We start from the raw sequence: 288,358 nt of genomic DNA, 5'->3' as shown, positions 1-288,358 counted from the left end.
ATCCGAAAACACATGAATTGGTTTGGCAGATTATTGTGCCTAAACAAGATGTGAAGATGGTCCTCGAAGCTTACCATAATGGTGCTGGTCACTTCGGTTGGAAAAAGTTAGAAGTACTTCTAAGAGAAAGATTTTATTGGGTCGGGATGAGAAAATCAATCGAACAGTGGTGCAGAAATTGTGGCCCGTGCAACCTCAGAAGAAACGATCAAAAGAACCAAAGAGCACCACTGCAGCCCATAATCACCAAACAACCACTTGAACTTGTAGCCATGGACCACGTGAAGTTGACACCAAGCCGGTCCGGCTATGTCTATGCCTTGACCATCGTGGACCATTATTCACGTTTCTTGGTAGTAGTACCCGTAAAAGATCTAACAGCAAAAACAGCAGCCAAAGCTTTCCAAACGTACTTTTGTAGACCCCATGGATATCCGGAACAGGTTCTCACCGACCAAGGTACAGCCTTTGAATCAGAGATCTTCAGAGAATTCTGTAATATGTATGGTTGCAAAAAGATCCGGACGACGGCCTATCATCCACAAACAAACGGCTTATGCGAGAAGATGAACCATATTGTAATAGACCTACTAAAGACTTTACCTGAGACAGAAAGGAATCAATGGCCAGAGAAATTGCCTGACTTGGTGGATCTGTATAATCATGTCCCGGTGAGCTCCACCAACTGCACCCCAGCTTATCTTATGCGTGCAAGACCCGGCCAATTACCAATCGATCTAGAAATGGGAATTCTGAAACCAGACGCAGAAGTTCAAGACTCCAATTGGGATATCATACGGCAAAAGCAGTATCGCCAAGTGCAAGAGAGTGTGGAAAGAAGCCTTCAGCAAACTAGAGAAAGACAAGAGCGAACTTTCAACCAGAATGCTCTAGCGACCCCATTAAGACCGGGTGACCAAGTGCTCAAGAGAAATCGTCGAACCAATAAACTGGACAATCAGTGGGAAGCCGTACCCTACACAGTTTTACCAACAAGAGTGGATAATACTAAAATGTGTCTCATTAGCAAAAACGGAGGCTTAACATCTGTACTAGTGTCAAGAGACAATCTTAAATTATGTCCGGAAGCATTGAAAGAGCCAGACGTTGTCCAGCCAGAACCAGAAGTTATTCAACCCATACAGGTTCAACCAGTAAAGGAAAAAGAAGAGGAAGTGTATCACACCTGTATAGGAGACTTTCCCAAAACCCTACTAACATACCATGGTGCAGTAGTGGTTCCCATGGTGGCCTTTTACCCAACACCGAACCCAATACCAGAAGTCCCAAGACAGGAAGAGGCTGACCCCGTACTACAGGAGGTTCCAGGCCAGGAAGAACAGATTCCTGGTCAGAGTAATCCCATTCACGGTGGACTTGCCAACTCCATAGTCGTGGAATTATCTTTAGCAGAGCGGGCAGATACTACATCCGCAGTAGACAGTAGTACACCACATGAAGAGACACCGCTATTACGTAGATCACAGCGTAGTACCCAGGGTCAATTACCGGCCAGGTATGCAGATTACCAACTATAAAGCTCATAATGTGAATTGTATATATGTTATGCCGTATATAGTTAAACAGAAAATGTAGTATAGTCATTGTTATCAGTCTGCAACGTTTAAGCCCAGTGCCTACAGAGACTTGTCTGTATGAACTTATTGCATATTCTTGAACTTTTTATCAGCCCGGAGGCACTAAATCAAAGCTTCGGAAAGACTGCTTTTTGAACTTTGCTTTTTGCTCTTTTTGAACTTTCTTTAGACTTTATATTGATAACTCCGTTGGAAAAATGGAACTAAATTCCTGGACACTAAGTACAGTGCCTTTCCTAATACCTTCAAGGATAGAACTGTATTAATGGACGCTATTTGAAGTGACTTTTTACAGAACTCTATTTTTGTTTCCTTGAGTGGTTTTTGTAACTTTTCATTTTTAAGACTCTGTACATATTAATTGTTATTTCAAAATGTTATTGTCCCACAGTCCCGGAGTACTGTTCTTAACTAAGGGGGAATGTGGCACCCCTAGGGGTATTTGCCACAAAAATAGTTACTGACAGTAAGTACAAATACTAAAATAGCAAGACTGCACTACCACCTCCGGCCAGAAGGGGGAGCTCCAGAGACTCCCCTTGATCCATTCTGGTCTGAGAGAAGAAATGGCAGTTGGGCCAAGGAGCTGATAGTGAGAGGTCATACAGTTGAATCTCTAACAGCCCTGTGACTGTTACCAGGCCTAAATCACCGGCCTGAGGAGAAGAGGGATAGAGAAAAAGGACATTGTGAGAACCGGGTAGCATTAATCACTACCCAGAACAGGCGCAAAGACGGATACCGGATCCGTGGCTGTATTCATTATATATAATACAGCAACCGGAAAGACGTGAGGTGATATCAGCTTCACTAGGGTCGGACGCAGCAACAGACACAGAGTTCAGCGGTACTCCCAGAGGGGGTAAACCGATAAAAGGACTCGGGTTGCCCGTCGAACCAGGACCCGGAGGGGAAAGATTGGGCCGGCAGCCAGTTCACATACAGCAGCAGGGCCACACAGAAATTGCGCACAATAAGAGGCGAAGACCCCGGCAGGGTCAAAGTAACTCAGAGTTCCCATTCAGACCCCGGTGACAGGACTGGTTGTAAATCCTTTTATGTTAAAGTAAACTGGTTAAACGTTTCAGTGCCTCAGTCTTTCATTTGGACAATAGCCATCTATCCAGGATCGGGATCGTCACCGCTGGGAGAACCTGCTGCTGATCAAGTAAGTGCCTGTCCCCTCATGATACCCCTTACACTGTGCATTGCCTGAGGCCACAGCACCGGGTCAAGCCACCCGTGACATCCCCCTCAAGAGACAGACTCCATTGGTCCGGTGCTGGGTATCCCGGTCTCCTGGGCGTCACATTATTATCCCCTGATTAGCTCAAGAGTTGCACACCATCTCCTATTATGTAGACAATGACCTCCACAGTCGTGGGCAAAAGTTTCGAGCAGGCTTGGACTGGCCCATAGGGTAACAGGGGAATCCCCTGGTGGGCCCCTGTGCAGATCTGGCCCCCAAGTACTTGGTATAATTCATTTAATTCACTCTGTAGAGAAAAAAGCAGCATCTCATCATTCATTAACCAAACTACCCAGTTTATTATTATATAGAGATATAGGGAAGTTTGTGAATGAGGGTAGTGCAATATTTGTATGCATATGAAAAGTGCTTCCCCCAAAGACAATGTTACTGGTGGGCCCTTGGCACCCCAGTCCGACAGTGGTTTTGAGAATGTTACGAATGTTGGTTTTCACACAGTTTACTTTTTCAGTGTTTTTAGATCTTGCAGTCAGATTTTTCTACGGATACTGAAGTATAATAATCAGCATTACATACGTTTTTTTAACCCCTTCATGACTGGAGGTATTTTCGTTTTTGCGTTTTCGTTTTTTTGCTCCCCTTCTTCTCAGAGCCATACCTTTTTTTTATTTTTCAGTCAATATGGCCATGTGAGGGCTTGTTTTTTGCAGGACCAGTTGAACTTTTGAACGACATCATTGGTTTTAGCATGTCATGTCCTGGAAAACAGGAAAAAAATTCAAAGTGCGGTGAAATTGCAAAAAAAAGTGCAATTCCACAACTTTTTTTGTTTTGCTTTTTTACTAGGTTCACTAATTGCTAAACTTGACCTGCTATTATGATTCTCCAGGCTATTATGAGTTCATAGACACCAAACATGTCTAGGTTCTTTGTTATCTAAGTGGTGAAAAAAAAATCCCAAAGTTGTGAAAAAAAAAAAAAAATGCGCCATTTTCCGCTACCCATAGTGTCTCCATTTTTCGTGATCTCAGGTTGGGTGAGGGCTTATTATTTGTGCACCGAACTGACATTTTAAACATAAGATTTTGGTGCAGATACAATCTCTTGATCGCCCGTTATTGCATTTTAATGCAAGGTTGCGGTGACCAAAAAAACGTAATTCTGGCATTTTTACTTTTTTTTCTCATTATGCCGTTTAGCAATCAGGTTAATTCGTTTTTTGTATTGATAGATAGGGTGATTCTGAACGCGGCGATACCAAATATGTGTATGTTTGAATTTTTTTTAACTTTTAGCATGCTTCAAAAGTCTCCATGGGAGTCTAGAAGCTGCCATAACCCAGTCAGCTCTGTTACATACAGGCGATGATCAGATCGCCTGTACGTAGCAGAATTGCTGACTTGCTATGAGCGCCGACCACAAGGCAGGGCTCATAGCAATCCGGCAGTGACAACCAAAGAGGTCTTCTGCAGACCTCTGGTTGTCATGCCAACCCATCGGCGACCCGCGGTTATGTGATTTCCGGTGCACTTGCCAGAAGCACATATTAAATGCCGCTGTCAGAGTTTGACAGTGATATTTAATGGATTAACAGCCGCTGTAGGATCATGATTCCTCCCGTGGCTGTTGTGGGCAGGGCACATGTCAGCCGCTGGACTTTCTTGGACACAATTAAGTCTTCTTTACAGCAATTAAACCTTTCTTTGACGTTCTTGGCAATCCACTAAATTATTGATTTATATTTGCAATTTATCTGGTTATTCTTCATGACAATCTAGAGTTAAAGGAGTGGTCCGAAGTCAAAGTAAATTTCATTCTACATCCCTATCTATTTAGTGCCATAATCTAAACTGTTTTTATAGTATATTTGCATTAAAAATTCCCTACCGTTCCCCAACTACAATATCTAAACAACCCAAAAAGACACATGGAGCATATGTCCCAAAATATAAACAATGTACGTTTTTATTATAACAAAATTTAAAAACATATCAAATCAAAATACTCATAGAAATATATAGAGCATACAGTAGGAGAACACTACGGAAAACACTGAAAGTCTAAAAAGACGGATGACCCCAATATGCCGCTAATACGGCTTAGTAATCTTAATGCCATAAAGTGCACAGTTTCAGGGAAGAAAACCACCACTTCCACACATCAATAGGTGGAATAATACACTTCCCCAAGTGGAGTGCCGCTACTCATAACGCGGCCCACATCATAGTCTCTGGTAATTTCTAGTGGTTCTTACCCATCAGGTCAGAGTCCGGCACATGGGGGTCACCGCCGCAGCCCCAACGCGCGTTTCGCGTTGGCTTCGTCAGGGGGCAGTGCAGTGCATAATACTGGGCCAGATTTTATAATGCCCGACCATCCGGAACAGGTGCACCTAATTGCGGCGCATGTCCTCCATTGATCACACCGGGAGCTGCATCCCGGGCCGCATCCAACATGGCGCTGCGGTTCACAGTCGCGTACTAGTGACGCCACTGACCCGCAGACGCCATTACCGGGCGCCGCCCACAATGCCCCAGCCGCAGACCATGGGAGACATGCGCACTCGGCACCAATACAGCAGGTACACGTGAAAACCCTTATACCCTTCACTCGCATATGCGAGATTGCATAGAAACAAAGTGCAAAAAGTGCATTCCATCAGGCGGACTATGTGAGTTAAAGAAACGTGAATAATATATATATATAAACACAACGAAAAAAATGGGGCTAGTGAGTAGTACCTCCAGGAGAATTGGCACATTGGATACCACTATAATTTAGAAAAAAGCCAGGTATAATGATATTATTCAATGACACTATATACTTCACATATAATTCCCGGACATATGTGGTTTTGATAGTCTGATGTAGAACACATCAGCTATATCCAATGTAACAAAAAAACTCCCAAATACCCCACAACAGTAAACATAAAGGACCATATACACAAAGCATATGATAATATTAATATATACCCCAAATAGACATTTCATAATACCACATAACCAAACAACATAATAAGTTAAACACATAAAGAAAAGTGTAGGAGTGCATCCACTTTAAATTGTCCGCCACTTGATTTTCATAAATCGCATGTGTAAGTTGTTTCAGTGAAGAAACCTGATGATGGTGCTTCAATCATGGTCAGTGTCATATTGATCCATACATCCCATCCGGAAGATTCAGTGTATAGGCACATATATGCAGCAGGGCATGAGAACTAAACATAAGAATAGCAAAAATACAAAAATACACTATTATACACAGATATATACACAATACAAACAATAAAAATAAAATCACCAAAACTGGAGAAAATATTTATAAAAAGGAACTAAAGCTAAGATGTTCATTAAGCCCTAGTGGGGATACGGTATTGAGGAGCGTGATCCACCTACACTCGCATTGTGCCAGTTTGCGCTTCAAATCTCCTCCCCTAATGCCAGCACGCACTTTATCAATACCCCATATCTTCAAAAATTTGGGATCACAGTGATGGTGTAGGCGAAAGTGTCTCGGTATTGGTTTCAGGCTGTCCACATCGTTCGCATCTCGGGCTCCCATGATGTCACGTACATGTTCACGAACGCGAACACGCAATTCGCGTGAAGTTAAACCCACATAGATTAAATTGCACGTGCATACCGCGTAGTAAACTACAAAGGTGGAGCTGCACGTAATGTGTTCTCTGATTTCAAAAGTTCTTCCATCCGATGATGCGAACGACGTGGACCTCACCAAATTCCTACACGCCAGACAACTCCCACATGGGAAAAAACCATTTCTCTGCTGTCCCACACCAAACAAACTTGGTGTTTTTGCGACATAGTGGCTATGTACCACCACAATATCTAATTGCTATTTTATTTTTTCGCTTCCTGTATGATGACAATTCATTTGAGAATCCCAGTAGTAACGAGGCAACCTGCAGGAGACCAGCGCCGCCCTTGTAAGTGACATCACTGGCCTCCTCCAGACTGGGAACAGTGACACCGCTCTGTTGACGGCTTGTTACTACTGAGCTGAGCCGACAACAGAGCGCACACTGACCCTGTGCTCATCTCACAGTGCACAGAGCGCCGGGACACAGCAGAGACTAGCAGTAGAGCCCTTTATTGTAAGTATACTAGAAAATAACTTAGATTATGGCACTAAATGGAAAAGAATGGAAAATGAAATTTACTCTGTCTTCGGACCACCTCTTTAATGCAAATTGAAACTCTAAGAACCTAAGCAGCAAGCTTTGTAAAAGCCAAAATTTGCGTCAGTCATAAAACTTTTGTCCAGAACTGTGCACATTGATTGGAGCTATGCTGTTCATCTCCATTCAGTGTTTACAACTGACTACCGCCAAGACTGTAAGAGCTGATAGGTGGAAATGACGGGTGGTGGACCCCCAGTGATCTGATATTGATAACCTATCCAAAGGGTAGATCAACAATATTAGATGCCCGGACGACCCTGTTTTTCTGCCATTTTAAAATCATATGGACACATATATGGGAAAAAAAACCCATCATGCCTCTGAAAATTAAAAAAAATGTCCAAATACCGTACTATAGACTTTAAATTACTATCTATCCGCAGAGTTTTTGAACTAAAAAAATAAAAAAGCAGAATAATGAGGGGAGCTGCGGGGATGAAATAAGAGCACAAACTTGACACTTGTGATTGGTGACAGGTCCTCTTAACCATACGGTTTCACAAAAAAAAAAGCCAATAATTCGTGGTTGACATGTGTTAAAGTAAATTAATAATATATTTTTACTTCGAAAGTATATTTTGGAAGTTTGCAGGTTTTCTTAGCTGTCAGCGGCGTATTTCTCTCTCCCCATGAAAAACACATGCACGCTCAGCAGAGCGAAGTGTGCAGGCTTAGGGGGAGGGCGATGCTACAGAGATGGCTGCTTGTTCGGCTGACTGATGCTAGTGAAAAAATAATAGAGATCAGGACCAAATTAACTTCTGTATTTTCTGCAAGGTTTTTTTTATGTGCACGTAGAAAATCTTCAGGACAGAGCAATGCTGTGGGCCCGATTATCTCCTGTTTTATCATTTGTGCAGAGGTTTAGTGCTCCTAACCTCAGGGATGGGCAATGCGCACTTGGGCAGTAGGGCTGAGTGGAAATTAGCACTGGGTTCCTCAGGAGTTTGTCTTTCTTCTGGTTTTCCTCCTAGACTTAGAAAAAATAAATAAAACTGTCACGACTTTGTTGTCCAGTGTCCTGGGACGAGGGTCTCCTTCCCTATCTGTAATGCTAGGGGTGCCCTAGCTCCCCCTGCTCTCTGAATTACTTCTGATGGTGAAGATGCCGGGACCACGTACCTTGCCTTAGCTCCTGAATTCGCCCTCAGACTGTACTCTTCCCCCAGCCAGAGTAGAGGGGAGTAGTAGTGTACCGTAATACACCAACCAGACTAACAAGGTAATACGAACAGGGTTAAAGGAAAATACCAAACACACAAATAAACTTACACATATAACAGTAGTAGGAGCATAAAGTGAATCACACACTCTACAGCCTGAGCTTCATAGATCACCTTTTTTGGCTCCATTTACCCATTTGATGTTGACTCGTGTTCACTCTGGAGATTATAAATTATTATGTTAAATAAGATTACAATGGCATCAATGGTCTAATCTAGAGTTCTGCCATTAGCAGACTACATTACAACTGTTTTTTTTTTTAACTTTCTATCTGGTGTTAAATGGAAAAAAAATCTTTTTCTACAAGTTTCTGCAAGTTTAGTGACACTTTATTCTCAGCCTTGTGGGAGGACATTCAGCATAACCAATACTTGCTCGCCCTCTGCTGGCCAAATGAAAGCCTATGCACTATTCTGTCTCCCAAATCATAACATTATGGACATGAAATTACTTGTATTGAAAGGAAACTTCAAATCGCAGAAAGACAGAAGAGTCTGGGAATATAAACTGATGACGACCTTTGACACTCTTAATGCAGGAATGAATGTGTCACATGGATTTATGTCTTTTTACATCAACTAAGGAACTTGCCCCTCAGACCATGAAGGGTCATTAAAACAGAGACCCTAATCACAGGACAATAAAACAATCCTTATCTAAGAATTGGCCCAATATTTATGGACGTAACTGTTTATCACCCATGGTATTTCTGCTTCATGTCACCTGGCTTATCCATGGTTTTTTTTTTTTTTTTTTCCTATACTATGTTGTGCATAAATATGTGATTCTTCAGAATTTGTTTTAGTCTTTGCCTGATGAAGAGACCTGTGTAGTCTCGAAAGCTTGCAATTTGTTACCATCTTTTCAGTTAGCCATTAAAAGGTATCAACCACTGAGGACTCTCAATTCTAAATATTATTAGCCTATGCATAAAACAGTCATTATTTCCTTAGGGTTTGAAGCTAGTTAATTTCCAAGTAACCTGTCGAACAAGGACGAACATTAAAATAAGCAACGTTCTGCCACGGAAGGAGGAACGGTCTTTCTTTGCTGCAGCCTGGTATGGATGCTTATGTACTGACGCCGGAGAGGACTGACGTTGCCCCGTCACCGTGGCATGTATGGCTGCGTTTAGCAGTTGTGCAGCTTAGAGGAACCACTGCTAAAGTCCTATGGACCCAAGGGCATTTTTTGGCCAAAGCCTCCTTACCACCCGCATGTTGCTTGGATGCACGGGCAACTTAGGGTTTACAAAGAAATATCTGTTCTTGCTCTCAAAAATATAATGCATTTTCTGTTAATGATAATATGCCTCTAAATAATAATACAGTCATAAAGTTCACAAATAATACCACTATACTGTGTAAATTTAGAGATCAATATTACCAATATACTGTAAATGGGTCAAATAATACCGCCATTGACCTAACAAAACCACAGTGCTGCTATAGAATGAAACCCAGCATAGCAATATTACCAATACAGTAATACCACCACATAAGGGATAAATAATACTGCCATACCATTGCGCATACAATGGCAACACAATGACCGAATAATACTGGACTAAGACTAACAGTACCAGTGTAGTGGTGAGCACCAAATCTACACCAAGGCTCCACAGACCATATACGTGTGTACTGTACAGGTGAATACACTGGCTCACAGGGGACTTTCCTCTCTGATTGGAGTATTCGGCCCTGACCACTGTGAAGACGTCTTTTTGCTCCCACACACTTATAGTCCCCCATGGTAACTCCATGCAATCATAATGACCCCTCTGTACCCCCACACATTACTAGTGCCCATATTGTGCCTCCACATAGTAAGTTCCACTCTGTATCCCCATACCGTATTGCAGGGGTGTCAAACTGCATTCCTCGAGGGCTGCAAACAGGTCATGTTTTCAGGATTTCCTTGTACTGCACAGATGATAATTTAATCACCAACTCATTATTTGTGTAGGTGATTAAATTATCACCTGTGCAGTACAAGGAAATCCTGAAAACATGACCTGTTTGCAGCCCTCGAGGAATGCAGTTTGACACCCCTGCCGTATTGTACCTCCACATAGATATGGTGCCCCCTTTGTCCCGCCCCATGAAAATAGTGCCACCCTATGTGCATCCATTATACAAATATTGCCCCTTCGTGCCCTCATATAATGAGAACCTCCTCCATGACTCTGCATAGTAAGTGCCCCCATAGAGTGGTAATGCGCCATACCTTCCCATGTGCCATGTTTGTAGCAATAAAAATGACCAAAAGAACCAGAGTCACCCAACACCGCACCAACAAGGATCACTGTCATCCTCTTTTCTTCGGATCCAGGATCAGCGAATGATCCACCCACCTGCCCTTATAATTTTGCTCTTTTGGTCTTTTTGATTTCTGTTTTTTTTCCTGTCATGGCAGCTGGTGGTGAGGAGGCCAGGGCCTTGTTTAATGTGGTTGGGGTCCCACCGTAGGTAGAGTGATAACGCATTCTATAGAAGAAAAAAAGAGTTTTATTCCAAGTCTCATCCCCTATAATCAGAGGCGTAGCTAGAGCTTTTGCCGCCCGGGGCTGCTCCCGAGTTTGGCGCCCCGCCCCCCCCGCCCCCGCTTAATACACACAAAGTTTACCAAAAATAGTTTTCCTGTTTTGTAGAACTTAAACTGGGCCTAATGGTGTCACCCCCACATGCCAAACCTGTGACTTTTAATTAATTAATATCAGAGAGAACAAATGACCGCCATACACAACAGAATCCACTATACCAAGACCAATAATATCACATACAGGAAGAAACACCACCACACCATGACCAGACCACATAGTGACCGAATAATACTATATACAAGGGAAAAATACCGCCTCACCATGACCAGATCACATATTACCACCACTTGGTGACCAAATAGCACATACAAGGGACAAATACCACAACACCATTTCCAGACCACATATTACCACCACATAGTGACTGAATACTACAATACTGATCAGTAATAAAGAAAAAAACCACAATACTATCACCATAAGTGCCAGTATTCACAGGAGATCTGTACTTTGTATGCAGTGTCTGTGTAGAGGTAATACAAAGATCACTGGTTGTATTATACACAGGAGCTCTGTATATAATGTATAGGTAATACAGTGATCACTGGTGACATTGTACACAGGACCGCTGTATATAGTATATAGTGTATAGTGTCAGTGTATAGGTAACACTGACTCACCAGTGACGTCTCTAGATTAAGTCCTTCATTCATCTTTCATCCAGCACAGACCGCCATCATTTCTCCCAGCCAGCACTCGTTTCTGCAGGAAATAACACAGTTATCTCGAGCTCCGCTTGCAGAACACATTACGTAATTTTTAACAACTTCTACATTACACCACATGAAGAAAAAAAGGTGATATAGTGTCACTCTGCACACTAACAGGACCGCCCCCCCATTTAAAACAGTATACTCAAAAAATAAAATAAATACATCACTGCAGTAATAATATCCCTTAATTAGCCCCTATGGTAATAATATTCCCCACCCTGGCCCCATTTATCTCATTCCTGGCTCCAGCCATATGTTCTCCCATCCTGCACTCATGACTATCCATTCTACACCATATGATCTCCCCATCCTGCCCCATCTGTCTCCATTGTATCCATCCTGCCCCATGATCCAATCCTGCCCCATGTCTTTCATTCTGCCCCGTGTCTCCAATCATGCCCCGTATCTACATTCTGCCCATGTCTCCAGTCCTGCCCCCAGTGTGTCCAGCAATCTGCCCCAGTGTGTCCAGAAATCTGCCCCAGTGTGTCCAGCATATTACCGCCATGGTGTGTCCAGCATATTACCCCCAGGTTGTCCAGCAATCTGCCCCAGTGTGTCCAGGATATTACCCCCAGGTTGTCCAGCAATCTGCCCCAGTGTGTCCAGCATATTACCCCCAGGTTGTCCAGCAATCTGCCCCAGTGTGTCCAGCATATTACCCCCAGTGTGTCCAGCATATTACCCCCAGGTTGTCCAGCAATCTGCCCCAGTGTGTCCAGCATATTACCCCCAGTGTGTCCAGCATATTACCCCCAGGTTGTCCAGCAATCTGCCCCAGTGTGTCCAGCATATTACCCCCAGGTTGTCCAGCAATCTGCCCCAGTGTGTCCAGCATATTACCCCCAGTGTGTCCAGCATATTACCCCCAGGTTGTCCAGCAATCTGCCCCAGTGTGTCCAGCATATTACCCCCAGGTTGTCCAGCAATCTGCCCCAGTGTGTCCAGTGTCTCCAATCATGCCCCGTATCTACATTCTGCCCATGTCTCCAGTCCTGCCCCCAGTGTGTCCAGCAATCTGCCCCAGTGTGTCCAGCAATCTGCCCCAGTGTGTACAGCATATTACCCCCAGTGTGTCCAGCGTATTGCCCCCAGTGTGTCCAGCAATCTGCCCCAGTATGTCCAGCAATCTGCCCCAGTGTGTCCAGCATTGCCCCAGTGTGTCCAGCATTGCCCCAGCGTGTCCAGCAATGTGCCCCAGTGTCCAGCATTGCCCCAGTGTCCAGAAATCTGCCCCAGGGTCTCCAGCATTGCCCCCAGACAGAGTCAGACAAAGAAAAAAAAAAAAAGTAAAATCCTCACCTCTCCTGTTCCCAGCACAGGTCCGGTGCCCTCAGCGTCTCTCCGGCTCTGCAACGCTCAGGACAGAGGCTGAGCGCGCAATAATGACGTCATCGCACCCTCTGCCCTGAGACGTCGCAGAGTCAGAGAGCGCTTAAGACGCTGCAGCTACCGCGCAGCCGCAGGAAGCAGGAGAGGTGAGTATTAGCGCTGGCACGGGGGGGGGGGAGGGGGGGCACCCGAAGATTTAAAGGGCACACATCTTTTTTTTTTCCCCTCCTCCTGCAGCGCCGGCCGCGGCCCGGTGACCCGCCCCCGCAGTGTGCCCCCCGCACCCCCCTTCCTACGCCACTGCCTATAATTGTGACACAATGATCTGTAAAATCCTTTAAAAATGGTTTCTTTTGGTGGCTCAATGTCGGCCCTTGAACACTTAATAGCCATTAAAACAGGGTTTGGGGAGTTTTAGTACAGAGCAGCAGTAATGGCCCCGCCGCTCCTCGAAACTCTCCAATATACTTATTTGTAACTAATATTTATTATTAATATTAATTTATATTTCCTTTTTCACAGTAAATTTGCCAGGTTACAGAGACCATTGAGTATTATTCACGGTTTTCGGTAAGTCTAATCTCGATATATTTGCGCAGAAGCCTGCACCGCTCCCATGTGTCTGTTACTGTCTAATTACATTTTTCCTGAAATTTACTTTAATTGTTAACAGTAATTTGCCAGTGTTGATGAGCGACATTAGGGCGATTTGGGATGAGCGAATGTCTGTATTCGGCCACTGTCCAGCCCGCGCTGGAAGTGAATGGAGCAGAAGGCGAGCATACGCAGTAGCGCGCTCCATTCACTGTCCTGGACAATAAAGTTTGTTGAGAAGCGGCATGCAGGGCAGCCAATCAAACGTTGCGTCTGTAGCCCCTCCCTCAGTCATTAGCGTAGGTTGCCAATAGTGAAGGAGAAGCTGCACAGCCGAATACACCGGGAGTCGCTCATCCCCAGCAGGAACCTATCAGACTTTACTGACATGTGGCTTCATGTTTGCTATTTAGGCCTCCGCAGGTTTAGTCACTTGTCAGAAAAAAATGGCGTCTTCAAAATACCGCCCCCCCTCCTGCGGCAAGGGAGTTGTGAACCTTTTGCTGCTCAATGGGGGCCATTAGGATTTTTGTAATATAATAAAGGCTGATGTGGCCATATGTACTGTATATCCATGTCACTCAGCCTTATGTCATGACTCTCTTATTGCCGGAGACATTTACAATATCCCAGTTATTACTTTATTGGGGGCTTCTGTCTGAACCCTCAAAAAACAGCAGGTGGCTGCTACACCCGGCCGCAACGTTCTAGGGACGGGGAATAACTCGCCATCTTGGAAATCACCCTTTAATAAAATGACAAATAAGGGAAATTATGGATTAAAATAGTATAAAAATATGATATATATGTATATATGTGATACATTTCAAAGGAATTTAAACATGGAGGGGGACTCCAACATAATTTTTGAGCACGCCGAAGACGCTCAGCGCCCGAGCATGGCGGATAACACCTTATCCCAGCACTTTCGCTCATCCCTAATCCCTAACTTTTTGTGAGTAGTGTACTGTATGTTAGAACATTCTTTACAGGGTGAAGAACATTATAAAGTCAGACTGCCAGATATTACACTGCCATCTAGTGCCGATAAATAGGACTGCCCTCTAGAAGCTGATCAATTAGCAAAACGACGATTGTACCACATTCCACAATCTGTTCCTGCTGTAAGATGTGGACGGATCCCGGCCGCATACATGGGACCGTTGTCACTGATATAACATATAGCTGATTCATATCTTAATGGGAATAATCTGTATGATTTACTGTTATCTGTGGGTATGTTATTGTAAGACGTGGTGCACGGAGGACGGGGTGACTGATACAAGTGCACTTTGGTAAGATTGCCGCATTACTGGACCTGTGATTAACTTTTTTTTTTTTTAAAGGGAGTTAGTATAAAATGCAAACAGAACAGAAAGAGCGGCGAGTAGTGATGAGCGAATATACTCGTTCCTCGAGATTTCTCGCGCACGCTCGGGGTCCTCTGGGTATTTTTTAGTGCTCGGAGATTTAGTTTTTCTTGCCGCAGCTGAATGATTTACATCTGTTAGCCAGCATAAGTTCATGTGGGGGTTGCCTGGTTGCTAGTGAATCCCCACATGTACTTATGCTGGCTAACAGATTTAAGTCATTCAGCTGCGGCAAGAAAAACTAAATCTCCGAGCACTGAAAAATACTCGGAGGACCCCGGAGCATGCGCGAGAAATCTCGAGGAACGAGTATATTCGCTCATCACTAGTGGCGAGTTATGTACCAACTACACAATACCAATCTCCTCTGATTACTGCTGAATTATATGCGTTTGCCTCCTTATTTGATGCGCTCTCGGTGCACATGTGAAGCAGTGTTTTTAATATGCTTTACATAGTACAGAAATGTTTTGATTCTGCACTTGCAAAAGTTACTGCAGTTTTTTTACCAGCGTTTTTTTAGGCTCCGCATAGAAGCACCAAAAGGGCACAGTTCAGAAGCATCTTTAGACCATTTCCATGAAATCGCATCCATTTTGCTTGGATAGTTAACCCCTTTCTGACATTAGACGTACTATCCCGTCGAGGTGGGGTGGGCCCGTATGCCCTCCGACGGGATAGTATGTCATAGCGATCGGCCGTGCTCACGGGGGGAGCGCGGCGGATCGCGACCGTGTGTCAGCTGACTATCGCTGCTGATATCCGGCACTATGTGCCAGGAGCGGTCACATTAACCCCCGAAACACTGCGATCAAACATGATTGCAGTGTTCCGGGGGTATAGGAAAGCATCGCGCAGGGATGGGGCTCCCTGCGGGCTTCCCTGAGACCCTCGGTACAACGCGATGTGCTCGCATTGTACTGAGTGTCTCCTCCCTTCAAAATGGCCGCGGGGCTGCATCCGGGTCTTGCAGGGAGGTGGCTTACAAGCGCCTGCTCACAGCAGGCGCCGGGAAGCCTCTCTGCAGTGCACGTTAGATCGCTGATCTGACACAGTGTTCTGCAAAGTGTCAGATCAGCGATCTTACACTATAACATGATGCCCCCCCCAATGTTATAGTGTAAAAAAAAAATATTCAGATGTGTAAAAAAATTCCTAAATAAAAAAATAATAATAATAATATTGTTCCCATAAATACATTTCTTTATCTAAATAAAAAAAACAAAACAATAAAAGTACACATATTTAGTATCGCTGTGTCTGTAATGACCCGACCTATAAAACTGTCTGCCTAAAAAAACGATGCAAAAAACGCTTTATCATACCTCCAAACAAAAAGTGTAATAACACGTGATCAAAAAGACAGATATAAATAACCATGGTACCGCTGAAAACGTAATCTTGTCCTGCAAAAAACGAGCTGCCATACAGCATCCATCACTGAAAAAATAAAAAAATAAAGCGATGCAAAAATAATTATTTTTTCTATAAAATAGTTTTTATCGTATAAAAGCACCAAAACATAAAAAAATGATATAAATGAGGTGCCAACATGCAACATGGCGTCCCATCTCAATTCCAGTCAATTCTGCATTGAAAAATCAAACGGCGCTCCTTCCCTTCCGAGCTCTGCCATGCGCCCAAACAGTGGTTTACCCCCACATATGGGGTATCAGCGTACTCAGGACAAATTGCACAACAACTTTTGGGGTCCAATTTCTTCTCTTACAATTGGGGGCAAAAAGAACATTTTTGTGAAAAAATATGATTTTTTATTTTTACGGCTCTGCATTATAAACTTCTGTGAAGCACTTGGTGGGTCAAAGTGCTCACCACACCTCTAGATAAGTTCCTTAGGGGGTCTAGTTTCCAAAATGGTGTCACTTGTGGGGGGTTTCAATGTTTAGGCACATCAGGGGCTCTCCAAAAGCAACATGGCGTCCCATCTCAATTCCAGTCAATTTTGCATTGAAAAAGTCAAATGGCGCTCCTTCCCTTCTGAGCTCTGCCATGCACCCAAACAGTGGTTTACCCCCACATATGGGGTATCGGCGTACTCAGGACAAATTGTACAACAAGTTTTGGGGTCCAATTTCTCCTGCTACCCTTGGTAAAATAAAACAAATTGGATCTGAAGTAAATTTTTTGTGAAAAAAAGTTAAATGTTCATTTTTTTAAACATTCCAAAAATTCATGTGAAACACCTGAAGGGTTAATAAACTTCTTGAATGTGGTTTTGAGCACCTTGAGGGGTGCAGTTTTTAGAATGGTGTCACACTTGGATATTTTCTATCATATAGACCCCTCAAAATGACTTCAAATGAGATGTCCCTAAAAAAAATGGTGTTGTAAAAATGAGAAATTGCTGGTCAACTTTTAACCCTTATAACTCCCTAACAAAAAAAAATTTGGTTCCAAAATTGTGCTGATGTAAAGTAGACATGTGGGAAATGTTACTTATTAAGTATTTTGTGTGACATATCTCTGTGATTTAAGGGCATAAAAATTCAAATTTGGAAAATTGTGAAATTTTCAAAATTTTCACCAAATTTCCGCTTTTTTCACAAATAAACACAGGTAATATCAAAGAAATTTTACCACTATCATGAAGTACAATATGTCACAAGAAAACACTGTCAGAATCACCGGGATCCGTTGAAGCGTTCCAGAGTTATAACCTCATAAATGGACAGTGGTCAGAAGTGTAAAAATTGGCCCGGTCATTAAAGGGAACCTGTCACCCCCAAAATTGATGGTGAGGTAAGTTCACCGTCATCAGGGGCTTATCTACAGCATTCTGTAATGCTGTAGATAAGCCCCAGATGTATCCTGCAAGAGGAGAAAGAGGTTAGATTATACTCACCCAGGGGCGGTCCCGCTCCGGTGGGCGTCTCAGGTCCAGTACAGTGCCTCCCATCCTCATTCCATGACGTCCTCTTCTTGTCTTCACGCTGCGGCTCCGGCGCAGGCGTAATTTGTCTGCCCTGTTAAGGGCAGAGCAAAGTACTGCAGTGCGCAGGTGCTGGGCCTCTCTGACCTTTCCGGCGCCTGCGCACTGCAGTACTTTCCTCTGCCCTCAACAGGGCAGACAAAGTACGCCTGCGCTGGAGCCGCGGCAGGAAGACCAGAAGAGGATGTCATGGAATGAAGATGGGAGGCGCCGGAGCCGACCTGAGACGCCCATTTGACTGGACCGCAGCGGGACCACCCATGGGTGAGTATAATCTAACCTCTTTTTCTCCTCTTTCAGGATACATCGGGGGCTTATCTACAGCACTACAGAATGCTGTAGATAAGCCCCTGATGACGGTGAGCTTACCTCATCATTGATTTTGGGGGTGACAGGTTCCCTTTAACATGCAAACCACCCTTGGGGGTAAAGGGGTTAAACGCAGCGGAATCTCTGTGCAAAAAAAAGCAGCAGGAAAAAATGCAATACTTGCACTACATGTGAACACGGCCTAAAAATTCAAGCAAAGTGGATGTTATTTCATGAAATCTCTTCCCACTGTTGTACTGTTTTTTTTTTTTTTTGGGGGGGGGGGGGGGGTGTTAGCATTTTTTTCTCTATAGGCTTCTATGGAGAGAAAAAAACAAAAAAACAAACAATGATTATATACCCTGCAGTAAATAAATAAACAGCATAGTGCATGAAAATAATAGACGGCACTGTTTATGTATCTATATACTATTTTAAAAAGTTATATGTACTTTTGGTAGTTTACAGTGTCATTGCTGATGTTATATCCTATCCTATGCTATGTTATCCTATTCAGTATTATGTTAAAAAAAATCAATAAAAATTATGTTTTAAAAAAAAATAAAAATAAAATAAAAATATATGTTATTTAGCTAACATTTTTTTTTAACCAAAAGTGACACGCATGTGGATATGGAATACCTGCAAACAATGCATCTGCAATATACAGCTCAGTCAGTGGAGACATAAAAAAGTTATAGCATCACCAGAATACAGCGATGCAAAAACAATTCTTTTTTCTATAAAATAGAGTTTACTGTGTGAAAGCAGCAAAACATAAATGTGTTGCACCTATATGGTCATAGTGTTGAGCGAAAGTGCTCGTTACTTGAGTTTACCTAGATTGCTCGGGCATGCACAAAGTATCGCAGGTGCTTGAGTGACATCTTCAGGTCTCCGCACCCGCATGTTTCGCGACTCTTAAACACCCACAGAACATGCAGGGATAGCCCAACAAATAGTCAATCCATGCATGTGATGCCACTGTTGAACAGCCGCGAGACGTGAGGACTTGAACATGTCACTCGATACTCTATGAGGCCGGTTTCACACGTCAGTGTCTCCGGTACGTGAGGTGACAGTTTCCTCACGTACCGGAGACACTGACTCACATAGACACATTAAAATCAATGTGTCTCTGCACATGTCAGCGTGTTTTCATGGACCGTGTGTCCGTTTGGAAAACACAGAGACATGTCAGTGTTTGTGGGAGCGCACGGATCACACGGACCCATTAAAGTCAATGGGTCCGTGTAAAACACGTACCGCACACGGATGTTGTCCATGTGCAGTCCGTGTGCCGTGCAGGAGACAGCGCTACTGTAAGCGCTGTCCCCCCGCGTGTGGTGCTGAAGCCCCATTCATTTCTTCTCTCCAGCAGCGTTTGCTGGAAAGAAGGAATGAATAATCTTTTTTTTTTTTTTTTTTTTTTTAAATAAAGTTGCCCATAGGGGTGGAGCCGCATATTCATTACTGTAATAAGCGCACCACGTGACCGCTCATACAGGACAAGCAGCGAGAGGATGTAAGCGCCGAGGGAGCTGGGTAAGTATATTAATGCCAGCGGGGGGGCGCACAGGGAGTGGGAGGGGGCAGATTACCGGCAACTTTATTTTAAAAACAAAAATAAATAAAAAATAAAGATTATTCATTCCTTCTTTCCAGCGAACGCTATTGGGAAGAAGGGATGAATACCGGCTTCAGCACCGCACGCAGGGGACAGCGCTTAACTCTAGCGCTGTCTCCTGCACGGTCCGTGTGGTCCTCAGTCGGCACATGGGCGGCACACGGCTACCGCACGTGTGCCACACTGATGTTCAACGTAAGCACACGGACACACGGACACGGATAATTCCGGTACCAATTTTTCCGGTACCGGAATTATCTGGACGTGTGAGACTGGCCTTAGCACTCAAGCATGCTTAGGTTATCTTACGCTCGCTCATCACTAACGCTAATACCTATGACCATACAGGTGTAACACATTGATGTGAAGTAGTATATTGAATCATTGCTAATTCTGATACGGTGTGGGTGATGTTACCCTGATATACCTATATTGTGCCACCTTACATGATAACTGTTTTTCATGTGCCAGTGATATTTGGATAGATTGGCTTTTGTAGTATTTTTGGTTAAAAAGAAGAATTTTTTTTTTACTTGGCTACATTTTTACTAAGCCATATGCTTTTAACAGTTCCCCTAGTAGACAGACCTTCCCAATCCCCAGGGATGGCCTTGAGGTAGAAACTCCAAGAAACCCGAGACATAAACCGGCCACAAGGATAAAAGGCAAAAACGTTATAAAGCATGCAAGCGTAAAAACATTCATACTCATTACTGTTCACATTATCTTTTCGTGACACTGCATCTGTTTCTACCCCCTTAGACGCTTTCCCTTCTGAGCTTTTCATTGTGCCTCAAAAGTAGTTTTTGACCACATACGTAACATTGCATACCCAGGAGAAATTGTGTAAAACATTGTACTGTTCATTATCGCCTATTATCCTTTTGAAAATGAAAAACTTGAGGCCAAAGAAACATATTAATGGAAGAAATGGTCATTTTTTAATGACTCAGCCCAATGTTATACAAATTTTGTGAATCGCCTGAGGGTTAAAAATGGTCACTTCACTCCTAGGTGAATTCCGTAAGAGATATGGTTTCCAAAATGGGGTCAATTTTCTCCTGTTACACTTTTGGGAATGCAAAATTTGGGGCTAAGGCAATATTTGTGTGGGAAAAAAAGTTACATTTTCATTTTCCCCTTTCAATTTGCTTTAATTCCTGTGAAGCCTCTAATACAGGGTTGACAATTAATTTCCCAAGGGGCCACATAAGAGACCGTGACTGTTGTGGAATGTGGAGGGCTGAACCAACAGGCTAAAATTATTTTTACTCAACATTAATTATTAACATATTAATTATAATTATTTTAAAATAATATTAATTGTATCACCAAATATTGAGCAGAATTAAGTATGCTGATATCCCCCCCTAGATACCATATGAGTCCACACACATCATGTTTTTAATACATTCTAATAAATGTGAAGTTTTACATTTTTTTCCAACATACCGTAGCTGGATCTTCTATTTTTTTCTGAATTCCTATGGAGCCTTGACTCGGGCATTTTCGGCTGATGATACCTAGTCTTAAATTCAGTTGTTCTGGCAATTGGTGAGCTGATTCTCAAAAAAAAACCAAAGAAGATTCTAGCTTCTGGTAAAATGATAAAATTATTTCATTTTATTCAAACATTAAAGCTTCATAATAGTGAAGGGGGACAAGGAAATACGTGGCGACGCGTTTCACAGGCAATCCAGGTTTCCTTTTCAAAGCCTGATGGGAGAATTTTCTCATCAATCCGATAACCCGGCGAGAGCAAAATCCGCTTGGTGTATAAATCAGGAAGCAAAACATGACAGACATATATACTGGACATAAAAACTAATTGTGACAAACTGATGCAGTCAAATAAAGAACCTACAACAGTTGAATATGTATGAAAATCAAAATACAACCGAAAATAAAGATGAAAAAGATATAAAATAAAAATGGAATAACACAGCTGAGACATTAATAATGACACATGATATCACAAAGTATATTTACACTCTCAAGAAATCTAGTCCCGAGGTTAAATATAAAAATAGCTTCTCGAGTCAACAATAACCTCTTAGTATCACCTCCCCACGGCGGTCCCTTCACCCTTTCAGTGCCAAAATTTTGGATAGCTGATAATTGTTGTTGATGACAAGAAATAAAATGTTTGGCAGAAGATGAAATGTGTCTAATAATACTGTTATTTTTGTTGGAAATGTAAACGTTCATTATTGCGTATTTTCAGTTTGGGACTAGTACACCCAATATAAAATAATTGGCCAGAAACGCAGTAAATGCACTATACAACATTTCTAGAGTTGAAATAGATCTATTGATTGATATGGTACATTTGAGAACTATTATAGTTAGAACATTTATTGCAGGGAAATACATATTTGTACATCTATAAAAGCCTCTATGGTTAAGCCAAGCAGTATCAGGTCTATTTGATCTAAAAAAACAAAAACTAGGTGAAAGAACATTTCCCAAGGATGGAGCTTTCTTCTCTACAATATTGCAACCAGATTTTAGAATAGAAGCAGGAATTTTATCCTTATACAATAAAGGTTAGTATTTTGTGATAATTTGTTTAATGGTAAGATACAGATAAGGGGAAAAAATAATCAAACACGGAAGGAATACCTGCCTTTATCTCAGAACTTCTGGAGTGAACAGGAAAGCAGGATTAAGCGTCTCCCACTCACACACCACCTCCTCACCTCGCCCTCTATCTGTCGGAGTCAGGTTCAGTCCTTGGGCCCCTGCTCTTCTCCATTTACACCTTTGGCCTGGGACAGCTCATAGAATCTCATGGCTTTCAGTATCACCTCTATGCTGACGACACACAGATCTACATCTCTGGACCAGATATCACCTCCCTTCTAACCAGAATCCCTCAATGTCTGTCCACTATTTCATCCTTCTTCTCCGCTAGATTTCTGAAACTTAACATGGACAAAGCAGAATTCATCATCTTTCCCCCATCTCAAGCAACCCCCCCAACGAACCTATCCATTACAGTAAATGGCTGCCCACTCTCCCCAGTCCCACAAGCTCGCTGCCTCGGGGTAATCCTTGACGCTGATCTCTCCTTCAAACCCCATATCCAAGCCCTTTCCACTTCCTGCCGACTTCAACTCAAAAATATTTCACGAATCCGTTCATTCCTCAACCAAGAATCTGCAAAAACCCTAGTCCATGCCCTCATCATCTCTCGCCTTGACTACTGCAACCTCCTGCTCTGTGGCCTCCCCTCTAACACTCTCGCACCCCTCCAATCTATTCTAAACTCTGCTGCCCGACTAATCCACCTGTCCCCCCGCTATTCCCCGGCCTCTCCCCTCTGTCAATCCCTTCACTGGCTCCCCATTGCCCAGAGACTCCACTACAAAACCCTAACCATGACGTACAAAGCCATCCACAACCTGTCTCCTCCATACATCTGCGACCTCGTCTCCCGGTACTTACCTACCCGCAACCTCCGATCCTCACAAGATCTCCTACTCTACTCCCCCCTTATCTCCTCTTCCCACAATCGTATACAAGATTTCTCTCCGTATCACCCCTACTCTGGAACCCTCTACCACAACACATCAGACTCTCGCCTACCATCGAAACCTTCAAAAAGAACCTGAAAACCCACCTCTTCAGACAAGCCTACAACCTGCAGTTACCACCGATCGACCAAACCGCTGCATGACCAGCTCTACCCTCGCCTACTGTATTCTCACCCATCCCTTGTAGATTGTGAGCCTTCGCGGGCAGGGTCCTCATTCCTCCTGTACCAGTTATGACTTGTATTGTTTAAGATTATTGTACTTGTTTTTATTATGTATACCCCTCCTCACATGTAAAGCGCCATGGAATAAATGGCGCTATAACAATAAATAATAATAATAATAATAATAATGATTAAGGAAAGTACTTCTTAAAGCATATCTAAACTTTCAATAAACTGTGCATAAATCAATAGTCCAGTATATGTTGTCTCTGTATCCTTGATGTTTTAGTTTGTTTTTCCTCTTAGCTCATGTTTGGAGAAATTAGCTGCCCTGATGACTTATATACGCTATACATAGAATATAAGGGGAAAAACTGTTTTCTAACATCTCAAATTCAGAAATACAGTAACAGGATCGATGAGAACATATATCTTTGTGTGTGTGTGTTCTGCAATATGACTCAGCACAAACATGCTCCCTCCCTCCTCCCCTCTTCATAGACTGAAGAAATATGATGTGAAGTATTTAGTGAGCTGTACCCTGAGACAAGCCTGACATTGAATGTTCAGCATAAAGTTATCTAACATATTTTACAAACTTTATACTTATCATCTGTCCTATTGATTTATGCAAAGATTGTTTTATTTTGTATCATAAATTATACAATGCATGATTCCCTATTCTTGCAAGAATTACAATATACCTTATTTTTTTACAGAACAAAATTATTTTGAGAGCGAATTTACATAATTACAAAATGTCTTAGAAGCATCTTATGAAGCCAGATATATTTGAGTATTTTACTGTGACTCAAGATAAAAAAAAACATTTTGTGCATCAGTGCATAAGTGACCCAGATGAAAACAAATGCTGTGATGCCAAAATCAGGCAGTGATAAAATGCTCCTTCAAGAGCTTCCAATCTAAGAAGACATTTACAGTGCTGTCACCCAGAAGTTTACAAAGCTGTGGTTGAAAAAGATCACAACAGCACCAAGAAACCAGAGACCAGCACTTTCTGACAGGCAAAGTAGGCAGAAAGAGCACCTCAAACATCAGTTACAAGATATTTTGTAAGCGACAAAGTTACTGTAAAAATGACAGTAGATGTGTTTAACCCCTTCATGACCCAGCCTATTTTGACCTGGCCATTTTTTGCAATTGCCAGTGTCCCTTTATGAGGTAATAACTCAGGAACGCTTTAACGGATCGTAGCGATTCTGAGATTATTTTTTCATGACATATTAGGCTTCATGTTAGTGGAAAATTTAGGTCGATAATTTTTGCGTTTATTTGTGAAAAAAAATGGAAATTTGGCGAAAATTTTGAAAATTTAGCAATTTTCACATTTTGAATTCTTATTCTGTTAAACCAGAGACAAATAGTTAATAAATAACATTACCCACATGTCTACTTTACATCAGCACAATTTTGCAAACTAATTTTTTTTTTTGCTAGGAAGTTATAAGGGTTAAATTTTGACAAGCGATTTCTCATTTTTACAGCAAAATTTACAAAACCATTTTTTTTAGGGAACACCTCACATTTGAAGTCAGTTTGAGGGGTCTATATGGCTGAAAATACCCAAAAGTGACACCATTCTAAAAACTGCACCCCTCAAGGTGTCCAAAACCACATTCAAGAAGTTTATTAACCCTTCAGGTGTTTCACAGCAGCGAAAGAAACATGGAAGGAAAAAATGAACATTTAACTTTTTAGTCACAAAAATGAAGTTTTAGCAACAATTTTTTATTTTACCAAGAGTAAAAGGAGAAACTGGACCCTGAAAGTTGTGGTCCAATTTGTCCTGAGTACGCCAGTACCCCATATGTGGGGGGAACCACTGTTTGGGCACACGGCAAGGCTCGGAAGGGAAGGAGCGCCATTTGACTTTTTGAATGAAAAATTAGCGCCAATCGTTAGCAGACACCATGTTGCGTTTGGAGAGCCCCTGTGTGCCTAAACATTGGAGCTCCCCTACAAGTGACCCCATTTTGGAAACTAGACACCCCAAAGGAACTTATCTAGATGTATATTGAGCACTTTAAACCCTCAGGTGCTTCACAAATTGATCCGAAAAAATAAAAAGTACTTTTTTTTCACAAAAATGTTCTTTTAGCCTCAATTTTTTAATTTTCACATGGGCAACATGATAAAATTATCTTAAAATTTGTTGGGCAATGTCTCCTGAGTACACCGATACCTCATATGTGGGCGTAAACCACTGTTTGGGCGCACGGCAGGGCTTGGAAAGGAAGGAGCGCCATTTGACTTTTTGAATGGAAAATTAGCTCCAATCGTTAGCGGACCCCACGACATGTTTGGAGAGCCCATGTGTGCCTAAACATTGGAGCTCCCCGACAAGTGACCCCATTTTGGAAATTAGACCCCCCAAGGAACTTATCTAGATGTGTGGTGAGCACTTTGAACCCCAAAGTGCTTCACAGAAGTTTATAACGCAGGGCCGTGAAAAGAAAAAATAATTTTACTTTCCTCAAAAATTATTTTTTAGCCCACAAATTTGTATTTTTACAAAGGTAATAGGAGAAATTGGACCCCAAAAGTTGTTGTCCAGTTTGTCCTGAGTACGCTGATACCCCATATGTGGGGGTAAATCACTATTTGGGCACACGTCGGGGCTCGGAAGGGAAGTAGTGACATTTTGAAATGCAGACGTTGATGGAATGGTCTGCGGGCGTCACATTGTGTTTGCAGAGCCCCTGATGTGCTTAAACAGTAGAAACCCCCCACATGTGACCCCATTTTGGAAACTAGACCCCCCAAGGAACTTATCTAGATGTGTGGTGAACACTTTCAACCCCCAAGTGCTTCACAGAAGTTTATAACGCAGAGCTGTGAAAATAAAAAATCATTTTTCTTTCCTCAAAAAATATTTTTTAGCCCGCAATTTTTATTTTCACAAGGGTGACAAGAGAAATTGGACCCCAAAGGTAGTTTTCCAGTTTGTCCTGAGTATGCAGATACCCCATATGTGGGGGTAAACCACTGTTTGGGCACACATCGGGGTTTGGAAGGGAGGGAGCACCAGTTGACTTTTTGAACGCAAGATTGGCTGGAATCAATAGTGGCACCATGTCGTGTTTGGAGAACCCTGATGTGCCTAAACAGTGGAAACCCCTCAATTCTAACTCCAACACAAACCCCAACACATCCCTAACCCTAATCCCAACTCTAACCGTGATCCTAATCACAACCCTAACCCCAACACACCCCTATCCACAACCCTAACCCCAACACACCCCTAACCACAACCCTAACCCCAACACACCCCTAGCCCTAATCTCAACCATAACCCTATCCACAAGCCTAACCCTAACCCCAACACACTCCTAACCCTAATCTTAACACTAATTCCAACCCTAATCTTAATTCCAACCCTAACTCTAAATCCAACCCTAAGTCTATGTGCCCACGTTGTGGATTTGTGTGCGGAGTTTTCCACACCGTTTTTGAAAAATTCGCAGGTAAAACGCACTGCGGATTTACCACGGATTTCCGGATTTCCAGTGTTTCCAGTGCTTTTTGTGTGGATTTCACCAGCAGATTCCTATACAGGAACAGGTGCTCAGGAAGGATATAATGGAACTAGAGAGAGTACAAAGGAGGGCAACAAAATTAATAAAGGGGATGGGAGAACTACAATACCCAGATAGATTAGCGAAATTAGGATTATTTAGTCTAGAAAAAAGACGACTGAGGGGCGATCTAACAACCATGTATAAGTATATAAGGGGACAATACAAATATCTCGCTGAGGATCTGTTTATACCAAGGAAAGTGCTCCTCAACCCAGCACAAGCACTGATTTGACAACTGGAACATTGGCCCACATGGCGGATTATGCCTTGCGTATCCTCAAAAGGGACCCACGCATTATAAAAATGATGACCGATGACGATTACTGGTTGGCCTGCCTCCTTGATTCTCGCTATAAAGGCAAATTGCAAAATATCATGCCACATGAGAACCTTGAACAAATATTGGCAACCAAACAAGCAACTCTTGTAGACCGTTTGATTCAGGCATTTCCAGCACACAGTGCCGGTGATGGTTCTCACACGAGCTGCAGGGGGCAACAGGGCAGATGTGTTAAAGGTGCACAAATCAGAAGTGGCATTGGACAGAGGGGTTTTCTGACCAGGTTGTGGAGTGATTTCGCAATGACCGCAGACAGGACAGGTACTGCAGCATCAATTCAAAGTGACAGGAGAAAACATTTGTCCAGTATGGTTACTAACTATTTTTCCTCCCTTATCGATGTTCTCACTCAACCGTCATTCCCTTTTGATTACTGGGCATCCAAAATAGACAACTGGCCTGAATTGGCCGAATATACATTGCAGGAGCTTGCTTGCCCAGCAGCTAGTGTGCTATCAGAAAGAGTATTCAGTGCTGCTGGTTCAATACTGACCGAAAAAAAGGACTCGTCTGGCTACCCAAAATGTTGTTGATCTAACCTTCGTTAAAATGAACCACTCATGGATTTCTAATTATTTTGCCCCACCTTTCCCGGCTGACACCTAGCTTTCCTGTAAAAAGGTCTTGCTTTTGGACTGGTCTTACTGACTGTTCCAATAATTTTCAGCTGCTGTTTGTCCAGCATACGACATGTTTACACCTCCCTAAATGGGCTAACTCCCCCCACGGGGCCGTGGTCTCGCCACTTGGTGCAAGCACCCGTCAGAGTGCCGTTTGTCTGAAGAGGTGGGTGTGCCCACTTTTGGTCAACGGCACTGCCACTGGGTCCCTCATAGTACAATGAAGTGTCTCTGGCGGTGGTGGCGCGCACCCAACGTCAGACACACCGTTGTAACATGAGGGGCCCTGGGCCTGTACCGCCGGCCATGAGAGAGTGTTTCCCCCCCCAGCTCAAACAGTGCTCTACCATTTGCAAAATTATCTCTCACTGCTCCACCACTGTTTAGTCTATGCGCTGAAATCCTTCAATGCCTGGCACTGACAATACCAATTTGTTGACATGTATGATGCTTGTTAAAATAGTCAGTGGCCCTGTCCTACACTTACACCAGTAAATACTTTGCGCCAAATTACAATGTCTGAAAGTCAGCATAGGAGCCCACCCCTGTACCTAAGTATGCCACCCCTTTTTTTTTGTTTTGTTTTTTTTGCGAGACATTAACATCTATTTAGTTTTTGGGAGTACTAACTGTGTCAGACACTCCTTCCAATTGTCCTCCGCTGACCACACCAATGCTGCCTGTGTACCCCTGCCACATAATCTTCGCTGCATTGAGCCTATTTTGTTATTTTAGGCCTACTAAGTCTGTCTGTGGTCCCTCCTTCAAATTGTCCTACGCTGACCACACCAATGCTGCCTGTGTACCCCTGCCACATAATCTTAGCTGCATTGAGCCTATTTTGTTATTTTAGGCCTACTAAGTCTGTCTGCAGTCCCTCCTTCAAATTGTCCTACGCTGACCACACCAATGCTGCCTGTGTACCCCTGCCACATAATAGAAGCTGCATTGAGCCTATTTTGTTATTTTAGGCCTACTAAGTCTGTCTGCGGTCCCTCCTTCAAATTGTCCTACGCTGACCACACCAATGCTGCCTGTGTACCCCTGCCACATAATCGAAGCTGCATTGAGCCTATTTTGTTATTTTAGGCCTACTAAGTCTGTCTGCGGTCCCTCCTTCAAATTGTCCTCCGCTGACCACACCAATGCTGCCTGTGTACCCCTGCCACATAATAGAAGCTGCATTGAGCCTATTTTGTTATTTTAGGCCTACTAAGTCTGTCTGCGGTCCCTCCTTCAAATTGTCCTACGCTGACCACACCAATGCTGCCCGTGTACCCATGTAACCTTTTTTAAACCTGCAGCGAGCCAACTTTGTGGTGTAAGGCCTACTAGCAGTGTCTGTCTGCACCACGCAATACAGCTGTCCTCTTAAAAAACTGAGCTGCAAGTGTCAGGTTTTCAGCCTGGCGGAATTTTCAAACTGCATTGGGGCCACAAGTTTGGTTGGGGTCTACAAACTGTGTCTGCAGCTCCAAGGTGTTCTCCATGTTGCCTTTCCTTAGCTTCAATCTTCAGGCTCTCGTTAAGTAGTTGTTAATTATAACACTGCATTAGGCCTACAAGTTGGGTTGGGTTCTAGAAACAGTGTCTGCCGCTCCAAGGTGTTCTCCTGGTAGCATTTCATGTGCTTCTATCTTGAGGCTCTTGTTAAAGAGTTTTTTAATTGACCAACTGCAGTGGGGCTACTAGTTTGGTTGGGTTCTAAAAATGGTGTCTGCCGCTCCAAGGTGTTCTCCAGGTTGCCTTTCCTTAGCTTCAATCTTCAGGCTCTCGTTAAGTAGTTGTTAATTATAACACTGCATTAGGCCTACAAGTTGGGTTGGGTTCTAGAACCGGTGTCTGCCGCTCCAAAGTGTTCTCCTGGTTGCATTTCCTGAGCTTCAATCTTCAGGCTCTCGTTAAATTGTTTTTAATATAACACTGCATTTGGCCTACTTGTTTTGTTGGCCCTACTAACGGTGTCTGCCGCTCCTTGCTGTTCTCCTCCACTGAACAAACCAGTGCCGCCTGTTTACTTCTGTTACCAATTTTGAACTGCATTTAGCCTACTTACTGATTTGGGCCTACTCACTGTGTCAGCCTCTCATTACAGTTGTCCTCCACTGAACAAAGCAATGCCGCCTGGTTAGTCCTGTTACCAATTTTGAACTGCATTTAGCCCACTTTATTATTTGGGCCTATATCTGTGTTTCCTCCTCATCCTGCACATTGCCCAGCCAGTGATAGATGAGTCTGCTGGTACATTGACCCAGAACGCTACATTCCCTGTGCACGCTACACAGCCAGAATGTGACCCTGCTGAAAGTCAGGTTCCCCTTCCCGCATACCATACCACATTACACGGGGACAAAAAGGAAGGTGCAGATGAAAGTGCAGGTTCCTTCATCAGGTGGGGGGAGGAATACTCGTTGGCGACATCACTGGCAGAGGGCCCCTCATAGTACGCAAAAGTGTCGCTGCCGGTGGGAGGTGCCCCCGCCGTGCAAACACATCGCCGTACTTTGAGGGGCCCTGTGCCAGTGCCTATGCCAACGAGTGGGCCACCCCCTGCTTGCTCAGGATCACAGCACTTGCAAGGTTGAAATACTTACCTCTCCCTGCTCCACTGCCGTGACGTGGTCCACATTTCCTGGGCCCACTAAATACTTGAACCAGCCCTACCCCCCACAACTTTAGCCAAATGACCCCCAATTTCCAATGCCTAACTATTATTATAAGGTAAATTAAGATTGACAAGCTTCAGTAACAAGAATGGATGTTTTTGCCATTAAAATGGGCACTGTAGGTGTTTTCCTGGCCCCCACTCACTGCCGACTATGCTTCCCCATTGACTTGCATTGGGTTTCGTGTTTCAGTCGATCCCAGACTTTTCGCGATAATCGGCCGATTTCACTCGACTCGACTTTTGAGATAGTCGGGTTTCGCGAAACCCGACTCGACCCCAAAAAAGTAACAGTCGCTCAACCCTAATAAGTACAATTAAACTGATGAATGAGAATAATGAAGGTGAACAGCAGCTAGAAGAACATTTCACATTCAGTATGTTGAAGTTAGAAGGCCACAGTCCTGTTCCCATAACGGAGGAACAAACAGATATGCTACAGAAGGACAGCAAAATGATTCTTTACAATTAGATGATCTTGTTGAATCTGCTTCACACCTCTTTCCTATTCAGCACATGCACTGTGTTTTGCACACGCTGCAGCTAGCAATAAGAGATAATTTGCAAGAGGAACATGCTGAAACTCTGATTAGCAAAGTGAAGAAATTGGCTATTGCTGCCAGAGTCCCTAAAATTGATATAATCTTGAAGAGACATGCTGGAAAAGGGGCAATTGTGGGTCAAGCCACTTGGTAGGGCAGCACCTATTTAAAGGGCATCTGTAACCCCAAAATTCGCCTATCAGCTGCGGCCACCGGCATCAGGGGCTTATCTACAGCTTTCTGTAATGCTGTAGATAAGCCCCCAATGTAACCGGCAAGATAAGAAAAACAGGCTACCATAGTATATTATACTCACCCAGGGCGGTTACAGTTCGGCACCTCCCATCTTCATACAATGACATCCTTTTTGTTTCTTCCTGCCGCGGCTCCTGCGCAGGCGTACTTTGTCTGCCCTGTTGAGGGCAGAGCAAAGTACTGTAGTGCACAGGCCCCTGGAAAGGTCAGAGAGGCCCAGCACCTGCGCACTGCAGTACTGTACTGTGCTCTGCCCTCAACAGGGCAGACAAAGTACGCCTGCGCAGGAGTCACGACAGGAAGAAGAGGACGTCATCATATGAAGATGGGAGGCGCCGGACCCGGACTGCGACACCCATCGGACCCGAACCGAATTGGAACCGCCTCTGGGTGAGTGTAATATAACGTGTTTTTCTTATATTGCAGGTTACATCAGGGGCTTATCTACAGCATTACAGGATGCGGTAGATAAGCCCCTGATGCTGGTGGCCTTAGCTTATAGGGGAATTTGGGGGTGACAGATTCCCTTTAGTGTATTAAGCAATTGCCTGAGCTGAAAACCTTCCTTGTAGATATGGCCAACCCTCAGGTAACTCTACATGAAGGTCAGTGGACACAGGTGGCTCAATTGAAGGAATTGCTTCATCACTCATTTACAGTGACTAAAAAGTTACAAGCAGAGGATTTAACTCCTGGCATTTTTATAAAGGAGTGAAAGAACTTGCTATTTTGTCTGTCCCAAAGTGGAGGTTTAATCGCAGAAGGCATTGCTGTTTCAATAAAACAGAGAGACACTGCTGTTAATGTGGACCCGAGTCATTGTATATTGCTGGATGATCAACAGCTTACTAAAGAAAAAGAAGCTCTGATTGAGGTAGCAGTTAGGATGAGTGGCTACAGGACGGCCAAGAGCAAGAGGACTCGGGTCCTGCCAATGCTGCTGCGGTTCCTTCATCCTCATCAGATGAGGAGTTTGATTTTGACAATTATTTGGACGACATGGAGCAGGCAAAGCGTTTCTGCAGGGAAAAATATTCAACTAAAAACAGATTTACCATATTTCAGCAACATTTTTCACTTGCTCTCAAAGAAGTAGAAGAGTTCAATCATTCATCAAAACTGACTGTGCACGAGGCAATTCCTTTGCAATCTGAAATTGTTAGAGGTGTTTTACTGCTTTGCCACAAACCCAAGTTAGTGTAGAGGTTGTTCTCTAGCCTTAAAATAATTAGGTCAGATGTGAGGTCATCTATGAAGGAGGATCTGATAGAGGCGATACTATTTCTCAGAACAAATTCATAGACTGCACAAATGCTATTCAGTACGCTTTGTTGAAAACTCTTCTTTTTACACTTACTGTATAGTGCTTAATAAATTGTAAATATTAAAAAAAAAATGGTTCGAAAGTTGTATTCAAATAAACATATTTTATGTTCTATCTAAATGGCTTGATTATTGTATCATAATAATGATTAAAAGCCTGATGTTACCATTTTACCACAGTAAATTTGTCACTTAAACATAAACATAAGCCATGTACGAGGGAGTCGGAGTTGGAGTCGGTGTCATGGAAATTGAGGTTTCGGAGTCGGAGATTTAGCCTACCGACTCCACAGCCCTGTATACATGTATAAATTATTTGATCAGAAACACCAGTAAACTGCAAATCAAGAAAAGTAATAGTGGAAGGATGAAAACCCCCCCCGCAAATCTGCAAATAATTTTCAAGCAAACTGAATCAATAAATATCTCAATTGCAACTCTAGAAATGTTGTATATTGCATTCGCTGTGTTTCTTGTCAATTACTTTATATTGGGTGTACTAATCCCAAATTGAAAATACGCATTAATGAACAATTAAATTAAATTTCCAACAAAAATAACAGTATAATAAACATATTTTATTGTCTGCCAACATTTCAATTCTTGTCAACAGCGACAATTATTCATTTATTCAAATTTTTTGGCACTGAAAGGGTGAAGGAACCGCTCCGTATGGAGGTGAAACTATGAGGTTATTGTTAATTTGAGAAACCTTTTGGATATTTAACCTCGGGACTAGATTTCCTTTGTGCTTAAATTTGGTTGTAATATCATGTGTTATTATTAATGTCTCAGTCGTGTAGTTCCATTTTTATTTTATATCTTCTTTTTCCTCTTTATTTGTATTTTGATTTATATATATATATATATATATATATATATATATATATATATATATATATGCGCAACTGTCGTATGATCTTTATTTCACTGCATCGGTTTGTCACATTTATTTTTTATGTACGGTATATATGTCTGTCATGTTTTGTTTCCTGATCAATCCACCACGTGGGTGTCAAGGTGATACCACAACACAGAGGGGCAAGAACATTGTGGTGTCTGGTTACACAAACTCCTGCACTTATTACAATAGAATGGCTTAACCATCCTATTAAACAGTGCAGGTTTTCCTTGCTATGTCATGGCAAGGGTTAATCCGTTCAGTTGATCTCCTGGAGCTCTCCATCCTGAATTGTCTGAACTGTTCTGTGTTGGCCACTCCACTCTGGTAATGATCATCACTGGCACTTGGGAGTTGCCAGTAATAGTTAAACTTCCTGGGTTGGTGTTGAAGGAGTAAAGTTCAGTGCTTGAAGTTGGCGGTTGGAAAGTTTTTCTGGAGATTGTTGCATTGAGTTGGTTTGCTTGTTTATCCTTATCCTCTCACATTTGGTTTTCCCTTCCTATACCTCCCCTGTTTCTCACTCTTGATTTGTGACTATTGGTATGATTGTAGTTTTCTTTTTTTCCTGTATATTTACCCCTATCGGTTTCATTAGTGTTTTCTTATACACTTCGGCCCATCACCTCCCTGGATAGGGAAAGGATCAGATAAGGGATCAGCTAGTTGCCTACAGTCCTTACATGACTGTTGTGAATTCTGTTATTGAACTTCCTCCTGTGGTCATGAATGGTACTTCGGCGAGTTCTGTCCATGGACTCCCTCTGGTGGCTGTGAGTGGAGCTGCTGCTTCTGAGGTTCCTTCCACAGGTGACGTAGTTTATTCTTTGGCTGGCTGCTCTATTTAACTCCACTCAGATCGTTACTCCATGCCAGCTGGCAATGTTCTTGTACTGGTTCAGTTTGCTCTTGGATCTGTCAGGTGTCCTGTCTACTCCAGCAGAAGCTAAGTCCCTGCTAATTTATTACTTGTTCTTTGTTTTCTTGTCCAGCTTGCTATCATGATTTTGCTTTGCTAGCTGGAAGCTCTGGGATGCTGAGTGGCACCTCCGCACCGTGAGTCGGTGCGGAGGTCTTTTTGCACACTCTGCGTGGTCTTTTGTAGTTTTTTGTGCTGACCGCAAAGTTACCTTTCCTATCCTCAGTCTGTTTAGTAAGTCTGGCCTCCCTTTGCTGAAACCTGTTTCATTTCTGTGTTTGTGACTTTCATCTTAACTCACAGTCAATATATGTGGGGGGCTGTCTTTTTCTTTGGGGAATTTCTCTGAGGCAAGGTAGGCTTTATTTTCTATCTCTAGGGCTAGTTAGCTCTTAGGCTGTGAAGAGGCGTCTAGGGAGAGTCAGGAATGCTCCACGGTTATTTCTAGTGTGTGTGATAGGATTAGGGGTTGCGGTCAGCAGAGCTCCCACTTCCCAGAGCTTGTTATTTGTTGGTTTAACCATCAGGTCTTTTCGGGTGCTCCTAACCACCAGGTCATAACAGTACAGCTGGCCCAAAGTATTAATGCATCTCAATAGAGGGATAAGAGAAGTTCTGAGACCATTTTTTTTCTTCTCTGCAGTGTGTTTTGTCTTTCTTTTCCCCTTAACCTCTGGGTGGTTCAGGACACAGGTGTAGATATGGACATTCAAGGTCTGTCCTCTTGTGTGGATCATCTCACTGCAAGGGTACAAAATATTCAAGATTTTGTGGTTCAGAATCCGATGCCTAGAATTCCAATTCCTGATTTGTTTTCTGGGGATAGATCTAAGTTCATGAATTTCAAAAATAATTGTAAACTGTTTCTTGCTTTGAAACCCCGCTCCTCTGGTGACCCCGTTCAACAAGTAAAAATCATTATTTCTTTGTTGCGTGGTGACCCTCAAGACTGGGCATTTTCCCTTGCGTCAGGAGATCCTGCATTGCGTGATGTAGATGCGTTTTTTCTGGTGCTTGGATTGCTTTATGATTAACCAAATTCAGTGGATCAGGCGGAGAAAATCTTGCTGGCTTTGTGTCAGGGTCAGGATAAAGCGGAGGTATATTGTCTGAAGTTTAGAAAGTGGTCTGTGCTTACTCAGTGGAATGAGTGTGCCCTGGCGGCAATTTTCAGAAAGGGTCTTTCTGAAACCCTTAAGGATGTCATGGTGGGATGTCCCACGCCTGCTGGTCTGAATGAGTCTATGTCCTTGGCCATTCAGATCGATCGGCGCTTGCGGGAGCGCAAAGCTGTGCACCATTTGGCGGTATTCTCTGAGCATAGGCCTGAGCCTTTGCAATGTGATAGGACTTTGACCAGAGCTGAGCGGCAAGAACACAGACGTCAGAATGGCCTGTGTTATTACTGTGGTGACTCCACTCATGCTATCTCCGATTGTCCTAAGAGCACTAAGCGGTTCGCTAGGTCTGCTACCATTGGTACAGTACAGTCTAAATTTCTTTTGTCCGTTACTCTGATTTGCTCTTTGTCGTCCTATTCTGTTATGGCATTTGTGGATTCAGGCGCTGCCCTGAATTTGATGGACTTGGAGTTTGCCAGGCGCTGTGGCTTTTTCTTGGAGCCCTTGCAGTATCCTATTCCATTGAGAGGAATTGATGCTACGCCTTTGGCCAAGAATAAGCCTCAGTACTGGACCCAATTGACCATGTGCATGGCTCCTGCACATCAGGAGGATATTCGCTTTTTGGTGTTGCATAATCTGCATGATGTGGTCGTTTTGGGGTTGCCATGGCTACAGGTCCATAATCCAGTATTGGATTGGAAATCTATGTCTGTGTCCAGCTGGGGTTGTCAAGGGGTACATGGTGATGTTCCATTGCTGTCAATTTCGCCTTCCACTCCTTCTGAAGTCCCTGAATTTTTGTCGGATTACCGGGATGTATTTGATGAGCCCAAATCCAGTGCCCTAACTCCTCATAGGGATTGCGATTGTGCTATTAATTTGATTCCTGGTAGTAAGTTTCCTAAGGGCCGACTGTTCAATTTATCTGTGCCCGGGCATGCCGCTATGCGGAGTTATATAAAGGAATCCTTGGAGAAAGGTCTTATTCGCCCGTCGTCATTACCGTTGGGAGCAGGGTTCTTTTTTGTGGCCAAGAAGGATGGTTCTTTGAGACCTTGTATTGATTACCGCCTTCTTAATAAGATCACAGTCAAATTTCAGTACCCTTTGCCGCTGCTGTCTGATTTGTTTGCTCGGATTAAGGGGGCTAGTTGGTTCACCAAGATAGATCTTCGAGGGGTGTATAATCTTGTGCGTATTAAACAGGGCGATGAATGGAAAACAGCATTTAATACGCCCGAGGGCCATTTTGAGTACCTGGTTATGCCATTCGGGCTTTCTAATGCTCCATCTGTATTTCAGTCCTTTATGCATGACATCTTCCGAGAGTACCTGGATAGATTCATGATTGTATATTTGGATGATATTTTTGTCTTTTCGGATGATTGGGAGTCTCATATAAAGCAGGTCAGAATGGTGTTCCAGGTCCTTCGTGCTAATTCCTTGTTTGTGAAGGGGTCTAAATGTCTCTTCGGAGTTCAGAAGGTTTCATTTTTGGGTTTCATTTTTTCCCCTTCTACTATCGAGATGGACCCTGTTAAAGTTCAGGCCATTTATGATTGGACTCAGCCGACATCTGTGAAGAGCCTGCAGAAGTTCCTGGGCTTTGCTAATTTTTACCGTCGCTTCATTGCTAATTTTTCTAGTGTGGCTAAACCGTTGACTGATTTGACCAAGAAAGGTGCTGATGTGGTCAATTGGTCCTCTGCGGCTGTAGAGGCTTTTCAGGAGTTGAAGCGTCGTTTTTCTTCTGCCCCTGTGTTGTGCCAGCCAGATGTTTCGCTCCCGTTTCAGGTCGAGGTTGACGCTTCTGAGATTGGAGCAGGGGCTGTTTTGTCGCAAAGAAGTTCTGATGGCTCGGTGATGAAACCATGTGCCTTCTTTTCTAGAAAGTTCTCGCCTGCTGAGCGCAATTATGATGTTGGCAATCGAGAGTTGTTGGCCATGAAGTGGGCATTCGAGGAGTGGCGACATTGGCTTGAAGGAGCCAAGCATCGCGTGGTGGTTTTGACGGATCACAAGAATTTGACTTATCTCGAGTCTGCCAAACGGTTGAATCCTAGATAGGCTTGATGGTCGCTGTTTTTCTCCCATTTTAATTTTGTGGTTTCGTACCTTCCGGGCTCTAAGAATGTGAAGGCTGATGCCCTGTCAAGGAGTTTTGTGCCTGACTCTCCGGGTGTTCCTGAGCTGGCGGGTATTCTCAAAGAGGGGGTAATTTTGTCTGCCATCTCCCCCTGATTTGCGGCGGGTGCTGCAGAAGTTTCAGGCTGAGAGACCTGACCGTTGTCCAGCGGAGAAACTGTTTGTCCCTGATAGATGGACTAGTAGAGTTATCTCTGAGGTTCATTGTTCGGTGTTGGCTGGTCATCCTGGAATCTTTGGTACCAGAGATTTGGTGGCTAGATCCTTTTGGTGGCCTTCTTTGTCACGGGATGTGCGTTCTTTTGTGCAGTCCTGTGGGACTTGTGCTCGGGCTAAGCCCTGCTGTTCTCGTGCCAGTGGGTTGCTTTTGACCTTGCCGGTCCCGAAGAGGCCCTGGACGCATATTTCCATGGATTTTATTTCAGATCTCCCTGTCTCTAAAAGGATGTCGGTCATTTGGGTGGTTTGTGATCGCTTCTCTAAGATGGTCCATTTGGTACCCTTGTCTAAGTTGCCTTCCTCCTCTGATTTGGTGCCATTGTTTTTCCAGCATGTGGTTCGTTTGCATGGCATTCCAGAGAACATCGTCTCGGACAGAGGTTCCCAGTTTGTTTCGAGGTTTTGGCGGTCCTTTTGTGCTAAAATGGGCATTGATTTGTCTTTTTCTTCGGCTTTCCATCCTCAGACAAATGGCCAAACCGAACGAACTAATCAGACGTTGGAAACATATCTGAGATGCTTTGTTTCTGCTGGTCAGGATGATTGGGTGTCCTTCTTGCCTTTGGCTGAGTTCGCCCTTAATAATCGGGCCAGCTCGGCTACTTTGGTTTCGCCGTTTTTCTGTAATTCTGGTTTTCATCCTCGTTTCTCTTCAGGGCAGGTTGAGCCTTCGGACTGTCCTGGTGTGGATACTGTGGTGGATAGGTTGCAGCAGATTTGGACTCATGTGGTGGACAATTTGACATTGTCCCAGGAGAAGGCTCAACGTTTCGCTAACCGCCAGCGCTGTGTTGGTCCCCGACTTCGTGTTGGGGATTTGGTTTGGTTGTCGTCTCGTTATGTTCCTATGAAGGTTTCCTCTCCTAAGTTTAAGCCTCGTTTCATTGGTCCGTATAAGATCTCTGAAGTTCTCAACCCTGTGTCATTTCGTTTGGCCCTTCCAGCTTCTTTTGCCATCAATAATGTGTTCCATAGGTTGTTATTGCGGAGATACGTGGCGCCTATGGTTCCCTCCGTTGATCCTCCTGCCCCGGTGTTGGTCGAGGGGGAGTTGGAGTATGTGGTGGAAAAGATTTTGGATTCTCGTATTTCGAGACGGAAACTCCAGTACCTGGTCAAGTGGAAGGGTTATGGTCAGGAAGATAATTTCTGGGTTTTTGCCTCTGATGTTCACGCTGCCGATCTAGTTCGTGCCTTTCATTTGGCTCGTCCCAATCAACCTGGGGGCTCTGGTGAGGGTTCGGTGACCCCTCCTCAAGGGGGGGGGTACTGTTGTGAATTCTGTTATCGAACTCCCTCCTGTGGTCATGAATGGTACTTCGGCGAGATCTGTCCATGGACTCCCTCTGGTGGCTGTGAGTGGAGCTGCTGCTTCTGAGGTTCCTTCCACAGGTGACGTAGTTTATTCTTTGGCTGGCTGCTCTATTTAACTCCACTCAGATCGATACTCCATGCCAGCTGGCAATGTTCTTGTACTGGTTCAGTTCGCTCTTGGATCTGTCAGGTGTCCTGTCTACTCCAGCAGAAGCTAAGTCCCTGCTAATTTATTACTTGTTCTTTGTTTTCTTGTACAGCTTGCTATCATGATTTTGCTTTGCTAGCTGGAAGCTCTGGGATGCTGAGTGGCACCTCCGCACCGTGAGTCGGTGCGGAGGTCTTTTTGCACACTCTGCGTGGTCTTTTGTAGTTTTTTGTGCTGACCGCAAAGTTACCTTTCCTATCCTCAGTCTGTTTAGTAAGTCTGGCCTCCCTTTGCTGAAACCTGTTTCATTTCTGTGTTTGTGACTTTCATCTTAACTCACAGTCAATATATGTGGGGGGCTGTCTTTTTCTTTGGGGAATTTCTCTGAGGCAAGGTAGGCTTTATTTTCTATCTCTAGGGCTAGTTAGCTCTTAGGCTGTGAAGAGGCGTCTAGGGAGAGTCAGGAACGCTCCACGGCGATTTCTAGTGTGTGTGATAGGATTAGGGGTTGCGGTCAGCAGAGCTCCCACTTCCCAGAGCTTGTTATTTGTTGGTTTAACCATCAGGTCTTTTCGGGTGCTCCTAACCACCAGGTCATAACACATGACTGTTATGATCCGGTGGTTAGGACAAATAATGGACCTGATAGTTGCTGATAATAAGGACGAGCTCTGGCACGTGGGAACTCTGCTGACCGCAATCTCTAAACCTATCAAAACACACTAGAAATAGCCGTGGATTGCGCCTAACCCTCCCTATGCAACTCGGCACAGCCTAAGAAACTAGCTAGCCCTGAAGATAGAAAAGTAAAGCCTACCTTGCCTCAGAGAAATTCCCCAAAGGAAAAGGCAGCCCCCCCACATATAATGACTGTGAGTAAAGACGAAAATACAAACACAGAGATGAAATAGATTTAGCAAAGTGAGGCCCGACTTACTGAACAGACCGAGGATAGAAAAGGTTACTTTGCGATCAGCACAAAAACCTACAAAAGACCACGCAGAGAGTGCAGGGAAAAATACCTTCCGCACCGACTCACGGTGCGGGAGGCGCCCCTCTGCGTCCCAGAGCTTCCAGCAAGCAAGGCAATATTGACAAAAGCAAGCTGGACAGAAAAAATAGCAAACAAGCAAAATAGCACAGAGGAACTTAGCTTCTGCTGGAGCAACAGGAACTCAGAACGATCCAGGAGCGAACTGGAGCCATAGTACAACATTGCTAGCTGGCATGGGGCAAAGATCTAAGTGGAGTTAAATAGAGCAGCCCACTAACGAATTAGCCTCGTCACCTGTGGAAGGAAACTCAGAAACACCCACAGGCACCAGAGAAAGTCCATGGACAGAACCAGCCGAAGTACCATTCATGACCACAGGAGGGAGCCTGACAACAGAATTCACAACAGTACCCCCCCCTTGAGGAGGGGTCACCGAACCCTCACGAGAGCCCCCAGGCCGACCAGGATGAGCCAAATGAAAGGCACGAACCAGATCGGCCGCATGAACATCAGAGGCAAAAACCCAGGAATTATCCTCCTGACCATAACCCTTCCACTTGACCAAGTACTGGAGTTTCCGTCTCGAAATACGAGAATCCAAAATCTTCTCCACCACATACTCCAACTCCCCCTCAACCAACACCGGGGCAGGAGGGTCAACGGATGGAACCACAGGCGCCACGTATCTCCGCAATAACGACCTATGGAACACATTATGGATGGCAAAAGAATCTGGAAGGGCCAAACGAAATGACACAGGATTGATAACCTCAGAAATTTTATACGGACCAATGAAACGAGGCTTAAACTTAGGAGAGGAAACCTTCATAGGAACATAACGAGACGACAACCAAACTAAATCCCCAACACAAAGTCGGGGACCCACACAGCGCCGGCGTTTAGCGAAACGTTGAGCCTTCTCCTGGGACAATGTCAAATTGTCCACCACATGAGTCCAAATCTGCTGCAACCTATCCACCACAGTATCTACACCAGGACAGTCCGAAGACTCAACCTGCCCTGAAGAGAAACGCGGATGGAAACCAGAATTGCAGAAAAACGGCGAAACCAAAGTAGCCGAGCTGGCCCGATTATTAAGGGCAAACTCAGCCAACGGCAAAAAGGACACCCAATCATCCTGATCAGCAGAAACAAAGCATCTCAGATATGTTTCCAATGTCTGATTAGTTCGTTCGGTTTGGCCATTTGTCTGAGGATGGAAAGCCGAGGAAAAAGACAAATCAACGCCCATCCTAGCACAAAAGGATCGCCAAAACCTCGAAACAAACTGGGAACCTCTGTCCGAAACGATGTTCTCCGGGATGCCATGTAAACGAACCACATGCTGGAAAAACAATGGCACCAAATCAGAGGAGGAAGGCAATTTAGACAAGGGTACCAAATGGACCATCTTAGAAAAGCGATCACAAACCACCCAAATGACTGACATCTTTTGAGAGACGGGGAGATCCGAAATAAAATCCATAGAAATATGCGTCCAGGGCCTCTTCGGGACCGGCAAGGGCAAAAGCAACCCACTAGCACGAGAACAGCAGGGCTTAGCCCGAGCACAAGTCCCACAGGACTGCACAAAAGAACGCACATCCCGTGACAAAGACGGCCACCAAAAGGATCTAGCCACCAAATCTCTGGTACCAAAGATTCCAGGATGCCCAGCCAACACCGAACAATGAAGCTTAGAGATAACTCTACTAGTCCATTTATCAGGGACAAACAGTTTCTCTGCTGGGCAACGGTCAGGTCTATCAGCCTGAAATTTTTGCAGCACCCGCCGCAAATCAGGGGAGATGGCAGACAAAATTATCCCCTTTTTTAGAATACCTGCCGGCTCAGAAACACACGGAGAGTCAGGCACAAAACTCCTTGACAGGGCATCAGCCTTCACATTCTTAGAGCCCGGAAGGTACAAAACCACAAAATCAAAACGGGAGAAAAACAACGCCCATCGAGCCTGTCTCGGATTCAACCGTTTGGCAGACTCAAGATAAGTCAAATTTTTGTGATCTGTCAAGACCACCACGCGATGCTTGGCTCCTTCAAGCCAATGACGCCTCTCCTCGAATGCCTACTTCATGGCCAACAATTCTCGATTACCAACATAATAATTACGCTCAGCAGGCGAAAACTTTCTAGAAAAGAAATCACATGGCTTCATTCCCGAGCCATCAGAACTTCTTTGGGACAAAACAGCCCCTGCCCCAATCTCAGAGGCATCAACCTCAACCTGAAACGGGAGCGAAACATCTGGCTGGCACAACACAGGGGTAGAAGAAAAACGACGCTTCAATTCCTGAAAAGCATCCACGGCCGCAGAAGACCAATTGACCACATCAGCACCCTTCTTGGTCAAATCAGTCAACGGTTTAGCAACACTAGAAAAATTAGCGATGAAGCGACGATAAAAATTGCCAAAGCCCAGGAACTTTTGCAGGCTCTTCACAGATGTCGGCTGAGTCCAATCATGAATGGCCTGGACTTTAACAAGGTCCATCTCGACAGTAGAAGGGGAAAAAATGAACCCCAAAAATGAAACCTTCTGAACTCCAAAGAGACACTTTGACCCCTTCACAAACAAGGAATTAGCACGAAGGACCTGGAACACCATTCTGACCTGCTTCACATGAGACTCCCAATCATCCGAAAAGACCAAAATATCATCCAAATACACAATCAGGAATTTATCCAGGTACTCTCGGAAGATGTCATGCATAAAAGACTGAAATACTGATGGAGCATTGGAAAGCCCGAATGGCATCACCAGGTACTCAAAATGGCCCTTGGGCGTATTAAATGCTGTTTTCCATTCATCGCCCCGTTTAATATGCACAAGATTATACGCCCCTCGAAGGTCTATCTTGGTAAACCAACTAGCCCCTTTAATACGAGCAAACAAGTCGGACAGCAACGGCAAAGGATACTGAAATATGACTGTAATTTTATTAAGAAGGCGGTAATCAATGCAAGGTCTCAAAGAACCATCCTTCTTGGCCACAAAAAAGAACCCTGCTCCCAACGGTGATGACGATGGGCGAATATGGCCTTTCTCCAAGGATTCCTTTATATAACTCCGCATAGCGGCGTGTTCTGGCACAGATAAATTGAACAATCGGCCCTTAGGAAACTTACTACCAGGAATCAAATTAATTGCACAATCGCAATCCCTATGAGGAGGTAGGGCACTGGCTTTGGGCTCATCAAATACATCCTGATAATCCGACAAAAACTCCGGAACTTCAGAAGGAGTAGAAGACGAAATTGACAAAAATGGAACATCACCATGTACCCTCTGGCAACCCCAGCTGGACACAGACATAGATTTCCAGTCCAATACTGGATTATGGACCTGTAGCCATGGTAACCCTAAAATGACCACATCATGCAGATTATGTAACACCAAAAAACGGATATCCTCCTTATGTGCAGGAGCCATGCACATGGTCAATTGGGTCCAGTACTGAGGCTTATTCTTGGCCAAAGGCGTAGCATCAATTCCTCTTAATGGAATAGGATGCTGCAAGGGTTCCAAGAAAAAACCACAGCGCCTAGCATACTCCAAGTCCATCAAATTCAGGGCAGCGCCTGAATCCACAAATGCCATAACAGAGTAGGAAGACAATGAGCAAATCAGAGTAACGGACAATAGAAATTTTGACTGTACCGTACCAATGGTAGCAGACCTAGCGAACCGCTTAGTGCGCTTAGGACAATCGGAGATAGCATGAGTGGAGTCACCACAGTAAAAACACAGCCCATTCTTACGTCTGTGTTCCTGCCGTTCAGCTCTGGTCAAAGTCCTATCACACTGCATAGGCTCAGGCCCATGCTCAGACAGTACCGCCAAATGGTGAACAGTTTTACGCTCACGCAAGCGCCGATCGATCTGAATAGCCAAAGACAGACTCATTCAGACCAGCAGGCATGGGAAATCCCACTATGACATCTTTAAGGGCTTCAGAGAGACCCTTTCTGAAGATTGCTGCCAGGGCACATTCATTCCACTGAGTGAGCACAGACCACTTTCTAAACTTCTGACAATATATCTCTGCTTCATCCTGACCCTGACATAGAACCAGCAAGATTTTCTCTGCCTGATCCACTGAATTAGGTTCATCATAAAGCAATCCGAGCGCCAGGAAAAACGCATCTATATCACGTAATGCCGGATCTCCTGGCGCAAGGGAAAATGCCCAGTCTTGAGGGTCGCCACGTAACAAAGAAATAATGATCCTTACTTGTTGAGCAGGATCTCCTGAGGAGTGAGGTTTCAAGGCGAGAAACAATTTACAATTATTTTTGAAATTCACAAACTTAGCTCTATCACCAAAAAACAAATCAGGAATAGGAATCCTAGGCTCTAACATCGGATTCTGAACCACAGAATCTTGAATTTTTTGCACACTTATAGTGAGATTATCCATCAAAGAAGACAGACCTTGAATGTCCATGTCTACACCTGTGTTCTGAACCACCCAGAGGTAAAGGGGAAAAGTGAGACAGAACACGCTGCAAAGAAAAAAAAAATGGTCTCAGAGCTTCACTTATCCCTCTATTGAGATGCATCAATACTTTTGGCCAGCTGTACTGTTATGATCCGGTGGTTAGGACAAATAATGGACCTGATAGTTACTGATAATAAGGACGAGCTCTGGGACGTGGGAACTCTGCTGACCGCAATCCCTAAACCTATCAAAACACACTAGAAATAGCTGTGGATTGCGCCTAACGCTCCCTATGCAACTCGGCACAGCCTAAGAAACTAGCTAGCCCTGAAGATAGAAAAATAAAGCCTACCTTGCCTCAGAGAAATTCCCCAAAGGAAAAGGCAGCCCCCCCACATATAATGACTGTGAGTAAAGACGAAAATACAAACACAGAGATGAAATAGATTTAGCAAAGTGAGGCCCGACTTACTGAACAGACCGAGGATAGAAAAGGTTACTTTGCGGTCAGCACAAAAACCTACAAAAGACCACGCAGAGAGTGCAGGGAAAAATACCTTCCGCACCGACTCACGGTGCGGGAGGCGCCCCTCTGCGTCCCAGAGCTTCCAGCAAGCAAGGCAATATTGACAAAAGCAAGCTGGACAGAAAAAATAGCAAACAAGCAAAATAGCACAGAGGAACTTAGCTTCTGCTGGAGCAACAGGAACTCAGAACGATCCAGGAGCGAACTGGAGCCATAGTACAACATTGCTAGCTGGCATGGGGCAAAGATCTAAGTGGAGTTAAATAGAGCAGCCCACTAACGAATTAGCCTCGTCACCTGTGGAAGGAAACTCAGAAACACCCACAGGCACCAGAGAAAGTCCATGGACAGAACCAGCCGAAGTACCATTCATGACCACAGGAGGGAGCCTGACAACAGAATTCACAACACATGACATTATCAATGGCCCAACCATTTTGGATCCATTATGGATCCTGTGGCTGCTCTGGCAGGGCAACAACAACAACTTTGCCTGGAGGGGGCAGTCTTGCACTCCTTGTCTTTACAGTGCCCATCGACTCCAGGCTTAAGACCCGTGGCTCCCGAGTAACTCCATGGTGGAGCCCAAGATCACTTTGCCTGATAGGTTTACTGGGGTCGGGATAAGTTTGTGGATTTCTGGGAGGCCTGCAAACTTTTTGCTAAATTACATCCTCATTCCTCGAGTACCAAGGAGCAACGGGTGGGGATCGTAATCTCTGTTTTCCAGGGTGACCCTCAAGTCTGAGAATATTTTCTCCTGATTCTTAGACCGGCTTCACACTTGCGAGTTTTACGGACGTAAGAGCGCAGAAACTACGTCCGTAAAACTCGCAAAAAATACGGCACAATTATTCTCTATGCCCCTGCTCCTATCTGCCGTATTTTACTGATCAGTATTATACGGCTTTCTACGGCCGTACAAAATCGCAGCATGCTGCGTTTGTCACCATACTGCGCAAGAAATACGCCAATGAAAGTCTATGGAAGCGTGAAAAATACGGATTACACACGGACAAGCAGTGTGACTTGCGAGAAATACGCAGCGCTGTTAGAGAGAAAAGCCTGTAATTCAGTGCGGTGTACAGTAAAATCACACTGACAGCTTACAGTCCAATAGGTAGAATAAATGTGTACACATAGAATAGATATATATATATATATATATGTCAGTGAGACACATATATGTATATATATTAATATTTATTCCAGCGCTATACAGCTTGAAAGCCGGTAATTCAATTACCGGCTTTTTCTTTCTCCTTCCTAAACCCGACATGATTTGAGACATGGTTTACATACAGTAAACCATGTCTTCTCTCCATTTTTTTTGCAGATTCCACACTACTAATGTCAGTAGTGTGTATCTGCAAAATTTGGCCGTTCTAGCTCTTAAAATAAAGGGTTAAATGTCGGAAAAAATTGGCGTGGGCTCCCGCGCAATTTTCTCCGCCAGAGTAGTAAAGCCAGTGACTGAGGGCAGATATTAATAGCCTGGAGAGGGTCCATGGTTATTGGCCCCCCCCTGGCTACAAATATCTGCCCCCAGCCACCCCAGAAAAGGCACATCTGTAAGATGCGCCTATTCTGGCACTTGGCCACTCTCTTCCCATTCCCGTGTAGCGGTGGGATATGGGGTAATGAAGGGTTAATGCCACCTTGCTATTGTAAGGTGACATTAAGCCTAATTAATAATGGAGAGGCGTCAATTATGACACCTATCCATTATTAATCCAATTGTAGTAAAGGGTTAAATAAAACAAACACATTATTTAAAATTATTTTAATGAAATAAAAACAATGGTTGTTGGAGTATTTTATTCTACGCCCAATGTCTCAAATCATGTCGGGTTTTAGGAAGGAGAAAGAAAAAGCTGGTCATTGAATTACAGGCTTTCAAGCTGTATAGCGCTGGAATAAATATTAATATATATACATATATGTGTCTCACTGACATATATATATATATATATATATATATATATATATATACATTTTTTTTTTATTTTTGGGACACATGGATCACTTCTATAGCGGTATGTTGGTTTTGCAAGCCTGCGAGAAAACCACTTGAATCCCTGGTTTGGTGATGCTTTCGAAGCAGCTGGTCCCGGCTGTACCCAACGATCTTCTAGCTTAGGGAGACTTCGCTTCTCCCAGAAGGCACCTGGAATATGCAAATTAGCCTCCTGAAGCTTGAATCCCTGGTTTTCAGCTTGAATCCCTGGTTTAATAAGTCTGACTGTAATAAGGCAGTCCCCATAGTCAGACACTGTGATAAGGCATCCCCTATAGTCAGACTCTGTAATAAGGCAGCACCCCAAAGGCAGACCCTGTAATTAGGCAGCACCCCCATAGTCAGACTCTGTAATAAGGCAGCCCCCATAGTCAGACTCTGTAATAAGGCAGCCCCCATAGGCAGACCCTGTAATAAGGCAGCCCCTATAGTCAGACCCTGTAATAAGGCAGCCCCCATAGTCAGGCCCTGTAATAAGGTACCCCCCATATTCAGACCCTGTGATAAGCCAGCACCCCTATAGTCAGACCCTGTAATAAGGCAGCCCCCATAGTCAGACCCTGTAATAAGGCAGCCCCCATAGTCAGACCCTGTAATAAGGGAGCCCCCATTATCAGACCCTGTAATAAGGTACCCCCCATATTCAGACCCTGTGATAAGCCAGCACCCCCATAGTCAGACCCTGTGATAAGGAAGCTCCCATAGTCAGACCCTGTAATTAGGCAGCCCCTATAGTCAGACCCTGTAATAAGGCAGAACCCCCATAGGCAGACCCTGTAATAAGGCAGCCCCCATAGTCAGACCCTGTGATAAGGCAGCCCCCATAGTCAGACCCTGTAATTAGGCAGCCCCCATAGTCAGACCCTGTAATAAGGCAGCCCCCATAGTCAGATCCTGTAATAAGGCAGCCCCCATAGTCAGACACTGTAATAAGGCAGCCCCAATAGTCATACCCTGTAATAAGGCAGCCCCCATAGTCAGATCCTGTAATAAGGCAGCCCCCATAGTCAGACCCTGTAATAAGGCAGCCCCCATAGTCAGACCCTGTAATAAGGGAGCCCCCATTATCAGACCCTGTAATAAGGTACCCCCCATATTCAGACCCTGTGATAAGCCAGCACCCCCATAGTCAGACCCTGTAATTAGGCAGCCCCTATAGTCAGACCCTGTAATAAGGCAGCCCCCATAGTCAGACCCTGTGATAAGGCAGCCCCCATAGTCAGACCCTGTAATAAGGCAGCCCCCATAGTCAGACCCTGTAATAAGGCAGCCCCCATAGTCAGACCCTGTAATAAGGCAGCCCCCATAGTCAGACCCTGTGATAAGGCAGCACCCCCATGGTCAGACCCTGTGATAAGACAGCCCCCATAGTCAGACCCTGTAATAAGGCAGCCCCCATAGTCAGACCCTGTAATAAGGCAGCACCCCCATGGTCAGACCCTGTAATAAGGCAGCCCCCATAGTCAGACCCTGTAATAAGGCAGCCCCCATAGTCAGACCCTGTAATAAGGCAGCCCCCATAGTCAGGTTGGAGCCCACCGTCTCTCGTCACTACGTGACTGGTTTTTTATCCAATCGGGATTTGCTCACGCTGGTTTATAGAATTGATGGGAACATTTTCCCATCAGGCTTTGAAGAAGAAAGCTAAATAGCATTTGAAACGTGTTGCCGTGTGTTTCACGATCCCCTGCTCACCATTATGAAGCTTTTAATGTCTGAATAAAATGAAATAATTTTATCATCTTACCAGAAGCTGGAATACTTGTTTGCTTTTAAAGTTTTCACGCTTCTCAGAGCATTGTCCCATGCACACTGGTCTCTATGATACGGTGAGCTGGATTTTTCTCCACTTGTGAGTTTACGCTCTCCTTTTCACTTCCTATTTTTCCATGTGTATATGTCAACAGTTTTTGTACTGACAGACTCCTGTTATGTCCTGTTATATCCTAAATTGCAGTCAAGAGTAGTGCCATGTCTCTTAGTGGGCAAGTCGGAATATCAGGTTCTGTAGTTGACGCTAGTAGTGTGACAGATGGACTAGTGCTGGGGACAGTCAGTCAGACAATGGATAACTACAGACACATGGATGGCAGTAGCGTAGCTACCTGGGGGGCAGAGAGGGCCATCGCCCCGGGCCCGGTGCTCTGAGGGGGCTCACCCGGAGCTACGCTACTGTAACTGTATCGGCATGCACAGCGTGCCAATACAGTTACATTCTGCAGCAGAGCAGGGAGAATCGATCTCCCTGCTCTGCCGCCCGGCCGCTACGGGCCCCTGAGCAGGGGGTGCTGCCTTATTACAGGGTCTGACTATGTGGGCTGCCTTATTACAGGGTCTGACCGGGCTCTGCTATGTCAGCTGCCATTTTACTATGTGCGCGCCGACCTGCAGAGAGGAGGAGGAGAACGCCGCCCAGCGCTGGGAGCGCAGGAAGGTAAGAGGAATCTTTTTTGTCCCTGTCTGTCTCTTTCTGTCTGTATGTCTCTCTGTCAGTCTCTGTCTGTCTGTCTCTCTGTTTCTGTCTTTCTCTGTCTTTGTCTCTCTCTGTCTCGCTCTCTGTATGGCTGTCTCTCTGGCTCTCTCTGTCTCTGTCTCCATGAAGCCAGGATAAAAATATGGGGGGCAGGAAAAAATGACCAGGATAGATATAAGTGGGGTGGCAGGATGGATATATGGGGGCAGGAAAAAAAGACCATGATGGATATAACTGGGGCAGCAGGATACATATATGGGGAGCAGGAAAAAAAGACCAGGATGGATTTAAGGGGGCGGCAGGATGGATATATGGGGGGCAGGAAAAAGGGACCAGGATGGATATAAGTAGAAAAAGAAAAAAAAAAAGAAAAAAAAGAGCATGAACCGCACATCCCAAAATCATACGTTGATCTAAAGCCGCCAGGCAAAAATTAATATAACTGAATATGAGGTTTTCAGTTTAACATTCTGATCAGACTGTATGAAGCCCACTGCCCCTTCACGGCAAACCTCGTAGTGGGTCCTATCGCCCTAACGGAGCTGTTAAGTCCTTCTCAGTCCCTGGCTTACTAGAGGTAGGGATCCAGAGTAAATGACACGCAAACAAGGTATTGTGTGATCATATACAGGGGAAGCCCAGGAGCACATCTCCCTCTCTGGGCTTTGCCCTTCCTTTATATAGAAAAGAATTATTCTTTTACAGACATGCGCACAAGCGCTCATATTTCACTATCTCTTACATAAACAATCTATACCAGTCTTTATCAGTAGAAAGTTACATCATCTGGAAGGTGAATGAAAGGCTGCTATTGAAAGAAGGAATGCACACATGATTACTTCCATAAAAGGAAATGTCAAGTCAGCAGAAATGTATCTTGTTGTAAGCGAGATTTCTCAGGAAGAAGACAAGATGGATTCCTTTAGTTCAGTCTGATCTCCACAATTCCCCCCTTTGACATTTTCTTTTATTTATTTTATTACCACAGGGCCAAAGACAAAGCCTTTATTTGGTATTACACATGTACATGCTTGTATTCAATAAGAGAATCAAATCTAGTATTAATTCTTCCGTTTAACTCTCGCAACCTTTTCTTTGTTTTGCAATAAGTACAGATATTACAAAGGGATAGCAAAATAAGCGCAATAATCAGTATTAGCAAAGGATAACATAAGAGAAGAAGGAAAAAAAACTTTATACTCTTGCATCTATTACACAAAGTTTATCTGTGCATACTGAGATACTCTTGAGCACAATCTGGAATAGTACGTATATGACTACAATAATCATAACTATATGTATTATGCTCTGCATAATCCCAGCAACCCACCCACCGATCCCTCTGAACCAATTGGCCGGGTTAAGAAAAGAAAAGGTATCTGACCACCAGCTATCCTTATTCTGGTCATTGTCTTTGTCATACTGATCCCTGAGTCGTTGTACATCCTTTAATTTAAATGTCATACTCATAGTACTATTCGGGTCTATATAATGACAGCAGGTGGGTCCGATGATTTGACACATACCCCCTTGTGAGGCAGTTAGGTAATCCAATACCAGGGTATGTTGGTTAGTGACTATTATAAGCTGATTCTGTACAGCTATACTAGTGTTTAGTATATCCAATATATCCCAGATCTGATCATCTAGATAATCCGTGGCTCTAACTAATTTATCCCACATCTGTGTTAACATAGGATAAATAAAAATGGTACTAGCAATTTTGTTAGGAATTCCCATTTGTACTATATGTGGCCTCCCCGAGGGACGTGGTGAGTTATCTGCAGCTCTTTTATACAGTGTGTGCTTGGGCACGGCTTGCATATTCACTTGTTTATTTGAAATTATGAATGTAGCCGGGGTTAGGCGTCCTAATGTACAAGTACCCTTTATACCTACGGGAAGCCATTTATATGCTCCTTCTCCGCATATCCAAAATGTACCTTCAGGCAGATCCCATAGAGCTGAGTGCTGCAATACCAATCTGTGAGCCAAGTCCACAAATCTAGATACATTCTGAAGCATACACCAAGAGGGTTTTTGTCCCAAGGGGCTACAGTACCCGGCTGCGGGATTCCCACATACAGGCATTCCTTTGATATACTCATCGGATTTATTACAAACCAGGTTCCCCAGCTTACTTGTACAACTGTTTGCATCACCTTGGGGGAACAATTTAGAATGTTTCCATTTTCTATTATGTATGTATCTTTCCAATACTACAGGTTTGAAAGCATCAGAGGGGGGGACGGTTGTACTGAAACTAAGCTGTAGATTTTCTGTGGGGACCTGTCCTAAATTAGTTAATCCAGTCTTATTCCTAGGGACCCAGGCTCCACCCTTATAGGCCAAATATTGTAGATGTGTACTACTCCCTGAGAGATTACCCTGCCACCAAGGAAATTCTACCCATCCCACAATTGGTATGGCGATTGTAGTATTCCACAGCCTAGCATTACCAATTTGGTTGTTGGCCAGGTTGTCTGAACAATTAGGCCAAGCGAATATTTCTTCTGCTAATACGGGAACTGCTAGAAAAGGTATACTTGTGGCTGATACCGGCGAATGGGTACAGATCCAACAATCTGTCAGGGTTTGTGTATTGTTTAACAAGTCATGCACTAATTTTCTATGATGTTGTACGAATCTATTGTTCAAAGGGGCTAGAGAATTCAGTCTATCCCACGCCTCCGTTGAGGTTATCATTATTAACATCAATATCATGAGTTTATACTGCTTTTCTTGCAATGGCTTGCATGTATCCATGATGCCTTTCCTTCAAGCTTGACTGATGTAGGTGTTGTCAACAGGACTTGGAAGGGTCCGTCAAACCTTGGTTCTAGAGCCTTTCTGGTGTGTCTTTTTACATAGACTTGATCACCTGGTTCCAACTTGTGACTTCCTTCTGTGTTGTCAGGATCTGGAAGGGAAGCAAAAACTTGTGCATGCACCTTAGTTAATTGTTTCTGAAGATTTTGCACATAAGAAGTCAATGACTCAATATTTAACACAAGTTGCTGTGGAAAATAACATCCTAAATTGGCAGTCCTGCCAAACAAAATTTCATATGGAGACAGTTTAGTCTTACCCCTTGGGGTATTGCGTATTGAGTAAAGGGCCAGTGAAAGGCATTCTGTCCAAGGCTTTCCTGTTTCAGCCATGGCTTTCTGTATTTTTAATTTTAAAGTTCCATTCATGCGTTCTACCTTACCAGAACTTTGAGGATGATACGGAGTGTGTAACTGACTTTCAACACCCAACATTTTCAGTACATTTTGAAATATTTCTCCAGTAAAATGAGTACCCCTATCTGACTCGATCACTTCAGGGAGACCGTAACGGGGTATCAGTTCGGCAACTAGCTTTACAGCAGTGTTTTTAGCTGAAGCCTTCCGAACTGGATAGGCCTCTGGCCACCCCGAGAACATGTCCACACATACCAACACATACTCATACCCATTACTTTTTGGCAGCTGGATAAAGTCTATTTGTAATCGCTGAAACGGGTAGAGAGGTCGGACGTGGTGCTTCATAGGGGTCTTTGTTGTCTGTCCGGGATTATGTGCCAGGCATATAGCGCATGCAGCACAATAGTCTCTTGCATAGTTGCCAAAACCTGGAGCCAACCAGACTTGCTTTGCCAGTAGTGTCATTGCATTTGCAGACACATGCGTAGGGTGATGTAATCCACCAACTACTATCGGGTACCAGGCTCTAGGTAGACATATTAGTCCATCTTTCTTCCAAATTCCCGCTTGTTCTTCTGCCCCTTCCTTTTTCCACCTGTCCCTCTCCTCTTCTCCTGCATCTTCCTGTGCTTGTCTCAGTCTATCTTCAGTATTTTCTGTGGGGTTTACAGTATGAACCTGTTGTAAGGGTTTGACAGCTGCTGCTTTGGCTGCTTTATCAGCCCTATCATTTCCCCTAGATTCCCTAGTGTCGAGTCTCACATGTGCAGCTACCTTGATTACTGCTACTTCTTTTGTTTCTTGTGCAGCCTCTAAGATCTGTTTGATCAGAGAAGCATGTTTTACAGGTTGTCCTGACGCTGTCATGTAACCTCTAGCTCTCCAGATTACTCCAAAATCAAACACAATACCATGTGCATACCTAGAATCAGTGTATATATTAGCTGTCTGGTTCTCAGCTATTTTAAGAGCTTCAATCAATGCTGTTAGTTCTGCTTCTTGTGCAGACTGTTTCGGTGGAAGTGGTTCTGCTTTGAGAGTTTCAGATTCTGACACAACTGCATACCCTGTATGGAAGTTACCTGTGTCATCTGCAAACCTACTACCATCTATAAACAGCTCTAAATCTGGATTTTGAAGTGGTGTTTCGGATACATTGGGTAAGCCTACCGTTTCTTGTAAAATGAGCTCTGTACAATCATGTGTGTCTGTAGGGAAAAAATTTGCGTGTGTATCAGTGTCCTTATTCCCCCCTTCAGACTCGAGAGGTAGCAGTGTAGCTAAATTGAGAGTCTGAAGCCTAGCAAATGTGATAGTAGAGGGGAGCAGCAAAGAACACTGAAGCCGCAAATGTCTGGCCATGGAAATGTGTTTTGGTTGGACCTGGTTTAATATCCCATAAACATCATGTGTAGTTTGAACTGTGAGTGGATGCTCTAGGACAATTTCTGATGCTTTGTCCAACAATAGTGAGACAGCAACAACTACACGTACACAGGTTGGCGCTGCTCTAGCTACGGGATCTAACCTTGCTGAAAGATATGCAATTGGTCTTTGTTTCCCTGCATGCTTCTGGGTAAGAACTCCTGTAGCATGGGAATCAACTTCTGCAGCCATAAGCTGAAACGGTTTGGTGTAGTCTGGTAGCCCTAACGCTGGAGCTGAAACAAGGGCATCTTTTAATTGTTGGAACGAAATCTGACCTTCTTTTGTCAACAAATAAGGTTCACTTTTTACACAGTCATACAGTGGTTGCATTAGTTGACTTGCATGTATAATCCATTGTCTACAATGAGACACTATTCCTAAAAATGCTCGTAGCTGTTTATGATTTCTAGGCTCATTCATCTGTCTTATTGCTTCAGTTCTTTGTGGTGTAAGATGCTTTTTACCTTGAGAAATGCAATGACCTAGAAAGACCACTTTGGTCTGACAAACTTGTAGCTTTTGTCTATTCACTTTACACCCTTCTTTTTCTAAAAAACATAGTAAACTCACAGTGGACCTTTCTGCAGTTTCTAGATCTGGGCAGCAAAGTAGTAGGTCATCCACATACTGCAAAATTACTACCTGTGGTTCGGGTTCAAACCTCTGAAGGACTGTTTGTAGGGCATTTGAATAAAGAGTAGGGGAGTGTATCATTCCCTGTGGAAGGCGTGTCCACGCCAACTGTTTGCCCTTAAATGTAAATGCAAACAAATGCCAACTGTCTTGGTGTAAAGGAACCGAGAAAAATGCATTTGAAAGATCTATTACAGTAAATACTTGAGAACTGGCTGGTATCTGTGATAGTAACGTATGAGGATTGGGTACAACTGGGGTGATTGGATCTAGAACTTTGTTTATTTCTCTTAGATCATGTACCATACGATATTTGGGCATAGAACTCTTATCAAGAGTTCTCTTTTTGACTGGATACAGAGGAGTGTTAGCAGGTGATTGTATCTCTACCAAAACTCCTTTCTCTTTATATCCCTCTATCTGTTTTGTAATCGCTAGTTCCTGCTGGGCACTCACAGGGTATTGTCTGAGCTGTGGGAGAACAGTTCCTGGTTGCACAGATAGTTTTACAGGAGAGATATGCAATAGTCCCACATCGGTGTCACCCTGTGCCCACAGTGTTTCTGGGACCATTGAGAGGTCTAGATCTGTGGTGTACTCTTTTTCTTCAGCATAATCCTCAAAAGCCTGAATTCTAACATATTGTTCTAATGTTTCTGCATCATCAGGGATAGTCAGTATAACTGTGCCATCTTCCCTAAAATTGATGTTAGCTTCTAATTTCTTTAGGACATCAGTTCCTAACAAACATGTTGGGGCACCTCTGGCATACAAAAATCTGGATGCAAAACATTTAGGTCCTAATGAGACCTCTAGGGGCACAGTATATGGCAGTGTTCGAATTACCCCATCATAACCCTCAGCAAAAGTTGTTTGTTCTGAAATATCTTCCGGATTCGGAAGAAAATCTTGATTCAAAATTGAGGAAGTTGCACCTGTATCTATCAAAAATGGAATCTCTCTCCCCCCCACATTCACCTGTATCATAGGTCTTCTAGCTGGTAGGGAAGTTTGTAACACATCGAGTCAATCTGAATCTGGTATGGGACCATCTATGATGGTAGATTTCTGCTGGTTGTCCGTTTGGGGAGGGTTATTTCTGGGAACAAATTTGCCTGACTTTATATCTGCCAACTTCTTCCTGCACTCTCTTTGGAAATGACCTGGCTTTTTACAGTAGTGGCAAGGAAAGTTGTGTCTCACTCTTCCTCCTGTATTAGCTTGTGCTATTCTAACAGGCTTACGATTCTCTCTCATATCCATGACTATTCCTAAACATCGTTGTTTCACAATATTTGGTTGTTCAATTGTTCTCCAATCTGGAGTAGAGGATTTAAATTTTTCTCTGATTTTCGGATCTAGCCCCTCTATTAATTGTTTTGTAAAAAGTCTCCTTACTGAAGCATCAGTCAAATCCAATCCTTCATCCCTAAAGCTATTTTCTAATTCTTGACTATATTCTTCAATACTTTGCCCAAATTTCTGCATAATCACACCCGTAGATCCCCTTTCCCTCTGTTTTTCTCTCATGAAAATTATTAATGCCTCTGTGAACTGGGTACCTGATGCTTCTGTCTGTAAGGCACCCCCTTCTGCCACTGGTCTATTGGGCTGTAGGTGTGTCAATAATTCCTGAAAAAGTCCGGGGGACATTTTCATTCTACATAATTCTTCCCCGTCCGCCCAGACCCCAGCATGAGTCTGCATGATTTGTTGTATGTATTGTGCAAATCGGATGGGATATTGAGTGGGATCAGGCGCATTATGCAGGAGGGACATACCTTCAGCAGGGGACCAAGGAAAATACTGTCGGGTCTGGTGATATCTAGTTCCCATTACCCCGTCAGCACCAGGTTCCCTAAAGGGTCTTGGTACTACCCTAACAGGGGCAAGTACAGCGCCATGTCTAGGTGTACCACAGACTAGGCAATCATTTCTCCAATCTGGATTTTGTTGTCCACAGTGTGAACATACCCATCCTCCTACCCCACCAAGATTGGGATACAAGGCTGGAAATTGTTTTCCTCCTTCTGCTCCTCCAGATGGTACAAATGATTGGGCTTTTGGATCTAGGTAAGGTGGTGGGATTATGTCACAACTTTTTCCCTTCCCCATAATCCATTTGGAAGTGTCTGGATCATACTTCCAATTCTCCTCTTTAGCTGTTTTTGAGACCTCTATCATACAGTGTATGATTTCTTCCCACCCATTGTCTTTGATAATTCCACCTCGTTCTTTACTCAGTCTTTCCCATTCAGTGCTAAACATAAGTGCTTCTGAAATTCCCAATTTTTCTCTTACCCTTCTAATCTGACTTCTGACTGTCTTCCCACATCTTTCCTGTATGATATCTGCTGCTTCCACTTGTCCTAAGACGGTTTTTGTCTGTTTATTTCCCATTTTTCTTTTTTTTTCAATATTAGCTATTTCTACCCCAGGTGACGTTTGGACAATCACTTATCCTAGGTGATGTCTCGTTGCCTTCTCTCCTAGGGAGCTAAAATATTGAAGGGCTGATCTGCTCCATTCTTTCTAATGTGCAGAATGTACTTAAGTGCTATTATGCACGCAAACAGACCCAGCAACACCATACAGATCACAAAACTTTCTGTGTCAGTTAGCATACTTGTCCCAGGCTCATGGACCCGCGTCCTGGGCTCATTCTATCAAACCTTATCCAGAAATGAAGGAGGTTAAGCACTTAAATGAGAGTCAAGCATGGGCGGAGGTCTCCCCGAAAGGACGCAACCACATGACCCAGTTAGGCTGACTTCCGTGTATAAGGCTTATACCCCAACTATTTCGGCTTATTTTTCTACGCACTTTTGCTCTTCTTTCACAACATACCACAACCTTCACTCTGTTCACACACTGCCAGGGACAGGACTCATAAATCTATACAATATAGTAACCCGAGTTTTATAGGTATCTACTCACTACTAGACTAACCCAGCGTGACACGGCTCATAGAGATCTTTCGGATAATACAAGGCAGATAAAAGAGAACTAATAATGTCTCTTACCTGGCCAGGTTTTTCAGTTCATTTGCCGTCCATTATCCCAGATCTCCATTGTCCGTATCCGCAGGTGAATCTCGAGCAAATACTCTCATCTCGGGTCCCCGTTCGGTGCGCCAAAGAAATGTTAAGTCCTTCTCAGTCCCTGGCTTACTAGAGGTAGGGATCCAGAGTAAATGACACGCAAACAAGGTATTGTGTGATCATATACAGGGGAAGCCCAGGAGCACATCTCCCTCTCTGGGCTTTGCCCTCCCTTTATATAGAAAGAATTATTCTTTTACAGACATGCGCACAAGCGCTCATATTTCACTATCTCTTACATAAACAATCTATACCAGTCTTTATCAGTAGAAAGTTACATCATCTGGAAGGTGAATAAAGGCTGCTATTGAAAGAAGGAATGCACACATGATTACTTCCATAAAAGGAAATGTCAAGTCAGCAGAAATGTATCTTGTTGTAAGCCAGATTTCTCAGGAAGAAGACAAGATGGATTGTTTTAGTTCAGTCTGATCTCCACAGAGCGGAGCCGTGCGGTTCATGCTCTTTTTTTTTTTTTTCTTTTTTGCAAAGTGTAAGAGGGTGAACTGTAGTCCCACTGAGAGGGCACTAGGACCCTGTGTTTTTTGCCTATTGCAGAAGAGAACAGACCGTGCAAAACTCCCAGAGACAATGTGTGCTGCTGGGTGGGGTCTAGTGTCTCGGGTGTAAAGTGAAACTAGGAAGTGAGAGCTGAGAGAGAAAAAGGCGGGAAGCAAAGGCAGAAGCTGCTGTGATATCTTAAAGAGAGACTGTGTGTGGATTTACTGCAAGTGTTTTTGGAGGAAAAGAAGCTTTTGAGAGACTTTTTGTTGCTAACGTTCCCCTGGAGAAGAATTAACCTTTTGTTTAACTCTGTGAGAGACTTGTGTGGCTAACGTTTCCTGGAGAGGAGTTAACCCTTTATTTAACAAAAGACTGAGACTTTACTAAGAACCCAGTACGTATTTGGAAGTCTGTGGATTCCCTGTGCATTGAGTGGAGAACCAAGTCTGGACAGACTGCTGATACAGAGACGGACGGGTTATCGTGGAAGCATTCCTAGGAGCTACAGAAGCAGAGACTACATCGTGAGACCACTAACTAAGTCCCCGGCGTTTGGGCTCGGCATCGGCCGACAAGACAAGAGGAGCTTGCTGTAACTTATTGGCGCTGAAAATATGAACTGGCTGCAGCCTGTGCGGATTCCTGCCTGAGAGGAAATCCATCTCAGGATACGGTACCATAGTTATAGATACCCGGGTATCTCTGCTCAGAGTGTTAAATTGTTACTTTAGAGGTGTATCTTATATTAGAGTTGTGTAAGTTATACTCAATGTGCCATTCCAGGGGCTCCCTTAATAACACTACATTCAATTTACACTTGTTCCTGTTTTTAGTTGCCTGTTAGGTAAATTTCTTACTAGTCTGTTGTAGTATACAGTTCTCAGGAGACCTTTGAGTGGCACAGTGATTTCAGCTGCTGCTGAATTAGTGTATCTTTGGGGTGCATCTGCCTTAATATTCTCCATATTACCTTGATTATTTTGCCTTTGAGTAAATACCGTTGGAGATTTCTGCCTTGGTCTTGGTTTGTGACTCACTGGATCTTATTCGGACCTCTGGTCATTACATTTTTGGCGTAGTCGGCAGGATCCAGTGTTTGTCATGGACGAGGGCGATGGTGGAAATGACCCCGCTGTATCCGCATCCTCCTCGGGGGTTGGGGTTCCCCTGGCAGCCGCGGCGACTTCGGGAGGGTATGTGCCTGTAGGAGCTTTACTTCAGCACATGCCGAAATACGATGGGCGCAATATGGCGTTGCAAGATTGGGCTGAGAGAATCCGGAGTATTCTGCGCATGTGTAATTTGACCCCCGCGTTACGCGCTGAGCTGGCATTAAATGCACTGGAGGGTGATATTAGGCGTATGGTGATGGTGCGCCCAGAATCAGAGAGGGATACATTAGAAAAGATTTTGGAACTGTTAGAGGGGAGTTTGGGGGGCCGAGCGCGCGTGGCCCAGCTTCGGTCCCTATTCTTTAATCGTCCCCAGAGAGAGTGTGAGTCCCTGATGCAGTACTCTAATATTTTGCAAGAGATGTTGAATGAGATGCAGCGACTAGACCCGGGGGCCATGGGGGCATTCCGGGAGGTAGACCGCTTGCTCCGGGACCAATTCATCACCGGTGTAGCCAATAGACTTCTCCGGGACAAACTGTTGGAAATGGCCCGGGTTGCACCAGAGTTATCTTTCTGGCAGATTTACCGAGCTGCACTGGAAAGGGAAGAGAAATCGGCCTATGTTCCCGAGGGGTCAGTGAACAGTGCCCAGCTGGAGGAAGGTGTGTCATCAGGGTCGGGGGGAGAGGGGCTGGTAAGCGTGGTACAAGCTCTGCGTGCTGAGGTGAAGGAGTTGAAGCTGAAATTGTCTCAACTGACAGTTGATCCCGCCTCTACCCCCTCGCGGGAACCTCCTGCCTCACCCCCTGGAACGGTGACCCCGCAAATGGCCAGGTCGTCCTATCAGAATGAGTCAAGCCCTCGCCCACGAGGAACAATCACCTGCTGGAAGTGTGGCCGCCAGGGACACATCTCGCGTTACTGCCGGGCGCTTACAGCCCCAGAAACCCCGTCGCCGGCTTTAAACTTCCGGCCGCTGCCATGAGAGGGCAAGCAGCAGCGGCCCCACCCACACAAAGCCCTCGACGGAATGAACAAGATTTGTTTGCATGTAGTCCAGTGATAGAAGCAGAGTTTGAAGGGCGGAAGATGAGGTGCTTGGTTGACACGGGATCCGAATGTACTATAATGCCTCTAGAAGTATATGAGAGATACTTCAGTCGACTAGTGATTCCAGAGGATGGCCGAGTGATACGACTGACCGCCGCAAATAATGGTCAATTGTCAGTAAAAGGGATCGTGTGGATGCAACTAAAAATGTTTGGTCAAGAGCTGGGGCAGAAAGGGGTAGTACTGGTGGATCACCCCCCTAGAAGAGGGATGGAAGTGACGCTCGGAATGAACGTGCTGCGAGATTTGAATCACCAGATGTATGCCAGTGAAGGACCCCGATACTGGGCCCGTGCGACAAGACACCGACCCACACAGAGAATTCTACACCGTCTAGTGCTGAGTTGCGACTTGCTGAAAAGTGCGGTCCCAGGTGGCCGGGTGGGCCGGGTCCGAGTGACTTCGAAGGCCCCGATCCTGCTGGGACCCAGACAAGAGGAACTCTTAATGCTGCCTGTGGGAGCTGCACAGAGATTGAATGGGCTTGAAGTGCTACTTGAGCCCGTCCGAGAGGGTTCCTCATTTGCCAAGGTACATGTGGCCCGTTCTTTGGCGATTGTGAAGAATGGACGAGTACCGGTCCGATGCATCAATGTTTTAGATGAAGCTGTTGCAATTCCCGCTGGGACCATACTGGCTGAACTGTTCGTGCTGGCAGAGAAGGTGCCGGAAAATGCAGGGTTCGAATTGCGACCAGACCAACAGTCATCCTGGACATTCGCGGTCGAGGTAGGCCGGACTGAACCTCCTACGGAGGAATGGAATGTTCATGTGATCATGGAGCAGATGGGAGTGGATCGGGAGAAGCTGACCCCCGTGCAGTTGGAGCAGTTGGAGAGAGTTTTGTGGGAACATCAAGAGACCTTTTCCCGACATGGAGAGGACTTCGGGTGTACCCAGACGATTGAGCATGAGATTCCAACGGGGGATACTCCACCCATTAGAGAAAGATATCGCCAAATTCCTCCGGCGCTCTATCAAGAGGTGAAGAGCATGGTGGCCAGTATGCTGGACAACCAAGTGATCCGAGAGAGCCGGAGTCCCTGGGCGGCCCCTGTAGTCTTGGTCCGCAAGAAGGATGGGACACTCCGATTTTGTGTGGACTATCGGAAATTGAATGCCCACACCGTACGGGACGCATATCCTTTACCCCGTATTGAAGAATCCCTGTCGGCCCTGGGTCGGGCCAAGTATTTCTCAACGTTGGATTTGGCAAGCGGGTACTGGCAGGTCCCAATGGCTGAAAAAGATCGGGCCAAGACGGCGTTTGTATTGCCAATGGGGCTCTTTGAGTTCAACCGGATGCCCTTTGGCCTCGCTACCGCCCCGGGAACCTTCCAACGCCTGATGGAACATTGCTTGGGTGATCTAAATTTTGAATCAGTCCTGATATATTTGGACGACATTGTGGTGTTCGGAACCTCATTTGAAGATCATCTGGAGAAGCTGCGTCAAGTTCTCCGGCGGCTCAAGAGCTACGGCCTGAAAATAAAGCCAAAAAAATGTCAGCTGTTACGAAACCAGATTGAATATTTGGGGCATCTGGTGACCCCAGACGGGGTACTACCTTTAGCCAGTAAGATTAAGGCAGTACAAGAGTGGCCACCTCCTTGTGACCTGCGAGAAGTACGGGCCTTCCTGGGCCTAGCAGGATACTATCGGCGGTTTGTGCCTAAATTCTCACAAGTGGTGAGTCCCTTGAATGAACTTTTGAGAGGGACAGCGCTGGGTCCTCGAAATCGCCCCATTCCATGGGGGCCCCTACAGAAAAAGGCATTTGATGGAGTGAAAACCGCCCTAACGAGTGCCCCATTGCTGGCCTACGCCCGGTTTGACACCCCTTTTTTGTTGTATACCGATGGTAGTCTTCATGGGTTGGGGGCAGTACTAGCACAGGTGCAGGACGGCCGAGAACGAGTGATTTCTTATGGCAGCAGATCTTTAAGAGACTCCGAGCGAAATCCGGCTAACTACAGCTCATTCCGTCTGGAATTGCTGGCCCTGGTGTGGGCAATGACAGAACGCTTCGCCGAGTATCTAACAGGAGCTGAGGTGCTAGTCATGACAGATAACAACCCGCTAGCTCACTTAGAGAATGCAAAACTGGGGGCGTTGGAGCAGCGGTGGGTCGCCAGACTGGCCAAGTTCAATTACCGCATTAAATTTCGCTCTGGTCGAGAGAACGGCAATGCAGATGCATTGTCAAGAGTGCCTCTTGGGTCATCCGGGGAAGATGTTGATGAACAACTTGAGGATACTGAAACTCCAGCTTTGGGGCAAATACCTATCTTCCAAAGTGTGGTACACTCAAGTGGGGTGGCCACCGGGATGCCCTGTGTCCTGGGTAAAACACCCTCAGATTGGACAAGAGTCCAGGATGAGTGTCCGGACGTTGCACTTGTGCGCCGTTGGGTACAAAACAAGGCCTGGCCCAGTGCAGAGGACAAGGCTCAGTTGTCCATGGAAGGAATGAAACTCCTTCGACAATGGGATAAATTGTGTGTGGAACAAGGTCTTTTGTATCGTAAGGTGTACCTGCCATCGGAGCTGCAGCATCGGTACCAACTGATAATTCCTGTGGGGATGGGGCCGGTGGTCGCTCGTGAGGCGCATGAGAAGGGGGCCCATTTTGGAAGTGAAAAGACACTTCAGTGGTTGCAGCGAGTCCTCTACTGCCCTGAGTTGGGAGGGATGGTGGCCGACGCGAGTCGGCAGTGCCGAATTTGTGGGCTCAACAAAAGCCCTGAGCAGCGGGCTCCCACACAGTCTATTAAGACTTCAGCTCCACTGGAACTACTCATGATTGACTACGTGTTGATAGGGTACTCTACATCAGGGTACTCCTACTGCCTGGTGATGACAGATCACTTTACCAAGTATGCTGTAGCGGTGCCGACAAGAGATCAGACGGCCAAGTCGGCGGCTGAGGCAGTGTGCCGACATTTCTTCCAAGTGTTCGGGTGTCCGCAGAGAATACATTCAGATCAAGGGGCCTGCTTTCAGGGAACGCTGATGAAAGAGTTGCACCAGCTCTATGGTATCGAGCAGTCGAGAACAACGCCTTACCACCCTCAGGGTAACGGGGCGTGTGAGCGTTTTAATCGGACCCTGTTGCAAATGTTGAGGTCCTTAGAGAGTCAGCAACAGACATGCTGGCCTGAGTATCTCCCCGAATTGATGTGGGCTTACAATAACAGGGTGCACAGTACTACTGGTTACTCACCACACATGTTGATGTTTGGTAGACCTGGCCGAGACATTGAGGATTTGAGCATGCCAGATCCCTCCTCCGCCCCCCTTCGGACTGCATCCGAGTGGGTACGAGAGCATCGGCGGCGGTTGAGGGTGGTGCATCAGGTGGTGGGTGACCGCCTTCGCCAGGTGGTCCATAAGGACACGCGACCTGTACAAACAGAGCTGTTCTCTCCGGGAAACAGAGTGTTGGTGAGGACAAAACGACGGTCAGGAAAGCTGAGTGACCGATGGGAGGCGATACCGTATCTGATAAAAAAACAGGTGAACCCTGAGATTCCAGTGTACGAGGTCGAACCGGTGGGGACAGGGGGGCCAACCCGTAATTTGCATCGTAACATGTTACAGCGGTGCTGGTTTGAAGATTCGGCGCCTACCCCCCTAGAGCCAGAGGCCATGTTTCAAGGGACGGAAGCTCTGAATGATCTTGAGTTTGATGGTGTGCTTACTCCTGCGCCTGCTTATTTGCCCCCTGTGACCGATCTGGCCTCGGGTGATGAGAATGTTGGGGATATGGAGGATGTTGTTGAGGAGAGTGCATCAGGTCAACTGCTTAGTCCTGACGCTGTATCACAGGACATCGAGCCGCAGGAGGAGACAACTCCACTTACGCCCACTGACACGACCATGGAAGAGACTCTAGCTCCCTCTAAGGTCGCACCTGTTGATGTAGGACTCAGGAGAACTACACGATCTACGGCAGGAATACCGCCTCAGCGATATGCTCAAGATGAATTTGAGTGGGAAGGTATGTCGAGGACGCCAACCTCTAGTGGGGTGGCATGTAAGAGGGTGAACTGTAGTCCCACTGAGAGGGCACTAGGACCCTGTGGTTTTTGCCTATTGCAGAAGAGAACAGACCGTGCAAAACTCCCAGAGACAATGTGTGCTGCTGGGTGGGGTCTAGTGTCTCGGGTGTAAAGTGAAACTAGGAAGTGAGAGCTGAGAGAGAAAAAGGCGGGAAGCAAAGGCAGAAGCTGCTGTGATATCTTAAAGAGAGACTGTGTGTGGATTTACTGCAAGTGTTTTTGGAGGAAAAGAAGCTTTTGAGAGACTTTTTGTTGCTAACGTTCCCCTGGAGAAGAATTAACCTTTTGTTTAACTCTGTGAGAGACTTGTGTGGCTAACGTTTCCTGGAGAGGAGTTAACCCTTTATTTAACAAAAGACTGAGACTTTACTAAGAACCCAGTACGTATTTGGAAGTCTGTGGATTCCCTGTGCATTGAGTGGAGAACCAAGTCTGGACAGACTGCTGATACAGAGACGGACGGGTTATCGTGGAAGCATTCCTAGGAGCTACAGAAGCAGAGACTACATCGTGAGACCACTAACTAAGTCCCCGGCGTTTGGGCTCGGCATCGGCCGACAAGACAAGAGGAGCTTGCTGTAACTTATTGGCGCTGAAAATATGAACTGGCTGCAGCCTGTGCGGATTCCTGCCTGAGAGGAAATCCATCTCAGGATACGGTACCATAGTTATAGATACCCGGGTATCTCTGCTCAGAGTGTTAAATTGTTACTTTAGAGGTGTATCTTATATTAGAGTTGTGTAAGTTATACTCAATGTGCCATTCCAGGGGCTCCCTTAATAACACTACATTCAATTTACACTTGTTCCTGTTTTTAGTTGCCTGTTAGGTAAATTTCTTACTAGTCTGTTGTAGTACACAGTTCTCAGGAGACCTTTGAGTGGCACAGTGATTTCAGCTGCTGCTGAATTAGTGTATCTTTGGGGTGCATCTGCCTTAATATTCTCCATATTACCTTGATTATTTTGCCTTTGAGTAAATACCGTTGGAGATTTCTGCCTTGGTCTTGGTTTGTGACTCACTGGATCTTATTCGGACCTCTGGTCATTACACAAAGCATGTTCTAGTCTTCTTCTTGGACCAGCACTCCTCCCATTTGGCTCAGGTGATTTTAATTAGCAGGAGACTGCAAAGTAAGGGGTCTAGCCCATTTTGGCTCTCACTGAAGAGCTGGAGGAAGGTGAGGTTAAGTGCTCCTTTCATTTTGGTGTTGGTGCTGTGTGGCGGCCATTGTTGCTGTGGCTTTGTGCTGGTGGGGCGGCGCGGTCTGGAGTCTTGGGGACTCAGTCTTGAAGCATGGGTGCTGTGGGGCAACAGGCCGTCCGCCCTGCTGGTGCATGGCCGCTGTGGCAGTGGGCGCCGCACGGCTCCGCTCCGTTAGGGCGATAGGACCCACTACGAGGTTTGCCGTGAAGGGGCAGTGGGCTTCATACAGTCTGATCAGAATGTTAAACTGAAAACCTCATATTCAGTTATATTAATTTTTGCCTAGCGGCTTTAGATCAACGTATGATTTTGGGATGTGCGGTTCAAGCTCTTTTTTTTTCTTTTTTGCAAAGCATGGATATAAGTAGGTCCGCAAGATGAATATATGGGGGGCAGGAAAAAAGAACCAGGATGGATATAAGGGGGGCGACAGGATGGATATATGGGAAGCAGGAAAAAAGGACTAGGATGGATATAAGGGGAGCGACAGGATGGATATATGGGAAGCAGGAAAAAAGGACTAGGATGGATATAAGGAGAGCGACAGGATGGATATATGGGAAGCAGGAAAAAAGGACTAGGATGGATATAAGGGGAGCGACAGGATGGATATATGGGAAGCAGGAAAAAAGGACCAGGGTGGATATAAGGGGGGCAGAAAAAAGGATCAGGATGGATATAATGGGGGCCGCAGGATGGATATATGGGGAGCAGAAAAAAGGACAAGGATGGATACAAGGGGGCAGCAGGATGGATATATGGAGGGCAGGAAAAAAGGACCAGGCTGGATATAACGAGGGGGGCAGGATGGATATATAGGGAGCAGGAAAAAGGACCAGGATGGATACATGTGAGGGGCCAAGATGGATACATATGGAGCGCGGGGGGGGGGGGGGGGGGAGCCAGGATGGATACATATGGGAAGGCCAGGTATATATATGGGGGGCTGGATGCATATATATGGGGGCCAGTATGCAGATTTTTGCCTGTAGGACATTATTGCAAGAGAGCTTGGCTGAGTAGATTACACAAGAAGGAAAACACACAGCAAGTCAGCAGGATCTAGGAGCAACATGGCAGATGTGACAACCTACATGGTGAGCTGCAGCATGTGCTACATGTTCACAGATCGACCAGAAGAAGAATCCAATTTCACCTGTCAGAAGTGTAGACTAGTGGCCCTTTTAGAAGAAAAGGTGCGGGGTCTGGAAGAAAGAATAGCAACTTTGAAACTCATCAAAGAGAATGAAGACTTTCTAGACAGAACAGAAGCATCTCTACTTGTCACAGAAGGTGCAAAAAGTGTCAGAGAACCTCCAAAAGCAGATGAGTGGAAGCATGTGACCAAAAGAAGCAAGAAGACCATGGAGAAATCACCAACCACACAACTGAAGAACCGATATCAAATCTTTGTAGAGGATGAAGATGGCACACCTAAGAATGAAGCAATACCAGCAAGCAAAAAAGAAAAGGGCACACAGCAACAAGTGACAGCAAAAAGTACAGCCAAGAAGCAACGAAGAGTGGTGGTGGTGGGAGACTCACTACTGAGAGGCACAGAAGCAGCCATTTGCAGACCGGACATAACTGCAAGAGAAGTATGCTGCCTTCCAGGTGCGATGATCAAGGATGTGACCGATAGGATACCAAAGCTCTTCAGCTCCAAGGACGTCCACCCATTTCTTCTGATACATGTTGGCACCAATGACACGGCAAGGAAGGACCTACCGACAATCTGCAAGGACTTTGAAGAGTTGGGGAAGAAAGTAAAGGAACTGGATGCACAGGTAGTTTTTTCTTCTATCCTTCCAGTAGATGGGCATGGCACCAGGAGATGGAACAGGATCCTTGATGCAAACAACTGGCTAAGACGATGGTGCAGACAACAAGGATTTGGATTCCTGGACCACGGTGTGAATTACTGGTATGATGGACTCCTCGCCAGAGACGGACTACACCTCAACAAACCTGGGAAACACACATTCGCCAGAAGACTCGCTACACTCATCAGGAGGGCGTTAAACTAGAAGAAGAGGGGACGGGAAGAAAAACATTAGACTCGAACAAAGACGACCCAGGAAAACATACTCAGAAGGGAGGTAAGAACATTTCTAAAACAATCCACAGTGAGGAGATTGGAACAAAACAAAATCCTCTAAACTGCATGCTCGCAAACGCCAGAAGCCTGACAAACAAGATGGAAGAACTAGAAGCAGAAATATCTACAGGTAACTTTGACATAGTGGGAATAACCGAGACATGGTTAGATGAAAGCTATGACTGGGCAGTTAACTTACAGGGTTACAGTCTGTTTAGAAAGGATCGTAAAAATCGGAGAGGAGGAGGAGTTTGTCTCTATGTAAAGTCTTGTCTAAAGTCCACTTTAAGGGAGGATATTAGCGAAGGGAATGAGGATGTCGAGTCCATATGGGTTGAAATTCATGGAGGGAAAAATGGTAACAAAATTCTCATTGGGGTCTGTTACAAACCCCCAAATATAACAGAAAGCATGGAAAGTCTACTTCTAAAGCAGATAGATGAAGCTGCAACCCATAATGAGGTCCTGGTTATGGGGGACTTTAACTACCCGGATATTAACTGGGAAACAGAAACCTGTGAAACCCATAAAGGCAACAAGTTTCTGCTAATAACCAAGAAAAATTATCTTTCACAATTGGTGCAGAATCCAACCAGAGGAGCAGCACTTTTAGACCTAATACTATCTAATAGACCTGACAGAATAACAAATCTGCAGGTGGTTGGGCATTTAGGAAATAGCGACCACAATATTGTGCAGTTTCACCTGTCTTTCACTAGGGGGACTTGTCAGGGAGTCACAAAAACATTGAACTTTAGGAAGGCAAAGTTTGAACAGCTTAGAGATGCCCTTAATCTGGTAGACTGGGACAATATCCTCAGAAATGAGAATACAGATAATAAATGGGAAATTTTTAAGAACATCCTAAATAGGCAGTGTAAGCGGTTTATACCTTGTGGGAATAAAAGGACTAGAAATAGGAAAAACCCAATGTGGCTAAACAAAGAAGTAAGACAGGCAATCAACAGTAAAAAGAAAGCATTTGCACTACTAAAGCAGGATGGCACCATTGAAGCTCTAAAAAACTATAGGGAGAAAAATACTTTATCTAAAAAACTAATTAAAGCTGCCAAAAAGGAAACAGAGAAGCACATTGCTAAGGAGAGTAAAACTAATCCCAAACTGTTCTTCAACTATATCAATAGTAAAAGAATAAAAACTGAAAATGTAGGCCCCTTAAAAAATAGTGAGGAAAGAATGGTTGTAGATGACGAGGAAAAAGCTAACATATTAAACACCTTCTTCTCCACGGTATTCACGGTGGAAAATCAAATGCTAGGTGAAATCCCAAGAAACAATGAAAACCCTATATTAAGAGTCACCAATCTAACCCAAGAAGAGGTGCGAAACCGGCTAAATAAGATTAAAATAGATAAATCTCCGGGTCCGGATGGCATACACCCACGAGTACTAAGAGAACTAAGTAATGTAATAGATAAACCATTATTTCTTATTTTTAGTGACTCTATAGCGACAGGGTCTGTTCCGCAGGACTGGCGCATAGCAAATGTGGTGCCAATATTCAAAAAGGGCTCTAAAAGTGAACCTGGAAATTATAGGCCAGTAAGTCTAACCTCTATTGTTGGTAAAATATTTGAAGGGTTTCTGAGGGATGTTATTCTGGATTATCTCAATGAGAATAACTGTTTAACTCCATATCAGCATGGGTTTATGAGAAATCGCTCCTGTCAAACCAATCTAATCAGTTTTTATGAAGAGGTAAGCTATAGACTGGACCACGGTGAGTCATTGGACGTGGTATATCTCGATTTTTCCAAAGCGTTTGATACCGTGCCGCACAAGAGGTTGGTACACAAAATGAGAATGCTTGGTCTGGGGGAAAATGTGTGTAAATGGGTTAGTAACTGGCTTAGTGATAGAAAGCAGAGGGTGGTTATAAATGGTATAGTCTCTAACTGGGTCGCTGTGACCAGTGGGGTACCGCAGGGGTCAGTATGGGGACCTGTTCTCTTCAACATATTCATTAATGATCTGGTAGAAGGTTTACACAGTAAAATATCGATATTTGCAGATGATACAAAACTATGTAAAGCAGTTAATACAAGAGAAGATAGTATTCTGCTACAGATGGATCTGGATAAGTTGGAAACTTGGGCTGAAAGGTGGCAGATGAGGTTTAACAATGATAAATGTAAGGTTATACACATGGGAAGAGGGAATCAATATCACCATTACACACTGAACGGGAAACCACTGGGTAAATCTGACAGGGAGAAGGACTTGGGGATCCTAGTTAATGATAAACTTACCTGGAGCAGCCAGTGCCAGGCAGCAGCTGCCAAGGCAAACAGGATCATGGGGTGCATTAAAAGAGGTCTGGATACACATGATGAGAGCATTATACTGCCTCTGTACAAATCCCTAGTTAGACCGCACATGGAGTACTGTGTCCAGTTTTGGGCACCGGTGCTCAGGAAGGATATAATGGAACTAGAGAGAGTACAAAGGAGGGCAACAAAATTAATAAAGGGGATGGGAGAACTACAATACCCAGATAGATTAGCGAAATTAGGATTATTTAGTCTAGAAAAAAGACGACTGAGGGGCGATCTAATAACCATGTATAAGTATATAAGGGGACAATACAAATATCTCGCTGAGGATCTGTTTATACCAAGGAAGGTGACGGGCACAAGGGGGCATTCTTTGCGTCTGGAGGAGAGAAGGTTTTTCCACCAACATAGAAGAGGATTCTTTACTGTTAGGGCAGTGAGAATCTGGAATTGCTTGCCTGAGGAGGTGGTGATGGCGAACTCAGTCGAGGGGTTCAAGAGAGGCCTGGATGTCTTCCTGGAGCAGAACAATATTGTATCATACAATTATTAGGTTCTGTAGAAGGACGTAGATCTGGGGATTTATTATGATGGAATATAGGCTGAACTGGATGGACAAATGTCTTTTTTCGGCCTTACTAACTATGTTACTATGTTACTATGTTACAGAGTCTGCCTATGGGGGTGCTGCCTTATTACAGGGTCTGACTATAGGGCCTGCTTTATTACAGGGTCTGACTATGGGGGCTGCCTTATTACAGGGACTGACTGTAGGGGCTGCCTTATCACAGGGTCTGACTATGGTGCTGCCTTTTTACAGGATCTGACTATAGGGGCTGCCTTATTACAGGGTCTGCCTATAGGGGCTGCCTTATCACAGGGTTTGAATATGGGGACTAACTTATTAAAGGGTCTGCCTATCAGGGTGCTGCCTTATTACAGCGTCTAACTATGGGGGTTGCCTTATTACAGAGTATGACTATGGGTGTGGTCCCTTATTACAGGGTCCGAATATAAGGGGGGCTGCCTTATCACAGGGTCTGATTATGGGGGCTGCCTTATTACAGGGTCTGACTATGGGGGCTGCCTTATTACAGAGTCTAACTATGGGGGCTGCCTTATTACAGAGTCTAACTATGGGGGTTGCCTTATTACAGGGTCTGACTATGGGGTGGTGCCTTATTACAGGGTCCGAATATAGGGGTGCTGCCTTATCACAGGGTCTGATTATGGGGGCTCCCTTATTACAGGGTCTGACTATAGGGGCTGCCTAATTACAGGGTCTGACTATGGGAGCTTCCTTATCACAGGGTCTGACTATGGGGGTGCTGCCTTATTACAGGGTCTGACTATGGGGGCTGCCTTATTACAGGGTGTGCCTATGGGGGTGCCGCCTTATTACAGGGTCTGCCTATGGGGGCTGCCTTATTACAGGGTCTGACTATGGGGGCTGCCTTATTACAGGGTGTGCCTATGGGGTTGCTGCCTTATTACAGGGTATGCCTATGGGGAGTGCATTATACTATATTGTGGACTATTTGGTGCATTATGCTACTGTATATGGAGGCTATCTAGTGGACCATCATACAGTATAGAGATGACAGTGTGGGGGTCATTATACATTGTTGGAGCCATCAAACAGTTTGGGGGCTACTAAGGAGTCAGTATAGTGTGTGGATGGTACTATACAGTGAGGGGAGCATTATACTGTGTATAAGAGCATCATGCTGTGTATAGGGGAGCTGTACGGGGGAAGACTCGGGACATTATTAAATGTAAAGTGGGTGGAGCGCCCCCAGACACAGGGCCACGAGTTCTCGGTACCGGGCCTCTCTGGTTCGGTTCTGAGGCTGTCACGGTGGCTAGACCCGGTCCGCGACCCTGCTAAGGGGTGTCCAGTAAAGGTGGTGCAGTCTGTCAGGGGTTCGTGACGCCACCTGTGGTGTTCGGTCAGGGTGACCGACGCTGCTGTGGGGTCCGCTGGGGTGATGGAATGGCAGCTGGATGGTATACCTTCCCACAGGTGAAGTATGTCCCCAGGGCTTCCCAGTAAGTTGGATGGTGATGGTGTAGGGTGCAGTCAATAACGAGGACACAGGGTTGCAGTCTCTTTACCTCTTTACTGAAGACTTCAGGATCCTCAATCCAGAGCACGTTTAACAGGGCTATCTGAGACCGGCCGGTCCGATGGGCACTTCCAGAGTTTCCTTTGCAGATGGAAATCGTTGCCTACCAGTAGCGCCTGTGTCTTGTAGTCCTACCCTGCTAAGCATTCGGAATAGTCCTCACAACTAGGGTTGAGCGAAACGGGTCGTTCATTTTCAAAAGTCGCCGACTTTTGGCAAAGTCGGGTTTCATGAAACCCGATCCAACCCCTGTGCGGGGTCGGCCATGCGGTACGCGACTTTCGCGCCAAAGTCGCGTTTCAATGACGCGAAAAGCGCCATTTCTCAGCCAATGAAGGTAAACGCAGAGTGTGGGCAGCGTGATGACATAGGTCCTGGTCCCCACCATCTTAGAGAAGGGCATTGCAGTGATTGGCTTGCTGTCTGCGGCGTCACAGGGGCTATAAAGGGGCGTTCCCGCCGACCGCCATGTTACTGCTGCTGATCTGAGCTTAGGGAGAGGTTGCTGCCGCTTCGTCAGAAGCAGGGATAGCGTTAGGCAGGGTCCATTAACCACCAAACCGCTTGTGCTGTAGCGATTTCCAATGCCCAACACCACCTTCGGTGTGCAGGGACAGTGGAAGCTACATTTTTTTTTTTTCCCCCTCAGCGCTGTAGCTCATTGGGCTGCCCTAGAAGGCTCCCTGATAGCTGCATTGCTGTGTGTACGCCGCTGTGCAAACCAACTGCTTTTTTCAAAGCACAAATCCTCTTGTTCCTTCCTTTCTGCACAGCTATCTTTTTTGTTTGTACACACTTTTTATTTAATTTGTGCATCAGTCCACTCCTTATTGCTGCCTGCCATACCTGGCTGAGATTACTGCAGGGAGATAGTAATTGAAGGACACTCCCTGTTTTTTTTTTTTTTTTTTTTTTTTGTGGGAGATTAAGATTGACATTTCTGCTAGAGTGCCATCCCTGTGTGTGCCATCTCTCACTCAGTGGGCCATAGAAAGCCTATTTATTTTTTTGCTTGATTTGGGTTCTAAAATCTACCTGAAAAAATCACTACATCAATCAGTGGGAGAAAAATATTGGCCTCAGGGCTTGTGTGCCACTCCTGACTCCTGTGTGCATCATCACTCACTCAGTGGGCCATAGAAAGCCCTTTTTTTTTTTTTTTGCTTTATTTGGGTTCTAAATTCTACCTGAAAAAATCAATAAATCAATCAGTGGGAGATTAATATTGGCCTTTGGGCTTGTGTGCCAGTCCTAAGCGTGCCATCTCTCTCTCTCAGATAGTGGGCCATAGAAAGCCTATTTATTATTTTTTTTATTGGGTTTATAAATTTTCCCTGGAACAAAAAAAAAAAAAGTGGGAGATTAATATTGGCCTCTGGGCTTGTGTGCCAGTCCTGAGCGTGCCATCTCTCTCACAAATAGTGGGCCATAGAAGGCCTATTTATTATTTTTTTTTTGGTTTTATAAATTCTCCCTGAAAAAAAAAAGGGAGATTAATATTGGCCTTTGGGCTTGTGTGCCAGTCCTAAGCGTGCCATCTCTCTCTCTCAGATAGTGGGCCATAGAAAGCCTATTTATTATTTTTTTTTTATTGGGTTTATAAATTTTCCCTGGAACAAAAAAAAAAAAGTGGGAGATTAATATTGGCCTCTAGGCTTGTGTGCCAGTCCTGAGCGTGCCATCTCTCTCACAAATAGTGGGCCATAGAAAGCCTATTTATTTATTTTTTTTTTTGGTTTTATAAATTCTCCCTGAAAAAAAAAAGGGAGATTAATATTGGCCTTTGGGCTTGTGTGCCAGTCCTAAGCGTGCCATCTCTCTCTCTCAGATAGTGGGCCATAGAAAGCCTATTTATTTATTTTTTTATTGGGTTTATAAATTTTCCCTGAAAAAAAAAAAAAAGTGGGAGATTAATATTGGCCTCTGGGCTTGTGTGCCAGTCCTGAGCGTGCCATCTCTCTCACAAATAGTGGGCCATAGAAAGCCTATTTATGTTTTTGGTTGATTTGGGTTCTAAATTCTACCTGAAAAAATCAATAAATCAATCAGTGGGAGATAAATATTGGCCTCTGGGCTTGTGTGCCACTCCTGACTCCTGTGTGCGTCATCTCTCACTCAGTGGGCCATAGAAAGCCTTTTTTTGTTTTATTTGTTTTCTAAATTCTCCCTGAAAAAATCATTTTATTTTATTTGGTTTCTAAATTCTTACTGAAAAAATCATTTTATTCTATTTTTTTTTTTTCCTAAAGTCTCCCTGAAAAAAAAAAAAAAAAAAATCAGTGGGAGATTAATATTGCCCTTTCTGCTTGTGTGCCAGTCTTGACTCCTGGGTGTGCCATCTCTCTCTCTCTCTCCAATTGTGGGCCATAGAAAGCCTATTATTTTTTTAGCTTGATTTGGGTTCCAAAATCTACCTGAAAAAATCACTACATCAATCAGTGGGAGATAAATATTGGCCTCTGGGCTTGTGTGCCACTCCTGACTCCTGTGTGCGTCATCTCTCACTCAGTGGGCCATAGAAAGCCTTTTTTTGTTTTATTTGTTTTCTAAATTCTCCCTGAAAAAATCATTTTATTTTATTTGGTTTCTAAATTCTTCCTGAAAAAAATCATTGTATTCTATTATTTTTTTTTCCTAAAGTCTCCCTGAAAAAAAAAAAAAAAAAAAAAATCAGTGGGAGATTAATATTGCCCTTTCTGCTTGTGTGCCAGTCTTGACTCCTGGGTGTGCCATCTCTCTCTCTCTCTCCAATTGTGGGCCATAGAAAGCCTATTATTTTTTTAGCTTGATTTGGGTTCCAAAATCTACCTGAAAAAATCACTACATCAATCAGTGGGAGATAAATATTGGCCTCTGGGCTTGTGTGCCACTCCTGACTCCTGTGTGCGTCATCTCTCACTCAGTGGGCCATAGAAAGCCTTTTTTTGTTTTATTTGTTTTCTAAATTCTCCCTGAAAAAATCATTTTATTTTATTTGGTTTCTAAATTCTTCCTGAAAAAATCATTTTATTCTATTTTTTTTTTTTCCTAAAGTCTCCCTGAAAAAAAAAAAAAAAACAAATCAGTGGGAGATTAATATTGCCCTTTCTGCTTGTGTGCCAGTCTTGACTCCTGGGTGTGCCATCTCTCTCTCTCTCTCCAATTGTGGGCCATAGAAAGCCTATTATTTTTTTAGCTTGATTTGGGTTCCAAAATCTACCTGAAAAAATCACTACATCAATCAGTGGGAGATAAATATTGGCCTCTGGGCTTGTGTGCCACTCCTGACTCCTGTGTGCGTCATCTCTCACTCAGTGGGCCATAGAAAGCCTTTTTTTGTTTTATTTGTTTTCTAAATTCTCCCTGAAAAAATCATTTTATTTTATTTGGTTTCTAAATTCTTCCTGAAAAAATCATTTTATTCTATTTTTTTTTTTCCTAAAGTCTCCCTGAAAAAAAAACAAAAATCAAATCAGTGGGAGATTAATATTGCCCTTTCTGCTTGTGTGCCAGTCTTGACTCCTGGGTGTGCCAGCTCTCTCTCTCTCTCCAATTGTGGGCCATAGAAAGCCTATTATTTTTTTAGCTTGATTTGGGTTCCAAAATCTACCTGAAAAAATCACTACATCAATCAGTGGGAGATAAATATTGGCCTCTGGGCTTGTGTGCCACTCCTGACTCCTGTGTGCGTCATCTCTCACTCAGTGGGCCATAGAAAGCCTTTTTTTGTTTTATTTGTTTTCTAAATTCTCCCTGAAAAAATCATTTTATTTTATTTGGTTTCTAAATTCTTCCTGAAAAAATCATTTTATTCTATTATTTTTTTCTCCTAAAGTCTCCCTGAAAAAAAAAAAAAAAAAAATCAGTGGGAGATTAATATTTACATTTGTGCTTCAGTGACAGTCCAGCGTGTGTGGCATCTCTCTCATTTGTTGCCACCAACAACAGAGTGTGTAACATTGTGCCTGATTTTCGTTGTGGTCTCACTCACCTGTAAAGGGGTAGCTAAATCATACTGAAGTTATAGCTCACCGTGTAAGTTGTGTGACAGCAACAAATACCGTTAGTTTGTTTACGTTTTTAAAACAATGAGGAAGTCTGGTGGAAGAGGTTGTGGCCGGGGGCGTTCATTGTCAGCTGGTAATGAGGGTAGTGGTAGTGGTGGAGCATCAGCTGGTCGTGGGAAAAAAAATATTGCACCTAAGTCTGGAGCTGTGGAGCCAGGTTCGTCGTCTGGCTACACAAGGCCTCGAACGCTCCCTTTTCTGGGAGTAGGAAAACCGCTTTTAAAGCCGGAGCAGCAAGAGCAAGTTTTGGCTTATCTTGCTGACTCAGCCTCTAGCTCTTTTGCCTCCTCTCGTGAAACTGGTAAATGTCAAAGCAGCGCGTCGTTAGTGGATGTTCACGGTCAGGGACAAGTCGCTTCCTTGTCCTCTTCAGCAAAAACAACAACAGAGAAGAATGCAGCAGGCGTCACAACGGGTTACTCCATGCAGCTCTTTACACATACCGTCCCTGGCTTAGAAAGTGAAGCAGTTAACAGTCCATGCCCATTACAAGTTGAATCTGACATGGAGTGCACTGATGCACAGCCACAGCCAGACTACTATGCTGGTCCTTTGACTCAGACCACAACATTGCCCTCGCAGGGTGCTGATCAAGAATCAGACCCTGATGAGACTATGTTGCCCCATCACGAACGCTATACCACCGATCGACACGGTGACACAGACGAAGTTGCACACGAGCTACAAGAAGAGGTAATAGATGACCCAGTTCTTGACCCCGATTGGCAGCCATTGGGGGAACAGGGTGCAGGCGGCAGCAGTTCTGAAGTGGAGGAGGAGGGGCCGCAGCAGGCATCAACATCGCAACAGGTTCCATCTGCCGGGCCCGTATCTTGCCCAAAACGCGTGGCAAAGCCAAAACCTGTTGGAGGACAGCGTGGCCATCCGGTTAAAGCTCAGTCTGCAATGCCTGAAAAGGTATCCGATGCTAGAAAGAGTGCAGTCTGGCATTTTTTTAAACAACATCCAATTGATCAGCACAAAGTCATCTGTCAAAAATGTTCAACTACCTTAAGCAGAGGACAGAATCTGAAAAGTCTCAATACAAGTTGCATGCATAGACATTTAACCACCATGCATTTGCAAGCCTGGACTAACTACCAAACGTCCCTTAAGGTTGTAGCACCCTCGGCCAATGAAGCTAGTCAGCAACGCAACATCCCTTCCGGCAGTGTAGGGCCACCATTTTCCGCACCACCTGCAGTATCTGTGCAGGTTTCTTTGCCAGGCCAAAGCAGTCAGGGTCAGGGAATCACCAGTTTGTAGTAGGAAACACTGCATCTAGGGCACCGGCGGCAACAATACCATCTCCCACCGTCTCTCAGTCTGCCATGTCCACCGGCACCCCCGCTAGTTCCACGATCTCCAGCTCTCCAGTCCAGCTCACCCTACATGAGACTATGGTTAGAAAAAGGAAGTACTTAGCCTCGCATCCGCGTACACAGGGTTTGAACGCCCACATAGCTAGACTAATCTCGTTAGAGATGATGCCCTGCCAGTTAGTTGAAAGCGAAGCTTTCAAAGCCCTGATGGACTACGCTGTACCACGCTACGAGCTACCCAGTCGACACTTTTTTTTCCAGAAAAGCCATCCCAGCCCTCCACCAGCATGTTAAAGAGCGCATCGTCCATGCACTCAGGCAATCTGTGAGCACAAAGGTGCACCTGACAACAGATGCATGGACCAGTAGGCATGGCCAGGGACGTTACGTGTCCATCACGGCACACTGGGTGAATGTTGTGGATGCAGGGTCCACAGGGGACAGCAAGTTTGGGACAGTTCTGCCTAGCCCACGGTCTAGGAAACAGTTGGCTGTAGCCGTTCGCACCCCCTCCTCCTCCTCTTCGTCCTCCTGCAGAAGCGAGAGCTCGTCCACAGACCGCAGTCAGACAACCACTCCATCCGCAGCTGCCACTGTTGCACACCAGGTCTCCCATTATGGGGCAGCTACTGGCAAACGTCAGCAGGCTGTATTGGCTATGAAGTGTTTGGGCGACAACAGACACACTGCGGAAGTTCTGTCCGAGTTCTTGCAGAAAGAAACGCAGTCGTGGCTGGGCACAGTAGATCTTGAGGCAGGCAAAGTAGTGAGTGATAACGGAAGGAATTTCATGGCTGCCATCTCCCTTTCCCAACTGAAACACATTCCTTGCCTGGCTCACACCTTAAACCTGGTGGTGCAGTGCTTCCTGAAAAGTTATCCGGGGTTATCCGACCTGCTCCTCAAAGTGCGTGGACTTTGCTCACATATCCGCCGTTCGCCCGTACACTCCAGCCGTATGCAGACCTATCAGCGTTCTTTTAACCTTCCCCAGCATCGCCTAATCATAGACGTTGCAACAAGGTGGAACTCAACACTGCACATGCTTCAGAGACTGAACAGAGGCGGGCTGTTATGTTTTTGTGGGAGGATACACATACACGGGCAGGCAGTAGGATGGCAGACATGGAGTTGTCAGGTGTGCAGTGGTCGAAGATTCAAGACATGTGTCAAGTCCTTCAGTGTTTTGAGGAATGCACACGGCTGGTTAGTGCAGACAACGCCATAATAAGCATGAGCATCCCCCTAATGCGTCTGCTGATGCAAAGTTTGACGCACATAAAGGATCAGGCGTCTGCAGCTGAGGAAGAGGAAAGCCTTGATGACAGTCAGCCATTGTCTGGCCAGGGCAGTGTACAGGACGAGTTAGCGGGCGAAGAGGAGGAGGAGGACGAGGAGGATGATGGGGATGATTATATTTTTAATGAGGAAGCTTTTCCGGGGCCACTGGAAATTGGTGGCGCGGCAAGGCCGGGTTCTGGTTTTTGGAGGGACACAAGTGACGTGGATTTGCCTGAAACTGCCCCTCAACCAAGCACAACCGCAGATTTGAGAACTGGAACTTTGGCCCACATGGCGGATTATGCCTTACGTATCCTCAAAAGGGACACACGCATAACTAAAATGATGAACGATGACGATTACTGGTTGGCCTGCCTCCTTGATCCTCGCTATAAAGGCAAATTGCAAAATATAATGCCACATGAGAACTTGGAACTAATATTAGCAACCAAACAATCAACTCTTGTTGACCGTTTGCTTCTGGCATTCCCTGCACACAGCGCCCGTGATCGTTCTCACACGAGCTGCAGGGGCCATCAGACCAGAGGAGTTAGAGGGGCAGAAATCAGAAGTGGCGTTGGCCAGAGGGGTTTTCTGACCAGGTTGTGGAGTGATTTTGCTATGACCGCAGACAGGACAGGTACTGCAGCATCAATTCAAAGTGACAGGAGACAACATTTGTCCAGTATGGTTACAAACTATTTTTCATCCCTTATCGATGTTCTCCCTCAACCGTCATTCCCATTTGATTACTGGGCATCCAAATTAGACACCTGGCCAGAATTGGCAGAATATGCATTGCAGGAGCTTGCTTGCCCGGCAGCTAGTGTCCTATCAGAAAGAGTATTCAGTGCTGCAGGTTCAATACTAACAGAAAAAAGGACTCGTCTGGCTACCCAAAATGTAGATGATCTAACCTTCATTAAAATGATCCACAACTGGATTTCGAAATCTTTTGCCCCACCTTGCCCGGCTGACACCTAGCTTTCCTATGAAAAGGTCTTGCCTGTGGACTATTCTGAATGCCTTTTCCAATCTCGTAATTTTCTGCACCTGATTGTCCAGCATACGACATGTTTACACCTCACTAAATGGCCAAACTCCCCACACGGGGCCGTGGTATCGACACTTGGCGACAGCACCTGTGAGAGTGCTGTTTGTCTGAAGAGGTGGGTGTGCCCGCTTTTGGTCGACGGCACTGCCACTGGGTCCCTCCTAGTACAATAAAGTGTCTCTGGCGGTGGTGGTGCGCACCCAACGTCAGACACACCGTTGTAATATGAGGGGCCCTGGGCCTGTACCGCCGGCCACAAGACAGTTCCCCCGCCCCCCCCCCCCGCAGCTCAAACAGTGCTCTACCACTTGCAAAATTATCTCACAGCTCCACCAATGTTTAGTCTATGCGCTGACATCCTTCAATGCCTGCCACTGACAATACCATTGTATTGACATTTTTGTTATGTTAGGCCTTCGAAGCCTGTCTGCGGTCACTCCTTCCACTATGCCTCCACTGACCACACCACTGCTGCCCGTGTACCCCTGGAACCAATTTAAAATTGCCTACAGCCAGCCCAATTTTTTTATTTTAGGCCTTCGATGCCTGTCTGCGGTCCGTTCTTTCTACTACTACTACACTGACCAGGCCACTGCTGCCCGTGTACCCCTGGAACCAATTTAAAATTGCCTACAGCCATGTGTTATTATTTTAGGCCTTCGATGCCTGTCTGCGGTCACTCCTTACAATATGCCTCCACTGACCACACCACTGCTGCCCGTGTACCCCTGGAACCAATTTAAAATTGCCTACAGCCAGCCCAATATTTTTATTTTAGGCCTTTGATGCCTGTCTGCGGTCCGTTCTTTCTACTACTACTACACTGACCAGGCCACTGCTGCCCGTGTACCCCTGGAACCAATTTAAAATTGCCTACAGCCAGCCCAATTTTTTTATTTTAGGCCTTCGAGGCCTGTCTGCGGTCACTCCTTCCACTAGGCCTCCACTGACCACACCACTGCTGCCCGTGTACCCCTGGAACCAATTTAAAATTGCCTACAGCCATGTGTTATTATTTTAGGCCTTCGATGCCTGTCTGCGGTCACTCCTTCCACTAGGCCTCCACTGACCACACCACTGCTGCCCGTGTACCCCTGGAACCAATTTAAAATTGCCTACAGCCAGCCCAATTTTTTCATTTTAGGCCTTCGATGCCTGTCTGCGGTCACTCCTTCCACTAGGCCTCCACTGACCACACAACTGCTGCCCGTATACCCCTGGAACCAATTTAAAATTGCCTACAGCCAGCCCAATTTTTTTATTTTAGGCCTTCGATGCCTGTCTGCGGTCCGTTCTTTCTACTACTACTACACTGACCAGGCCACTGCTGCCCGTGTTCCCCTGGAACCAATTTAAAATTGCCAACAGCAATGTGTTATTATGTTAGGCCTTCGATGCCTGTTTGCGGTCACTCCTTCCAATAGTTCTCCACTGACCAGACCAATGCTGGCCGTGTACCCCTGGAACCCAGCTGAAAGTGCATGTAGCCTCCTTTTTTTCTTTGTTTTATATTTAGAAAGCCCAGATTAACTACGCTGTGCAACGGTTCAAGCTACCCAGTCGACATTTCTTTTGCGAGAAAAGCCATCCCAGCCCTCCACCGGCATGAAAAAGTCTGCATTGTCATAGCACTCAGGCAATCAAACAGTAGAAAGGTGCACCTGACAAGAGACGCATGGACCAGTAGGCATGTCCACAAAAAGTTACGTGTCCATTACGGCGCACTGGGTTAATGTGTTGGATGCATGGTCCACAGGGGACAGCCTACAAAGTCTGTCTGCAGTCCCTAATTCCAATTTTCCTCCGCTGACCACACCACTGCTGCCCGTGTACCCCTGGAACCAATTTTACAGTGTCTACAGCCTAATTTTGTTATGTTAGGCCTACTACGCCTGTCTGCGGTCCCTCCTTCCAATACTCGTCCACTGACCACACCACTGCTGCCCGTGGACCCCTGGAACCTATTTTTAATTGCATAGAGCATCCTTTTTTTAATAGTAGGCGTACAAAGTCTGTCTGCGGTCCACTATTGAAATTGTCCTCCACTGCCCAGAGCACTGCTGCTTGTGTACCCCTGTAACTTTTTTAAGCTGCAGTGAGCCACATTTTTGGGTTAAGTCCTACTACCTGTGTCTGTCTGCGCCACTCAATTCAGCTGTGTTCCTTTGAAAAAAGCTGAGCGTCAATAGTCTTGTTTTCAGCCTCTAGGAATTTTAAAACTGCATTGGGGGTAGAACTTTGGTAGGGCCTACTAACGGTGTCTGCCTCCCCAAGGTGTGCCCCAGGTTTCCTCGCCATTGCTTCGATCTTAATGCTCTCGTTTAGTAGTTGTTGGAAACTACACTGCATTAGGCCTCCAAATTGGGTATGGGGTGTAGAGAGATGGTGTGTTACACTCCAAGGTGTTCTCCAGGTTGCCTTTCCTGAGCTTCGATCTTCCGGCTCTCGTTTAGTAGTTGTTGGAAACTACGCTGCATTAGGCCTACAAATTGGGTATGGGGTGTAGAGAGATGGTGTGTTCCACTCCAAGGTGTTCCCCAGGTTTCCTCGCCAATGCTTCGATCTTCATGCTCTCGTTTAGTAGTTGTTGGAAACTACACTGCATTAGGCCTACAAATTGGGTATGGGGTGTAGAGAGATGGTGTGTTCCACTCCAAGGTGTTCTCCAGGTTGCCTTTCCTGAGCTTCGATCTTCCGACTCTCGTTTAGTAGTTGTTGGAAACTACACTGCATTAGGCCTACAAATTGGGTATGGGGTGTAGAGAGATGGTGTGTTCCACTCCAAGGTGTTCTCCAGGTTGCCTTTCCTGAGCTTCGATCTTCCGGCTCTCGTTTAGTAGTTGTTGGAAACTACGCTGCATTAGGCCTACAAATTGGGTATGGGGTGTAGAGAGATGGTGTGTTCCACTCCAAGGTGTTCTCCAGGTTGCCTTTCCTGAGCTTCGATCTTCCGGCTCTCGTTTAGTAGTTGTTGGAAACTACACTGCATTAGGCCTACAAATTGGGTATGGGGTGTAGAGAGATGGTGTGTTCCACTCCAAGGTGTTCTCCAGGTTGCCTTTCCTGAGCTTCGATCTTCCGGCTCTCGTTTAGTAGTTGTTGGAAACTACACTGCATTAGGCCTTCAAATTGGGTATGGGGTGTAGAGAGATGGTGTGTTCCACTCCAAGGTGTTCTCCAGGTTGCCTTTCCTGAGCTTCGATCTTCCGGCTCTCGTTTAGTAGTTGTTGGAAACTACGCTGCATTAGGCCTACAAATTGGGTATGGGGTGTAGAGAGATGGTGTGTTCCACTCCAAGGTGTTCTCCAGGTTGCCTTTCCTGAGCTTCGATCTTCCGGCTCTCGTTTAGTAGTTCTTGGAAACTACACTGCATTAGGCCTACAAATTGGGTATGGGGTGTAGAGAGATGGTGTGTTCCACTCCAAGGTGTTCTCCAGGTTGCCTTTCCTGAGCTTCGATCTTCCGGCTCTCGTTTAGTAGTTGTTGGAAGCTACACTGCATTAGTCCTTCAAATTGGGTATGGGGTGTAGAGAGATGGTGTGTTCCACTCCAAGGTGTTCTCCAGGTTGCCTTTCCTGAGCTTCGATCTTCCGGCTCTCGTTTAGTAGTTGTTGGAAACTACGCTGCATTAGGCCTACAAATTGGGTATGGGGTGTAGAGAGATGGTGTGTTCCACTCCAAGGTGTTCCCCAGGTTTCCTCGCCAATGCTTCGATCTTCATGCTCTCGTTTAGTAGTTGTTGGAAACTACACTGCATTAGGCCTTCAAATTGGGTATGGGGTGTAGAGAGATGGTGTGTTCCACTCCAAGGTGTTCTCCAGGTTGCCTTTCCTGAGCTTCGATCTTCCGGCTCTCGTTTAGTAGTTGTTGGAAACTACACTGCATTAGTCCTTCAAATTGGGTATGGGGTGTAGAGAGATGGTGTGTTCCACTCCAAGGTGTTCTCCAGGTTGCCTTTCCTGAGCTTCGATCTTCCGGCTCTCGTTTAGTAGTTGTTGGAAACTACGCTGCATTAGGCCTACAAATTGGGTATGGGGTGTAGAGAGATGGTGTGTTCCACTCCAAGGTGTTCCCCAGGTTTCCTCGCCAATGCTTCGATCTTCATGCTCTCGTTTAGTAGTTGTTGGAAACTACACTGCATTAGGCCTACAAATTGGGTATGGGGTGTAGAGAGATGGTGTGTTCCACTCCAAGGTGTTCTCCAGGTTGCCTTTCCTGAGCTTCGATCTTCCGGCTCTCGTTTAGTAGTTGTTGGAAACTACACTGCATTAGGCCTTCAAATTGGGTATGGGGTGTAGAGAGATGGTGTGTTCCACTCCAAGGTGTTCTCCAGGTTGCCTTTCCTGAGCTTCGATCTTCCAGCTCTCGTTTAGTAGTTGTTGGAAACTACACTGCATTAGGCCTACAAATTGGGTATGGGGTGTAGAGAGATGGTGTGTTCCACTCCAAGGTGTTCTCCAGGTTGCCTTTCCTGAGCTTCGATCTTCCGGCTCTCGTTTAGTAGTTGTTGGAAACTACACTGCATTAGGCCTTCAAATTCGGTATGGGGTGTAGAGAGATGGTGTGTTCCACTCCAAGGTGTTCTCCAGGTTGCCTTTCCTGAGCTTCGATCTTCCGGCTCTCGTTTAGTAGTTGTTGGAAACTACACTGCATTAGGCCTACAAATTGGGTATGGGGTGTAGAGAGATGGTGTGTTCCACTCCAAGGTGTTCTCCAGGTTGCCTTTCCTGAGCTTCGATCTTCCGGCTCTCGTTTAGTAGTTGTTGGAAACTACACTGCATTAGGCCTACAAATTGGGTATGGGGTGTAGAGAGATGGTGTGTTCCACTCCAAGGTGTTCTCCAGGTTGCCTTTCCTGAGCTTCGATCTTCCGGCTCTCGTTTAGTAGTTCTTGGAAACTACACTGCATTAGGCCTACAAATTGGGTATGGGGTGTAGAGAGATGGTGGGTTCCACTCCACGGTGTTCTCCAGGTTGCCTTTCCTGAGCTTCGATCTTCCGGCTCTCGTTTAGTAGTTGTTGGAAACTACACTGCATTAGGCCTTCAAATTGGGTATGGGGTGTAGAGAGATGGTGTGTTCCACTCCAAGGTGTTCTCCAGGTTGCCTTTCCTGAGCTTCGATCTTCCGGCTCTCGTTTAGTAGTTGTTGGAAACTACGCTGCATTAGGCCTACAAATTGGGTATGGGGTGTAGAGAGATGGTGTGTTCCACTCCAAGGTGTTCTCCAGGTTGCCTTTCCTGAGCTTCGATCTTCCCGCTCTCGTTTAGTAGTTCTTGGAAACTACACTGCAGTGTGTTCCACTCCAAGGTGTTCTCCAGGTTGCCTTTCCTGAGCTTCGATCTTCCGGCTCTCGTTTAGTAGTTGTTGGAAACTACACTGCATTAGTCCTTTAAATTGGGTATGGGGTGTAGAGAGATGGTGTGTTCCACTCCAAGGTGTTCTCCAGGTTGCCTTTCCTGAGCTTCGATCTTCCGGCTCTCGTTTAGTAGTTGTTGGAAACTACACTGCATTAGGCCTACAAATTGGGTATGGGGTGTAGAGAGATGGTGTGTTCCACTCCAAGGTGTTCCCCAGGTTTCCTCGCCAATGCTTCGATCTTCATGCTCTCGTTTAGTAGTTGTTGGAAACTACACTGCATTAGGCCTACAAATTGGGTATGGGGTGTAGAGAGATGGTGTGTTCCACTCCAAGGTGTTCTCCAGGTTGCCTTTCCTGAGCTTCGATCTTCCGGCTCTCGTTTAGTAGTTCTTGGAAACTACACTGCATTAGGCCTACAAATTGGGTATGGGGTGTAGAGAGATGGTGTGTTCCACTCCAAGGTGTTCTCCAGGTTGCCTTTCCTGAGCTTCGATCTTCCGGCTCTCATTTAGTAGTTGTTGGAAACTACGCTGCATTAGGCCTACAAATTGGGTATGGGGTGTAGAGAGATGGTGTGTTCCACTCCAAGGTGTTCTCCAGGTTGCCTTTCCTGAGCTTCGATCTTCCGGCTCTCGTTTAGTAGTTCTTGGAAACTACACTGCATTAGGCCTACAAATTGGGTATGGGGTGTAGAGAGATGGTGTGTTCCACTCCAAGGTGTTCTCCAGGTTGCCTTTCCTGAGCTTCGATCTTCCGGCTCTCGTTTAGTAGTTGTTGGAAACTACACTGCATTAGGCCTTCAAATTGGGTATGGGGTGTAGAGAGATGGTGTGTTCCACTCCAAGGTGTTCTCCAGGTTGCCTTTCCTGAGCTTCGATCTTCCGGCTCTCGTTTAGTAGTTCTTGGAAACTACACTGCATTAGGCCTACAAATTGGGTATGGGGTGTAGAGAGATGGTGTGTTCCACTCCAAGGTGTTCTCCAGGTTGCCTTTCCTGAGCTTCGATCTTCCGGCTCTCGTTTAGTAGTTGTTGGAAACTATGCTGCATTAGGCCTACAAATTGGGTATGGGGTGTAGAGAGATGGTGTGTTCCACTCCAAGGTGTTCTCCAGGTTGCCTTTCCAGAACTTCTATCTTCAGGCTCTCATTAAATTGTGGTTAAACGGAACAACTGCATTTGGCGTACTAGTTGGTTTGGGGCCTACTATCGGTGTCTGCCACTCCTTGCTGTTCTCCTGGTTTCCTGTCCTGAAATTCCATTTTCAGGCTCTCGTTAAGTAGTTGTTAATGTTAGACTGCATTTGGCCTACTAGTTGGGTTGGGGCCTACTATCGGTGTCTGCCACTCCTTGCTGTTCTCCTCCACTGAACAAAGCTGTGCCGCCTGTTTACTACGGTTGCCAATTTTGAACTGCATTTCGACTACTTACTGATTTGGGCCTACTCTCTGTGTCAGCCTCTCATTCCAGTTGTCCTCCACTGCAATGCCCCCTGGTTAGTCCTTTGTTACCAATTTTGAACTGCATTTAGCCAACTTTATTCTTTGGGCCTATATCTGTGTTTCCTCCTCATCCTGCCCATTGCCCAGCCAGTGATAGATGAGTCTGCTGGTACATTGACCCATAACGCAAAATTCCCCGTGCACGCCACACAGCAAGATTGTGACCCTGCTGAAAGTCAGGTTCCTCTTCCCGCATACCATACCACCTTACACGGGGACAAAGAGGAAGGTGCAGATGAAAGTGCAGGTTCCTTCATCAGGTGGGGGGAGGAATACTAGTTGGCGACGTCACTGGCACAGGGCCTCTCATAGTACGCAAAAGTGTTGCTGCCGGTGGGAGGCGCCCCCGCCATGCAAACACACCGCTGTACTTTGAGGGGCCCTGTGCCAGTGCCAATGCCAATGAGTGGGCCCCCCCTGCTTGCTCAGGATCACAGCACTTGCAAAGTTGAAATACTTACCTCTCCCTGCTCCACTGCCGGGACGTGGTCCAGATTTACTGGGCCCACTAATTACTTGAACCAGCCCTACCCCCCACAACTTTAGCCAAATGACCCCAATTTCAAATGCCTTCCAATTATTATAAGGTAAATTACGATTGACAAGCTTCTTTAACAAGAATGGATGTTTTTGCCATTAAAATGGGCAGTGTAGGTGTTTTCCTGGCCTCCACTCACTGCCGACTATGCTCCCCCATTCTAAGATAGTCGGGTTTCGCGAAACACAGCTCGACTCTAAAAAGGTCAAGGTCGCTCAACCCTACTCACAACTGCTGTTCTCGTTCGTCGTTCTCTACAGCTCTCTCTTTCTTTAGTTCCAGATGTTACTAGTTTCTCGTCCCCCAGTATGTTATGGCTAGGATGCACCCGTATGACTGGAAGGCCTGGAGGTCTTCCGTGACCCTAGTGACGCCCCTCTCCCACTGTTGCCCCCTATGTCTTCGTAGGAAATTTAAGGTAGACACCCAACCTATAATTAATTGTCCTGCGGAGTTTGAAGTAAGGCCTAGAGTCAGTTACTCCCGCGGTGTTCCGTCCACCGGCTACGCGCCTCAGTAGGATGTTGCCTCAGTCTCACGGCACGTCTCCTACTGGTTCTCCTTTGTGCTTGATCTCGTTTACACTGTTCCACAATATCCTTCCCTTCGTGTCTCTCTCTTAGGATACCGCCGCAAGGTATTGCAGGCACGGTTCCGTTACATTCTGTTCTGTTCGCTGGGCACCTGCCAGGTTCCCACACCTGACAGGGAGTCCCCCTGTGTCTTCTCCCTGCAACACCCCCTGCCACGGGATGTTGCCTGAATCCAACCCAGTCAGCTTCTGACTAACTTCCTCCCCAACCCCTAGTTTTTCCAGTGTGAGGAGTGGCCCAATAAATAAAGCCTTTTTCTCCCCCTAGTGGCCGGAGTGTGAAGTGTAATGTGTTCTGGTGATAACTGGTCAGGAGAACTCCTTTAGTGCCATCAGACGTACCATCACTCCCCTTAGTGGCAGAGCGTCATACTGCAACGACCAGATCTCTGGGGCGCTGCATGGGCACTTATTGTTATAGGGGAACTCAGGTTACAATGACTATCAAAGGGGCACACAGGGCAATATTACTTTCTAGGGGCAAAATATAGGCACTGTTTTCTAGGGCACTTGCACCCAGCATTACTATACAGGTCCTTCTCAAAAAATTAGCATATAGTGTTAAATTTCATTATTTACCATAATGTAATGATTACAATTAAACTTTCATATATTATAGATTCATTATCCACCAACTGAAATTTGTCAGGTCTTTTATTGTTTTAATACTGATGATTTTGGCATACAACTCCTGATAACCCAAAAAACCTGTCTCAATAAATTAGCATATCAAGAAAAGGTTCTCTAAACGACCTATTACCCTAATCTTCTGAATCAACTAATTAACTCTAAACACATGCAAAAGATACCTGAGGCTTTTATAAACTCCCTGCCTGGTTCATTACTCAAAACCCCCATCATGGGTAAGACTAGCGACCTGACAGATGTCTAGAAGGCCATCATTGACACCCTCAAGCAAGAGGGTAAGACCCAGAAAGAAATTTCTCAACAAATAGGCTGTTCCCAGAGTGCTGTATCAAGGCACCTCAATGGTAAGTCTGTTGGAAGGAAACAATGTGGCAGAAAACGCTGTACAACGAGAAGAGGAGACCGGACCCTGAGGAAGATTGTGGAGAAGGACCGATTCCAGACCTTGGGGAACCTGAGGAAGCAGTGGACTGAGTCTGGTGTGGAAACATCCAGAGCCACCGTGCACAGGCGTGTGCAGGAAATGGGCTACAGGTGCCGCATTCCCCAGGTAAAGCCACTTTTGAGCTACAGAGATGCAGCACTGGACTGTTGCTAAGTGGTCCCAAGTACTTTTTTCTGATGAAAGCAAATTTTGCATGTCATTCGGAAATCAAGGTGCCAGAGTCTGGAGGAAGACTGGGGAGAAGGAAATGCCAAAATGCCTGAAGTCCAGTGTCAAGTACCCACAGTCAGTGATGGTGTGGGGTGCCATGTCAGCTGCTGGTGTTGGTCCACTGTGTTTCATCAAGGGCAGGGTCAATGCAGCTAGCTATCAGGAGATTTTGGAGCACTTCATGCTTCCATCGGCTGAAATGCTTTATGGAGATGAAGATTTCATTTTTCAGCACGACCTGGCACCTGCTCACAGTGCCAAAACCACTGGTAAATGGTTTACTGACCATGGTATTACTGTGCTCAATTGGCCTGCCAACTCTCCTGACCTGAACCCCATAGAGAATCTGTGGGATATTGTGAAGAGAAAGTTGAGAGACGCAAGACCCAACACTCTGGATGAGCTTACGGCCGCTATTGAAGCATCCTGGGCCTCCATAACATCTCAGCAGTGTCACAGGCTGATTGCCTCCATGCCACGCCGCATTGAAGCAGTCATTTCTGCCAAAGGATTCCCGACCAAGTATTGAGTGCATAACTGAACATTATTATTTGATGTTTTTTTTGTTTGTTCTTAAAAAACACTTTTATTTGATTGGATGGGTGAAATATGCTAATTTATTGAGACAGGTTTTTTGGGTTATCAGGAGTTGTATGCCAAAATCATCAGTATTAAAACAATAAAAGACCTGACAAATTTCAGTTGGTGGATAATGAATCTATAATATATGAAAGTTTAATTGTAATCATTACATTATGGTAAATAATGAAATTTAACACTATATGCTAATTTTTTGAGAAGGACCTGTATTACAGAGGGTTTCTTTTGAATTTAGAAGGCACAGAGAACAACACAGCAGGTGTAGAAAAAGGGACACATACGGCAGCAGCAGCTCAGTATTGGGGTACCCATCCTGTCGCCCCAGTTATATCCATCGTGGTCCTTTTTTCCTGCCCCCATATATCCATCCTGCCACCCCACTTATATCCATCCTGGTCATTTTTTCCTGCCCCCCATATTTTTATCCTGGCTTCATGGAGACAGAGACAGAGAGACAGCCAGAGAGACAGCCATACAGAGAGCGAGACAGAGAGAGACAGACAGAGAGAGACACAGAGACAGACAGACAAACAGACAGAGACAGACAGGCAGAGAGAGAGACAGAGACAGACACAGACAAACAGACAGAGAGACAGACAGAGAAAGACAGAGACAGACAGACAGAGAGACAGACAGACAGAGAGACAGACAGACAGAGACAGACAGGGACAGACAGAGACAAAAAAGATTCCTTTTACCTTCCTGTGCTCCCAGCGCTGGGCGGCGTTCTCCCCCTCTGTGCAGGTCGGCGCGCACATAGTAAAATGGCAGCCGACATAGCAGAGCCCGGTCGCATGCAGTGCATGACACTGACGTCATACGCCGGTGACGACGAGCGCACACTTGACAGATAGGATCGGGATGCACGCCATGGTTCAGGTAATGAATGCTGCGTGCTCGCGCCCCTACACATTCTCTGTCTGTACTTTTAAAGGGCCCACGCCCCTAAAAACACAGACTTTTTTTCCTTCTTCTTCTCTTCTTCTTCTCCTGCCACCAGAGACAAGGGCCCACCGGGGATTTCCCCGATACCCCGCCAGGCCAGTCTGACCCTGAGTGGATGAGTATTGGTTCGAGTTCCGTAGGTGGTCTATGGATACTAGGTGGAAGGGCCCCGTTCTTTTGTAGTCAGTTCTGTCAGGGGCTTTCTGAGAGGGTAAAAGATGCCTTGATTCTGTACGAGACCCCAGTTTCCCAGGAGGAGGCCATGTCTCTAGCTATCCGAGTATACCGCCGTCTATATCAGAGACAAAAAGAGACACCGCTATTCAGGGGTTCAGGTGTCAATGGAATCTAGAGCTGAGTCTACTGAGGAACCAATAATGCAGTATGTGAGGAACAACTCATTTTACCAGTCCTACTGTAGTTCGTCACCAAGAGGAAGTGTTATTTCTGTGGTGGTAAGAAGGGTCATTTTGTTGGTCTTGTCCATCTATATGTAATCGAAAACAGCCACCGGAAAACTAAGGATATGCATATTTTCTCTATGGGTAGGTCAAAATTCATTTTATTGTCTGAGATCCATTTTGGCAAAAGTAAGGTGGTTTTTTCAGCCTTTTTGGATAGTGGAGCGGGGTTTAATCTGATTGATGCCCGGTTGATCCAGGACCAAGGTTTCAATCGTCATAAATTGTCTAGATCTATCCCTATAATCGCTATTGATTCTGCACCCCTGCACTTGGGATATTTTGCTAAGGTGATTTGAGGGATATGTCTGCTGGTGGAGGCCGTGCACTTGGAATCGATTGTCCTCTCCTGTGGTTTTTGGACTGCCTTGGCTGATGTTGCACAATCCTGTGGTGAACTGGTAGACTCGGGATGTAGTAAGGTGGAGCGAGTACTGTTGAAGACATTGCCGGTCAGCCATTTAGCCAGGGTTGATACCCGCTCCCTGCTGGAATACCTGTCTGATTTTCAGGATGTTTTCTCGCAACATAGATGTCAGGAACTTCCTCATCATCATCCTTATGATTGTGCCATTAATTTAAATTCTGCAGCCAAATTTCCTAAGAGCAGGTTGTATAATATTTCAGGTCTGGAGAGGGAAGGACTATATCTCAGAAAGTCTGGCTAAGGGTTATGTCAGATCTTCCTCATCTACTGCTGCAGCAGGCTTTTTCTTTAACCTTCGTCAGGCTGCATAATTTTACAACGTTAACAGGCTGCAGAGGTACAATTGTACCTTCATATATATTTTATTGAAATTTGGCCAATATATTCTGGACCAAAACTGCAGAGATGTCACGAAATTTCAGCCCTCTACGGCTTTTCGAAAAAAAAAAGTTATTGCAATTTTAAAACGGACTAGTTACAATTGTACCTACTCAGCCGGACGAAGGTTAAGAAAAAGGATGGGGTGGGGGTTATGCCCCTGCCTAGATTTCTGTGAACTAAATCGTATCTCGGTTCGGGATTCTTATCCTCTTCCTCTCATTTGGGACCTCTTTAACCAGATCATCAGGGCTACACGGTTTTGTAAACTGGACCTCAGTGGGGAATATAATCTCATCTGTATAAAGGAGGGTGATGAGTGGAAGACTGCTTTCAATACACCAAAGGGACACTACAAAGACCTTGTTATGCCATTTGGGTTGACTAATGCTTCTGCTGTTTTTCAGCACTTTGTAAATTACATTTTTTGTCATCTGGCAGGTAAATTTGTGCTAGTTTATCTGGACGACATATTGATTTATTTGACGGACCTCATGTCACAAAAGGTACATATCAGGCAGGTCTTACAAATACTCAGGGACAATAAATTATATGTCAGAGAAATGTATGTTTCTGGTTTAGGAGATCCCTTTTCTGGGACATTTCTTTCGTCCACCTGTTTTCACACGGATCTGATGAAAAGCCAGCCAGTACTGGATTGGGATAGTTCTGAAGACTTAAAAGACTTACAGAGGTTTTTGGTGTTCGCCAATTATTACCGTAAGCTCATCAAGAACTTTTCGGTAGTGGCCAAATCACTGACTTATATGACCAGGAAAGAGACAAACTTTACTAAATGTTCCAGTCCTGCCAATGAAACATTTGCTACTTTAAACAGATGTTTTGCTTCGGCACCGATTCTTATACAGCCTGACGTCACTCAGCCATTCAATGAAGAGGTTAACAGATCAGAGGTGGTGATGGAGGCTGTATATTGTCCGATAGTTTGTCTCCAAAGTAAATGGCGTCCGTGTGCATACTTCTCCAAGAAACTGTCGTCCGTCAAGAGAAATTCTGACGTTGGTAATAGGGACCTCTTGGCAATAAAGTGGGCCTTTGAGGAGTGGCATCATTTTTTGGAAGGGGCAGTTCATCTGGTCATGGTAAACACGGATCTTAAAAATGTTTTGTATTTGGAATCTGCCAAACTTCTGACAGGAATAGACTAGGGTGCCCCTAGTTCAAGGGATCAGGTAGGAGCCCACCGTCTCGTCACTACGTGACTGTGGTTTTTTATCCAATCGGGATTTGCTCACGCTGGTTTATAGAATTGATGGGAACATTTTCCCATCAGGCTTTGAAGAAGAAAGCTAAATAGCATTTGAAACGTGTTGCCGTGTGTTTCACGATCCCCTGCTCACCATTATGAAGCTTTTAATGTCTGAATAAAATGAAATAATTTTATCATCTTACCAGAAGCTGGAATACTTGGTTGCTTTTAAAGTTTTCACGCTTCTCAGAGCATTGTCCCATGCACACTGGTCTCTATGATACGGTGAGCTGGATTTTTCTCCACTTGTGAGTTTACGCTCTCCTTTTCACTTCCTATTTTTCCATGTGTATATGTCAACAGTTTTTGTACTGACAGACTCCTGTTATGTCCTGTTATATCCTAAATTGCAGTCAAGAGTAGTGCCATGTCTCTTAGTGGGCAAGTCGGAATATCAGGTTCTGTAGTTGACGCTAGTAGTGTGACAGATGGACTAGTGCTAGGGACAGTCAGTCAGACAATGGATAACTACAGACACATGGATGGCAGTAGCGTAGCTACCTGGGGGGCAGAGAGGGCCATCGCCCCGGGCCCGGTGCTCTGAGGGGGCTCACCCGGAGCTACGCTACTGTAACTGTATCGGCATGCACAGCGTGCCAATACAGTTACATTCTGCAGCAGAGCAGGGAGAATCAATCTCCCTGCTCTGCCGCCCGGCCGCTACGGGCCCCTGAGCAGGGGGTGCTGCCTTATTACAGGGTCTGACTATGGGTGCTGCCTTATTACAGGGTCTGACTATGGGGGCTGCCTTAATTGTTGTGAATTCTGTGGCAGAGCTCCCTCCTGTGGTCACAAGTGGTACTTCGGCTGATTTTCTCTATGAGCTTCCGTTGGTGGAGGAGAGTGGTACTGCGGCTTCTGAGTTTCCTTCCTCAGGTGATGTGGTGAAGTCGTTAGGTGCTGCTCTATTTAACTCCACCTAGTGCTTTGATCCTGGCCTCCAGTCAATGTTCTAGTATTGGACTTGCTTCCTCCTGGATCGTTCCTGTGGCCTGCTGCTGTGCATAGCTAAGTTCCGCTTTTGTTATTTTTGTTAGCTGTTTTTTCCTCTCCAGCTTGCTTTTTGGTTTTTCTTGCTTGCTGGAAGCTCTGGGACGCAGAGGGTGTACCTCCGTGCCGTTAGTCAGTACGGAGGGTCTTTTTGCCCCCTTTGCGTGGTTGTTTGTAGGGTTTTGTGTTGACCGCAAAGTTACCTTTCCTATCCTCGCTCTGTTCAGAAAGTCGGGCCTCACTTTGCTAAATCTATTTCATCTCTACCTTTGTCTTTTCATCTTAACTCACAGTCATTATATGTGGGGGCTGCCTTTTCCTTTGGGGTATTTCTCTGAGGCAAGGTAGGCTTATTTTCTATCTTCAGGCTAGCTAGTTTCTCAGGCTGTGCCGAGTTGCATAGGGAGCGTTAGGCGCAATCCACGGCTGCCTCTAGTGTGGTTGGAGAGGATTAGGGATTGCGGTCAGCAGAGTTCCCACGTCTCAGAGCTTGTTCTATGTTTTTGGGTTATTGTCAGGTCACTGTATGTGCTCTGACTTCTATGTCCATTGTGGTACTGAATTACCTAATCATAACACTTAATACAGTGTCTGACTATGGGGGCTGCCTTAATACAGTGTCTAACTATGGGGGTGCCTTATTACAGGGTCTGACTATGGGTGCTGCCTTATTACAGGGTCTGACTATGGGGGCTGCCTTATTACAGGGTCTGACTATGGGGGTGCTGCCTTATTACAGGGTCTGACTATGGGGGCTGCCTTAATACAGTGTCTAACTATGGGGGTGCCTTATTACAGACTCTGACTATGGGGGCTGCCTTATTACAGAGTCTGACTATGGGGGTCCTGCCTTATTACAGGGTCTCACTATGGGGGCTCCCTTATTACAGGGTCTGACTATGGGGGTGCTGCCTTATTACAGGGTCTGACTATAGGGGTGCTGGCTTATCACAGGGTCTGAATATGGGGGATGCCTTATTACAGGGTCTGACTATGGGGGCTGCCTTATTACAGAGTCTGACTATGGGGGTGCTGCCTTATTACAGGGTCTGACTATGGAGGCTCCCTTATTATAGGGTCTGACTATGGGGGCTGCCTTATTACAGGGTCTGACTATGGGAGTGCTGGCTTATCACAGGGTCTGAATATGGGGGCTGCCTTATTACAGGGTCTGACTATGGAGGCTGCCTTATTACAGGGTCTGACTATGGGGGCTGCCTTATTACAGAGTCTGACTATCGGGGCTGCCTTATTACCAAGTCTGACTATGGGGGTGCTGCCTTATTACAGGGTCTGCCTTTGGGGTGCTGCCTTATTATGGGGTCTGACTATAGGGGCTGCCTTATCACAGCGTCTGATTATGGGGGCTGCCTTATTACAGAGTCTGCCTATGGGGGTGCTGCCTTATTACAGGGTCTGACGATAGGGGCTGCCTTATTACAGGGTCTGACTATGGGGGCTGCCTTATTACAGGGTCTGACTATAGGGGCTGCCTTATCACAGGGTCTGACTATAGGGGCTGCCTTATTACAGGGTCTGCCTATGGGGGTGCTGCCTTATTACAGGATCTGACTATAGGGGCTACCTTATTACAGGGACTGCCTATGGGAGTGCTGCCTTATCACAGGGTCTGACTATGGGGGCTGCCTTATTACAGGGTCTGCCTATGGGGGTGCTGCCTTATTACAGGGTCTGACTATAGGGGCTGCCTAATTACAGGGTCTGACTATGGGGGCTTCCTTATAACAGAGTCTGACTATGGGGGCTGCCTTATCACAGGGTCTGACTATGGGTGCTGCCTAATTACAGGGTCTGACTATGGGGGCTGCCTTATTACAGAGTCTAACTATAGGGGTTGCCTTATTACAGGGTCTGATAATGGGGGTGCTGAATTATTACAGGGTCCGACTATGGGGGCTTCCTTATTACAGGGTCTGACTATGGGGGCTGCCTTATTACAGGGTGTGCCTAAGGGGGTGCTGCCTTATTACAGGGTCTGCCTATGGGGGCTGCCTTATGCTATAGAGTCTGCCTATGAGGAGTGCATTATACTATATTGCGGACTATTTGGTGCATTATGCTACTGTATATGGGGGCTATCTAGGGGGCCATCATACAGTGTGGAGATTACAGTGTGGGGGTCATTATACATTGTTGGAGCCATCAAACCGTTTGGGGACTACTAAGGAGTCAGTATACTGTGTGGGTGGTAATATACAGTGGGGGAGCATTATACTGTGTATAAGAGCATCATGCTGTGTATAGGGGAGCTGTACACGGGGGAGACTTGGGACATTATTAAATGTAAAGTGGGCACTTAATGTTATAGGGGAATTCAGGTTACTGTGACTATCAAAGGGGCACACAGGGCAATATTACTTTCAGGGGGCAAAATGTGGGCACTTTTTTCTAGGGCACTTGCACCCGGCATTACTATATTATAGAGGGTTTCTTTTGAATTTAGAGGGCACAGAGAACCACACAGCAGGTGCAGTAATAGGGACACATACGGCAGCAGTGGCTCGGTATTGGGGTATCAGGGGTAGTAATAGGGTCACATATGGCAGCAGCGGCTCAGTATTGGGGTATCAGGGGTAGTTATAGGGTCACATATGGCAGCAGCGGCTCAGTATTGGGGTATCAGGGGTAGTAATAGGGTCACATACGGCAGCAGAGGCTCAGTATTGGGGTATCAGTGGTAGTAATAGGGACACATACGGCAGCAGTGGCTCAGTATTGGGGTATCAGGTGTAGTAATAGGGACACATACGGCAGCAGTGGCTCAGTATTGGGGTATAAGGTGGAGTATCAGGGACACATACGGCAGCAGCGGCTCAGTATTGGGGTATTAGGTGCAGTAATAGGGACACAGCCGCAGCGGCTCAGTATTGGGGTATAAGGTGGAGTATCAGGGACACATACGGCAGCAGCGGCTCAGTATTGGGGTATCAGGTGCAGTAATAGGGACACATACGGCAGCAGCGGCTCAGTATTGGGGTATCAGGTGCAGTAATAGGGACACATACGGCAGCAGCGGCTCAGTATTGGGGTATTAGGTGCAGTAATAGGGACACATACGGCAACAGCGGCTCAGTATTGGGGTATCAGGGGCAGTAATAGGGACACATACGGCAACAGCGGCTCAGTATTGGGGTATCAGGTGCAGTAATAGGGACACATACGGCAGCAGCGGCTCAGTATTGGGGTATCAGGTGCAGTAATAGGGACACATACGGCAGCAGCGGCTCAGTATTGGGGTATTAGGTGCAGTAATAGGGACACATACGGCAACAGCGGCTCAGTATTGGGGTATCAGGTGCAGTAATAGGGACACATACGGCAGCAGCGGCTCAGTATTGGGGTATCAGGGGCAGTAATAGGGACACATACGGCAGCAGCGGCTCAGTATTGGGGTATCAGGTGCAGTAATAGGGACACATACGGCAGCAGCGGCTCAGTATTGGGGTATCAGGGGCAGTAATAGGGACACATACGGCAGCAGAGGCTCAGTATTGAGGTATCAGGGGCAGTAATACGGTCACATACAGCAGCGGCTCAGTATTGGGGTATCAGGGGCAGTAATAGGGACACATACGGCAGCAGAGGCTCAGTATTGAGGTATCAGGGGCAGTAATACGGTCACATACAGCAGAGGCTCAGTATTGGGGTATCAGGGGCAGTGATAGGGACACATACGGCAGCAGCGGCTCAGTATTGGGGTATCAGGGGCAGTAATAGGGACACATACGGCAGCAGTGGCTCAATATTGGGGTACTAGCAGGATGAGGAGTTTGTGCAGGTTGGGAATAGATGGTGATGGGGCTGGAATGTGAGAAGTGAAATGTGTCTTTGTTGTATTCTCTGCAGACGAGTCGTGGCTGGAAGAAGTTGTCATGTTGGTCTTGGCCAGATGGAAAAGCCGGGAAAAATGAACAATCGTCATCAGAAAGAATGTCAGCGGTAAGTCATTATCTGTAACTGTGCTGTGATCTGTTATATGTTCTGTAGGACTGGTATCTACCACTGACCATATGGCGGTAATATCCACGTTGGTCGTTATAGAGAGATTATCTTCAGTAACAGCACGGTCATCTGCTGAGGTTCTCCTCCACTATTAGGGTGTCACCGAATAGTAATCAAGGTTACCTGGTTAGGGGCCCACTGAGAAGCTTTGCCCCCCTGAACCAAAACTCTAGCTACGCCTCGGATGGATGGGTACTAGCCAGAATGCTAGTAAGTGAATGTTGGAATACTGCAATCGTTAACAGGCCCTGCAGCTTCAGCCATAATACCCCCGAAGAAGGGAGAAGAAAAGTATGCGTTTAGCATTGCACAGAGAAACATCAAATTGGCTACACTGACACTTCTGAACAGTTTGAACTGATTAATCCTTTCGTCTGTGAAAAGTGAGACATTCCCATTCCCCTGGGGCCATCCCTTCTATATAACTTATTTTTAACCTGAGTAAGCCTGTAAAGGTTATCTTTCACATCTCTTCCCACACACCTGCAGCATTGGCTTTCACTACCAGGTGTCATTTATAATACTGATGTCTAGAGATGAGCGAATATTTTGAAATTCTAATTTGTCAGCTTTGTTGAATTTTTCCCCCAAATCCCAAGTACTGTAAATACTCTAATTACCCTGAAAAGATGTGTGTAACACTCTGAGGTCTCCTAGGGCTGTATTCGTCCCCTTTCAAGCTTCTTAATGCCAATACAGCGCTAGTAATGTGAAAGTGACCTCAACATATATGGCTAAATGGGTGGTAATCGGTGGTAGCCAACAGCCTGTTTAATAACCCACAGTATTGTCAAATTTTTAGGCTTTTTAGAATTAACCCCAAATTTTCTTTTTTTAGGGGGGCAGATGCCTGCTGTGCAAGTGCAAGTGCGCAATGAAGGTTACTCAGACACACATAGCAATCAGGCATACGTATATAAAGTGCAAGTGCACTGTAAAGGTTACTTAAGTGCACATAACATCAAAGCAGATCATGATGAGGATCTCCAGTGAGAGAAATGCTGTAAGAATTCCCAAAACAACAATGATAACAATATCTGAAGAGGTTATGGTATGAAATTATCAAAGATATAAATAGAAGAAGTTACTCATCCGGGTTCATGATGTGGATGCCGCTGTCACCGCCCTTCACTCCAATGCGCGTTTCACACGAGCTTCTGCAAGGATTGTTGATCAGATGAGTAATTTTTCAAATTGTGCCTGTGTATGTGGTTACATTCTGTGATTGTTCAATACGTGCCCATGGTGAAATGGGCCAGTTCTTGACAATGGTTAAATCTGCTCATCCAGAAGTTCATATCAGTGTATTTGCTGAGACAAGGACACAGTCCAGGTATGACAGGACTTGGCTTTTAGAGAGGTGTTGACAGGTACACTGGTGCAACAGAGCAGAAAGTGAAGAGACAGTGGTACTTAACCAACAATTATTTGATTAACACCAATATATACAGTTAGGGCCAGAAATATTTGGACAGTGACACAATTTTCGCGAGTTGGGCTCTGCATGCCACCACATTGGATTTGAAATGAAACCTCTACAACAGAATTCAAGTGCAGATTGTAACGTTTAATTTGAAGGGTTGAACAAAAATATCTGATAGAAAATGTAGGAATTGTACACATTTCTTTACAAACACGCCACATTTTAGGAGGTCAAAAGTAATTGGACAAATAAACATAACCCAAACAAAATATTTTTATTTTCAATATTTTGTTGCAAATCCTTTGGAGGCAATCACTGCCTTAAGTCTGGAACCCATGGACATCACCAAAAGCTGGGTTTCCTCCTTCTTAATGCTTTGCCAGGTCTTTACAGCCGCAGCCTTCAGGTCTTGCTTGTTTGTGGGTCTTTCTGTCTTAAGTCTGGATTTGAGCAAGTGAAATGCATGCTCAATTGGGTTTAGATCTGGAGATTGACTTGGCCATTGCAGAATGTTCCACTTTTTGGCACTCATGAACTCCTGGGTAGCTTTGGCTGTATGCTTGGGGTCATTGTCCATCTGTACTATGAAGCGCCGTCCAATCAACTTTGCAGCATTTGGCTGAATCTGGGCTGAAAGTATATCCCGGTACACTTCAGAATTCATCCGGCTACTCTTGTCTGCTCTTATGTCATCAATAAACACAAGCGACCCAGTGCCATTGAAAGCCATGCATGCCCATGCCATCACGTTGCCTCCACCATGTTTTACAGAGGATGTGGTGTGCCTTGGATCATGTGCCTTTCCCTTTCTTCTCCAAACTTTTTTCTTCCCATCATTCTGCTACAGGTTGATCTTTGTCTCATCTGTCCATAGAATACTTTTCCAGAACTGAGCTGGCTTCTTGAGGTGTTTTTCTGCAAATTTAACTCTGGCCTGTCTATTTTTGGTATTGATGAATGGTTTGCATCTAGATGTGAACCCTTTGTATTTACTGTCATGGAGTCTTCTCTTTACTGTTGACTTAGAGACAGATACACCTACTTCACTGAGAGTGTTCTGGACTTCAGTTGATGTTGTGAACGGGTTCTTCTTCACCAAATTAAGTATGCGGCGATCATCCACCACTGTTGTCATCCGTGGACGCCCAGGCCTTTTTGAGTTCCCAAGCTCACCAGTCAATTCCTTTTTTCTCAGAATGTACCCAACTGTTGATTTTGCTACTCCAAGCATGTCTGCTATCTCTGTGATGGATTTTTTCTTTTTTTTCAGCCTCAGGATGTTCTGCTTCACCTCAATTGAGAGTTCCTTTGACCGCATGTTGTCTGCTCACAGCAACAGCTTCCAAATGCAAAACCACACACCTGGAATCCACCCCTGACCTTTTAACTACTTCATTGATTACAGGTTAACGAGGGAGATGCCTTCAGAGTTAATTGCAGCCCTTAGAGTCCATTGTCCAATTACTTTTGGTCCCTTGAAAAAGAGGACGCTATGCATTACAGAGCTATGATTCCTAAACCCTTTCTCCGATTTGGATGTGGAAACTATGATATTGCAGCTGGGAGTGTGCACTTTCAGCCCATATTATATATATAATTGTATTTCTGAACATGTTTTTGTAAACAGCTAAAATAACAAAACTTGTGTCACTGTCCAAATATTTCTGGCCCTAACTGTATGTACTTAGTGCCTACAGCAAAATAACAAATGTGAAGAAATGAACAGCGGCAATGCAGTGAATTATAGAAAGTTAAGAACATGTTTATACAGCTAAAACAAGGTAATATTATATACATGCCATAACTCTTTATTCACAAATAGGCAACTATTGTCATAAGTAAATGTCTCGGTCCTAACTCCTCGACCTAGGATAGGTGCGTCACCGTCAATAACAGGCCCTTCACCTCTTCCCAAGCAATATGAAGGTCTGTAGAGGCCCCAACAGGAGTCTACGTTCCTCCCCATTAGGCCGCTAGTGCTGTATCAATGGGTCACTTGGAACACCCAACACGTTGGCTGCCTCCATTTTTTGAAGCGCAGTCCAATCCTTTTCCCCACCTCTGTACCAAACATTTACACCTGGGGTTGGGGCTCATTCGAATGTCTCTCTACGGCAGCCTAATCACCTTTGCCAGTTCTGGCTCTGCTCACACAACTTGCATCACCCAACTCAGGTCTGTCGTCTACACGTGGGGGCACCAACTCCTCCTCTTCTTGGATCGCCCAACTCAGGTCTTTTGTTTCCAGATCTGGTCTCTTAGGTCTTCACTCGTGTCTGGTCTCTGGAGTTTTCACTCAGGCCTAGTCTCTTAGGTCTTCATGGATCAAGAAAAAAAACTGAGGGCACAACAGAATCACATGGGATCACAAACCACACACTTAACCCCTTAACGACCGCCGATATGCCTTTTAACGGTGGCAGTTAAGGGTACTTAAACCACAGTGCCGTTAATTAACGGCGCTGTGGAAAAAGTGAATAGCGCCCCCCAGAGTCGGATTTTCTCTGGGGTCTCAGTTGCCGGGGGTAGCCGGGACCCCAGAGAACATGATTCGGGGTTTTTTTACCGACCCCTGAGTTGTGATTGCCGGTAAACGGTTAATTGCAAAAAAAAACAAAACAACGCAATTTCCTTTTTAATTTCTCTGTCCTTCGATGTGATCGCACATCAGAGGACAGAGAAATGGGGTACCGATAACCCTCCCGATACTCACCTGTCTCCCCCGGTGCTCCTCGTGGCTTCCAATGGGCGCCACCATCTTTCTCCGGCAAAAAACTGCGCATGCGCCCGCCGGCCGGCATCGGGAGTATCTTTGGGGTCTCAGCTGCCGGGGGTACCCGAGACCCCAAAGAACATGATTGGGGTTGGTTTTTACCGACCCCTGTTTTGCGATCACCGGTAATTAACTGTTTACCGGCGGTCGCAAAAAAATAAGTGATCTGTCATTCTCTGTCCTCTGATGTGATTGCACATCAGAGGACAGAGAAATAGGGGGATTTGGGGACCCTATTATACTTACCGGTGTCCCTGGGTCCTCCTGCGTCCTCTCCTGCCCGCCGGCTTCTTCATGGGGAAAGAAAATGGCAGGAGCATGCGCAGTGCGCCCGCCATCTGTCGCCATCTGCCGGCCGGTAGGAGAAAGGAGTTGGGGCTAAAATTAGGGTTAGTGTTAGGGTTGGGGCTAAATTTAGGGTTAGGGTTAAATTTAGGGTTAGGGTTAGGCTTTTTTCACACTTGCGTCGGTACGGGGCCGTCCGCCATCTGTCGCCATCTGCCGGCCGGCAGGAGAAAGCAGTTGGGGCTAAAATTAGGGTTAGGGTAAGGGTTAGGGCTAGGATTAGAGTTAAGGCTAGGGTTAGGCTTAGGGCTAAGGTTAGGGTTAGGGTTAGGGCTAGGGTTAGGGTTAGGGCTAGGGTTAGGGTTAGGGCTAAGGTTAGGGCTAGGGTTAGGGCTAAATTTAGGGTTAGGGTTCAGACTAAATATAGGGTTAGGGTTGGGGCTAAATTTAGGGTTAGGCTTCTATCACACTTGCGTCGGTACGGGGCCGTCGCAATGCGTCTGCCCGACATACCGACGCACGTTGTGAAAATTGTGCACAACGTGGGCAGCGGATGCAGTTTTTCAACGCATCCGCTGCCCAGTCTATGTCCTGGGGAGGAGGGGGCAGAGTTACGGCAACGCATGCACGGAAATGGCGGACGCGACGTACAAAAAAAGGGTTACATTGAACGTTTTTTTGTGACGATGGTCCGCCAAAACACAACGGATCCAGTGCATGATGGATGCGACGTGTGGCCGTCCGTCGGCAATACAAGTCTATGGGCAAAAAAGGCATCCTGTGGGTACATTTGTAGGATCCGTTTTTTGTCCAAAACGACGGATTGCGACGGATGCCACACGACGCAAGTGTGAAAGTAGCCTTAGGGCTAGGGTAAGGGTTGGGGCTAAAGTTAGGGCTAGGGTTAAATTTAGGGTTAGGGTTGGGGCTAAATTTAGGGTTAGGGCTAAAGTTAGGGTTAGGGCTAGGGTTGGGGCTAAAATTAGGGTTAGGGCTAGGGTTAGGGTTGGGGCTAAAGTTAGGGTTAGGGCTAGGGTTAGGGTTGGGGCTAAAGTTAGGGTTAGGGTTGGGGCTAAGGTTAGGGTTAGGGCTAGGGTTGGTGCTAAAGTTAGGGCTAGGGTTGGAGCTAAAGTTAGGGCTAGGGTTGCGGCTAAAGTTAGGGTTAGAGTTGGGATTAGGGTTAGGATTAGGGTTAGGGGTGTATTGGGATTAGGATTAGTTTTGAGGTTAGGGTTGAGATTAGGATTAGGGGTTTGTTGGATTTAGGGTTTTGATTAGGGTTATGGTTAGGGTTGAGATTAGGGTTGTTTTGGGGTTAGGGTTGTGATTATCGTTAGGGTTGTGATTAGGATTATGGATCAGTTTGGGATTAGGGTTAGGGGTCTTTTGGGGTTAGGGTTGGAGCTAGAAATGGGGAGTTTCCACTGTTTAGGTACATCAGGGGGTCTCCAAACACGACAGCCAATTTTGCGCTCAAAAAGTTAAATGGTGCTCCCTCTCTTCTGAGCTCTGCCGTGCGCCCAAACAGTGGTTTACCCCCACATATGGGGCATCAGCGTACTCGGGATAAATTCGACAACTTTTGGGGTCCAATTTCTCCTGTTACCCTTGTGAAAATAAAAATTTGGGGGCTAAAAAATCTTTTTTGTGGAAAAAAAAATATTTTTTATTTTCACGACTCTGCATTATAAACTTCTGTGAAGCACTTGGGCATTCAAAGTTCTCACCACACATCTAGATAAGTTCCATTGGGGGTCTAGTTTCCAAATGTGGTCACTTGTGGGGGGTTTCTACTGTTTAGGTACATCAGGGGCTCTGCAAACGCAACATAATGCCCGCAGACCATTCTATCAAAGTCTGCATTCCAAAATGGCGCTCCTTCCCTTCCGAGCTCTGCCGTGTGCCCAAACAGTGGTTTACCCCCACATATGGGATAGCAGTATACTCAGGACAAATTGGACAACAACTTTTGGGGTAGAATGAATGAGAGCTGATAAGCTATTAGTCAATAATGATAGGAGACCCAGCTAAAGCATGGTAAAAGCAGAGAGGACCCCACGCATACTGCCAAAAATTGTGGTCTTAACAGTGTCTGAGTCCTGTCCTGCCAATTACTCCGAGCCCATGTCCTTTGGGTCAGCAGCTGCGGTACCGGGGACTGCCTAGGATTGGTAACTTACAGCTACATGCAGCTCCAGTCTAACTCCACCATCAGAAGCTCTAGCGAAAAGCAGGTAGCCACTTAGCTACGCCCCTCCTAGGTAAGCCCAGATCGTGGCACAGTGAGTCCACGATACACATGTGTTAAAATACCTTTAGTGCCACATTTGGCCCTATTGACAAATGTAGTATCAGCTGCTAATGGTGGATTTCAAAGTAACCCAAGCTTCAGTTTGCCTGCCGCATGACATAACCAGGCACTGCTCTATGCTGCTCATACAGTACACCTGCTCCAGCAGATGCAGCATTGAATTCCATCACATTGCAAAATCATAATCTGTCATCAAGCCATGGGGTGCATGCTTTAGCACGTAAGAATAATTTACATGTCCAGACACTCTCCTGGTCATGGTTCACCATACCTCATATAGTAGAGACACAAAATTAAAGGGACTCTGTCACCTGAATTTGGCGGGCTCTGTTAGCGGTCCGATGGGCGGTGTTTTCTGTTCTTTCATGCACCCCTTCCTTTCCCGCTGGCCACAATATTGTCTTGAATTTAATTAGGTTTCCTGTTGTGAATTCTGTTGTGGGGCTCCCTCCTGTGGTCATGAATGGTACTTCGGCTGGTTCTATACATGGAATTCCTCTGGTTGCTGTGGGTGTTTCTGAGTTTCCTTCCACAGGTGACGAGGTTAATTCGTTAACTGGCTGCTCTATTTAACTCCACTTAGATCTTTGCTCCATGCCACCTGTCAATGTTCCAGTATTGGTCTTGTTCACTCCTGGATCGTTCTTGTGACCTGTCTTCCCAGCAGAAGCTAAGTGCCTGCCTGTTTTTCTCTGGTTTGCTATTTTTCTGTCCAGCTTGCTATTTTGTTTGTTGTCTTGCTTGCTGGAAGCTCTGGGACGCAGAGGGAGCGCCTCTGCACCGTGAGTCGGTGCGGAGGGTCTTTTTGCGCCCTCTGCGTGGACTTTTTGTAGGTTTTTGTGCTGACCGCAAAGCTACCTTTCCTATCCTCGGTCTGTTCAGTAAGTCGGGCCTCACTGTGCTAAATCTATTTAATCTCTGTGTTTGTATTTTAATCTTTACTCACAGTCATTATATGTGGGGGGCTGCCTTTTCCTTTGAGGAATTTCTCTGAGGCAAGGTAGGCTTTATTTTTCTATCTTCAGGGCTAGCTAGTTCCTTAGGCTGTGCCGAGTTGCATAGGGAGCGTTAGGAGCAATCCACGGCTATTTCTAGTGTGTTGTGATAGGATTAGGGATTGCGGTCAGCAGAGTTCCCACGTCCCAGAGCTCGTCCTATATTATCAGTAATTATCAGGTCATTCTGTGCGCTCTTAACCACCAGGTCCATTGTTGTCCTGACCACCAGGTCATAACAGTATAGGTGGCCCAAAGTACTAATGCATCTCAATAGAGGGATAAGAGAAGTTCTGAGACCATTTTTTTTTCTTTGCAGTGTGTTTTGTCTCTCTTTTCCCCTTTACATCTGGGTGGTTCAGAACACAGGTGTAGACATGGACATTTAAGGTCTGTCCTCTTTGATGGATAATCTGACTATAAGTGTACAAAACATTCAAGATTTTGTGGTTCAGAATCCGATGTCAGAGCCTAGGATTCCAATTCCTGATTTGTTTTTTGGTGATAGATCTAAGTTCTTGAATTTCAAAAATAATTGTAAATTGTTTCTTGCCTTGAAACCTCGCTCCTCAGGTGACCCTGTTCAACAAGTAAAGATCATTATTTCTTTGTTACGTGGTGACCCTCAAGACTGGGCATTTTCCCTTGCGCCAGGGGATCCGGCATTGCGTGATGTTGATGCATTTTTTCTGGCGCTTGGATTGCTTTATGACGAACCTAATTCAGTGGATCAGGTAGAGAAAATCTTGCTGGCTCTGTGTCAGGGTCAGGATGAAGCGGAGATATATTGTCAGAAGTTTAGAAAGTGGTCTGTGCTCACTCAGTGGAATGAATGTGCCCTGGCAGCAATCTTCAGAAAGGGTCTCTCTGAAGCCCTTAAGGATGTCATGGTGGGATTTCTCATGCCTGCTGGTCTGAATGAGTCTATGTCTTTGGCCATTCAGATCAATCGACGCTTGCGTGAGCGTAAAGCTGTGCACCATTTGGCGGTACTATCTGAGCATGGGCCTGAGCCTATGCAATGTGATAGGACTTTGACCAGAGCTGAACGGCAAGAACACAGATGTCGGAATGGGCTATGTTTTTACTGTGGTGATTCCACTCATGCTATCTCCGATTGTCCTAAGCGCACTAAGCGGTTCGCTAGGTCTGCCACCATTGGTACGGTACAGTCTAAATTTCTATTGTCCGTTACTCTGATTTGCTCTTTGTCATCCTATTCTGTTATGGCATTTGTGGATTCAGGCGCTGCCCTGAATTTGATGGACTTGGAGTATGCTAGGCGCTGTGGTTTTTTCTTGGAGCCCTTGCAGTATCCTATTCCATTGAGAGGATTTGATGCTACGCCTTTGGCCAAGAATAAGCCTCAGTACTGGACCCAATTGACCATGTGCATGGCTCCTGCACATCAGGAGGATATCCGCTTTCTGGTGTTGCATAATCTGCATGATGTGGTCGTTTTGGGGTTGCCATGGCTACAGGTCCATAATCCAGTATTGGACTGGAAATCTATGTCTGTGTCCAGCTGGGGTTGCCAGGGGGTACATGGTGATGTTCCATTTTTGTCTATTTCGTCTTCCACTCCTTCTGAAGTTCCAGAGTTTTTGTCGGATTATCGGGATGTATTTGATGAGCCCAAAGCCAGTGCCCTACCTCCTCATAGGGATTGCGATTGTGCAATTAATTTGATTCCTGGTAGTAAGTTTCCTAAGGGCCGATTGTTCAATTTATCTGTGCCAGAACACGCCGCTATGCGGAGTTATATAAAGGAATCCTTGGAGAAAGGCCATATTCGCCCGTCGTCATCACCGTTAGGAGCAGGGTTCTTTTTTGTGGCCAAGAAGGATGGTTCTTTGAGACCTTGTATTGATTACCGCCTTCTCAATAAAATTACAGTCAAATTTCAGTATCCTTTGCCGTTGCTGTCTGATTTGTTTGCTCGTATTAAAGGGGCTAGTTGGTTCACCAAGATAGATCTTCGAGGGGCGTATAATCTTGTGCGTATTAAACAAGGCGATGAATGGAAAACAGCATTTAATACGCCCGAGGGCCATTTTGAGTACCTGGTTATGCCATTCGGGCTTTCCAATGCTCCATCAGTATTTCAGTCCTTTATGCATGACATCTTCCGAGAGTACCTGGATAAATTCCTGATTGTGTATCTGGATGATATTTTGGTCTTTTCGGATGATTGGGAGTCTCATGTGAAGCAGGTCAGAATGGTGTTCCAGGTCCTTCGTGCGAATTCCTTGTTTGTGAAGGGGTCAAAGTGTCTCTTTGGAGTTCAGAAGGTTTCATTTTTGGGGTTCATTTTTTCCCCTTCTACTATCGAGATGGACCCTGTTAAAGTCCAGGCCATTTACGATTGGACTCAGCCGACATCTGTGAAGAGCCTGCAAAGGTTCCTGGGCTTTGCTAATTTTTATCGGCGCTTCATCGCTAATTTTTCTAGTGTTGCTAAACCGTTGACTGATTTGACCAAGAAGGGTGCTGATGTGGTCAATTGGTCTTCTGCAGCTGTAGAGGCTTTTCAGGAGTTGAAGCGTCGTTTTTCTTCTGCCCCTGTGTTGTGCCAGCCAGATGTTTCGCTCCCGTTTCAGGTTGAGGTTGATGCTTCTGAGATTGGAGCTGGGGCTGTTTTGTCGCAGAGAAGTTCTGATGGCTCGGTGATGAAGCCATGTTCTTTCTTTTCTAGAAAGTTTTTGCCTGCTGAGCGCAATTATGATGTTGGTAATCGAGAGTTGTTGGCCATGAAGTGGGCATTCGAGAAGTGGCGTCATTGGCTTGAAGGAGCCAAGCATCGCGTGGTGGTCTTGACAGATCACAAGAATTTGACTTATCTTGAGTCTGCCAAACGGTTGAATCCGAGACAGGCTCGATGGTCGTTATTTTTCTCCCGTTTTGATTTTGTGGTTTCGTACCTTCCGGGCTCTAAGAATGTGAAGGCTGATGCCCTGTCAAGGAGTTTTGTGCCTGACTCCCCGGGTGTTCCTGAGCCGGCGGGTATTCTCAAAGAGGGGGTAATTTTGTCTGCCATCTCCCCTGATTTGCAGCGGGTGCTGCAAAAATTTCAGGCTGATAGACCTGACCGTTGCCCAGCGGAGAAACTGTTTGTCCCTGATAGATGGACTAGTAGAGTTATCTCTGAGATTCATTGTTCAGTGTTGGCTGGGCATCCTGGAATCTTTGGTACCAGAGATTTGGTGGCTAGATCCTTTTGGTGGCCGTCTTTGTCACAGAATGTGCGTTCTTTTGTGCAGTCCTGTGGGACTTGTGCTCGGGCTAAGCCCTGCTGTTCTCGTGCCAGTGGGTTGCTTTTGCCCTTGCCGGTCCCGAAGAGGCCCTGAACGCATATTTCCATGGATTTTATTTCGGATCTCCCCGTCTCTCAAAAGATGTCGGTCATTTGGGTGGTTTGTGATCGCTTTTCTAAGATGGTCCATTTGGTACCTTTGTCTAAATTGCCTTCCTCCTCTGATTTGGTGCCATTATTTTTCCAGCATGTGGTTCGTTTACATGGTATCCCGGAGAACATCGTTTCTGACAGAGGTTCCCAGTTTGTTTCAAGGTTTTGGCGATCTTTTTGTGCTAGGATGGGCATTGATTTGTCTTTTTCCTCGGCTTTCCATCCTCAGACAAATGGCCAAACCGAACGAACTAATCAGACTTTGGAAACATATCTGAGATGCTTTGTTTCTGCTGATCAGGATGATTGGGTGTCCTTTTTGCCGTTGGCTGAATTCGCCCTTAATAATCGGGCCAGCTCGGCTACTTTGGTTTCGCCGTTTTTCTGCAATTCTGGTTTCCATCCGCGTTTCTCTTCAGGGCAGGTTGAGTCTTCGGACTGTCCTGGTGTAGATACTGTGGTGGATAGGTTGCAGCAGATTTGGACTCATGTGGTGGACAATTTGACATTGTCCCAGGAGAAGGCTCAACGTTTCGCTAACCGCCGGCGCTGTGTGGGTCCCCGACTTCGTGTTGGGGATTTGGTTTGGTTGTCGTCTCGTTATGTTCCTATGAAGGTTTCCTCTCCTAAGTTTAAGCCTCGTTTCATTGGTCCGTATAAGATTTCTGAGGTTATCAATCCTGTGTCATTTCGTTTGGCCCTTCCTGCTTTTTTTGCCATCCATAATGTGTTCCATAGGTCGTTATTGAGGAGATACGTGGCGCCTGTGGTACCATCCGTTGATCCTCCTGCCCCGGTGTTGGTTGAGGGGGAGTTGGAGTATGTGGTGGAGAAGATTTTGGATTCTCGTATTTCGAGACGGAAACTCCAGTACCTGGTCAAGTGGAAGGGTTATGGTCAGGAAGATAATTCCTGGGTTTTTGCCTCTGATGTTCATGCTGCTGATCTGGTTCGTGCCTTTCATTTGGCTCATCCTGGGGGCTCTGGTGAGGGTTCGGTGACCCCTCCTCAAGGGGGGGTACTGTTGTGAATACTGTTGTCGGGCTCCCTCCTGTGGTCATGAATGGTACTTCGGCTGGTTCTATCCATGGAATTCCTCTGGTGGCTGTGGGTGTTTCTGAGTTTCCTTCCACAGGTGACGAGGTTAATTCGTTAACTGGCTGCTCTATTTAACTCCACTTAGATCTTTGCTCCATGCCACCTGTCAATGTTCCAGTATTGGTCTTGTTCACTCCTGGATCGTTCTTGTGACCTGTCTTCCCAGCAGAAGCTAAGTGCCTGCCTGTTTTTCTCTGTTTTTTCTGTCCAGCTTGCTATTTTGTTTGTTGTCTTGCTTGCTGGAAGCTCTGGGACACAGAGGGAGCGCCTCCGCACCGTGAGCCGCTGCGGAGGGTCTTTTTGCGCCCTCTGCATGGTCTTTTTGTAGGTTTTTGTGCTGACCGCAAAGCTACCTTTCCTATCCTCGGTCTGTTCAGTAAGTTGGGCCTCACTTTGCTAAATCTATTTCATCTCTGTGTTTGTATTTTCATCTTTACTCACAGTCATTATATGTGGGGGGCTGCCTTTTCCTTTGGGGAATTTCTCTGAGGCAAGGTAGGCTTTATTTTTCTATCTTCAGGGCTAGCTAGTTCCTTAGGCTGTGCCGAGTTGCATAGGGAGCGTTAGGAGCAATCCATGGCTATTTCTAGTGTGTTGTGATAGGATTAGGGATTGCGGTCAGCAGAGTTCCCACGTCCCAGAGCTCGTCCTATATTATCAGTAACTATCAGGTCATTCTGTGTGCTCTTAACCACCAGGTCCATTGTTGTCCTGACCACCAGGTCATAATAGTTTCCTCCGTAATACACACGTGCGCAATGCAATCTCGCCTTGCGCACGCGCAGTATGCTTTGCCCGACTGTGGGCAAAGCCGAAAAGCATTAGTGCGCATGCGCTGGCGCACTATGTCCCAGAAGTCTTTCGCTGTGTTCCGGGACATAGTGCGCTAGCGCATGCGCACTAATGCTTTTCGGCTTTGCACGCAGTTGGGTAAAGCATACTGCGCGTGTGCAAGGTGAGATTGCATTGCGCACGCGTGTATTACGGAGGAAACCTAATCAAATTCAAGACAATATTGCGGCCAGCGGGAAAGGAAGGGGTGCATGAAAGAACAGAAAACACCGCCCATCGGACCGCTAACAGAGCCCGCCAAATTCAGGTGACAGAGTCCCTTTAATTTTGTGTCTCTACTATATGAGGTATGGTGAACCATGACCAGGAGAGTGTCTGGACATGTAAATTATTCTTACGTGCTAAAGCATTCACCCCATGGCTTGATGACAGATTACGATTTTGCAATGTGATGGAATTCAATGCTGCATCTGCTGGAGCAGGTGTACTGTATGAGCAGCATAGAGCAGTGCCTGGTTATGTCATGCGGCAGGCAAACTGCAGCTTGGGTTACTTTGAAATCCACCATTAGCAGCTGATAAGGTTTGCTCGTCACCTAGTGAAGCCTTTTAAATAGGCTACTACATTTGTCAATAGGGCCAAATGTGGTACTAAAGGTATTTTAACACATGTGTATCGTGGACTCACTGTGCCACGATCTGGGCTTACCTAGGAGGGGCGTAAACAGAATTTCACCGAATAGTGCTCAAATCATACAAAACATAACCTTTATTTAAATCAATAAAATCCCACAAAATATTTAAATTACAGTCGACACCCCATATGATATGATATGGGGCTGCTAATAAATCGGCATATAAAGAAGAAAGGAAGAGATTTCACCCTAATAGGTTACTATAGCTTCACTTCCTATCAGCGGAGGTTGGCACCATAGAAAACCTGCGCAATGGCGCCCCCGCTCAACGTCGACTCTCCTTCCCTTTCCCTAGAAAGCCCTAACAAAGGTAGGGTGCACAGAAATAGAGCAGTATTGTACCATATATAACACACTCAGAAAGACATGGTACCCTGCTTCTGATATACCATATGGTACGTGTAATATACCAGAGAGGGCGTATACTGAAGGCCAAAGGCAAACACCAAAATTATAAATCAGAGAAAATTTGAGAATAGGCAGATATCAACATTGCTCGTCTTCCCAGTTCTTGTATATTTATTGATGCAAAGGTAAATGGTGTCCTAGTATATGCCCCATAAATAGTCACTGTGCAGTATTCCTTCAAATAATGCATTCATATAGCACCTTGCCCAGATCTCATATACATACTAATGCAAGAATGAATGGTACCCTAGTATATGCACCATGAGCAATCACCGTGTAATATTACTTTTGATAATCTATAATATAACGCTGGGAACGTCACTCTGTCCGAAGCCTTTATAGACTGCGCCGGCGCAGTCTGGGCCTCACAGAGTGACGCTCCCGGGAGATAGCGGTATGCGTAAGCACTGAACGCACACCGCGATCTCCAACAGAGAAGCAGGGACCACCAGGAGGGTGAGTATCGGCCATATTCACCTGTCCTGCGTTCCACCGCTGAGCGCCTCCATCTTCCCGGTCTTCGGCCTGTGACCTTCAGTTCAGAGGGCGCGATGACGCGCTTAATGCGCGTCGGCGCCGCCCTCTGACTGAACAGTCACAGCCAGGAGACCGGGAAGATGGCGGCGCCCAGCGGTGGAACGCAGGACAGGTGAATATAGTAAGTGCTGGGGGGCCTGAGCTGGCGGCGATACTGGCACCTGACCCCCACAGCGCGCCGGTGTCCCCGCCTGCTCAGGCCCCCGGATGGGTACAGCACATGACAGGATGGGGACGCAGGATGGGTGCAGCACATGACAGGATGGGGACGCAGGATGGGTGCAGCACATGACAGGATGGGGACGCAGGATGGGTGCAGCACATGACAGGATGGGGAAGCAGGATGGGTGCAGCACATGACAGGATGGGGGTGCAGGATGGGTGCAGCACATGACAGGATGGGGACGCAGGATGGGTGCAGCACATGACAGAATGGGGGCGCAGGATGGGTGCAGCACATGACAGGATGGGGATGCAGGATGGGTGCAGCACATGACAGGTTGGCGACGCAGGATGGGTGCAGCACATGACAGGATGGGGACGCAGGATGGGGACGCAGGATGGGTGCAGCACATACCAGGATGGGGACGCAGGATGGGTGCAGCACATGACAGGATGGGGACGCAGGATGGGTGCAGCACATGAGAGGATGGGGACGCAGGATGGGTGCAGCACATGACAGGATGGGGACGCAGGATGGGTGCAGCACATGACAGGATGGGGACGCAGGATGGGTGCAGCACATACCAGGATGGGGACTGAGGATGGGTACAGCACATCACAGGATGGGGACGCAGGATGGGGACGTAGGATGGGTGCAGCACATACCAGGATGGGGACGCAGGATGGGTGCAGCACATGACAGGATGGGGGCGCAGGATGGGTGCAGCACATGACAGGATGGGGACGCAGGATGGGTGCAGCACATGACAGGATGGGGACGCAGGATGGAGCAGCATATGACAGGATGGGGACGCAGGATGGGGACGCAGGATGGGTGCAGCACATGACAGGATGGGGGCGCAGGATGGGTGCAGCACATGACAGGATGGGGACGCAGGATGGGTGCAGCACATGACAGGATGGGGACGCAGGATGGGTGCAGCACATACCAGGATGGGGACGCAGGATGGGTGCAGCACATGACAAGATGGGGACGCAGGATGGGTGCAGCACATACCAGGATGGGGACGCAGGATGGGTGCAGCACATGACAGGATGGGGGCGCAGGATGGGTGCAGCACATGATAGGATGGGGACGCAGGATGGGTGAAGCACATGACAGGATGGGGACGCAGGATGGGTGCAGCACATGACAGGATGGGGACGCAGGATGGGTGCAGCACATACCAGGATGGGGACGCAGGATGGGTGCAGCACATGACAGGATGGGGGCGCAGGATGGGTGCAGCACATGACAGGATGGGGACGCAGGATGGGTGCAGCACATGACAGGATGGCGACACAGGATGGGTGCAGCACATGACAGGATGGGGACGCAGGATGGGGACGCAGGATGGGTGCAGCACATACCAGGATGGGGACGCAGGATGGGTGCAGCACATGACAGGATGGGGACGCAGGATGGGTGCAGCACATGAGAGGATGGGGACGCAGGATGGGTGCAGCACATGACAGGATGGGGACGCAGGATGGGTGCAGCACATGACAGGATGGGGACGCAGGATGGGTGCAGCACATACCAGAATGGGGACTCAGGATGGGTGCAGCACATCACAGGATGGGGACGCAGGATGGGGACTCAGGATGGGTGCAGCACATACCAGGATGGGGACGCAGGATGGGTGCAGCACATGACAGGATGGGGGCGCAGGATGGGTGCAGCACATGACAGGATGGGGACGCAGGATGGAGCAGCACATGACAGGATGGGGACGCAGGATGGGGACGCAGGATGGGTGCAGCACATGACAGGATGGGGGCGCAGGATGGGTGCAGCACATGACAGGATGGGGACGCAGGATGGGTGCAGCACATGACAGGATGGGGACGCAGGATGGGTGCAGCACATGACAGGATGGGGACGCAGGATGGGTGCAGCACATACCAGGATGGGGACGCAGGATGGGTGCAGCACATGACAAGATGGGGACGCAGGATGGGTGCAGCACATACCAGGATGGGGACGCAGGATGGGTGCAGCACATGACAGGATGGGGGCGCAGGATGGGTGCAGCACATGACAGGATGGGGACGCAGGATGGGTGAAGCACATGACAGGATGGGGACGCAGGATGGGTGCAGCACATGACAGGATGGGGACGCAGGATGGGTGCAGCACATACCAGGATGGGGACGCAGGATGGGTGCAGTACATGACAGGATGGGGACGCAGGATGGGTGCAGCACATACCAGGATGGGGACGCAGGATGAGTGCAGCACATGACAGGATGGGGGCGCAGGATGGGTGCAGCACATAACAGGATGGGGACGCAGGATGGGTGCAGCACATGACAGGATGGGGACGCAGGATGGGTGCAGCACATGGCAGGATGGGGACGCAGGATGGGGACGCAGGATGGGGGCAGCACATACCAGGATGGGGACGCAGGATGGGTGCAGCACATGACAGGATGGGGGCGCAGGATGGGTGCAGCACATGACAGGATGGGGACGCAGGATGGGTGCAGCACATGACAGGATGGGGACGCAGGATGGGTGCAGCACATGACAGGATGGGGACGCAGGATGGGTGCAGCACATGACAGGATGGGGACGCAGGATGGGTGCAGCACATACCAGGATGGGGACTCAGGATGGGTACAGCACATCACAGGATGGGGACGCAGGATGGGGACGTAGGATGGGTGCAGCACATACCAGGATGGGGACGCAGGATGGGTGCAGCACATGACAGGATGGGGGCGCAGGATGGGTGCAGCACATGACAGGATGGGGACGCAGGATGGGTGCAGCACATGACAGGATGGGGACGCAGGATGGAGCAGCACATGACAGGATGGGGACGCAGGATGGGGACGCAGGATGGGTGCAGCACATGACAGGATGGGGGCGCAGGATGGGTGCAGCACATGACAGGATGGGGACGCAGGATGGGTGCAGCACATGACAGGATGGGGACGCAGGATGGGTGCAGCACATGACAGGATGGGGACGCAGGATGGGTGCAGCACATACCAGGATGGGGACGCAGGATGGGTGCAGCACATGACAAGATGGGGACGCAGGATGGGTGCAGCACATACCAGGATGGGGACGCAGGATGGGTGCAGCACATGACAGGATGGGGGCGCAGGATGGGTGCAGCACATGACAGGATGGGGACGCAGGATGGGTGAAGCACATGACAGGATGGGGACGCAGGATGGGTGCAGCACATGACAGGATGGGGACGCAGGATGGGTGCAGCACATACCAGGATGGGGACGCAGGATGGGTGCAGCACATGACAGGATGGGGACGCAGGATGGGTGCAGCACATACCAGGATGGGGACGCAGGATGAGTGCAGCACATGACAGGATGGGGGCGCAGGATGGGTGCAGCACATAACAGGATGGGGACGCAGGATGGGTGCAGCACATGACAGGATGGGGACGCAGGATGGGTGCAGCACATGGCAGGATGGGGACGCAGGATGGGGACGCAGGATGGGTGCAGCACATACCAGGATGGGGACGCAGGATGGGTGCAGCACATGACAGGATGGGGGCGCAGGATGGGTGCAGCACATGACAGCATGGGGACGCAGGATGGGTGCAGCACATGACAGGATGGGGACGCAGGATGGGTGCAGCACATGACAGGATGGGGACGCAGGATGGGTGCAGCACATGACAGGATGGGGACGCAGGATGGGTGCAGCACATACCAGGATGGGGACTCAGGATGGGTACAGCACATCACAGGATGGGGACGCAGGATGGGGACGTAGGATGGGTGCAGCACATACCAGGATGGGGACGCAGGATGGGTGCAGCACATGACAGGATGGGGGCGCAGGATGGGTGCAGCACATGACAGGATGGGGACGCAGGATGGGTGCAGCACATGACAGGATGGGGACGCAGGATGGAGCAGCACATGACAGGATGGGGACGCAGGATGGGGACGCAGGATGGGTGCAGCACATGACAGGATGGGGGCGCAGGATGGGTGCAGCACATGACAGGATGGGGACGCAGGATGGGTGCAGCACATGACAGGATGGGGACGCAGGATGGGTGCAGCACATGACAGGATGGGGACGCAGGATGGGTGCAGCACATACCAGGATGGGGACGCAGGATGGGTGCAGCACATGACAAGATGGGGACGCAGGATGGGTGCAGCACATACCAGGATGGGGACGCAGGATGGGTGCAGTACATGACAGGATGGGGGCGCAGGATGGGTGCAGCACATGACAGGATGGGGACGCAGGATGGGTGAAGCACATGACAGGATGGGGACGCAGGATGGGTGCAGCACATGACAGGATGGGGACGCAGGATGGGTGCAGCACATACCAGGATGGGGACGCAGGATGGGTGCAGCACATGACAGGATGGGGGCGCTGGATGGGTGCAGCACATGACAGGATGGGGACGCAGGATGGAGCAGCACATGACAGGATGGGGACGCAGGATGGGGACGCAGGATGGGTGCAGCACATGACAGGATGGGGACGCAGGATGGGTACAGCACATGACAGGATGGGGACGCAGGATGGGTGCAGCACATGACAGGATGGGGACGCAGGATGGGTGCAGCACATGACAGGATGGGGACGCAGGATGGGTGCAGCACATACCAGGATGGGGACGCAGGATGGGTGCAGCACATGACAAGATGGGGATGCAGGATGGGTGCAGCACATACCAGGATGGGGACGCAGGATGGGTGCAGCACATGACAGGATGGGGGCGCAGGATGGGTGCAGCACATGACAGGATGGGGACGCAGGATGGGTGAAGCACATGACAGGATGGGGACGCAGGATGGGTGCAGCACATGACAGGATGGGGACGCAGGATGGGTGCAGCACATACCAGGATGGGGACGCAGGATGAGTGCAGCACATGACAGGATGGGGACGCAGGATGGGTGCGGCACATACCAGGATGGGGACGCAGGATGGGTGCAGCACATGACAGGATGGGGGCGCAGGATGGGTGCAGCACCTAACAGGATGGGGATGCAGGATGGGTGCAGCACATGACAGGATGGGGATGCAGGATGGGTGCAGCACATGGCAGGATGGGGACGCAGGATGGGGACGCAGGATGGGTGCAGCACATACCAGGATGGGGACGCAGGATGGGTGCAGCACATGACAGGATGGGGGCGCAGGATGGGTGCAGAACATGACAGGATGGGGACGCAGGATGGGTGCAGCACATGACAGGATGGGGACGCAGGATGGGTGCAGCACATGACAGGATGGGGACGCAGGATGGAGCAGCACATGACAGGATGGGGACGCAGGATGGGTGCAGCACATGACAGGATGGGGACGCAGGATGGGTGCAGCACATGACAGGATGGGGATGCAGGATGGAGCAGCACATGACAGGATGGAGACCATATACCAATATAAATGCTTGCCACCCGGGCGTAGAACGGGTTCAATAGCTAGTATATTCATATTGCACAATGTCCAAGAATCTAGGATCATATGCATCAAAACAAATTCCTATTCAAAATAATGGGGCTTAGAAATCCCAGATTACAAAACAGAGAGATTAAATAGTCAAATTATACCCTCTGTTTCCATCGACAGCGTGAGGGTAGTGCCATTCACATGGTGGATATCGGCTCCCTGACACATGTGAATGGCACTACCCTCACGCCGCCGATGTGGTGACTTCTGATAAGATAAGTCTTCCCTTTTATGGGATTTATACCAGTATGTTCTCCTGATGAACCAATCTGTGGGGAAACGCGTCGTGACATGTGCATACTGGCCTTTTCTGTTGTTGATTTTTATGGGGCAATAGAATCCCTTTGAATGATTGTATTCTAGATGGTGACATGGGAACAGAGGGTATAATTTTACTATCTAATCTCTCTGTTTGATGAATATGATCCTGGGTTCTTGGACAGTGTGCAATATACTAGGATACCATTTACCCTTGCATCAATATATATACAAGAACTGGGAAGATGAGCAATGTTGATATCTGCCTATTCTCAAATTTTCACTGATTTATGATTTTGGTGTTTGCCTTTGTGCCTCAATATACCTCCCTCTCTGCTATATTACACGTACCATATGGTATATTATTATTATTATTATTATTAATATTTATTTATATAGAACCATTGATTTCATGGTGCTGTACATGAGAAGGGGTTACATACAAATTACATATATCACTTACAATAAGCAAACTAACAATAACAGATTGATACAGAGGGGTGACGACCCTACCATTGCGGGCTTACATTCTACAGGACGGTGGGGATGGAGACAATAGGTTGAGGGTTGAAGGAACTCCAGTGTTGGTGAGGTGGTAGCTTCAGTAGAGGTGCGGAGGCAGCGGGGTCAGTGCAGGCTGTAGGCTTTCCTGAAGAGGTGGGTTGTCACGGATCCCTTACTCCGTGGTGTCACTAATTCATCACGTATCCGCTCTCAGCACATGACTTGGGGTTGTGCCTGCAAGGGTTAATGTATCTCCCCACTCTCAGTCCAGCATTCAACCTCTGTCCTATGCTGTACTGGGAGCATAAGTCACACACCGACCCAGGCCACACACCCGCTCATACACGCTGCCACCACTCATCGAACACACGGGCGATGAGTCCCGGAAATATTAATGCTAATAATGTCTACCACTCATAAGGCTAACACACCTTAGGCTATGGATTCTTTTAGAACGTTCAAGGTTCAACTTGTTAAAGTTTTATACGTTAATACAAAAAGGTGCAGTGCTTACAGTAGGAAAAAGGTATAAAAATGTGATAATTAAAAGGCATACAACTTATGCAAAACAGTATGAAATAAACAGGAGAAAACTTACAGAAATCATCTAACTGGTAGTTTGCTTTCTGCTCCCTGAGGGGGGATGACTGGAGTTGGTGGAACACATCAGCGTCTCAGGCTGCCCTCACATGTGAACCCACATCAGAAGCAGGGTACCATGTCTGTCAGAGTATTTTAAATATGGTACAATACTGCTCTATTTCTGTGCACCCTACATTTGATAGGGCTTTCTAGGGAAAGGGAGGGAGAGTCGACCTTGAGCGGGGGCGCCATTGCGCAGGTTTACTAGGGTTTCAACCTCTGCTGATAGGAAGGGAAGGTATAGTTACCTATTAGGGTGAAATATCTTTCTTTCTTCTTTATATACTCTCCTGGTCATGGCCACCAGCTTCTTTAAGTATGATTTTTACAAAATTTTGCATCACTAAATTTAATACATGCCCTATGTAGGGAACATCAGTTACAGTATTTTGCTAAAACATAGTGCAGCCACAATGCTCTGAGCTTTTTCACTTACGACAATACCCAATTGCAGTTGATGTGGTGCCATCCATAGTGAGGAAAAAACAAAAATGTTTATTAAAAGGCTCTTGAATGAGTTGAAAATAAAATACTATCAATACTTAGGTAATTGTTTAGTTAATTTGTGTTGACAATCTGTAGTGTTGAGTATATGATGTGAAATGTTTTTATGTGCAATATAATCATTGTAATTTGCTATAACTAGCCACAGTTAGTTACTATGCCCGGGCAATGCCGGGCTCTTCAGCTAGTTCTATATAATTTTGATGACATATTCATTTAATGGAGATCATAGCTGTTGCACTACAGGTCTGTACTAGTCTGGCCTGAGGCTGGCTTGGGTTGTAGCATATGATAATTGAAAATGCTTTACACAGCTTTCATATAGTTGCGCTCAAAAGTTTACATACCCCGGCAGAAGTTTTGCTTTCTTGGCCTTTTTTCAGAGAATATGAATGATAACACCAAAACTTTTTCTCCACTCATGGTTAGTGGTTGGGTGAAGCCATTTATTGTCAAACTACTGTGTTTTCTCTTTTTAAATCATAATGACAACCCAAAACATCCAAATCACCCTGATCAAAAGATCACATACCCCATTTCTTAATACTGTGTATTGCCCCTTCTAACATCAATAACAGCTTGACATCTTTTGTGGTAGTTTTGGATGAGGTTCTTTATTTTATCAGATGGTAAAGCTGCCCACTCTTCTTGGCCAAAAACCTCCAGTTCCTGTAAATTCCTGGGCTGTCTAGCATGAAATGCGCGCTTAAGATCTCCCCAGAGTGGCTCAATGATATTTAGGTCAGGAGACTGAGATGGCCACTCCAGAAACTTCACTTTGTTTTGCTGTAGCCAATGACAGGTCGACTTGGCCTTGTGTTTTGGATCGTTGTCATATTGGAATGTCCAAGTACGTCCTATGCACAGCTTCCGGGCTAATGAGTGCAAATTTGCCTCCAGTAATTGCTGATAATGTGCTACATTCAGCTTTCCTTCAACGTTGCCAAGTTTCCTGTGCCTTTGTAGCTCACACATCCCCAAAATATCAGCGATCCACCTCCGTGCTTTACAGTAGGAATGGTGTTCCATTCATCATAGGCCTTGTTGATCTCTCTCCAAATGTAACGTTTATGCTTGTGGCCAAAAAGTTCAATTTTGGTCTAATCACTCCAAATTACCTTGTTCCAGAAGTTTTGAGGCTTGTCTCTGTGCTGTTTTACATATTATAGGCGAGATACTTTGTGGCATTTATGCAGTAATGGCTTTTTTTCTGGAGACTCGACCATGCAGCCCATTTTTTTTCAAGTGCCTCCTTATTGTGCATCTTGAAACAGCCACACCGCTAGTTTTCAGAGAGTCCAGTATTTCAGCTGATGTTATTTGTGGGGTTTTCTTTGCATCCCGAACAATTTTCCTGGCAGTTGTGGACGACATTATCGTTGGTCTACCTGACCGTGGTTTTGTTTTTACAGAGCCCCTGATTTTCCATTTGTTAATCACAGTTTGAACGCTGCTGACTGGCATTATCAATTCTTTGGATATTTTTTTTGTATCCCTTTCTTGTTTTATACAGTTTAACTACCTTATCCCGTAGACCCGTTGACAATTCTTTTGCTTTCCCCATGACTCACAATCCAGAAACCACTGATTGCAAGAAAACAGGTCACAGATGAGGATGTTACCTTTTAGTGGCCATCCAAACCTATTTGTGTCAACTTCTGCGCAAAATCACCAGGGTATGTGAACTTTTGATCAGGGCCATTTGGATGTTTTGTGTTGTCATTATGATTTAAAATGAGAAAACACAGTAGTTTGACAATAAATGGCTTCACCCAACCACTAACCATGAGTGGAGGAAAAGTTTTGGTGTTATCATTCATATTCTCTGAAAAAAGACCAAGAAAGCAAAAATTCTGCCTGGGTATGTAAACTTTTGAGCACAACTGTATGTGATTTTGAACACAGCTAATAACATATGTATCCAATAGGAGGACATTATCTGCTGCGGAATAAATCATATCCTGACACCTGTACTGTATGGACTTGAAGCAGAAACTATTAGGTGGAAAAGGGATATCAATAACAGGTTTAAATTTTTTGGCGCGAAAAAAGAATTGAAACCTAAACATTTAAAAATCACATAGCACCGAATTAACAACATAATTAAATGTGAAAAAAAAGATTGGTTTCCTTAGCGTCATGAGAAGGTAGTGCAATGCTTTTATAAAAGATGTAGATATATGCCTCATCAACAGTGCGGATACAATAACTTTAAGTGACAAATCAGTTTGACACTCAAGATTGTCAGAATACATATTGATGTACACATATAACAGTGCATCAAATGTACTCACAGAGAGTCAGCAAGCTCAATAGTTACATAATCCCACAGGAGTATTTAAATAAAGGTAGACAGTATAAGGCAATGAGCTGACAACTGTGACACTTTAATCCTACTTGTGGCAAAATTTGAATTTGAAACACTTACTTGTACTTGGGAACTGCTGGCAGTCACTTCAGCAGCTCCTCCTTTACCCTGACATAAACTTTGTATTTCTCAAAATGTAGCTCAGCACACATTCACAGTACATGTTACATCAGTCGCTATGTGTTTACTGTCCTAATGAAGGGGTCGGTGTGACCCTGGAATGCATTGACCAATTACCAATAAAGCTTCTATGACCATTTATATATCAAAGAGTTTGATACCTGACGAGCAGAATGGCACGGGAATCCCTGTTTTTATCTATACATCTTGCACTGTATATAAGATACGAGTGTTCCCGCACAAAGGACGCCAGCAACAACTCCGGAGCTATTACTTTTAAGCCTATCTAGGTGTTGTGTCCTTTGCATAACCTAACAAGGTGAAGAGCTTATCATTGAGGATCCACAGGTATTTATGCTTCACCTCGATTTTAATGGTGTTGTCCTATGAAATGCGTTTTTTTCATAAATTAATAGGTTTCCTCATCCCTTCCTATAGTCACTCCTCATGGCAGCAAGACCCTTTCTAGCAGTTTGTGAGCTTTCTCAGTCCCTCACAGACATCAGTCTCCAGCCATTCATGGTGTTACAATCCACTTTTTACTCAGACATCATCAATTGTCATAATCAGGACTTTGCATCTAATTTTTCTGTATACCATTGAATAACAACACTCTTATGGCAGTTCACTTTCTCCCTGTCTCTTTGTGGTGGCAAACCTCACGCTGTCTTTTAAGGTTAGGTTCACACGACCATATTTTCTCTCATCCGAAAAATTGGTCCAATTATGCTGATCAGAGTTTGATAAGAGTGTGATCTGATTTCCTCGGATGAGGAGACAATGGTAAATAAAAACTTCCCCATCACCTCCATACTGTCAGTCTGTGAAAATCAGACTGCATTCAGATATCATCCAAATATGGTCTGATTTTTTCCACAAACTCATTGACTTGCATGGCTGACTGTCAATTGGTTTCAGAGAAAGATAATAAAGCCAATCACCTGACCTTAGTCCAATAGAAAACTTATGGAAGGAACTAAAGCTCAGAGTTCATAGAGGGAGATCTCAGAACCTTCAGGATTTGAAGAGTTTTTGTGTGGAAGGATGGGGCAAAATTACACCTGAGCAATGAATGCATTTCATATTTAGATATAAAATCAATCATTGCTTGCAGACCATTAAGACGATACCAGGGAAAAATAGCGATATTCATACCTGACATCGTATATTTTAAATGCTAAACCCAAGGATAGTCATGGAAACTAATATTAATTGACTATAATAGGGGCCATTTGGTTTCAATTAAGGTGTGCAGCATTTGGCGAATACCCCAATGGAAACTAAACAGACCCCATTACAAAGGGATACATATTGATGGTTTTTATATCCGTCATGCAACAAATACAGTTTGCAACAAAACTGATGCTGGTTCTGGTGCCATTTTCCTGTATGGATAGTGGTTCTTGTGATGTATTTATATTCTGATGGTGGTTCTGGTCATGTGTTCCTGTTGGTGGTTGTGGTGACAGCTTCATGTAGTGATGGTTCTTTTGGTGCTGTATTTGTGTACTATTGATGGCTCTGGTGATGTATTTGCATATTAATGATGGTTCTGGCGCTGGATTCATCACCAGAACCAACATCAGTACACGAATATGAAACCAAAACCATCATCACTACATGAATAGATCACCAGAGCCATCATCCATACATAAAAATGGAACCAGAACTATCATCAGTACATGACTATGTCACCAGAACCATCATCAATACATGAATATGTCACCAGAATCACCATCAGTACATGAATACATCACCAAGCTTAGTACAGCAATCATTTATAAGCCTGGCCCGTATACATTTGCATCTCATGAATCTACAACTCCCAGTATGTCCTTAATAATAGTAAGGAGATGCTGGTAGTTGTTGTTATCAGTCATTATCAGCCGGCTTTCTCCACCATCCCATCAGTCTGCAGGTCTTTTGCACCACACTCTCCTGTAGCCACTTAGACACCGACCCCAGCTTCCTCTCCATTTCTGTCTCACTCTAACACCAGGCTCTACTTGGCCTCTCTCGATACAGCAAATGATTCATCTATTGTCATCTGATGTCATCGTGCACATCGCAACAGCAGCATGTTCTTGTGATGACCCTACAGCTCCTCTTATGTCCTCAAAAGCAGTCCCTTATGTCTCCACAGCCAGTGCCTCCTGGAATATCTCCATAGCCAGCACCTTATGTCACCATAGCCAATCCGATATGTTCTCATAGCCAGCCCATCTTGTGATGTCACCAAGGTCCTTCTTATGTCCTCATAGCCAGACCCTTATGTCCCCATAGCCAGCTCCTCTTGTGATGTCCCCACAGCCCCTCTTATTTTCCCATAGCCAACCCCTTATGTCACCATAGGAACTAGTTTCTCCAAACAGGAGGCGTCTTGAAGCTGTCATCACCAACAAAGGCTTTTGTATGATGTACTGAATAAATTTCAGTGCGTGTTCAATACTTTTTCCCTCTGTCATTTCTCATTATCACACTTAATTTACGGACAACTATGGTTCGTTTTATTTTCCTGTGTGGATTGGATGGGTTGTTACTGACATCTGATGAGAATTTCACATCAATAGCACTTTTAGAAATATATTTACTTAGAAAATTGGTGATATGTTCAATATTTATTTCACTCCTTGTATATGGATGGGTGGATGTGATTTCCTCCAGTAATAACAACAGGAAATAATTGGAAATAGTCTCACGTACTTTTTAATACTGGCACTATTTATTGAATTAAACCATATTGTGGCAGATTTATCAATACTGTCTAATTCTTAAGCGTCACTGTTTTAAAATTGTGCCTGATTTTCGCAGTGGCTCGTGCTGTTTGATAAATCTGTCTCATTTTAAGACTGTCTACTTTATAGTAGGCTTACTTTATGCCATAAATGTGTGCCACAATTTTGGCTCAGTGCGTCAGTGTTAGTCAACACCCCTTTCCCAGAAGCCACACCCCTTTGAGTAAGACCATGCCCCTTGTTTAAATTGAAATTGTTTAAAACGCATAAAGAATATGGAGCAGGTCGCAAAAAAACAATTTTTTTCTACAAATTTACCAAGAATTCTGGCACACTTGGCTGGATAAATCACACACAGATTCATGGTTCCTTACAATACAGCCAAGTATTGCATCATGATTTTGTATTCAATGTAAGCACACAATGCCAGTCTCTATTGAATGATTGCAGGCAGGGATCGAAAGGAATCTAATTGGTCAACAATACAGAAAGTCATTGGTATGGAGTATGGAAAATGAAAGCGGAGTAGCCCTTTAAGTAATTTGCCCCTTACATGGCACTTCTTGCCCATGATAACTGTTATGGCTGGCAATCAGGCAACACAGCGTGCAGTAATCAGCGCACATACAGAGATCTGGCAATAACCAAAAACAATAGGACGAGCTCTGAGACGTGGAATCTCTGTAGACTGCAGTACCTGATCTATCCTCACACAACTATAAGCAGCAGTGGATTGCGCCTAACAACTACCTATGCAACTCGGCACTGCCTGAGGAGCTGACTAGCCTGAAGATAGAAATACAAGCCTGACTTACCTCAGAGAAATACCCCAAAGGAATAGGCAGCCCCCCACATATAATGACTGTTAGCAAGATGAAAAGACAAACGTAGGAATGAAATAGATTCAGCAAAGTGAGGCCCGATATTCTAGACAGAGCGAGGATAGCAAAGAGAACTATGCAGTCTACAAAAAACCCTAAAACGAAAACCACGCAAAGGGGCAAAAAGACCCACCGTGCCGAACTAACAGCACGGCGGTGCACCCCTCTGCTTCTCAGAGCTTCCAGCAAAAGACAATAGCAAGCTGGACAGAAAAAAACAAAAAACAAACTAGAAGCACTTATCTAGCAGAGCAGCAGGCCCAAGGAAAGATGAGTAGCTCAGATCCAACACTGGAACATTGACAAGGAGCAAGGAAGACAGACTCAGGTGGAGCTAAATAGCAAGGCAGCCAACGAGCTCACCAAAACACCTGAGGGAGGAAGCCCAGAGACTGCAATACCACTTGTGACCACAGAAGTGAACTCAGCCACAGAATTCACAACAGTACCCCCCCCTTGAGGAGGGGTCACCGAACCCTCACCAGAACCCCCAGGCCGACCAGGATGAGCCACATGAAAGGCACGAACAAGATCTGGGGCATGGACATCAGAGGCAAAAACCCAGGAATTATCTTCCTGAGCATAACCCTTCCATTTGACCAGATACTGGAGTTTCCGTCTAGAGACACGAGAATCCAAAATCTTCTCCACAATATACTCCAATTCCCCCTCCACCAAAACAGGGGCAGGAGGCTCCACAGATGGAACCATAGGTGCCACGTATCTCCTCAACAACGACCTATGGAATACATTATGTATGGAAAAGGAGTCTGGGAGGGTCAGACGAAAAGACACCGGATTGAGAATCTCAGAAATCCTATACGGACCAATAAAACGAGGTTTAAATTTAGGAGAGGAAACCTTCATAGGAATATGACGAGAAGATAACCAAACCAAATCCCCAACACGAAGTCGGGGTCCCACACGGCGTCTGCGATTAGCGAAAAGCTGAGCCTTCTCCTGGGACAAGGTCAAATTGTCCACTACCTGAGTCCAGATCTGCTGCAACCTGTCCACCACAGAATCCACACCAGGACAGTCCGAAGACTCAACCTGTCCTGAAGAGAAACGAGGATGGAACCCAGAATTGCAGAAAAATGGAGAGACCAAGGTAGCCGAGCTGGCCCGATTATTAAGGGCGAACTCAGCCAACGGCAAAAATGACACCCAATCATCCTGGTCAGCGGAAACAAAACATCTCAGATATGTTTCCAAGGTCTGATTGGTTCGTTCGGTCTGGCCATTAGTCTGAGGATGGAAGGCCGAGGAGAAAGATAGGTCAATGCCCATCCTACCACAAAAGGCTCGCCAGAACCTCGAGACAAACTGGGAACCTCTGTCAGAAACAATATTCTCAGGAATGCCATGTAAACGAACCACATGCTGGAAGAACAAAGGCACCAAATCAGAGGAGGAAGGCAATTTAACCAAGGGCACCAGATGGACCATTTTAGAAAAGCGATCACAGACCACCCAAATGACCGACATTTTTTGAGAAACGGGAAGGTCAGAAATGAAATCCATCGAAATATGTGTCCAAGGCCTCTTCGGGACCGGCAAGGGCAAAAGCAACCCACTGGCACGTGAACAGCAGGGCTTAGCCCTAGCACAAATTCCACAGGACTGCACAAAAGCACGCACATCCTGTGACAGAGATGGCCACCAGAAGGATCTAGCAACCAACTCCCTGGTACCAAAGATTCCTGGATGACCGGCCAGCACCGAACAATGAAGTTCAGAGATAACTTTACTAGTCCACCTATCAGGGACGAACAGTTTCTCGGCCGGACAACGATCAGGTTTATTAGCCTGAAATTTCTGCAACACTCTCCGCAAATCAGGGGAGATGGCAGACACAATGACTCCTTCCTTGAGGATACTCGCCGGCTCAGATAACCCCGGAGAGTCGGGCACAAAACTCCTAGACAGAGCATCCGCCTTCACATTTTTAGAGCCCGGAAGGTATGAAATCACAAAATCAAAACGAGCAAAAAATAACGACCAACGGGCCTGTCTAGGATTCAAGCGCTTGGCAGACTCGAGATAAGTCAAGTTCTTATGATCAGTCAATACCACCACGCGATGCTTAGCACCCTCAAGCCAATGACGCCACTCCTCGAATGCCCACTTCATGGCCAGCAACTCTCGGTTGCCCACATCATAATTACGCTCAGCAGCAGAAAATTTCCTGGAAAAGAAAGCACATGGTTTGAACACTGAGCAACCAGAACCTCTCTGTGACAAAACCGCCCCTGCACCAATCTCAGAAGCATCAACCTCGACCTGGAACGGAAGAGAAACATCAGGTTGACACAACACAGGGGCACAGCAAAAACGACGCTTCAACTCCTGAAAAGCTTCCACGGCAGCAGAAGACCAATTAACCAAATCAGCACCCTTCTTGGTCAAATCGGTCAATGGTCTGGCAATGCTAGAAAAATTACAGATGAAGCGACGATAAAAATTAGCAAAGCCCAGGAATTTCTGCAGACTTTTTAGAGATGTCGGCTGAGTCCAATCCTGGATGGCCTGAACCTTAACCGGATCCATCTCGATAGTAGAAGGGGAAAAGATGAACCCCAAAAATGAAACTTTCTGCACACCGAAGAGACACTTTGATCCCTTCACGAACAAGGAATTAGCACGCAGTACCTGGAAAACCATTCTGACTTGCTTCACATGAGACTCCCAATCATCTGAGAAGATCAAAATGTCATCCAAGTAAACAATCAAGAATTTATCCAGATACTCACGGAAAATGTCATGCATAAAAGACTGAAAAACAGATGGAGCATTGGCAAGTCCGAACGGCATCACCAGATACTCAAAATGACCCTCGGGCGTATTAAATGCCGTTTTCCATTCATCTCCCTGCCTGATTCTCACCAGATTATACGCACCACGAAGATCAATCTTAGTAAACCAACTAGCCCCCTTAATCCGAGCAAACAAGTCAGAAATCAATGGCAAGGGATACTGAAACTTAACAGTGATCTTATTAAGAAGGCGGTAATCAATACACGGTCTTAGCGAACCATCCTTCTTGGCTACAAAAAAGAACCCTGCTCCCAATGGTGACGACGATGGGCGAATATGTCCCTTCTCCAGGGACTCCTTCACATAACTGCGCATAGCGGTGTGTTCAGGTACGGACAAATTAAATAAACGACCCTTAGGGAATTTACTACCAGGAATCAAATCGATAGCACAATCACAATTCCTATGCGGAGGTAGGGCATCAGACTTGGACTCTTCAAATACATCCTGAAAGTCCGACAAGAACTCTGGGATGTCAGAAGGAATGGATGACGAAATAGACAAAAATGGAACATCACCATGTACTCCCTGACAACCCCAGCTGGTTACCGACATAGAGTTCCAATCCAATACTGGATTATGGGTTTGTAGCCATGGCAACCCCAACACGACCACATCATGCAAATTATGCAGTACCAGAAAGCGAATAACTTTCTGATGTGCAGGAGCCATGCACATGGTCAGCTGGGCCCAGTACTGAGGCTTATTCTTGGCCAAAGGTGTAGCATCAATTCCTCTCAACGGAATAGGACACCGCAAAGGCTCCAAGAAAAATCCACAACGTTTAGCATAATCCAAATCCATCAGATTCAGGGCAGCGCCTGAATCCACAAACGCCATGACAGAATACGATGACAAAGAGCACATTAAGGTAATGGACAAAAGGAATTTGGACTGTACAGTACCAATAACGGCAGAGCTATCGAACCGCCTAGTGCGTTTAGGACAATTAGAAATAGCATGAGTAGAATCACCACAATAGAAACACAGTCTGTTCAGACGTCTGTGTTCTTGCCGTTCTACTTTAGTCATAGTCCTGTCGCACTGCATAGGCTCAGGTTTACTCTCAGGCAGTACCGCCAGATGGTGCACAGATTTACGCTCGCGCAAGCGACGACCGATCTGAATGGCCAAGGACATAGACTCATTCAAACCAGCAGGCATAGGAAATCCCACCATTACATCCTTAAGAGCTTCAGAGAGACCCTTTCTGAACAAAGCCGCTAGTGCAGATTCATTCCACAGAGTGAGTACTGACCATTTCCTAAATTTCTGACAATATACTTCTACATCATCCTGACCCTGGCATAAAGCCAGCAGATTTTTCTCAGCCTGATCCACTGAATTAGGCTCATCGTAAAGCAATCCGAGCGCCAGGAAAAATGCATCAACATTACTCAATGCAGAATCTCCTGGTGCAAGAGAAAACGCCCAGTCCTGTGGGTCGCCGCGCAAAAAAAAAATAATAATCAAAACTTGTTGAATAGGATTACCAGAAGAATGAGGTTTCAAGGCCAAAAATAGCTTACAATTATTTCTGAAGCTCAGGAACTTAGTTCTGTCACCAAAAAACAAATCAGGAATCGGAATTCTTGGTTCTAGCATCGATTTCTGATCAATAGTATCTTGAATCTTTTGTACATTTACAACGAGATTATCCATTGAGGAGCACAGAGCCTGAATATCCATGTCCACAGCTGTGTCCTGAAGCACTCTAATGTCTAGGGGAAAAAAAAGACTGAAGACAGAGCTAAGAAAAAAAAATGATGTCAGGATTTCTTTTTTCCCTCTATTGGGAATCATTGGTGTGGCTCCTTGTACTGTTATGGCTGGCAATCAGGCAACACAGCGTGCAGTAATCAGCGCACATACAGAGATCTGGCAATAACCAAAAACAATAGGACGAGCTCTGAGACGTGGAATCTCTGTAGACTGCAGTACCTGATCTATCCTCACACAACTATAAGCAGCAGTGGATTGCGCCTAACAACTACCTATGCAACTCGGCACTGCCTGAGGAGCTGACTAGCCTGAAGATAGAAATACAAGCCTGACTTACCTCAGAGAAATACCCCAAAGGAATAGGCAGCCCCCCACATATAATGACTGTTAGCAAGATGAAAAGACAAACGTAGGAATGAAATAGATTCAGCAAAGTGAGGCCCGATATTCTAGACAGAGCGAGGATAGCAAAGAGAACTATGCAGTCTACAAAAAACCCTAAAACGAAAACCACGCAAAGGGGCAAAAAGACCCACCGTGCCGAACTAACAGCACGGCGGTGCACCCCTCTGCTTCTCAGAGCTTCCAGCAAAAGACAATAGCAAGCTGGACAGAAAAAAACAAAAAACAAACTAGAAGCACTTATCTAGCAGAGCAGCAGGCCCAAGGAAAGATGAGTAGCTCAGATCCAACACTGGAACATTGACAAGGAGCAAGGAAGACAGACTCAGGTGGAGCTAAATAGCAAGGCAGCCAACGAGCTCACCAAAACACCTGAGGGAGGAAGCCCAGAGACTGCAATACCACTTGTGACCACAGAAGTGAACTCAGCCACAGAATTCACAACAGATAACCCTGTGTCCAGGCCTGATGATATAGTGGATACTTACCCGCTGTTTAGTCAGGTTCCAGAGTGCTGCTGATACTGCAGCGTTCTGGTAGGAACATATTACACGGAAAGAATGTGTAACCTTCTGAGTATGTATGAGCATTAAGTCATAGGGAGCCTAAACATATTCCCGGCTTCAATGTAACCTGGAGGATACAATATTTATGTCTGCTGAAATGTGCAGACTCAGTGCTGGGTTCTCCTAAGGCCGGGTTCACATTGCGTTTAGGCCACACGTCAGAGGCTTTATTGGATCTCCTATGTGAAGGCTTGAGAAAAGGGATTGAGGTGGACCTCCTGATGAGGCCAATAATTTTAAATGAGGTAGACGGAGTAACTTTCTGCTCTGTTTTTCTTCCATTTTGTCATTTTGGCACTAAAGATTGGTCAACTGCACTTTTGTGCCCATAAGGTGGACTCTGACGAAACAGAGGGAAGACAGAGCACAAAGTGGCTCCGCCTGCGTCATTTTAAAAAAATGGTACCGTCAAGGGGTCTGCCCAAGTGCCATTTTTCAGGACTTCAAATGGGAGTTTCTGACATGTAGTTATAAGGCAATGAGAACATAGCCTTCAGTGTTAGGCTACGTTCACATTAGCGTTGTGTCGGGGGCAGCCGCGGCAACGCATGTGTCATGCGCCCCTATATTTAACATGGGGGGCGCATGGACATGCGTTACTCTTGCGTTTTGTGACGCATGCGTCACTATGGCGCAACTGTCAGGGCGTAGAGGACGCTGCGTGATGCAGTTTTTTCTGCGCCAAAAACCATGAAAAAATGAACGCATGCGTCACAAAATGCTGCGTTGTGCATGCATTCACATTTGCGTTGTGCATTGCGTCACCGACGCTGCACCGCACAACGCTAATGTGAACGTAGCCTTATTAGCAACGTGACTGCCAAGATGAGCTCCTAATGTAGAATCGATGGGACTTGATACGTGTAAGATTATCTCATATTGTGGATAACTAGTTTGCCATGGAAATGTATATAAGTAGAATAGTCATCCAGGGCTTTGGTCTATGTTCTCACTGGCTAATATACAACTCTTCTGCTTTTCCATGGAACTGTCCTGATAAATACCCCCCATAGAGTATTTAGTACCTGGTCCTGACATGGCACAGTTGCTCTGTGACGATATTGTGGTCAATTTGATCATGTGTAATATCTATGCACATTGAGTATGGAAGGTTAATCCAGGAAAACTCACTTAGGCTTGGACTGCATGCTGTCATGCATAATATTGAGATTGATTGGTAGAGATACCAGGTGTAGGGCGCTCCCACAGGTGTAAATGTAAAAAATGTACAAAAAATAAGAATTTTAACATTTTATTAAAAACACAATACGTTTCGGCTATATCCAGCCTTCCTCCGGTACACCTGAAGAAGGCTGGATACAGCCGAAACCCTTTCTTTTATTTTTAGTATTTTTTTTCCATTTGTAATATTTACTATGGTGGGAGCATCCTACCCTTAGTATCTCTACCAATCAATACGCACTGCTGGAACTCCCCTGGAAGAATTTCCAACACCACACCAGGTCGGCTGCACAAACTAGATTTACTTATATTTGAGTTGTGGTCGTGTTTGCACAACTACGCCAGGTAAGCAATTTTCTCCATCTTTTACACTTGTTCCAATCCCTACTAATTTACTACGCTCAGACAGCTCTATTTCCTCTATCCTTTTCTCCCCCAAGGAAAAATCCTGTAGTACAATATTGAGATTGAAGTGTTGAATTGCGACATCACATTTAAAGATTTCTAATGACGACCTGCGACGTACCGCAACTGTCGCACAAAGTTTCCAAATGCATTGAGTATTTTTGTTGAAAGATGTGCGAGACTGACTTGCCAAAGTTTTCAATGTACCGTAAGTCGTGTGCAACTTGATTGTGATTTAGCAATTTTTTTTACAGCAAAATCGCAGTTCTAAAACATTTATGTGGCAACACGGATGACTTTTGGTTGTACAAATTGTACCAGAATTTTTGTCATATGTCACCGTGTAGCTCCAGCCTTCAAATGACTGATCTGTGTACCAGAATTCTACTGCAATCGGAACGGTCCTAACCTCTATTATTAAAACCTCATCTAGTGTCAGATGACCTCGATGTAGATGGGGTAGAACAGGACTGGGCTCCGACTGGTTGGACACCTGGCCATGGGAAGCTATATAAACAGTGCACATACACCAACTTATACTCCGGCTCATTTTTTTTAGTTTTGCTGTAGTTTTTTGTACTTTGCAGGTGTGTGGCTCCATTTTTTGAGCTAGGCATTTCATCTATATAGCTTCCCATGGCCAGGTGTCCAACCAGTCCGACCCCAGGGTGCAGAATTTTTTCTTTGGTTGCATTTAAACGCAGAACCTCATGCTGTATGTAAGGCAACCACGGAGCCAGCATGTCGCCCATCATAAAAGGTGACAGGATTGTGCAAGCGTAGTGATGAGCGAGTGTATTCGTTTCTCGGGTTTTCCAGAGCATGCTCCGGTGATCTCCGAGTATTTGTGACTGCTCAGAGATTTAGTTTTCATCGCCTCAGCTGAATGATTTACAGCTATTAGCCAGCTTGAATACATGTGGGGATTTCCTAGCAACCAGGCAACCCCCACATGTACTCAGCATGGCTAGTAGCTGTAAGTCATTCAGCTGAGGTGATGAAAACTAAATCTCTGAACACTAACAAATACTCGGAGACCACCCGAGCGTGCTCTGGAACACTCGAGCAACAAGTATACTCGCTTTTCACTATGCAGGAGGTTATATAATGCAAAATAAGTTTATGAAACCTGGTGATGTCAGAATTCTGACTTCTTGTAGGAAGATGCTGTCTACATGGTCATTTATCACAAATTAATGCTTTCCTGCCTGGAACTACCAGGGCTTCTAGGTCGAAAACTTTCTGACAAGTCAGCTGCTCCTAGAGTCACATTACACCAGAGCTGACAAATGAGACAAAAGGCAAAACCTCAAACGGTCTCCTAGGTAAAAAAAAAATAATAATATTCAAATTTCAGAGAACTCAGCACCTGTCAAGTATGTAAAATTTCAGGAAATTTAACTAAGGGGTCATTCTCACTTGCAATGAAATCAGACGTATGCAATCCGATTAAAAATCAGATTGCATTCGAACCAATATTATTCTATCATTGTGTGTTCATCTGCGTTTTTTTTTTTTTCAGCTCAGATCGGATCAGGATCGGACTGGAAAAAACCCGCAGCCTGCTACGATTGTAGTCTGATATCGGATCGCATCCCGCAATAGAAGTCAATGGGTACGAGAAAAAAAAACCCACAGCACAGTAAAATCACAGGTTGACAGGTTAGAATAGAATAGATAGAATAGATATATACACATAAACAAAATAGATATATAGATGTTAGTGACACACACATATACGTACTGTATATGTATATTACATAGATAGGCAGATAGAAAAGAAGCCAGCAATTCATCTGCCGTAAACTGTAAAATCACAGCAGGAGCCGAGAGGAAAGAAGAGATAAATAAATAAATAATCTTTATTTTTATATAGCGCTAACATATTCCGCAGCGCTTTACAGGTTGCACACATTATCGTCGCTGTCCCCGTTGGGGCTCACAATCTAAATTCCCTATCAGTATGTCTTTGGAATGTGGGAGGAAACCGGAGTGCCCAGAGGAAACCCACGCAAACACGGAGAGAACATACAAACTCTTTGCAGATGTTGTCCTTAGTGGGGCTTGAACCCAGGACTCCAGCGCTGCAAGGCTGCTGTGCTAACCACTGCGCCACCGTGCAGATGGATTACATACAGTAAATACACATGGGGTAGATATATATAGATGTCAGTGACATATACAATTAGTACAGTGTGTATGCAGCTTACTGTACATGTATTTAATTAATAAAAGATTATTTCTCCTTCCCCCATGACAGCACCACGGAGAGAGGGGATCTGGCCTTCAGGGACAGGAAACCTACAGATAAAAGGGCAGTACCTCTCCCTCACATCAGTTGGTTTCCTGTCCCTGATGGGGAACCATCAGTTAGTCGGTTCCTGGAACTAAGTCCGGAAGAAGATGATCCAGGCCTGACCAGTTGAGTTCAGATAGCGGGGAGGATCCTGCCGCGGCTGTTGCGGTGCCCGGAAGCCGCCACTACTGGGACTGAGGGGTCTTGCAGGGTGAGCAGGGGGGAGCGCAGCCACCGCTCCAGATCTGGGTGCAGGGCTTCCGGGTTTCCGGTCAGCGCAAGTGGGCACACCATGGCACCCCCTGATAATGCAGCTGGGGAGGTCAGTACAGAGGAGGTACTTCCAGGGCTGACTGGAAGAAGGGCTGAGGATGCCGGGTGGCAGATTTAAAAAGGGAGAAAGTGTGGAGACGCTCCCTGCTACAAGCGGTCCCTGGCATGATGGAGGCCAGTGAACCACAGCACCAGCGGCAGTAGCTGCAGCCACCATAGTGGCAGCAACCTAAGAGGCATGTTTCTGCAGGCAAGGGGAGCGGACATTCCAGCAGCCATTCTATGCAGCAGAGCAGGAAATCCGGTACGATGGACAAATGTCCATCCTCAAAAAGCCTCTTATTAGATTCTATTCCTCCTCCAGAACCGGTACCCGTGGCTGCGTCTGATTGGTAAGTGATCTTCATGAAAGTTCACCTTGTAATAGGGGTTCCCTTCTCTTATTTTCATTATTCAGGGAAGGAAGAGATTGGGAAAACCCAAGCACAGATGTTGCCACATGTGTAATAAAGAATTACCAGTCACCTGGGACAAGAGATTATGCCATTCCTGCATAGGACAAGTGCTATGCTAAGAAACCCCAGACTTTGCTTCCGAGCTAAGATCAGTGATCAAATCGGATGTCGAAAGTGCATTTAGATCCCTCACAAAGGGGATTAGGTCAGAGAGCAGAAAGCCGCCAAGTACCCCCAGTCTGAGTCCTCTAGCTCTGGGAAAAAAGACTCGGATCTATCAGATTCTTCCTCATCCTCTGACGATGGAATGGTGGGCGCCACTGTTTTCCTCTAGAGGAGGTATAAAGTTTGGTTAAGGCAGTAAGATCCACTATGGGGGTGACAGACCCGGACAAAACATTATAGGACATAATGTTTGGGGAATTATGTCAGAGGAAGAGGAGAGCTTTTCCCCTGAATGAAAATATTCAGGCCCTGATCAAAAAGGAGTGAGAGAAACCTGATAGGAAGAATTCATCAGTGCCATCCCTAAAAAGAAAATACCCCTTCGAGGATGCAGCATCAACATCATGGGTTAAAGCCCCGAAATTAGATGTTGTGGTTGCCAAGGCCTCTAAAAAATTTGCCCTTCCCTTTGAAGACAATTAAACCTTGAAGGACCCATTAGATAAAAAGGCTGATGCTTTTCTTAAAGGGCATGGGAAACATCAGGGGGGTAATCATAGGCCCACTATGGCAGCTACCTGTACCTCTACATCCCTTATGATATGGGTGGATCAGCTAGAGAAACAACTCCGGGATGGGATACCCAGGAACAAAGTGCTAGAGCCCATCCCCTTGATACGGGGGGCAGCAGCTTTCTTGGAAGATTCTTCAGTTGACTCAGTCAGATTAGCATCCAAGTCTGCAGCTCTCTCAAACGCAGCCCGCAGAGAACTTTGGCTCAAATGCTGGCCGGGAGATTTGCAGACCAAATTAAGGTTATGCTCGATCCCAAGTGAAGGAGAGTTTTTGTTTGGAGAGACGTTAGATGACATCCTTCAGAAGGCAGGGGACAAGACAAAAGGGTTCCCTAACCTGGCCACCCCAACTCTCAAACGGTCCTTTCAGAGTACAAAATTCTTCTGTAGGAGGCCCACAAAGGAGCAGAGTAGATGAGATGAGTGGAAGAAAAACAACAAGGGTTTCCTCTTCAGAAGCTCCTCTTCAGAAGCTCCTCCCGGGACAGGAAGCCCTCGAAGTGACAGTCTTTCCCAGATTGGAGGGGGGGGGGGGGAGGGCAGACTATCCCATTTCCTTCTGGCCCAGGAAAAAATTTCAAACAGTCCCTGGATACTAAATCTTGACAGGACAGGCCGTCAGATAGACTTATATTCACTCCCTCCCCAGATGACTCCCCTATGGTTCTCTCCAGAAGAACAATAGGCCCAGTAGTGCGAGGTTTTGGATCTTGTAAACAAAGCCGTTCTCCAGGAAGTTCCCCCTCCAGAAAGGAGGGAGGGATTCTACTCCCTATTGTTCCTGGTAAACAAACCAGACGGATCATACCGGATAATCATAAATTTGAGGGAGTTGAACGGTTATGTGAAAACTCAAAAATTCAAGATGGAGTCAATAAAGTCGACCATCAAAATACTGTTTTCAATTTGCTTCATGACAGTTCTGGATCTCAGCGACACATACTACAACGTCCCTATACACAAAGACTCTCAGAGGTTCCTCAGAGTAGCGGTCTCCATAAAAGGAGAAATAAAATGTTTCCAGTACAAAGCCATTCCCTTTGGGTTATCAATAGCCCCTGGGGTATTTACCAAATTAGTGGCGGAGGCTATGGCGAACCTGAGAGAACAGGACATTTTGATAGTCCCTTATTTGGTCGACTTTCTGGTAATAAACAATTCAGCTCAACTTTGCAGTGAACAGTTAAGCAGAGTAATGACTACCCTAGTAGACCTGGGCTGGCTCCTAAACCTGAAAAAGTCAAGACTTGAGTCAAAGACGGTACAGGATTTTCTAGGATTAATACTGGACTCTCAGAAGCAAGAGTGCCACCTCCCAGTAGAGAAAAGGGGGAAAATTATAGACCAGTTATCAAAAGCCTCACAGAACCCATCCAAGACTTTGAGGAAGGCCAAGTCCCTGCTAGGTTCCCTTACTGCTTGTTTGCCAGCAGTTCAGTGGGCCCAGCTACACATCAGGGACCTCCAGTGGGACATTTTAAAGAACGTAGCCTCATTAAAAGGTCTTTTAGAGGGACACATGACTCTGTCTGTGACCACTGCTCGTTCCCTAAATTGGAGGGGAGATATTAGCAATCTGTGCAAACGGATTCCATGGGTAACAAAGGTGTTGCGAGTAGTTGCCACCGACACAAGCCCCACTGGATGGGGGGGGCTCACCTGGGCGACAAGGTTACTTAGAGGATTTGGAGAGGCCAGGAGCTCATGGTATCCTCAAACCAAAAAGAGCTATTGGCAGTGAGTTACGCCCTGTTACAATTCCTGGATACTCTGCAAGGTCATCATGTACGAATATTTTCGGACAATCAGGTAGCAGTGGCCTATCTAAACCATCAGGGGGGAACCAGGTCACTGGCCCTAATGGACATAACATCCCAGATTTTCAGTTTGGCAGAAAACAATCTCCTATGCCTATCAGTACTATACATTCGGGGGGTAGAGACTCAAAGGACAGACTTTTTGAGCCGCACACAATTAAGACAGGGCGAGTGGGCTCTGAAGGAGTCTGTTTTCAAACAGATTGTGAAAATGTGGGGCCTACTGGTAGTAGATCTTTTTGCCAATATCGATAACAAAAAGGTAGAGTATTTTTTCTCCCTAGATCCAAGAGGGAACCTTCAGGCTCTAGATGCCTTTATGATCCCGTGGAATCAGAGCCTGGTCTATGCCTTTCCCCCGGTCGTTCTCATCCCAGCAGTTCTAAGGAAGATCAGGGAGGACAAGGCGTAAATAATACTGATATCCCCCTTTTGGCCAAAAAGAACTTGGTTCTCCTGGCTGAGGATGATGCCTATTACCAATCATTTGGTTCTACCGGAACTACCGGACGTTCTTTCTCAGGGACCAGTGTTCCACCCTCAGGCAGCGAACCTACATTTGACAGCATGGAATTTGAAAGGGCACTGTTGAGGGATAGAGGGTTTTCACCAATTTTGGTCTCCACCCTGCTAAAGAGTAGGAAAATTGTTACCATGAAAGCTTATGGTAAAACCTGGAGGAAATTTCTATCAACCTTAGGGGTGAGAATCCAGAATGGGGTTCCAATTACGGCAATCCTGGAATTTCTGCAGAAGGGGTTGGAATGTGGCCTGGTGACCAGCACCTTAACGGTTCAGGTGGCAGCCCTAGGGGCCTTATATAATCAAGACATAGCAGGCAATTCACGAATGGCGTGAATTATTAGAGCCTCTGTAAGAACTAGGCCCATTGTTAGCCAGAAACTAGTGCCATGGGATTTAAATCTAGTCCTATCAGCCCTGACAGGTCCTCCATTTGTACCTCTAGATTCCCTCTCAAGGTCCTGTCACTTAAAACGGTCCTCTTTGTGGCTTTAACATCAGCCCGGAGGGTAAGCGACATGCAGGCCTTATCTTCAGGCCCTCCCTTCATTAAACTCCTAGAGGATAGGGTTATTTTAAAACCTAACCCTGCTTACTTGCCCGAGGTAGCATCTCATTTCCACAGATACAAAGAGGTAGTCCTTCCTTCCTTTTGTTCTGACCCCAAGAATATGGAGGAAGAAAAATTCCACACCTTAGATGTTAGAAGATTTTTGCTTCAGTACTTAGAGTCCATCCAGGGGTGTAGGAAGGAAGGATCTCTGTTTGTATGCTTTCAGGGGCCAAGGAAGGGACTCAAGGCCTCCAAAAGTACCTTAGCTAGATGGATAAAAGATGCGTACCTTTGGCCTACTCATCTAGTGGGAGTATCGACCCCGGAGGGTCACCCGGAGCGGTGGCAACCTCCTGGGCAGAAAGGTCGGAGGTATCAATAGAGCAGATCTGTAAGGCTGCCACTTGGTCATCACCTTCTACCTATTTCAAGCACTACCGGCTGGACCTAGCCTCTTCTTCTGACCTAACCTTCGGGAGAAGGGTTCTTCAGGCTGTGGTTCCTCCCTAAGTTAGAACTCTCTGTAATTCTCTCCACGGTGTTGTAAGGGGGATACAGAGACTGGTTTATGCCCCACACTCCCTGCATGCGCTCCCGAGAAGCAGTATGTGCACCATATCCCTGTTAAAAAAAGAATTAAAATAAAAAATAGTTATATACTCATCCTCCGTTGGCCCCCCCGTATCCAGCCGAGGTGTTTACCGATGCTCCTCGCGACGCTCCGGTCCCAAGAGTGCATTGCGGTCTCGCGAGATGATGGCTGGGCACGAGCAATCAGCGAAGCATGATTTAAATCCTGTACCAATGTCGGTGATTTGTCGCGCCGGCTGGGCACGAGCAATCAGCGAAGCAGGATTTAGATCCTGTGCCAATGCCGCTGATTGGTCGCACGGCTGGGCGCATCCAATCAGTGAAGCCTGATTTAAATCCCGCGGCAGTGTCGCTGATTGGTCGCACCGACTGGGCGCGAGCAATCAGCGAAGTGAGATTTAAATCCTGCGGCAATGTCGCTGATTGGTCGTGCCGACTGGGCACGAGCAATCAGCGAAGCGTGATTTAAATCCTGCACCAATGTCGTTGATTGGTCGCGGCCAGCCGGCGCGACCAATCAGTGAAGTGGTGGGACCGGAGCATCGCAAGCTGCAGGAAAAGCTGCTGCGGAGGCGACGGAAGGTGAGAATATCACGATTTTTTTTTTATTATTATTTTTAACATTATATATTTTTACTATTGATGCTGCATAGGCATCATCAATTGTAAAAAGTTCGTCACATAGGGTTAATAGCAGCATTAACAGACTGCATTCAAGTCAGAAAAAAATAGTACATAGTAAATATAGGTAAACTGAACAGCAATCTAGTCTGAACTGGTGCATAACCAAAAAAGACTTACATAGCAAATAGATAAATGGCTGCACTCAACTCTACTAAAGCAAGGAAATGTGCGATACATGAAATGTGAATAGCATAATGGCTTGTGAAATCTATGAAAAACACATGAGATGCTTAGCACAAGATTTGGCGAAAAAATGTGAGCCCATCCACCAACGTCAAGGTAATCTCAGATCGGATGGTTCCCTGACCTGACTGCCTAGTGTGAACACTTACCTCTGGCTAATAACATGGTAAAGCCTGAATTTATAGGAAGGTCGGAACCAACTGTGTTTGGATGTAATTAAAATCACAGCAATGTGAAGGGCTTTCATAGATTTCACAAGCCATGATATTAGCCTGAGGTAAGTGTTCACACTAGGCAGTCAGGTCAGGGACCCATCCGATCTGAGATTACCTTGACGTTTGGTGGATGGGCTCACATTTTTTCGCCAAATCTTGTGCTTTTACAATGAGATCGGTGTGTAAAAATCGTACAGCACTCGCATGGCCCAAGTGCTGTGCGATTTTTTTTTTTCTCGCACCAATTGACTTGTATTGCGGGATGCGATCCGATTTCAGACTACAATCGCAGCAGGCTCCGAGTTTTATCCAGTCCGATCATGATCCGATACGAGCAGGAAAAAAAACCGCAGGTGAACACACAATGATAGAATTACATTGGTCCGAATGCAATCTCATTTTTAATCGGATTACATTCGTCTGATTTCATTACAAGTGGAAATGAGCCCTTAGTTAAATTTCCTGGAATTTTACATATGTGACAGGTGCCAAATTCTCAGAAATTTGCATATTATTATTATTATTTTTTTTTTATCTAGGAGACTGTTTGAGGTTTTAACTTTTGTCCCATTTGTCAGCTCTGGTGTAACGTGACTCTAGGAGCAGCTGACTTGTCAGAAAGTTTTTGATGTTGAAGACCTGGTAGTTCCACGCAGCGAAGCATTAATTTGTGATAAATGACCATTCAGACAGCATCTTCCTACTAGAAGTCAGAATTTTGACATCACCAAGTATCATAAACTTATTTCTTTTGCATTATATTCATCAGCGTGTCTAGGTGGTAGTCAGGCCAGGCACAATTTTTCGACACAAACTAATGTAAAATTGTAAAATGGTGGAGTGCCTATAGGACAGTGCATAGGAATTGAATTAGTATAGGAAATAATACTACTTATAATTCTCAATAAAAAACTGGTACTTGTCCCAAATGGAGGACCTCTTTTCATGACGAGACCTCCACAGTGTTCAGATATCTGATCTCTGATGGTTCAACTGCTTTTTTTTTTAACTATAAAATTTTTTCTTTTATTAAACATTGTAGAACAAAACAGGGTCTTACAAGTATTTAGTTTCTGTATAGAATGCATGAACAATAAACGATATAAACAATATAGATGATATAAGGCTATCAATGACCTTAATTCTACAAAGACGTAAATGACAAAGACAAGACAAGACAGTAAGGGGTAGAGGGAAGGGAGGAAAGAGAGAGGAAAAAAAAAAGGGAAAATCCTCAGTTAAATCGATTAATCAAATCCGAACTCAGTCGCACTCCAGGTCGGATCCCGCTGCATAATAATCCCACGGGGACCGTATAGCCTGGAAGCGCACCACCGAGTCATTTAGTAAGGCTGTAAGGTGTTCCATCCTTCTGACATCCATGATCCGTCCAAGGAGGATCTGAAGCGAAGGGGGACTCGGCTGTCTCCAAAGACTCGCAATCAGGCATCTGGCCGCCGTAAGGATATGTTGCAATAATCTGTTGGAAAGTTTGCCCATACCCGGCGCCCCGTGACCCAGGAGAAGCACTAGAGGGTTTAGTTCTATGTCTGTATGCAATACCTTATCGATGAGGGACTTAACCTGACCCCAAAAGGGCACAATTTTTGGGCATGGCCAAAATATGTGGACAAGAGACCCAGTGCTTCCCCCACATCTCCAACAGGAGGGAGGGATAGAGGGATTCAGTCCATGCAGAAACTCTGGAGTGTGATACCAGTGCATTAGTATCTTATAGATATTTTCTCTGTAGAGAGTACACACTGATGATTTTGCGGCATTCCTCCAAATGACAGACCACTCTCGGGGAGAAATACGCTGCTCCATGGCGGCCTCCCACTTGTGCATATATAGAAAAGATTCACCAGACCCATCCTGTGGATCCGATAAAATGTTGTAAATTTCTGAAATCAGACCCCTGGTGTTGACGCCTCTCCTGCAAATTTTCTCGAAATCCGTGGGGATCGAAGCTCCCGCTTTACCATATAGGGAGATAGCAAAATCTCTAATTTGTAGGTATTGAAAGTATTCCCTGTTGGAAATCGAGAAATGTTGCTTAAGATAATCAAAGGAGTAAATCTCCATGGTCTCCCCATCTATAATGTCCGCAAATCTAAATAGGCCCGCTTTAAGCCAAGGGTGAACCATAGGAGATTCTAAACTGCTTGGGAGCTGTGGATGATAGATGAAGGACACCAGGGGGGAGCAAGGTGACATGAGGGCGAATCTCTGTGTGCAGGTGTTCCAAATGTCACGAGTGGACTGCATGGGGCCTAGAAGGGATGGAAAGGACTTACATTGTGCTGGCGACCATAAAAGAGAGTTAGGGTGTATTGGGGCAAGCCATAATTTCTATATTTCATTCCACCTGCTGTAGGCCCATAGGGACGTCCAGCAGGGGATTCTCCTCAGGTGTGTAGCCCAGTAGTATTTAAGAATATTTGGCACAGAAAGCCCTCCCCTGGTCTTATGAGCTGTGAGAACCTTCTTAGCCACTCTATGGCGCTTTTGTTGCCATATGAACCTAATAATAGCCGCCTGAAGGGACTTCAATTCCGAGACCGGAACTCCAACTGGGAGGGTCTCAAAGGCGTAGATCAATCTGGGTAAAAGACTAATTTTTACCGCTGCTATCCGACCCATCCACGAGAGAGGAAGTGATTGCCATTTAGTCAGGCGGGCTTTTGATTCTTTAAAGAGGGAGGGGAAATTTAGTTTGTAGAGGGTCTCGTATGAGAACATAATATTCACCCCCAAATATTTCACAGCATCCTGTTTCCACCTGAATTTAAAATTCAGGAGTAGATGGTCCCATACCCCAGGGGGGATGTTCAGCGGCATAGCCTCCGTTTTGCTGGAATTGATTTTATATCCAGATAGGTCTCCGTATTTCCTCAAAGCCCTCATGAGGTTCGGAAGAGACACGTGGAGATTAGTAAGCGTCAATAGAACATCATCAGCAAATAGTGCGATCTTAAAAGATTTACTCCCAACCATCACCCCAGAGATATTGGGGTCCCGTCGTATGGACACTGCCAGGGGCTCTATGCAAAGGGTAAACAGAAGAGGCGACAAAGGGCACCCCTGCCTGGTGCCATTTGATATAGTGAATGGTTTAGATGTACAGAGAGGAAGTTTTATGGCCGCTGTAGGGTGATTATATAGGGATCTCAGCGCGGACAAAAATCCCCCCGAAATGCCAAAGACCCGCATCATACTAAAAAGGAATGGCCAGGAGAGGCGATCGAAAGCCTTCTCAGCGTCAAGGCTCAATACTAGTGTTTGCAATTTCTTTCGGTTCGAGATGTCCACCAAGTCCACAACCCTCCTGGTGTTATCACCCCCTTGACGGCATGGAATAAAGCGCACTTGGTCTTTATGAATAATCGAGGGTAGCCATTTATTAAGTCTGGAGGCCAGCAGCTTGGTGAACACCTTCAAATCTGAATTCAAAATGGCTATTAGCCTATAGTTTGCACAGTCCAAGGGGTCCCTAGGCGGCTTTGGAAGGAGGATGAGGTGGGAATGTAGCATTGTGGACGGGATTGGGTCGCCTTGCAAGAAGGAGTTAAATACCAAGGTCATGTGAGGAAGAAGTGTTTTGGCGAATGTCTTATAGTAAAAGTACGTCAGACCATCAGGGCCAGGTGGATGGTCCAACTGTTAATGCCACCAAAGATCAGACCTTAGTGCCAGGTGGCCACACATAATACATGATCGTGCCAGGCCTTCTGGAGCTAGAAGTGGTTTTGCAGTGGTAGCACTTTGCATCTTCTATAAGTCCATCACCTACAAGGATATTGATAAGGTCCTAATAATCCAGCTGGACCCAAATTAGAGGCGCACGTTAGAGAAAAATCATTTGAAAGACATTCTTGGATCATACATATTCATGTATACTGTTACAGGATCTGGGCGCCGCTATAACACTAGGAAGCGTACAAGGCGCCAAAACTTGCAAAGTATCATCTGTGACCCTTCTCCTTCCAGGCACTGATATTAGGTATGTAGGGTGGGGAGTTTCATCCCATATTCAGGTTTTACTACTTATGCCCTATCGAATGGATTTAACAAAAAAAAAATAATAGAAACCAAGCGTTCCTCCACACAGAACGAATTAGATATTAACTTCAGGCCAGACGCTTAACAGCAACAGGCAAAGAATCTGCCTGCAGCAATGCTGAGTACGTGGCACATGGTGACACGTCAGGATTTATGCATGTGATACAGTATCCGCACTCATTCTCACACAGGTCGCTGCTCCCCCGCTTATTAACGGCTTGTGTACTAAGTTATTAAGAACTGGTTAGGAAGGACTGGATATGTACTGGTTGGAGGTTGTGGTCACGAAACTTTGCCTGATGATCCAAGGTTTCCAGGGTCCAGAGGATAATATGGTGGTGTTTTAAGTGGTCTTTTAAATGGTTGGAAAGAGAAAATATGATATGTTAATTGTTTATGCTTTAATTATGAGACTTAATACATTTTGGTAAAGTTTGGTTTAAAGGGAGTTTTTGGAAATGTTGCAATATCCTAAAATAGGGAATGTTATACAGGGTGGGCCATGTATATGGATACACTTAAATAAAATGGGAATGGTTGGTGATATCAACTTCTTGTTTGTGGCACATTAGTATATGGGAGGGGGAAACTTTTCAAGATGGGTGGTGACCATGGCGGCCATTTTGAAGTCGGCCATTTTGGATCCAGCTTTATTTTTTCCAATGAGAAGAGGGTCATGTGACACATCACACTTATTGAGAATTTCACAAGAAAAACAATGGTGTGCTTGGTTTCAACTTAACTTTATTCTTTCATGAGTTATTTACAAGTTTCTCTTTGTTTACAGCCATTGACAGATCGCAGAGGTTAACACGTGAGGAGCTGATAGAAATTGTGTTGATGTCTGGTGAACGCAGGGTCATTCCCGCAGATTTCAATGCAAGACACCCTATGCAAGAAAACTGTCACCATTCCCTTGTTATTTAGGTGTATCCATATAAATGGCCCACCCAAAAAGTTTGCCTCATCACTGAACATAATGTTCTGTTTAAACTGAGGGTCCTGTTCCAATTTTTGTTTTGCCCATTCTGCAAATTCAGCGTGCCGATCCGGCATCAGTCGAACATCCCTTCGGCGGATATTAGCTACTTACAAATGACACCCTTACAAAATCCAGCTACTGCAGCATCTCAACAAGGATGAGCCAGACCGGTGCGCTGAATTTGCAGAATGGGCAAAGCAAAAATAGTCCTTCACCATCTTGGTCAACTTCTCCCCCCTCGTCATAAACAGACCCACAGATAGCTCTTGCTGATGTGATGGTCTCATGAAAATGGCCCAGTTGGCGGTCAACATCCCCCCCCCCCCCCCCGAGTTGTACCTGGTGTGCGTGGCCCTCCCCTGTACTCCTTTTGGGCAAAAAGAGATGGTACCTCTGCCACCAGCGTTGTCTGAGGGTAATCTTTTGCGCAAGTCTTCCACTACGGCCCTTTGACATGCATGCACTGAAAATGGCATGTCTGCCTCCGACATTAGAGAAGCAAATTTCCATGGGTAAAGAAAGTTGCACAGCCACTATTTCATGGTGGACAAAATGTCTTTCATGCAAGAGTCTTGGGAAAGGCATCTGGACATGAACTCTGCCATGTGTGGCAGACTACAAAGAGTCAAACGTTCAGTGTCCTCACCAGGAACAACACTAACCATTCTCCTGTGAGAGCAGGATTTATATTTATCTATCATGACTTCATTTTAGTTTCTTTCTATGTGTATTTCTTCCCTTCCAAGATGGAGTCCATGATCAGATAAGGGATCTCTGGAATGTCTTTGTATAAAGGACTTAGAAAAAAAACATAGGAAAGTGAAAGAAGCGAAACTTAGAAGCTAGTTTGACCCCTAGGCCACAAGCTGAATGTTAACAGTGTTAATTTAGCCAATTAGAAGTAAGATTGCTAATGCTAGCACATATTTAGAGATAAGATGAGCCAATGATATTGTTACAATGCATGAACACTGATAACTAAAAAACTCCTGACCAAGGTATGGAATAAAGAGAGACTATGATACTACTTTGATTCTTAATGAATTAGAGTGGCTCTTCCGTGCACGTATTTGAATTTTACAATTTAATTTGGAACAGGCACAACTTTTCAGAACGTCCCACATTATGTGGCGACGACACTCTCCTCCTCTCGACGCATAGTCTCCTCCTTCTCCTTTTCAGGCCATCCATGCTGGGCAGGCATGAAGCTGGGATTGGGAGTCCCTTCTGTAACGGAGAGCAAAAAATCTTGTTTCTCCTCCACCTCATCCTCCTGTTCCTCATCATCACCTAATGTGGCCTGAGAATACTGTATGAGGCTCAGCTGTGTGGTATCAGCCACTGCTGCAGTGAAGCTAGACTGAGATGACTTTTGGAAATGTGCGCTGACATGGCGTACCTTGGCAAGTAGGTCAGGCAAGTCAGTGTATGTTTTTAAAAAACGCTGTACAACCAAGTTCAGCACGTGTGCCATGCATGGAAAGTATACCAGCTTGCTGAGCTTTAAAGCCGCCACCAAGTTACACCAATTATCGCCCACAACCAGACCTGGCTGGAGGTTCAGCGGGGAGAGCAACTGATCGGTCTGTTCTTTTTTCCCTTTCAACAGCTTGGCTGCGTTGTAAGCTTTATCACCTGTCAGAACTTCCGAACCCCAAGAGTGAACCCACAGTACCGCGACAACAAACCTCCCAAGGGTGGCCTTACCAGATGGACCACCCCCTATACAGGGAGCGTTAGGGGCAGGCCTGAGGGAGACTATTGCAGCGGAAGCTGATACCGGGGAACAGGAAGCAGGAGAGGAAGGACGCAGAAGTGGCTAAGGCGGAGACACAGGACTGAGTTACAGTGACTGAAACACAGAGTGGACTGGATATGGCAGAAGACCAGGACAGACAGGGAATGTCGGAGACACAGGACGGACTGGATATGGCGGATGACCAGGACAGGCAGGGAATGGCGGAGACACAGGACGGACTGGATATGGTGGACGACCAGGACAGACAGGGAATGTCGGAGACACAGGACGGACTGGATATGGCGGATGACCAGGACAGGCAGGGAATGGCGGAGACACAGGACGGACTGGATATGGCGGATGCCCAGGACAGGCAGGGTATGGCAGAAACACAGGACGGACTGGATAAGGCGAATGCCCAGGACTGGCAGGGATTGACAGAGACACAGGACAGAGCAAGGTATAGAGGACCTTGGTTAAAAGAGGACAATTGACAAACAGGCAAAGAGCAGAGGATAGAATTACCTTATATACAAGACGTACTGGAGGACTTCCGGGTCAGAGTCCTCCCAGGATCATAGAGAAAAGGCATGGAGCGCCTGTAGTTAAGGAAAGCGAGGTGAGCGTGCGCAGAGAGGTGCTGGAGCAAGTAGTGCGCATGTGCACCTGCCGAGAACCAGGAAGAGGACGTGTGCCTGCAGGAGGAGCACGCCGCCGTGGGTGAGAAGAAGCGGAGAAGACGCCGGCGGACCCGGCAGCTGGAGGAACAGGAGGAGCGCGCCAGAGCAGGTAAGTATGAGCTGAAGCGGCGGTGGACTCGGCAGCAGAGGCGGCCGTGACATCACCTAAACAAATGAGCTTGAGCAGAGCATGCTGCAACCTTGCCAAGGCAGTGCTGCAGATTTTCCAGCCGGGGAGTGATGGGGAGGCTAGTTCCGCTGAGGATGAGGTGGAGAAGGTGGAGAAACAGGAAGTGGAATACGAGGAGACTTAAACTCTAATGGAAACTGGGCCCACTATTCTTGGTGTGAGTAAGATGTGTGATGTCCCAGCTTCTGACTCTCTCCCAGACTCCGCCAGGTGAACCCAGTGTGCCGGCAGGGAAATGTATCATTCCTGTCCACAAGAACTTGTCCACGTGTCTGATGTTAGGTGGACCTTCCCTGTGACTGCGTTGACCAGAGCACGGCTGGTATTGTGTAACACGTGCTTATGTAACGCTGGGATGGCTGAGAATCGAGTACCATGGGGCTGCTGCTGCCAAGAGGTCACGGAAAGGCTCTGTTTCCACTAGTCGAAATGGCAACATTTCACAACTGGCAATGTGGGTGTTTAGCCTTTCGGCCTGTGGGTGTGGGGCAAGATTTTTCTGCTATCTAGTAAATGTTTGGGTCAGGGACAACTGATCGCTGCCCTGGGACAACAAAGTGGACGTGGTTGCTGACTGTTGTGTGTGTGCAACGGCTGGTTATGGGCAGGAGGCATTAGCGCCTGCTTCATGGTCAGGAGATTGGGAAGGCCATAACACAGGGGAAGGGGCAGTGGTTTCAACCTCAGACACAGATTTGGTACCCAGGCGTTCCGCCCACCTACTGGGGTGCATGGCTGCCACGTGCTTTTGCATGCTGGTGGTGCTCAGGTTGGCAGTGTTCTTGCCTCTTCTTAGCTTGGTTTAGCAGATGCTGCAAATTACAGTTGTTTTATCTGAAGAACTGTCATACAGGGAAACAATGCACCCTTGGCATGTTATCTAGCCAAGTGGGGTAGCTCTGGGCAAACCACTACCTCTTGTTGCCTCTTTTCTAGCTACGGATCTATCCATCTCTGCACTGCTCTGCTCACTAGGCATGCCATCATGCCAGGTGGGATCAGTAGCCTCATCATCGACCACATCGGCATCCAATTCCTCAATTTGATTCTCCTTCTGAGCTGCGATTTGAGGCTGACCTGATGGCAACTGTGCCACATGATTATCCTCCACCTCTTTAGACATCAATTGACCTTCCCCAACGTGCCTTTCTCCTGGGCGTGGGTGCTCAAATCTTTGGCCATCACTGCACTCCACCTCCTCATGAACCTCTTTAATTGTGCACGTTGAGAGGCCTGACAAATTACAAGGGAACATAAACAGTTCCTCAGAGTGACCAGCATTGGGGTCATATGTCTCCTGGAACTCTTGTTGGTCGAAGGAAGATGGATCAGGTTGAGAATTCAGATGCCCAGCCTCTTGGCTACTGAGACTGGACTGTGTGGAAGACTTCGCGGTGATGGATGTCAACACACTGGAGCCTTTGTCTGTCGTCCAATCCACAATATCCTTGCACTTGTCTGGGTTCGTTAGTGGTGTACTGCACTGACCAAATATTAACAGGAACCTAGAACGCAATACAGGCACCTTTGGATCTGTCACCCGGCCTTGGCAAGCACCACCACATCCACGTCCCTTAACGTCACCCTTTCTTATCTTGAATGCGCTATACTTATGAAACCAAAAAATACTGGCTCTAATTTTCACAAGTACCCTTACAAAGGTCTTATCTACAAACTCACTGTATCTAGCAATGTGTGGCTATTTGTTTTGGAGATCACCTTGCTGACACACTCCAAATGCGGAGTAATGAAGATTATTGCCCCTGCTAAATTGTCATGTAAGATTATTTGTACCCGTATTACGCCAGTCACACAACCGCTAGATATATATATTTTTTTAAAACAATAGAAAATTATGATTTTTTTTCAATCATCTTGCTGACACACCGCAGCAGCAGAGTAATGAAAATGCAAAAAAGAAAAAAAAAGAGCATGAACCGCACATCCCAAAATCATACGTTGATCTAAAGCCGCTAGGCAAAAATTAATATAACTGAATATGAGGTTTTCAGTTTAACATTCTGATCAGACTGTATGAAGCCCACTGCCCCTTCACGGCAAACCTCGTAGTGGGTCCTATCGCCCTAACGGAGCGGAGCCGTGCGGCGCCCACCGCCACAGCGGCCATGCACCAGCAGGGCGGACGGCCTGTTGCCCCACAGCACCCATGCTGCAAGACTGAGTCCCCAAGACTCCAGACCGCGCCGCCCCACCAGCACAAAGCCACAGCAACAATGGCCGCCACACAGCACCAACACCAAAATGAAAGGAGCACTTAAACTCACCTTCCTACAGCTCTTCAGTGAGAGCCAAAATGGGCTAGACCCCTTACTTTGCAGTCTCCTGCTAATTAAAATCACCTGAGCCAAATGGGAGGAGTGCTGGTCCAAGAAGAAGACTAGAACATGCTTTGCAAAAAAGAAAAAAAAAGAGCATGAACCGCACATCCCAAAATCATACGTTGATCTAAAGCCGCTAGGCAAAAATTAATATAACTAAATATGAGGTTTTCAGTTTAACATTCTGATCAGACTGTATGAATTATATATTGTCACGTACTATTATCTGGACCCAGATTGCGCCAGTCACACAACTGCTAGACAAATATTAGGCTTTTTAAGTGGAAAATAGTAGAGATCTGCAGCATGTACTTGCAATGAGGAGAACACCCAGGTGCGTGCCTTCCACCCACCCTTTCTCCCTCCTATTAAATCTCTCCCTACTAAATCCCCACCTAACAAACAAATAATCTTGACAATCTTCAGCTCTTAAAAGAGCTTTTTGAAATAAATAACGCTGACTAAAACTTTCTATCACTGTCCCTATGCTCCTTTCACTGTCCCTTTGCTGAAACTACGCTCTTCCTTAGCTCTCACTACGCTGTTTCCGGCTGCAATGTGGGTAAGATGGCGCCGGCAGCCTTTAAATAGTCCCTATGAGGCAGGAAGGCTAGCCAATCACAGTAGTGCCACACCAATGATGGCGCTGGCATTACGATGATTGGCAAGGCAGCCCAGCATGTTCATTGGCTGCAAATAAAGTGTCAAACATACTGAGCGGGTCATTTAAACATACCGAGGCGAATACCTAATTAGTGGCTGAGTAACGAATAGTCTGAATACTGTACTATTTGTGCACGTAATGAATAGTGCCAAATGTATTTGTTTAGCACTATTTACAACACTTTTTTCTTCGGATTGTAATTGTTCATTGCCCATTTTCTCATAACTTTTTCTGACACTTTGTATATAGTACTAGTGTTTTGCACACATCTATGTGTTGTATTATATATGTATATGGCAAGCACGGTGGCTCACTGGTTAGCACTGTTGCTTTGCAAGGAGTTTCTATGTTCTCCCCATGTTTGTGTGGGTTTCCTCCAGGGTCTCCGGTTTCCTCCCACACTCCAAAGACATACTGATAGGGAATCTAGATTGTGAGCCCCAATGGGGACAGTGATGATAATGCCTGTAAAGCGCTGTGGAATTAATGGTGCTATATAAGTGGTGTGACAAAACACTCCGGGATCGCCTTTGCTGGGGTCAAAGGTCACGTGGTTTGTGCATTGAATTTATGAGGCGTACAGCAGGTTTCCAAGTAGGCTGACCTCAGGTCAGATTTATTAAAGTGAAAGCAACACAGAAAAACAAAACATAAAAATAAATCCTAGCCTGTCCGGCACTAACTAAACAAACACGTTGCTAACTTAACAACTGGGGGGGCTTCTCCCACCCAGCTAACATCATACAGATCTTGAGCAGAGCTCTTCACTCACGTTTGTCTCACACAGGCAGGCAATCTGTGTGCCCCAGGCAGACACTGGAAACACCCAGCTGGTCATCTTTTATTCCTGCAATCATTAACCCATTAGCACCCTGAAGATACTGAGTGGCCTAATTCACATAGGACAAACACCTGGGCGAGATATACCTGCCTCCATCTACCACACCAGCATGAGTCTTACATATCCCCCCCCCTTGCTCAGACCACTCCGGTCGAGCAAGAACACTCTTGAAACAGTGCACTCGGGATAGGGCATCGGCGTTCCCCATCTGCACCCCAGGTCGGTGCTCCACCGTAAAAGAGTAAGCCTGCAGGGCAAGGAACCACCGGGTTACCCGACTATTACGGTCTTCGTGGAGGTGCATCCACTTGAGAGGGGCATGGTCTGTGACCAGCCTAAACTTCCTACCGGCCAGGTAATACTTGAGGGAGTCGAGAGCCCATTTAATGGCTAGGCACTCTTTTTCAACCACCGCATACCTCTGCTCATGTACATTCAGTTTCCGACTGAGATAGAGCACCGGGTGTTCGACTCTGTCCCTCACCTGGGAAAGTACAGCTCCGACACCAGTATCAGAGGCATCAGTTTGTACCACAAACTCGCTGCTGAAATCAGGAGTCACTAGTACGGGCTGAGAGCACAAAGCCCGTTTCAGGCTGTGGAAGGCCTCTTCAGCAGCTGAGGTCCATTTTACCATGACGGAACCCTTCCCCTTGGTAAGATCCGTCAAGGGAGTAGCCATGGCTGCAAAATTGGGTATGAACAGGCGATAATAGCCGGCAATCCCCAGGAAAGCCTGTACTTGTTTTTTGTTCACTGGTTGTGGCCAGCCCTGAATTGCCTGTATTTTGTCGATCTGGGGTTTAACCACTCCTCGGCCAATCACGTAGCCCAAGTATCGGGCTTCTTCAAGCCCGATGTGGCATTTCTTGGGGTTTGCCGTTAAACCTGCATCTCGCAGGTCATCAATCACCGCTTGTACCTTCTGGAGATGAGTTTCCCAGTCCATGCTGTAAATTACGATGTCATCCAGGTAGGCAGAAGCGTACTGTCTGTGAGGCCTCAACACTCGATCCATCAATCTCTGGAACGTTGCGGGAGCTCCATGAAGTCCAAACGGCATATAGACATACTGGAACAGACCTTCCGTTGTAGCAAATGCCGTCTTCTCTCTGGCTGCCTCGGCCAGAGGAATCTGCCAGTACCCCTTTGTTAAATCCAGGGTCGTAATGTATCGGGCTTTACCAAGCCGGTCGATCAACTCATCGACCCGGGGCATAGGGTACGCATCAAATTTAGAAACTGCATTCAGTTTCCTAAAGTCATTACAAAACCGGATGGAGCCATCCGGTTTAGGTATCAACACAATTGGACTGGACCAGGTGCTGTGCGACTCCTCAATGACTCCTAAGTCCAACATTGCCATCACTTCCCGGGAGACGGCTTCACGGCGGGCTTACGGAATCCGGTAGGGCTTCACATGAACAGTGACGCCAGGCTCTGTGACAATCTCATGTTTCACCAACTTAGTCCGGCCAGGTTTTTCGGAGAAAAACTGTCGGTTCTGTAACAAAAATTGCTTAACCTCAGATTTTTGTCGTTCTGAGAGAGTCTCGGCAACTTGCACCTCCGGTACAGTAGGTGAACAAACCGGAAGGGGCAGATCCGCCGTTAGGGCAGAGCAGTCTTTCCAGGATTTTATCAGATTCACATGATAAATCTGTTCCGGTTTTCTCTTACCCGGCTGGTACACTTTATAGTTCACTTCACCAACTCTTTCTCGGACCTCAAATGGGCCCTGCCATTTCGCCAGGAATTTACTATCCACCGTAGGGATTAGGACCAACACCCTATCGCCGGGTGCAAATGTACGGACCTTAGCGCCTCTATGATAACTTTGCCTCTGGGCTCCCTGGGCCTGTAACATATGGTCCCTAACAATGGGCATGACAGCGGCAATACGATCTTGCATTTGTGTTACATGGTCGATCACCGTTTTAAAGGGAGTGACTTGACCTTCCCAGGTTTCTTTTGCGACGTCCAGCAGTCCCCGGGGACGACGGGCGTACAACAGTTCGAAAGGCGAAAACCCTGTGGAAGACTGGGGAACTTCCCTAATGGCAAACAGCAAATAGGGTAACAAGTAATCCCAGTTCTTCCCATCTTTGTCTATCGCCTTCCGGAGCATCTGTTTTAAGGTTTTGTTGAAGCGCTCAACCAGGCCATCTGTTTGAGGGTGATAGACAGACGTACGCAACGGGTCTATTTGTAAGAGCCTGCAGAGCTCCTTCATTACCCTCGACATAAAGGGAGTCCCCTGGTCGGTGAGTATCTGTTTTGGAATTCCCACCCGACTAAACACTTGTACCAATTCCTTGGCGATCGTCTTGGTAGCTGTGTTACGCAAAGGGACGGCTTCCGGGTAACGAGTGGCATAGTCCACGATGACGAGGATATGTTGGTGCCCACGTGCGGATCGGGGAAGGGGCCCAACCAAATCCATCCCAATTCTCTCAAAAGGGACCCCGATGATAGGAAGGGGTACCAAAGGGCTACGGAACTGAGATTTAGGGGCCGCAATTTGGCACTCTGGACAGGACTCACAATAGTTACGCACATCATAATGTATTTCAGGCCACACAAAACAATGCAATATCCTTTCTGTGGTTTTCTGTACCCCCAGATGTCCCCCCATTATATGTCCGTGGGCCAAATCCAGTACCTTCCGCCGATAAGGTTTGGGTACCACTAACCGTTGCACTGTGTCTTCCCCTTTTTTTTCTACCTGGTAGAGCAAATCATTTTCAAGAACCATATACGGGTACGCTAGCCTAGTGTCAGGTTCTACGGGTACCCCATCTATCATTATTACATTTTTCCTAGCCGGAGTCAGGGTAGGATCTTTCATTTGCTCGCTGTGGAAGTCATCCACCTGGACTCCCAAATCTGGCAGGCAGGGTGCCGGTTGGCTGTCTGCCTCCGCCTCTCGCTGAGGTTCCTCAGTTTCCTCTGTTTCCCCCGCCATGACGGAGAAGGGGTACTGAAGGTTAGATTCACTAACCTTCCCAGCAACATCTTCCTGTGGGGTCTCCTCTAGGGACTCGGACCTCCAGATGGCATGGGAGAAGATTCACGGGTACAGCTACCGTGAAGGAGCAACTGATTCTCCCACAACTGCCAGAAATAGGGAAAATCCCTGCCCAGGATTACATCCTGTAACAATGCGGGAACGAGTCCTGTTGTGAATTCTGTAGCAGAGTTTACTCCTGTGGTCACAAGTGGTACTTCGGCTGATTCTCTCTGGGATCTTCCGTTTGTGGAGGAAAGTGGTACTGCAGCTTCTGAGGTTCCTCCCTCAGGTGATCTGGTGAGCTCGTTAGCTTCTTCTCTACTTAACTCCACCTGATGCTTTGATCTATGCTTCCTGTCAATGTTTCAGTGTGGGACTTGTTTTTTCCCTGGATCATTCCTGTGGCCTGCTGCTCTGCAAAGCTAAGTTTTGCTTATGTTATTTTGTTGCTATTTTTCTGTCCAGCTTGCTTTATTGGTTTTTCTCGCCTGCTGGAAGCTCTGAGACGCAGAGGGACCACCTCCGTACCGTTAGTCGGTGCGGAGGGTCTTTTTGTCCCCTCTGCGTGGTTTTTTATAGGTTTTTGTGCTAACCGCAAAGTTATCTTCCCTATCCTCGTTCTGTTCAGCTAGTCGGGCCTCACTTTGCTAAATCTGTTTCATCTCTATGTTTGTGTTTTCATCTTACTCACAGTCATTATATGTGGGGGGCTGCCTTTTCCTTTGGGGAATTTCTCTGAGGCAAGGTAGGCTTATTCTTCTATCTTCAGGATTAGCTAGTTTCTCAGGCTGTGACGAGGCGCCTAGGTTCTGGTCAGGAGCGCTCCACGGCTACCTTTAGTGTGGTTTGATAGGCTTAGGGATTGCGGTCTGCAGAGTTCCCACGTCTCAGAGCTCGTTCTATTATTTTGGGTTATTGTCAGTTCACTGTATGTGCTCTGACCTCCATGTCCATTGTGATTCTGAATTGCCTTTCATAACAGTACAGGAAGCCTAAAGTGCTAATGATTCTCAATAGAGGGAAAAAAGAAGTTCTGAGACCATTTTTTTTTCTTTGCACTGTGTTTTGTCTTTTTTTTCCCCTAGACATTTGGGTGGTTCAGGACACAGGTGTAGCAATGGACATTAAAGGTCTGTCTTCATGTGTGGATCAGCTCACGGCAAGAGTTCAAAATATTCAAGATTTTGTGGTCCAGAATTCTTTGCTTGAACCGAGAATTCCTATTCCAGATTTGTTTTTTGGAGATAGAACTAAATTTCTGAGTTTCAAAAAAAATTGTAAACTATTTCTGGCTTTGAAACCTCGCTCTTCTGGTGACCCAATTCAACAGGTTAGGATCGTCATTTCTTTTTTGCGCGGCGACCCTCAGGACTGGGCGTTTTCTCTTGCGTCAGGAGATCCTGCATTGAGTAATATCGATGCGTTTTTCCTGGCGCTTGGGTTGCTGTACGATGAGCCTAATTCAGTGGATCAGGCAGAAAAAAATTTGCTGGCTCTTTGTCAGGCTCAGGATGAGATAGAGGTATATTGTCAGAAATTTAGAAAGTGGTCAGTGCTCACTCAATGGAATGAATCTGCGTTGGCAGCAATATTCAGAAAGGGTCTCTCTGAAGCCCTTAAGGATGTCATGGTGGGATTTCCTATGCCTGCTGGTTTGAATGAGTCTATGTCTTTGGCCATTCAGATCGGTCGACGCTTGCGTGAGCGTAAACCTGTGCACCATTTGGCGGTATTACCTGAGCTTAAACCTGAGCCTATGCAGTGTGATAGGACCTTGACCAGAGTTGAACGGCAAGAACATAGACGTCTGAATGGTCTGTGTTTCTACTGTGGTGATTCCACTCATGCTATCTCCGATTGTCCTAAGCGCACTAAGCGGTTCGCTAGGTCTGCCACCATTGGTACTGTACAGTCAAAATTTCTTCTGTCCGTTACCTTGATCTGCTCTTTGTCATCATATTCTGTCATGGCATTTGTGGATTCAGGCGCTGCCCTGAATTTGATGGACTTGGAATATGCTAAGCGTTGTGGGTTTTTCTTGGAGCCCTTGCAGTGTCCTATTCCATTGAGAGGAATTGATGCTACGCCTTTGGCCAAGAATAAGCCTCAATACTGGACCCAGCTGACCATGTGCATGGCTCCTGCACATCAGGAGGTTATTCGCTTTCTGGTGTTGCATAATCTGCATGATGTGGTCGTGTTGGGGTTGCCATGGCTACAAGCCCATAATCCAGTATTAGATTGGAAATCCATGTCGGTGTCCAGCTGGGGTTGTCAGGGGGTACATGGTACACTCCTTCTGAGGTCCCAGAGTTCTTGTCTGATTACCGGGATGTATTTGATGAGCCCAAGTCCAATACCCTACCTCCGCATAGGGATTGTGATTGTGCTATCAATTTGATTCCTGGTAGTAAATTCCCAAAAGGTCGATTGTTTAATTTGTCCGTGCCTGAGCACACCGCTATGCGCAGTTATGTGAAGGAATCCCTGGAGAAGGGGCATATTCGCCCGTCATCGTCGCCATTAGGAGCAGGGTTCTTTTTTGTAGCCAAGAAGGATGGTTCGCTGAGACCTTGTATAGATTACCGCCTTTTTAATAAGATCACGGTTAAATTTCAGTACCCCTTGCCATTGTTATCTGATTTGTTTGCTCGGATTAAGGGGGCTAGTTGGTTCACAAAGATAGATCTTCGTGGTGCGTATAATCTGGTGCGAATTAAGCAAGGTGATGAATGGAAAACTGCATTTAATACGCCCGAGGGTCATTTTGAGTATCTCGTGATGCCGTTCGGACTTGCCAATGCTCCATCAGTGTTTCAGTCCTTTATGCATGACATCTTCCGAGAGTACCTGGATAAATTCCTGATTGTGTACTTGGATGACATTTTGATCTTCTCGGATGATTGGGAGTCTCATGTGAAGCAGGTCAGAACGGTTTTTCAGGTCCTGCGTGCTAATTCTTTGTTTGTGAAGGGATCAAAGTGTCTCTTTGGTGTGCAGAAGGTTTCATTTTTGGGGTTCATCTTTTCCCCTTCTACTATCGAGATGGATCCTGTTAAGGTCCAAGCCATCCATGATTGGACTCAGCCGACATCTCTGAAAAGTCTGCAAAAGTTCCTGGGCTTTGCTAATTTTTATCGTCGCTTCATCTGCAATTTTTCTAGTATTGCTAAACCATTGACCAATTTGACCAAAAAGGGTGCTGATGTGGTCAATTGGTCTTCTGCTGCTGTGGAAGCTTTCAAGAGTTGAAGCGTCGTTTTTCTTCTGCCCCTGTGTTGTGTCAGCCAGATGTTTCTCTTCCGTTCCAGGTCGAGGTTGATGCTTCTGAGATTGGAGCAGGGGCTGTTTTGTCGCAGAGAGGTTCTGGTTGCTCAGTGATGAAACCATGCGCTTTCTTTTCCAGGAAGCTTTCGCCTGCTGAGCGTAATTATGATGTGGGCAACCGAGAGTTGCTGGCCATGAAGTGGGCATTCGAGGAGTGGCGTCATTGGCTTGAAGGAGCTAAGCATCGCGTGGTGGTATTGACTGATCATAAGAACTTGACTTATCTCGAGTCTGCCAAGCGCTTGAATCCTAGACAAGCTCGTTGGTCGTTGTTTTTTGCCCGTTTTGACTTTGTGATTTCGTACCTTCCGGGCTCTAAAAATGTGAAGGCGGATGCTCTGTCTAGGAGTTTTGTACCCGACTCTCCGGGTTTATCTGAGCCGGCGGGTATCCTCAAGGAAGGAGTAATTGTGTCTGCCATCTCCCCTGATTTGCGGCGGGTGCTGCAAAAATTTCAGGCTAATAAACCTGATCGTTGCCCAGCGGAGAAACTGTTTGTCCCTGATAGGTGGACGAATAGAGTTATCTCTGAACTTCATTGTTCGGTGTTGGCTGGTCATCCTGGAATCTTTGGTACCAGAGAGTTAGTGGCTAGATCCTTTTGGTGGCCCTCTCTGTCGCGGGATGTGCGTGCTTTTGTGCAGTCCTGTGGGATTTGTGCTCGGGCTAAGCCCTGCTGTTCTCGTGCCAGTGGGTTGCTTTTGCCCTTGCCGGTCCCGAAGAGGCCTTGCACACATATCTCTATGGATTTTATTTCTGACCTCCCCGTTTCTCAAAAGATGTCAGTCATTTGGGTGGTCTGTGATCGCTTTTCTAAGATGGTCCATCTGGTACCCTTGTCTAAATTGCCTTCCTCCTCTGATTTGGTGCCTTTGTTCTTCCAGCATGTGGTTCGTTTGCATGGCATTCCAGAGAATATTGTTTCTGACAGAGGTTCCCAGTTTGTTTCGAGGTTTTGGCGAGCCTTTTGTGGTAGGATGGGCATTGACTTGTCTTTTTCCTCGGCTTTCCATCCTCAGACTAATGGCCAGACCGAGCGAACCAATCAGACCTTGGAAACATATCTGAGGTGCTTTGTTTCTGCTGATCAGGATGACTGGGTGTCCTTTTGCCTTTGGCTGAGTTCGCCCTTAATAATCGGGCCAGCTCGGCTACCTTGGTTTCACCGTTTTTCTGCAATTCCGGGTTCCATCCTCGTTTCTCTTCAGGACAGGTTGAGTCTTCGGACTGTCCTGGTGTGGATACTGTGGTGGACAGGTTGCAGCAGATTTGGACTCAGGTAGTGGACAATTTGACCTTGTCCCAGGAGAAGGCTCAACTTTTTGCTAATCGCAGACGCCGTGTGGGTCCCCGACTTCGTGTTGGGGATCTGGTTTGGTTATCTTCTCGTCATATTCCTATGAAGGTTTCCTCTCCTAAGTTTAAACCTCGTTTTATTGGTCCGTATAGGATTTCTGAGGTTCTTAATCCTGTGTCTTTTCGTCTGACCCTTCCAGATTCTTTTTCCATACATAACGTATTCCATAGGTCATTGTTGCGGAGATACGTGGCACCTATGGTTCCATCTGTTGAGCCTCCTGCCCCGGTTTTGGTGGAGGGGGAATTGGAGTATATTGTGGAGAAGATTTTGGATTCTCGTGTTTCAAGACGGAAACTTCAGTATCTGGTTAAATGGAAGGGTTATGCTCAGGAGGATAATTCCTGGGTTTTTGCCTCTGATATCCATGCTCCCGATCTTGTTTGTGCCTTTCATGTGGCTCATCCTGGTCGGCCTGGGGGCTCTGGTGAGGGTTCGGTGACCCCTCCTCAAGGGGGGGGGGGGGTACTGTTGTGAATTCTGTGGCAGAGTTCACTCCTGTGGTCACAAGTGGTACTTCGGCTGATTCTCTCTGGGATCTTCCGTTTGTGGAGGAAAGTGGTACTGCAGCTTCTGAGTTTCCTCCCTCAGGTGATCTGGTGAGCTCGTTAGCTTCTTCTCTACTTAACTCCACCTGATGCTTTGATCTATGCTTCCTGTCAATGTTTCAGTGTGGGACTTGTTTTTTCCCTGGATCATTCCTGTGGCCTGCTGCTCTGCAAAGCTAAGTTTTGCTTATGTTATTTTGTTGCTATTTTTCTGTCCAGCTTGCTTTATTGGTTTTTCTCGCCTGCTGGAAGCTCTGAGACGCAGAGGGACCACCTCCGTACCGTTAGTCGGTGCGGAGGGTCTTTTTGTCCCCTCTGCGTGGTTTTTTATAGGTTTTTGTGCTGACCGCAAAGTTATCTTCCCTATCATCGTTCTGTTCAGCTAGTCGGGCCTCACTTTGCTAAATCTGTTTCATCTCTATGTTTGTGTTTTCATCTTACTCACAGTCATTATATGTGGGGGGCTGCCTTTTCCTTTGGGGAATTTCTCTGAGGCAAGGTAGGCTTATTCTTCTATCTTCAGGATTAGCTAGTTTCTCAGGCTGTGACGAGGCGCCTAGGTTCTGGTCAGGAGCGCTCCACGGCTACCTTTAGTGTGGTTTGATAGGCTTAGGGATTGCGGTCTGCAGAGTTCCCACGTCTCAGAGCTCGTTCTATTATTTTGGGTTATTGTCAGTTCACTGTATGTGCTCTGACCTCCATGTCCATTGTGATTCTGAATTGCCTTTCATAACAGAGTCCCACTTTGTGCTGCACTGACCCATAGGGAGTAGAAATCCATATGACCGCTGTTAAGTACGAGCGGGTGTCACCATGCACGCATGTCACAGAAAACTTGTCAGACGAACCAGACGGAAGTGCCACCAGACTAGCTTTCACCAGAGTCACCACACTTCCAGAGTCTAGTAATGCCACAACATTTTTCCCATCAACAGATAATTCACACAGGTGTTTCGCTGTATCATTTTGACCCGCATTCACACTCACTAGCTGTGTAACCAAAGACATGCATTTTCTATAGTCTATAACGTCGCACTGCATGGGTTCAGCGGTAACAGGACAGTTCGCACTTCTCATGGCAGCGGAAACACCTAACAGGTACCCTACTGAGACCACCGTCCAACACTCTTGGTCTCGGAGTGCGAGCAGTCCCGGACTCCTCCCCCACAGTTTTAAGCGATTTTCCTTCACCCGTGGTCCCTGGAACAGTCTTACCGGTTCCACGAGGAGGAGGCACAGACCGGGGGTTGGCGGTGTCGTCGGGAAGTCCTTCTGCCACGGAATAACGCTCGACCAACTCCACAAGTTGATCCGCTGTCGTGGGATTTCCTTGGCTTACCCACCTTTTCAGCGCTGGTGGTAGTACTTTCAGGTACTTGTCCAGGACAACCCGCTGAATTATTTCGGGTATTGTCAGTACCTCGGGTTGCAGCCATTTCTTTGTTAAGTAGATCAGGTCGAACATCTGAGACCGCTCCGGTTTATCTTGCTGGTATGTCCACTGATGTACCCTCTGTGCCCGGACAGCCGTCGTCACACCGAGCCGGGCCAGGATCTCAGCTTTCAGTTTCTCAAAGTCCTGAGCGACCTCCGGGTCCAAATCATGGTAAGCTTTTTGGGCCTTGCCGGAGAGAAACGGGGCAATCAAATCGGCCCATCGTGCCTTCGGCCACTTCTCTCTCAATGCCGTCCGCTCAAACGTTCTCAGGTATGCCTTGACGTCATCTTCTGCAGTCAGCTTTTGCCAGTATCGACTCACATGGATCCTTCTGGACTCTGCTTCCGGGTCAGCGTCAGGCATGCTCACCAGGCGCTGCGCCACCTGTTGGAGAAGTTGGCGGTCTGCAACCGTCATGTCCACTAACTCCTTCAGCTGTGCGGCTATCAAGCGATTAGCTTCGTGCTGTGCGGCAGTGGCCTGCTGCTGTACGGCAGTGGACTGTACTAAGGCTTTCACCACGTCTTCCATGCTGTCGCCTGTGCCACGGTATGCCCGCGTTCTCTACCACAATGTGACAAAACACTCCGGGATTGCCTTTGCTGGGGTCAAAGGTCACGTGGTTTGTGCATTGAATTTCTGAGGCGTACAGCAGGTTTCCAAGTAGGCTGACTTCAGGTCAGATTTATTAAAGTGAAAGCAACACAGAAAAACAAAACATAAAAATAAATCCTAGCCTGTCCGGCACTAACTAAACAAATACGTTGCTATCTCAACAACTGGGGGGGCTTCTCCCACCCGGGGCTTCTCCCACCCAGCTAACATCACACAATTCTTGAGCAGAGCTCTCACTCACGTTTGTCTCACACAGACAGGCAATCTGTGTGCCCCAGGCTGACGCTGGAAACCCCCAGCTGGTCATCCTTTATTCCTGCAATCATTAACCCATTAGCACCCTGAAGATTCTGAGTGGCCTAATTCACATAGGACAAACACCTGGGCGAGATATACCTGCCTCCAACTACCACACCAGCATGAGTCTTACAGTGGATATATATTATTATTAATAATATTTTACATATGATATGTATATATTATTATAGTACTTAGTATAATAACATAGTATAATGTTATAACAGCTGTCTGTGGATGGATACCATGCTTGGCATAGGTGGCTTTCCTTCATAGGATGCTGCCCTTCCCGTGGTTGTTCCTTCCCGGGGAAAGGCCTGGCTATTCACTGCTTGCGTCGAGAAACACGTGATGGTGTCTCCGCAGCTTCTTTACATGCATCTGCATATTTCCCATAAGGGATGGGGGCAGTGTTCTGGAATCACTGCGTTGAGAAACACGTGATGGTGTCTCCGCGGTGTTGGATGTTTTGGTCTCCCCGAGGCCAATCATCTGTGCCTTTATAGTATAATGTTACCTATAGTTTTGTCAAATATCCAGTTTTTTATACAATATATATATTTTAGTAAAATAATATATACGTAACATATGTATAAAATACTATAAATAAGAGCATATACTATAAAACACATGTATATAATGGTGTATAACACACATGTGTACTATAAATTATATAGTCTGTATATATTAATAGTGTTTTTCACATATTTATAGCATTTTATGCATGTTCTGTATATATTATTTTGCTATAACGTATATAATTACCTATCATTTTCTTGGGTGAGCAGTTTTGCCTTTATAGTGTATGCACTCTGCGCTATGTATGTACTATCAGTGTTTTGTACAGTTATATAGCATTTGATATGTAGATATTGGTAAAGCACATAGTTTATGCTGTGACTTTTATACCCTTAGTTTCGGTACTATATGGTGTGTATATCTCATTAGTGTTTTGTACATATTTATAGTGACTTATGATATATATATATATACATACAGTATTATAGAGCATGGTAATTACATATAGTATATATATATAGTATTATTTTTTATAGTTACATATAATAGTATTTTTAGATAAGTATATAGTATTACACAACACTGCCATGTTTGCTTCTTTTATAGAATTATTGCTATCAGTCATCATAACTTGTACTTTACTGTATTTACTTTCATTCCAATTGTTTTCAAAAAATCTTTTTCTAGCAATGTGTTGATGTGACCGTACAGCTCTCAGCATCAGTAACTTACATAAACTACATTCAACTCCCTGAACTAACAGACCAGTGCACTGCCCTGAAAAATGGAGTCACAATATCTGCATTCTGCATCTGAGCATGCTCACTGCCCTTAAACATGGCACCCTTGGCTCACCCAGCCGTGTACTGCGCATGTGCAGTGCCCACACCACCACCCCCTCAGCCCAGGCACATCATCTAACGGTAGCCAGGCTGTGCTGTGATGGGTGCTGCCCTGGGAACTCCCATCTGCGCTGCTCAGACATGATCTTCACTTGTCACAGGAGACTGGAGGGAAATGCAAACTGTGGCTTTAAGGGGGGAAGCATGAAGGGGGAGCCATAGCCTCTGCTGCACTGACTTGTTTGGATCTGTTCCTGGTGCAGCACTATACTTTACAGGAGAGGACAGCACAGAGATCCCCCTACAGCACAGAGTGCACCCAGCCCCCAAACCTGCAGTCTGGAGGGTCTTCTTACCCCTTGGTAGCATGTGAGTATCCTCTCCCTCCTCTGCTCCTTTCCTGGCTGACCACCTTCTGAATCCCTGGACAAGCACACTGACTATGTGGCATTGAACCTGTCTGTTGTTTTGCTGTTATTTATTGTTTTGATAAATGTTATTTATTGTTTTTATTGTTTTAATTGTCTTCTTGTTTTCTCTTGGTTGCTTTTTATTTTATTGTTTTGCTTTTGTTGTTTTATTCTCTTTTGTTACATGTTTTTTTTTTTATTGTTTTCCTCTTGTTCTTGGTTGTTTTGCTTCTGTTACATTTTATTTGTTGTTTTTCCTCTTGTTACATGTTATTTATTGTTTTGATAAATGTTATTTATTGTTTTGCTCTCGTTACTTTGTTGCTTTACTCTGGTTACATTGTATGTGTAGTTGGCTCATCTGGAGAATTTCAGGCGTCCTTCACCAGCTTTGCATTTTTTCTGTTCCTCTGCTCATTGAATGAATTCTTATCTGGACTTTGCAGTCGCTGCACAATTTATATGGAAAAATGTTATCATTTTATAGAGGTGATATTATAATTGTGTCACAAATCATACATCCGCCAGCTCTACTTCATGTGTGTGAGGCCTTAGACTGTGCACTGCCTGGGTACCCGCGCACCCCATGTGTATGAGGCCTTACTGTGCCCTGCCTGGGCACCCATGTGCACCCCATGTGTATGAGGCCTTACTGTGCCCTGCCTGGGCACCCGTGTGCACCCCATGTGTATAAGGCCTTACTGTGCCCTGCCTGGGCACCCGTGTGCACCCCATGTGTGTGAGGCCTTAGACTGTCCACTGCCTGGGCACCCAGGTGCACCCCATGTGTATGAGGCCTTACTGTCCACTGCCTGGGTACCCGCCCACCCCATGTGTATGAGGCCTTACTGTGCCCTGCCTGGGCACCCACGTGCACCCCATCTGTATGAGACCTTACTTTGCACTGCCTGGGTACCTGAGCGCACCCCATGTGTATGAGGCCTTACTGTGCCCTGCCTGGGCACCCACGTGCACCCCATCTGTATGAGACCTTACTTTGCACTGCCTGGGTACCTGAGCGCACCCCATGTGTGTGAGACCTTACTGTGCACTGCCTGGGCACCCACGTGCACCCCATGTGTATGAGGCCTTACTGTGCACTGCCTGGGCACCCACGCACCCCATGTGTATGAGACCTTACTTTGCACTGCCTGGGTACCTGAGCGCATCCCATGTGTGTGAGACCTTACTGTGCACTGCCTGGGCACCCACGTGCACCCCATGTGTTTGAGGCCTTAGACTGTGCACTGCCTGGGCACCTACGTGCACCCCATGTGTATGTGTCCTTACTTTGCACTGCGTGGGCACCCACGTGCACCCCATGTGTATGAAACCTTACTTTGCACTGCCTGGGCACCCACGTGCACCCCATGTGTATGAGGCCTTAGACTGGGCACCCACGTGCACCCCATGTGTATGGGGCCTTAGACTGGGCACCCACTTGCACCCTATGTGTGTGAGGCCTTAGACTGTGCACTGCCTGGGCACCCACTTGCACCCTATGTGTGTGAGGCCTTAGACTGTGCACTGCCTGGGCACCCGCGCGCACCCCATGTGTGTACCTAAAGTCTGAGTCTCACAAAACTCTGTGGACCGTTGTCAAATTCTTTGTGTGAATTCTGCCATCATCTCATGCTATGCTTATTCTACAAAGACAAACATCATGGATAATAAAGGGGACCATAGTCCCGAATAATTGTATACAGGGAACTCCAAATGATGCATAGATTCTACAAAATTACAGAGTGGATAATCCCAAGTAAAGCAAATATATGTGTAGAGAATAGGTATATCACATTTATATTTCATATTGCACAAAAATATAAAATCAATCACACAAACAAAACAAACAGGAACCGCAATGGGACAAAGATGTAAATATATATATATATAGGGGTAGCCAAAAAGTAGAGAAATGCTGGAATCAATAATAAAGTATATGCTCAAAGTTGTGAAAAATATGTGCAGAAATGTGTTCGAAAATGTGGCAGAGATATGCCATAGCTCATACAGAATAATGCAAAACCTAAGAGCAGCAGGAATAGGTTGGAAACCAGCAATATCACTCAGGTTACAAATGTTCACCCATGTAGCAGTGTGTCCCCCTGGCCCCGACGCGCGTTTCGCATTTGCTTCCTCATCTCATGATCGTCTGTACAGTCCCACCAATATACAAACTATGGCCTAGTGAGCCAGAAAACTGCACTTATATCTATATATTATCCCTTTACTACTGTTATTAAAATCTATACTGGACCAATACAGGTCTAAGATACAGAGTGTACAGTCAATATTGGCCCTATAGAGTATGCTGGACCAGGATATTAGAAGTGTGCTCTGTTTTATTCCAGTAGCACATGGACTAGAATAGAGGACTTGATGTCCATATCACTCCCAGCAGAGCAGAGTGGTGGACCAGGATCCAGGATGTTTAGTCCATACTGACCCAACCAAGCATTGTAAACCAGGATCCTGAGCACACAGTCTGTATTGTCCCTGCAGGACATCATTGACAAACAGCTGGGGCTTACACCCTGTATTGTCCCACTAGAACAAGGCATGCCGGATCTGCAGTTTAACCTGAGCCAACTCTTCATAATGAAGCAAAATAAAGAACTTTCTAAAATGTCCCAACAGAACGAATGGACCAGGATCCTAAACTCAGGCTATTGTCCCAACTGGACCCGATGGCCCTAGATTCATAGCTTGCGGTCTTATATTACGTGAAAAGTCAATTATGTACCAAGATCGAGAACTTGCAATCAGATTTCCAGTAACAGATGCAGCACTTAGAGTTTGTATAATGGACACAGAGCTGAATGAAGAAGGATCCAGTGTGTCACCTACAACCAGAGCATAATACTATAGGATCTGGGGTGTGCATTCTATACTGTCCCGTGATAACTTGATCTGCCAGCGTCCTAGCAGAGCTAGTTGGACCCCAATGTCTATGCTTTCTCAATAGAAAAAAATGCATGTCTTGCAGAATATATTTCTCGAAAGAGATGGATGTATATGGATGAAAGGCTTCTATTCTGTACTGTGTTATATAGAGTTAAAAGGAACTTATTTTGGGGTTCATTGTCCTGGCCAAGCTTGATGGATCCTATGTTCGCTATTATGGGTTGTGATCCAGTGCTTGCAGTCACTCTTGGACTGGCCCACCGGAGAACAGGAAAATCCTCTGGTGGGCCACCACCCTCTTATATGTACTTGAATTACTCTGTCCAGACAAAGGCGGCATCTCGTTCGTTGTTATATAAATGTGTGATTGAGGGTCATGTCACATTTGCATGTTGTTGAAAAGTGGGGCCCTGTGGTTGGTTACTGGTGGGCCTTTCCGACACGGCTTGCGGCCCATACTATCCTGAGAGCATGATGGACTTAGAGCCTATACTCACCTGACAACTTGCAGTGCAGAGCTGCAGTCCGTCCCTGCCTCGCAGGCTTGCATCATTCCCAATGCGGCAGCACACTACTACTTTTGTCCTCCTGCTCTTTATCATGATGAGTAACTGGTTAGTCAGATCAATCGAAGCTCAGCCGCGGGTAAAGACGATAACGCAGCTTATCCATCCAGATCCTTTCCATCCTAATCACTGTGGTTATGTTCTTGTAGATACTACAGTCCATGTATTCCAGTGTCGGACCCAGTGGGACAGGACGGTGCTGGGACATTAATATGGACGGCTCCGTCACTTCTGGCTCAGGGGGATGTAAATTCTTGTGATGCCATTGTTCACAGCAGTGAGTGATGTCTAATATTAGCAGGAATTGTGGGGGTCGTCTAAGTGTTTTTTATTCCCAAGTGATTATCCCTGGTTAATGTGGACATATGTTTCTTTGTCTCACACATTCTATGACAGCTTGCTGCGGTGACAATGGAAGTGGATGCTTGTCAGGGACTGGAGAGGCTATAACCTTTTGGCTTCAGAGTAACACATTAATTCCTAGCAGTGGCTCTTAAATGGAATCTGTCACCTGATTTAACAATAGAAACCTTACACATTATAGAAATCCACCAGATGAGGCGGGTGTACTTACTTTGAAAATCAATGTAAAAATTTATATTTATATTGATATTAAATTTATGTATACAGTATATGTGCAATGTCATTATAGTCTTGACCTGGTGTGTGTGTATATATACAGTGGGGCAAAAAAGTATTTAGTCAGTCAGCAATAGTGCAAGTTCCACCACTTAAAAAGATGAGAGGCGTCTGTAATTTACATCATAGGTAGACCTCAACTATGGGAGACAAACTGAGAAAAAAAAATCCAGAAAATCACATTGTCTGTTTTTTTTATCTTTTTTTTGCATTTTATGATGGAAAATAAGTATTTGGTCAGAAACAAACAATCAAGATTTCTGGCTCTCACAGACCTGTAACTTCTTCTTTAAGAGTCTCCTCTTTCCTCCACTCATTACCTGTAGTAATGGCACCTGTTTAAACTTGTTATCAGTATAAAAAGACACCTGTGCACACCCTCAAACAGTCTGACTCCAAACTCCACTATGGTGAAGACCAAAGAGCTGTCAAAGGACACCAGAAACAAAATTGTAGCCCTGCACCAGGCTGGGAAGACTGAATCTGCAATAGCCAACCAGCTTGGAGTGAAGAAATCAACAGTGGGAGAAATAATTAGAAAATGGAAGACATACAAGACCACTGATAATCTCCCTCGATCTGGGGCTCCACGCAAAATCCCACACCGTGGGGTCAGAATGATCACAAGAACGGTGAGCAAAAATCCCAGAACCACGCGGGGGGACCTAGTGAATGAACTGCAGAGAGCTGGGACCAATGTAACAAGGCCTACCATAAGTAACACACTACGCCACCATGGACTCAGATCCTGCAGTGCCAGACGTGTCCCACTGCTTAAGCCAGTACATGTGCGGGCCCGTCTGAAGTTTGCTAGAGAGCATTTGGATGATCCAGAGGAGTTTTGGGAGAATGTCCTATGGTCTGATGAAACCAAACTGGAACTGTTTGGTAGAAACACAACTTGTCGTGTTTGGAGGAAAAAGAATACTGAGTTGCATCCATCAAACACCATACCTACTGTAAAGCATGGTGGTGGAAACATCATGCTTTGGGGCTGTTTCTCTGCAAAGGGACCAGGACGACTGATCCGGGTACATGAAAGAATGAATGGGGCCATGTATCGTGAGATTTTGAGTGCAAACCTCCTTCCATCAGCAAGGGCATTGAAGATGAAACGTGGCTGGGTCTTTCAACATGACAATGATCCAAAGCACACCGCCAGGGCAACGAAGGAGTGGCTTCGTAAGAAGCATTTCAAGGTCCTGGTGTGGCCTAGCCAGTCTCCAGATCTCAACCCTATAGAAAACCTTTGGAGGGAGTTGAAAGTCCGTGTTGCCAAGCGAAAAGCCAAAAACATCACTGCTCTAGAGGAGATCTGCATGGAGGAATGGGCCAACATACCAACAACAGTGTGTGGCAACCTTGTGAAGACTTACAGAAAACGTTTGACCTCTGTCATTGCCAACAAAGGATATATTACAAAGTATTGAGATGAAATTTTGTTTCTGACCAAATACTTATTTTCCACCATAATATGCAAATAAAATGTTAAAAAAACAGACAATGTGATTTTCTGAATTTTTTTTTCTCAGTTTGTCTACCATAGTTGAGGTCTACCTATGATGTAAATTACAGACGCCTCTCATCTTTTTAAGTGGTGGAACTTGCACTATTGCTGACTGACTAAATACTTTTTTGCCCCACTGTATATATTCTAACGCATCGGGTATTCTAGAATATGCATGTCCACGTAGTATATTGCCCAACCACGTAGTATATTGTCCAGCCACGTAGTATATTGCCCAGTGACGTAGTATATTGCCCAGTCACATAGTATATTGCCCAGCCACGTAGTATATTGCCCAGCCACGTAGTATATTGCCCAGCCACGTAGTATATTGCCCATTCACGTAGTATATTGCCCAGCCACGTAGTATATTGCCCAGCCACGTAGTATATTGCATGTCCACGTAGAATATTGCCCAACCACGTAGTATATTGCCCAGCCACGTAGTATATTGCCCAGTGACGTAGTATATTGCCCAGCCACGTAGTATATTGCCCAGTCACGTAGTATATTGCCCAGTCACGTAGTATATTGCCTGTTATGCTGTGCTATCAGGCAACACAGTGTGCAGTAATCAGCGCACATACAGTGATATGGCAATAACCCAAAAACAATAGAACAAGCTCTGAGACGTGGAATCTCTGCAGACTGCAATACCTGAACCTATCCTCACACAACTAAAAGCAGCAGTGGATTGCGCCTAACACTACCTATGCAACTCGGCACTGCCTGAGGAGCTGACTAGCCTGAAGATAGAAATATAAGCCTGACTTGCCTCAGAGAAATACCCCAAAGGAATAGGCAGCCCCCCACATATAATGACTGTTAGCAAGATGAAAAGACAAAACGTAGGAATGAAATAGATTCAGCAAAGTGAGGCCCGATATTCTAGACAGAGCGAGGATAGCAAAGAGAACTATGCAGTCTACAAAAAACCCTAAAGCAGAACCACGCAAAGGGGGGCAAAAAGACCCACCGTGCCGAACTAACGGCACGGCGGTGCACCCTTTGCGTCTCAGAGCTTCCAGCAAAAGAGAATAGCACAGCTGGACAGAAAAAACGGAAACAAAAACAAAGTAACACTTATCTAGCAGAGCAGCAGGCCACAGGAAAGATGCAGAAGCTCAGATCCAACACTGGAACATTGACAAGGAGCAAGGAAGACAGACTCAGGTGGAGTTAAATAGCAAGGCAGCCAACGAGCTCACCAAAACACCTGAGGGAGGAAGCCCAGAGGCTGCAATACCACTTGTGACCACAGGAGTGAATTCAGCCACATAATTCACAACAATTGCCCAGTCACGTAGTATATTGCCCAGCCACGTAGTATATTGCATGTCCACGTAGTATATTGCCCAACCACGTAGTATATTGCCCAGCCACGTAGTATATTGCCCAGTGACGTAGTATATTGCCCAGCCACGTAGTATATTGCCCAGTCACGTAGTATATTGCATGTCCACGTAGTATATTGCCCAACCACGTAGTATATTGCCCAGCCACGTAGTATATTGCCCAGCCACGCAGTATATTGCCCAGTGACGTAGTATATTGCCCAGCCACGTAGTATATTGCCCAGTCACGTAGTATATTGCCCAGTCACGTAGTATATTGCCCAACCACATAGTATATTGCCCAGCCACGTAGTATATTGCCCAGTGACGTAGTATATTGCCCAGCCACGTAGTATATTGCCCAGCCACGTAGTATATTGCATGTCCACGTAGTATATTGCCCAACCACGTAGTATATTGCCCAGCCACGTAGTATATTGCCCAGTGACGTAGTATATTGCCCAGCCACGTAGTATATTGCCCAGTCACGTAGTATATTGCCCAGTCACGTAGTATATTGCCCAGTCACGTAGTATATTGCCCAGCCACGTAGTATATTGCATGTCCACGTAGTATATTGCCCAACCACAAAGTATATTGCCCAGCCACGTAGTATATTGCCCAGTGACGTAGTATATTGCCCAGCCACGTAGTATATTGCCCAGTCACGTAGTATATTGCCCAGCCACGTAGTATATTGCCCAGCCACGTAGTATATTGCCCAGCCACGTAGTATATTGACCAGCCACGTAGTATATTGCCCAGTCACGTAGTATATTGCCCAGCCACGTAGTATATTGCCCAGACACGTAGTATATTGCCCAGCCACGTAGTATATTGCCCAGCGACGTAATATATTGCCCAGTCACGTAGTATATTGCCCAGCCACGTAGTATATTGCCCAGCCACGTAGTATATTGCCCAGCCACGTAGTATATTGCCCAGCGACGTAGTATATTGCCCAGTCACGTAGTATATTGCCCAGTCACATAGTATATTGCCCAGCCACGTAGTATATTGCCCAGCCACGTAGTATATTGCCCAGCCACGTAGTATATTGCCCAGCCACGTAGTATATTGCATGTCCACGTAGTATATTGCCCAACCACGTAGTATATTGCCCAGCCACGTAGTATATTGCCCAGTGACGTAGTATATTGCCCAGTCACATAGTATATTGCCCAGACACGTAGTATATTGCCCAGCCACGTAGTATATTGCCCAGCCATGTAGTATATTGCCCAGTCACTTAGTATATAGCCCAGCCACGTAGTATATTGCCCAGCCACGTAGTATATTGGCCAGTCACGTAATATATTGGCCAGTCACGTAGTATATTGCCCAGTCACATAGTATATTGCCCAGTCACGTAGTATATTGCCCAGCCACGTAGTATATTGCCCAGTCACGTAGTATATTGCACAGCGATGTAGTATACAGCACAGAGCCACGTAGTATACAGCACAGACACGTAGTATACTGCCCAGTCACGTAGTATATTGCCCAGCACAGAGCCACGTAGTATACAGCACCGTCACGTAGTATATTGCCCAGTCACGTAGTATATTGCCCAGCCACGCAGTATATTGCCCAGTCACATAGTATATTGCCCAGTCACGTAGTATATTGCCCAGTCACATAGTATATTGCCCAGTCACATAGTATATTGCCCAGTCACGTAGTATATTGCCCAGCCACGTAGTATATTGCCCAGTCACATAGTATATTGCCCAGTCACGTAGTATATTGCCCAGCCACGTAATATATTGCCTAGTGACGTAGTATATTGCCCAGTCACGTAGTATACTGCCCAGCCACGTAGTATATTGCCCAGCCATGTAGTATATTGCACAGCGATGTAGTATACAGCACAGACACGTAGTATATTGCCCAGCCACGTAGTATATTGCACAGCGATGTAGTATACAGCACAGACACGTAGTATATTGCCCAGTCACGTAGTATATTGCTCAGCCACGTATGTAACAGGTTAAAAAATAAAAGAGAAACATATACTCACCTTCCGAGGGGCCCATTGTAGTCCTGTCGGCTGTGTGCGGTGCACACAGCAGCTTCCGGTCCCAGGGTGGGTGTGAGCGCATGACCTGTGATGATGTTGTGGTCACATGAGCGTGACGTCATGGCAGGTCCTTCTCGCATAGCATCCTTACCACCGGAACCTGCCACTTGCACTGCCGAGCACAGGGCGCGACGTCGGAGTGTGAGAATAACGTTTTTTTTTATTATTATTTGTAACATTAGATCTTTTTGCGTATGCAGCATCAATAGTAAAAAGTTGGTCACACAGGGTTAATAGCTCCGTTAATGGAGTGCGTTACACCGCGCTCTGGTAACGCTGGCATTAACCCTGTGTGAGGGCTGACTGGATGACTGGAGGGGAGTATAGAGCGGGCACTGACTGCGGGGAGGAAAGAGCGGCCATATTGCCGCCGGACTGTGGCCGTCGCTGATTGGTCGTGGTAATGGTCGTGGGCGTTTTGCCACGACTAGTCAGCGACTTGGATTCCATGACAGACAGAGGCCGCGACCAATGAATATCCGTGACAGAAGGACAGAAAGACAGACGGAAAGATGGAAGTGACCCTTAGACAATTATATAGTAGAGGGATGGATTATAAAAGGATGTGCAGGGGAAGCAAATGTAGAGGGGTTGTCCACTACTAGGACAACCTCTTCACAATCTGAATATTTGACCCAATTAAAATAAAAACGCCTATATTCGCCTCCCGTGCCATTCTAGTGGTGCCAGCACTCGCTCTCTCGGGACTCACTTTTAATACCAGGCCTTATGTCCAGTCAGCACTGGCATCAGTGTCCCCACATTCAGACTTATAAGTGTTCAAGAGGAGGTAGTCATTGAGAGGATTTGGAAATGGTGCTGAAATTTCTGACCCTATACTTAATGTGTGCACATACCCTTAGGTGGCAAAACTCAGCCTCAGATAGTTCTTTCTTTTCTCTTCCTACCGTAAAATGTAAGTGAGGGGGCTATGTGATTTACAGAAAGCCCCCCCCCCCCGCATGTCTATGTGCTTTACAAGTGGAGGCTTGACATGACATGAGAAGATTGGTGTGACCTTGGAGCAGCCTAAGTATATCCAGCAGAAAGCCGAGCTGATGGTGTCTGCACCCTGCGTCGTTCTGTCTTTTCAGTAGGGAAATTCTATAGAACGAGGGTTCAGCTATTTACATCCGCTCCAAATATTGTATATTGGTCACCGGTGTACGATGTGCGCTCTACGCTGACATTCCTTACGTATTACTGCAGGACTGTTTCTTCATCCCCATGCCAGAAGAACTTGGGAAATAAAGCATATTGTCAGCTTTCCATAAGAATAGAAGAAATCTAGTTCCAAACTTGCCAACTACATATTTATAGAATTTAGGGCTGGTTCCATTACTATATAGGTGAAAGGACAACTTTTTTACTGTATGCAAAATTGTTAGCCTTGCATTAGAAGTCCTGGTGAACTTACAGATTGTCCACTACTTACTTAGGATAGGTCATCAATGTCTGAACGTTGGGGCTGCGACATCGGGCACCCCCAACGATCCGCTGTTCTCCATTTTTGTTGACAGAGCTGTACCATGCAGCATCTTTACTGGGCAGTCCTGGCCATCATCTACACCAAGAACAGCTGATTGAACAGGGAGCCGGGTGTCCTACGGATAGGTCATCAACAGCTGATGGACAAACTATGTTTCGGCTGACAGCTATCTACCCCCACTCCCCCATACAAAAAGACCACGAAGCTCAACCGAACCCTCCTTTGTTCTCTAGGAGAGAGAGCCTGTCGGACTCCTGGAGAACACAAGAATAGACAGTATAAAACTGGACATCCTGGATCCCTCTGATGTCGGGGAGAGTTGAGAGACCCCATACACAATAAACCTTTGGCAGATGCTGCCGATATTGGTGGGTTCGGTGTTATGATCAGGTGGCCTTGGAGCAGCATGAAAACTTTCTCTGGAGTAGGTGTTAACTATACGGACCGCAAACCCTGATCTTAACACCGCAACTAGAAGTAGCCGTGGGGTGTGCCTAACAAAACCTAGACACCTCGACATAGCCGGAGAACTAAATACCCCTAAAGATGGAAATAGGAAAACTATCTTGCCTCAAAGTAGACCCCCAAAGGATAGGCAGCCCCCCACAAATAATGACTGTGAGTTGGAGAGGAAAAGACACACGCAGGCAGAAAACAGGCTTTGCAAAGGAGGCCACTTCTAGCTACCATAAATAGAAAAGGACAGGACAGGATACTAAGCGGTCAGCATAAAAATACTACAAAAATATCCACAGCAGAAAATACAAAACTCCACCACCTAACTAAAGATGTGGAGAGTATAACTGCAACTCCAGAGAATCCAACCAGACTGAGAAAAGCAACTGACACAGTCTAAGCTGGACAAATAGAAACAAAAGATCAGCACTGAAAATAAGCACACAGCAAGTGTGCTTCAGAAAAAGAAATAAACACTTATCTTTGCTGAACTGGCAGCTAGGAAGGTGAGGCCAGGCAGAGATCCAACACTTCCAAAGAAACATTGACAACTGGCCAGGGCTAAGGAATCCTGCACACTTAAATATCCCAGTCAGAACAGCAATTAGCAGATACACCTGGCCAGGACTGTGACTCGGAGACAACTGCATTCCCAGCTACAACCACTGGAGGGAACCCAAGAGCAGAATTCACAACAGTTCGGGATTAGTGTTGAGCGATACCGTCCGATACTTGAAAGTATCGGTATCGGATAGTATCGGCCGATACCCGAAAAATATCGGATATCGCCGATACCGATATCTGATACCAATACAAGTCAATGGGACATCAAGTATCGGAAGGTATTCTCATAGTTCCCAGGGTCTGAAGGAGAGGAAACTCTCCTTCAGACCCTGGGATCCATAGGGATGTGTAAAATAAAGAATTAAAATAAAAAATATTGATATATTTACCTCTCCGGCGGCCCCTGAACTCAGCGCGGGTAACCGGCAGGCTTCTTTGTTCAAAATCAGCGCTTTTAACACCTGAGAATCACGTCCCGGCTTCTGATTGGTCGCGGGCCGCCCATGTGACCGCCACGCGACCAATCACAAGCCGCGACGTCACCGCAAGCTATTAACGCGCTCATTTTTTAAAAATGAGCGCGTTAATGGCTTTCAAAGACGTAGCGGCTTGTGATTGGTCGCGGCCACGCGACCAATCACAAGCCGCGACGTCACCGCAAGCTATTAACGCGCTCATTTTAAAAAATGAGCGCGTTAATGGCTTTGAAAGACGTAGCGGCTTATGATTGGTCGCGGCCACGCGACCAATCACAAGCCGCGACGTCACCGCAAGCTATTAACGCGCTCATTTTTAAAAATGAGCGCGTTAATGGCTTTCAAAGACGTAGCGGCTTGTGATTGGTCGCGGCCGCGACCAATCACAAGCCGCTACGTCTTTGAAAGCCATTAACGCGCTCATTTTTAAAAATGAGCGCGTTAATAGCTTGCGGTGACGTCGCGGCTTGTGATTGGTCGCGGCCCCGCGACCAATCACAAGCCGCTACGTCTTTGAAAGCCATTAACGCGCTCATTTTTAAAAATGAGCGCGTTAATAGCATGTGGTGACGTCGCGGCTTGTGATTGGTCGAGTGGCCGCGACCAATCACAAGCCGCTACGTCTTTGAAAGCCATTAACGCGCTCATTTTTAAAAATGAGCGCGTTAATAGCATGTGGTGACGTCGCGGCTTGTGATTGGTCGCGTGGCCGCGACCAATCACAAGCCGCTACGTCTTTGAAAGTCATTAACGCGCTCATTTTTCAAAAATGAGCGCGCTAATAGCTTGCGGTGACGTCGCGGCTTGTGATTGGTCGCGTGGCGGTCACATGGGCGGCCCGCGACCAATCAGAAGCCGGGACGTGATTCTCAGGTCCTAAAAGCGCTGATTTTGAACAAGGAAGCCTGCCGGTTACCCGCGCTGAGTCCAGGGGCCGCCGGAGAGGTAAATATATCAATATTTTTTATTTTAATTCTTTATTTTACACATCTCTATGTATCCGATACCGATACCCGATACCACAAAAGTATCGGATCTCGGTATCGGAATTCCGATACCGCAAGTATCGGCCGATACCCGATACTTGCGGTATCGGAATGCTCAACACTATTCGGGATACTTTAGTCTAATGTCCATGGGGGACTCGAGACTACTGGAAGACAATACAACCATGTCCGAAGTTGCTGTTCATTTGCCAGTACAAAAGATAATATGTAAACCCTATCCATAGGCAGGGACTACTACTCATATCCTACTTTTTGAGGACAATATAGTATTTTTCACATATAACATTTTCTTTTAATTGTTAGGTATGATGTATATGTTCAATACATGCTGTAATCGATCTGTGGTGACAGACGTCATAGTATATAAAGGCACAGATGATTGGCCTCGGGGAGACCAAAACATCCAACACCGCGGAGACACCATCACGTGTTTCTCAACGCAGTGATTCCAGAACACTGCCCCCATCCCTTATAGGAAATATGCAGATGCATGTAAAGAAGCTGCGGAGACACCATCACGTGTTTCTCGACGCAAGCAGTGAATAGCCAGGCCTTTCCCCGGGAAGGAACAACCACGGGAAGGGCAGCATCCTATGAAGGAAAGCCACCTATGCCAAGCATGGTATCCATCCACAGACAGCTGTTTCGGGGTTTTTGCCCCTCATCAGTGTGGAGTAGGAATCTGGCTATTAGGAGCAGTGCCTAGTAAAAAGGCTATAAAGGCACAGATGATTGGCCTCGGGGAGACCAAAACATCCAACACCGCGGAGACACCATCACGTGTTTCTCAACGCAGTGATTCCAGAACACTGCCCCCATCCCTTATGGGAAATATGCAGATGCATGTAAAGAAGCTGCGGAGACACCATCACGTGTTAGAATGGCATCCATCACCTCTAGGCCATTATGTGATCCATTTAGCAGATGTGTTTCTTCAAGATACTTTCTATACATTAGCATCGTCTACTATAACTTTGCTATATACAGACACAGAATGACAAGACGTCATCCCCAAATGGCACCTTTTTTTTCCCTCCATTGTGATAATGTAACCCCCAGGGAAATATTTAGTAACATGAGCTTTCCTGCATGTTAAACTTATTGCAGCTGCAGCTCATCTCCCATTGATTTCTATAGGAGCTGAGCTTCAGTCTTTATCAACAGCCCCTGCACAGGGAATGGAGCTGTGCTGTTTGGTTCTGTTCACTGAGCAGTTCCGGCCGGCGTCATCGGAAATAGCTGATCGGCGGGGAGGCCGGGTGTTTGCACCCCCACTATTCAGACATCGATGACTGATCCCAGACAACCCTTTAAAGCAAGTGTTCTAATCACACACGTTTTGGTTGAGATACTCTTATTTGAAATTTTTATGCAGGTTACTAAAAGTCGTAAAATCTTGAATTAGATGTTAGAATCCTAATAGCACAGAGCTACATTCACAATTTAGCAGGCTTTAAACCTTAAATCTCTCAACATTTTTTCACTTTTTCTTTAAGGATTTTATATATAACGTAAACCAGTGCAATGTTGTCCAAACAAAACCTGCCTTCCTGGCCTAACAGGAAAACAAAACACAACATATGGCACAATCCTTGTTGCTACAGGAATTCGCCCTCTTCAGGAACAGCTGATCAATCAGGTTCAGCTGTGCAATCAACCTAGCGCTAAACATGGCTGATTAACTCATTTCAGCTCCTGCTAGGTTGCTGTCACCGAGCTTACACCCTTAGTGAAGTATACCTCCCCTCCAGTACTTTTCAAGTGACCTTGTTACATATCCCCCCCCTCTGCCCAAAACCGAGGGTTTTGGCAACATCAGCCACCAAATAGGAAAGTCTGGATGGCATCTGCGTTACCATGCAGCTTTACATGCATGTGTTCCACTATAAAGTTCCAACTCTTGGAACGCTATCTCTGCTGCAAGAGAGGATATCTATCTATCTATCTATCTATCTATCTATCTATCTATCTATAGTATATATATTATAGATAATATATATAGAATATATAATATATCTGTGTACATATATATTTTCTCATACAGGATTGTGCATATAATCAGGACTAAAAATCTGTTTTGCAATCGGGTTTAGTTAAAAATGTTGCACCACTTTCCTTCTACAGCCTTGGTGATGCACTGTTTACTGTGGCTGCAGAATGAGTTAACTGAGAATCCCTCAATCGGTTGGTTTGCAACGCTTTCTGCCTTTTTATAAACTCCTCTCTGCTGATTTATGAGCACAGACTACGTTAAAGTTGAATGTGCAGGAAAGCAAAGAACCTAAAAAAATAACAAATTGTGCAAACTGTTTAATGAGACCCAATTGAAAAAAAATGATTTCTAGCCCCTAATACATAAATACACGCATTTAGGTAAAAAATAAATGGTTCCCACAGATGAACAAAACCTTCTTATGACTACAGACCACATCAAAGTTTAATATACAGGAAAACAAAGAGCCTGAAAAAAAGAAGCTGCTAAATTTTTAATGAAACCTAATAGCAAAAATGCTTTCTAGCCCCAAATACATGCATTTAAGTTAAAAAAAAAATAAAGTTCCCCAAAGGTGAACAAAACCTTTTATGGCCAAAGACCACATCAAAGTCCAATATACACGAAAACAAAGAGTCTGGAAAAACAAAACAAAATTGTGCAGAGCTTTAAATGAAATTCAATTCCGAAAATTGTTTCTAGCCCCTAAAACATGCATTTCAGTTAAAAAAAAAAAAAAAAAGTTCCCCATACGACAAAACCTTTTATGGCCAAAGACCACATCAGAGTTCAATATACACGAAAACAAAAAGCCTGAAAACAAAACAAAACTGTGCAGAACTTTTAATGAAATTCAATTCCAAAAATTGTTTCTGGACCCTAATACATGCATTTCGGTAAAAAAAAAGTCCTCAAAGGTGGACAACCAATTTAACTAGCCTACCCCTTTTCTTTACTTGTCACAGATACGGTGCTGCAATCCTGATCTAGGCTGCTAATGAAAGTCGATGAGTGGAAATCCCCTGTGTGAATTGGCTTCATGTCCCCATCCAGAAGAGAGTCCTGTCGTGAGTGAAGGAACGTGTCTATGTTGGGAAGAAGGACACAAGTCTCCGAGGAGCTGATTGATTGCTAATGGTCTGAAGTTGGTGAATTTTTTGAAGGACCTGTTTGGGAAGATAGACAGGTCTGTTGAGACGTCAGGTGGAATCAGAGGAGTAATAGAGCGACTCAAGGCAAAATGTCGGCTGTGAGGTAGCGAACGGACTCGGTCAAGTCGTGAAAATCACAAAGCGTAGAGATATTGCAGACGAGTTGATGCTTTCTACGTCTGTTTTAAGAGTCACGAGAGAAATATGACAGAAGCCATGGACGTAAAGTAAGTCGTGTTTTATCTTTTATGTAAATTACTGTCTGCCTGGAAATTATTGTGCAGATCAGAAGAATCATACAAAACTTTCATATAGTCAATGTGGGTGGACTTGTGCATGATGAGCAATTTGTAGGATAGGTCATGGATATTAGATCGGTGGGGGATCATTATCTGCTACCCCCACACATCAGCTGTGTCCTGCTCCTGTGGCAGCTGGATACACATTCATTCTAATGGAGAACCCAGCTGCAGTACCCTAGAAAGACCACTACATGGTGTAAGGAGCCATGCCATTGCGGTACATCCGGCCATAGCGGGAGATGTATGGCTGCTCGGTGTTCATCCACCACCAATCTTCTATTGATAATGATGACTTATCCTCAGTGCAGGACTGGGTTGCCAAATGCTCGCCAGTAACATTGACTGTTTGGTGCCTCTGATGAACTACATGCAAATATTATATTCCCCTCATCCACAAATGTATATATGTTTCTATATAATAATAATAATAATAAACTGGGTAGTTTGTTACATGAGTGATGAAATGTTGGTCTGGTCTGTCCTTTGAGGATCACATGTATTGTTCAAAAGCACTGCTCATGTACGGAGTTGGGGGCCAATTCTGCATTGGGGCCCACCTGAAATCACATGTCCCTCCGCAGGCCAATCCGAGTCTATTAATATGTAAGTCCTAAATAATCCCTTTTATGGGGTTGTCCACTACTAGGACAACCGATTCTGAAAGTAAACAAAATTAATAAAGCCTATACTCACCTCCCGTAAGGGCTCCTTTCCCATGGTGTCGGCACTCTCTCCCTAGGGCTGTGGCATGGTGTTGTGACACGTGACGCCGGTGCCCAATCAGTGCTGTCGTGACTGTTCCCGCCTTCATATGAACTGAAGATGAAGCCATGGATCTGCTGCTCCCGGACTTCCTCTTCATGTTCAGTTTGTCCGAAGGCGGAGTCAGTGACGCCAGCGATGATTGGGCGTCGGTGTCACAACACCGCACCACCGCTCCGGGGAGAGTGAGTGCCGACACCGCGGGAACGGGAGGGGAGTATAGGCTTTATTATTTTATCGGGGCCGAACATTTAGTTGTCCTAGTAGTGGATAACACCTTTAATAAGCCTTTGGGGTGGACAAACCTATATTGTAATGATCAATGGAAATTTTTGCACTTATAGAGCAGAGAACCCTATGTTTCAACTAATCTTATTCAGGATGCTCATGATGGTTACTCCCTTAATTTAGGTGATTGGCCCAGTAATATACAGATGTGGCTTTCCTTACTTTCTTTGTTCAAGATATCCCAAGATGGTTGGCGTGAAACGTCAGCTTTAAAATAATCCAAATAAAAAATATTGTTTTACCCTGTTGGGCATTGTTAAGCTAAATGTGTCTGCAAGTGAATGTATTCAATTTGTATTCTGTATAATTGGGGTCCCTAATATAATTACCTAGATGGTCTGTGTTGCCCACAAGCTTTGACAACATTGGGGCAGAGGTTGTATGGATTGGGCCACCCCATAAAGTTGGTTTCCTTGTCCAATTTTTTTCCGGCTAATTCATAAATGTACATATTTTCAAAATGTTGTTACATTTTTGAGCACTGGTACTCCGGTTTCCTATTAGAATACCCATTTTTCTTTATTTTTTTAATTGAAGACTAATGTGCGATAATTCAAGACTAATTGAAAGGATCAAGTGTCATTTTTCTTAAACTCCTTCATGACCCAGCCTATTTTGACCTTAAAGACCTTGCCGTTTTTTGCAATTCTGACCAGTGTCCCTTTATGAGGTAATAACTCAGGAACGCTTCAACGGATCCTAGCGGTTCTGAGATTGTTTTTTCGTGACATATTGGGCTTCATGTTAGTGGTAAATTTAGGTCAATAAATTCTGCGTTTATTTGTGATAAAAACGGAAATTTGGCGAAAATTTTGAAAATTTCGCAATTTTCACATTTTGAATTTTTATTCTGTTAAACCAGAGAGATATGTGACACAAAATAGTTAATAAATAACATTTCCCACATGTTTACTTTACATCAGCACAATTTTGGAAACAAAATTTTTTTTTGTTAGGAAGTTATAAGGGTTAAAATTTGACCAGCGATTTGTCATTTTTACAACGAAATTTACAAAACCATTTTTTTAGGGACCACCTCACATTTGAAGTCAGTTTGAGGGGTCTATATGGCTGAAAATACCCAAAAGTGACACCATTCTAAAAACTGCACCACTCAAGGTACTCAAAACCACATTCAAGAAGTTTATTAACCCTTCAGGTGCTTCACAGCAGCAGAAGCAACATGGAAGGAAAAAATGAACATTTAACTTTTTAGTCACAAAAATTATCTTTTAGCAACAATTTTTTTATTTTCCCAATGGTAAAAGGAGAAACTGAACCATGAAAGTTGTTGTCCAATTTGTCCTGAGTACGCTGATACCTCATATGTGGGGGTAAACCACTGTTTGGGCGCACGGCAGGGCTTGGAAGGGAAGGAGCGCCATTTGACTTTTTGAATCAAAAATTGGCTCCACTCTTTAGCGGACACCATGTCACGTTTGGAGAGCCCCCGTGTGCCTAAAAATTGGAGCTCCCCCACAAGTGACCCCATTTTGGAAACTAGACGTCCCAAGGAACTTATCTAGATGCATAATGAGCACTTTGAACCCCCAGGTGCTTCACAAATTGATCCGTAAAAATGAAAAAGTACTTTTTTTTCACAAAAAAATTCTTTTAGCCTCAATTTTTTCATTTTCACATGGGCAACAGGATAAAATGGATCCTAAAATGTGTTGGGCAATTTCTCCTGAGTACGCCGATACCTCATATGTGGGGGTAAACCACTGTTTGGGCACATGGTAAGGCTCGGAAAGGGAAGGAGCGCCATTTGACTTTTTGAATGAAAAATTATTTCCATCGTTAGCGGACACCCTGTCGCGTTTGGAGAGCTCCTGTGTGCCTAAACATTGGCGCTCCCCCACAAGTGACCCCATTTTGGAAACTAGACCCCCCAAGGAACTTAATTAGATGCCTAGTGAGCACTTTAAACCCTCAGGTGCTTCACAAATTGATCTGTAAAAATGAAAAAGTACTTTTTTTTCACAAAAAAATTCTTTTCGCCTCAATTTTTTCATTTTCACATGGGCAGTAGGATAAAATGGATCATAAAATTTGTTGGACAATTTCTCCCGAGTACGCCGATACCTCATATGTGGGGGTAAACCACTGTTTGGGCACACGGCAGGGCTCGGAAGGGAAGGCGCGCCATTTGACTTTTTGAATGGAAAATTAGCTTCAATTGTTAGCGGACACCATGTCGCGTTTGGAGAGCCCCTGTGTGCCTATGCATTGGAGCTCCCCCACAAGTGACCCCATTTTGGAAACTAGACCCCCCAAGGAACTTATCTAGATGCATATTGAGCACTTTAAACCCCCAGGTGCTTCACAGAAGTTTATAACGCAGAGCCATGAAAATAAAAAATAATTTTTCTTTCCTCAAAAATGATTTTTTAGCCTGGAATTTCCTATTTTGCCAAGGATAATAGGAGAAATTGGACCCCAAATATTGTTGTCCAGTTTGTCCTGAGTACGCTGATACCCCATATGTGGGGGTAAACCACTGTTTGGGCGCACGGCAGGGCTCGGAAGGGATGGCACGCCATTTGGCTTTTTAAATGGAAAATTAGCTCCAATCATTAGCGGACACCATGTCACGTTTGGAGAGCCCCTGTGTGCCTAAACATTGGAGATCCCCCAGAAATGACCCCATTTTGGAAACTAGACCCCCAAAGGAACTAATCTAGATGTGTGGTGAGGACTTTGAACCCCCAAGTGCTTCACAGAAGTTTATAACGCAGAGCCATGAAAAAAAAAAAAAAAAAATATTTTCTCAAAAATGATCTTTTAGCCTGCAATTTTTTATTTTACAAAGGGTAACAGGAGAAATTTGACCCCAAAAGTTGTTGTCCAGTTTCTCCTGAGTACGCTGATACCCCATATGTGGGGGTAAACCACTGTTTGGGCACATGCCGGGGCTCGGAAGTGAAGTAGTGACATTTTGAAATGCAGACTTTGATGGAATGCTCTGTGGGCGTCACGTTGCGTTTGCAGAGCCCCTGATGTGGCTTAACAGTAGAAACCCCCCACAAGTGACCCCATTTTGGAAACTAGACCCCGAAAGGAACTTATCTAGATGTGTGGTGAGCACTTTGAACCCCCAAGTGCTTCATAGAAGTTTATAATGCAGAGCCGTGAAAATAATAAATACGTTTTCTTTCCTCAAAAATAACTATTTAGCCCAGAATTTTTTATTTTCCCAAGGGTAACAGGAGAAGATGGATCCCAAAAGGTGTTGTCTAGTTTCTCCTGAGTACGCTGATACCCCATATGTGGGGGTAAACCACTGTTTGGGCACATGCCGAGGCTCGGAAGTGAAGTAGTGACGTTTTGAAATGCAGACTTTGATGGAATGCTCTGTGGGCGTCACGTTGCGTTTGCAGAGCCCCTGATGTGGCTTAACAGTAGAAACCCCCCTACAAGTGACCCCATTTTGGAAACTAGACCCCGAAAGGAACTTATCTAGATGTGTGGTGAGCACTTTGAACCCCCAAGTGCTTCACAGAAGTTTATAATGCAGAGCCGTGAAAATAATAAATACGTTTTCTTTCCTCAAAAATAATTATTTAGCCCAGAATTTTTTAATTTTCCCAAGGGTAACAGGAGAAATTTGACCCCAATATTTGTTGTCCAGTTTCTCCTGAGTACGGTGATACCCCATATGTGGGGGTAAACTACTGTTTGGGCACATGCCGGGGCTCGGAATTGAAGTAGTGACGTTTTGAAATGCAGACTTTGATGGAATGCTCTGCGGGCGTCACGTTGCGTTTGCAGAGCCCCTGATGTGCCTAAACAGTAGAAACCCCCCAGAAGTGACCCCATTTTGGAAACTAGACCCCGAAAGGAACTTATCTAGATGTGTGGTGAGCACTTTGAACCCCCAAGTGCTTCATAGAAGTTTATAATGCAGAGCCGTGAAAATAATAAATACGTTTTCTTTCCTCAAAAATAATTATTTAGCCCAGAATTTTTTATTTTCCCAAGGGTTACAGGAGAAATTGGACCCCAAAAGTTGTTGTCCAGTTTCTCCTGAGTACGCTGATACCCCATGTGTGGGGGTAAACCACTGTTTGGGCACATGTCGGGGCTCAGAAGGGAAGTAGTGACTTTTGAAATGCAGACTTTGATGGAATGGTCTGCGGGCGTCACATTGCGTTTGCAGAGCCCCTGGTGTGCCTAAACAGTAGAAACCCCCCACAAGTGACCCCATTTTAGAAACTAGACCCCCCAAGGAACTTATCTAGATATGTGGTGAGCACTTTGAACCCCCAAGTGCTTCACAGACGTTTACAACGCAGAGCCGTGAAAATAAAAAATCATTTTTCTTTCCTCAAAAATGATGTTTTAGCAAGCATTTCTTTATTTTCACAAGGGTATCAGGAGAAATTGGACCCCAGTAATTGTTGCGCAGTTTGTCCTGAGTATGCTGGTACCCCATATGTGGGGGTAAACCACTGTTTGGGCACACGTCGGGGCTCGGAAGTGAGGGAGCACCATTTGACTTTTTGAATACAAGATTGGCTGGAATCAATGGTGGCGCCATGTTGCGTTTGGAGACCCCCTGATGTGCCTAAACAGTGGAAACCCCTCAATTCTACCTCCAACACTAACCCCAACACACCCCTAACCCTTATCGCAACTGTAGCCGTAACCCTAATCACAACCCATACTCCAACACACCCGTAACCCCAACACACCCCTAACCCTAACCACAACCCTAATTCCAACCCAACCCTAGCCCTAAGGCTATGTGCCAACGTTGCGGATTCGTATGAGATTTTTCAGCACCATTTTTTAAAAATCCGCGGGTAAAAGGCTCTGCGTTTTACCTGCGGATTTACCGCGGATTTCCAGTGTTTTTTGTCCGGATTTCACCTGCGGATTCCTATTGAGGAACAGGTGTAAAACGCTGCGGAATCCGCACAAAGAATTGACATGCTGCGGAAAATACAACGCAGCGTTCCCGCGTGGTATTTTCCGCACCATGGGCACAGCGGATTTGGTTTTCCATATGTTTACATGGTACTGTAAACCTGATGGAACTCTGCTGCGGATCCGCAGCGGCCAATCCGCACCGTGTGCACATAGCCTAATTCTAAAGGTATGTGCACACGCTGCGGAAAACGCTGCGGATCCGCAGCAGTTTCCCATGAGTTTACAGTTCAATGCAAACCTATGGAAAACAAAAAGCGCTGTACACATGCTGCAGAAAAACTGCACGGAAACGCAGCGGTTTACATTCCGCAACATGTCACTTCTTTCTGCGGATTCCGCAGCGGTTTTACAACTGCTCAAATAGAAAATCGCTGTTGTAAAACCGCATTGAAATGCGCAGAAAAAACATGGTAAATCCGCCATAAATATATAATATATAAAAATCCGCAGAGGACCAGAATACGTGTGCACATACCGAAACCCTAACCCTAACCCTACCCCTAACCCTAACCCTACCCCTAACCCTAACCCTACCCCTAACCCTAACCCTACCCCTAACCCTACCCCTAACCCTACCCCTAACCCTAACCCTAGTTCTTACCCCAACCTTAGTGGGAAAAAAAAAAAATTATTTTTTTTATTGTCCCTACCTATGGGGGTGACAAAGGGGGGGGGGGGGTCATTTACTTTTTTTTTTTATTTTGATCACTGAGATAGGTTATATCTCAGTGATCAAAATTCACTCTGGAACGAATCTGCCGGCTGGCAGATTCGGCGGGCGCACTGCACATGCGCCCGCCATTTTGGAAGATGGCGGCGCCCAGGAAAGAAGACGGACGGTCCCCGGGAGGCCAGGTAAGTATAAGGGGGGGGAGATCAGGGCACGGGGGGGGGGGGCGTCGGAGCACGGGGGGGTGGATCGGAACATGGGGGGTGGATTGGAGCACGGAGTGGGGGATCGCTGTGCGGGCGGGTGGATCGGAGCACGGGGGGGGGGAATCGCTGTGCGGGGGGGGGATCGCTGTGCGGGGGAGGGGGATCGGAGTGCGGGGGGTTTGATTGGAGCACGGGGGGTGTGATTGGAGCACGGGGGGAGCGGGCAGGAGGACGGGGGAGCGGAGCACAGGACCGAGGGGAGCAGACCACAGATCTGGGGGCTGGGGGGGCGATCGGAGGAGTGGGGTGGGTGCACATTAGTGTGTCCAGCCATGGCCGATGATATTGCAGCATCGGCCATGGCTGGATTGTAATATTTCACCATTTTTTTAGGGGAAATATTACAAATCGCTCTGATTGGCAGTTTCACTTTCAACAGCCAATCAGAGCGATCGTAGCCACGAGGGGGTGAAGCCACCCCCCCTGGGCTAAACTACCACTCCCCCTGTCCCTGCAGATCGGGTGAAATGGGAGTTAACCCTTTCACCCGGCCTGCAGGGACGCGATCTTTCCATGACGCATATGCTGCGTCATGGGTCGGAATGGCACCGACTTTCATGACGCAGCGTATGCGTCAAAGGTCGGGAAGGGGTTAAAAAGGCACAAAAGAAGCAAAAACAGACTAGACAGAAAAAAATGCCTTAAAGGGTTCATCCAGGACTTTTATTATTTTTGCAAATGGGGCAAAACTACCTGCCTATTCTGCACGGAGGGCGATCTCTGACAACACAGTCCACGATTCTCCTGCTTCATTTTTCACTTCTCAACAGAACAGCACCTTCTCTTACTGGCTGCTTTGTTGACATGGCATCACTGCTGATGTCATGCTGATTGACAGCCGACTCCACATAGTTAGGCAGTGGGGAACCGGCTGTCAATCAGCATGACGTCAACAGTGACATTCTGTTGAAAGTGCAGAGTGGAAAAGAATTTGACACTCTGTTGACGTGATATCATCAGAAGAAGGAGAATCTCTGGACGGAGAGGGCTGTGGTCACTCGATGGCAGAGATTGGTGCTGGGCTGAAGAGGCAGGTAGTTAGCAACTAGTCCTGGATAACCATTTTAAGGAAACACAATGATGAAATGTTTATTCCCAACATTGCAAGCTACCATCTATCCACCGGTGATGTGGACCTTCACTCCATTCATTGATTATGAGACGGCCGGAGATAGCCGAGTCCAGCAATGTGCTTCCTCCAGCTGTCCTATAGACCAGAAGTCCCCAACTCCAGTCCTCAAGGCCCACCAACAGGTCATGTTTTCAGGATTTCCTTAGTCTTGCCCAGGTAATAATTGCATCACCTGTGCAATGCAAAGGAAATCCTGAAAACATGACCTGTTGGTGGGCCTTGAGGACTGGAGTTGGGGACCTCTGCTATAGACAACGTGTGGTGTGGTGGCACCCATGTGTGGCCACTGCTTTACTCCGTTCTCAAATTAATGAACAATGTTCTCAAATCTGTGAAGGTCCCAGTGATTGATAGGCGAGAACATTGCAGTGTTGGAAATACCCATTAAACCCTTGTGATGCCCATTTGGCTGCCTCCTAGTGTACATTTTTACCACTTTTTTCCCAATTTATATAAACTCGAATGTCAAGTCAATGGACCATTGGGTGTTGGTGGTGTCCACCATGCAATGGATCCAGCACTTATTTTTTTCATCCACCTTTTCTGTTATATAAATCTTTGAGAGTGAAACCCCTTTAGCCCTTTGGAGTAGCTATATGGAGGGGGCTGTATTATATTATGTTGTGTTATACAGACATCAGCGATCAGAGCTCTGACAGTGGCACTTGAGCGCTCCGGTGCCTATCGCCCTCCGTGACACAGTTGTGTGTTACTGGTTGCTTGACATGGCCGGCAGTGGCTAACTAACTGAAGACTCATTTTTCTGATATTTTTGTATGCCGTGAAGCCCAGCAGCCACAGGCTGGGCTTCATAGGAGATCGTCATTTCTTCTCTATACTGCACAGGTTTAGCATTCAAATGATCACAGATTCAAGAGCCGAGGGAGAATAAAAAAAATAACAACGTGAAAGCTAAGAAAAAGTGAAAATACAAAACAAAACAACATGTTTAGTATTGCGAAATACATAAAAGACGGATCTAAGAAAATATAAAGTTAAATGTATAATATAAAGTTATCGAAATATAAAATATAAAGTTAAATATAAATATAAATCAGTATTTCGATTGCTGCACCATCTCCAAAATATACAATAAAAAGCGATCAAAACATATGGTATCAATAAATCCGTCAGCTTGCCTCTCGAAAAACAAGGCCTTAGAAAAATGGAGACACAACCCAAATATTGTTTTTACAAGGTTCTGATTTTTTTTTTTAACCACTATAATATATCAAAAACGTATAGAATTTATGGTAGGTTTTGCCGTAATCGCACTGACGTGTAGAACAAGGCTGCCAGGCTATATTTACTGCACAGTAAATACCGTAAAAACAAAACGCCAAAACAGCAGCAGTGGAATTGTGTTTTTTTTTTTTTCTTGCCCACGATTTCATTCCACTTATTTATTTATTTTTTTAGCCGTTTTCAGTACAATGACAAATGACAAAACTACAATTAGTCCTGCAAAAAAAAAAAAAAAAAAAAACACTCATAGACTCATAGGACTAGTGTATGTTGACAGAAAAATAAAAAAAAGTTATAGTTCTTGGGAACAAAGTAAGAAGTAAAAAAATAAAAGTATAAACGAAATAATCACCCGGCCGTGAAGGTTTTATGTAATAAGCGATAATGCTCTTTAGAATTCAGCATTTCAAAAGGTAAAAATTTGCTCGGAGTAAATGAGAAAGGTCTCCGCATCCCCCAAAGTCTTAAAGGAGTTAAAATGGCCGTTGATCGAAACTGCACTTAATTATAAATAAAAATCCTTCCCCCCAAATGTCGGATATCGGCTGCACTGTGTTGTATTACAGCGGCACGTTGTCTGTTTCCCCGTTCTGTACAGTTTACATGACCTGAATCTAAATGGAGGTGCTGACTCGTGACTTCTTGTCTGCAGTCCTGCACAGTGTGGTTGGTGCCGCTTAGATCTTTCATGCAGTATTTCTGCAGAGGAAGACTCGCCCTGCGGAGCTCTGCCCTATGTGCAGTATATTACTCCAGAAATAAAAGTGGTGCTATGGTAATGGGAATATGGTTTAATATGTATCGTTATCACGTTTACATTGCCAGTAATGAGTAACTGGAAGGACGGCGTTACAGAAAATGTATGTGCTGAAGGCATATGAATTAAGGAATTTGGCCGTACCATCTTCTGAGGACCTACCGATATTCTGGGTTATTCCAACCAGTAAAAGTTATCACCTATTCCGCTCCGATAGAGCCTGATCTCGAGAACTTGGCTTGGAAAAAGTAAATCGGAATGCAGAGGTGGCCATGCATGCGCGCCACCGCTCCCTTCATGCGGGACTGTCCCAAAGATAGCCGATTACAGCACGTGGCCTTTCCAGCAGTCCCATAGACAATGAATGGAGTGATGTGAGCTCCTGATCCATTCAGTCACCCAGAAGACGTTAGAACTTTGAAGAAGATGCTCAGGATCATGAGGCGGTAGGACAGGTACATGATGTACATAGGATGAACACAGTCTGTCACGCAAAGCACTAATACTGGAGGAAAACCAGCTTTGTGCATCCAAAAACATTTAGGGCCCCTTTCATCATTTTTTTTTTTCAAAGTCACTTATCTTTTTTCATCTTGCGCTATTCTTGTGCCAAATTCTTCAAAATGATGCACGTGGTACATGAATGTTACGCAAGATAAAAAATGCGGTTTTATTTATTTTTTTTTATCAATTTTAAAACTTCTTAGCTCAAAAAGTTACAGGTTCTGCTAAAATATATCAAAATATGTGCAAGAATTTCAGGTGCAAATCATAAAATCAGTGTAGGGTGTACATTGGCGCAATATATATATATATGTCATAGTTGATGAATAAGCCAAAAAAACCAGTTTGCATCTCGGCTTTGGGAAAATGGCCGCCGCGATCTCTTCTGCGCACGCGCGGCATCCCGCGGCCATTTTCCTGAAGCCCCGTGCAGCAGAGCACTCCATCTGCGCACGCGCGGCCCCAGGAAGATGGCCGCCCCCACCGATGACGGGGTAATAGCGCAGATCGCGCGCTGCTTCTTCACGTGCGCGCAGTGGATTCGTCACTGCGACATGCGCACACCACTATGCCACCAACGGAAAGCTGGGGAACCACGATGTCACCACGCCCTCCCGACCTGACCAGCCTGATTGACAGGGGAAAACGGCGACTTTGGTAATGTATTTCTCAGCATACATGGGGAATCAGGGTACACTACATACACTATAGTAACGCACAGCGCAGGCCCTATTTAACAGTATTTATATCTCAATCTGAAAAAACGGGGTGACAGGTTCCCTTTAAAGTAAAAAATAAAAGGAATGTATCGCCTACAATTTTCAAAGGATTTTCTAGGATTAGAGACGATCAATTTTTCAGTAGTGAGCCAAATTTGTTTAGGAAATTTCCTCAAATTTTCCAGTAATCTTACATTTTTAGGATTCACCTCTTTCTAATCCAGTTGGTCGCCATTTTTTCTGGATTCTTTTCTTTTTAAACCCTTCCCTCTGTTTGTTATGCTTTGGCGTCTTCAGAGACTTGAAAGCAAAATAATTGGCAATTGGGGCACTTTTGATTTGGGCATAGGTTATTCGAAAAGGACGAATTGAGTGAATTTGTCCGAAACAAGTCTTGGGAGATTAGCTTCTATCCCTCTGACATTTTAAACAAAAAGAAAAGCCCCATTAAAAAAATGTGTAAAATAAAACTTGATCGATACAATACATTGTTTTCTGATGATACATTTCTTTTAAGCGACACCTCATTGTTTGCTCAACATTTTTTAATTCGAACCTTTGTAAAGTGTTGATAAACTTGAAAACTCACATTCATGCACTGCTAAGAGAATCTAGTGCAAATCTAATGGATGCTGAGGGATGGTGTTATTAATTTGGAAGGGGGCCAATATCTATGGCCCCTTCCCAGGCTGTTAATATCAGCCCGCAGCTGCCGCCTTAGCATTTTGCTGAGGATTAAAAATATGAGGGATCCCACATCATTTTTTTTGGGTCCCTCCTTTTTAATAACCAGTAAAGGCTAAGTAGACAGCTGTGAGTTGACATTAATAGCCGAGAAGGTACATGGTTTTTTGCTCCCTTAGGCTACTTTCACAGTAGCGTCGGATTCGGCCGAGATTCCGACGCTAGCGTTTGTTGTGCCGCACAAAAGGTGCAGCGGACGCATTTCTCCGGTGCATCCGCTGCCCCATTGTGAGGTGCGGGGAGGTGGGGGCGGAGTTCCGGCCGCGCATGCGCGGTCGGAAAAAGCGGTCCGTCGGCTGCAAAAAACGTTACTTTTAACGTTTTTTGCTCCCGGCGGTCCGCCACAACACGGCGCAACCGTCTTGCGTGTGTCAATACGTCGCAATGCGTCGGTAATGTAACTCTATGGGGCAAACGACGCATTGCGACGTATTAAAAAAATGCCAGTATGAAAGTAGCCTAACCAGACTATTAATGCTAGCTGTCAGCTGTCTGCTTTCCCTCAGCTGGTAAATAAAAATAAGGGGACACCATTTTTTGTATTTTATTCATTTATTAGCTCTATACATGTACACTAAGCTACACATTCTCTGCGCATTAATTATATATCTCAATGGCATATACAGTATATATATATATATATATAATACTCTGATGGTTCACTCTTTGAATTTACTGTACTCAGCTGATGAAATGTCGGGTTTCCTATGAGATGGGTGCATAAAAATCGCATGGTATACGCATGGGCCGTGTGCCGTGCAATTTATTTTTCACACCCATTGACTTGCATTGGTGTGTCTTGGCAGTTTTAGTTTTTTTTTTTTTCACCAATTCCAGTTGAGGAAAAACAGATGGACACTGCCTAATTGAATAACATTGTGGCGAGTGCAGTGCAATTTTTGTTTCTCACATTGCACTCGCCGATTTTTTACACACGTGTGTGCTAACCCTAACCGCCATCATTTTGTGTCATACAGAGTCTATATACAAACAGATATATGGAATAAGTCACGCTAACATACGGTAGATATGCTAATTTTATAACAATTAGCAATTTATTATGTTACTTTTGTTATGTCGTCCCATCTTGGTATCTTTGCACCCAAGAGAATTTACTAAAACACTGGTTGCTGTCCTGATCTATAAATTTGGTGTATACATGAAGTAAGATTTTATGTAGAGCAGTTGTCTATATTTTTATTTGTCTGGGGCTGCTTTACACCTCTCTGCGTCACATGTGAGTGAGGTACTGCTCTGTGTTCACATCTCGTTGTTTGCTTCTGGAGGTGCAGTATACTTTGGGAGCATTCCCCAATTTACATCCAGGGTTGTCCCTTTTGCCCTCAGTTATTTTTTTTTTTAGCTTTAATCAGTTAAATTTTGTATTAATTTTAAAACATTTTACAGATAGAAAAAAGAACAGGATATGCAAATCAGAATAATTGAACCCCAACTCATCCCTCCCCCACAAACAACCAACCCACCCTTTCAAACACCAGTCGTACTCGACCACAACCCAAATTACAGTGCACATGGAAATATAAAGTCCAAAACATCTACAACATGTCTTTTCACACTATGTCATGACAGGCTCAGTTTTTGATAAAAAAAAAACAACAACAAAGGCTGGGTATAAATTATTCTTGATGGGTCCAGCACTCAATCTCCGCAACAGCCACGTTACGGTCTCTGTTTGGCTACAGCGGTGACGTTATGTCCACAGCACTGCTGCCAATTTGGACTCTGCGTTCATCGACGGCATGAGCAGCTGAGATCACAGATTGGCGGTAGTGTCGTCATTGCTGCAGCCGATCAACAGAGCTCGAGACTGCAGTGGAGAGTCAGCACTTTTTACACATAAAGACACATATGAGCAAAAGTTTGTTAAAAGGGGGACAACTCTTTTAGGCTACGTTCACATTTGCGTTGTGCGCCGCTGCGTCGGCGACGCAACGCACAACGCAAATAAAAACGCACCAAAACGCACACAAAAACGCTGCGTTTTGCGACGCATGCGTCGTTTTTTGCCGAAATTTCGACGCAAAAAAAATGCAACTTGTTGCGTTTTCTTTGCCCGACGCTTGCGGCAAAAAAAACGCATGCGCCGCACAACGCAGCACAACGCATGTCCATGCGTCCCCCATGTTAAATATAGGAGCGCATGACGCATGCGTCGCCGCTGCGTTTCCCGACGCTGCGTCTGGAAACGCTAATGTGAACGTAGCCTTATAGGGAACCTGTTACCCCCAAAATCGAAGGTGAGCTAAGCCCACCAGCATCAGGGACTTATCTACAGCATTCTGTAATGCTGTAGATAAGCCCCCGATGTATCTTGAAAGATGAGAAAAAGAGGTTAGATTATACTCACCCAGGGGTGGTCCAGTCTGATGGGTGTCGCTGTCCGGTCCGGGGCCTCCCATATTCTTACGATTACGTCCTCTTCTTGTATTCACGTGGCGGCTCCGGCACAGGTGTACTTTGTCTGTCCTGTTGAGGGCAGAGCAAAGTACTGCAATGTGCAGGCGTCGGGAAAGGTCAGAGAGGCCCGGCGCCTGCGCTCTGCAGTACTTTGCTCTGCCCTCAATAGGGCAGACAAAGTACGCCTGCGCCGGAGCCGCAGCGTGAATACAAGAAGAGGACATCATCGTAAGAAGATGGGAGGCCCCGGACCGGATCGCGACGCCCATCGGACCAGAACCGGACCAGGACCGCCCCTGGGTGAGTATAATCTAACCTCTTTTTCTCATCTTTCAGGTTACATCGGGGGCTTATCTACAGCATTACAGAATAATCCCCTGATGCTGGTGGGCTTAGCTCGCCTTCGATTTTGGGGGTGACAGGTTCCCTTTAAAACTCCAGTTTATTCTTGATATTGATGTTAATCCCTTTTTACTGATCTGAGCTGGAGTAACAGCCTCGCATGATATAGAGCATAGTCAAATACTCTTCTCGGTCTATAAGTAGTCTCGGAGTGACTAAGCAAATGACTGTGGAAACCCCGGGCTACTGTACATGTGGAGACCTATTCCAAAGCTTGGGGGGAGAACTTGCCCTTGTGAACTATTAGCACGATTCCGCCTGGGGCTCACTATTATGATGACACAGTGTAACAGAATGCTTACTACTGAATTGTTTTGTGAAATCTGTATTATCTACCTTCCAGTTACAACTGCTAATAGCAAATCCTGACAGCCTTTCATGCTGACAAATTCACAGTAATAAAACCTATGGACCTCAGCTGAACACCTTTGACATGGAAAAAAATATTTTTACATATTCTATTGCTTATCATTAGCCCAAAGGAATCTGTCAGTATGATTAACCCTCTTAAGCCATCCATATAGGCTTGTAGGTCATGGAAAGTAGAATAAAATGATACCCTTATATGTACAATCCGATGTCTTATTCCAGAGAAATCCAGGATTTCATTAATAATGTAAATTAACTCTTAAGATCTATGGGCCGGACATAGATCTCCCCAAGAATCTGCCTCCCGATACATGTAGATCAGGTCAGTATTTACATGTCTTGGAGAGGTAATGACACCTTTCACTAACAGACCGAACTTTCAGTGTCTCCCTCTCCCACACCACCTCTTCACCTTGCCCCTTGCCTGTCGGTGTCCCTCAAGGCTCCGTTCTGGAACCCCTACCTGGGACAGCTCATAAAATCCCACGGTGTGCAGTATACCTCTACGCCGATGACACGCAGATCTATCTATCCGGACCTGACCTCACCTCCTTACTCACCAAAATTCCACACTGTCTGTCTGCTATTTCAGCCTTCTTTTCTGCTCGCTTTCTAGAACTGAACATGAACAAAACAGAATTCATCATCTTTCCCCATCTCACTCTACCTGTCCACCAGACCTATCCATCAATGTCAATGGCTGCTCACTTTCCCCAGTCTCACATGCTCGGTGCCTCGGGGTGATCCTCGACTCTGCTTCCTCTTTCAAGCCACATATCCAAGCCCTTGCCTCCTCCTGCCGTCTCAAACTCAAAGATATTTCCCGTATTCGTGGATTCCTCGACAACGAAACGACAAAAACACTAGTGCACGCCCTTATCATCTCCCGCCTTGACTACTGCAATCTCCTACTCTCTGGCCTCCCCTCTAGCACTCTGGCACCACTCAATCCATCCTACACTCTGCTGCCTGACTAATCTACCTGTCTCCCCTCCATTACCCAGCCTCTCCCCTATGCCAAGCCCTTCACTGGCTTCCTATCGTCCAGAGACTCCTGTTCAAAACCCTTACTATGACATACAAAGCCACAAAGCCATCCACAACCAGTCTCCTCCATACATCTGTGACATGGTCTCCCGGTACTTACCTACACGCAACCTTCGATCCTCACAAGATCTCCTTCTGTACTCCCCTCTTATCTCTTCTTCCCACAACCGCATCCAAGACTTTTCCCGTGCTTCCCCCATACTCTGGAACTCTCTACCACAACACAACAGATTCTCACCTACCATTGAAACCTTCAAAAAGAACCTGAAGACCGACCTCTTCCGACAAGCCTACAGGCTGCAGTGATCCTCCACCTACTGAACCGCCGCATGATCAGCTCTATCCTCACCTACTGTATCCTCACCCATCCCCTGCAGACTGTGAGCCCTCGCGGGCAGGGTCCTCCCTCCTTATGTACCTGTTAGTGCCTTGTTTTTGCTCATGTTTATTGTATAAATGTATAATAATAATAGTAATTTACAATAAATTCTAGGGGCAGTTTCTCAAGGAGATCTACAGTAGTATGAGAAAGTATTTGCCCTCCTTGGCATTATTTTTGTGTTTTGACACCTCACCTGGAATGTCACAGTTTTTTTTGAGGGCTTGCATCAGAACATGCCTACTGTTGTGAACATTTGGTTTTCTTTTTTTATGAAGCAACAACACTGAAGGTTTCAGGTATTTTTTCCTATTTGTTGCTTAAGTATTCACCCCCTAAAGTCAGTACTGTGTAGAGCCTCCTTTTGCAGCAATTACAGCTGCAAGTCGCTTTGGATAAGTCTCTGTGGGCTTTCCACATTTTGCCAGTAGGCTCTAACTGTAGCTTGGATAAGCCCGCAGTGCAGTCTGGATATGTTATCCACAGAGGTGGTTATAATGAACCCCTTAGTGACTGGGAAAAATGTTTGAAATCCGACCAGTGTGACTATATGTGGTAATAACTCTCGAACGCTTCAACAAATCCCAGTGATTTTGAGACTGTTTTTTCGAGGCACATTGTAATTTATGATAATGGTAAATTTAGGGTGATATTTTTTTTTGTGTTTGTTTTTAAAAGCAATCAGAAATTTTACAAATGTAATTTTTTTTAGCAATTTCAAACTTTGAATGATTATCCTTTTAATCCAGATAGTCATACCACAGCAAAACATTTCCCTCATGTCTGCTTTATATCAGCACTATTTTTAAAATGTTTTTATTTTGTTTGCATTTTAGGAGGTTTAAAAATATAGCAGTAATTTTTCATTTTTTCAAAGAAATTTACAAAACTTATTTTTTTAAGTTTGAAGTGATTTTGGAGGTCTTCTATATATTGGAAAAACCCACAATCTGATACCATTTTAAAAGCTGTACCCCTCGACATATTGAAAACTTCTGTCAGGTAGTTAATTAATCCTTCAGGTGATTTTCAGAAATTAATGCAAAGTGACATGACCGGAATGAAAAGTGTATTTTTACCCTTCGCCATGACAGCACTCCACTGGAGAGAGGGATCCGCCCCATAGGAACAGGAAACCTACAGAAAATAAAAGGGGGCGGTCTGCCTCTCCTCCTCACTTGGTTTCCTGTTCCTACTGGAATGGCAGGGTTCTCCTATAAGAAGAACATACCTGGGCCAATGCATGCCGCCTTTGCAGTGTCTGCGGGAATGGCAGGGGCTGCGGTCTAGAGGCAGCGTCGGGGGAGTTGACGGCTCTCTCCTCGTCTGGTGGATGGGGTGATGACTAGGTCTGGGAAAGGCCACCCGGTCTCACTCAGGAGACGCGCCGTTGGAAGCATGTAAGGCTGCTTAAAACCATCAGTAGCAGCCCGGATGGAGCGGGTTGCACGTGCCCTGGCCGGGCGACAGAGCGGTCGCTTGGTGAAGGCAGCGTTCACGGTAAGGCCTATATGGTGGACGTTGCCCAGTGCAGGAAGCCGGGTCCGCGCATGCGCCAACTGACGCAGATGCTCCTGCCCCGGAAATTAAGGTATCTAGAGACAAATTGCGGGCTGCTAGTCCCTTAATTAGAGGGGCTGCAGCCTTTTTGGCTGATGCATCAGCAGATTCTCTACGTCTAGCAGCAAGGTCTTCAGGCCTGGTAAATAATGCCAGGCGGGCCTTATGGATGAAACGTTGGAAAGGGGACACACAGTCGAAATCAAAGATCTGTGCTATCCCATGTGAGGGTGAGTCTCTCTTTGGAAAAACCCTAGATGACCTACTCACCACAGCAAAGGAAAGGAAAAAAGCTTTTCCTGATTCTTCTATTCCTTTCTGTAGGAGAGCATTTAAAAAAAGGGCATTTGGCAAAAGGAAGCAAACAGAAAGGCCAACGAGATGGGCCACAAAGGAAGAGAAACAGAGAGGTACTATGTCTAAAAGACCCAACTTCCAAAAAGACAATAAGTACTGAAGAACCAGTCACCCCAGTAGGTGGTAGACTAAAGTTATTCTTCCCACAGTGGGAAAAGATAACAGCTAGTTCGTGGATCTTGAATATAATCAGAGATGGAATAAAATTAGAATTCCTTCAGATTCCCCACGATTCATTTATTGTAACATCCCTCAATTCGCCAAAACAACAAAAAGCCCTTGAACTGGAAATTCACAGTCTATTAACCAAGAGGGTCTTAGTTAGAGTTCCAGAGGGGCAAGAAGGGAAAGGATTCTATTCGTCGTTATTCCTAGTTTCCAAACCCGATGGTTCGTTTAGAACAATTATGATTCTGAAAAAACTTAATACATTTATTAGAAATCATAAATTTAAAATGGAGTCAATCAGATCCACCATTAAGCTCCTTTTTCCAATTTGCATGATGGGGGCATTGATCTAAAAGATGTATATTACCATCTCCCTATCCATGACAGATACCAAAGACACCTCAGTCTCAGTGACATTCGAAGGCGAGATCCGTCTCTCCTAGTATACAGCCATGCCCTTTGGCCTCTCCACAGCACCAAGATACTTCACCTAAGTTATTTTGGAGGTGATGGCTTACCCTCGTCAAAACGACACCTTAATTGTGCCTTACCTAGATTACTTTTTAGTTGGGAATTCAGTTATCCAGTGTGCTGACCATTTAGCTCACGCGGTTTCATCTTTACAGGATCTAGGCTGGATCATCAACTTCAAGAAATCCAGACTTATCCCACATTACCTCCAGACATTTTTAGGGTTCCATCTAGACTCCACAAGCCAAAAGTGCTGTCTTCCTCAGGTAAAGATATTGCTCATTATAAATAAAGTTACAGCAGCGATGGACAGACCATGCATGTCTCTGAGGGAAGCAATGTCATTGTTGGGATCCCTTACCTCCTGTATCCCAGCAGTTCAGTGGGCACAATACCATACCTGGACACTGCAACATCAGATTCTCCGAGAGGAAAGACAACTACTTGTTCACCTTGAAAAGAAAATGACCTTATTCCAGGAAATCTTAACTTCTCTAATATGGTGGCTAGATTGTAACCATTTGGCGGGCGGTGTCCCATGGGTAATAACGCCATCCCATACTATAACCACCGATGCTAGTCCTCACGGATGGAGCCCCCATATGGGAGATAGCTTCTGCCAGGGGTTGTGGGATAAAGAGGAGCTTCAGCATTGATCTAACCTAAAAGAGCTAAAAGCAGTAAATTACGTGTTATACCATTTTCTTCCACAGCTCTGAGGAAAACATGTAAAAAAAATTTCCGACAACACCAAAACAGTGGCATATCTAAACAGACAAGGAGGTACTCGATCAGAGACTCTGATGTCTTCCGCTGGACAAATCTTGGACTTGGCCGAGAAACATCTGTTATCCCTTTCTGCCCTTCACATCAAAGGAGAAAACAACCAACAAGCAGACTTCCTAAGCCAATATACATTGCGGCCAGGAGAATGGTGCCTAAATCATTGCATCTTCAACAGATTGCATCCCTATGGGGTCTTCCTCAAATAGACCTTTTCGCCACGAGAAAGAACAAACAAGTATAGAAATTTGCCTTTCTATCTCTGGCAGATCATCCGGACATATTAGACGCTCTCCAAGTTCCTTGGCGATTCAGTCTAGCATACGTCTTCCCTCCAATAATACTATTGCCACAAGTCATTTTGAAAATCTGACAGGAAGGAGCAATGATGATATTAATAGAACCATTCTGGCCCAAGAGACCATGGTTCTCGTGTCTACAAACCATGTCGATATCAGACCCTTGGGTCCTCTCCTCAATCCCCAATCTAATCTTTCAGGGACCTTTCTTCCACCCTCAGGTGGACAGTCTCCACCTGACGGCCTGGAACTTGAATGGCAAATGCTAAAATCAAGGGGGTTCTCAGAAGGTTTAATTGGTACACTCCTGCAAAGCAGAAATCACCCTACCACAAAAATCTGTACTAAAATATGGATGAAATTCCTGCAGTTCCATACAACTTCTGATCCTTCAGAAATTCCGATTCGGCCCATATTAGAATTCCTACAAAAGGGAAAAGAACGAGGTCTATCCGTAAATACGTTGAAGGTCCACGTGGCTGCACTAGGTGCCCTCTATAGTCATAATATTGCAAGGAATAAATGGGTGTCCCGATTCATCACAGCTTGCGAACGGATCAGTCTGTTCACGTACCCAGCATTCCTCCCTGGGATTTAAACCTGATCTTAGACTCTCTAACAGAACCGCCCTTTGAACCAATAGACCCAGTATCTCCAAAATACCTATCACTCAAAATGGCCCTCTTAGTAGTACTAACATCTGCTAGAAGAGTCAGTGACATCTGTTGTGAATTCTGTGGTCAAGCTCCCTCCTGTGGTCATGAGTGGTACTTCGGCTGGTTCTGTCTATGAGCTTCCTCTGGTGGATGTGAGTGGAGCTGCGGCTTCTGAGTTTCCTTCCTCAGGTAACGAGGTTAAGTCGTTAGGTGCTGCTCTATTTAACTCCACCTAGTTCTTTGTTCCTTGCCTCCAGCCAATGTTCCAGTATTGGTCTTGCTCTCTCCTGGATCGTCTTGTGGCCTGTCTGCCCTGCATAAGCTAAGTTCTGCTTGTGTTTCTTTTGTTTGCTATTTTTTCTGTCCAGCTTGCTATATTGGTTTTTCTTGCTTGCTGGAAGCTCTGGGACGCAGAGGGAGCACCTCCATGCCATTAGTCGGTACGGAGGGTCTTTTTGCGCCCTCTGCTTGGTTGTTTGTAGGTTTTTGTGCTGACCGCAAAGCTATCTTTACTATCCTCGGTCTATTCAGTAAGGCGGGCCTCACTTTGCTAAAACCTATTTCATCTCTGTGTGTGTATTTTCATCTTTACTCACAGTCATTATATGTGGGGGGCTGCCTTTTCCTTTGGGGAATTTCTCTGAGGCAAGGTAGGCTTATTTTTCTATCTTCAGGGCTAGCTAGTTTCTCAGGCTGTGCCCGAGGCGCCTAGGTCTGGTCAGGAGCGCTCCACGGCTACCTCTAGTGTGGTGTGATAGGATTAGGGATTGCGGTCAGCAGAGTTCCCACGTCTCAGAGCTCGTCCTATGTTATTCGTAACTATCAGGTCACTTTGTGTGCTCTTAATCACCAGGTCCATTGTGTTTCTGAATCACCAGTTCATAACAGTACTGGAGGCCCTGCGTCCCAGAGCTTCCCAATAGAGGGAAAAGAGAAGTTCTGAGACCATTTTTTTTTCTCTGCACTGTGTTTTGTCTTTCTTTTCCCCTAGACATTCGGGTGGTTCAGGACACAGGTGTAGTGATGGACATTAAAGGTCTGCCTTCTTGTGTGGATAATCTCACTGCAAGAGTACAAAAAATTCAAGACATTATGGTTCAGAAATCTATGTTAGAACCTAGAATTCCTATTCCTGATTTATTTTCGGGAGATAGAACTAAGTTTCTGAATTTCAGAAACAATTGTAAACTGTTTCTGGCTTTGAAACCCCGCTCCTCTGGTGACCCAGTTCAACAAGTTAAGATCATTATTTCTTTATTACGTGGCGACCCTCAAGACTGGGCATTTTCCCTTGCGCCAGGAGATCCTGCATTATGCGATATTGATGCATTTTTTCTGGCGCTCGGATTGCTGTATGATGAACCTAATTCATTGGATCAGGCAGAGAAAAATTTGCTGGCTCTGTGTCAGGGTCAGGATGAGGTAGAGATATATTGTCAGAAGTTTAGGAAGTGGTCTGTGCTCACTCAATGGAATGAATGTGCGCTGGCAGCAATTTTCAGAAAGGGTCTCTCTGAAGCCCTTAAGTGTCATGATCCCAATGGCAGGGGATCACAAAAGGACAAGCACAAAAAACAAAGCAAGCTCTAGGGTGATGGAAACTGAGCTGACCGCGATCCTGAACCTAACACACAACTAGCTGTAGCCGGGGAACGTGCCCACGATGACTCCTAGACGTCTCGCGCCAGCCGAAGGACTAACTTCCCCTATTAGAAGAAACACAGACCTCTCTTGCCTCCAGAGAAACACCCCACAGAAATAGCAGCCCCCCACATGTAATGACGGTGAAATGAGAGGAAAGCACATACGTAGTTATGAAAACAGATTCAGCAAAATGAGGCCCGCTAAAGCTAGATAGCAGAGGGTACAAAAGTGAACTGCGCGGTCAGCGAAAAACCCTACAAAAAACCATCCTGAAATTACTTGAACTCATGTGCCAACTCATGGAACATGAGGAGTAATATCAGCCCACTAGAGCAACCAGCAAAAAGGAATCATATCTGCAAGCTGGACTAAGACAAAAATTAAGCAAAACGTGGAACAGGAAAATCAAAAACTTAGCTTGTCCTGAAGATTACAGAAGCGGGAAGCAGAGGTAACAAGACACACTGATTACATTGATAGCCGGCGAGGAAATGACAAGAAAGCCAGGTTAAATAGGAAACTCCCATATCCTGATAGAACAGGTGGACACCAGAGACCGCAGAAAACACAAGTCACCCAGTACCATCTGTAACCACCAGAGGGAGCCCAAAAACAGAATCCACAACACTTAAGGATGTCATGGTGGGATTTCCTATGCCTGCTGGTTTGAATGATTCTATGTCTTTGGCCATTCAGATCGATCGACGCTTACGTGAGCGTAAAATGTGCATCATTTGGCGGTATTATCTGAGCATAAACCTGAGCCTATGCAATGTGATAGGACTTTGACCAGAGCTGAACGGCAAGAACACAGACGTCGGAATGGGCTGTGTTTTTATTGTGGTGATTCCACTCATGCTATCTCCGATTGTCCTAAGCGCACTAAGCGGTTCGCTAGGTCTGCCACCATTGGTACTGTACAGTCGAAATTTCTTTTGTCCGTAACTTTGATCTGCTCTTTGTCATCCTATTCTGTCATGGCATTTGTGGATTCAGGCGCTGCCCTGAATTTGATGGACTTGGACTTTGCTAGGCGCTGTGGGTTTTTCTTGGAGCCCTTGCAGTATCCTATTCCATTGAGAGGAATTGATGCTACGCCTTTGGCCAAGAATAAGCCTCAGTACTGGACCCAACTGACCATGTACATGGCTCCTGCGCATCAGGAGGATATTCGCTTTTTGGTGTTGCATAATCTGCATGATGTGGTTGTGTTGGGGTTGCCATGGCTACAAGTCCATAACCCAGTATTGGATTGGAAATCTATGTCTGTGTCCAGCTGGGGTTGTCAGGGGGTACATGGTGATGTTTCAGTTCTGTCTATTTCATCATCCACCCCTTCTGAGGTCCCAGAGTTCTTGTCGGATTACCGGGATGTATTTGATGAGTCCAAGTCCAGTGCCCTACCTCCGCATAGGGATTGCGATTGTGCTATCGATTTGATTCCTGGTAGTAAGTTTCCTAAGGGTCGACTGTTTAATTTGTCTGTGCCTGAGCACGCCGCTATGCGGAGTTATGTAAAGGAATCCTTGGAGAAGGGTCATATTCGCCCGTCGTCGTCGCCATTGGGAGCAGGGTTTTTTTTTGTGGCCAAGAAGGATGGTTCGTTGAGACCTTGTATTGATTACCGCCTTCTAAATAAAATCACAGTCAAATTTCAGTACCCCTTGCCGCTGCTGTCTGATTTGTTTGCTCGGATTAAGGGGGCTACTTGGTTCACCAAGATAGATCTTCGTGGTGCGTATAATCTTGTGCGTATTAAACAGGGCGATGAATGGAAAACAGCATTTAATACGCCCGAGGGCCATTTTGAGTACCTGGTTATGCCATTCGGGCTTTCCAATGCTCCATCAGTATTTCAGTCCTTAATGCATGACATCTTCCGAGAGTACCTGGATAAATTCCTGATTGTATACTTGGATGATATTTTGGTCTTCTCGGATGATTGGGAGTCTCACGTGAATCAGGTCAGAATTGTGTTCCAGATCCTGCGTGCTAATTCTTTGTTTGTGAAGGGGTCAAAGTGTCTCTTTGGTGTTCAGAAGGTTTCATTTTTGGGTTTCATTTTTTCCCCTTCTACTATCGAGATGGACCCTGTTAAAGTTCGGGCCATTTATGATTGGACTCAGCCGACATCTCTGAAGAGTCTGCAAAAGTTCCTGGGCTTTGCTAATTTTTATCGTCGCTTCATCAATAATTTTTCTAGTATTGTTAAACCGTTGACTGATTTAACCAAGAAGGGTGCTGATGTGGTCAATTGGTCTTCTGCTGCTGTAGAAGCTTTTCAGGAGTTGAAGCGTTGTTTTTCTTCTGCCCCTGTGTTGTGCCAGCCAGATGTTTCGCTCCCGTTCCAGATCGAGGTTGATGCTTCTGAGATTGGAGCAGGGGCTGTTTTGTCGCAGAGAGGTTCTGATGGCTCGGTGATGAAGCCATGTGCCTTCTTTTCCAGGAAGTTCTTGCCTGCTGAGCGTAATTATGATGTTGACAATCGAGAGTTGTTGGCCATGAAGTGGGCGTTCGAGGAGTGGCGTCATTGGCTTGAAGGAGCTAAGCATCGCGTGGTGGTCTTGACTGATCACAAGAACTTGACTTATCTCGAGTCTGCCAAACGGTTGAATCCTAGACAGGCTCGTTGGTCACTGTTTTTCTCCCGTTTTGACTTTGTGATTTCGTACCTTCCGGGCTCTAAGAATGTGAAGGCGGATGCCCTGTCTAGGAGTTTTGTGCCCGACTCTCCGGGTTTGCCTGAGCCGGCAGGTATTCTCAAAAAGGGGGTAATTTTGTCTGCCATCTCCCCTGATTTGCGGCGGATGCTGCAAAAATTTCAGGCTAATAGACCTGACCGTTGCCCAGCGGAGAAACTGTTTGTCCCTGATAAATGGACGAGTAGAGTTATCTCTGAGGTTCATTGTTCGGTGTTGGCTGGTCATCCTGGAATCTTTGGTACCATAGATTTGGTGGCTAGATCCTTTTGGTGGCCGTCTCTGTCGCGGGATGTGCGTTCGTTTGTGCAGTCCTGTGGGATTTGTGCTCGGGCTAAGCCCTGCTGTTCTCGTGCCAGTGGGTTGCTTTTGCCCTTGCCGGTCCCGAAGAGGCACTGGACACATATCTCTATGGATTTTATTTCGGATCTCCCCGTCTCTCAAAAGATGTCGGTCATTTGGGTGGTTTGTGATCGCTTCTCTAAGATGGTCCATTTGGTACCCTTGTCTAAATTGCCTTCCTCCTCTGATTTGGTGCCATTGTTTTTCCAGCATGTTATTCGTTTACATGGCATTCCGGAGAACATCGTTTCTGACAGAGGTTCCCAGTTTGTTTCGAGGTTTTGGCGAGCCTTTTGTGCTAGGATGGGCATTGATTTGTCTTTTTCCTCGGCTTTCCATCCTCAGACAAATGGCCAAACTGAACGAACCAATCAGACCTTGGAAACATATCTGAGATGTTTTGTTTCGGCTGATCAGGATGATTGGGTGTCCTTTTTGCCTTTGGCTGAGTTCGCCCTTAATAATCGGGCCAGCTTGGCTACTTTGGTTTTGCCGTTTTTCTGCAATTCTGGTTTCCATCCTCGTTTCTCTTCAGGGCAGGTTGAGTCTTCGGACTGTCCTGGTGTGGATACTGTGGTGGATAGGTTGCAGCAGATTTGGACTCATGTAGTGGACAAATTGACATTGTCCCAGGAGAAGGCTCAACGTTTCGCTAACCGTAGGCGCTGTGTGGGTCCCCGACTTCGTGTTGGGGATTTGGTTTGGTTGTCGTCTCGTTAAGTCTAAGTTCACATTTGCGTTGTGCGCCGCAGCGTCGTCGCCGCAACGCACAACGCAAACAAAAACGCAGCAAAACGCATGCACATGCGGCCCCATGCGGCGCCTATGTTAAAGATAGGGCCGCACGACGCATGCGTTTTTTAAAAGGTCGGCGCCGCACAAAAAATCCAACATGTTGCGTTTGCCGCGCCCAGACAGGTGCGCCCTAACGCCGCATGCGGCGTAAAACGCAACACAACGCATGCACATGCGGCCCCATGCGGCGCCAATGTTAAAGATAGGGCCGCACGACGCATGCGTTTTGTTGCGGCGGCGACGCTGCGGCGCAAACCGCAAATGTGAACGTACCCTAAGTTCCTATGAAAGTTTCCTCTCCTAAGTTTAAGCCTCGTTTCATTGGTCCGTATAGGATTTCTGAGGTTCTTAATCCTGTGTCTTTTCGTTTGACCCTTCCTGCTTCTTTTTCCATCCATAATGTATTCCATAGATCATTGTTGCGGAGATACGTGGCACCTGTGGTTCCATCCGTTGATCCTCCTGCCCCGGTTTTGGTTGAGGGGGAGTTGGAGTATATAGTGGAGAAGATTTTGGATTCTCGTATTTCGAGACGGAAACTCCAGTACCTGATTAAGTGGAAGGGTTATGGTCAGGAAGATAATTCCTGGGTCTTTGCCTCTGATGTTCATGCTGCCAATCTGGTTTGTGCCTTTCATTTGGCTCATCCTGGTCGGCCTGGGGGCTCTGGTGAGGGTTCGGTGACCCCTCCTCAAGGGGGGGGGTACTGTTGTGAATTCTGTGGTCAAGCTCCCTCCTGTGGTCATGAGTGGTACTTCGCTGGTTCTGTCTATGAGCTTCCTCTGGTGGATGTGAGTGGGGCTGCGGCTTCTGAGTTTCCTTCCTCAGGTGACGAGGTTAAGTCGTTAGGTGCTGCTCTATTTAACTCCACCTAGTTCTTTGTTCCTTGCCTCCAGCCAATGTTCCAGTATTGGTCTTGCTCTCTCCTGGATCGTCTTGTGGCCTGTCTGCCCTGCATAAGCTAAGTTCTGCTTGTGTTTCTTTTGTTTGCTATTTTTTCTGTCCAGCTTGCTATATTGGTTTTTCTTGCTTGCTGGAAGCTCTGGGACGCAGAGGGAGCACCTCCGTGCCGTTAGTCGGTACGGAGGGTCTTTTTGCGCCCTCTGCGTGGTTGTTTGTAGGTTTTTGTGCTGACCGCAAAGCTATCTTTACTATCCTCGGTCTATTCAGTAAGTCGGGCCTCACTTTGCTAAAACCTATTTCATCTCTGTGTGTGTATTTTCATCTTTACTCACAGTCATTATATGTGGGGGGCTGCCTTTTCCTTTGGGGAATTTCTCTGAGGCAAGGTAGGCTTATTTTTCTATCTTCAGGGCTAGCTAGTTTCTCAGGCTGTGCCCGAGGCGCCTAGGTCTGGTCAGGAGCGCTCCACGGCTACCTCTAGTGTGGTGTGATAGGATTAGGGATTGCGGTCAGCAGAGTTCCCACGTCTCAGAGCTCGTCCTATGTTATTCGTAACTATCAGGTCACTTTGTGTGCTCTTAATCACCAGGTCCATTGTGTTTCTGAATCACCAGTTCATAACAGACATCCAAGCCCTATCCATAGATCCACCTTTCCTACTAGCGTTTCAGAATAGGTTGATTTTAAAACCAGACCCCTCATACCTTCCTAAGGTAGCGGGAAAATTTCATAGATCACAAGAAATACTTCTCCCCACCTTCTTTAGGGACCGCTCCTCTCCTGAGATACAAAAGTTTCACACCCTGAATGTTAGGAGAATAGTATTAAAATACATTGAAAGGACTAGCAGAACAATTTGTAGCAGAACAATATTGTAACATACAATTATTAGGTTCTGTAGAAGGACGTAGATCTGGGGATTTATTATGATTCAATATAGGCTGAACTGGATGGACAAATGTCTTTTTTCGGCCTTACTAACTATGTTACTATGTTACTATGACTAGGAGTTGGAGGCAGTGTAGGGCTCTGTTCATATACTTCCAGGGCCGCAAGAAAGGGTATGGAATCACGAGTGGCACCTTATCCCGGTGGATTAGGGACGCTATCTGGCTGGCTTACTCGGTGAGAAATGAAAATCCTCCAGAGGGCATTAGAGCGCATTCTACCAGAGCTATGGCATATTCCTGGGCCGAAAGAGGGGATGTTCCAATTGAGGCCATATGTAAGGCGGCAACGTGGTCATCCCCTTCTACATTTTATAATCACTATAGGCTTGACCTCTCGTCAGCTTCTGACCTGGACTTTGGCAGGACTATCTTCAGCACGGTGGTCCCCCCAGGTGATGGTCTCTGGAAATCTCTCCAGTCGGGTGCTGTTGTGGCGAAAGGTAAAAAGCTGGATTACTTACCGGTAATGCTCTTTTAGTGAGTCCACGACAGCAACCCTCACTTCCCTCCCTGAGATTAATACAGCACGTACTAATAGGTTACTTTTATAGAATAAATAAGTTTAAACATAAAATAAAAGTATTTTGCATAATACTGGCAGTCCTCCTGGTACTCCGAAATTCAACTGAGGAGAAGAGGCGGACCGCCCCCTTTTATTTTCTGTAGGTTTCCTGTTCCTATGGGGCGGATCCCTCTCTCCAGTGGGGTGCTGTAGTGGAGTCACTAAAAGAGCATTACCGGTAAGTAATATGGCTTTTTACCACCTAAGTGTCGCTAACGTCTGAACAGGTTAATATAGCCGGCAGACTTTAAGATCGCTATTTGGCCATGAATTGACATGGCACTCATCAGGACCACACAATCATGATCTCAGGGTGCCGATAGAGATAAAGAGGAAGTCCCACACTCTGTTAACCATTTATATGGTGTAGTCACTATTGACAGCACCATCTAAGGGGTTAAACAGATATGGACGGTGCCAATACTGATCGTGGCTAAGGAAGCAAGTTGTCAACTATAGTGGACATCCGACAGCTGCTGGATTGTATCCTGTATGGGGATGCTATTCTCTTATATCTCAGGTCAGTGAAAATATGTATTGGCGGTCATTAAGGGGTTTATTTAATTTGAACGTTTTTGTAAATGCAAAGGGTTTTTAAAAAAATATAAATGGTTATGAAGATCATGACTTGGTGCTCCATTTTTCTATATTATGCACTAGGATTTCTGCCCATTCCTCAAGGCAAATCAACTCTAGCTCCTTCAAGTTAGATGGTTTCCACTGGTGAACAGCAATCTTCATGTCTGACCACAGATTCTCAATTGGTTAAGGTCTGGGCTAGGCCACTCTGGAGCGTGCACAGGTTTCCCCTTGAACCACTCGAGTGCAGCTTTAGCAGTATGCTTTGGGTCATTGTTTTGTTGGAAATGAATCCCATCCCAGTTTCAAATCACTGACAGACTGAAACAGGTTTTGTGCAAGAATATCCCTGTATTTCGCACCATCCATCTTCCGGTTTACTCAGACCATTTTCCCTGTCCCTGTTGCTAAAAAACATCCCCACATCATGATGATGCCACCTCCATGTTTCACTGTGGGGATGGTGTTCTTGGGGTGATAAGCTGTGTTGGTTGATGCCAGACATAGTGTTTACCTTGGTGGCCAAAAAGTTAAATATTGATCTCATATGACCACAGTACCTTCCTCAATACATTTGGGGAGTCTCTCACATGTATTTTGGCAAACTCAAAATGAGCTTTACAGTTTGTGTGTGCAAGTAAAGACTTTTGTCTTCCCACTCTTCCATAAAGGCCACCTCTATGGAGTTACAGCTTATTGTGGTCGTATGGACAGGTATTCCAGTCTCTGCTTGTGCTCATTGCCAAGGCTGAGAATTTTGGTGAGGGGCCCTCTCTTGGTAGGTTTGGTGTGGTATCTTGTTCTTTCTATTTGATGGCAATGGATTTGATGGCAATCAGAGATTTTGATATTTTGTGATAACCCATCCCTGACTTGTACTTCTCAACAACGGACTTGTTTGGAGATCTCCTTTGCCTTCATGGTGTCGTTTGGTCAGTAGTGCCTCTTGCTTAATGGTGTTGCTGTCTCTGTGGCCTTTCAGAAAAGGTAAAGTGTATATACTGACAGACATGTGACACTTAGATTGCGCACAGGTGAATGTCCTGTCACTAAGCATGTGACTTATGAAGGTAATTGCTTGCACCAGAAATTTTTAGTGGTTTCATAGCAAAAGGGGTGAATACATATGTGCATCCCTTTTTTATTTCTTTTATCCTATAAATTAAATTGTTGCTTGTATTGTTTTTTTTTAATTTGACCTATTTTGGCTATTTTTTTAATAAATGGTTGTATTAAGACTTTGGTGTCAAGCTGACCAAAACAAGTTCTTCATACCATCCATTATGGCCAGCTTTCAGGGGCATAACGATCGCAGAGGGGAGGGGTTATGAGGACACCAATCCCTATTTCACATAATTACAGGAATGAGCCCAGGATGGGGGACATTATACCAAAAATGGGACCAGGATGGGGGACACTATTATAGAATAGGGCCCAGGATGGGGGCATTATTACTGAAAGAGCCCAGGACAGGGCACATTTTTACTGGAAGGAGCCAGGATGGGACATTATTACTTGAAGTTGTCCAGGGAGGAGGACATTATTTTAGGAAGGGGCCCAGGATGGGGGGCATTATTAAATAAAAGGCCCAGCACAGGAGACATTATTAGGCTACGTTCACATTTGCGTTGTTGGGTGCAGCGTCGGCGACGCAACCCACAACGCATATACACAACGCAGCGTTTTGTGACGTATGCGTTGTCATAAGATAGTAAAGATCAGGAAATTCGGCGCAATGAAAATGCTACAAGTAGCGTCCTCTGCGCCCTGTCTTGTGCGTCAAAATGATGCATGCGTCGTAAAACGCATTACAACGCATACCGCTGCATGTCAATGCGCCCCCCATGTTAAAGATAGGGGCGCATGACGCATGCGTCGGTATCCGTCGACGACGCTGCGCCCAACAACGCAAATGTGAACGTAGCCTTACATAATGAGGGACATTATACCAGGAAGGGGTCCAGGATGGGGGATATTATTCCTGGAAGGGTCCCAGGATGGGAGATATTAATGCAGGAAGAGACAAGGTGGTAGAGATTATTACAGGGAAAAAACAGGTCAGGTGAGATTATTACGTAGGGGGCAAACACATGTCTTTATAGGATCTGGAATGATACATCTGACTAACATGCGGGTGAGAGCCCAGGTCCAAATTTTGCACCAGGGCCCATCGGACTCTAGTTACGCCACTGATGGATTTGGTAAATTCTGATCCCCAATTACAACATAAAGAGCAGCAAAAGCAGGGTGGATTAATTGGAGAACATTCAAGATATTATAAAAGCATGGTTGGACGAGTTTTTTTAGCGATAAATTGCATATATAATTCCATATATTGCAGTATGTAGAAATTATAGATCAGTAATCTCCAATATATGTCTTTCCAGCTGTTGTTAGACTACAACTTCTATGTCAGCTGCATCCTGGTATAGACAATAGGTTCCTCACGGAAATGGAAAGTTGCTTCTCGTGTATGTAGTAAGCTTTTTTCTTTATGACAACAATAAAACTGATGGCACTTGGCTTTGGAACGATGAATGGACCGGAGTGTGATCACAAACTCTACACTCGACATTCTAACAGGCTGATCTTTTACAGACACGCTTACGTTAATCATTTCCACTTATCGAGTGAATCGTTCATGCCTGTGTATTCGTGGAAGTAACGGCTCTTCTTGCACACGAGTGACTCATGGACCATACTGACTCAATTTTCTCTCTACTCTCCTTCTAAAACCACATATTGTGAGCATAACTGTGTCAGTGGGCAATGGAAAATACCTTATTCCTGGCATCTGACCAACTCCGTGGGGGAAATTCTTCTAAAATGAAGACATGTGGACTGTAAAGCGTTACTTTACACTATATTAACTAAGCTCTGACGAGTGACGCAACCACACAAGTGGTAAATTGTGATTTGTTTCATGTCATGTGTCAGTTTGTGAAAATCTCTGCTTCCTAGAGTTTGTTAGGTCCAGGACACTCAGTGACAGATGTCCAAAGTTGGAAAATTCTCATATAGAAGAGGGTAATTAATTTGAGGGGGCAGAGAAGGGGAGTGGTGTTATGAACAGGTGATTCAGAACCACAATGGACCTAGTGGTTAAGAGCACACAAAGTGACCTGATAGTTACTAACATAGGACGAGCTCTGAGACGTGGAAACTCTGCTGACCGCAATCCCTAATCCTATCAAACCACACTAGAGGTAGCCGTGGATTGCGCCTAACGCTCCCTATGCAACTCGGCACAGCCTGAGAAACTAACTAGCCCTGAAGATAGAAAAATAAGCCTACCTTGCCTCAGAGAAATTCCCCAAAGGAAAAGGCAGCCCCCCACATATAATGACTGTGAGTTAAGATGAAAATACAAACACAGAGATGAAATAGATTTAGCAAAGTGAGGCCCGACTTACTGAATAGACCGAGGATAGGAAAGATAGCTTTGCGGTCAACAAAAACCTACAAACAACCATGCAGAGGGGCAAAAAGACCCTCCGCACCGACTAACGGTACGGAGGTGCTCCCTCTGCGTCTCAGAGCTTCCAGCAAGCAAGAAAAACCAATATAGCAAGCTGGACAGAAAATATAGCAAACAAAAGTAACACAAGCAGAACTTAGCTTATGCAGGGCAGACAGGCCACAAGACGATCCAGGAGAGAGCAAGACCAATACTGGAACATTGACTGGAGGCCAGGAACAAAGAACTAGGTGGAGTTAAATAGAGCAGCACCTAACGACTTAACCTCGTCACCTGAGGAAGGAAACTCAGAAGCCGCAGCCCCACTCACATATACCAGCGGAAGCTCATAGACAGAACCAGCCGAAGTACCACTCATGACCACAGGAGGGAGCTTGACCACAGAATTCACAACAGAGTGGTGAGGGTATGCAGGGGAAATGACCTGAATTTGGGCATGGCTTTGGTAAAAAAAAATGTCTGCACCACGTACAATTTTCTCCCTGAAGATAGTTTTCACAAAGACAAATGATGTTTAGATTTGTGTCCTTATTTGTTAATTACCGTAGTTCACCCACATCACTTTAGCAGGGAAGTGGGGGACACCCGGGTTGGGAAAAGCAGAAGGACCACTAGTTGATAAAGATTTATTAATCAGCAAGTCTTATAGTAGGGAGCCAAGGCCCCCATACACTTTAGTCTAAAGTCGGCCAAACCTACAGAATAATGTGTTTCGGGGCCTCCTGACTTTCTGCAAACAGATGATGTTGGGGAATAGAAGTAGGATTTCCAACAGCCTATCATTTTGTTCTCTATGAGATAAGCTGGTCGCAGGTTTCCAATGTGTTAAGGTTCTGCTTGTTATGTGGGTGAAGTTTAAGGTGTTGTATATTTTGTGCCTAGATATGTGGAAAAAAAATGAGAAGGGAACATGAGACCAATTGAAGGACAATGAAAATTTGGGGAAGCTTTTCAACTTTCACTGAGTGAGGCACATAGATTGTCACATCTGTACTTCTTCAGGTGTGATAGGGCTGAGAGGTGACTCCCTATGTCCTAGAAGTCACAATCTGGGGATCTGCTTCACATGTTGTGGACCTGCCCACATCTAGAAGGGTTTTGTAAGGGAACAACAGGCACAATTAATAATGTCAGTTCTGTAAATATTTCCCTGACACCTTTTGGAATGTATTCTGGAGTTTGTGGAGGACCTCGAGACAGACCAGCTGGGAAAGACTGCAGTGTCGAGAACACTATATATGGCAAGGAAGTTGTTAGCACCACACTGGATAGATGAAAAGGGACCGACCATACAAGAATGTATTGATAAACTGTCTACTAATTCTGGAGAAGAGAGTGAAGTGTATGATACATGAGGTTTCACAGCAAAATGTGAGAAATTGTGGACATAATAGATTGATGCATCAAAATTGGCTTCCTGAGAGTAAAGGTACCGTCACACTAAAACGATATCGCTAGCGATCCGTGACGTTGCAGCGTCCTGGCTAGCGATATCGTTCAGTTTGACACACAGCAGCGATCAGAATCCTGCTGTGATGTCGTTGGTCGCTGCAGAAAGTCCAGCACTTTATTTCGTCGCTGGACTTCCTGCTGACATCGCTGAATCGGCGTGTGTGACGCCGATTCAGCGATGTCTTCGCTGGTAACCAGGGTAAACATCGTGTTACTAAGCGCAGGGCCGCGCTTAGTAACCCGATGTTTACCCTGGTTACCAGCGCAAAAGTAAAAAAAAAACAAACACTACATACTTACCTACCGCTGTCTGTCCCTCGGCGCTCTGCATCTCTGCCCTGTGTAAGCACAGCGGCCGGAAAGCCGAGCGGTGACGTCACCGCTGTGCTTTCCAGCCGCTGTGCTTACACAGGGCAGAGAAGCAGAGCGCCGAGGGACAGACAGCGGAAGGTAAGTGTGTAGTGTTTTTTTTTATTTTTTACTTTTACGCTGGTAACCAGGGTAAACATCGGGTTACTAAGCGCGGCCCTGCGCTTAGTAAGCGGGGACCTCCGGATCGTTGGTCGCTGTGTGACAGCTCTCCAGCGACCAAACAGCGACGCTGCAGCGATCCGGATCGTTGTCGGTATCGCTGCAGCGTCGCTAAGTGTGACGGTACCTTTAAGCTAGTTGTATTTTTTAAATATTTTTTTCATTCAAATAAAAATCTTCTTTTTAGTGTACCAGTAAGCAGGGCTGTGGAGTTGGTAAGCTATCCTAAACCTCCGACTCCTCAATTTAATTTCCCTCACCACTGACTCCACAGCACTGGTCACTACTGACTGAGCATGTACATAAAGTGCAGCACAGATTCATTTCAACTATGGCTCCACAGCACTGGTCACTACTGAGCATGTGCATAAAGTGCAGCACAGATTCATATCAACTATGACTCCACAGCTCTGGTCACTACTGAGCATGTACATAAAGTGCAGCACAGATTCATTTCAACCAAAAGCTTAGATCAGGAACAGAACAGACTTTTACAGCATATAACATTTCATAACTTTCCCAAATTATTATGGAAACATTTACAGCACATCCTGCATTGTATTACTGTACCCAATGTATTATATATTTTAGGAGTTGGCCCTTTTTTATACTGACTCCAGCAAAATGGACACCGACTCCGACTCCACTGCCATAGCACTGCCAGTAAAGGCAATGAGTTTTTAGAAATCTCCTGCACACGATTATTTTTCTTTTCCTTCTGATTGAATTGGAAAACTGCAGCAGTTTTTTGCAGCTTGTCAATTCTTTCAGGGTATTTGCAGCATTGTTTAACTCATAGAAAGCAATGAGAGCGTGCAAAAACACTGCAGATAATTTTTGCTGCATTTTTGGTGAATAAAACTAACTGTAAACATGTACTGTGCACAAATGACATGTATAATCAACACCCAAAAAATGTCGCAAAAACGCAACAAAGCCTGCTTTTTTGTAAGCAGCTTGTTTACTGCCAAGAGAGCAGGTTTTGCCTACAGAAACACAACATGTGAACATAGCCTTATTCACTTTCCTTCTGGGTATGTTGTAGCTCATGGACAGGGATAGGTTGTACGTTAATAGTACATGTTGACTTCCCACTCGGGATGTAAGGCTTTTTACCTGTCCTGTTCGTTTTTTTAGTACGGTATTTTATATATGAGTGGGGAGGGTGGTTTTGCTTCAGGTTTATCCTTTGACTTATTGCTCTTTTACTTGCGTGTATTATACAAACTTTTTTCTGTTATATTCTATACTATTCATTCCTTACCGATGCATTTTATGAATTATATTCTGGGACATTTTTTTTGCATGGTGGTAGGGTTTGTTGGGGGGTTTGTATTTTCTGTATTTCTATAAAATGTTTAAAGTTTTTAAAAAAATTGAAAATTGGGTACTATTTATGCTGAATAAATTACCGTAAAATCATGTTATTTGCCTTGAGATATTTCATTGTACAAAGCCACCAAATAATATTTTATTTCATATACCGTAATTACATATTGATATTTATCTGGTGCTGACAGCCTTGAGATTGGCGCTGACCTTGTCTTTTCCTTCCTGTATGTTACTTTATACAGGACGTGTTTGAGCGCAGCCCATTAACAGATGGGGATCGGTAACTCGTCCATCTGTTCCAATGAATATGTGTGAAGTGATCTCGGTGCCACATGGCTCGCTAGTTATCACATACAAACATATGTCCCTGGTTCCTACATTTAGAATCAAATTACTATTTTGTATCATTTTTTTCTAGGATAATTTTTAGATTTATATTGCATATGCCATACAAACTCATTATTACTATTGCTTGTAGTCAACAAAGACAACAACTACTAATTGATAAGCAACAGACAAACAAGCCAGTATTTTTTTTAGCTTGTTTTCAACCTTTTGAAACTTGATAATTAAAACGTTCAATTTTTGGACAGGGCTGTGGAGATGGTAATCCAAGCCTCAGACTCCTCAATTTCCGTGACTCCGACTCCCTCATACATGCTTCACTACTGAGCATGTACATAAAGTGCAGCACAGATTCATATCAATTATGACTCCACAGCCCTGCTCACTACTGAGCATGTACATAAAGTGCAGCACAGATTCATCTCAACTACAACTCCACAGCACTGGTCACTACTGAGCATGTACATAATGTGCAGCACAGATTCATCTCAACTACGACTCCACAGCACTGGCCACTACTGAGCATGTACATAAAGTGCAGCACAGATTCATCTCAACTAAAACTCCACAGCACTGGTCACTACTGAGCATGTACATAAAGTGCAGCACAGACTCATCTCACCTATAACTCCACAGCACTGGTCACTACTGAGCATGTGTATAAAGTGCAGCACAGATTCATCTCTACTATGACTCCACAGCACTGGTCACTACTGAGCATGTACATAAAGTGCAGCACAGATTCATATCAATTATGACTCTACAGCACTGGTCACTACTGAGCATGTACATAAAGTGCAGCACAGATTCATCTCAACTACAACTCCACAGCACTGGTCACTACTGAGCATGTACATAAAGTGCAGCACAGATTCATCTCAACTACGACTCCACAGCACTGGTCACTACTGAGCATGTACATAATGTGCAGCACAGATTCATCTCAACTACAACTCCACAGCACTGGTCACTGCTGAGCATGTACATAAAGTGCAGCACAGATTCATCTCAACTACAACTCCACAGCACTGGTCACTGCTGAGCATGTACATAAAGTGCAGCACAGATTCATCTCAACTATGACTCCACAGCACTGCTCACTACTGAGCATGTACATAAAGTGCACCACAGATTCATCTCAACTACGACTCCACAGCACTGGTCACTACTGAGCATGTACATAAAGTGCAGCACAGATTCATCTCAATTATGACTCCACTGCACTGGTCACTACTGAGCATGTACATAAAGTGCAGCACAGATTCATCTCAACTATGACTCCACAGCCCTGGTCACTACTGAGCATGTACATAAAGTGCAGCACAGATTCATCTCAACTACGACTCCACAGCACTGGTCACTACTGAGCATGTACATAAAGTGCAGCACAGATTCATCTCAACTACGACTCCACAGCACTGGTCACTACTGAGCATGTACATAAAGTGCAGCACAGATTCATCTCAACTACGACTCCACAGCACTGGTCACTACTGAGCATGTACATAATGTGCAGCACAGATTCATCTCAACTACAACTCCACAGCACTGGTCACTGCTGAGCATGTACATAAAGTGCAGCACAGATTCATCTCAACTATGACTCCACAGCACTGGTCACTACTGAGCATGTACATAAAGTGCAGCACAGATTCATCTCAACTATGACTCCACAGCACTGGTCACTACTGAGCATGTACATAAAGTGCACCACAGATTCATCTCAACTACGACTCCACAGCACTGGTCACTACTGACCATGTACATAAAGTGCAGCACAGATTCATCTCAACTACGACTCCACAGCACTGGTCACTACTGAGCATGTACATAAAGTGCAGCACAGATTCATCTCAACTACGACTCCACAGCACTGGTCACTACTGAGCATGTACATAAAGTGCAGCGCAGATTCATTTCCATTAACAGCCGAGATCCTTAGATCAGGAACAGAACAGACATTTTTAGGACATTTCATAACTTTCCCAAATTTTTATGAAAAAATATTCATCACATCCTTCACCGAGCTACTGTACCTGATTTATTATATATTTTAGGAGTCAGATTTGGTCCATTTGATACCGACTCCGACTTCATCAAAATGGACTCCGACTCCACAGCCCTGCTTTCGAGGTCTAGTCCATTGTCTTATTTGCCCAATTTTGTCATATGCAGTATTGCTATTGTGTTATCTTTATTTTGCCAGGTTGTCCAGGGTGACTGTCCTCCATGAGTATGTTGGCGATAGGACATACGAGGTGCCCTCCTCGGCGGTTATCCAGGACATCAAACAGCTGATCTACACAGACACCGATTTTCCAGTCTCAGAACAGCGTCTTCTACTTCATAACAAAGAGGTGAGATGTGAATGGGAATATGTAAAAGGGGGAACCTGCTGTACTGAATATGTGGCTGCAAATGGGTGCTGAGAGTCATTGGCCAATGCAATTTTTATATTGAGATTTAGGTGTACGCTTTTTTGGGCTCGTAGACATGACCGTAAAAATCGGATGAGTGCTTTCAATGGTTTTCACAAATAGCACTTGTCCCCATGTTGTACTGTTGGGTCATGTACATGTCCAATTTTTTTCCTTAAACTAAGTCTGTCCAAAGAAAAAAATGACAACCTGCACGAGTTGTATCCAATTATTGAACCGCACTCTGCCATTCATGGCACCATGGAAAAAATTGGACCGCACTAGGATGACATCAGACTGTGGTCCGATTTTTTTTTTTTTTTTCACGGACCTATAGACTTGCATTTAGAGCCCAACCTCGTATCAAAATTGGACATGTTTCTGCCATTTTCAAAAAACATAGACATGTGAATGGCCCCATGGACTATCACAGGTACAAGTGCTCTCTGTAAAAAAACATGATAGCACTTGTATGTGAAAATTGGACGTGTGACTGAGCCCCTAGCATGTAAAATTGGAGGTATACAGGGTATAATGGGGCTCTACAGCCTTGTGTATTAGGTCTTAAAGAGGACCTGGCAATGCCATAAACAAGTATTATTTTTACCTGGTGTAAATAGGTCTTTGTTTTACTGTTGTTCCCACTCCCCTCTGTTCCTGAGATATGGCCCCCTCTTTCCTGTATATAAGTCTAGTCTTTTTAGCCAGTTCAGCATGATCCTGAAAGGGAACATATAACCTACGGCTGCCACCTTTCAGCCCCATGTGACAGCATTCTATAATAAAGACCTTTTTTATACTTGCATACGGGGCAGTCTGGTCCAATGGGCATTGCTGTTCTTTATCTGACGCCTCCTCTCTGATTGCGATGTCGTTCTCCTGTGATCCGCGCTGGTGACTCCTCTTACGTCATCCACACAGTGTCCCTCTTCAGATTTCTGTGCAGGCGCACTTCTCTCTGGCCTGCTGAGAGCAGACAAAGTACCATAATGCGCATGCGTCAGAAAATGCCAAAAGAGTACCTGCGCATGCACCTTACATAACTCTGCTCTGCCATCGGCAGGGCACAGAGAAGTGCGACTGCGCAGAAGCGCGAAGGGGGACACTATGGGTGACACATCATCCACATGAAGCACAGAAGGAGGACAGCAATCGCAAGAAGAGAAGAGGCACTTGACCAAGACCAGTGGCATCTATCGGACCAGACTGCCCCATAGGGTAGTATATAACTACATTCACTTGCCTAAAATGACTAGATATATACAAACTAAAGAATACAGCCGCACTTTGTAAAGTGCTAAGGTGTATGCAAACATTGAACATATGAAATTTGGACTGAATTATTGCTATATAGAATACACTTAAAAAAATGCCCAAACTGGCCAATTCATGTGAGCTTACCAGCCATGACAAGGTGACCTAATATTTATCAAACAGGCCCAGGAGAGACGTGTTCAATATTATGTTTAGTGTCCCATCAAAGAAAGGTCACCTTGTCGTGGCTGGTGGACTCTCATGAATTGGTCAATTTTATGTGCTAAGTACCATTTCATTTTTATAAATCCATTCTGTATAGCAGCAATGCAATCCATATTTCACATATTCAATGTTTGCATACATCTTGGCACTTCCGCTATATTCTTTTGTTTATATATTATACAGTCACGAGAGTCTTCGGCGTACTCAATATGTTCGAGTCCCCGTTGCTGTTGGGATAGCCTGTTTGTTAGGCAATCCCTGCATGTGTTGCGACTATCAAATAGCCGCGAGACATGTAGGTGCGGGAACTCGAACATATTATTCGAGCACACCAAAGACACTCGGTTAGCCCCCGAGCATGGCGGATAACACCTTAACCAATGACGTTCGCTCATCACTATTCAGGAACAGAAAGGGACAATAGAGAAACACCTGATACAGTAAAACAGCGGCATTTGACAAATTCCTCTTTAACCCTGGTGTTCTGTTGGTCAAAAATGACCGACTTTGAACTTCAATATTCTTTAAAATATTCAAGATGCGGCTCTGAAACCCGTGGCCGACCGACCCATCCTCATTTAAGTCAATCAACCACAAGTTTCAGAACCGCATCTTGAACACCCCAAAAAAATACCAAAGTTCAAAATAGGTCTCCCCAGACCGAACAGAACAGCAGGGTTAAAGGGGTATTCTGATCTCAGACATTTATGGCATATTCAGAGAGATTTGGCATATACCATCCCGGCAGCTGGAGACCGAGCCCAGGTCCTTGAGACAAGTGCAGGTGTCAGAGGTACCATCTGCCTGTATCGGATTTTTGTGCCGTATATTTTTGTTCTGGAGAAAAGTTATATTACTAATGGAACCTGCTGATAAACGATTAATTTTGGTATTAACACATTATAGAACTTACGGTACATACTCCAGAGATCTTCCCCTTCTTCTTACAGCCTGTTTTCAATATAAGGGTGGCGATGTATTAATAATATTGCGAGTATGAATTGGATCATTGTTTAAAAATCAAATTTTCTATTTTGGCCTTATGTCTCCTCCACATGTCTACTATGTCTATACAAACAGGAGAATTGTGTGTTTATACTGTTTGTGAAGTTGATTTTATTTTTTTTCTATTTTTGATTAATTAACCTTTACATTAGTACGTCGTACGTCGAATATGTTGTATTGCATGTGATTATTTAAAAGTGGTTTTCCGGGAAAAAATTTCTTTGGCTTGTGCTAGGTTAAAATAATAAAAAGAGCGATTGCTCAGTGTCTACTGCTCCGTCTCTACGCTGGTCTTTGTTGACTGGCTGCAGCGGTGACATCACTACAGCACCCGTCACTGCAGCTCTCTGTGAAAAAGGCAGAGAAATTTCGGTAGAGAAGCGCTCATTAAGTAACGGCTCTATTAATTATTTTAATCTAGCACAAACAAGTAGGCTGCGAAAACCAAACTCCTGGAAAACCTCTTTAACCCTACGCTCATGATGATGTTCTAAAGGCCATAAAGAGAGATCCATCATATTGAAAAAGCCAGACCACAGCTTAATAATATTTTAAAGGAGTTTTCTGATTTTATTTAAATTAAAGGGGTTGTGCAGTGTCTTTCATTCTTGCGTTGAGGAGTACAGTTGCTTAGTCAATCAGTAGATGCCCAGTAGGTATCGTGCCTTTATACAACTGTTCTACCCATCACGTGGCAAAATCCCTCACTGCCTGATGTTGAAATTCATTTTTTCTTCATGTGCATACTTAGATTGTTTTTGTCTGCCCTACGTAAGGCTGTAGATGCTTTCTCCCCTTTTGAGATCTGTATACAATCCCATCTCTACTTCTAGCTCTAACTGTAAGTGAAGGAGAGGGGAGATCGGAGAAGTCAGAACTGAACAGATTTGTAACATTTTTTGCAGATCACAGCTAGAGAAGGACTTACAGCAGAAAAATGGTAGATAAAAATATTAAAGACGACGTACAATTTGCATTTAGGACTCAAGCGATAAAGCAAATACTTTGCAAAGGTGTACATAGTCTATTGTACCGTAAATGGTTATGAAATTATATTTTTTGCATTTAATTCCTCTCTATTTTCAAGTTGCCAGTGAATTAAAATATTTTTATATATATCCAGGAGCTGAAAGCCTCCTCTTCTCAGTTGGTAGGTGAATATATCCACCCTTGGCAATCCTCTATCCTCCAAAATATGGAGCCTTGCATACCGCCATATCAAAACACGATGTTACAATACTTGCTCCACTTAATAACCCAAAAAAACTTTGTTAAATTACAGTCTGCAAATCAGACGAATTCAGCCCCGACAGAAGTAATTCAGTTTTACACAGTAATTTACAGGCTAACGTGCTGACACTTGAGGACCGCTTGAAGTCCAGTCCGGTTAGCTGACAGAGGATTGCCCGGACTGGGTACAATTATACTTATTTCTGCCCTGAGAGCTAGACTAGTTTTCCATAGAATTATAGTGATGGCATTTGAAAGCAGAATTTGAGCATTTCATAATAATTAATTTCACAATGGTTAAGCTTTACTTACATAAAGTTAGAAAAGTACTTTCCTGTAGTTTGTTGCAGTTGTTTATTTTTCCTTATGTTGGATTATAAGCATTTTTTTAAGAGTTAACCAATGAGATTTGCAGGACCCTGATGAAGCACCCACATCGATAGTCTGTGGCTACCGCACCTTGTGCTAGTGTTATAATACTACCCTCCTCCATACACGTCAGGTCTGGTGCAGGAATCCCGCGCCTGCGCCCTGCACTCTCTCCACAGTACATACCGTACCTCATCCTCCCTTCTATGGGAGCTGCATTCAGGGATCTCCTGCGCAGGTGAGTCACTGTGATTTCCGGCGTGCGTGATAAGGTGCTCTCCCCACTTCCTTCCTGCATAGTCATCACTATGTACACATGGTTCCTAGCGATGTCTATGCAGGGAGGAAGTGGGGAGAGCACCGTATCGTCGCGCACGCCGGAAGTCACAGTGACTCACCTGCGCAGGAGATCCCTGAATGCAGCTCCCATAGAAGTAGGAAAAGGTATATATTTTGGAGGATTCCTGCGCCAGAACTGACATGTATGAAGGAGGATATTATTATAATTAAGAAGGGATTTCTTCAAGGCACCACACGCCCCAGAGCCTGGAAGAAATCATTAGCATAAAGAAAGAATATAAGATTTCTCAACAAGAGCATTAATATGAGGCATACAGGTAGGACTAGTGTAACATTTCTATTACCTGTATGCCCATATTAATAGGTTCTATATATGTCCCTGGGGGTGACAGGTTCCCTTTAACCCTGCTGTTGTCTTCGATCTGGGGAGACCGATTTTGAACTTTGGTATTTTTTGGGGTGTTCAAGATGCGGTTCTGAAACTTGTGGTTGATTGACTTAAATGAGGATGGGTCGGTCGGCCACGGGTTTCAGAGCCGCATCTTGAATATTTTAAACAATATTGAAGTTCAAGGTCGGTCGTTTTTGATCGAAGACAACAGCAGGGTTAACAATGGAATATACCCAGGTAAGATGCATACAGACTTATGATTGTGTAAGTTTTCTATAGAGCTGTCAAAATATCATCCCCATCTACTTTTAATGAAATAACTCTGCTCATTCTGTCCCAGTCTATAGAGCAAAGCTGACAAGTGATCTACAGAAACTCACAATTCTAAATATTTTTCTGCAGAAAACGAGAAGCATCTGCCTTTTGTAACTACCCAACCTGGCGGAGTGCAGACTGCAACCTTTGAACAGTTTAGATTCTGTAGATAGTTACAAGACTCCCACCTGAGCTGGATAAATATTTTTATTAACTACCTTTAAGCAACCTGTCATTTTCTGATGATACATGATTTTCTACAGTGCCAGCAGATGAAAAAGCCAGAGAAATATCTCCATTTGTCATAAATGTTATTTATTGCCGTGCACAGCCGGGTCTTATCTCTCTGTAAGTCCTGGACTAAATCTCGGGTGTGACGTGGCTCTGATTTCCAAGTAGGCTCATGAACAGAAATATAACATTACACTATTTGGCCGGATGCCAGCCCCTTGATTCAGCCTAAACAGCCGGCCATCTCCTCTGTGATGTGAAACAGGTGTCCAGTGTTGTGGGGGTCACAACGAGGAGATATACAGAGCTGCATCCGATCAGAGCTTATTAGTTAAAGATGATCTGTCACCAGACTGTGAACGGAATTATATCTTTTAGACCAGATGAGAATGGTGTACTTACATTGAAAATCCATGTCAGAATGGATGTAATGACTAAAAAAAGAGGAGTTTGTGAGCTAAACCTAATGGGATTGGCACTTTCCACCACTTTAAAAAAAGACTTAAATTTTCATCCTTTTAATCTGAGAAGAAAACATGGTCATTTTCAAAGAAATTTTAATGTTTGGTTCCAAAGCAGAAAAAAGGGAACCTTATTTAGTCAGCCCCAATACTGCGTTTATAAAGTAGTTCTAAAAAAATGGTTCTTCATACTTTTCTCCTTGACCAATTTCAGGAGGTGCTCTGCACAAACTTGAGTAATCGAGTTCCAAAATGTTCTGTATCAGCAGCATGTCCTGAAGCCAAGCTTAGAGCAATCTGCTCTACCGAACATGCAGATATGCCTGCAACCAAAGAGTAAGGGCAAAAAAAAAATATCCCTGGCTTCATTTTGGGTTCTCTATTTTTTTTTCTTCCATATTCCAAAAACATATTCATAGGTTAATTGACTTCCTATGAAATTGGCCCCATTGTATGTCTAAAAAACACAGAATTTCCATTGTGAGTCCCATGGATGATGATGTGTGATGGGCTGTCACAGTGTAGAGGGATCATCCTAATTTTCATTTGCACATGGAAACACGAGAAGCAATGGAATGAAACTGAAAGGGAGAAGATAAAGATTAGATATTACAAAGAACTTTGACAGTGAGGGTGATCAATGAGTGGAACAGGCGGCCACGAGAGGTGGTGAGTTCTCCTTCAATGGAAGTCTTCAAACAGAGGCTGGACAGACGTCTGTCTGAGATGGTTTAGTGAATTTTGCATTGAGCAGGGGGTTGGACACGATGACCCTGGAGGTCCCTTCCAACTCTAACATTCTATGATTCCATGATACTGTATACCAGTGTGGTGGTTCTGTAATCGGGTACTTTTAAGATTGTCTCATTACCTAATTGTTAAAGATGGATGCACACCCTTCAACAACTGTGCACCAATATGGCTAAGGCATGTTAGATAGAAAGACTCCAGACTCTAAAGAGCACCTAATTAACACCAATCTGGGGTTGCCCTTCTTATTTAATAAATCCTTATACTGGTGATTTTACTAAATATAAGTTAGTATATAAAAGTGCTCACAAGTGCCCCCCAGAAAGAACCTGACTTTCCACTAAATGTCCTTGGGTCCCAAAACAGAATCTTAACTATGGTGGCCTGCCTACTACATAGCTCCCAACTTTTGAAGAACAGAAAGATGGACAAATTATGGGGCATGCGTAGCGCTTCCCAAAACGTTTTGGCCACACCCCTGGCTACGCCCCAATCCTGGCCCATTTAGCCTAGCAGGAGGAGATGTCAGAGGGGCGATGGCAGTGAGGGACATTCAGCAAGCGCCCAAGACTGTAGGGTGTAAACCCAAATCTGGGACTACCTGCTGCCTACACTAGAGATGAGTGGATTAATTCACGGGACTCCGATCCAGCGTCCTGGTCAGTGCTACCTGGCAGCTTGCCTGAAAACTCTTACCTTCCGGCTTCCCCTGTGCAGCTTTTGATTAGGCCGAGCTGGTGGGACGTCACCTGGGCTTCCCGCTCATCTCTAGTTGGGACCTGTGGATTTATTTTTTGTTCATTCACAGTCTGAGCCGCCAGAACTTTCCCATCTTTATGTAGCGTCTCTATATGACTTCTGTGTTTTGGTGTCTGTAAGACCGTGTTCACACGTAGAATAAATACTGTGTTTTTGGTCCTGCAGATGTCCGCAGCAAACTACACAATAACAATTCTCTCTGCTTATTGCATTTTTTTTTAATTGTTTTTAGGCCTTTTCCCTCGTATTTGATGCCTTTTCAGTGCAGATGTGAAGATGCTTTTTTAATGTGTTTTTTTACAGTACAAAAAATCTTTGATTCTGCACATAAATAAGTATCTGCAGTTTTGTACATTCACTTCAGCACCAAAACCACACGGTTCAGCCGCGTCTTTAGATACACAGTGGGTGCAGTTTTCATGAAATCACATCCGTTTTGCTTGGACAGTAAAACGCAGCAGAATTTCTGTGCAAAAAAAAAAAAAAGCAGCAGAAAATATGCAGCATTTTTTATTCTACATGTGAACACGGCCTAAATGTCCCAGCAAAGTGGATGTGATTTCATGAAATCTTGGTGCGTCTAAAGACACTGGTGTGCTCTGCGGTTTTGATGCTTTTTTTTCTCTATGTGGAGCCTGAAAAAAATGCAAGGAAAAAAACTGCGGTTGTATTTTTAAGTGCAGAATCATAGCTTTTCTGTACTATTAAAAAAGCATTAAAAACGGGGATTCACATCTCACCAAAAACACATCAAATAAGGCGGAAAACGCATAAAAGAAAACACTAAACACACAATAATCAGAGAAGATTGTTAATGCGTCATGTGGTGCGAACACCAGCAGAAAAAAGCGCAACATTTTTACTACGTGTGAGCATGGCCTCAGCATTAGATTTTTATTACATTGTTTTATGGGTTTAATAGAGAAAAAAAAAACTATCACGCCATTTTTTTTTTAACGCCATTTACTAATTCCCATATATAATCTGATCGCTTTGTTACTCGGACCATTACGATTACAGAGACACCAAATATGTTAATATTATTTGCTGATTTGTGATATTTTGTTTTTATAAAACCCATTAAATATTACATTATTGTATTTTTTTATTTTTTAGGAATTTTATTGTAGGGAAAAAATATATCTTTTATTCTCCCTCTAGAATACAGAGACATAGAAATACGCTATTATATATAATGTAGCTCTATGTATCAGTATAATCTGTGTGTCAGTACTTACGATAAAAATTACAGACCTCTTCAATCTTTTTTGATGGGATTACTTGCAAAATCGACTGTATCTCATACTTATTTTCCGCACTGTACAATATATTTCCTTGTACCTGTATCTTCTGCTTCTGAGTTCACTGCCTGCAAAGCAGCTCAAGATTAACAGATTCTCCTAGGTTTATCATTGTGGGCTATGAGTCATAGATAGAGCTGCTGCCTGTAAACATGGAGTCATGAGTTTGTGTCCTGAGGAGAGCGGATTACAGGAGAATTGTTTATTTAATTTCTCGAGGGGAAAGAGATGTGGCCCCATACGCTGAAGAGGCGAAGAAGATGATGTAAAGGTGTTGAGTATTAGAAGTCTTCACAAAGCCACGATATATCAGGACAGTCATGTTGAATCCGAGCTATGCTACTATGTGCCATCTTAAAAGAACGTCATAACAGAACCTCCACACTGCTTATACAGAACCTATGTCCTTGATTGTTGAAGCATCTAGACCAATGGCCCCCCTATAACAAAGTCATTATGTAATATTATAACAGTATATAACAGTTACTGTCCGGTATTAAATGCCGAACACAGACTTTTCCTGGAAGTCCGTTGCAATATTTGGAGCTCCGGTAGAATAGAGAGACAGAGAAAATGTTCTGGTTCAAAAGTTCGTGTCCCCATAGTTTTCAATGGGGTTTGTGTTCAAGTTCAGGTACAATTCTGTAGCCGAGGAAGCCCAAGCGAAACGCGCGTCGGGGCTGCATTTAGGACACGCACTGGCAGAGACTTTATGGGTAAGACTTGCATTTCTCTATAGGAGGTGCATTTTGATACATATATATTTACTAGCACTTTAAAAACACCTCTGTTGGGAAAATAGAGTTTATTATCCCCTGCTCCTGTTATCTGCACTATGCATGTTTCAAAATAGGTTTCATCAGTATAGGTTTGCAGGGTGAGTTCCTCTCTATATATATATGTATGCAGGCTAATCCATTTCTGCTACTTTTAGTGCTGTTTGTCCTCCACACGTGAGTTCTGGATGTACTTTGTCTTTTTTAGTCTGTCTACCCTTGTATTTGTATATTTAGAAAATAAAATATTTTGTACATTTTACTCACATGAGTTTTTGGACTGTTTGCTCCGTGAGCTATTTGTAGGATCTATATTTCTGGAGTGTCCTTTCTGCATATATGTGCCAAACTTTTATAGGCATATGGTGTGTCATTTTGATTAAGATGTACTTTATCATTGGTACTTGTTTATACAATTCTGTTACCTGAACTGAACTTTGGAACAAAGTGCAGTACGAGAACCCAAACTTCCATGGGTCATCTCCTCCCAATCTAAATTCTGTATCTTTGAGACGTACACTGGGGCCTATTCCATGGTAAGCCAGTTTACCTTTTAGCCTATTTTTAGAATGTTGGATTAAACCATATACTGTGATCAGCGTAAATGTGTACACCCCCCCTTTTGAAAAGTATCATGAACACTTAGAATTGACAAGGCATACAGGCCCTGGTTGCTTGAAGTGCTAAAAAAAGACACAGTGCTCAGCATACACGAGTTCACCGCCTTTGAAAAGTAAGATATTATTCAATATCTCACTGAATACAAGAAACATTTCCAAAAAATTCTAACCCATAAAATGAAAGTAAGGTTAATAATATAACTTTCATTACAAAATCTTCAGGTTTTACTTAAACTAGTTGATGCAAAAATGAATGCACCCCAGATCAAAAACTACTACATCTAGTATTTTGCATGAGCTCCATCATTTTTATGGGCAGTGCAATGTCTTCTAGGCCACTAAATCACTTTCACCTTGATCTTCAGAAATGCAACAGGTGTAGGTTTTAGGTCATTGTCACGTTGAAAAAGTGCATTTCTACTATGGGCACTGAGTGATGGTAGCATCTTGTCTTTCAATCTAGAGCAGCACATCTGTAAATTCATGACAAAGTCAATGAAATGTAGCTCCCCGATACCAGCAGCACTCATGCAGCCTTATATAAGGACACTGCCACCACAATGTTTCACTGTAGTCACCATGCATTTTTATAAATTCATTTTTCTAAATGCACAGTGCCTACAGTGAGACATGGCGGTGGCCGTATCCTTCTGTGGAGTTGCATGAACGCTGCTGGTGTACAGAGCTACATTTCATTGATGATATCATGAATTCACACATGTACTGCTCTATATTGAAGGAGAAGATGCTGCCATCACTGTGCCCTTGGTAGACGTGCACTTTTCCAACATATTAGTGATTCAAAACATGTTGGAAAAATGTTGCATTTCTGAAGAAGAACAGGGTGAATGTGATTCAGTGGCCAAGTGTCTCCTGATCTGAACCAACCGGACACCTATGGGGTATTTTGAAGAGACAAGTTGTCATCACAGATAGATGTTACAGTATATCATCTGCTTTCCTCATTACATGCCTAGAAGATTTGGTGTTGTCCTTAAAAATCACGGAGATCATCCAAATACTAGATATTGTAGTTTTTGATGTTGGGTGGATTCATTTTTGTGAGTTAAAATGAAGATTTTGTAATGAAAGTTAGAGCGTTAACCTCACTTTCGTGTTATGGGCTGAAAAAATGTCCTCTGAAACTTTTGAAAATTGTTCTTGTATTCAGTGAGATATTGATTAAAATCTTACTTTTCAAAGGGGTGTACTCATTTATGCTAAACATTGAACAGGTTTAAGTCTTGGGTAGAAAAAGGGGTTTTTGTGCCCTCCAAGTGATTAGGGCCTGTGTACTGGGTGGTCCTCCCCTGTTACAAAATACTTGGCAACTGTTGGCAAAGTAAGTGCTCCAGCTTATGTGTGGTTCGTTACCGGTCATCTTATTAAGGAAAAAAAAAGTTTATTTTTTTTTTTAAATTGTAAAATCAATTGAAATGAATGGACCATTTGGCCATGAATACCTTAATAACTGTATCTTGCCGGATACTAATCAATAATTCTTCCTGGAAATGGTCATGAGCAAAGTATTACTTCTGTTCTGGCACAGTGCTTCGAGAAGCAAGTGTTGTTGGTTTAAAATCCATAGGAGCATTGTTAACCCACCATATTCCTGATTTTTTTGGTTGAGGTGTAAGTATTTTCATCATTCTTATTTCTCTTTTGTCAGTACCCTTCATTTTTCTGGTTCCTTTGTGTATTGGGATTATGATCCTATGATGGGAGATAATTTTCGATGTCTGCTACCTGGTATGTGCAGTCAACACTTACTGTGGTGACATTTGATATAAGCTGTATAATTATATTATTATTTTATTTTAATCCCAAAAAAGGCGATTCCTAGGAAATCCATCTGTTATTTGATATACAGTTAGGGCCAGAAATATTTGGACAGTGACACAATTTTCGCGAGTTGGGCTCTGCATGCCACCACATTGGATTTGAAATGAAACCTCTACAACAGAATTCAAGTGCAGATTGTAACGTTTAATTTGAAGGGTTGAACAAAAATATCTGATAGAAAATGTAGGAATTGTACACATTTCTTTACAAACACTCCACATTTTAGGAGGTCAAAAGTAATTGGACAAATAAACATAACCCAAACAAAATATTTTTATTTTCAATATTTTGTTGCAAATCCTTTGGAGGCAATCACTGCCTTAAGTCTTGAACCCATGGACATCACCAAACGCTGGGTTTCCTCCTTCTTAATGCTTTGCCAGGCCTTTACAGCCGCAGCCTTCAGGTCTTGCTTGTTTGTGGGTCTTTCCGTCTTAAGTCTGGATTTGAGCAAGTGAAATGCATGCTCAATTGGGTTTAGATCTGGAGATTGACTTGGCCATTGCAGAATGTTCCACTTTTTGGCACTCATGAACTCCTGGGTAGCTTTGGATGTATGCTTGGGGTCATTGTCCATCTGTACTATGAAGCGCCGTCCAATCAACTTTGCAGCATTTGGCTGAATCTGGGCTGAAAGTATATCCCGGCACACTTCAGAATTCATCCGGCTACTCTTGTCTGCTCTTATGTCATCAATAAACACAAGTGACCCAGTGCCATTGAAAGCCATGCATGCCCATGCCATCACGTTGCCTCCACCATGTTTTACAGAGGATGTGGTGTGCCTTGGATCATGTGCCGTTCCCTTTCTTCTCCAAACTTTTTTCTTCCCATCATTCTGGTACAGGTTGATCTTTGTCTCATCTGTCCATAGAATACTTTTCCAGAACTGAGCTGGCTTCTTGAGGTGTTTTTCTGCAAATTTAACTCTGGCCTGTCTATTTTTGGTATTGATGAATGGTTTGCATCTAGATGTGAACCCTTTGTATTTACTGTCATGGAGTCTTCTCTTTACTGTTGACTTAGAGACAGATACACCTACTTCACTGAGAGTGTTCTGGACTTCAGTTGATGTTGTGAACGGGTTCTTCTTCACCAAATTAAGTATGCGGCGATCATCCACCACTGTTGTCATCCGTGGACGCCCAGGCCTTTTTGAGTTCCCAAGCTCACCAGTCAATTCCTTTTTTCTCAGAATGTACCCAACTGTTGATTTTGCTACTCCAAGCATGTCTGCTATCTCTCTGATGGATTTTTTCTTTTTTTTCAGCCTCAGGATGTTCTGCTTCACCTCAATTGAGAGTTCCTTTGACCGCATGTTGTCTGCTCACAGCAACAGCTTCCAAATGCAAAACCACACACCTGGAATCCACCCCTGACCTTTTAACTACTTCATTGATTACAGGTTAACGAGGGAGACGCCTTCAGAGTTAATTGCAGCCCTTAGAGTCCATTGTCCAATTACTTTTGGTCCCTTGAAAAAGAGGACGCTATGCATTACAGAGCTATGATTCCTAAACCCTTTCTCCGATTTGGATGTGGAAACTATCATATTGCAGCTGGGAGTGTGCACTTTCAGCCCATATTATATATATAATTGTATTTCTGAACATGTTTTTGTAAACAGCTAAAATAACAAAACTTGTGTCACTGTCCAAATATTTCTGGCCCTAACTGTATTATAAAGTCTCTTCTAAGGGCCAGTTGGGATAAATCTTGTCTTTTAATGATGTAAAAACGTGAACACACTTAATTAACGTTAATACCAGTCTCTATGTAGAATAATATATTTTATGTGTATTTTATTTTAGCTTTGACCTTTCCTCGTTGATGATTTTTTTTTTTTTATAGTTACATGACAGGACCAAGATTGAAGACCTGACCTCTGAGAAGACAAATCTATTTGTAAATCTCCAATCAAAGGGATTAAAAGGAGGAGGTAATTATGGTATTTACTTTTTATCCCATTAAAAAAGAGCCTGAAAAAGGAGAAGAAAAACGAATACTTGGAATCCCATCTAGTTCTACTGGTTCCTTAGTTTGAAAAGTTTATTAATAAAGTTGTAATGGCTGCTGGAGTAGTGTGAGCAGCTCCTAAAATGTCTTGAAATGTGTTTCTTCTGCTTATCTTGGCCACAATAAATTATTTAATGCAATGAAAGATATATTTATCATTTATTAAAAAGGTAAATTTGGACAGACCACCCCACCTCTTGTCGACTTTCTCAAGGACATATTACGGAGATACCCAGAGGGAGGGCAGATCCTAAAGGTAATGACAAGTTCCTATAGGCTAAACCTAAAAACTGTAATGGTCATGTACTAATCTTTCCGCTCTTTTCAATATATATTTCCCTTCAGCAAACTTGTTCAGTTACCACATTTTGCTCATATACTGCCTCATGTAACTCTATGCCTACAGAAACCAAAAACTGTCCTGTAAGAAAAAACCCTGCAGATATGCTGTTAATCTGTAGATTATTAGCGTTCCAAAACTTTGTGACTACTGCCCTGAAGACCCAGCTACCAGGAGTCTCCTGGCAGACTTCGGCTTTCAGTTATAGAGGTGTGGCCGGCACGATAGTGAGGGGCAGCTGTAACCACGCCCCAGCACTGACTGACAGCCACCGCTGGTGTGTGGTCACAGCCGCCGCTTGCCATCGCACCGGCAGTGTCTCAATGATTGAAAGCCGGAGGTGGCCGGGAGGAATAATGTCCATTTCTTCCTGGTAGCCAGGTCTCCAGAGAAGTAGCCACGTGGCTTTAGATCGCTATTAACCTGCAGATTAACCGCATATCTGCAGGTCCATAGTTGCATTTTTAACACGACAGGTTCCCTTTATATCTGCACCTACAAAAGTAAACAAAAGTAAAGTGAATACATGGCTGTTGTTCTGCTGTAATACTGATTATATTGACACCTTAGGTGAAGAAATCCGCTGTGTGTTTCTACTTTCATCAAAATTTGATGTCTTCTGATAATTAGATTTCGGTGCACAGGGGTCGGACTGTACTGGGTCGTCTTATCCCTGTCTGTGATCCCCGGCCCCTCCGCCTGCCTCCAGTCAGTGAATGTTTGAAATCTCAGCAGTGACCTGTCAATCACAGACCGGAGGCAGGCGGAGAGGCCGGGGATCACGTACAGGGAGGAGAAGAACATGGGCACAATCCGGCCCCTGTGCACCGAAATCTAAATAGTAAAAACTACAAATGCTGATTACAGAAGAACCACAAAGCGGATTTTTTCACCAAAGGTATCAATGTAATCAGTATTACGGCGCCGTTACAGCCACATCATTACTTTACATTACACAATCGTGCAGACAGGTTCTCTTTCAGTCCAGTTGACTCCTTTATTTTTACAATTCTGCAATCTAGGAGCTGATTCAAAATGCAGAAGATGCAGGAGCCAGTGAAGTCAAATTCCTCCTTGACGAAACACATTATGGCACTGAGTCCCTTTGGTCAAAGGAAATGGCCCAATATCAAGGTATGTAACTGATCCATGTTATTTTCAGAGCCACATGCTGCTCGCTTAATTTTGACAAAATTGGATTTTCAGTCTTCAACGTCATTCCAGCTTTATCTACCCATCCTGCATTTAAAAGGATTTTTCCAACTACTAACATTTCTGAAATACTGATAGGATAGACCATAGATGGGGGGTTGAACCTTACACCCTCACAGTTGCCAAAAAAATTTCCTTAACGTGAAAAATGTCCAGTATGAATTAAGAGCTGGCTGTATTGTCTCAGCCAAGTATGTGTGACTCTGAAATACTAAGGCTACTGTAAGTTCACACTGGGGGTTTTTGCAGCATTTTTGCAAATTTTCAGCTGCGTTTTACAATACCAGCAAAGTCTATGAGATTTCAGAAATCTCATGCACACCCATTGTTTTTTTTGTCATCAGGATTTTGTGCTTTGCATGTTTTTTTTTGCACAATGGAGCATGTCACTTCTTTCAGTGTTTTTCACCCATTGAAATGAATGAGTGGTGAAAAAATGCTGGAAAAACGCAGGTATCGGGTTTTGCTGCGTTTTGATACTTGCTCAGGCACGTAGGGTGAGACCTGTCAATCCAAGGACCTGACCGGACACATAGGGAGAGACCTTTCAAAAATTGGCAGCAGGCTGGGAGAGACCTGACCAGACATGTAGGGAGAGAGACCTGTCAATCCAGGACAGCGGGCAGGGAGAGACCTGGCCGGACACGTATGGAGATACCTGTCAATTTAGGGCAGCGGGCAGTGAGAGACCTGCCCAGGCATGTAGGGAGCGAGTGGGGAAAGACCTGAACGAACAAATAGGGAGAGACCTGTCCATAAAGGGCAGCAGGCTGGGAGAGACCTGACCAGACATGTAGGGAGAGACCTGTCAAAAATTGGCAGCAGGCTTGGAGAGACCTGACCGGACATGTATGGAGAGAGACTTGTCAATCCAGGACAGCGGGCAGGGAGAGACCTGGCCGGACATGTATGGAGAGACCTGTCAATTTAGGGCAGTGGGCAGTGAGAGACCTGCCCAGGCACGTAGGGAGCGAGTGGGGAAAGACCTGAACGAACAAATAGAGAGAGACCTGTCCATAAAGGGCAGCGGGCTGGGAGAGACCTGACCGGACATGTAGGGAGAGACCTGTCAATCCAGGACAGCGGGCAGGGAGAGACCTGGCCGGACACGTATGGAGAGATCTGTCATTTTAGGGCAGCGGGCAGTAAGAGACCTGCCCAGGCACGTAGGGAGCGAGTGGGGAAAGACCTGAACGAACAAATAGGGAGAGACCTGTCCATAAAGGGCAGCGGGCTGGGAGAGACCTGACCGGACATGTAGGGAGAGACCTGTCAATCCAAGGCAGCGAGTGGGGAAAGACCTGAACGAACAAATAGGAAGAGACCTGTCCATAAAGGGCAGCGGGCTGGGGGAGACCAGACCGGACATGTAGGGAGAGACCTGTCAATCCAGGACAGTGGGCGGGGAAAGACCTGACTGGGCACGTACGGAGAGACCTGTCGATCCATGGCAGCGGGCGGGGACAGACTTGACTGGGCACTTACGGAGAGATCTGTTAATAAAGGGCAGCGTGGGGGAGTGGGCAGTGGACGTTGATCAGACAGCTTGTATCAGCTGTCAGGTTTCCTTTAATATTGGTAGTAATGTCATCTCTCTAGGATATGGTGTTACATTACTGCCCATTCACTTTATTGAGTCGTGTTGCACATTGGATGCCTGGTAGATCCGTTGTGGAATAGAAACGACTAGAGAAACTCTGTGTCTTGTTATTGGAATTTGTGGAAGTCCCATAGGGCAATCTGAGTATTATTGTAAATCTTAGTAATATCCCATGACATTATTATATGTGATTGCTTCTTCACTGGTGACAAAATATATTAGGACTGTAGATACTTGAAACTCCCAACGGATACGCAGACAATACATAATATGGGTCTAAGTTATGGCATGATCATATCGTTCAGATGATGCAATATGAATCTATGTAGTTAATACCTGTCCGAATATACTAAAAAATATTTCTCCTACCCTTTTACTTTTCTTAGGTCCTGCACTTTATGTATACAATAATGCAGTTTTCACTCCGGAAGACTGGCATGGAATCCAAGAAATTGCCAGAAGCAGGAAAAAAGATGACCCGCTGAAGGTTGGGAGGTTTGGAATTGGATTTAACTCCGTTTACCATATAACAGGTGATAATCTATGGTAGATACAGCTTTTCAGTGTTCATTATAGGAAGTATTATATAGATTGTAAGAAGATCAAATAAAACACCATGTTAAGGAACGCTCAGTAATTAGACTAAACCACTCTTTTTTTTTTCTTTCCCATTTCTTATGGCAATAAATATTATGGGAAGATATTAGCTGCCAGCCAATATGAAAAATAAAGCGCACTGCAGACAATGCTTTTTTATTCTGCATTTGTGTATTTTTACCATTTTTGGCATTTATTTTTCTCAACGCAGTAAGTTGTAGATTTGGTGTTTTCTTTAGGCAGTTTTCAACAGACTTTAAAAAAAAAAAAACCTTAAGCTGCACAGAAAAATGTATGAAGGAAAAAAAAAAAGAATAAATATTAAGGTGTTTTTCACCCCAAAAATGGTGAAAATGATTTCTGAAAAAGCCTTAGGCTACGTTCAGATTTGCGTTGTGTGCCGCTGCGTCGGCGACACAACGCACAACGCAAATAAAAACGCACCAAAACGCACGCAAAAACGCTGCGTTTTGCGACGCATGCGTCCTTTTTTGCCGAAATTTGGACGCAAGAAAAATGCAACTTGTTGCATTTTCTGCGCCCAACGCTTGCGTCGCACAACGCAGCACAACGCATGTCCATGCGCCCCCCATGTTAAATATAGGGGCGCATGACGCATGCGTTGCCGCAGCGTTTCCCGACGCAGCATCGGGAAACGCTAATGTGAACGTTGCCTTAAAGAGGTTGTCTACTACTGACCACAAAGTGCTCCGGTACCAGCTCCGCTCTTCCACTCTGAGTGCTGTGTTCCCCTGTGATCTTTTCGACGGAAATGTGAAGTCTCCATCTTTGCTGCAGCACTCATTTGACATAATTTATCACTGGGGGACATCAGGCTCGGAGCGGAGAAGCGGTTCCAGCCCAAAAGATAGGTACGTATTTTTTATTTTATGCAGCACCATCGGGACATTCATAAGGGGTTGTCCAGTAGATGACATTACTTTTAATAGCTGAAGGTTAGCATTAAAGAACTTTATTAATTTGCCTGATCAAATAATGGCTACAAAGAGTCCTTCAATTTTGAGAACTTAACATATTCACGCATTTCGTGGGTAGCTCCAAAAATAAAATAACCCTCTGTAATTCGTCATTTTCCCTGTAGATGTTCTGCAGGAAAGTCAAACACTTCCAAAGTCCACTGGTTACAGCTAAATGGGCTGCCCCCTTTAATGAAAAATATTTTCTCAGTTTTCCCATTCATCTGATTTTGGATGAAACACTGGTAGCGCCAATGTACAGTAGAAAAATTAAAAGAAACTCTGCCTTGGTTTTGGATGTTGTGGACATCCAATCGGTTAATCTGAGTATTATTCTAGCAATATCCCACTATCTGTTATAATACCACGGTGTGTTATTAGTGGTTGTAGAAGAAAAAATGAACAAATTAATCTCTTTAGCATAAATAAAGTATATTTTCTTTATATCTTTTTTACCAGCACATAGTCTCAATGATATTCACTAATGTTTTGTTTGTTTGCTCATTAGATGTTCCCAGTATTTTCAGTGGTGATCAGATAGGGATGCTGGATCCCCACGAAATACTCTTTGGACGTCATGAGTCAGGCCAGTGTTGGAACATTAAGGAAGACAGCAAAGAAATAAGTGAACTGGTGGACCAATTTGCCCCATATATTGACATTTTTGGGAGCACAAAAGAAACCCTTGTGGAAGGTTATTACCCAGGAACCTTCTTTAGATTCCCTCTTCGTGTCCAGCCATCATTGCTGAGTCACAATGTTTATAATAAAGAGAAAGTTCTAGAACTGTATGAATCCTTTAGAGCAGATGCAGACACCGTGCTTCTATTTCTGAAGAATGTCCAGAAAGTGTCTTTACACATTCGAGAGGCAGATGGATCTGAAAAGCTGGTTTTCCGAGTCACAGCAAGTGAGAACAAGCTGCTAAAACATGATAGACCCAACTCTATCAAAATCCTTGGAAGAGCCATTGATAGTTACTGTAAAGGAGTCCCGAGCAATAGTATAACATGTGTTGCCTATCATGTAAATATTGTAGCAGAGGATGAAAGCGTCAAAGAAACGCAAACCTCCTCATGGCTGGTGTGCAACAGTGTTGGAGGCCGAGGCATCTGCACTGAATTAGACTCTCTCGCTGATGACCTAAAATTTGTTCCTAGTATTGGAATTGCCATGCCATTGTGGCACAATGGAGAAGAAAAGGGAGCAGAGTCACAGTTTATTGGAAGGGCATTTTGTTTTCTTCCATTACCACCAGGAGATGAGAGCAAGACAGGTCTCCCTGTTCATATTAGTGGCTTCTTTGGCTTAACAGACAACCGAAGGAGCATTAAGTGGAGAGAACTGGACCAATGGCGAGACCCAGCAGCTCTTTGGAATGAACTTCTGGTCAAAAATGTTGTTCCAAAAACATATGCAACTCTTATTTTGGAAGGTATCAAGAGAATGGGAACAGAAGAGAATCCCGAGTTCCCTCTCTCTGCCGATAGCATTTACCGAGTGTGGCCATCGTTGGACCAAGTAAGGACACACTGGAAGCCTATCATGGAACCTCTGCTCAAGGAACTTTTTCAGAATCCAGTCATATATTCTGCCACGAAATGCTGGTTAAAAGAATCAGATGTAAATTTCACAGAAATCGATGAACATCAGGAGTACACAAAAACTATCCTGAACTACCTCCAGACCTCAGGGACTCAGATCGCCAAGGTACCGGCTAATGTGGCTGCTGCATTCCAAATCCCAGTAAACAATTCTAAGCCGGTGAAGAAGGTCACCCCAGCACTGGTCCGTCAGGTGTTAAGGAAATGTGGACACAAAGGACCTGTTCATGAGAAGCTTCACATCCTTGAGTTCTTACTTAGTGATGAGAATTACAGTGATCTTATCGGGCTTGAAATACTTCCGCTGCAGAATGGAAGCTTCATTTCTTTCTCTTCATCTGTATCAGAAAAAGACGTTGTTTACATAACCTCAGAAGAATACCCCAGGTACGAGCAGATACCCTACTGGGAATTGGGTATATTTAATATTGAATTTACCGTATATGTAATGTATAGGCTTATGTTATCTTATCTTATGGGACATGAGTGGGCTGTTGGGTTTCTGGATCTAATCCTACATTCTGCTATACTGTATTATCATCCCTGATTTCAGAAATAGTTTTGGGTCATGTTCATTCTGTTATTGTATATCTCTATCAGGCTCCAAAAATACAAATTAAGAGTAATATATACTTACGATCTGAATTCCAAGTTACTTGCAGCCTGTTAAGGGTTTAGCTAGCATCTCAGGATATTGTATTGAATGTCTGTTGGAAAAAAAAATGTAGTTTTCAACTAAATTTGAGGAAAGGAAAGGGTGGACATGTCTATAGTCACTGCTCTGGTGGATTGCATTTGGTGGCCATATGTTATGTACAATGACGCGTCCACGAACTAAAGGCCCACATAGACTAAAGGCAGCTGAATCCGCTGATCAACAGGATTATGAATATGGGGGTCGACTGATGGTCAGGAGAGGTGTCTGAGCGACGGTCAGGAGTGCATGTCCAATTTTATACAGCCAATCTCATTGTTCTCCCTGAATTATGCCACCAACAGACGGAAGTTGACGGTTGGTGGCTTTTTCATAGAGATTACAGGAGCACTCGGTCGAGTGTTGAACAAGATGGCTGTCAGCCGAATGATCGGCCGGAGAATCTGTTGGTCGATTTCTATATGATGTGTGTGGCCATCATAAGGATGCAAAGAGAAAGGGGCATTGCAGGAAGCAAAGGTTTTTGGCACTTTACAGAAAGGGGATAGAGAAGGATCCATTTTGTAGGACTCTTGTTTATCCCAAGACAGGCACCATAAATGTTTGATTGTGGAATCAGTTCTTCCGTTGTCTATTATAGAAATGCATTATATGTTGTCTCCAAATATTGTGGAAGAAAACGGTGATTAAACTTCACCAAAAGTGGCAAAAGGGACATCATTTGTACAACTAATTTGTACAACTAATGACAATGTTCATTTAGGGGAAAAAGAGATAAGTATTAAAACAAAACTGATATGTCTTCCAGATCCCTTTTTCCAGGTTTGGAAGGAAGACTTCTTTCTGAAGATTTAAAGCCCAAAATTCTAATAGACTTGAAGGAAGCTGCGACTAGTAGAGGTGAGGATATAGGACTGTCCAATTTTTATCTTTTGTTTGGCTTACCCTTTATACATTGACCCATGTTCACTTTTCATCTAGGACCCAATGCATGCTTCTATCATTATTACATTTCTACAACTACACATTAATCTATGAGAAAATCTATTTGTCCTATAATTTTTTTGGGGAAATTTAATACCATCAAATTATATAACTGCAGTGATCAGTGAGAATGAAGCTTGGGGCACATGTTCAAGATCCCGAGCCACCGAAAAGTTGTACCAGGAAATTCCAGCTATTATTGGCAATAACTCCATACTGTATACGATCCATATACAAATCACAAGGAAAAAATCAATGCACTATGTATACATTGTAGGGATGAGCGAGCTTTTATTCGCAGTGGAATTAAATTCTCGAATTTTATGAAAATACATTTTCTAGAGCTGCGGCTGTCATTTTGATGAACCATAGATGGGCAGGCAAAGGGTTAAAAGAAAAAAATGAATACCTCACTGCTCACCTGTCCCGCTGACCCCAAAGTTCGCCTTCTGGTTCCTAGTGCTTCTTCTTTTCCCCTCCCCCTTGCGTCTATTCTCTTTGACGTCTTAAATTCGAGCCGTACCTCATGGCTCGACTAAGGCCTCGGATTTCACTGTGTGCCATCACATGTCGTGATGTTACAATGTGCGTCACCCGAGTGACTACACGGTGCACAAGTCATGGTTTGGATTAAGGAGGCTGGCTAGTGATGAGTGAACATGCTTGGATAAGGTGTTACTCCTGCATGTGTTGTGGCTGGGTGTCAGCCGCGAGACATGCAGCTGACTCCAACATATTATTCAAGCACGCCGAAGACACTCCGTTGGCACCTTATCCAAGCACATTCGCTCATCACTAGTTGTGACTGGAGTATTATTATTATTTTTAGTTTTTTTATCACCTATAATTATTATGCTCTGGGGTCTTGGAGACCCCAAAGCATAATAAAAACATTAAATTTTCAGAGAATAACTTCGCTGTAAATTGAATTTCCCTGTAAAAGCTGCCAATTTGCCAAATTCGATTGTTGGCAGATCCGATAATCTCCAATACACTGTCATAGGCCCCGTTCACACTTCCGTACAATACCAGTACCGGAAAAAAACAATACTTCAGTAGTGTTATTAGTGTTTTGGATCAATGTGCCATCAGTGTGCCATTTGTTTTTTTTCCAGTATGGTTTAAGAAAAATCAATTCCAAAGCTTCTCCCATATTTTGCAATTTTACATATACAGCACATGGACGGCACGCATCCGTGTGCTGTACGTGTTTTACATGGACCCATAGAGTTGTATTGGCCCTTGTCATCCATGCTGCTGGTAAAAAACGGACATGTGTGCAGTGCCATATACAATGCCTACAAGTAGTATTCAACCCCCTGCAGATTTAGCAGGTTTAATAAGATGCAAATAAGTTAGAGCCTTCAAACTTCAAACAAGAGCAGGATTTATTAACAGATGCATAAATCTTACAAACCAAAAAGTTTTGTTGCTCAGTTAAATTTTTATAAATTTTAAACATAAAAGTGTGGGTCAATTATTATTCAACCCCTAGGTTTAATATTTTGTGGAATAACCTTTGTTTGCAATTACAGCTAATAATCGTCTTTTATAAGACCTGATCAGGCCGGCACAGGTCTCTGGAGTTATCTTGGCCCACTCCTCCATGCAGATCTTCTCCAAGTTATCTAGGTTCTTTGGGTGTCTCATGTGGACTTTAATCTTGAGCTCCTTCCACAAGTTTTCAATTGGGTTAAGGTCAGGAGACTGATTAGGCCACTGCAACACCTTGATTTTTTGCCTCTTGAACCAGGCCTTGGTTTTCTTGGCTGTGTGCTTTGGGTCGTTGTCTTGTTGGAAGATGAAATGACGACCCATCTTAAGATCCTTGATGGAGGAGCGGAGGTTCTTGGCCAAAATCTCCAGGTAGGCCGTGCTATCCATCTTCCCATGGATGCGGACCAGATGGCCAGGCCCCTTGGCTGAGAAACAGCCCCACAGCATGATGCTGCCACCACCATGCTTGACTGTAGGGATGGTATTCTTGGGGTCGTATGCAGTGCCATCCAGTCTCCAAACGTCACGTGTGTGGTTGGCACTCAAGATCTCGATCTTGGTCTCATCAGACCAGAGAACCTTGAACTAGTCAGTCTCAGAGTCCTCCAAGTGATCATGAGCAAACTGTAGACGAGCCTTGACATGACGCTTTGAAAGTAAAGGTACCTTACGGGCTCGTCTGGAACGGAGACCATTGCGGTGGAGTACGTTACTTATGGTATTGACTGAAACCAATGTCCCCACTGCCATGAGATCTTCCCGGAGCTCCTTCCTTGTTGTCCTTGGGTTAGCCTTGACTCTTCGGACAAGCCTGGCCTCGGCACGGGAGGAAACTTTCAAAGGCTGTCCAGGCTGTGGAAGGCTAACAGTAGTTCCATAAGCCTTCCACTTCCGGATGATGCTCCCAACAGTGGAGACAGGTAGGCCCAACTCCTTGGAAAGGGTTTTGTACCCCTTGCCAGCCTTGTGACCCTCCACGATCTTGTCTCTGATGGCCTTGGAATGCTCCTTTGTCTTTCCCATGTTGACCATGTATGAGTGCTGTTCACAAGTTTGGGGAGGGTCTTAAATAGTCAGAAAAGGCTGGAAAAAGAGATAATTAATCCAAACATGTGAAGCTCATTGTTCTTTGTGCCTGAACTACTTCTTAATACTTTAGGGGAACCAAACAGAATTCTGGTGGGTTGAGGGGTTGAATAATAAATGACCTGCTGAAAAGACTTTTCACAATTTAAAAAAAAAAAATAAACAAAGAAATAACATTTTTTTTTGCTGCAGTGCATTTCACACTTCCAGGCTGATCTACAGTCCAAATGTCACAATGCCAAGTTAATTCCAAATGTGTAAACCTGCTAAATCTGCAGGGGGTTGAATACTACTTGTAGGCACTGTATTATAATGGATATGTGTGGTATACGTGCCACACACGTACTGCAAACACGGACACGTGAAGGGGACCATATGTCTATTACAGAACTTGAGGGAGTGGAGCGTGACACAGGGTTACACCATATACACCCCCCCCTTAGACCCTGCACTAGGTACAACACTGTATAGTTTTTGCCTATAATGTGGGAAAGGGGATTGATAAAGAGAGGATAGAGAGGGTAAGTCACAGGCTCTTAGTATTAATGCAATACACAAACATGAAGTGATGAGGGAGAAGAATTGAGGTTTTAATCCTCTTCATTGAAGTCCGGGTTCGACAAGATAGACGAGTCTATGAGCAGCCTGCGGATCACCTTGTAACTGTCTAGGGTCGGACATGCTTTTCCTTTTTAAAATAAGGAGATTTTGACAAAATATCTCCGATTCAGAGGCATAGCTAGGGGTTTTGGCTAAGAGGGGGCAAAACTTCTGAGTGGGCCCCTAACAAGGGAACCCTAATTACAACTATGGTGAACTAAGAGAACCTCGGCAGATGCCCACGCTGTTAGTAAAAAAAAAATTTCTGTGCCAAGACCAACACTGATATTACTGCCACAAGGTGACCATATAGTAGTACATACCAATCCTACGGAACATGTATGAGATTACAGTACAGTTATAGATGGTGACGTTCTTTCTGGTGGAGGTGTTCACTTTAGCCATCTTTTCCTTTTTGCCCAGACCGACATGACAACTTTTTCCCACCACGACTCGTCTGCAGAGATTACAACAAAGTCACATTTGACTTCTCACATTGCCACAATGGCCCAATCTATTCCCAACCTGAACAAACTCCCCACCCTACTGATACCCCAAAACTGAGCTGCCACTGCTGTATGTGTCCCTATAACTGCACCTACTGTGTGGTACTGTGTGCTCTCTAGATGGTAAAATAACCCCGTAGAATACTGTTTGATGGCCCCAATACTGTATAATAGCCCCCTCATTATACAAAGACCATACATTAGTTCTCACACTGATTGCCCCCTAAATAGCCTTCATATAGTATAATTCACTCCCCAAATTCCTCCATACAGTATAATGCACTCCCCATAGTCCTTCATGTAGTATAATGCACTCCACATAGGCCTCCATATACTATATTGCTCTCCACGTAGTCATCCATATAGTATAATGCACTCCCCATATTCCTTCATACAGTATAATACACTCCCCATAGGCCTCCATATAGTACAATGCACTCCCCTTAGTCCTCCATACAGTATAATACACTCCCCATAGGCCTCCATATAGCATAATGTGCTCCCCTTAGTCCCCCATACAGTACAATGCATTCCCCATAGGCCTCCATACAGTAACATACAGGCACCGGGCCCCCGCAACCCCCTGGCTTATGGGGCCCAAAGCAGCTTTGTGGCAGTACAGGGAGATTGTGTCACCCTGCTCTGCCGGAGACTTTAACTGTAGCGGTGAGGCGTGTGTCCCGATACAGTTAAAAGTATCATAACTTCAGGTGGGCCCCTCAGATTGTGGGGCCCAGGGCAACAGCACCCTCTGTCTCCCCATTAGGTATGCTACTGCTCAACTTACTATAAGCCTCTGAACAGTTAACATACACCTCCGATAGTGTCAGACAAATGCTGTTTAGCCGATGTGTCCATGACCCCAAAAAACCTACATGGGTGCAATAATAGGGTTGTGTACAACTCACTCTACAAAGTCCTAGAATGGTTGTGTCCGAGATGTGGCTCAGGCTCAGTACATGACTTTGAGGATCAGTTACTCAATATTATATGTAACCACGTACAATCATATTTTTGATGTTTTAAACATTATAAAATATTACATTGTAGCACAGCAGCTTCTCTGGGGCTATGCAGGTACAGTACTGTCTGCTTGAAGAAGTGCTAGATTAAGGAATGTCGTTTTCCTGCATCCAACACATTTTTTTCCTCTAATCTACCAAAAATTTTATCTGAAAAATATTACAATTCCTGAATGATCCCAGCACTAACTCTTTGCCATCATTAACATATGTAAAATTGAAGGACATTCATTTAAATTTTTTGTTGTTGTTGAACATATTGCATTTGAGGTGATAGTGTGTTTTTTGAAATTCTGCATGTTTAGGTTTGGGTTTTTTCTTGTTTTTTTATGTCTTTTATCAGAACAGATTGAAAATTACATGTAAATTATTTATTTTTCTATTCTAGAAAATCTAAAAGCTTTAATGAGATCAGATCTGTCTAAAAGAAAAACTGTCTTTGTTGTCCACAGGAACCAATCACAGCACAGCTTTCATTTCTTCACAACTGTTTTAAAAATGAAAGCTGAGCACTGACTGGTTGCTGAGGGCAACAAAGACTATATGCACTTCTGATAAATCAAGATTATCTAGAAACTTCTTTTTTGATCATTTGTTACCACCTTTGACCACCATGGCTATCGGCAGTAATTAACCTGTTATTCAGCTTATTATTCCTCCCTTATTGAGTTTTAGTCATGTGGGTGGTGTCACCACTCAGTGTTAGGCTACGTTCACATTAGCGTTTCCCGACGCAGCGTCGGGAAACGCAGCGGCGACGCATGCGTCATGCGCCCCTATATTTAACATGGGGGACGCATGGACATGCGTTGTGCTGCGTTGTGCGACGCATGCGTTTTTTTTGCTGCAAGCGTCGGGCAAAGAAAACGCAACAAGTTGCATTTTTTTTGCGTCGAAATTTCGGCAAAAAACGACGCATGCGTCGCAAAATGCAGCGTTTTTGCGTGCGTTTTGGTGCGTTTTTATTTGCGTTGTGAACGTAGCCTTAGAAAGCGGTGGGTGTAACTGCGCCCCCAGGCACTCAGTTACATTCTTTTGACCTGTTCACCAGCTGGGGATATGCCATAAATGTCTTACTTGAGACAAGCCCTTTAAAGAGAACCTGTCCCCAGGTCAAAAGGGTCATTTTTTTGCTTGTTTGCTTGTTTTATTTCTCCTGCTCACCTAAGTATTTTTTTTTTTTTAATTGGCCATATGGTTTCCGAGATTTTGGTCTTTTCATTTAGTGTTGATCTTTATGGTCTTTAACAAGGGGGCGGGGCTCACAGGACTCTCTGGGGGGCTTATCTTCTGCCTGCTTTGCAGAATTACCCTGTAAGCGACGCCCCTTTAGTTAATAAAAAGTAGCACTAAACAAAAGCCCCTTTTTTGGAACCATAATTTACAAAAAAACAAACAAACAGAAAATGTATAACTTATAGGAGCCGCGGGAATAAAAGAAGAGCAAACTGGCCATGTTTGACACAGTGACAGGTCCTTTTAATGTCATGCAATATAATAACATAATATGCAATATAAAGAGCAAATATCTAATGAAGAGAATGGAGTTGATTACTTGGCATTGTTAGTGTTTTTTTTCCATGGGGGGAATTTTTCTATGTAATACGTGCATGCAGTATTCTGTGTGGGAGCCATTACTGATTACTCCTTAGCATGGAGTTGTGTTGTCTGATGTCTCCGGCATGCACATTTAGTGTTTGGTGCTTGGACTTGACCTTGGTTATTTTGTAATAGAATGGACCTGGGGTGGGCAATTTAATATTCTCAAGGGGCCACGTTATTATTGTTATTTATTATTATAGCACCATTTATGCCATGGCGCTTTACATGTGAAAAGGGGTGTACATAATAAAAACAAGTACAATAATCTTGAACAAAACGAGTCACTGACTGGTACAAAAAGGGAGAGGACCCTGCCCGCGAGGCTCATAGTCTACAAGGAGTGGGTGAGGATACAGTAGATGAGGGGAGAGCTGGTCGGGCAGCGGTATGGTAGAACGATGGTTACTGCAGGTTTTACGCTTGTCGAAAGAGGTTCAGGTTCCTTTTGAAGGTTTCCAGTGTAGGTGAGAGTCTGATGTGTTGAGGTAGAGAGTCCCAGAGTTTGGGGTGATGCACGGGTGAAATCTTGTATGCAATCGTGGGAAGAGGAGGTAAGATGGGACTAAAGAAGGAGATCTTGTGAGGATCCCAGGATGCGTGCAGGTAAGTACCGGGAGATAAGGTCACAGATTTATAGAGGAGACAGATTGTGGATGGCTTTCTATGTCATGGTTAAGGTTTTGAACTGGAGTCTCTGGGCAGTGGGGAGCCAGTAATATGTTTGACAGAGAGGACAGGTCAGGTGGATTAGTCGGGCAGCAAAGTTTAGGATAGTTTGGAGGGGTACGGGAGTGTTAGAGGGGAGGCCACCCAGCAGGATGTTGTAGTAGTGGAAAAGGGAGATGATGTGTGCATGCACTAGTGTTTTTACAGATTCTAGATTAAGGAATGTGCGGATCATGGAATAATTTTTGAATTGCAGTCAGCAGGAAGTGGAAAAGATTGCATATGTGGTTTGAAAGAGAGATGAGAGTCAAGGGATACCCAAAGGCAACAAGCTTGCGGAACTGGGGAGAGTTAGCAGCCATTGACTTTGATGGATAGATCTGTTGGGGTTGCGGTTTAGTGAGATGGGGGAAAGATGATGAATTCTGTTTTATCCATGTTAAGTTTTAGAAATCTATCAGAGTATAAAGATGAAATTGCAGCCATACATTTTGGGATTCTGGTTAGTAAGGAGATGATATTGGGGCCAGAGAGGTAGAGCTGTGTGTCATCAGCATAGAGATGATACTGAAAGCCTTGGGACTCTATGAGCTATCTCCGGCGCAAAGGTGAAGGAGAAGAGGAGGAGTTATCTGCATGACACTGCGAGAAACACCGGCGGCTCTGATCGGCAGTAAGATTATTACTTCCGGTCAGAGCTCCAGCGCTGTGACCGGCGGTAAAAAGTTTACCTTCAGTCACAGAGGCGTCGGCTAATGTAAGTACTACTCCCATTAGCCTACGCCTGCTCTGTAAGATGCCTCTCCATTACTAACCCTTGGTCTAATCTTTGATGTTAGTTTTACATGTACGCCATGTTCGTGAGGAAATTCTCAATGCTCCAGTCATGCTGTCTGTGTCTTAAGATTTATTAATTAAAATGTATGGGACAACCCTTTAAAGTTTGTTTCCATATTTGATGATTTGGAAAAACCTCAATTGTAGACATTTTTTAAACTAAATCTCAATGTTGGCCCACATGACTTTGTCCAAATTTTTAATTTTGGCCCTCTGTGTATTTGAGTTTGACATACCAGCTCCAGCTCTATTCCCTGCCCAGTTCTTCCGCTTTTTTCTTGACTGATGGCCCCTTTGTATGAAGTCACACGTCATAGAGGCCGTTGGTCAATCAGGAGGAGGCAACGCTTGGTTTGAAATAGAGCCAGAATGATAACAGCTTTGCCTACAAATAGTCTTCAGCTTCATTTTCATATGAATTAAAATTCAAACGCTGGTTTCTCAATTAAGCGAGGAATGGATTGATCATGTATATATATTGCCGGGCTTGTCTTTGAAAGCGCTACCTGTGCATACAAATATTTTGGGTAATCCTGACAGATACCCTTTATTGGTCTGCATCTACTGTATTGGCTGAATCATCACCTCTCGGACTTACTGTCCCTCTGCGTGTTCTGACCACATCATACTGGCAATACTGTGGGCTCTTTGCTCTATTTTAGCTACTTTACTCTTTAGATATTTTATTAGCTACCATTTTTGCTACTTTTGCTCCTTTCTGAATATGGACCGGAAAGCAGGAAAATTATTTTGAAGTGATTCAAAATCTCTCAGTATTACTGGTAATCTCTGCAGAGCTGAATGTAAAGTGATAGAGGGGGTACGGTTTTATCAGCCGCTCCTGTATAAATGAGTTCCATGAAGTTCTGAAGTGGGACCCATATCCTTCAGACACTTATGGCATATCCAGGTCATAAGATAATGGAACAAAAATTATCATGTTTTCCCATAACCATCTGGTAAACAAAACTTGTCATTGTCAACTCAGATTTACATAACCAAAAATACAAAAAAGAACACATACCAGCGCCTATAATCAATATAAAAAATCATAAATCGTAGACTTCAGGCACTGAATAGGACTTGTAGTGGACAGACTGCAATTCAGAATAATATCAAAAACCCACAAGAACAAAAGCAGTCAAAAAGTCCAATTATATGAAAATATCAAAAACTTTATTAGAAATATAAGTGAACAGAAAGCAGGGAATGGATTCCACATGATAGCCTCAACTCATCTAAAAAGGGCACAGATAGGTGTGCAGCAGAATATCCAATACAAGGCATAGTATACCACCCATTTTATAAATACATATAACAGTCAAGTGACATGAATAGCTATAAAGCATAGATATTTGAATGGTACATACCCGTAGATAGAAATGGTGGTCACTGCGCACACCCTATCGCGCCCACCCCAACGCGCGTTTCGGCGGATGCCTTTCTCAACGCGCCGAAACGCGCGTTGGGGTGGGCGCGATAGGGTGTGCGCAGTGACCACGATTTCTATCTACGGGTATGTACCATTCAAATATCTATGCTTTATAGCTATTCATGTCACTTGACTGTTATATGTATTTATAAAATGGGTGGTATACTATGCCTTGTATTGGATATTCTGCTGCACACCTATCTGTGCCCTTTTTAGATGAGTTGAGGCTATCATGTGGAATCCATTCCCTGCTTTCTGTTCACTTATATTTCTAATAAAGTTTTTGATATTTTCATATAATTGGACTTTTTGACTGCTTTTGTTCTTGTGGGTTTTTGATATTATTCAGATTTACATAGTAGACTTTAAACTATGACTACAGTGGGAAAAGCAATAACGTTGGCACAGAATAGATTCTTTACATGCTGGATTTGTATAAATAATGCATGCATTAACATGTGCTTATACTGTGGGGAAAATAAGTATTTGATACTGTCGATTTTGCAAGTTTTCCCACCTACAAAGAATGGAGAGATCTGTAATTTTAATCGTACAATCAGATTGTACGATTTTTAAACAATTAAATTGCATTTTTTTTGCATGAAATAAGTATTTGATCACCTTCCAACCAGCATGAATTCTGGCTCTCACAGACCTATTAGGATTTTTTTAAGAAGCCCTCCTACTCTGCACTCATTACCTGTATTATTAGCATCTATTTGAACTCGCTACCTGTATAAAAGACACCTGTCCACACACTCAATCAATCAATCACACTCCAACCTCTCCACCATGGCCAAGACCAAAGAGCTGTCTAAGGTCACCAGGGACAAAATTGTAGACATGCACAAGGCTGGGATGGGCTACAGGACAATAGGCAAGCAGCTTGATGAGAAGGCAACAACTATTGGCACAATTATTAGAAAATGGAAGAAACACAAGATGGCCCTTTTGGAGAGGTTGTAGTGTGGTTGAGTGTATGGACAGGAGTCTTTTATACAGGTAACGAGTTCAAACAGATGCTATTAATACAGGTAATGAGTGCAGAGTAGGAGGGCTTCTTAATGAAAAAACTAACAGGTCTGTGAGAGCCATAATTCGTGCTGGTTGGTAGTTGATCAAATACTTATTTCATGTTATAAAATACAAATTAATTATGTAATCATACAATGTGATTTTCTGTTTTTGTTTTGTTTTTGTTTTTTTAGATTCTGCCTCTCACAGGTGAAGTGTACCTACGATAAAAATTACAGACCTCTCCATTCTTTGTAGGTAGAGAAACTTGCAAAATCGGCAGGGTATCAAATACTTATTTTCCTCACTATAGGAGTGTATATTATTAACCTTGTTATTGTCAGTAAGAAAAATGCTGTTTACTTAAAGGGGTTGTCCTGTCTTGCACAAATATGGTATCCTTATTGGATCTGCCATAAATGTCAGACATATCCACCTTTTGGATCTGCATCTACAGATCAGGAGCCTGGCATTTGCCCCTTGGCGCTGAGATGTGATCATGCATTGCTCTCTTTTCATCACTGAGTGCTCATACAGCGTATTTCGACACTCTCATAAAATGAATAGACAGAGACACATTCACGCGTGGCCACTTTTCCTTTACCATGGCCTCCTTCCGTCCCACATTTATGGCATTTTGTACTAATAGGTCATAAATGCCTTGGATTGTACTGTACAACTCCTTTAATTTTTTATTACATTATTTTATTGCACGTACATAATATATTAATGCATGTTTTGTTTAACTTTGTGCACAATCAAAATGTAAAGAGGTTGTCCATGCTTGGGAAACAGGATCTGCTATTTTCCCAGTATTTCAGCATTCACTTGAACATGGACGAACTGCAATAGAGGAAACAGCCTGTCGGCAGATAGGTCTTTAGATCAGTCTTTAGGCAAATAGCAGACCACTTTTTCTGATCATGGACAACTCATTTAGGATTTTATGTTATAGAGGTCTTATTTATTTTTTCCTTTCTCCCACCATAGGTAGACCCTGTACGCAGCTTCAACTCTTGAATCCTGAACGTTTTATACGTCTTACTAAAGAAATCCTGAATACAATATGGCCAACAAGAGAATTGATTGTAAAATGGCATCCAGGCAAGGACAAAAAACATCCTCCTATTCAGTGGCTGAAAATGGTCTGGAAACTGTTGTACATACATTTTTCCGAAGATTTGTCCTGTCTCGATGAGATGCCACTTATTCCCACAAAACTACTGGAAAAGAAAAAAGAAGAAAAAGATGATGAAGAAGTTGGAGAAGACGAAAAAAAGGAAGAAAATGTAATAGAAGAAGAAACCATCCTGGAACTCATTCGTCTAAGGATGCCTTCTCTCGTCATTTATGATGATGAGTCCGACACTCAGCTACCAGAACATTTGCCTCAAATAATTAAAAATCTTGGGGGCATTGTCCTTACGTGTTTAGACCCATCAATTCAGCATCCTGTTCTTAAAAAATATGTCTACCCCCCTACACCTAGTGCTCTTCTACAAATAATGGACAGGATGTCTCTTCAAAAGCTATCCAGCCAGATGGCACAACTGAGCCCGGTTCACAAAGACGCCTTGCGAAGGTTTCTGGCTAGTTTAACAGATATAAATGAAAAAGAAAAAAAAATCATACAAGAGCTGATGGTTTTCAAAAGAATCGAACAGACTTCAGAAAAGAATTCCTATGTTTTTTTAAGAGGGTGCAAAGTACTTCATCACAACGCTAGGCTTCCCCCCAAAACTCGTCTCTCCTTTCCTATAATTGACAGCAGTGACGAAGAAACTATTCGACTTACGAAGATGCTGAAGGTAGAACAGTTAAAAAGCACAGATTGCTTGAAAATTATTTTGCAAGATGTAGAAAAAGGGTTTTATTCAGTTGAAGAAAGGACAAATGTTATGCTTTGGGTTCTTGAAAATTTAACCTTCTTAAAGAACGAAAATCATTTGGTAATTTCCTGGTTGTCAAGCCTTAAATTCATACCCATTTCTAAAGAACGACTGGTTTCAGCCAGTGAACTTTTTGACCCAGAGGTAGATGTCCTCCAGAACTTATTTTGTGCTGAGGAACAGCTGTATTTCCCACCTGCTATATTTACATCTTCAGATGTATTACATTCTCTTAGACAAATCGGCCTTAAAAATGATTCTCATATTACAGAAAAAGACATTGTTCAAATAGCTAAGAAAATTGAAGCTTTACATGGTGGATCAGGAAAAAATGATGACGTTGTTCTAAAAAAGGCAAAAACTTTACTCGTAGTTTTAAAAAGAAATTATAAACTTGTGCAGTCACCAGAAGGAAAAGCATTATTAAAAAAGATCAAATGGATACCTTCGATTAACGAACGCCCACCAAATTATCCCAATTCGTTGGTCTGGATTGGAGACCAGTTCAAATTGTATTCCCCTGGAGAAATGTGCAACGTGTCTTTTGCTATTCTGGTGGGCTCTTCCATTCCATTGGTCGAAAATATGCATGACAATATTGAAAAAGTCCTTGGCATTTCAAGGGAACCTAGTATTGAAGCTGTGTTAAAACATCTAAAAGTTGTAGCTGACTGGTATAATTCCAAAACAATTACTGATGAAGATTATTATCAGTTTCAGCACATTCTGCTTGAGATATACGGTTTTATGCAGGAATGTCTTGATAAAGGCAAAGAACTCTACAAAGAGCTGTCTTTTCCATGGGTCTGGACAGGCAAAACATTTTGCTCACCAAAGCAAGCAATTATAACATCATCCTACAGCCTTGACCTTCAGCCCTTCTTGCACAACATACCAAACACTATGGTGAAATTTCATAAGTTGTTCAAGTTTTGTGGTTCAATCGAGCAGCTGTCATCTGGACAAATCTTTGATGTCGTTAACATCATATATGAACGTAGCAAACAATCCATGGATAAGGAGGAGAACAAGCAGAACACTGATATAATGCTGAATATTGTAAGATGGATGTATAGCCATCAAATTTCAGTGAGTCTAGATACACCGTTGCCTGTGCATTATAACAAAGACCCTGCAAAACTTGTAATGAGACCCATTCATGAATGTTGTTACTGTGATATCAAAGTTGATGATCTGAATGATCTCCTTGAAGACTCCGTAGAACCGATTATATTAATACATGAGGATATACCAATGAAGACAGCAGAATGTCTGAATGTGCCATGTTTAAGCACTCGGCTTATTAACCCCGAAAATATGGGGTTTGAACAGTCGGGCCAAAGAGAGCCACTTACAGTGAGAATCAAAAACATTTTGGAAGAATATCCTTCAGTGTCTGATATCTTCAAGGAGCTGCTTCAAAATGCTGATGATGCATCAGCGACAGAGTGCAATTTTATGATTGATATGAGACGAAATATGGATATAAGGGAAAATCTTCTGGACCCTGGAATGGCAGCATGTCATGGACCTGCTCTATGGTCTTACAATAATTCTGAGTTTACTGATAAAGATTTTTTAAACATTACAAGACTAGGAGAATCCTTAAAAAGAAGTGAGGTTGACAAAGTCGGAAAATTTGGTCTAGGATTCAACTCTGTCTATCACGTCACAGATATTCCCATTATTATGAGTAGAGAATTTATGATTATGTTTGATCCAAATATTAATCACATTAGCAAACATATCAGAGACAAATCTAACCCAGGAATCAAAATTAACTGGAGCAAACAGCAAAAAAGACTTCGCAAATTTCCAAATCAGTTCAAGCCATTTTTAGGTGTATTCAAATGTGACTTACCACTTGCGGTAGAAGCTCCCTACTGCTACAAAGGTACACTTTTCCGACTGTCCTTTAGAACACAACAAGAAGCCAAAATGAGTGAAATTAGCAGTTCCTGCTACAATACTGCAGATATTTACACACTTGTTGATGAATTTAGCTTGTGTGGCTACAGACTTATACTGTTTACTCAGAATGTAAATTCTATGGTCTTAAAATACCTTAAGCCTGAAGAATCTGAACCAGTATTCGCGCAAGACACAGTAACGATTAAAAAGTCTACATGCTCCTCAAAGGTTTTGGCTAAACCAACAAAGCTACTCACAGAGGCTGCCAAAGTAATGAGCCACTGCAGTTCTACCAAAAAATATCCAGGTGAAATGCCCAAATCATCATGTATCTTGAAGATTGTGGTTCAAGAATTTCACCATGTGTTCAGGCGAATAGTTGACCTTCATTCTCCATTATTCAGAGGTCCTGAAGATGAACCAGCTAACATTTTTGAGATGGCCAAGTCTGGACAAACAAAAAGAATGACAGAGGAATTGCCACAAAAAACTGTCGACTCAACAACATGGCTTATATGTTCTTGTATGGATATAAATGATGCCTTGAAATTTGCTCTGAGTGATAGCGGCAAGAGACTTGGGCTAGTACCTTGTGGTGGTGTAGCTGTGATGCTTTCTGAAAGTCAAGATGGGAAATGGACAGTGAGACCATTTTCTGGTAATATCGGAGAAGTTTTTTGCTATCTACCTCTTCGTATAAAAACTGGACTTCCACTGCATATAAATGGTTGCTTTGCTGTGACTTCAAATCGAAAGGAAATTTGGAAAACAGACACAAAGGGAAGGTGGAATACTGTTTTCATGAGACATGTGATTGTGCGTTCTTATCTAGAGGCTCTTTGTGCCTTAAGGGACATGTCTACTAGTGGAGAGCTGATGAACTACACCTACTATTCTATATGGCCAGACCCTGACTATGTCCATGATGATTTTTCTGTCATTTGCCAAGGACTTTATGAAGACATTGCCAAATCAAAGGGCAAAGACCGTATGAAAGTGTTTTCTGATGGAACATCTTGGGTTTCTATGAAAAATGTGAGATTTCTGGATGACTCCTTACTTAAGAGACCAGATATTGGACCAGCTGCTTTCCAGATTTTCATGAAGTATTTGAAGAAGACTGGCTCTAAAAACCTTTGTGCTGTTGAACTTCCTTCATGGGTCAAAATAGGATTTGAAGAAGCAGGATGTACTGATGTGCTAATTGAGAATACATTTTCCGAACGTCAGTTTTTTTCAGAGGTTTTTTTTCCTCATATAGCAGAAATCCAGCCTGAATTGCGAGATCCATTGATGCTTTTTGTTCTAAATGAAAGGATACAGGCATTTAGTGAAATTCTTCAAGTTACACCATGTATTCCATGCTCCAGTGAGGACCACTCACTAGTTGTTCCGTCAAGACTAATCCATCCTGAAGGTAGAGTAGCAAAACTGTATGACAACAATGATGGAAGATTTCCTTATGGAACCAACCAAAATTACTTGAACCCAGTAGTGTTGGTTAAGCTGGTGCAACTTGGCATGATGAAAGATGACATTTTATGGGAAGATTTAATTGAACGAATTGATTCCATTGCACTGATTAATAAAGCTGATCATGCTGGAGCTTGCTTGAGGAGCAATATTATTTTAAGTTTGATTGATGAGAAACTCAAGTTCAGAGACCCGAAGTCTAAGGAATTTTGCAAGAAATGCCAAACTTCTCCATTTTTGCCTTTTCTTACCAAGCCAGTAGGTTTCTCCCTTCATTGGAAAGGAAGTGACTTTAAAAATGAGGAAATGTTTGCAGCTACAGAGCTATACACAGTTGAGCACCAAGACACAGTTTGCCTGTTAAAACCAATTCTTAATGAAAACTCTCCTTCTTTTAAAGGATGTGGATCCATCTCCTTGGCTGTCAAAGATTACTTAGGCTTGCTCAAGAAACCTTCACCTGAATTGGTAATTGATCAATTAAAAGAAATTGCAAAATATACTGATGAAAACACTTTGTACCAGGAAAATATTACGAATGCCTGCTATAAATTTCTCAATGAAGCAGTCCTTTTGAATGAGTCTACAAAGACTATGGTTGTAACAGAACTAAAGGAATTTCCTTTTATATATGTTGAGGGCATCTATGTTATTTCAGAAAAGGTTTCCTTCCATTTAAACTTTGAAGCAGCCCCTTACCTCTATCAGATGCCTAACAAGTACAAAAATAATTTTCGTGAACTGTTTGAAAGTGTTGGTGTGAAAAATACCTTCACAGTAGAAGATTTTGCATCAGTACTTGAAATTATTAAAAAGGCAAATACAAACAAAAAGATATCAGAGAATGATTTCCAATTATGTAGAAGAATTATTAGTGAGGGAATATGGGGGCTTATACGAGAAAAGAGTCAAGAATTTTGTGAGACAAATTATGGTCAAATTCTTCTACCAGATGTCAACTTCTATCTACTTCCAGCTAAATCACTATGTTACAATGACTGCCCGTGGATTAAAGTAAAAGATACTACTGTAAAATATTGCCACTCTGACATTCCAAGAGAGGTAGCTGTAAAGCTTGGGTCAATACCAAAAAGACACAAAGCCTTGGAGAGGTATGCCTCTAATGTTTGCTTCACCTCGCTCGGAACTGAATTTGGACAGAAGGAAAGGCTCACCAGTAGAATCAAAAGTATCCTCAATGCTTATCCTTCAGAAAAGGAGATGTTAAAGGAACTTCTTCAAAATGCTGACGATGCAAAAGCCACAGAAATATGTTTTGTCTTTGATCCAAGAAACCATCCATCGGACAGAATATTTGATGAGAAGTGGTCACCGCTTCAAGGTCCTGCACTTTGTGTATACAACAACCAGCCCTTTACAGATGATGATGTAAGAGGCATCCAGAACTTGGGTAAAGGAACAAAGGAAGGCAACCCTGGTAAAACTGGTCAATATGGAATAGGCTTCAACTCAGTTTACCATATTACTGACTGTCCATCTTTCATCTCATCCAATGACATCATTTGCATCTTTGACCCTCATGCACGATATGCTCCAGGGGCAACATCACTTAGCCCTGGACGCATGTTCCGAGATTTAGATGCTGATTTTAGAACACAATTTTCAGACGTTCTTAATCTATACTTAGGAAGCCACTTTAACCTTTCCTGTGCAACAATGTTTCGTTTTCCACTCCGAAATTCTGAAATGGCAAAAAGCTCTGAGATCTCGTCTGTCCCCTGCTCGGACAGGATGGTTCAGAATCTTCTTGACAAGTTGCGTGCAGATGGAGCAGAACTCCTGATGTTCTTGAATCATATGGAAAAGATTTCTATCTGTGAAATAGAGAAGACAACGGGTGCTCTAAAAGTGTTATACTCTGTTCGAGGAAAAATCACAGATGGTGACCGGCTTAAACGCAAACAGTTTCATTCCTCTGTAATTGACAGCGTTACCAAGAAAAAACAGTTGAAAGATATACCAGTCCAACAGATTACTTACACAATGGACATTGAGGACACTGAAGGAAACTTGACAACATGGTTAATTTGTAATCGCTCCGGTTTCTCTAATATGGGTAAAGTCCTAAAAAGTGTGATATCTGCTCACAAAAATAAAGACATCACATTGTTTCCACGAGGTGGAGTTGCTGCTTGCATTACCCACAATTACAAGAAACCATACCGAGCGTTCTGCTTTTTGCCTCTTTCTCTTGAAACAGGACTTCCTTTTCATGTAAATGGACATTTTGCCCTGGATTCTGCAAGGCGTAACTTGTGGCGGGATGATGATGGGGTTGGAGTGAGAAGTGACTGGAACAATAGCTTGATGACTGTCTTGGTGGCTCCAGCATACGTGGAGTTATTAGTACAACTAAAGAAAAGAAACTTTCCTGGAACTGATCCCACAATCTCTGTATTACACAATACACCAATCCATACTGTGAAAGACATTTTGAAAAAATTTTTGTCTTTTTTTCCAGTAAACAGACTCGATTTACAGCCAGACTGGTATTGCCTAGTGAAAGCTGTTTATGCTTGCATTTATGAAGATTCCAAGCGCCTCTTGCCTGTAGTACGAGCCCCAAATGTTGATGGCTCTGACATGCAGTCAGCTGTCATTATTACATGGGTAAACACGTCGGCAGTGAATTCTGGAAAGCCATACTTTGACAATTTATTACAGGATGAACTACATCACATGAAAAATATGGAGTACAATATAACCACTCGGAAGACAGTAGCTGAAAATGTTTACAGGCTCAAACATCTACTTTTAGAAATTGGGTTTAACTTGGTCTACTACAGTGATGAGACAGCAAATCTTTTTCACTGTCTGGTTGACGCAGGCATCCCGGTTACTTACGCAACTCCTTCAGATGTCCGCCATTTTCTGATGACTTTCTCCTCTCCTGATACAAACTGCCACATTGGAAAACTACCTTGCCGTCTCCAGCAGACAAACCTGAAACTCTTTCACAGTTTGAAACTTCTTGTGGATTATTGCCTAAAAGATGCTGAAGAAAATGAAATACAGATTGAAGGGTTGCCACTTCTAATTACTCTGGACAACGTGTTGCAAATTTTTGATGCAAAACAAGCAAAATTCCTAACCACTTATCATGAACTAATTCCTTCTCGAAAAGATCTTTTTATGAACACACTGTACCTGAGGTATAGCAATATTTTACTTTCAAGCAAAGTTGCAAAGGTTTTTGACATCAACAGTTTTGCTGACCTGCTCTCATCCGTTCTCCCTAGAGAGTACAAAACAAAAGTATTCGTCCCATGGAAAGATAACTTTGCCAGTGAGTCATGGCTAAAGAGTGCTTGGCATTTCATCAGCGAGTCATTTAATGTTAAAGATGACCAAAGTGATACCACTACATTTGATACAGTTGTGGAGACCTTAAAAGACTGGGCCCTATTACCAGGAATAAAGTTCACTGTGTCACCTGGACAGTTAATTATTCCAGATGGTGATGTGTTACTGCCATTCAGCCTTATGCATATTGCAATCTTTCCAAATGCACAAAGTGATAAAGTGTTTCATACATTGATGAAGACTGGTTGCATTCAACTCGCGTTGAACAAAATTTGCTCAAAAGACAATATATTACTCCCCTTGTTGGCGGGATATACGGCAAATATAGACAATCCAATGAGCATTCTCCGAGCTATACATCACATGATTCTGACATCAACATTTAGAACTGAAAAAATTGCTGAGAATGACTTTGATGCCCTTTTGATGTATTTCAACTGCAATTTAAACCACCTGTCAGAAGAATCAACTGACATTTTGAAGTTACTTCCATGTTATAAGTCCGTCAGTGGTCGTTATATCACGTTGTCTAAATATGGGACGTGTTATGTCCTTACAAAAACCATACCGGCAGCAGAAGTAGAAAAATGGTCTCATTCATCATCCTTTGCTTTTCTTGAAGAGAAGATACACTTGAAAGAATTGTACACTGCATTAGGATGCGTCCCTGTTGATGATCTGGAGATTTACTCAAAACATCTGCTGCCAAAATTTGAAAACCTCTCCTATCATGCTAAATTGGAGCATTTGATTTACCTAAAAAATTGTTTATGCAGTCTTGAAGAGAGTTGTACACAAAAGGAGCAACTTTTTGCCAAACTTGAAGATTTGGCATTCATTCATGATGCCAGTGGCCGACTTAAACCTGCAAAGAACTTCTACGATCGCACTGTGAGAGTATTTGAAGTAATGCTTTCTGAAAAACTGTTCATACCCCTTGAATTCTTTAAAAAATTGGAGCAAATTACAAAGCCAAAAAACCAATCTGCTTTTTTTCTCTCATGGATCAATTTTCTCCGGAATATTGGATTAAAGTATGTTATTTCCCAACAACAGTTGTTGCAGTTTGCAAAAGAGATCAGTATGCGAGCTAATGCAGAAGGTTGGACAAAAGAAGTGCTTCAAAACACTGTTGATGTCATTCTTTTTCATGTTTTCCAAGAAAGAACTGATTTGTTTTCTGGAAACTTCTTAAAGGAATTGTCCATGGTACCTTTTTTGTGTCCTGAACGAGCACCTGCAGAACTTGTGCGCTTTCATGCCCAGTACCAAGAGGTAAATGGCACACTCCCGCTGATAAGGTTTAATGGAGCGCAAGTCAATCCAAAGTTCAAGCAGACAGATGTAATGCAGCTACTGTGGACATCTTGCCCAATTCTTCCCGAAAAGGCAACACCATTAACCATTAACGAACAAGAAGGAAGTGCATTTGGTCCACAAGAGCAGCTTGAACAAGTTCTAATAATGTTGAATGTAAATTTGGATCCTTCACTTGACAAAGTGATAAACAACTGTCGAAATATATGCAACATCACTACTGTAGATGATGAAATCGTAAAGACAAGAGTAAAGGTTCTTCGGAGTGTCTATGAATTCCTCAGCACAGAAAAAAAAGAATTCAAGTTCCAACTTCGGGGAGTTGCATTTGTGATGGTTGAAGATGGATGGAAACTTTTAAAGCCAGAAGAAGTTGTAATTAATCTGGAATTTGAGTCTGATTTTAAACCATATCTCTACAAACTGCCTCTGGAGTTAGGAACTTTTCATCAGCTGTTTAAGAACTTAGGCACTGAAGATATAGTTTCAACCAAGCAGTATGTGGAAGTTCTAAGTCGTATTTTTAAGAATTCTGAAGGAAAACAGCTAGATCCTAATGAAATGCGCACTGTAAAAAGAGTGATTTCTGGCCTACTCAAAAGTCTCCAGAACGATCCCGCTAAAGTAAGGAATGACTTAGAAAATATACGTGACCTTGCACTTTACCTCCCAAGTCAAGATGGAAGATTGGTAAAGTCTAGCATTTTAGTGTTTGATGATGCACCCCATTATAAAAGCAGAATTCAAGGAAACATTGGTGTTCAGATGCTTGTTGATCTTAGCCAGTGCTACATGGGAAAGGATCATGGCTTTCACACAAGAATAATAATGTTACTTCCTCAAAAGCTAAGGCCAAGACTTCTTAGTAGTATACTTGAGGAACAGCTGGATGAGGAAACTCCCAAATCATGCCAGTTTGGAACACTATGTTCTTTGCAAGGTAGACTTCAGTTATTACTGTCTTCTGAGCAGTTCATCACTGGACTTATAAGAATCATGAAACATGAAAATGACAATGCATTTTTAGCAAACGAGGAGAAAGCTATAAAACTTTGCAAAGCCTTACGAGAAGGCTTAAAGGTGTCCTGCTTTGAAAGGTTGCAAACAACTTTGCGAGTCAAGGGATTTAACCCAATCCCTCATAGCAGGAGTGAAACTCTTGCATTTCTGAAACGATATGGACATGCTGTGATATTACTATATATACAGCACTCTGACAGCAAGGATATCAATTTCCTATTAGCTTTAGCAATGACCTTGAAGTCTGCAACGGACAATCTCATATCTGACACATCATATTTAATTGCTATGCTGGGTTGCAACGACATCTACAGGATCAATGAAAAGCTTGATAGTCTAGGTGTTAAATATGACTCGTCAACTGAGCAATCAAAACTTGAACTTCCTATGCCTGGTACCCCAATACCAGCAGAAATTCACTATACACTGCTCATGGATCCCACCAATGTTTTTTATCCAGGTGAATATGTTGGCTATTTGGTAGATGCTGAGGGTGGGGACTCATTTGGCTCATATCAACCAACTTACACTTATGCAATCATTGTGCAGGAAGTAGACAAAGAAGATGTCAACTCAGGTTCTTTAGGGAAGTTTTATCAGATAGACATTGGGTATAGTGAATATAAAATAGTTAGCTCACTTGATCTATACAAGTTTTCTAGGCCAGACGAGGGTGTGCAAAACAAAGACAGTGCTCCATCAACACCAACAAGTCCTACTGAATTTCCTCCTCCTGGCCCAAGGACGGCATCTTCATTTCCAAGCAAGGAAAGTAACAAAACAAGTTCCTCCAAACATCAGTCACCTAAGAAGATCAAATTAAATTCTTTACCAGAGATACTTAAAGAAGTAACTACTGTGATGGAGCAGGCCTGGAAGCTTTCTGAATCAGAAAGGAAGAAGATTATAAGGAGATTATATCTAAAGTGGCACCCAGATAAAAATGCTGAAAATCTTGATATAGCAACTGAGGTTTTTAAACATCTGCAAAATGAAATCAACCGACTAGAAAAGCAAGCATTGGTAGATGTCAATGTTGAAAGGACAGCAAGAAGAACCTTTACCACTCCATCTGCTAGGTTTCAGTCTGAAAAGTCTTCCTTTCAAAGATTTTATTCTTCCTGGAACCAAGAGGCAACAAATCATAAATCCGAGAGACAACAATATAAAGAAAGATTTACTGCCCCTACAGGATCATATGACTCGAAACGCTTCTTTGTGCCACCAACATTCAAGTCCGTTGGTAACCCTGTTGAAGCTCGTAGGTGGCTTAGGCAAGCTAGGGCTAACTTTTCCGCTGCAAGAAATGATATGCATAAGAACGCAAATGAGTGGGTATGTTTCAAATGCTATCTCTCTACCAAATTAGCATTGATTGCTGCAGACTATGCTGTCAGGGGAAAATCTGACAAAGATGTAAAACCAACGGCCCTTGCACAAAAAATTGAAGAATATGGCCAACAGCTAGAAGGCCTCACTAAAGATGTCCAGACCTTGGAGGCTTATGGGGTAGATAGCCTAAAAACCCGTTATCCTGATATGCTTCCCTTTCCACAAATCCCAAATGACCGGTTCACTTCAGATGTTGCCATGAGGGTAATGGAATGCACTGCTTGTATAATTATAAAACTTGAAAATTTTATACAAAATAAGATTATTTAAACTTGGGAACCTATTCTTTTAATTATGCAAATAGGGTGGATGTAATTATAAAGCTGCACACTGCAGGAGCTCCTTTCACTTTATCACTATGACAAGAAGGAAATTCACTCTCAAGGTCTTTTTTAGCTAGTTGTGGAAAATTGTGAAAAATAGTAGAAGGTTTTGTTAAAGTTGTTGTCCGGTCTAAATTGATAAGTCTGCAGTTACTCTGTGTGGCTACATATTTATGAATCCCCCCCAGCGTACTCACTGTGCACTACAAGGATTCGTCGGTTTCTGAGCCAGGAATCGGTAGCTACATATGCGTTATGCATATTCCTGGCCACAGCCCATCTAGTGGGCATGGCCTCATTCCATTAACTTGTATTGAGCAAGGCCGTGCCCACTGGTTGACCACATCACTAGATGGGGCATGGCCTTGCTCAATACAAGTGTTTGGCCCAGAGTATGCATAACACATACGTACCTATCGATCCCGGCAAAGAAACGCAGCGCACAGTGTCACTTAGAGTGACTGTACACTTCAATTTAGACCTGCACAACCAATTTAAGCTAAAATACAGATTTTGCAGGGTTCCTGCTGCTAAGGAAACCAGAATTATAGCATATGGAATCTCTAGGCTTTGAGAAGGCACTGTAGTCAATGAAATCTCAAATGTGTGAAGCATTATAGGATTTTTTTCATGTGGATGTGCTATTTAGGCACATTACGTGTCTATGTTGTAACTGAATCTGTTTTTTGTATGTAAAGCTGGCCATGCACATAAGTTAACAGATGGTAGAACCTTATGATTGTGCTGATCGGTGGGGTCTTAGAACTCTGCTATCGTGGCAGACATTGGGGAAAAGTGGCTCTGACATGTTGAATTTCACCACTTCTGATCCTTTTTGAGTCACTGTAAGCCCCTCTCCCCTCTGAAATAAACATGCTAGTTGTCTCATGTGTATGGCCACCTAAGTCCTTGTCTTCCTTGGCTCTTTTTCATCTAATAGATCTCTGTTTGCATACTTATCCCAAATCAAAATTGTCGGACTTCCTTCCTGAAATGTGCTGCTGTAAAAATTCTGTTTTGATTTGACTATACTTAAAACTGAATGCACATAAAAATGTAGAATATGAAGAAATAAAAGGGGTTGTTTGGTAAGAAGACCTATTTTTCAAGTCTCCCACAAGGGAATTTTGAGTAAATATAGGGAGGTTCTGTTTAGGCCTCGCGGATCTCACGGCCTATTGTTTTCATTGGGACTGTATAATTCTTCATTTCTTTGCCGTAGTGATGAAAACACAGTGATCCCTTGCTGCCAGATTCCACAATGGGACATTCTGTGATTTTTATTTTTATTTTTATCCGATGACCCTTCTAACAAATGGGGGTTTCTAAAGCAAATAGTCACATTCACAAATTGGTGCTCTGCCTCTAATTCTTTGCACCTTAACATTTAAAGGGTTCTAAAATGGGTCTTCTTTGTACATTTTACTGGAAGAGCTTTCTAATGTACATACCTAGGAAAAAAAGAAAATTAGCAGTGATTTTTTTTTTAATTTGCTGAATGTTAAGATGCGGCATCTCCGAGCTTTAAGGCAAAATGTGTAATGTGAATAGGGCAGAAATTGTGTATATACTGTAGAAATGAATGTCTAATGCGCATATTCAAAGTGAGCACTTTACGCAACCAAAGCTGAGCAGCACATTGGACAATCCCTTCACTTAAAACTCTCATTGCTCAGTTTCTCTGCCTCCAGTATTGCCATGGAGCCATTATCCATCTACGTTCTTCCCTGCTGCCTTCATGTTAGCTTTTCTTAAGCTTACTGTACAACTATAATCAGCTGGATCTGGTTGTGTTATTATTGCAGTTAAGAACAAAGTACAGTTTTCTTACTCTACGCTATATCAATGTCCTAGCACTATATTTGTCCTTTTATACTGTGCAAAAGTTGATTTTCATTGCATTTTTAACTTCATGTAATATTTAACTGAAAAACATGTTAATAGTGATCGAAAATGTGCACTGAAACTAGCTTTTTTTTTTTTTCTTGTCCTGTGTCCGACAGATGCTGGAGCCTTAATAATTATTTTGTCTACATGTTTTGTTTTTGGAACAAATGTATAATGCCTGTAGATGTGTATAACTTATACTTGTCCCAGTGCATTGGGCATTGCATCAAAGATCAGATTATTGATTCCTACAAATTTTTCTTTTTTTTTTTTTTTTTTTTTTTTTTATACAAGCCTTAAATTGCTTAATTTCCTCCATATTGGTCATTTGTAATAAAAACCATGGTCAAAATTAGTAGCCTTCTGTTTTTTACTTGACAGTGAAGAGCAACGCAACTTTTATTGGGGATCAGCGATGCGTCGATTTCATTCACAGGTTCAGTTGGGACTAGAGATGAGTGGATCGATCCGTGAAGGATCGAGGTTTAGTCGTATTTCTTGAAATTTGAAGTTTCACACAAATTTGAGCGTTTCAACATCACCTTTTCGAACAAGTCAACCTTGCCAGGCACCATTTCCCACACTACTGAAGCATTGGAGAGTGGGCTGTTCTCATTTTGCATCATAAGTCTCCCCATAATGCCCTATAGCTCTGCATCTTATGGATTATCCTACCTTGTACAATGGTGGTCATTCCCTAGGCATCACAGATCAGCAGATCCAAGTCGAGCACAGTTTGTACATAGAGTCGTTTTCCATTTGTCGGGTCACTGGGGAAGTGTCTCTCTCCAGTAAGCTCTTATGATACGTAGAGGTCCTTTCTCTTCTCCCCCACTGGTATTTTCTAAGCAGGTACAAGCTTTAAAATATTGATATGTGTGTAAATTTATTAGCTACAAATCAAATTTTTGGAGAAAATTCATCAAAGTGAGCTTTGGTTGGAACCATTGATTTGAAACTCTGTATCAGAAAGATGACGCTCTGATTACAATAAAAATATACTGTACAGAATGTTGGACCTTAAACCATCATGGTGATAATATGCGGAGATTCACTTTATATGGTAAAATTGGTCATATATTCATAATAATCATTATTTTTCTTAACTGTTATATCTAAAATCCTATTCCTGTTCTATTTTGAATACAATGTAACGGGACAATCTGGACGAACAAAAAAACTCTAGACTTGCCCAGCTCTCTGATTTTAAGTGCGGTATGTTGAGTGTAGGCAAGGAATACCACATTGCCAAGTTATAATTTCAAAGCCTTATGGGAATGGTAATAAAAGATCTAAGCCCATTGAGGCTATGTGCACATGTTCAGGTTTTTTCGCTTTTTTTCGCGATAAAAACGCTATAAAAACTCATTAAAAACGCATACATTATGCATCCTATCATTTAGAATGCATTCTGCATGTTTTGTGCACATCGCGGTAAAAAAAAAGCAGCATGTTCATTAATTTTGCGGATTTTCTGCGTTTTTCCCCGCTATTCTATGCATTTGAGAAAAAACGCACAAAAAATGTGTAAAAAACGCATCAAAAAACGCGAAAAAAACACATGCGGATTTCTGGCAGAAATGTCCGGTTTTTGTCAGGAAAATTTCTGCAAGAAATCCTGACGTGTGCACATACCCTGAAAGTTGTAAGTTTTGGTAGCTGGATACCCAAGTTGCACTGTTATAGCTCCAAAGAAATGATGGCTGACAAACCAGCAAGAGTCCAAAGTGAGGCACCAAGCTGGAAGGTGTTATACTGCACATTTCCAGAGCAGTTAAATAATACATATCACCTAGATTGGGACTGTCTTTTTTAAATAATAAAAGGGTGTGTACACCACATTGATGGTTTTTCTAATTATCCTCTATTAACAAAAGTGGCCAGAAGACACCTTAATTCCCCCTGATAGGGCCAGTCCTTCTAGCATCTCAACAGACCCTAAAGCATGATAAATTATAAAGCAGGAAGGGATTAAAAATAGTTTATACTCACTTGTCTAATTTTCATCCCTCACCTCTCCGATCGAAACAGACAACTGTCTGGTCTACCCGTCGCTTCAGATTGGTCTGCACTCATCGGTCCAGATCTTATGGCGCTAACCAGGCCTTATGTGGTTACGTGGGATATGATGTACATCATTAAGTGACGTTTATTGCGTCTCATTTAAAGACTTGAGGAAAGTCAACACTGGAAGATCTGAAATGAAAACTGACCCAATCCGAGTAGAGTACTTGGCAAGGAAAGTCAGGACAGGTGAGGGGCTGGCCTAAGAATGGGGTAGCTTAATATTTTATTATTTTACCCAATCCCAGCCTTCCATTTCTCATACTTTAGGTCTGGAAATACATCAGAGAATATTAAATATCTCTTAAAGATAAAATCAATTCTGACCAGATTTAGCTCAGACCAAATCAAATCTGCTTGAGCAAATCTGGTTGAAACAAATTTTGAGGGATTTACTTATCTCTAGCTTCTATCTCTGCTACAAAGACTCCCTTATTGCCTGACGTGTCACAAAGTAGTAGCTTCCCTGCTACATCCCACATTTTCACTGAAAAACTTGTTTCACTTCCTGGAGCATATGGTGTCACATGTCCCTGTAAGGTCCATCCATCCATCACCTCTTACACTGCCACATAAAAGTCTGTAGGAAATACTCTTAACTGGCAGAGACCACTGATAATGTGCTTGTTAATTATACTGATGTCTGGTGTTTAATAGGTTAATAAAGAAGTACCATATTTTTCGGACTATAAGACGCACTTTTTTCCTCCCAAAATGTTCATTTCTCTTAAGTATCGGCACACGTGACCGCCTTCAGTAGCAGGAAGCAGGCGGCTGACAGTGGGGCTACTGAAGATGAATGGATACTCACCACGATCTCTGATTAACACCCGGTGAGTATTCCGGCAGCTGTGCTCTGCTTGTGAGCAGCGCATGATGTCCCTGCCATGTGCTGCTTACAGGCATTAAGCAGCTGCTGACACCGGAACAGGACGCTGCGACTGAGAGAGCGGAGGAAGGTAAGGGTAAAGGTTTGTTTTTTTTAATCTTTTCTGATGGGGCCATGAATACCAGGAACGGGATAGGGCCAATCAATCATACCAGGGATGGGGCCAATCAATCATACCAGGAAAGGGATGGGGCCAATTAATCATACCAGGAACAGGATGGGGCCAATTAATCATATCAGAATAAGAATAGAATCATGCATACCAGGACTGGGATGGGGCCAATCATACCAGAATAAGGATCGTCCATGCATACCACGATGGCGATGAGGGCCATGCATACCAAGATAGGGATGTGGGGACCATATTTACCAGTATAGGTGATCTTAAGTACAGAATTGACCACATTTTTTGCTTCAATTTTTTTGCCTAATTTACTCCTCTAAAACCTAGGTGTGTCTTAGTCCAGTGCGTCTTTTAGTCCGAAAAATACGGTACTCTTCCAAACAAAGTTTGTATCTTAATATATTGCAATCATCATATTACATGGCACTGTGTAACAATTGCTCACTTTGCCTTTCTACCCAGCTTATTCTTCTCTTTTCTCTGCTCTATATAGAAACAGGAAGTAATTCCCCTCTTCAAATCCCGACCAGCTGTTCCCCTCCTCCCTCTGCCATAGACGTTTTTGCAGTGACTCATGACTTGTGCAGAGAAAATTGACCTCCTGTTTCTACATAGAGCTTAAAAGGATTCATCTAGTCTTTTTTTAAATCACGTGCTGTCATAGACCGAATGGAAAAAGAGGATATTTAAATGGGTAGAAAGGCAAAATGAGCAATTGTAAGTACACAATGCTATATTATATGATGACTGCAATATATAAAGAGGATAAAAACTTTGATTTTAACCTGCAGATAAGGTGATAATCTGCAGGTTAATAGCATTGTTAACTTAGCAGAATGCTGTTGGGAAAAATAAACTTTATTCTCCCAGGCAGTGTTCTGGTTTCAGTCAAGGGGCGGTTCCAGCGCAAATTCACTCACCACTCTGTATGGCGGCTGTAACTGCGCCCCCATGATTGAAACTTTTGACATTCAAATTTTCCAGGTTTGCTTAATTTATTCCAAGTTAGATTTACAGAGAATTGATTCTCCATGATTTACAATACAGAAAAGCCTTTTCTTGTCTGGAAAAGATGTTCGTGCCTCCTAGGACTGTATTGAATGCAAACTCAACCTTACCAATGTCAACTGGTGGTAACCAACAGCCTTTTTAATAACAGCACATGGACAGACTTTTTATACTTTTCAAATAAAGAAAAAAATGTCCCAATATTCTTCTTTGTCTTATGCGATCAGGTACATCATTATGTTTTCTGTAAGTCCATGAGAATGACTGAAATTTCCTGCATGAGGGCCAGATCATAATTCACGTGTCTAGGCCTGTGGTCCATGACAAACCTGATTGACTACACATTTTATAAACAATGCACTCAGCGTCCTGGACTTCATGAAGTCCATACATACATGTGCGAACAACACTGTGTCTGTGTGTCTTATCAAGTTTAGACAGTACTTTCTGTGGGTATCAATGTGTCCACATAATGGGGAACAGATTCGCAGTTCTGTTCCTTCAGTTATCTCACAATAGAAACAATATCACCATAAGAATCAGCAATTACTAATGAATACTGCTGAACCGGAAACCTTTGAAGATATGAGGCCTCCTCAAGATATCAATATCTCTTGAAGATGTATATGACTTCATTGAGCAGAATCAATCTGTCTCCTAAATTACCAGATATGTGTTTCATAGTGAGTGCAGGGAGTATAATTAAACACTAACGTAATGCCTTCTATGTTTCCAGTCCTGGACACGTTCCTACTGGGTGCTATGCGCAGGAGTTATTCTACTCTATAGCAACTCGCACCGGACCAGCAAATGCACCATCACAGGTGCACTTAGCACAAGCCACCATTGCTAGGCCAGACTTTTAAGGACTGGGATATTTTTCACCCACTCCCGATAAGGAGGGGGCTTTACAGACCCCTTCCCAGACTACTGTCACTGGTGATGAGTCAGGATACCAAAGTAAATTCTAAGCTAGCGGCAGTAGACCAAAACAAAAACTAAAAGGGAACCCAAAGACAATAGCGAAGAGAGAAGAACCTAATTAGACCAAAAGTAACTACTGAGAAGCAACTCAGCAAACAGCACTCACTGCTAAAAAAAAAATTCAGGTGATGCATTCCTCCCAGTCATTTCTAGGGAGCCACTCCCTGGTCACCTAAACCGCAGGGTTTACACATTCCCACCATTGGCCTACACTAGACAAGGCAGCGTCCTATATTGCTTGGTGTCCCATGTCTCCTGGGACGCGAAACAAGTGGGAAACGCAGTGTACTTCCATACACGAGAAACCACCATGTGTTGTAACACCTAAAAGCACGGACAGATAGGCAGGGTAGTCTGGAAACCAGAGCAGGACGATTGCGTCAATGGCAGGTATTTCTAACACTGGGGAATTTCATCTGAACCAAAAACAGAGAAAAAGAAAGAATAAAGTATTTTTTAAAAAAGAAAATTGCATTAATAAATTACTAAGAATTTTTGTTTGCTATGTTACAACATTTTCCCCTTTGCTACCCTTCTGCAAAATTAATTTCAATCAAAATGATGGCAAAGCTGAGACTTTACAAAAAAAAATTGGGGGGTAATGGAAGTCCATTTTTTTCTTACATTTTTTTACATTTGAGAAATTCACCTCCGATGCATCCCCACAAAAATGAGTTTTGAAAAAATAATCAAGAAGCTAATATGTACCGTAAATTTGATTTATGGAAGATGAATAATTTTGCTTTGAAAAAATGTTTGCATTTTGTACTCGCCCTGGCAGGGGCTTAATCCTTTGCAGCTTACTACTGGGGAAATTAACCCAGATCATACCCCTAAAAAATTATTTCAGGTTAAACTATCAAGAAGCTGAAATGTGCAGAAAAACTGAGTAACAAAACACAAAGAAATTTTATTTTCAAAATGTTTTTTTTTTTGTGTCATTTCAGTCGCCGGTCACAAAATAGTAATGATTACCCCAAGCATCGATGAAGGTAGCCATGAAAGCACTTTAATTTTTGTTTAAATGAAGAGGAGTACAGGCAGTCCCCGGGCTACAAACTAGATTCTGTAGGTTTGTTTGTAAGTAGGGATGGGCAGACCCGTGGATGTTCAGGTCTGTCGGATTTGGTCAAACTTTATAAAAAAAAGTTTGGTTTGGGTACCAGAACGGTACCTGAATGTGATCCCGAACCTCATTCAAGTGAATGGGAGCCTGAACTTCCAGCGGTTCCTACGGTGTCATCTGTGTGACAGAGTAGGAAATGGGCTCTGACTGGTGGTAACCTTACTAAAGTCTCCACTGGTCATAGCCACTGGGTATTGCAGTTCCCTCGCTGTCACACAGAGGACAGCATGTGAGCCAGCGATTGTTACCAGTGGTAAAAATGTTACCACCAGTCAGGCATTAGCTGATAGCAAAGAGAGCAAGAGAGTATTCACCAGTCTGCGCCTGTGCATAGTCCTCCACAGGAGTAACATAGTAACATAGTACCATAGTTAGTAAGGCCGAAAAAAGACATTTGTCCATCCAGTTCAGCCTATATTCCATCATAATAAATCCCCAGATCTACGTCCTTCTACAGAACCTAATAATTGTATGATACAATATTGTTCTGCTCCAGGAAGACATCCAGGCCTCTCTTGAACCCCTCGACTGAGTTCGCCATCACCACCTCCTCAGGCAAGCAATTCCAGATTCTCACTGCCCTAACAGTAAAGAATCCTCTTCTATGTTGGTGGAAAAACCTTCTCTCCTCCAGACGCAAAGAATGCCCCCTTGTGCCCGTCACCTTCCTTGGTATAAACAGATCCTCAGCGAGATATTTGTATTGTCCCCTTATATACTTATACATGGTTATTAGATCGCCCCTCAGTCGTCTTTTTTCTAGACTAAATAATCCTAATTTAGCTAATCTATCAGGGTATTGTAGTTCTCCCATCCCCTTTATTAATTTTGTTGCCCTCCTTTGTACTCTCTCTAGTTCCATTATATCCTTCCTGAGCACCGGTGCCCAAAACTGGACACAGTACTCCATGTGCGGTCTAACTAGGGATTTGTACAGAGGCAGTATAATGCTCTCATCGTGTGTATCCAGACCTCTTTTAATGCACCCCATGATCCTGTTTGCCTTGGCAGCTGCTGCCTGGCACTGGCTGCTCCAGGTAAGTTTATCATTAACTAGGATCCCCAAGTCCTTCTCCCTGTCAGATTTACCCAGTGGTTTCCCGTTCAGTGTGTAATGGTGATATTGATTCCTTCTTCCCATGTGTATAACCTTACATTTATCATTGTTAAACCTCATCTGCCACCTTTCAGCCCAAGTTTCCAACTTATCCAGATCCATCTGTAGCAGAATACTATCTTCTCTTGTATTAACTGCTTTACATAGTTTTGTATCATCTGCAAATATCGATATTTTACTGTGTAAACCTTCTACCAGATCATTAATGAATATGTTGAAGAGAACAGGTCCCAATACTGACCCCTGCGGTACCCCACTGGTCACAGCGACCCAGTTAGAGACTATACCATTTATAACCACCCTCTGCTTTCTATCACTAAGCCAGTTACTAACCCATTTACACACATTTTCCCCCAGACCAAGCATTCTCATTTTGTGTACCAACCTCTTGTGCGGCACGGTATCAAACGCTTTGGAAAAATCGAGATATACCACGTCCAATGACTCACCGTGGTCCAGCCTATAGCTTACCTCTTCATAAAAACTGATTAGATTGGTTTGACAGGAGCGATTTCTCATAAACCCATGCTGATATGGAGTTAAACAGTTATTCTCATTGAGATAATCCAGAATAACATCCCTCAGAAACCCTTCAAATATTTTACCAACAATAGAGGTTAGACTTACTGGCCTATAATTTCCAGGTTCACTTTTACAGCCCTTTTTGAATATTGGCACCACATTTGCTATGCGCCAGTCCTGCGGAACAGACCCTGTCGCTATAGAGTCACTAAAAATAAGAAATAATGGTTTATCTATTACATTACTTAGTTCTCTTAGTACTCGTGGGTGTATGCCATCCGGACCCGGAGATTTATCTATTTTAATCTTATTTAGCCGGTTTCGCACCTCTTCTTGGGTTAGATTGGTGACCCTTAATATAGGGTTTTCATTGTTTCTTGGGATTTCACCTAGCATTTCATTTTCCACCGTGAATACCGTGGAGAAGAAGGTGTTTAATATGTTAGCTTTTTCCTCGTCATCTACAACCATTCTTTCCTCACTATTTTTTAAGGGGCCTACATTTTCAGTTTTTATTCTTTTACTATTGATATAGTTGAAGAACAGTTTGGGATTAGTTTTACTCTCCTTAGCAATGTGCTTCTCTGTTTCCTTTTTGGCAGCTTTAATTAGTTTTTTAGATAAAGTATTTTTCTCCCTATAGTTTTTTAGAGCTTCAATGGTGCCATCCTGCTTTAGTAGTGCAAATGCTTTCTTTTTACTGTTAATTGCCTGTCTTACTTCTTTGTTTAGCCACATTGGGTTTTTCCTATTTCTAGTCCTTTTATTCCCACAAGGTATAAACCGCTTACACTGCCTATTTAGGATGTTCTTAAACATTTCCCATTTATTATCTGTATTCTCATTTCTGAGGATATTGTCCCAGTCTACCAGATTAAGGGCATCTCTAAGCTGGTCAAACTTTGCCTTCCTAAAGTTCAATGTTTTTGTGACTCCCTGACAAGTCCCCCTAGTGAAAGACAGGTGAAACTGCACAATATTGTGGTCGCTATTTCCTAAATGCCCAACCACCTGCAGATTTGTTATTCTGTCAGGTCTATTAGATAGTATTAGGTCTAAAAGTGCTGCTCCTCTGGTTGGATTCTGCACCAATTGTGAAAGATAATTTTTCTTGGTTATTAGCAGAAACCTGTTGCCTTTATGGGTTTCACAGGTTTCTGTTTCCCAGTCAATATCCGGGTAGTTAAAGTCCCCCATAACCAGGACCTCATTATGGGTTGCAGCTTCATCAATCTGCTTTAGAAGTAGACTTTCCATGGTTTCTGTTATATTTGGGGGTTTGTAACAGACCCCAATGAGAATTTTGTTACCATTTTTCCCTCCATGAATTTCAACCCATATGGACTCGACATCCTCATTCCCTTCGCTAATATCCTCCCTTAAAGTGGACTTTAGACAAGACTTTACATAGAGACAAACCCCTCCTCCTCTCCGATTTTTACGATCCTTTCTAAACAGACTGTAACCCTGTAAGTTAACTGCCCAGTCATAGCTTTCATCTAACCATGTCTCGGTTATTCCCACTATGTCAAAGTTACCTGTAGATATTTCTGCTTCTAGTTCTTCCATCTTGTTTGTCAGGCTTCTGGCGTTTGCGAGCATGCAGTTTAGAGGATTTTGTTTTGTTCCAATCTCCTCACTGTGGATTGTTTTAGAAATGTTCTTACCTCCCTTCTGAGTATGTTTTCCTGGGTCGTCTTTGTTCAAGTCTAATGTTTTTCTTCCCGTCCCCTCTTCTTCTAGTTTAACGCCCTCCTGATGAGTGTAGCGAGTCTTCTGGCGAATGTGTGTTTCCCTGGTTTGTTGAGGTGTAGTCCGTCTCTGGCGAGGAGTCCATCATACAAGTAATTCACACCGTGGTCCAGGAATCCGAATCCTTGTTGTCTGCACCATCGTCTTAGCCAGTTGTTTGCATCAAGGATCCTGTTCCATCTCCTGGTGCCATGCCCGTCTACTGGAAGGATAGAAGAAAAAACTACCTGTGCATCCAGTTCCTTTACTTTCTTCCCCAACTCTTCAAAGTCCTTGCAGATTGTCGGTAGGTCCTTCCTTGCCGTGTCATTGGTGCCAACATGTATCAGAAGAAATGGATGGACGTCCTTGGAGCTGAAGAGCTTTGGTATCCTATCGGTCACATCCTTGATCATCGCACCTGGAAGGCAGCATACTTCTCTTGCAGTTATGTCCGGTCTGCAGATGGCTGCTTCTGTGCCTCTCAGTAGTGAGTCTCCCACCACCACCACTCTTCGTTGCTTCTTGGCTGTACTTTTTGCTGTCACTTGTTGCTGTGTGCCCTTTTCTTTTTTGCTTGCTGGTATTGCTTCATTCTTAGGTGTGCCATCTTCATCCTCTACAAAGATTTGATATCGGTTCTTCAGTTGTGTGGTTGGTGATTTCTCCATGGTCTTCTTGCTTCTTTTGGTCACATGCTTCCACTCATCTGCTTTTGGAGGTTCTCTGACACTTTTTTCACCTTCTGTGACCAGTAGAGATGCTTCTGTTCTGTCTAGAAAGTCTTCATTCTCTTTGATGAGTTTCAAAGTTGCTATTCTTTCTTCCAGACCCCGCACCTTTTCTTCTAAAAGGGCCACTAGTCTACACTTCTGACAGGTGAAATTGGATTCTTCTTCTGGTCGATCTGTGAACATGTAGCACATGCTGCAGCTCACCATGTAGGTTGTCACATCTGCCATGTTGCTCCTAGATCCTGCTGACTTGCTGTGTGTTTTCCTTCTTGTGTAATCTACTCAGCCAAGCTCTCTTGCAATAATGTCCTACAGGCAAAAATTCTAGCTTAGGGAGACTTCGCTTCTCCCAGAAGGCACCTGGAATATGCAAATTAGCCTCCTGAAGCTTGAATCCCTGGTTTGGTGATGCTTTCGAAGCAGCTGGTCCCGGCTGTACCCAACGATCTTCTAGCTTAGGGAGACTTCGCTTCTCCCAGAAGGCACCTGGAATATGCAAATTAGCCTCCTGAAGCTTGAATCCCTGGTTTGGTGATGCTTTCGAAGCAGCTGGTCCCGGCTGTACCCAACGATCTTCTAGCTTAGGGAGACTTCGCTTCTCCCAGAAGGCACCTGGAATATGCAAATTAGCCTCCTGAAGCTTGAATCCCTGGTTTGGTGATGCTTTCGAAGCAGCTGGTCCCGGCTGTACCCAACGATCTTCTAGCTTAGGGAGACTTCGCTTCTCCCAGAAGGCACCTGGAATATGCAAATTAGCCTCCTGAAGCTTGAATCCCTGGTTTGGTGATGCTTTCGAAGCAGCTGGTCCCGGCTGTACCCAACGATCTTCTAGCTTAGGGAGACTTCGCTTCTCCCAGAAGGCACCTGGAATATGCAAATTAGCCTCCTGAAGCTTGAATCCCTGGTTTGGTGATGCTTTCGAAGCAGCTGGTCCCGGCTGTACCCAACGATCTTCTAGCTTAGGGAGACTTCGCTTCTCCCAGAAGGCACCTGGAATATGCAAATTAGCCTCCTGAAGCTTGAATCCCTGGTTTGGTGATGCTTTCGAAGCAGCTGGTCCCGGCTGTACCCAACGATCTTCTAGCTTAGGGAGACTTCGCTTCTCCCAGAAGGCACCTGGAATATGCAAATTAGCCTCCTGAAGCTTGAATCCCTGGTTTGGTGATGCTTTCGAAGCAGCTGGTCCCGGCTGTACCCAACGATCTTCTAGCTTAGGGAGACTTCGCTTCTCCCAGAAGGCACCTGGAATATGCAAATTAGCCATACAGTGCAATTAGCCAATTAGTGCAATACAGTGGTAGGTATCTCCTGGATAAAGTGCAGAGTCCTGCACTTTTCTTGTAGAATTTTTTTCAAAAAGGTTATCTCCGTTCACAGCTGCTGGTTCTCATGAGGGCAGCAGAGTGCCGGACTAATGAGAGACTGTGAGTCTGGCACTCGGCACACATAAGTCTGGCACTCGCTCTGAACTCGTGAGAATTGACGCCGGTGAACTGAGGTAAGTAACCTTAATGATGTCACCTCATTTCACATCATTCACAGGTTCTCACGGAGCACAACACGAAACCCGGCAGTAGCTGCTGCTCCAGTCTATGGAGCTGCGTTCTCTGAATAATTAAATGGCATGGGGCCCCCTCTATTTTTGATAACCAGCCAAGATGAAGCAGACAGCTGAGGGCTACAGCTGTCTCCTTAACCTGCGCTGATTATCAAAAATAGAGGGGACTGTTGTGAATTCTGTGGTCAAGCTCCCTCCTGTGGTCATGAGTGGTACTTCGGCTGGTTCTGTCTATGAGCTTCCTCTGGTTGATGTGAGTGGGGCTGCAGCTTCTGAGTTTCCTTTCTCAGGTGACGAGGTTAAGTCGTTAGGTGCTGCTCTATTTAACTCCACCTAGTTCTTTGTTCCTGGCCTCCAGTCTATGTTCCAGTATTGGTCGTGCTCTCTCCTGGATCGTTCTTGTGGCCTGTCTGCCCTGCATAAGCTAAGTTCTGCTTGTGTTACATTTGTTTGCTATTTTTTCTGTCCAGCTTGCTATATTGGTTTTTCTTGCTTGCTGGAAGCTCTGAGACGCAGAGGGAGCACTTCCGTACCGTTAGTCGGTGTGGAGGGTCTTTTTGCCCCCTCTGCGTGGTTGTTTTGTAGGTTTTTGTGCTGACCGCAAAGCTATCTTTCCTATCATCGGTCTATTCATTAAGTCGGGCCTCACTTTGCTAAAATCTATTTCATCTCTGTGTTTGTATTTTCATCTTAACTCACAGTCATTATATGTGGGGGGCTGCCTTTTCCTTTGGGGAATTTCTCTGAGGCAAGGTAGGCTTATTTTTCTACAGGCTAGCTAGTTTCTCAGGCTGTGCCCAAGGCGCCTAGGTTTTGTCAGGAGCGCTCCACGGCTACCTTTAGTGTGGTATGATAGGATTAGGGATTGCGGTCAGCAGAGTTCCCACATCTCAGAGCTTGTCCTATGTTATTTGTAACTATCAGGTCACTTGTGTGCTCTTAACAACCAGGTCTATTGTGTTTCTGAATCACCAGTTCATAACAGTACTGGAGGCCCAAAGTACTAATGCTTCTCAATAGAGGGAAAAGAGAAGTTCTGAGACCATTTTTTTTTCTTTGCACTGTGTTTTGTCTTTCTTTTCCCCTAGACATTTGGGTGGTTCAGGACACAGGTGTAGTGATGGACATTAAGGGTCTGTCTTCTTGTGTGGAAAATCTCACTGCAAGAGTACAAAAAATTCAAGACATTATGGTTCAGAAATCTATGTTAGAACCTAGAATTCCTATTCCTGAGTTATTTTCTAGAGATAGAGCTAAGTTTTTGAATTTCAAAAATAATTGCAAACTGTTTCTGGCTTTGAAACCCCGTTCCTCTGGTGACCCAGTACAACAAGTTAAGATCATTATTTCTTTATTACGTGGCGACCCTCAAGACTGGGCATTTTCCCTTGCGCCAGGAGATCCTGCATTACGTAATATTGATGCGTTTTTTCTGGTGCTCGGATTGCTGTATGATGAACCTGATTCAGTGGATCAGGCAGAGAAAAGTTTGCTGGCTCTGTGTCAGGGTCAGGATGAGGTAGAGATATATTGTCAGAAGTTTAGGAAGTGGTCTGTGCTCACTCAATGGAATGAATGTGCGCTGGCAGCTATTTTCAGAAAAGGTCTCTCTGAAGCCCTTAAGGATGTCATGGTGGGATTTCCTATGCCTGCTGGTCTGAATGAGTCTATGTCTTTGGCAATTCAGATCGGTCGACGCGTGAGCGTAAAACTGTGCACCATTTGGCGGTATTATCTGAGCATGGACCTGAACCTATGCAGTGCGATAGGACTTTGACCAGAGCTGAACGGCAAGAACACAGACGTCAGAATGGGCTGTGTTTTTACTGTGGTGATTCCACTCATGCTATCTCCGATTGTCCTAAGCGCACTAAGCGGTTCGCTAGGTTTGCCACCATTGGTACGGTACAGTTGAAATTTCTTTTGTCCGTTACTTTGATCTGCTCTTTGTCATCCTATTCTGTCATGGCATTTGTGGATTCAGGCGCTGCCCTGAATTTGATGGACTTGGAGTATGCTAGGCGCTGTGGGTTTTTCTTGGAGCCCTTGCAGTATCCTATTCCATTGAGAGGAATTGATGCTACGCCTTTGGCCAAGAATAAGCCTCAGTATTGGACCCAGCTGACCATGTGCATGGCTCCTGCGCATCAGGAGGATATTCGCTTTTTGGTGTTGCATAATCTGCATGATGTGGTCGTGTTGGGGTTGCCATGGCTACAAGTCCATAACCCTGTATTGGATTGGAAATCAATGTCTGTGTCCAGCTGGGGTTGTCAGGGGGTACATGGTGATGTTCCATTTCTGTCTATTTCATCATCCACCCCTTCTGAGGTCCCAGAGTTCTTGTCAGATTACCGGGATGTATTTGATGAGCCCAAGTCCAGTGCCCTACCTCCACATAGGGATTGTGATTGTGCTATCAATTTGATTCCTGGTAGTAAGTTTCCTAAAGGTCGACTGTTTAATTTGTCTGTGCCTGAGCACGCCGCTATGCGGAGTTACGTAAAGGAATCCTTGGAGAAGGGTCATATTCGCCCGTCATCGTCGCCATTGGGAGCAGGGTTCTTTTTTGTGGCCAAGAAGGATGGTTCGCTGAGACCTTGTATTGATTACCGCCTTCTAAATAAAATCACGGTCAAATTTCAGTACCCCTTGCCGCTGCTGTCTGATTTGTTTGCTCGGATTAAGGGGGCTAGTTGGTTCACCAAGATAGATCTTCGTGGTGCGTATAATCTTCTGCGTATTAAACAGGGTGATGAATGGAAAACAGCATTTAATACGCCCGAGGGCCATTTTGAGTACCTGGTTATGCCATTCGGGCTTTCTAATGCTCCATCAGTGTTTCAGTCCTTTATGCATGACATCTTCCGAGAGTACCTGGATAAATTCCTGATTGTATACTTGGATGATATTTTGGTCTTCTCGGATGATTGGGAGTCTCACGTGAAGCAGGTCAGAATGGTGTTCCAGGTCCTGCGTGCGAATTCTTTGTTTGTGAAGGGGTCAAAGTGTCTCTTTGGTGTTCAGAAGGTTTCATTTTTGGGTTTCATTTTTTCCCCTTCTACTATCGAGATGGACCCTGTTAAAGTTCAGGCCATTTATGATTGGACTCAGTCGACATCTCTGAAGAGTCTGCAAAAGTTCCTGGGTTTTGCTAATTTTTATCGTCGCTTCATCAATAATTTTTCTAGTATTGCTAAACCGTTGACTGATTTAACCAAGAAGGGTGCTGATGTGGTCAATTGGTCTTCTGCTGCTGTGGAAGCTTTTCAAGAGTTGAAGCGTCGTTTTTCTTCTGCCCCTGTGTTGTGCCAACCAGATGTTTCGCTCCCGTTCCAGGTCAAGGTTGATGCTTCTGAGATTGGAGCAGGGGCTGTTTTGTCGCAAAGAAGTTCTGATGGCTCGGTGATGAAACCATGCGCTTTCTTTTCCAGGAAGTTTTCGCCTGCTGAGCGTAATTATGATGTTGGCAATCGAGAGTTGCTGGCCATGAAGTGGGCATTCGAGGAGTGGCGTCATTGGCTTGAAGGAGCTAAGCATTGCGTGGTGGTCTTGACTGATCACAAGAACTTGACTTATCTCGAGTCTGCCAAACGGTTGAATCCTAGACAGGCTCGTTGGTCGCTGTTTTTCTCCCGTTTTGACTTTGTGGTTTCGTACCTTCCGGGCTCTAAAAATGTGAAGGCGGATGCCCTGTCTAGGAGTTTTGTGCCCGACTCTTCGGGTTTGCCTGAGCCGGCGGGTATTCTCAAAGAGGGGATAATTTTGTCTGCCATCTCCCCTGATTTGCGGCGGGTGCTGCAAAAATTTCAGGCTAATAGACCTGACCGTTGCCCAGCGGAGAAACTGTTTGTCCCTGATAAATGGACGAGTAGAGTTATCTCTGAGGTTCATTGTTCGGTGTTGGCTGGTCATCCTGGAATCTTTGGTACCAGAAATTTGGTGGCTAGATCCTTTTGGTGGCCGTCTCTGTCGCGGGATGTGCGTTTGTTTGTGCAGTCCTGTGGGATTTGTGCTCGGGCTAAGCCCTGCTGTTCTCGTGCCAGTGGGTTGCTTTTGCCCTTGCCAGTCCCGAAGAGGCCCTGGACACATATCTCTATGGATTTTATTTCGGATCTCCCCGTCTCTCAAAAAATGTCGGTCATTTGGGTTGTTTGTGATCGCTTCTCTATGATGGTCCATTTGGTACCCTTGTCTAAATTGCCTTCCTCCTCTGATTTGATGCCATTGTTCTTCCAGCATGTGGTTTGTTTACATGGCATTCCGGAAAACATCGTTTCTGACAGAGGTTCCCAGTTTGTTTCGAGGTTTTGGCGAGCCTTTTGTGCTAGGAAGGGCATTGATTTGTCTTTTTCCTCAGCTTTCCATCCTCAGACAAATGGCCAGACTGAACAAACCAATCAGACCTTGGAAACATATCTGAGATGTTTTGTTTCTGCCGATCAGGATGATTGGGTGTCCTTTTTGCCTTTGGCTGAGTTCGCCCTTAATAATCGGGCCAGCTCGGCTACTTTGGTTTCGCCGTTTTTCTGCAATTCTGGTTTCCATCCTCGTTTCTCTTCAGGGCAGGTTGAGTCTTCTGACTGTCCTGGTGTGGATACTGTGGTGGATAGGTTGCAGCAGATTTGGACTCATGTGGTGGACAATTTGACATTGTCTCAGGAGAAGGCTCAACGTTTCGCTAACCGCAGGCGCTGTGTGGGTCTCCGACTTCGTGTTGGGGATTTGGTTTGGTTGTCATCTCGTTATATTCCTATGAAGGTTTCCTCTCCTAAATTTAAGCCTCGTTTCATTGGTCCGTATAGGATTTCTGAGGTTCTTAATCCTGTGTCTTTTCGTTTGACCCTTCCAGCTTCTTTTTCCATCCATAACGTATTCCATAGGTCATTGTTGCGGAGATACGTGACACCTGTGGTTCCATCCGTTGATCCTCCTGCCCCGGTGTTGGTTGAAGGGGAGTTGGAGTATATAGTGGAGAAGATTTTGGATTCTCGTATTTCGAGACGGAAACTTCAGTACCTGGTTAAGTGGAAGGGTTATGGTCAGGAAGATAATTCCTGGGTCTTTGCCTCTGATGTTCATGCCGCCGATCTGGTTCGTGCCTTTCATTTGGCTCATCCTGGTCAGCCTGGGGGCTCTGGTGAGGGTTCGGTGACCCCTCCTCAAGGGGGGGGTACTGTTGTGAATTCTGTGGTCAAGCTCCCTCCTGTGGTCATGAGTGGTACTTTGGCTGGTTCTGTCTATGAGCTTCCTCTGGTGGATGTGAGTGGGGCTGCGGCTTCTGAGTTTCCTTTCTCAGGTGACGAGGTTAAGTCGTTAGGTGCTGCTCTATTTAACTCCACCTAGTTCTTTGTTCCTGGCCTCCAGTCTATGTTCCAGTATTGGTCGTGCTCTCTCCTGGATCGTTCTTGTGGCCTGTCTGCCCTGCATAAGCTAAGTTCTGCTTGTGTTACATTTGTTTGCTATTTTTTCTGTCCAGCTTGCTATATTGGTTTTTCTTGCTTGCTGGAAGCTCTGAGACGCAGAGGGAGCACTTCCTTACCGTTAGTCGGTGCGGAGGGTCTTTTTGCCCCCTCTGCGTGGTTGTTTTGTAGGTTTTTGTGCTGACCGCAAAGCTATCTTTCCTATCCTCGGTCTATTCAGTAAGTCGGGCCTCACTTTGCTAAAATCTATTTCATCTCTGTGTTTGTATTTTCATCTTAACTCACAGTCATTATATGTGGGGGGCTGCCTTTTCCTTTGGGAAATTTCTCTGAGGCAAGGTAGGCTTATTTTTCTATCTTCAGGCTAGCTAGTTTCTCAGGCTGTGCCCGAGGCACCTAGGTTTTGTCAGGAGCGCTCCACGGCTACCTTTAGTGTGGTATGATAGGATTAGGGATTGCGGTCAGCAGAGTTCCCACGTCTCAGAGCTCGTCCTATGTTATTTGTAACTATCAGGTCTCTTGTGTGCTCTTAACAACCAGGTCTATTGTGTTTCTGAATCACCAGTTCATAACAGGGGACGCATGCGATGCAGAGTGTACATTACTGAGAAAAAAATAAACTGTTTTGAATTTACCAAATGGCTACAGTGAAACAAAGAGTGAAAAATTGATGTGGATCTGAATACTTTCTGTACCCACTGTGTATATAAAGTTCAGTTTGGGCACGAATGTTTTATTGTAACAAACGTATGTGTCATAACAAGACTGCTGCATACTTTCCATTCATATAGCTACACACGTGGTCAAAATTGTTGGTACCCCTCGTTTAATGACAGAAAAACCAACAATGGTCACAGAAATATCTTGAATCTGACAAAAGTAATAATAAATTTAAAAAAATCTATGAAAATGAACAAGTGAAAGTTAGACATTGCTATTCAACCATGCTTACACAGAATTTTAAAAAAAATAAAACTCATGAAATAGGCCTGGACAGAAATGATGGTACCCCTGAAAATAATGTGGTGTGTCCACTAACTAGCATCACATGTGTCTACAATCTTGGAATCAGTGAGTGGCCGGTATATAGGGCTACAGATACTCACTGTGCTGTTTGGTGACATGGTGTGTATCACACTCAGCACGGACCAGAGGAAGCGAAGGAAAGAGTTGTCTCAGGAGATTAGAAAGAAAATGATAGACAAACGTGTTAGGTGTCGAGTTCTCGCCGCTGCACAGGGGGAATCTCAAATCATCTCCGCAGCGGTCTCCCATTCTCCTCCAGCCGCAGTGGAACCTGCTCAGTGGAGACGTCGGTCCCAGCGTCTGGCTCAAGCTGATACTGTGTGAATGGTTATTGCACCCTTTCCAGGCTCTGCGTTTGTAGCCAGCACTGATCAGCAGCAAGCAGGCCATTCTGGGACTAAGTCCTGCTTTCCCCATACTGAGCATGCCCACGGGACCACCTCCCATTGGAGGTTGGGGGTCACATGCTCAGATCCTGTTGCGGCTCCTATTGGACCATCATGAAGGTCCTCAAGCGCTACTGCTATAAAAGGTTTGCATAGCCGCTCGGCCATGTGCTAGTGTAAACTTATTTACTTGTGTGTGTGTGTGTGTGTGTGTGTAGATGAATGCCTGTCGATGGATGAAAGCTCTGAATCATTCCCATCCCTAGTGTTGTTGCCTGCTCACGAATGGTGGAAGCTACCTAGCGCCAGACAGTGCTACTCTGCACATCCAGCACACAATTCTGCGTCTCTCAGCAGCAACCGCCAGTTAGGCGCCCTGTGCTTAGTGTGCTTTCCGGGCCCTGGTTAGGGTGGTTAATGGCGACAGCCAGTGTGGCGTTGTACGCACTCTTGTGCAATAAATTATTACTAATAGTTCAGTTCTACCCCTACACATGTGGTCAAAATTGTTGGTACCCCTCGTTTAATGACAGAAAAACCCACAATGGTCACAGAAATATCTTGAATCTGACAAAAGTAATAATAAATAAAAAATCTATGAAAATGAACAAGTGAAAGTCAGACATTGCTTTTCAGCCATGCTTCCACAGAATTAAAAAAAAAAAAATAAAACTCATGAAATAGGCCTGTACAGAAATGATGGTATCCCTGAAAATGTGACAAAAGGGACATGTTAAATCACGGTGTATCCACTAACTAAAATCACGGGTGTCTACAATCTCAGAATCAGTGAGTGGCCGGTGTATAGGGCTACAGATACTCACTGTGCTGTTTGGTGACATGGTGTGTATCACACTCAGTACGGACCAGAGGAAGCGAAGGAAAGAGTTGTCTCAGAAGATTAGAAAGAAAATTATAGACAAAAATGTTAAAGGTAAACGTTATGAGACCATCTCCAAGCAGCTTAATGTTCCTGTGACTACAGTTGCACATATTATTCAGAGATTTAAGATCCATG

The 288,358-nt window shown here is 44.6% G+C and overlaps 1 protein-coding gene across 1 annotated transcript; it reads left to right on the top strand.

Annotated features, from left to right (window-relative positions):
• The first annotated feature begins 166,231 nt into the window (after window positions 1-166,231).
• SACS (sacsin molecular chaperone) lies at window positions 166,232-268,990 on the top strand. The gene is made up of 10 exons (XM_069759120.1): window positions 166,232-166,570; window positions 182,592-183,004; window positions 221,826-221,976; window positions 235,717-235,804; window positions 236,052-236,137; window positions 237,244-237,355; window positions 239,420-239,566; window positions 241,116-242,598; window positions 243,675-243,766; window positions 255,103-268,990. Exons 2-10 carry the CDS (start codon window positions 182,982-182,984, stop codon window positions 266,706-266,708), a joined length of 13,788 nt encoding a protein of 4,595 aa, XP_069615221.1. The 5' UTR covers window positions 166,232-166,570; window positions 182,592-182,981; the 3' UTR covers window positions 266,709-268,990.
• Window positions 268,991-288,358: the final 19,368 nt, after the last annotated feature.

Source organism: Ranitomeya imitator, chromosome 3 (genome assembly GCF_032444005.1).
Source record: "Ranitomeya imitator isolate aRanImi1 chromosome 3, aRanImi1.pri, whole genome shotgun sequence".
Classification (NCBI taxonomy): Eukaryota; Metazoa; Chordata; class Amphibia; order Anura; family Dendrobatidae; genus Ranitomeya; species Ranitomeya imitator.
The sequence above is the reverse complement of the archived record's forward strand: the minus strand, read 5'-3'. Positions and strand labels throughout refer to the sequence as shown.

Coding starts and splice junctions, on each gene's coding strand:
- SACS (XM_069759120.1), top strand. CDS start 182,982: ATGACAGAAGCCATGGACGTAAA. Junction 221,977..235,716: donor TTCTACTTCATAACAAAGAG/GTGAGATGTGAA, acceptor TTTTTTTTATAG/TTACATGACAGGACCAAGAT. Junction 237,356..239,419: donor GGAAATGGCCCAATATCAAG/GTATGTAACTGA, acceptor TACTTTTCTTAG/GTCCTGCACTTTATGTATAC.